Raw genomic sequence first — 278913 nt, forward strand, 5'->3', positions numbered from 1 at the left:
AGCTGTGGGTGGGTGTGCAGTCGTGGGTGTACAGGGAGTAGGATAGGACTGAGGACGCAGCCCTGGGGTACACCGGTGTTGAGGATGATGGTGGAGGAGATGTTGTCTCCCAGCCTGACATGTTGAGGTCTGTTGGTTAGGAAGTCCTGGATCCACAGACAGAGGGAGGTTCCTAGCTGCAGTGTTTGCAGTTTGCTGACCAGTTTGCTGGGCTGGATGGAGTTGAATGCAGAGCTGAAGTCAACTAACAACATTCTGACGTAGGTGTTGGGCTGTACCAGGCGGGTGAGGGCAGTGTGCAGTGCGAGTGAGATGGCGTCGTCTGTGGATCTGTTGGCCTTGTAAGCGCACTGGTGTTGATCAAAACCAGCGGGAATGCAGGATTTGATGTGTGACAGTACCAGTCTCTCCATGCATTTCATGATTACCGGAGTCAGGGCAAAATGTCCAATTTTAATGTGCACTATGGAGTTTTGGTAGATAAATGTGAAAGTTGGAGAAATGTATGTGGTATATGTTCATAACTCTATACACAAACTGTCCTCATAGGAAAATTTGGTCCCTGGAACAATGTTTGAAGATAAAATGCCACGGGAAAAGTTATGGTGGGGGGCCGCAACGGTGAAACCATAACTCTCCTGGTAGCTTTTTAGCTCCAAACAGTGTTCCAGGTATGAGTACTTTGTCATAAAATATAGCATAGAATTGCTTACTTTTAACTTCCCTACTCCCTTTATGTAAGTTACTAACATGCCCCTTGGTAGGGACGGAAGCCTTAAGCGGACATTAATTTTATTCAGTTTTTCTGTGACCACAACCTGATTGTAAAACCAAGATAACGAGATAAATAAGTTGAGACATCAAGAAAGCAACCAATGTGTATTAATTATCACAGGAAAATGGAGTAAAATGAAATGTATGGATGTATGTCCGCTTAGAATGAAAATAATATGTTCAGGCAGTCTTTAAAAGCAACTCAAAACCATAATTTAAAATTTCCCATCGACAGAAGGACATGCATCCATGATTTTTATTTTCTCCATAAAAACAATGTAGGCTTCCTATAGCACAAGTACATTTCTGCTGTTTTCTTGGGATCTCGACTTATTCTTTTATCATAGAATAACAACGCTGGTTTCCCTCGTGCTATCAAGTTTATTCCTCGAGATTTGGAGAAGAAGGCTAAAAATAGCTTATTATCATGGGGAAACCAGTGTGCTTATCCCACGATTACAAAATATATTAGATGAGATATCATAAAAACATCTTAACTTTGCTCATTATCACTCAGCTAAATTAAATATTATGATGCATATGTTTAGGGGCTTCTGCACCTACCTAAAAGTACAACAAAGATGAAAGCAATAAAAACAGAATATCGTTATGTTAGACTTTAAAAGAATAAACTATTAATCAAGAAAAAAGCATTGTTTAGTTTTGTTGAACTAAAGGCAACAATTCTCACTGTAGCATCGTATTGGACTCTTCCATGTCCTTTTTACGTCATGTCTTGTCTCCTGAGCCTCCCCTTCCTCCAGTCCAACCGGGATAAGCTGCTTGCAGACTGTGGTTCAACGACAGCGCTGTAACAATGTTTCACCATCATTACACCCTTGTACTAACATATTTTTTCAAATAGCTGATCTATTTTTTATTTTTTTTTAAATCTATTTTTTTGTACATTCTTAATTTTTTTTTTTTTTTAATCTAAATTGTACTGTGTTCACTTTTTGTTTGCAATCTTTGCTCTTTGCTGCTGTAACAATGTAAATGTCCCCATTGTGGGATAAATAAAGGATTATCTTATTTTACCTTATTGCACCTGTAACAGATTAATATTGGTGTCCCAGTGTGTTTAAATTAAATTGCAGTATGATGTTGCAGAACCAGCGAGAAGCACGATGTGTGAGCACGCAGGGGTAGCACACACACACACACACACACACACACACACACACACACACACACTCAGGAATGCACACATACACACACACAGCGCTGTTCTGCCTCGCCAGCTCCTACATTACACATTGCCAGCTCTTTCCCCCCGTTATACCTCTGTCACTAGTACCTCTGATGGCAAATCTGGAACAACTTTGCCCCACCATTCTGCAACTGTGTGTTACATGCTGCATGCACGGCGTAACAAGGGGCGTAGGTGTTCTGCCTGTAAGTGTGAAAAGTTTCCAGTGTTAGGGTGCATGTGTGAACATTTTGATGGTTAATAGCATATGATTTGGGGCCTCTCTATGCACCCATTGGTGACTTAAAACTTTGAGGAGAACAAAATCAGCTGTGCAGCATTTACCTGCAATATTAAGGGTAAAGGCTGCAATATTAGAGGGTTAACATTGCACTTTATCTCTGCTTGTTACACACACAGGTATGCATCTCCTTATATCATTTGTGTAGCTGTTCTTGTTACTCCAGGAGAACAGGCCAGGCTACTATTTCCATGCCTCGTTCACCTCATGAAGCTTTGGTGGTTTCCTGATCCTCAGCTGCCATCACCTAACTCCACTTTCCCTGGCGAAATGTAGTTATGAATAATGAAACTTTAACTCAAAAATTGAAATTGCATGAGGGGCGCCAGTGGCCTGATGGCTGGTGCGTGCGGCTGTGGTCCTCCTCGTGCAAAACTCCAGCTGTCAAACGTGTCCAGCACTCCTCAGTTTCCATCCCTTTCACTTGTGTTGTGGGCTGTGTGTCAGCAGTGAAGGATATCCAGTAAAATGAATATAAAGTAAATAGAAAACAAATTCAATACACATTATGATATGATAATAAAAAGGAAAAAATAAGGAATGTATATATAATCACAATCCTGAAAACATTTAGAAAAATATAGGCTAATAGAGATTTTATTGGCGAAAGCTTGTCACTAAAAATCACAATGATATGAAATATCTTCTTAATAGTTTTATCTGGAACAGCCCACCCCTGACTGACCCGCCTTATTTAACTTGGATTGTGCCGAAAGTCCCATGACAGTTATTTTAAAATAATCGTTTCCATTAATCATAGAGGCCAGTTTCTTCCAACGGGGTTGCGTTCTTGTGACATTAATTTATACATGAGGACTGCTCAAGTCAAATCCATCAGTCAGTGTTAATATTGATCATTCAGCCGCACAGCTGATGAATACTTTATGTGCTGCTGGTATGTTGGCAAACATGACTGCTCCACGCTGCTTTGCACACGTCTTACATTAAGTCATGTGTCAAACCAATTCATCAGATAAGCTCTCAATGTTATTTAAACATTTATTCAAGTCAAGCTTCTCAAATGTGACATATTGTTTTAACTTCTGTCTTCAGTATACTTCATTAGGCAACACAATTCAAATACATGTTCAGGTAATATTAACTGCATGATTTATATCTTGCCTGGAGACATGGATTAATCTGCATAGGTCCTAAGTTACAAAAAAAATGTTTTTTTATATATTTGTGCAGCATTACAAGAGTCCAAGATGTTTTAATGACAGAAATGATCACATAACATAACTTGGGCTTTTGGCCTATTTATTTTGAGTTTGATTCCTTAATTCAAAACAAATTATTGCTGGTCTCTTAAGGCTGAGGTTTAAATACTCTCTCAGGAAAGCCTTAAAGTGTTTGATTTAAAAAGTGTGTTGTGGCTGTCCAGAGGGAGGGGGTGTTCACATTTTGCAATTTCAAAAAGCATCCACAAGTCGACGGTGTTCCTCGGAGAGAGGAGAGAGAGAGAGAGAGAGAGAGAGAGAGAGAGAGAGAGAGAGAGAGAGAGGAGGAGAGGGAGGAGAGGGAGGCAGCCGGGGTGTGAGGGAGAGAGTCACACAGCCTCCAAAACCACTGTCACAGGGTCGGCAGTGTGTGCGCTGTTGAAGAACCGATTTCTATTTTTTTGTACATTGTCCATTCTCGGGCTTTCTTTTGTTGTCAAGTTTTAAATCCGGATTCAAGTATGTCAATGTCTGCAACAGAGTCTCCGTCTATTTCTTTTGGATCTTTGTTCGTTTTGGTAGGATTCATCATCATCTCGGGGAAAATCGACTCATATCTCATCTGAAGCCTGTTGGGTCTGAATGCACAGCAGATCGGGTGGAGGTGAGATGCTACAGGAAGACTATGATGCGCACCCCGTCCGTCACTGGCCGCTGTTTTTGGCTCCGTGAGCTCGGCTGTCTGTTCTGCTGTGCCTTTACGCGCTGAGAGGAGCAGAGGGGAGAGGAGAGGAGAGGAGAGGAGAGGAGGGGAGAGGAGAGGCTTCCCCCGTCAGCTGAATCACGCTTCACCACTGAGTTGATTGACTGATCTGAGAAGAAGAAGAAGGAGGAGGGACGCAGGAGGGACAGGGGTAGACCATCCAAAAAAAAAAAAGCAGTATCTAGAGCGGCTGACTGACTGAGCTTCAGAGGGAGACGAGGGGAGTCACTGGACCTTTTGGATATTTGTGCGGGGGGGTTGGTGGGGGGGTGGTGAGAGAAAAATGCTGCCTTCCCAGGAAGCATCCAAAATCTACCATGACACCTACATGCGCAACTCCCGGGCCATTGGGGTCCTGTGGGCGATCTTCACTATCTGTTTGGCCATCATCAACGTGGTGGTCTTCACCCAGCCCTACTGGATCGGCGACAGCATCAACACCCCTCACGCCGGCTACTTCGGCTTGTTCCACTACTGCGTGGGCAACGGGAACTCCAACAGGGAGCTCTTGTGCCAGGGCACCTTCTCTGAATTCAGCTCCATCCCGTCGGGAGCTTTCAAGGCGGCCTCCTTCTTCGTGCTGATGTCCACGGTGCTCATCATCAGCTGCATCGGCTGCTTCGCCCTCTTCTTCTTCTGCAACACCGCCACGGTCTATAAGACGTGCGCCTGGATGCAGCTGCTATGCGGTAAGGATGGAAGACACTTAGTTTGTTTGTTTGTTTTTTTTTTGCTTAAGAGAATGTATTTGTGAATGGAAAGTCCATTGGGTTAAGATGAGCATCGCAAATATCGTGAAAAATCCCCGTATATTGTTTTAGTACACTTTGTTTCTTTATCAGAAATGTCTCCATCGCCTCAGTCCACCAAAGGATGAGCGCAGCGGGAGCGCATCGCTCATTCTGCGCACGAACACTACACGGGGGACTTGCTTCTTATCAGCAGCTGCACCCCCACCATCTCAACCCCGTCTCCCGTGGGAGCGTGCAGGGGGCTCCCCTTAGCCAACAATAGAGCTGAAATTTGATCTTACACTTGTATGAGGGCCAAATCAAAAGAGGAGGTCTCCAAAAAAAATGTATCCGTCATGCACAGTCAGGTGTTACTTGGTGACCTGCAAAAGATAGAAATCCTAATTATTCTTCATCAACCATCAGTAAGATGTTTTTGCAGCCTTGATGACAGACTCTGGGTCTTTGCCACAAAAAAACCCCATCATTCTGACACTGCCTATTCAGTTTCACCCAGCTGGCTGAGATAATGTGTAATTGTATGGAATTATGATAATCAAGTGCCTTCAGCAGTGTTGCATCAAAGATCACAGCTTCTATTTTGGTTGCCATTTCTGCCTAAGAGATTAGCCTTCATTATGCATGATCCGCACATGCATTCCAGTAATGTATCCCCAACTCAGCGCGTTCATTCATCTGTGCACAACTGGAAAACACTCCATGTAGAGGCTGTATTGTGTATGTAATTGTATTAGGGGGTTGCAATACGCTGTCAGATAACTTGATTAGAGACGCACATTTGGAATTAAGACCCCGTTTGCATGTGGACCAGAAAGTGAGAGCTGATCAGTCTTTTCAATATTGAGGTTTTTCTTTTTGAACTTTGTCCACAGCATGCTCCCCAGTGAACAGATTCGACCAGAACACAGCGAGAAAAAGTTGTAGATAGTGAGTGTTGCACTGTACTCCTCTGTTCATCAACAGTTGACTTTATTTTGCAAAGGTTCCTCACATGCAAAATGTTCTTTACATATTGCAATTACATTCCAGGCTAAACCCAGTGTTCTTCTACTCACAGTCAAATTTCAGTCTTTGGACCAGAATGAAATCTATTTCTTCAGCTCAAAGCTCATTCAGCTCATAGTTTCTGTCGTTGTTTGTTATCTAAACATGTGCTACAAGGCTTTCATCTGTCTGGGCATTCAAGATCTCACTATTGTCTCCAGCTATTTTCACTGTAGGCTGACATAGTGTGACACTCAGGGAAGACTCATGCGGACCAGTCCGTATTGTTAACACTTTTAAAATACTGTATCTTTATTGTAAACATGAATTTCAAGCAAACGTTAAAGCTGGCAAAAGCTCAAAGCCTTAACTGATCCAAAACTATCGTAGGCTGTGTCACCTTTTACTCACTTTTACTACAAAAATGTAAAAAGGAAAATCCGCTAGCTTATTTCTTATCTTAAGATAGCTGAAAGAAAAATAACACTCAAATTAAGAAGTTTAAAGCCTCTGCACAGTGTGTCTTTTTAGTGCAGAGTATGCCAGCGTAATGTAATTTTACTCAAGGAGCATTAATGAGTTATCTCGTGCTTCTGAGAGGCTTGGCTATGAAAAACCTGTAAACCATGTGCAACATGTTCTTCTTCTTCTTCTTTTAAGTTCAGCTTGGGCAGGTCCCCAGAGGAATCCTGGCTGAGTAGAACCATCTACTGACAATTAGAGAAAAAGTAGGATATAGAAAAGGACAACCTGGACAATGAGAACGTTCTTTTGGTTCTTTTATTTACAGAAAATGAGTACACGTATTTGCACAAGCTCACAAATATGTATCTTCAAATGCAGAATATTATTTCTTTTTAGTGCATCCAAAACACAATTTCCCTTTACGTGCATGAGCTCAGATGTAACAGATGCATGTACCTTTGTGTGTGTGTGTGTGTGTGTCCCAACACGGAGCACTAACACAGATTGTATCAATTCAAGTGGAGCCAAAAGTGTCTCCTGCAAGCTGAGTCGACATCAAAGAATCCCCCTGGCGATTTCATAATCACACAAACTGCTAATGAGCTGGACGTGATGCAGAGCAAACTGGTCCCAAGTGTGTTTAAAAAAGGTGCACGGTGTTCTGGCATGAGGGAGATGGGTTTTTTCACTGTGTTGAATTTCGACGTTTTGATGACGCTTTCTGTGGAGTTTGTTGTTGATTATTTCACAAATCATCACCCCAGTGTTCTCACTGACCATCTACGTGGTTTGTGTGTGTGTGCACATGTGTGTGTGTGTGTGCACGTGTTGAGGAAGGAGGTTGATGCAGCATCTGTAGCATTGTTGTTTGTTGTTTTTTAATTAAAAAAAAAGATAACTGAATGAAAAGAACTACAAGAATCCAGACCAATTTTCAGGCCAAATCCCGAAACATCATTCTTTAGTCTCAGACCTGCATTTCCTCAAAATGAGATGCTCCTCCTCCCGGGGTGATCCCTTCAATAAGTTCAGTTCCATTTCAGGCTTCATTTCCAACTCTGTCCATCTTGCCAGTTTCACCGGCACGATTCTATTTCCCACCGACACATCGACTACCAGCTGTAACTTAGAGGTGTGAACGTGTGAACAGACTTCATGCATTAGTTTAACACTTTTCTTTGTCATTTGTTTATGATTATAACAGTTTTCCTCTTGCTGTTGCGTTTCAGTTCTGCCGTGTGGTTTGGTTGCTGAGTTTGGGCTTCTGCTTAAATATTGCGAGGGCGGAAAAATAACACATGATTAATCCTGTTTGAATATGTAGGGAATCACGATGCCAATGAACGATCGTCTCCAGCGGTCCAGAAAGCTTCACTTCATGCTCTGATAACTCAAAAGTATACGGACTCATCCATAAAGGCTATTTCTCCCCGTCTCGTGATGCCCCCTTAACTGGCAAGCAAATCATGTCGTGTTTTTCTGACAGTTTTTTGAAAGCTGGCTTGAGCTCAGCTGTAAGTTCAGTGATCTATAAAAGATAGGCCCCATAGGTGGTTTGCTGGGTCAGTGTGAAATAGTGCAGTGCAGACAAGTTCTTTGAAAAAAATATCGACTTCGTGCTCCAGAGGTGCCAGAAAAAAAGCCCAAATGGATAACTTCATTCCCCCAGACAAAAAACACATTTTTTTTAAGGTGTTGACAATATAAATACTCCACTGTCTGACACTTCATCACGAGGACCTTATTGAATGACGGCATATTTTTGCAGAATTAAGGCCAAGTAGATGTTTGATTTTAAAGACTGAAAGGTTTCACACATTTAGTTTGTTTGCTCTGGTCCGAGTCATTGGACGAATTTGTTACATCTTTCCATAATTACCTCAAGTTTGGTCACAAGGGAACATTTACAAGCAGACTAATATGTGTGATGCGTGCGGGAAACAAAGACCAGTTGACTTCTGCCTCGCTGTGGTTGCTCCAAAGCTGCTTTCCGATTTCAAAATGGACAGACGGCCACACGGATTGGTGTTGGCGCTGCTCATCAGTTTTTATATTGTTTGCATTTATCACTGTTGGTAAATTTTGGTGTTCTTGTGTGTTGTTAAAAGTTGTGAGCTTAACCAAATCTCTATGAGCACCTCCTTATGAATCCACATCTGTCCACGATTCATCATTCTGCTGTTGTTGTAGCAGTAAAAGGCTAACAATCCTACCCACGATGCACTGCACACCTGGCTACCGTAGCTGGTTTAATATGAACTAATATGAACTGGTTAATATGTCTACACTCCTGCACTTTAACTTATGTCAGTACTGTCCATTTACTACTCTGTTTGTGCACATTTACATTTAATCTTTCATATTTAATCTAACTATTTAAGACTAGTAATGCTAAATTAAATCCTGGTTGTATATATTCTCATTCTTAGTTTTGATATTTTTAGTGCTTATTTACTTTGTATTTAATATTATATTGTGTTTAAATTTGCTAACTTTGTGTTTTTTACTCATATTGTGTGTTTGGACAACCTGCTGCTGTAACACCACAATTTCCCAGTTTGGGATCAATAAAGTAATTCTATTCTATTTAATCCAAAAAAAAGTGCAAACGTGTCAGTGTGAACACAGAGCTCAGGACAACAAAACAAAGGGAGTTGGACTTCACCCTTTTTAAAAAGTTGTTGCTCAAGAATATACTTAGTTCGGATATATTTCTAATCTGCTACACTAATGTTCAAAATGTTGCATATTATACCTTTAATAACATCGATGTAGGAAGTGCTGTCCCATTTTTAACAGGCATGAATCAATCTTTATCCTGGATTAAAGTTATTGTAGAAGAAGCAATTCACAAACTTTAGTGACCTTACATGATGTCATGAGGAAGCTGATAATATCAAAATGGAGACTGACAAGTTGCAACAGGTAACTCGATGGTTTAGGAGTCTGTTCTTCAGTTAGACCTTAAGGTTAGTTTTAGTGTGTGTCCATAGTAACATGCTAACCAAAGTTAGCCTCAAGCACCTAAATGTTTACCGTTGAAACACCGAAAGAATTGGAGGTGAGATTTGAACTGTCAGTTTTAGTTCTTGTTAACAATAGCCTCAGGAGGGAGATGTTTACTGACGTTCAGCAAGTGCTGGAGCTTATGTAAAAGTAGAACTCGAGCTAGTTCAACATGATAAAGTTCATCCAATTTATGCATGTAGATATACTGATGTTGAAATAACTTTAGCCACTTAAAGACCAGAGTTAGTTGGACATGGAGGCTCAGTGGTAGAGACTCAACTCAACTGTACTTATCGAGCACTCGACACACAACACAGTTCATCCAAAGTGCTGAACATCGCATATAGAAAAAAAAACAATGCAATTAGAAAGTAACATACAAGGACAACAACCATAAAAATGAAAGAAGAGGTAACAATTATGTACAGTGTAACGCAAAACATAAAGAGCTATGGATCCTTGAGTTTGAGGAGTTATTGAACATTTAAGGCAATTGAGTAGAAATGTGTTTTCAGGTGAGTTTTAAAAATACCAATAATGGTTGAGAGACGTGTTTGGAGGTAAAGAGTCCCACAATTGTTGTCCGGTAATAGAAAAAGCCTGATTCCCATAACACCTTGTCCTGGATCTAGGCATTGACAGGGTGTTTTTTTTTTTTTTTGGTAGGTTGGGGGTTCGATTCCCAGCTCCTGCAGTTACATACCTACGTGTCCTTGGGTAAGACACTTAACCCTAATGTTGCTCCCGCTGCTTCTTCAACGGCGTATAAATGTGTATGAATGGATGAGTTGATACTGATGGAGCCTCTGCTGTCAGTGCAGTCAGTGCATAATAAAGTCAGACTTATATTAACAACGGAAATATCAGGAAACCTGTCCACAGAAAGTTTTGGTAACATGACAAAGACGTACAAAAATGGCCCAAAGTTTGGAATCAACACATGAAACTTTATTTTTACTTTACACAGCGTCAAGGTTAAGTCGTGGCTATGATACATCCTTTATGTATGAGGGGCCGTTCAGGCCATAATTCATTCTGGCCAGAATAAATAATGGCCTGTACAGCTCCTCATATGTGTGTGATTGTTGTGCTTAGAGTTAGCTCATTTCTATTGTAGCAGCCCTCGACCAAGACAACATGTGAGGAAGCGTGGAGTTCGACTGATGCGATTTATTTATTTCATTTCGAGCACCGTGAAACGAGAAAAAAGGCAAAATAAAGCCAAAATTAACATTCAGGAAACAGTGTGTTCCAATTCATTGCAGATATATAAATATTTACGATTCATTCCTAAACAAACATTTCACGGTGCAACATTTAACTTTAAACAAACACAAACAATAACATCCACATCACAACAGGCCTGATTCAAAGACACAACGCATCACATTAAACACTTACAACAATATTGCACAATCCCTCATATCCCAATTCATTCATAAATCATTCAATTAACACCTTCCCAAATTACGCACGTACCTCGCTCCGCTTGCCAAGGGTCCATAAACCTTCGAACCTTCGTGCTTAAACCATAAAACCCTGTTTTAGTATCGCGTTTGGAGCAAACAAACAATTGACCATTACAAACAAATTAGCCGTGCACATACCGTAACTCTGCTCAAGCCCCCCCCTGCCTGCTCGCTGTGAGTGACAAGCCGAGTGTGAACCGTGCGCTAAAAGGTGTAATTCATGTTCCGGGGTGGAGCAACAACAAACAACCCAAATAGGCTCCTTTGGCCACTTACATTTATTATGCAGAGAGAGTACCCTGTTTGCTTTCCTTCTGTTATCAGCTCAAGAGGCGAAGAGGAGGAGGGACGCTGCACAGAGGCAGAAAAAGATGTTTTTATTCATGAAAGATTGGATAGTTACATTAATTGATAAAGATGTACAATGGAACACCTTGTCTTGAAATCTAAATCTACTTTTCATGTGACAGTATTTCATAAAGCCTCATCAGACGTCCTTTAAACGAGCTTACTCTGAGGTCTACTTTTAGATCTCCAGCTGTGATTGAGGGGAAATCCTTTCTCTCCACATCTGCTGTGACAAGACAAGAGCAGCATGCAACAAACATCTTTATTTTGATTTTTCATCTCCATCAGAAGATCTCTACGCAGAAAGCACTCTGATTCCATGATTTCAAAGGGGTACGGAGAAGAGTATCAGTGGCAAAGAAAGACGATGAATGCTAACAGGCATGAGAGAACAAGATCAAATGTGAGTTAAGAAGACGGGGTAATTAAAGAAGTAAAGGAATCCTGGCAGATAAGCAAAAGGATTGAAGACGTGCGTGGTGTGTGTGCTGCCTGCTGAAGCCGCTTTAATGCAGAGCTAATCTCCAATCATGATGGAGACTGCCCGGGGTATCACATCACAGCAGCCCTCTCTGCGTACCCATAATCCTCCGTTCCCTCCCCAGAGGTTTAGCCTCAGCCAATTATTCTCCATACCATGCAGAACCCATCATCACTGACACATCAGACCATCAAGGCTTCCTCGCTCAATTATACTGTCAGAGATAGCAGAGGTAAGAAGAGAGGGATGCTGGGATGCGTTCAGTACTGTGACATGCTGTTTGAGACAATCGTTGCCCAAAATCATTATCTAAAAATGTAGATATTTTTTAAAGTAAAACCTATGATAAGATGTTTTAGATCCAGCAACATGCCTCCTATTGCGAAGCTCTTCATCCTCTTTTTATATCTGATTGAAGCCTGAGTCGTTATGTTGTCGTTATGTACCCATGTTTCTGGGTTATCAGTCCTTTCATACTGTATTTACATTTCAACAATTCAGTTCATGTGTAAGTGACCTCTCAGGAACACCTTGAGGGAATATCTTCAGATTAGGTGTCAACATCGATTTGCAGTCAGTGACATACCGAAGGGAATTTGTCTTTAAACGGTCAAGGTCACTCTGATCCATGGGTCATGTTAACCACATGTTTTGTTGTATCTTTGGTCGAATTTCTTCCGGAAAAATCTGGAGGTTACCGATCTTTTTGACTGATCAGAATACCGAGGCTGCACTTATAATAATTTACAATGACATTCAGAAAACATCTGCACCGTAGTGTCCATGGACAGAATGGCCAGAGAAGATGACTCAGTCTAAACAACTTGTGCTCCAGCTCACCTTTCCACTCTCCTCAACACACACATATATATATATATATATATATACACGTATATACATATATATATATATATATGTATTTGGACACTAAAGTGAATAGTGGATGCATCTGTCTGACAATGGACTTACAAGTGGCGCACATACCACCTTCATGGCTTTTTTCCACGAGTTGTTTTTGGTCTGAACAACAGCAAGACAACTTATAACCGAGGGTTCCAGTGTTTTTGTGCCCTGCACAGATATGTTGTCCTTTTTAGAGAATACCGTTATTTGTCTAAAGCAATAATTCAGTGACAGTATCGAGTGAATACTTGCTTAGGTAAGCCAAAAGCTAAGATACCTGCAATCGTAGTGGTGCAGCAGCCTCCTGCTCCATTCCTCAGGACTCTACCTGCAGCTGTCTTCTTCTCCCCTGCATATACAGTCTCACCAGGGGAGGAATGGATTACAGGAGTTTTGTAGTAAAAGCACCTTTACAGTTCAAGTAAGAGTACAAGAAACCAGTTCAGCAACATGGACGAGTATTTTCATAATAAAAACAACCACTTTCCTTTGGATGCCCAAACAGTAGGTGTTTTTTTTAAGCTCCGAGTGAACACCCTTGTTCCCTGAATTTAAAATGTTCACGTCAGATATTCAGTATTGATTGAAGTGCTAAATATCTGGAGCTAAGCGGTGATAGTATTTCTGCATGTGCATTATGTCTGTGTGTGAATGAGGAAGCGGCCTAATGGGATTGGAGCTGTGCCTAATACCCGGGCTGGGTGCAGATGATAGTTTAATCAGCTCTGCACTGGAGCTTCTCCTGGCCGCTCTGTCGCCCTGTGAAGGAGCTCTGTAGTGCAGCAGGATGCCAGCTGACTGCAGGACGTCCCAACAGACGCCTGCACAGTCAGAAACACCAGAGGGACAGCTGCTCTGCACCTCACCAAATGACCACGCCAATACCTCAACTTACACAGCGAGAGGAGATAGAACTGTTTACCATGAAATGCACCTTCAAATGTTGTAAGCAGAGACAATTCAAAGCTTTAGCACGGTGTTCTTAGAAATGGAATTACACATTTTGTTACGCGTGGCTACCCCGACTTTCTGCTGTGTCTTGCTTCTTTTCCTGATTATTTGCTGGACCGACTCTGGGAATATCCTCTCCTGCTGATCTCAGCAACACAGCCCTTATTTTAACACGAGTTTACTTTCTCGGTTGTTCTCAGGGAGCGGGTAATGAGAGAATGAAGGATAGAGAAATAAGGACAACAAGAGAAACTGCCACGCCTGCAGCTGGCTCGACTTGTTTGAGTGTAATTAGCCCACATTCAGAGAAAGCAGAGAGCACAAACCCTTCCAGATCTCACACACAATCTTATCTTCTCTTTTCATAGTTTTGTGCTTTTTGTGTCAAACCTCTGAGATGGGAATTGACATTGATTGTACAAAAGTACAGCCAAGTTCTTGACAGGGGTTTCTCAATACTCTGATACAAAGTTCTGCATCTAACACATTTACTACGATCGTTTCTGCTTCATTATGAACTTTTTTCTTTTTCTTTTTCAAAATAAAATTCTAAGTTAAACAGGTACAATCTAAAAGCTTTCTTCGGTTTTTTTCAAACCCATCGTGAATTTGCATCTTTTAGCTTCTTTTCTTGGTTTTCTGGCCTTGCTTGATTATAAGTGTTGGTTCCAGTCAATACCTTTAAGTTCTGATACGCCGAAAATATATCCATACCATGCCAAAAACTTGAGCTATCTTGTGAAAAAAGTCAACTTTCAAACAGTGATGTAGATGTTGAAGGGACCAAAGGAGACAACGTGGTCTGACATTTTACAGGTTGCCAGGAGCGAAACTTTAAATAAATACTTGACTGCTGTGAAAAAAATTAAAAGTCAGTCATATCAGGTTTTGTCGATCATATTTACTTAGTGGCTCAAAAATAACTTTATTCCAACCCTGAAATAAACTATTCATGTTGATACACTAAACTAACTGCACCATGTCCTTTTAAACTCACAAGTAATTGTGTTACGTCATTCAATCCCAAAAATATCAAACAGCACAACAACAAGAGTGAGTGCTGACTTATGGGGCCTCCTTAGGGGGGGCGGGGGGGGTTTCCGTCATTGAAAACTTTGCACTTTGTGAGCCACTGCTGTTGTTTAAACTCTGGCAGACCTGGGGGGCCCTCGGCAAAAATCAATTGGCTGGCCCTCCAACCAGCAGGCCAACAAGAGTGAGTTCTGTCAGATGAGAACCCCTTAGGGAGGTTTCCTACCGTCACTGCAAAATTTGCACATTTATTAGAAATAATGTTGGGCCTAGGGTCGGGATGAGTTTCATTCCAAATGCTTTGTCATCTGTATTGATGCTGAGGGTCTACCTTCCCAAGTCGCAAACCAAGAGAACAATGTTACGCAACACATGACGCACACTAAATTCTCGTCTGAAAAGGCTCAAGTCGTTCTGCTCTAATGAGCCCTCGCTGAGTGTTTATTCTGAGGTGACCCGAGACATTTGTGACGCCGACTGTGGATTCTAATCTGGTGTTTGGTTGGAGGCAGATGATGATACAAGAGCGAGCCGCTCTGTCTGTTTGACCTCTTAGACTACAGGTCACTGGACCCACTGAATCCTAACATTTCATGTTTTAAAAAAAAAAAACCTGTCTCCACGAACTTAAGGAGCTATTTCAGGAAGCTTGCTATTCTGAGAGCATTTTTGTGTCTTTCTGACAAAAAAATCACCAGTTTGAATAATCCTGTAATGTTCTGTATTAATGTAAAACAAACAGAAACGTAGGTTATAGATCTAAGAGTGTGTGCATTTGTGTCATCAGCTCAATCCATCCAGCATCATTGTGTCACTGAAGAGCTTCTCCGGCTCGTTAGTGCTCGACCTTTATCGGGGGGGATTTTAGCGAGGCTATCATGGATCACTCTCCCACACAATATGTGACACATTTTGTCGCGTCCTTTAATTCGGTTTAGATCTCTGGAAAATTAAGTGGAGCAGAAAGTGCGATGTTGACGAAGAAATCAGTCATCGGAGTTGTAAAGAGCACGAGATGGAGCGTTCAAATCAAGTGGAAAATGTTCATGCCCGTTCATTTAAAAAAAATAATCTAATGACATCACTGACAGCAATAAAGGAAGTGAATTTACCTCACAGGAACTCACAGGATAAACTCGGTCATTGAGTGTGGGCGAGTGCACACAAGAGCAGGGAGACAGGGAGGTGTGTGATTGGTTCATCAGATTGGTACCTCATGGCAGACACTGGTCGAAGGTTTTTACACACTTACGACTGCTTTCTTTCCTTTTTCCGAGCACATGAGTTATTAATTTCTGTCAGGACCTAAAGGCAATTTCAACCAAAATCTGAAAAAGTTTATCTGGATGACATTGTATTAAATGACCAACCCTGCCTTTAAAGGCTAACTTTAGTTTAACAGACATAACTCAAAGTGGAGAAAATAGATTATTTTGGCCTGTGGATTTATACTTTACAGAGTATTTGGGTCAGCAGGACAGCGTTTGTCAGAATGAATGAAAATAACCCACTGTGTGTGTGTGTGTGTGTGTGTGTGTGTGTGTGTGTGTGTGTGTGTGCGTGTGTGTGCAAGTGTGCTGCCTGTATGGAGTCGTGTATTTGTGTGTGTGCGCGTGTTTTGGGCAATGAAGCAGCATGTCACTCGGTGCATTTAATGTGTTTGTAATAGACTGAACCACTGTGAGCTCGTGCTAACCGCGTTAATTGTGAGTAGAGGTCAAATCAAATCTCTTCCTGTTTTTACGTCTGTGTTCAGCAGCAGCAGAACTGTTTCAAGAAATACAGTGAAACACTTCGGCATTCATGCTGTGTTTATTTTATGCACTGTGCTGCTTTGCTCTTTCTTTCACAAGCCCAGACAGAGTGTCAGTGTTTGTAAGTAACACAGCTTTGCTATATGCAAATAACCAACCTCATTATGAGAGCATTGTGAGATAAACTTTATATTCAAGGAGTCAAATGTGTGCTACACTGAGCTTTATGAATGACGCGTATGGATTCTGCTGTGGACTAAAGTCTATACCAAAGGCACGTTTTGTGATTGTACACAGAGATGGCATGTTTTGTCAACCGCTGGAAGAAAGTTGGCCAGCGGTGACTTGCTGTCAATACACATCAGAGAGTTATGGACCATCTGTCAGCAGCTGCTTGGGGGCCCCATGCAGGCCAGTAGGGGCCCCCCCAAGAGCTGACAAACTTTATAAACCACAGCACTGGCTAAAAATGTTTCAGAGTTTGCAATGACAGCTGGAAACCTCCCTAAGGGGGCCCCCATCTGACAGCATCCACTCAAAGAATAGTGCATAACGACGCTGTTAAATCCCTAAATATGGAAGAGAGACACCTGAGAATACATAACATTTGGCTGGCATTACATCACGATGTTTGTTCTTCTTTTTATTGTTGACTTGTTGACAAGTTTACATTTCACAATTATTATTATTATTTTTTTTATTTATTTTTTTTATTTTACAGGGACATTGCATATTAATAAACATTTCGGTAAATATGCCAGCGTTAGCGAAAAGGTTAATTTTTATCTGTTGTCCCTGGCCAGATTTTATAAAAGGCTCCCTAAAAAAAAAAAATAATAATAAAAATCTCAGATTATTTATGACTTCCTGGCGATGAATGCTGGTTGGAGGGTCCCTCTGTTTATTTTTGCCTGGAGGCCCTGACAGACTCCAGGACCGCCCCTGTTGTGTTGATACCGTTGTGTAGTCCTTTGGCTATCTCTGTATTATATAACTCATTGTCATGACAACACACTGTCTGCTTTAGTGTGCGTCTGTCTCTTCATTATGTCGACATATTTGTGCAGTTTGAACACAGATATGTATTTTAGTTAAACCCCCCCCTCCCACACACACACAAAACCCCACCCCTCTGTCTCATAGGTCCAACCAGTTGCCACAGCAACCCTGCCTCCCTTTCCTTCCTCATCTCCTCACCCCTATAGCCCTCTCCTCTCTCTCTCTATCTCTATCTCTTCCTGTCTCCCTTTCACCGTCTACTCTTCATCTCATTCTGTCAGCATTGTTTTCCATCCAGCAGACTCGATCCTCCTCTTTTGTTTCTGCTCTTCCTCCCTCTTGAAATGATCACGACTCGCTTCTAATGTGAAGAAAAATTCAGCGTGTGTCTCTCTACATGTGTACTGATTCATGATGCAGTCGTGTTGTGCTGACGGTTGCAGTCGCGCTGCTCGGGGGAGAATTGGTTGTTGTGTATCAGCCGGTGCTGCATGTCAATTATTGAGGAGCCAAACATGCATGAAAATATTACACACACACACACACACACACACACACACACACACACACAAACAAACACACACACACACACACACACACACACACACACACACACACACACACACACACACACACACACACACACACACACACACACACACACACACACACACACACACACAAACCCTTCCACTCAGATCACCTCACTGCTGCTCGCTTGGTCTAAAACAAACACACACAAACACACCTAATGCCCCTGAGGCTTCATCTGTACTCAAACTTTTTCATTTAGGGAATACAAAAGTTGACTGTGTCCGCACACACTTGTGAACCCCAGCCAACCCCGAATTTTTAATTTAGTCAGAGCAGTCACAATGTTTCTGAGCCAAACTGAGAGGCTGAAGGGGTCCAGGCCTGTTCTCTGCAGACGAGTGTTTCTCAGCAGATGTTCACGTAAAGAAATCTGCTTCAGGCTGATGATAGCTTGTCGCACAAAGTCTTAAAAAAAAAAAAAACATTTGAAAAGGCAGTATTCAGAGCAGTCTGAAGCCTGAACTTTTAATTACAAGGTTGAATTCCACTTATGATTGTTAATTAATTTCTGATAGTGTTGCAGTGCTGGAAATCAGTCTCGACCGCTTTTTGAGGGTCTCTGTCTCCTCTCGGAATCAAAAGCATTTTACTCGGTCTTGTCTCGGTCTCAGACTGGATTTTAAATCAAGACCAGTCAGGACTCAAGACCACCACTGACTATTTTTTCCACAACATTACTGTAATTAGAAGAAGCATTTCTAAAAAAGACAAATAACTTTTCTATCCCCCGGTTAAAGCCACAACCTTCTTTTAAGTCTAAACAAAAGGATGAAACGTCTCGAACAAACGATGGACGTCTGCGTGAAGCAGAGGAACAAATCAAGGAGTTCTAAGACGAGGCCTTCACAGGTGATTTTAATTTGTCCGCAGCTCGACCTCTTCACCTTTTTCTTTGTTTGAACATTTTGTATCATCCTGGAAAGTGACATCGAAGTTTCAGTTCTTTGTCCTCAAACAAAAAACCGCAGCTGCTCGACTCTGGCAGAATATTCTTTAAGTTACGCTCTAAGTGAGTGAAACGCCCGCTGCACTCAAGTTGATGATTTTTCAGTGATATTTATGGTCTTGGCTTTGACTTGGTCTCTGAGCACTCTGGTCTCAGGTCTCACTCATGTCTTTGTCGCGGTAAGTGTGGTCATGACTGCAACACAACTTTTTGAACGTGCAACTTTGTTACATCCCATATAAAACCAGAGCCACATTTATCACGACCACAATAATCCAGTTCATATCAAACCAGGATTGTTCAGATTGACTTTGAGGTTTAATAAAACACTGGAGTGAAAAAAGCGAGCTGTGTTGTGGCTGTTTGGATTTACAAGACTTTTAAATGTCACTGGAGGTGATAATTAGAGGTCATGTGAAAGTCATCTCAATACATGAAATATTATGCACTACATCATATCATATCCAAAGGTGCAATTTTAAAAAAGCATAACTTATTTCTGGGGTAAGTGTCCATGTCTAGTTGGCTATAATTATCTGTTTTATCACATCTTTGTGTCGGGATGGTGTGAATGTGTTTGTAGTTTCATCTGCTCCGCCTCCTCACGCTCTGTTCAAGTAAGCCTTAAAGGTATCATATACACCATCTGTTTATCTATTTGAATAGCAAAAAAAACAAATATACACTTTGTGAATAAATTGTGGAGTGATGACTTCCTAAAGAGAAGAGTGAAGTCAAACTCCCTCTAGATTTGCTGTTCTGAGCTCTGTGTTCACATGGACAGGACGACGACGCTTCCTTCAGCGTGTTTATGTTTCGCTCAGAGTCTCAAACATGTTTTTATATGTTTTTACACGTGAACCCCACCACATGGGGTTAGAGAGACAGCCCCGCCCAACAAAGGGCCAACCAAGTTGCAAACCACCAAGGGACGCTGTGTTATAACGGAGGGTTGTCACAAGAGCAAAGGAGCAAAGAAGAAGAAAGCGACAGACTTTCTACAGTCTAAAAAGACAACCTCATAACAACTGAATCAGCTTTGAGGTGCATATTTAACTTGAAATTGATAAAAAAAAATCTTGTTTCAGATGTTTATTAGTGCTCATCTTTCTTTCTTTCATAAAAATAGTGAAACAGGACGGGGAAGGTGTGGAGACAGGGGGGAGGAGGGAGCTGAGGGATGAAGGTTAAGCGTACTTAATGTGTGTATTGTTCAGCCTTTCAACTGAGAAATAAGCGCACCATCGTTTTGTTCTGATGGTCAGTTGTATTGATATTATAAATCAATATGTGTGACACCCTGAGGAGTTTAGTAATAAGGCTGAGATTCACATTTATTTGAGTGGAGATAATAAGCTTATGCTTTTACTCACTGTTACTGCTGTCGGTTTATTTTTTTTACTGTAGAGAGAAAAGCTGAAGCACATCCTAAACTGTGAGAGGAGGAGAGAGTCAAGTGAGTGGAAGAGAAGCTACAAAGCACCTCTGCAAAGTATTCTGTCTCAAAAGTGGGATCAAGTCAGTCACAGTTTGCTTCACACGAGTGAACTAACTCACAGACAATCCTTTCTTACACACACACACACGAGCGCAGAGAGAAGTGTGCAGCCGTCCCAGCCTGCCTGACACAGATTTAAACGAGGCTCGATGAATTATTAAGAGTGAGTCTTGTTCACCTCTGTCTGACAGGCAGGGCTAAAAGAAAACCACGGGGGGAACGTAAACTCTTCATACCACACTAAAACTGTTGTGGCTGCTTTCAAACCACACTGCAGAAAACTGTGTGTCATGTTTCCAGCGTGCAAGTAAGGACAGAGGCAACAGGGTTCAATCTCTCGTTGTGTTTCGTATCATACAAAGAAACATAGACCTCTTTGGTATATGCTACACAGAAGTTTGGAAGTGTGAAGCTTTGGATGCAAAAAAAAAAAAAAAAGGACCCTCAGTGTGTCATGCACCCACACACAAGGTACAGCAGCTGCAAGAGGTGCAAAGGGCCTTGATTGAACTCCACATTGAAAAGCATCCACCACACATTCAAAAAGTTTTGAGCAACTTCTCTGAAAAACATGCACACTGGGTGTTGGTTTGGAGCATGGACTTGTCAAACAAAGCAGGACTTTCACCCAGGAGTTGAGGCTCATTATGTTACCAAGGATTTTTAAAGGCAGGGTTGGTCATTTTCTACAGAAACACTTTTTAAGATTCTGATTGAACTTGTCTTTAGGTCCTGACAGACACAAATAACTCATGTGCTCTGTAAAAGGAACGAAGAAAATCGGTCACTTGTATCAGTTTGTAAGCCTGTAAGAACTTTGACCAATGTCTGCCACGAGGTACCAATCTGATGAACCAATCAGGCGCCTCCCTGTCTCCCTGCTCGCTCTCTACCCCTTGTGTGCACTCGCCCACACTCAAAGAGCGTCAACGATGACGGAGTTCATACTGTGAGTTTGTCCTTGGTGAAATAGTCGTATGTATTTTAATAAAGTTTAGTGTTTATTTATCGCTGAATGAGACATGAGACGACGTAGTTTCTACTCAATGAAAGCGATCATGCGTGTAAGTGAGGGGGGCGTGGCTCTTGAGTGAGCACAGAGGGGAGGGGGGTGGGTGCAGACGGAGCACTGAGGGAATGCTACTTTCAAAATCATGCTAGTTTTCCAAAAATTACCAACCCTGCCTTTAAAAGAACAATTTGTAACAGTTAGAAGAAAGAAACTTACCATGTTAAACCGTTTGATTTGTTGTGATTTTAAGTCCTTATCCCAGAAAGGCAGAACACTAACTCACTAATAAACATTCAGAGTACGCACTGACACAACTCATGTAGAGTAAGTGTGCAGGCATATCTTCCTGCACTCACCTGATGTGTGTATAACTAGAACCCAACAATATATTGTCACCGATTGAGCTACACTGAGGAGTTTCTGGCCCTGCATCCCATGCAATGTGCATCTAAATAACACGCTAAAGGGCTTTTTCAGCAAAGTGTAGGCATTAGAAAACTTGGGAATGAGAACACATTGGCAGCCAGTAAACATCAGCTCACTAATTTGATTCACTTTTTCCTCTACCATGCCTCCTGTATTTTCCTTTATGAAGCTACTTTTAAATGCAGAGCGGCTTCTCTGATCCATTTTAAGATCATCCAAACTATAGCTGCACTAATCAAAGTTTTTAAAATTGTATCTAGGAAAACAGTTCGTAAAAGTCAGGTTTACTTGGCAGTTATCTTTATTTATTGTACTGCATGGTCCATCAAGTGCCATCCAGTTTCTTCTCTGCATGCAGATCTGCACTACATGGAGGTTTTAACATCACCTCCTCAGAAGTCCTGCTGCCTTCTTTCCGAGACTTTGGAGATTTCTTCTTCTTCACTTGTCTTACATCAGCTGAAGTCTACAATCCTGTATGTCCCTGCTCGCACTGAGCCTCTCCATCAGCTGACTTTAATGCACTCTGATTACAGTAGCATCGGTCTAGTGTTTCATTAATCAAACATCAAAACCTTTTCCCACTCGCTGTCTCCAAAGCAGCTTCAGAGCTCTGAATGGAGTTGAACAGTGTTATTCTTAAAATCCGTCATTCATTGGTGTTTTCAGGAATGTGGTGTGAAGTCTAAAAGTCTCTCTTGCTGTCAAACTAGGTTGAGATGAGCGTGACTGTGAAGGTGCTTCTTATAAAGTACATACTTTTTGAATCAGTCAGTGAGTTTTATTAGTTCAATGAGGTTTCCTGAAACATATTTATTTACACATTTCTGCTTCATGTTCGTGAGATTTGGAGAAGAAAGATGTGTGGTCAATGTTTGATAGGAGCCGTCTCACACCGGTTCAGCACCATGGACAGAGCCTCACATAACGTCACTGTAGGGAGAGTCTTTTCAGAGTGCTGCAGCTTCATTTTGATCATTTTTGAGGATGTAGAGATTTTACAATAATAGAGAGTCAAAACAATGAGAGACAGCTGCATCAGTAGTGTCGTCAGATGCAGCTGGACACAGGTTTTAATTACAATTCTAAATCTTGTGACCTCACAATGGACTCCTATCAACGCTAATTGTTGTTTTAATGGTTTGTGTTCATGTGTGGACAACAACAGTACAACATGTTAACTGTTAAACTGTGGAGGTGCTTACATTTCTATTTCTGCTTTTGACACAACATAAGGTTGGATGTTTTTTTCTCACTGCTTCTGGTTAATTTAAACAATCAGACACATGTAGAGACGTTTCAAGATTTAAAAATAAGTCATGAATTGTTTTTTTTATTGATAACAACAGTTTCGATGAAGTTCAATCAATTTTTTTAATTTCATGTTGACTTCATGGCACCAAAGAGGCACACGGGGAGGTTTGTATAGAAGGGGTGGTCCAATAAGCTCAGAACTTCCACCCGTTATAGGTTTGTTTTTCTAATAACTAATCAAGAGGTTTTCTGAAAAAAGTTAGTTTAATTAGGTTAAAGCTCCGGTGAGGAACTTTCAGTTTGTGTTGGTTTTTTGCCAACCTCTGAGAAATAAGACATCTCTTTGTTTTTCTCATGTAGGACTCCTGAAAGTCCATGGATCCATCCATCCATCCATCCTTCCATCATCCATCCACCTGTCCATCCATACTTTCATTCATCCATCCATCCAGTCGTCCATCCAGCCAGCCAGCAATCTGTCATCCATCCATCTTTACATCATCCATCCATCCTCCCATCCATCCATCCATCCTTCCATCATCCATCCACCCGTCCATCCATACTTTCATTCATCCATCCATCCAATCATCCATCCATCCAGTCGTCCATCCATCCAGTCGTCCATCCAGCCAGCCAGCAATCCGTCATCCATCCATCTTTACATCATCCATCCATCCTCCCATCCATCCATCCATCCTTCCATCATCCATCCACCCGTCCATCCATACTTTCATTCATCCATCCATCCAATCATCCATCCATCCAGTCGTCCATCCATCCAGTCGTCCATCCAGCCAGCCAGCAATCCGTCATCCATCCATCTTTACATCATCCATCCATCCTCCCATCCATCCATCCATCCATCCATCCATCTATCCAATCATCCATCCATCCATCCATCCATACATACATTCATTCATTCATCCATCCATCAAGCCAGCCAGCAATCCATCATCCATCCATCTTTACATCATCCATCCATCCTCCCATCCATCCATTCATCCATCCATCCATCCATCCATCCATCCATCCATCCATCCATCCATTCATTCATTCATCCATCCATCCAGTCGTCCATCCGGCCAGCAATCCTTCCATCATCCATCCATCTTTACATCATCCATCCTTCCATTCAAACATCAATCCATCCATCCAACTAAACAACCATCCATCCAGCAATCCGTCATCCATCCTTCCATCATCCATCCATCTTTACATCATCCATCCATCCAATCATCCATCCAGCAATCCAGCAATCCGTCATCCATCCATCTTTACATCATCCAGCCATCCTTCCATTCAAACATTAATCCATCCATCTATTCATCCATCCAACTAAACAACCATCCATCCAGCCAGCAATCCAGCAATCCGTCATCCATCCATCCAACCAGCCAGCCAGCCATCTCTTGTCCTGACCTTCTCACATAATTTAATTGTTTTATTCCTTCATGTTTCCAAATTCGACCTCTTTGTTTCTGTCTCTGTGTCAGTTCAAAGAACAGAAAGTAAGACAAATAGAGGGACAAGAGATTGAGTTATAAGACAGATACTTGTTTTGCCACAGCAAGCTGACAACCCAGAGTGGAAGAGAAAACTAATACTCTGTTTCTCCTCCTCTCCTCTCCTCTCTTCTCTCTCTCTCTCATCTTGTTACTGTCAATGTGACCCTCTGCCCTGCACGCTGTTTTACACATAAACCTATTTTCTCTCCTCACCGGCCTCACCCTCCTTTGTCTGCGTGTTGACTTTCAATCTTGCTTTGTTGTACGCCTTGACCCTGTTTCCATATTGATTTTCTTTCCTGTGCTGCTTTTCATTGAACATAACCCTGTACCCTTGACCGATCGCTCTTTGTGTTATTACATACACCGCCTGACAAATTCCAATAATGTCATTACATTGTTCTCTATGTGACCACCATATCCAACGACCTTTCTGCTTACGTCTACCCATGCCCTTTCTCTTCTATCGTCCCTTCATTCCTCCATCCTTCCCTCTGTCTTCCCTCCAGCCGTGTGTCTGGTGCTCGGCTGTATTATCTTCCCAAACGGCTGGGACACAGAGATCATCCGGGACATGTGCGGAGAGGACACGGGGAGGTACACCCTGGGTAACTGCTCCGTGCGCTGGGCTTACATATTGGCTATCATCGGCATCCTGAACAGCCTCATCCTCTCCTTCCTGGCCTTTGTGCTCGGCAACCGGCAGAGCGACTTCCTGCAAGAGGAGCTGAAGGCCGACCACAAAGGTAAGACATGGAAAACAGACTTAAGCATTGGCACTTTGTATATAACAGGATAAAAAAAAGGTATTTTTTGTCAACAATTAACAGTTAACATGCTCACCCCAAATTGACACAGAACGTTTACTAGGGGGGCTAGCAGGAAAAAGTCCAGGTGAAGTCAGAGTCGACAATTTGGCTGTTTGCGTTCACACATGCAGCTCAACTCTGAAATTTCAGGACGTTTTCAGGAGTTTTGTGCACAAGTTAAAGCCCTACACATAACATAGACATCCTCTCAGACCGTTTTGGAGATTTTCTCTTCATGACATCACAAAGGGCAGTAGCCCCTCCCCCAGGTGGGTGACACTCCCACAGCTAGGTGTTTGTTCTGCCCTCTAAGTCCACCTTTCCAGCGTGAACAATAGGGCATGGAGCGAGAAAGCCCGAGTACACCCAAGCCCTTCCAGAGAGGGGGCGTGGTCAGACACAGCTCATTTACATATTTAAAGGTACAGACACAGAAACAGCCTGTTCTGAGCAGGGCTGAAATAGAGGGGTTTATAGGCATGATCAAATACAGGATCAGAGTGGATTTAGAACAAGAAACTTCACAGACATGTTTTGGGGAGCTCTGAGACTGGTTGAAAAGGGGGAGAATATGTGACCTTTAAATATACTTACCATAACCATTGATTAATGCAACTCAAACACAGTCACACGCAGACAACCAGCTTCTCATCAAACAGCTCATCAAAGCTGTGTTTCCTTATTTTTTTTAACAGTGTGTCAGATTTGATAACTCAATAAATAAAAGGCAAATCATTGAGTTTGACTTGTTGAAAAAAAGTGAAATCGGTTTTGAAGTAGCTGAGCAAACTAAATTATAGATGCTCTGAAAAAATGTGCACACATCTTAAAATTAGGACACGTGTTGGTTAATTGCTTTGCATGCATGATTAATCAGTCCATGCAGGGTGTGACCTGAATAAATCTGCGTTCTGTGCACTTCAATTAATCAGGAAAATTATTTTATGTCAGCACATAACGGCATTTTACAAAATTTGATCATGGTAGAGACATTCAATGCATGGTATGTCAAATCCACCGCCGGGGGGCTCTCAATCAAAACATTAACAAAAGATGACGTCGAGGCTAGCAGGGAATCATGGGACTTCTCTCTTCTAATAAATTGAAAAATCTACATTAGATATTTGAATGTTAACATTGTTATAAAATTCTACATTTTTTACCTTTAAGCAACTTTTTCTCCCCCATAACGACGTCCTCACCCTCAAACGTCCCCTCTCCTCTCACTCTGTTTTCAGCTGTGTGTTTTTAAAGCTGAAGTGTTAAGAGTAAATGTTGGTTTTATGTCGTTATAAAGAGCATCATCAGGCGAGTTTAGCCGAAGATAAAAATAAAACTCCCCCAGTTCCTCTGAGTGTGTGTGTGGAGGAAGTTTCCATGGTTACGAGTCAGATTGAGGCTCTGGTTTCCTCTCAGTGCATGCGTCTCTGTCTGTTTGTGTCCGTCTATGTTTCACTCTTTACATGGCAGTCTTTCTCACTGTCTTTGTTTGTCCTTTGTTTTCTCTCTCTCTCTCTCATTGTCTCTTTTGTCTCTATCTTTGTCTCCTTTCTGACTTTTTTCTCTGAAGCATCATGTCCATCAGATGCGGGCCATCATACAGACATGCAATATTGGAGATAATCTCCTTTTGTTATATAACTCATAACTCAGCTGCACCCACAAGCTCCTAATTTCCTCCCCATGTTGCATTGATGTCCTCACTCAGCTGTAGACATAGAAACATTTCTTCAGCTCTAACAGGCGGTGAAATAGAGGGAGCTCAAATGAACTTAAACAGAGCTGATCAGATGTGACGTAGATTAAAGCAGCATAAATGAAAAGATGCATCTCCTCGAAAGTTTCAGCGCGATTAGTCAAATGCGTATCAAGCTTATTATCATATTTCAAAACAAATACATTTAGTTGTGATGATTTTTTCCCCAAATTGTTTAATTTAAAAAACTGACAGCCCTAATTGAACAAAGAGAAGCTTTATCAATCGCTCTCTCTTTTTGTCTCTTCCTCAGATTTCGTCGTGTCACGGGTAAGTTCACGCCGTTGCTTGTGTTAAAGTTGTGTAGTGATTGTGCATCTCATGGTTGTGAGTGGTCTTAACTGTGTGTGAACATAAAGCAGTTTGCATGGGTTCAATTAAGTACATGCTTTCCTAATTTCTGACACTCAGAAATTTAAACGCATCAAACTCAAATTATGAAGCCTAAAAATAACTGAAAAGTACGAATGGTCATTTATTTAAACCAATTAGACGTCTGCTCATGATGAAGATGGATGACTTGATTCTTGGAGTTACATTAAAGGGGTCATATTATGATTTTTCTGGTTTTATATGCTCTTTAGAGTGTTTTCCATGTGTCCTGTGCATGTTCAGGCACATCTATGTGCAAAAATTTAAAGTCGAAGCGAGTGGGTCCTTGTGTCCCTGAGCTCAGGCTGTCAGGTACACTCACTGTGTAATGTATGTAATATCTGCATTCTTCTATTTTTCATGTAGTATGAGAGAGTTAAAGTGTCTCTCTTTGCAGTGGGTTGTCTTAAATGTTTCTTAACCACCACACTACCACCAAATGTGATTTCTTGTGTCTCACAGTCCCATCACATGAAAGTAATTCTGCATGTAACTGCCAGTGTTTGTTACTTCAAACATCGCAGTAATCTATTCCTGTTCACTGAGTTCAGCTTCCCTCAGCCGACCTACCTGGTGTCAGCTCAGATATCCTGCTCTGTTCTCGTGAAAACATGATGTTTGGTCACATTAGAGAGCGTGGTAAAGTGATAAAAAAAATCCACACAGGGGGACATGGCTGAAGGCTAGAGAGCGTCTGTGCCGAGGTGGAGCTGTATAGACGAAGAGGAGCAATCAGTGTGGAAAACAAAAGGGTGGTTGCATGTTGTGGAAAACACCCTCAGGTGCGATGTTTTCCCAAAGGAGCGAGGTCTACTGCGAGTCGAGAGGAGCCGTCAAGTCGAGGGAGGACTTTGGGGTGAGGAGTGTGTCTGCAGCTGCGAACACCGGGCCCTGCAGCCGCTCTGTGCGTGTGTGTCAGCATCAAAGAAACACAGGACGGGAAAATCAGCTTAATTACAAGCCAAAAACATTAATGAGATGTTAGCAGCTGTGTGCGCCGCAGAGCATGAAAAAGACATTGTTGAAAGCACCAGCACAAGGAAAACTATCTGTGCCCGATAGTGATGAAGAAGAGGAGGAAATGAGGGACGTCTCACTGTGCCGGGATGGGTTTTCTGTTTTCTCAAAATAGTAAAGGAACAATACTCGATATGGGTGTTTTTATGTACACTCTTCAGAGAAACAAACCTCTGCACACCTGAATGTATGACAGGTGTGTCAAAGGAGGGTAAAACTGTGCAGGAGCCCTTCTCATCGCCCCTATGTACACTTTTCATCCATTTATTTAATATATTATGTATCTTTGGGGGTAGATTAAGGGCTACAAATATGAAGGAATTTCTTTGTTACATGTTCTAATGCGTGTGCTCATCAACAAATACTTCAAAAGTTGATTATCAACAGGGGCGTGTCCAGACTTTTTTTTTTAACTGGGGTGGCCCACCTGGGGCTCTGACTTATGCAGACGTGGCATGACGTGATGTTTGAGGCCAAACACACTCAAATGAATTACATTTTTTTCTTTTTACCCTTTTTATGCCCACTAATGATGTGTACTTGAAGGTAAAACACTTTGGACAAAATGGATTCAAAAACAAAGATGAATGTGTACAGTCACAATTTTAAGTACTTAAAGAATTGCATGAAAACTCTTGTATACTGTCGAAATTAAAAAAAAAAAAAAAAACATGTATTGGAAATGAAGTCCTCTGTCCTCTTACCTCTGATTAGACAAATAGCCAATCATAGATTTGGATTTTGGGTCTGCACCTGGAGTGGCCAATCAGATTTCAAGGACACGCCCCTCAAGAATGTCACTTTTTTTATTTTAAAGACAGGAAAAAGAAAAGGCAAACGTCTTTAGAGGAATGTTTAAAATGCCTTTATTTAATTGGCAGGTTCTATAAGAAGCACATGATCCCATCAGTAGAGATGCTAAAACATGTGTCCCCAGTGTCTTTGACCTGGTGTGAGTGTGACACAGTGAGCGTCTTCAGAAAACCATTCAACCTTTACCTTTAGTAGAAGGTCATTAAAACAACTGATGACTCTGAAACTGTTTCCTCCTCACAGCTCCATCTTGGCTCTTCTCTCCGAATGGATGGAGTAAGATCAGTTTTTTTCTATATTAGTTTCTATGAAGTGCTGATCCAGGTCTGCAGCATGACCCCCTCTGCATGCAGTCCAAACACCGACCTGATTATGACACACTGATGGCTGTCCTCTTCCTCTGTCCTGTAAAGGGCTTTGCACCGTGAACCCCTCTTTAACCTCTCCTTGTGTTGTCTGTGCGTTTTAGAAATGTAAGTTTTATATTCCCCTCTTGGATGAAAAGATGGATTCAGTGTTCCTGCAAGTAGAAACTTTGGATTTATCTAACAGTCTGCCTGCCAGGAATATTCACATGCTGTATCTTCTGTGTTTAATACAAGTTGTGGAGCAACTCATCAACAGGATGCTCCTCAGTATGACCTCGTTATAGACGGGCCAGGCCGTAGCTTTCATGTGCAGGTTTTCACAGTATGCACTCCTAAACATTTCTGGAGAATTTGAGTAGGGCTGCTGCCCCTGAAATCTTCCGGATCTTGTTGTTCACACACGCCCCTCACAGTGGGAGTAAATGTTGCCACCCCCTCCCACTTGCTCGAGGTGAATTATCCTGATTATCTCCGGCTGCGTTCTCACATCAGCTCACTCAGACTTCATGCGGGAAAAAAAAATACTAGGGTGCTGGCAGGAGAAACTCCGGGATTAAATCCAAGTAAAAAAAATCAGCTGTTTGCGTTCACACATGCAGCTCACCCTGAAAACTTTTTCTGGAGGTTTGTGCAAGTAAGTGTGAAAAAAGTGATCTTTGTGTGCAATGACAAATCATCATGAAACTAAAAGTCAAACCATACAAATATGATGAATGTGTCTGAAACAAAATGCTCTCCAGGAGAACGCTGCGCTGACAGAACGAGTCGTATGAAGGGAGAGAAAATGCGTTACAGTGTGACCTTTTCCCGCTTATTGCATTAGTGCGTTTATTTGTGTTTGTTTTGGTCCTTTTCATTTTCCACATCATCTCGCCGGCTCGCTCTGACTCATATGTCAGAGCCCTCCTGCCGTCTCTCTCACTTCACAGAGCAACAGGAGGGAGAGAGAGTGTGGAGACAACACTGTTCAAAACCACAGACTACTAAATCATTATGTTTAAAATGTTGCAGAGGCAAACAGCAGGATGGAAGAGCTGGACTCTAATAACTTCATCAACATGTCTTTGACTGCTGTTAAATTATCACTAACAAGTTCCCAAATGTCTCAGTCTGATGGATGTGGAAAAATAACCTTAAAGTCCCCACTACATTTTCCTGGTTACGATCCAGCGTTCCTGTGTTAAATGTTTTTATATTTCAATAAAGTATCCTCTGAGTTATCTGAGTGTTTTAACATCTAAATAAATGTATTTTCTCTTCATGTAAAAAGTCAAAGTCAGGGACGTTTACACATTTTTTAAACTAATTTTGTCGAAGCTAACAATCCAATCAATTCCCTCCAACATCATGTCCCGCCTCTTATCTTGTGATCAGTACAGACGACTGACAAACACATGAATAAGTCTGGGTCCTCTTCTTCTCTTGTTGTCCCCTCATCTCTCCTCTTTCCCTCCCAAATCACATGTTTGTATTATTTTATGAAGCATATTGTAACTGAAGCTGTCCTCACAACGTCCCTCTCTCTCTCTTTTCTCTCTCTCTGTTTCTCCTCTAGATTGAGATCCGCGACTCAAAGGATCCAAGATACGCGGTCCACCGTTTCCACTGAGAACAGAACTTCCTCTCCCCCTCTTAAAGTCCCTCCCTCCCCCCCCCGTCCTCGTTCTCCTCCTCTTCCTCCTCTGAGTTCTTCAGGTTAAACCTTGATCTGGACTTGGATGTGGTCTTGGAGGCCCAGCAGTTTGTACAAAAAAGGACTCAAGTGTTTTCACCTGACAGGACGTAGGACCGTCAGCTTGACCAAACTCTGGGATCAAAACAAAAAGTACAGAGATATTGTTTAAAAAAAGATGATATATCAAAGATTATAAGGTGATTTATTGTGATCAAATGCTTGCAGCTGGAGTATTCTATGAAAATATACATATTTTTACTGAGTGGATTATTTCCACCTTTAAAAGTGACGATATAAGTGCGTATAAAAAAGCACACAGGTGCTACTTCTATAAAAAATATATGTAATGAAAAGATGCACACAGGTAAAAAAAAAAGATGATTTTGTACAGCCACAGTGTAATTTTTACATCTTTTTCAAGTCAATTTTCAACTTCTCTTTGTACAAGACGACTTCTGATCCGCTCAGATACAAAAATAAATCACTTGACATGTTTCTATGGAAACAGGGAAAAAAGGAAAAAAAAAAACGTCCAAGCATCTTCTCCCTGAACATGACACAACATCCATGTGAGCTGTGGAGTAGTGCAACCTGTTTCATTGTCAAATCATGATTTAATGAAAAGAAAAAAGTGTGGATTCAGCACGTCTTTAAACGTGTGCAATTCGCCATAATCCCACGGCAGCCATATTCCTTTGACGTCACCTGCAGGGTGGGAAACTCAAACGCCGTTATTATGTCTCACCGCTGTGTTCAAGCCGCCGTGCAAATTGTATAAACTTTACAGTTTGACACTTTCACACGAGAAGATAGCAAAGTGTAGACGCCTCACTTTCTGAATTGTTAGCTTACAGTTGTGTTTTTGCAGGAAATCGTTCAGTCAGACGGACGGCTCACATTTTGTAATGTTTTGAAATGTCGATCGCAGCAGCAGAACATTGTTTGTGATTGGCATCGAGGCTCGGCGCTCATCACTCCTCACAGGTTTATTTTACATGACGAGTGATGAGGTGGTATCTTAAAACCTTTTGTCAGAGCCTGCAGGTGGATGCTGAAGTGATGGAGAGTGTAATGCTGGTGCAGGGCAGAGCAGAGCAGAAAGAGAGACCGGAAATCTTGCAGCTTAAATTGACGACCAAATCGAGAGGATGTCATCCAATCTGTTGTGAATGAGCTGTTGGAAGCTAGTTGGTTATCAAATGTCTTAACTGTCATTAAAATATGACCAAGCAGCAACCTCCCGTTTGAAAAATTAAGCTAATGCGGAAGTGCAAAACTGCAGTTCATCGAGTGTCCACTAGAGGGCTGACTGCAGAAGCCTTTACAGTCACATACACACCCATTCAAAAAAGCCAGTTTTTACAGCAGATATTAACATGTTTACAGGCTGGTTCAAAAAATGAAATAGGTTTGATTCGATGTCTCGATCTGCACACACTGTACGCAGGGTGGTTTTTTTGATTACTCATCTGTTTTGGTTTTTATGAAGGATAAGAGTTCTTCACAATAACGCGTTTAGCTGACATGATTGACAGGTTGCCGGGTCGTAACGGTTCATCAAGAGGCTTAAAACCCGCCTCAGCTCCAGCTTTCAGCCTGCCGTTAGACCGACTGACAGCACATCCTGCAGGGCGACCGCCATCAACGTGCTTCCAAAGCCCCCTTTCACAACCAACGAGGTGACGTCACTCAGGCTTCAGCCACTATTCTTTACAGTCTAAGACCTGAATCACCTGATGTGTATAGTCCATTGTCTCTTTGATAATCAGTTCATCATTTAACTTTATAAAAGCAATCTGGCGTCCAAAAACTGAGCATCCCGTCAAATAAAAATGGCTGCTGTGTTGTGGTGAATTAATCCCAACTCACACGAGTCCGCACGACGCTATGAAGAGACTTTTTAGTTCATTCTTATTTTTCATGTTGTGTTATCTCCCCATTCGCTGGTGGTTTCTGTTCTTTCTCCAGTCATGTGTACATCCCCCCCCCCCCCCCCCACCCCAGGAAACGCCCTGCATGCTGCATCTATCTCAGGCTTCCTCTTTACACTCACAGCAGGGGGGCTCGGACTCTGTTCAGTCCAACAGGAGGTCTACTGCACAACCAGGATCGCCGTCTGAGGAGCTCAGAGCTGAGAGAACCCACGACAGACTTTCATGACGAACAACAGACACCTGACTGCTCACCTGCTCTAACGGAGCGGAGAGAGAGACTTCAATCTTTATGTTTTAATTACTAATGGAAGCACAGTGGAATTCAAACGCTGATAAACAAGGAGAATGATTCATTTATTTTACCTTTAATTTGATTTTTTTTTAAATTAATTCTGATTGTGCTCACCCACCATGTCAATGTGTTCAGATCTGCAATATCCACAGAACAACTTTGGGTTCAAGAACTTCATTTACATCTTTTTCTTGACAATTTCCAACTCATCTTTTTATTTTTCTAAAGATTTGTTTTTGGGCTCTCATGCCTTTATTTAAAGATGGGACAGTAGATAGAGTGAGAAATCAGAGAGAGAGAGAGAGAAATGACATGCAGGAAAGGGACCTCAGGATGGGTTAGAACCCGGGCTGCCCGCTTAGTGGACTAAAGCCTCCGTACATAGGGCATGTACACTAACCACTAGGCCATCTGCGCGCCAACGATTTAGCCGATATGGAGATCACTTTCAGGCTGGATCGTAGTCCTCGAAAGCCTGTGTGTTTACAATGTGAGGAGGATATTTCTCTCTCTGTCTGATCTCACAAGATTTTACATCATTCTTAAGGAGAATTAGAGCCACGAGGGGGAAACATTTTTTGAGATTTCAAGATTAAATTCATAAATTTAGAAGAACAAATTCAGAAATGTATGAGGAAAAATCATGAGAGAAGAAAGTCATAAATTGAAGAGAACCTTTCAGAATAATCATTTTAACCGTAGCCTAGTTTAAATCGATTTACAAACTGAATATCGTAAATGAACGACTTTATCCTCGTTAATTTAGTGCTTTACTCTTGCTGTCTTAAATTTGGCCCTTAGTAAACTCGTTTAGAGCTGCTCCATCTTTTTTGAACCGAGTAAATGTTTAATTTAGACATTCAGCTTAAGGTACAGTCATTCACAGTCCTCTCTTCAAAGGCACAAGAATGAACCAGAATGTGCTCCAAAACTAGAAAACAATGCTTCCACAATGTGTGTTACTTTTATTAAATAAAACACTTTCTGTCAGCTTCATTCACAAAATAATTTTGAGGACCAAAAAACTTTCGATCTCCTTTCAGAAAAACAGACAGGAACAGTGACACTGCTTTCCAGAGCAGAACCAGACGGGGACATTTATGTAAAGATGTTTGTGTGATTTAAAAAAAAATGTATCTGTAGTTCACACTGTGTAGTTTTTGAAAGGTTGATTCTTGATATTTAAGCGTCATCATCATCAGAGATACTGAGTCCTTCTGATTGACTCACATGTCAGGACAGAGCTCACTGAGGACACAAAATCATAAAATAGTCTCCTCTATCTGTCTTCTTTTATTCATGTTCACATCCGGACACAAATATTTAAACTTGTTTAGATATTTCTTCCCCGACATTGTTATTCAGCTGTGCTAAGGCAATGTATAGATTTCCTTTCTATTTAAAGGTCACATATTGTCCTCCTTTCAAACAAGTTTGTCTCAGAGCTCCTCAAAACATGTGTGTGAAGTTTCTAAATCCACTCTGATCCTGTATTTGATCATGTCTATGAACCCCTCTATTTCAGCCCTGCTCAGAACAGGCTGTTTCTGTGTCTGTAGCTTTAAATATGTAAATGAGCTGTGTCTGACCACGCCCCCTCTCTGGAAGGGCTTGGGTGGCTCGGGCTTTCTCGCTCCATGTCCTATTGTTTACGGTGAGAAGGCAGACTCAGAGGGCAGAACAAACACCTAGCTGTGGGAGTGTCACCCACCTGGGGGAGGGGCTACTGCCCTTTGTGATGTCATGAAGGGAAAATCTCCAAACGGCCTGTTTGAGCACACATTTTCTGAAAAGTGGAGCAGGCAAACGACAGAGAGGATGGACTTTTCTCTTAATTGGGGGGTTTGTAGACAGACTAAAGACACATATTAGTGTTAGAAAAACATGGTAATGTACATTTCCCATAATATCTGACCTTTAAAACCTGATTTTTTTTATTGAATCCTGTTTTTTTTTTGCTTTGCTTTGCTGTCGTTTGTTATATATTTTTCTTTGCTGACGGGATGATGGTGTGAACATTACAAAGAAGAACGTTTGTGCAGGATTGTCACAGAGAGTTCAGGCCGGCAGCCAGCTTCACACACACTACTGTCTCACCTCTGACAATGAATAAACTGATTGACTTCTCATATTGTGTCAGGGTTTTTTGTTAATTAAAACATTTACATGTGTTTTATTCAACATATTTCATTCACTTAAGAATACTTTGTGCAGTTGTACATTTGTATGCCTGAAACATTATGTATATCTTGCATAAATGTAACAATTCATTTCATACTATCACACTTATTTTGGATGAATGTTGATTTATGAGCGGACAGGAAGGTGAGCAAACATTTTGTTACTCGTAGCCTGGTAGCCTATATTGCTTTTACTTCAATTCCAACCTTGTGGTAATTAGGATTATTTCGCCGGTAAGAAGGCACAGGGGAAAGTTTTTTAGATGCGTCCATTTTTGTAACTTTATGAATTCTCCGAACATCTTTCCTTAACCTCATGACGTTTTCCCCGGGGTTAAGGTAAAGAGGATAGTGAAAGGAGACAGGAGGGACAATCTGAATGCAACCCCAGGGTATTCTGTCTTCCCCTCAGTCTACTCTTTAGTGTTTCCTGTTTTATTTTTGTAGTTCTGTCACCCAGTGCGACTTGTCTTTGCATCATCTCTTTCTGTGCGCTCCCTCCACAGTGACTGTGAGCCCCACCCTGATTGTTTTCACCTGTGTCAGTTAATGAGTCTCACCTGAGTGTTTGATTGCCCTGTTAATTGAGTCTCTATACTAGCGGTACATACCGGTTTGGCCAAAATGCAATATTCAATATGCAAAAACTTGTGAGCTCCACAGTATGCCAAAACTACCCAGATGTCGCTCTGATTTGGAAAGAAATCACAGATGCATCAGTCCAGTCTTCCTTCTGTACTGTTTCCCACAATGCAAAGTGTCATGTCAGAGAACGAAATGACGGACAGCAACTAGCATCATAACAGGGGACCAACACACACAAAGACACCACCAGTTATCATCTTTGATTCTCTAAATCATGAAAATCTAAATGAATCACTTGTTAGATTTTTTCAGACTGTAAGTAGATGATGACACTGAAGCGCCGTTTGAAACCAGCTTAGCAAACAGCGAGTGTGTGCACCCACCCTGATTGTTTTCACCTGTGTCAGGTAAATCAGTCTCACCTGTGTTTGATCACGGTTGGTGCAGTCGGTGAAAGAAAGCTCTCCGATTGGCTGTTGGGAGGTTTCATTTATCTCCAGCTCTCCTCTCAGGTTCAGTAAAGCCCCTTGAGCATGTCGCTGTAGTATCCATGCTTTCACCCATTAGTGCGGTTTCTCCTTATCTGTCTCCTCCTCCTCTTCGTCTCTTTTTTCCACTAAAAGACGAAGGGCTGACAACGCCAACGCCATTTTCACCTTTTTATCAGACATTATTCTCCATTAGTAGACGACCTATAACACGTGTGGTGAGCGACAGCGGTGTGAAAATTGGTCTTCTCCCATCATAACAACGGACTACCGCCCCCTGCTGGCATGGAGAGTTATTTCCTCTCAGACTTGGGCAGAACGTACGTGGTGATTGGCCATCGGCTGTAGTCTTTGTAGTGTGTTCTAGTGCAACTTTTTGGCCCGGACGTGAGGCGACGCCATGCACAGTCGGCCTTAGTCGGCACTATTTTTTTGCTTTTATTTTTTCTGCTTGGTGTGTCAGGGCCTTCAGTGAAAAACTTTCTTCAGGCGTGTTGCTTGACCCTTCTCGGGGAGTCAAAGTATTAGAAGTAAATGTCTATGAACTGAGCTGCACCAAACCCATTATTCAAAAGAGAAACGTCTCTTTATTGTGCAGCCTCAGTGCTCTGAGTTCACTCCTCGCTGCCCCTCCATTCATGCCTGCTCTGCGCTTATATAAGCAGCAGCAGGAGCAGCTGACCCCGAGCTCCTCTTCCTGCTCGTCCTGCAGACTTTACAGGAGACGTGACTGCTGGAACACGGGACCCCGGGGACATAACACACTCCAGCACTGTGTCAGTGCACATATCAGTGCATATCATATGCATCCATGAAAATGTCTTGTTCAACTGCAGTCGTAAGCATGTGTGTGTCTGTGTGTGTTATTTTAGGGGGGTGGGGGTGGGGGGTTGCACTGGTCCCATCTGTTTGTGAGGCAGCGATGCGTTAAGGAGCAACTGTTACTGATCACAATCCCCAGGACACGGACACACACACACACACACACACACACACACATATACACACACACACTGTGTTCTGGTTGTTTCCAACATCTGTCCCTGCTAACACCAAAAACATTCAGCAGAACAAAGTGAGGTTAAATCTTAGATTTCTAACTCATTTTCAGTTTGCAAACTGAATCTTAATTGTTATAATTTCCAGCCAGTATTTAGTCATCATGGGGGAGAAAGCCACTTTAGCTTCACCTATTGGCTCCTGAAGAGTCGTTTTGAAGCCTCAAATGTTCCATTTTTTGTGTCAGCGTGTTGAGATTCTGACCGAGAGATTAAAACTGGAGAGCGTTGGTGTAAAGTTAACACAGTTATGCAATCTGTGCCTGTGGCTATTTCATTATCTTACTAATTACTACGATGGTTAAGAACATCATGAAGAGAAATTTCTATCTGCGTTTGTAGCCTTTTCACACTTGGAAAAAAAAGGTTTCGGTGCATTTGTGAACTCAAACGGCAAATATTTCAACTTTGCCTTCATCTTTCTCCAGCCCGCCCCCTGATTAAACGTCGGTGTGGGGTCGGGAGGTGAGCCGATGTGCAAAAACAGAAGTGAATATTCAGGAATATTTATCATTTGCAGGACCAGTTCGATCTTCGTGCACAAAATGAAACTGTTTTTCTTCTAATTTCATGTTTTCTGTGAATATGTTTGATTACACGTAGCACTGATACAAAGGCAAAAACTCTTCATAACATTAAACTCTGTTGCTTCGTCCACCATCCTAGATATGTTTTAAACATAACAGACTTCTGCCGCGTCCTTTTTACATCATCTGTTTCCTCCTGAGACCTCCCCACTCTCTCATCTTATAGGACAATCTGCTGTTGTGAGATACGTACATACAGTCTGTAAAAGAGTTCAGGGACAGGCTGTTCTGAAATATTCTAGAAATTTACAGGAATGCATGTCTGAAAAAGGCCAAATATCACAGATTTCAAATAAAGCCTTCAGCCCGGTAAAGCTAAAAACATTGTGAAAAATGTGTGATATAACAATTTACCACATAACAAGCCAGGTACCTGTATGTTATTAGACATTTGACAAAACCTTACTAATAAATAAATAGAAATAATACGAGGATTTCTCATAACTAAAACACTGGAAAGTAAACTGATGTTTGCAGGAATTATCCCCAAACAACACAAACACAGCATGGAGGTATAAAGGTCAGTGAATGCATTAGCTGAAATTACACCTGGAATATGATTACATCACCTGCTGGTCACCCACAAGTACTGCACCCAGTATTAAACATAACTTTACACTTCTTTACAAGCAGTTGAGTTACAAAAAAAACTGTGAATAAAGATGAATGAACCGTGACAAATCTCCCTCTCTCTACTGTTTGGTTTCCTCCTCACCTAACAAAGAGCCTGTTGACCTCCGGCACTCAAACATTTAGTCTGTGTGTATAACTGATCAAGCTGCATCACATTTTGGAAAGCTTGTTTCTTGGTCCTGCTTTTTTTTATTTTTGTCAACATTTCTGAGAAAGTGAATTCTTTCTGCCACAAACTCCACAACTAAACCGTTAAATGGCATCCCTTTGCATCATGCAGCTCTTTTGAAACTCAGAAACACACGAGGCCATTTATGGGAACACATTATCATGTAACTGCATAAAAAGCATTTCCTGGCACACCGCACAAACCTCTCCGCCCCTCTGAGTCTGTTAGCCCACGCTAACCAGTGCTATTTTTAGCCCCGGACAGAGCAGCTAAAAGATGGCCGGGGGGGCAGCGGGCCGCGCGGTATGTCACAAGAGATTTCTTTGTTGTGGCGCAGCGCGTCCAGACTGCTGGCTGGATCGGGGATAATAACAGAGATCCTCAGTGATGTGCCTCGCAGTCTTCTCCGCCTCCGTTCCTCTTTCAGTTTGTCCCCTCGCTGTATGTCTGCACGGCTCAGAGAGGAGACCTCACACGACTCAGGTGGGACTCCACACGGCCACTTACACAAAGGTCAAAGGTCAACGAGAGTGGCTGGTAACAGGGTCTGGACTTTCCACAAAAATCTGTGCTCATTTAGATTTATGTTATGTCTTCACAAAAAAGCCATATCATAATCACACCTTCTGAATAAATGTGGGCTGACAGGATTATTTTAACACCTCGCTGTGAAATGCAATTACACTGCCGCAGAGTGCATTGTCATTTAATGCAATTAAAACTACCCTAAAAAGTTTGGACTAAAGAATATTAACATCTATGGAGGCAGGACTGTTGTATTATTCTACACTCCAGGAACTGCAAGGAACCGAGATGCGACCTGCGGTGTTGAAGAAATTCAGCCAATGTGGGATTGTGAAAAAGAACCTGCAGTTCCTGGAGTGTCCACTTGAGGCTGGCTGCAAAAGCAAAGTAAATCCTCATTATGTTCATTTTTACAGCGTAAGTTGTGACAAGTTTGCAACACAAGCGAGGATCTAGAGAGGAGGAAACAACGTCAGGAAGTGCAAACGAACAGCTTGAAGTCCGATCGGACACACAGGTGCTGACAGGAAGTGATAGAGCACTTTAAAAAAAAAAAAGTGAATCTATCATCTTTAACAACGTCGATAAAGTTCTAAGCAGCATCAAAACCATCCTAAATTCATCATCATTACGTGCGTAGGTGTTAATTAAATATCAATATTCAGATTGAATCAAAACAGAGTTTTTATTTGGGTTTTATTTTTCCTGCCATGACACTCAGATCCAACGTGTAAAAGCGTTAATCTTTCAGAAGGTATTCTGACATGTATAAGTAATAAAGCATCTGTTGTTTACTTAAAAAAACACAGCTCACTCACAAATTATTCACTTGATTGAGTTATTTATATAAATGTGTCCCGAGCTTCCTCTTTGCTGAATGGTCGGGCATACTTGATGAAAAAAGTGATGAGGCTCTGAAACAGCCCATTTGAAATGATATGGACTTTCATTCACGTTCATCGCCTCATAAACACAAACTCAGATAAGTTGGGATGTAGTTAATGTAAGAAGAAGACTTGTCCATTGAAAATTATAATTTATCTGAATAATAAATGTTTTAATGACCCTGATGAAGCCACAAGCCGAGAAGAAGTGGCAGCCTCCAGTGTTGAAAAATTATGCTGATGTGGAAGTGCAATATCTTGAAGTTCCCAAACCCACGGCCGCTTTGACAAGGACAGCAGCCTCCGCACATAACGGCAAGGTCATCGGCGCTCATATGTCATATAAAGTGCTGCAATAAAAAGCTGCAGATCATAAAACCCCTCTTAAAGGTTCCCCGATGTGAGGCCACAACTCAATAGTTCCTGGACTTTTGGATTTTACTTCCCAACAAGAATTGTAACGGGGTAAAATAACGACCCTGAAATGAGTTGGATCTGAATTGAAAGTAGTTCCTCTAAAGGTTCCTGGTCCCCGGGGGAGGTTCTTGCAGTGGAAACGTTACCTGGTACTTTGAGGCGTGCTATCCTCGAGTGATCTCTGATGTTACGAGCAGACTGTGTGTCTGTTGGCTCTGGTTGACGGTGTATGAAAGCCATCTGGAGCTGTGAGAATGAAGACTTCTTCATGCTGACAGGCATCAGACCGGCCATCTGCTCTCTGTGTCTCCTCCAGTCAGACAACCTGCCGTCAGAGCCGACGCAGCCGCTCCCTTCACACATATGTAACGCTTTCTGTACCCTTTTCAATAGGCAGCGCCCTGGATTCCGAAACTGAATTCCCTTGTGTGTGTTAGTTAACCCTCTATCTATAAATTTAGAGACTTTTTTACTTGGTGATACTGCACCTTTAATTTAAAAGTTAAATGATTATCATGCACCTCCTTTTTGTGGTCTTAATGAAAATATAAACACATTAAATAAATCACATGACAAATATGTCCCAAGAATTGACCCGGAATTTATTAACAAAAAGAAAATGTTGGTAGCAAAACAAATGAGTGGCTTTTATCAAATAACAGTAAACCCAAAAAATTGGTAGCCTACTACTGACTTTTCTCAAATGAGAGTTTTTAACTTTGTTTTTATTCACCCCAAACGCATTGTACCATTGAAAACCTCTATTAATAGGAAACACCAAAAAGAGCTCTTAACACTTTTATGAAGTATTAGAAATAAACTTGTGGGCCCACACACACACACTCTCACAAGCCGGCAAAAAAAACAAAAAACAAACCCCCGTTGCAGGCCTGGTTGAAGGTGTAGAGTTGCGGCCGTATACAGTTGAAGCTGGTTCACAGGTGAATACTCAACAGTATCAGAATTCAAGTCACTAGCATCACAGAAATGCCCCTCAAAGCTAGTGGGATACTCTGGCGGGCTGATGACGAGCAGGTGGCACTAACTCCACCGCCAATCACCAAACAGGAAAAATGAGATGACTTATTAACAAAACTAAAACTACAATAACTATCATCTGAGGTAGGTTATTTAAAGGGATCTCTGAACTGAAAGTAAGAAAAGGTGTAATAGTGTCTTTGGTTTCTGTGTCACAGCTTATTTCTGTAAACTATAGAGGCATCACTGTAAGGGTTCTTCCAGAATCTCTGATGCTTCTGGCTGTTCATCCACTGGACTCTCCACTTCAGGTAAGTCAAGAATGTTGGAGCCGATACTGGTAGGTGTGTCATGAATGACCTGAACATCTCTTTGTTCAGCCTCCTGGCTTTCGGCTTCTGGACATAAACAAAGAGTCAACTGGGGTAAGTAGTAATTACTTTCCTCTTCAGACTCTGAGGTCCATTCCTCCTGATCCACATGTTCTGTATTCTGTTTTTGACTTTCATCATCACACTTTGCTTTAGCTTTCTGTGCCCTCGTCATCGGTTTCTTTGGTTGCGTTATCTTCTCTGATGGAGTAGACAGCCTCACTAAGTAACCAATGGGCAGCAAATGATCTCTGTGTACAGTCTTTACTATGCCTGTTCCTCTTTCTGGTTACACACGATACACGGGAAGGTTGGGTAACTTTGCTACTACCACATAGGGCAAGGAGTTCCATCTGTCCTGTAGTTTGTGTTTTCCAGTGATGCTAAGATTGCGAACCAGGACACGGTCACCTTCCTGAAGTGTCTGATTTCTCACTCTTGCATCGTACAGTCTTTTGTTTCGTTCTTGATTTTTGGAAGCTGCTTCAGCTCTGAACGTACTGGTGATGCTTAAGGCCATCCTCCTCATCCTGACCAATGCCAAAACACAGATCCACTGGTAGTCGCGCCTCTCTCCCGAACATCAGAAAATAGGGTGAGTACCCTGTAGCATCGTTTCTGGTGCTATTATAAGCATGCACTAACCGGCTTTTTAAGCTAGAAAAGTATGAGCACAATTATTTGCTTGTCTTTAGGCTGGAATTACGGCCAGCCCACTCTCCACAGATCATTACAAAACTGTTGTGGAGAAAAAGTCTGACAACTGGCTCCATTTTAGCTTCTGAGCTGGATCAAGGGTGCCAAGCATTGACAGGAGCGTGCGATTAAATCGTTCTGGTTGGGGATCTCCCTGAGGGTGATAAGGTGAGGTTCTAGACTTGCGGATGCCAAGCATAGTCAGGAGCTCTTTGATAATTTTGCTTTCAAAGTCGCGACCCTGATCTGAGTGGATGCGCGCCGGCAGTCCGTAGTGCACAAAGAACTTTTCAAAGAGGACTTTAGCCACCGGCCTTTTGAGCTTTCGTCGAGAATGTCTGAGCATACCTTGTGTAGTGGTCTGTGACAACAAGCACATTAGCAATACCTTTGGAGTCAGGCTCAATGGAAAGGAAGTCTATACAGACTAAGTCGGAAGAGACTTCCGGGCAACACATCTCCCACAGTTCTGTATGTATGTTGCTATCTCAGAGGCCGTTCTTGGCCAGTAAAACCGGTCTTTAACGAGCTCTGTGGTTCCCTCAATGCCAAGATGTCCAATGTTATCGTGCATGGACTTCAAAACCATTGGTTTGTACTGTTTAGGTAAGACAAGCTGGCTCACCTCTCTTCCAGAGGGTCTCGGTACAGGAGGCCACGCACTATCTGAAGCTTAGAACTTTCCCTCAGCAACAAGGCAACTTCAGGGTTTGGATGTTTAACACCGGAATCACCTTGGCATAGCTTAAGTTGAGACTTGACAACACTGATGACAGGGTCTGAACTCTGGGACTCTAGCAGTTCTTTATTTGCTCAACTGCTCAAGCTCGTCCCCTTCAATCTGAGTGAGGTAGGAATAAACTGCAGGAGTGGCATCTGGAGAAGCACCTATTTGGTCCACAAATCGGGTTGTACATTGGCTAAAGCCACTTGAGGTAATCCTACAACAGAGAGCTTTTATCCCCGAAGTAGAAACTTCCATCCATCAATCCTCTCTCTCTCTCCACCATCTCTCCAGCCAGCCAGCCAGGCAGGCAACTTTGTGCGGCCTATTGAGGAAGACGACGATGACGAGCCACATTTTCCTTCATCATGGAGCGGCCCTGTCCCCTGTGCCCCAACTGCTATGGGAACATGTCTCAGCACCTGAGGAAGCACCACCGTGTCGAGAACGAGAGGAGTCTTTTGCTCCAGTACTCGAGCTGCAGGTTCGTGGGCGATTTGAAGTGCGCAGTTTGTGAAAGAGGTGGATTTAGTCGCCTTGATAAGCACCTGGCAGATGTGCACGAGATGAGCAAGGCTAATGTCGAGGACAACATGAGGGAGAGTAAGCGAGCCGCGACTTGAGGGCATCAGACCCTCAGCCGCCTATGGTGTCCAGACTCGACTTGGCGATGGTAACTGTCACGTCTCAGGAGGGAGAAGGAGATGATGATGACGTAGGCCCCCCTGCTTCCTTCTCTCCCTGCCCTCCCTCAGCGCCACCCCTCTTCCCTCTCTCCCCCCCCATCTGCGGTGGTGGGGCTGTCCGGCTCCCCCCCGCAGCACACCCGGCACGCCACAGTTTCTCCCCCTCCTCACCTCCATGCTCCTCTGGCCTCAGAAGCGAAGTCTGAGCTTAACTATAATATCTGGAAATGGCACAAAGCAGATATCCGGTCGTCCTTGTTTTTGCTGGAAACGGACATTTGGCCCATGAGGATGAAAAAATTCAACTTGAACATCATGATGCTCTGGGTCAACTGCTAAGGCTTTAGCCAGCCACCAGTGCTGGTCATACATGACAACAAGCCAATCTTCACTCTGGATATCACTGGGGCCTTTTCCAGTTGCTGTGCCCTCAGGTCTTCCACTGGGTTCTTTCTCCATGGCCTCCATCAACATCGCCAGAGGACTCTGTACTGCAGTGGCAGGGACATCTGAATCCTTAGGGATGCCATCCCAAACATGGGTAACTGGACTGAAGCAGGGGCAAATATATGGCTCATTGCAAAAACATGACATGTGCCTACAATGGATGACATTCCCCTCTGCTACAACTTGATGGATCTTCCTTGTACCGGGGATAGATTTCAAGGGTTGCACAAGGAGATTGTCATAAGTCTTGAAGTTATCACTGGTGACAAGTTGAAGTTTGATGCCACGTAGGCTGTTGGAGACCTTGTCATAAAAGTCCTTGTCATCAACAATGTTCTGACCTCTAAGAACTATACTGTCAGCACATCTCGTCACTGTTACCCCAATGCCATCAGGGGCACCCTTGCCATGTGACGTTGGAAAGAAATTCCAAGTTGCATTCTTGAATCCAAGCCGGGGAGGGACAGCACAGAGGAGGAGAAAGTTATTTTTGTTTTTATACTGTTTGCTTGGACCATCTGACCAAAAGTGTACTGTCTCAACAATTGGAAATCTTGCATGAACATCTGTCAGGATTTGATGCATATGTGTCCAGATGGCTGCAGCATCCTGGCGCTTGGACTGAGCGATGGTGCAGAATCCTGCCTTTTCATGCTTGGTGTGGAACATGCCCGTATGAAGTGTGGTCTGTGGAAGGTTTTGACCATAATGACAGGCTTGTATTTCTGAGGCATATTTACATTTCCAGGCCTCAGAGAAGTCCACATGCACAATAACGGTGGTATCATCACAGTTAGTTATCATGTTCCTGTACTCTTTGGTTTGGTTTTTCACCAAGTGGACATGGGTGGTCGTCTCATTTTTTTAGTTTGTCTTGGTAGAGAATCATAAGCTCTGATAGAGTACCAGTGTGTTTCACCAGTTTTGTGTTGAAGTGAACTCCAGCTTCTGTTTGCTCCTCAATGCGCTTCCACTGCTCCCATTCCACTTGTGTTTTCCCAAGCTCTGCAGAAAGACCTGTATATTTGTTTTGGCATCGAGAGCAGGTGCGTAAAAGACATGATTCACTTGCTGGAGAACAACACACAAGATGGAAACTCTCTTCAAGTTTGGTTGTTGACACATCATTGTGGGACTTCAAGACCTCAAGCATCAACTTCGCATTCTCATGGTACTGACATCGACATGTCTTTCGATCAGAGGCTCTTGGGGGTGTGATGTAAAATGGGCGCAATGCACAGAAAGATGAATAACTAAGCTTTACATCTTGGTTCTGGTGGAGAAATGCAGTGTGACGGTTTGGCATTGTGTCGGTTAGAATCATCCTTTGATGTTTTACTTTCTTCCTAGTGATGGTGTCTTGTTTGTCTGTAGTTATCCTTGCATTGTTTTCCAAAAACGTTTGGACATTATGGGAGATAGTCTTAAGGAATGAAGGCTTCCTTTGGTTCAGCAACTTTTCTTTCAGTGTTTTATATGTCAAGCCAAATTCATGACCCCGGTGCATCAGTCGATATTTCTTGAGAATTCTGCCAGACAACGCCAGCTGTGGATGCTGTGATGCAAGCTTGCTTCTTTTTTGAGGAGCATTTCTTCTCAGCTCTGCAGTCATTGCATGGTGGAAGAGCAATGACCTTTTTATTAAAGGATTTCTGAGTCTTATGAGTTGTGCCTTCCTGAGTGTGCTTTATGCGTTTAAGTCGTTTTCTCAGCTTGTCAGCTTCTTTTGCCAATTTATCATGTTTGTCTGTCAATGCTTTAATCTCTCTGGAATGTCTTTTTCTGGTTTTAGCTCTCTCCCTCAAACCAGCATACAGTTGCCTGTTGCTCCTCTGCTCCTCAACGCTGATGTCTAAAGGACTCTCTGGCGGAGTATCTAAATCTTGCTGCCTTTCCTCTGCTCTTTTCTTTCGTTCTCTTGATTTTTTCTGTGCCTGTTTCCAATACTTTCTCTTTCGCCTCTTTGCTCTCTTTTCCAAATCATTGCTCTTTTTAATTTTGCCCTTATCAACCCTGTTTCTCCATCTTTCCCTCTCCTTTGTCAGGAACTCCTCCTTCAGCTCAGACTGGCTATTAAGTTTTTCTCTCCTTCTCTTTTGATACTGTCTGTTTCTTCTCTTTTGCTCCTCCACTGACAACTTCTGTCTAGCCATTCTAGCCGGAAATGCATACCATTCTGCAATCAGTTCTTTATTATGGATAAGCATTCAACACTTTATTACATATCAGGTTGAGAGACAACTTCAATGAAATTCAGTTAAACACATTCAAGTAGACTACTGTACATCAAAACTAGTTTGAATTTGACACATGACAATAGCAATAGCAATAAAATGCATAGGTGATATTATTGGTTTTAACTACATTTCAAATGCTTAAATTGGACACTAAAATGGCATTAGTCAACACCATCAGACAAATATTTTCATGGTGTTGACGTTTGATGGTGTTGACAAAATAGCACATTTCTCCATATATCACACATGATTCTCACAGGAGCCATCTTGTTTTTAACATCTGTTGGTCATGACCCAGTGAATCTATATAAATTAAGGCTATATTGCAGAACTTTACACAGATGTTGACTTTTAGTCATTTTGGAGTTGAGACGCTATGGTTGTGACACATGCACATTAGTAAATAGATATGAAATACAAAGTATTATTAAAAACTTACCAGAGCTAAAATTTTCTCATGGCATAAGAAAGACCAGGGAGGAGGGAAAGGGGTCCTTTGAGATATAGCTGCCCTAAATTATCCTGATTTTTTTCCCAATTTAAAAAAAGTCTGACGGTGTTGACAAAAACTCCGGACACATGTTCGTTGGACCAGAAAGTACATTAAAAAAAAATCAAAATTGTTTTTTTTTAATGCTTGTGAAATAAATACTATACTATTTACACCTAATAATGATAAAGATACATTTTATATTACTTTTTGGACTTTTTAAAGTATTATACTGTGACGAGATCTGCTCCCGGACATGGGTTTTTCTAAGCACTGGTCACATATCATATCATTTAGAATAAAAACAAAATGTAAGACAACATCAAAACATACTTTGTTGTGCTACCCTTTTCCTGTTTAGGATTTTTATTATTATTTTTTAAATATATTTTGCATATTTTAGCTAAAAAACTGTAATGTATGTCACGGACATGTTTTGCTGTGTGAAATTAAACGTAAATCGTCACATCTGCCTCCAAATCAAAACAAACGAGCGTGGATTAATTGAATCAATTTTTAATCTAGAGTTAAAGTCCTGACTGAAATCACTACTTTTAATTAACAACAGAAAATATAACAAATATCTGCATTATTATAAAACCTTTCCCCCTCTGTTTAAATAATGAATTCACTATTTAAATGTGTCTTTATTGGTTTATTTTATATTCTGTATCTTACTGTCTTTCATTTGTACTTTCCTTTATGTAGCCGACTGTATTATTTACTTATTTAATCTGTCTCTTACTTGATTTACATTGTGATATTGTTTGTTTTACCTGACTGTATATGCACATTTCTCTTCTAGAATAAAGCTAAACAAAAAAAGCAAAACGGGTGGATGTGGCCGGTTCAGGTAACGTAAATGACGCCACTTCCTTACTGAATGAATCAGATGAAGTAGGGACAAATATCTGCCATTAACTCTGCTTAGTTAGTTTTATTGTAATGAATAGGTAAAAAGTACACTTATGTAAAACAATGAGAACTAAAGGTTGGGAGGTTAAAATATCTAAAAGGTGAAAGTGCATAGACTTCAAAGACATCGTTATCATGTCATATCAAGTCAGATCCACCGTCATAATTTGTGTCATGAAAATGTCTGTATTCGTTTTTTTCAGGAGCAGGAACACTAAAAGAGGTCACGTCGCCTCTCAAACATTATCAACAGTGTAAGTTGCAAAACAGTGCTTTAATTGTTGTGGCTCAATTTGAATGTTTTTTATCAGAATCAGTCAAGAACAGATGTTTTTTTTTCCCCTGTCAGTGCCCATAAAAGCATCTCCTAGATAATCGTTCGCAAGAAATTGGTTTCAAACATAAGTGGAGTCTGATCAACCCTTTGTTAAAACCTTCTTTCCACACACACACACACACACACACACACACACACACACACACACATTCAAACATTCTTATAACAATCTTCCCACAAACACAGAGAAGCCAACTGAAGGTGTTGACTCTCCGGTGTCACACACCTAACTGAACGAAAGAACTTCCTTTTATAGAGCACAGGCTGGGTGCAATCAGGACAGGTGCTCTCAATGATCGGCTCGTTAGAAGCACTGGAGGTCACAGGTTACCTCCATCCGTAACAGTAAAGTTAAATAAATATATCTACAAATATATAAACAAATAAGAATAAGAAAATAAAAGTAAACAAAAGCTGTTTTCACGTATACACTCCTGAAAATCTCTAGATCATCAATCTGCTCTGGAGATTCTCCTGACCTGGCTTTTCACATGTGCTCCTCACAACGGGTCAGACAGGAGGGGGGGGGCGGGGGGGGGCGGGGTCTCCTGAGGTAAGGCGTGACATAAAAGAACAGAATGTGGAAGAAGCAACAGAGTCCGCTACACGACGCTATAATCAGCAGTCACAGGATATAAACGTCACTCCCCCCTCCTATTGGCTCGAGGTGAATTCTCCGGAGAATATCCTGCTGCGTTCTCACATCAGTTCACTCGGACTTCCTGTGGACAAAAATAGGAGTTAAAATGTGTCTTTTTGCATTCACACAACTGGGAAATATCAGGAGTTTTCTGTAAGTGTGAAAGAACGATAACTGTGTTAATCAGGTCGTGGTGATGATCTCTTGTGGCCAAAAAATAACAACAAACTCTTTGAAACATTTACCAGAGAGAGATGACGAAACCTACGATCAAAGTGAACGCAGCTCTGCATGCAACACGGTCCCCGTTTAATCTCGATTATCTTGCTTTCATGATCACAGGAAGCCAAAATCATAATTGAAATTGAAATTCGATTAGTCCTCCAGCCCTAATACGGAGTTTTTTTAATACTTTAAATCAGAATAGATCCCCCTGTGATGAGTTACGGATTTTCATCATTCTGTGTTTTGGTTAATAAGACGCTTTGTTATCCGTCTTTTATTGGCTTCTCGTAAATGATGATCTTGGTGATCGCTCAAAAACTAATGGAGGTTGAATCACTAACGGAGAGGCACTAACACAGTGAAAAGGTTTTAAACATCTGAGCTCCTCAATCTGTGGAGGGAATGACGCACAAGAGATCCCGTCCAGCTCGCTACTAATAAAGTTCACAAGTCAAGTTTAAAATCTCCTCTGCTTTTCCTCTGATTGAAGATTGGCATTTTTTAATCGACACTTCAAATTCATTCTTTAGATTTGGCTTTAATTCTCTGAATGCTAAAATATGGCAATTAGGCACCTTTATTCCTGAAATATATTACAGAAGGACTCGCTCTAACAGATCAGTAATTTTACTCTTACATTTTCTCTCGGGCTAAAAAAAAAATCTAACTTTCTGTGTTTGTTATTTAAGCTTCTTATAGCCGATGCATGAACAAAGCTTACATTTCCACTTTGATTTTGAACCTTTGAAATGAGACACCAAATTAAAGTTCATACCTGTAATCCCCCCTCTTCCTAATCAAATCCAAAGAGGAAGAGAATAATCACAAGTAGACCTGTCCATTTGTAAGTAGTCATTTCTTCTTCTGTAGCTCAATGTCTCCCTCTGGTGGATAAAAGCAGAACTGATGCTTCATAAGGAAACCAGCCCAACACGATTAAAGAAGAAAATACTTGAATGTTCTTTTGACTGAAGACTGTTGTAATTTAATGTGTATTTAATTCATTTATGATGTGTTACGTACATTTACCTTAAACTTAAAAAGTACAAAAAGACCATTTTTTATTCTCTTTAATCTATTAGAGATTAGAAGATTGATGTGTTACTTTACTAGACTGGACTGTATTTGAAGGGAATTTAAATGTTTGGTTGCAGAAGGAATGGTTTAGGTTTAGTGGTAGAGTCGGTCGTCTCTCAACAGGAAGGTCGTGGGTTCGATCCCCAGCTCCTGCAGCCACATGTCCAATGTGTCCCTGGGCAAGACGCTTAACCCCAAGTTGCTCCCTTTGTCGGCAGCGTATGAATGTGTATGATTGAGATTTACACTTTACACAGCAGCCTGTCATCAGTGTGTGAATGTGTCGGTGTGTCCTGCAGTGTTAAAAGCACACAGAAGTCAGAAGACCGTGCTGACGTCAGCGAAAACACAAGAGCGACTCCCTCAAATGACACATCACAATGGTAGTTTCCAAAATACATTACCATCATGATTTGTTTTATTATCAAAATGCATTACATTTCTTGCTTCTTAAACCTTTTGTGGGGGGGGGACTGAAATAATGATTTCTATGATCTGTGTAAAAATCAAACCAAAACTAACAGAGAGAGAGAGAGAGAGAGAGAGAGAGAGAGAGAGAGAGAGACAGAGAGAGATGGAGAGGGAGAGATAGAGAGAGATGGAGAGAGAGAGATGGAGGGAGAGAGAGAGAGAGACAGAGAGGGAGAGAGATGAAGAGAGAGAAAGGGAGAGAGAGACAGAGAGAGAGATGGAGAGAAAGAGGGAGAGAGAGACAGAGAGAGATGGAGAGAGAGAGGGAGTGAGATAGAGGGAGAGAGATTAAGAGAAAGAGAAGGAGACAGAGAGGGAGAGAGAGATGAAGAGAGAGAGAGGGAGAGAGAGAGACAGAGAGAGATGAAGAGAGAGAGAGAGAGAGGGGGAGAGAGAGAGGGAGAAAGATGAAGAGAGAGAGGGAGAGAGAGATGAAGAGAGCTAGAGAGAGGGGGAGAGAGAGGGAGAGAGAGGGAGAGAGAGACAGAGAGAGATGAAGAGAGCTAGAGAGAGGGGGAGAGAGAGACAGAGAGAGATGAAGAGAGCTAGAGAGAGAGAGGGAGAGAGAGAGAATGCAGCGTCCGGTATTTCGGAGGAATAGACTCACAGATTAGCTTCCAACCTACTGACACGGTCGGTCACTCAGACCCTAAAAACAAAAAGTCATGCGATAAGTTCAGTGTACTATATTTTCTCCATACAAGTCTATATCACATTTCTTTCTGTACAAGTACACAGAGTCATACATGTTTTCCTAGTTTGTCTTTGTAGGTTGTATTTCTTTCATTCTAAGGTGCTGGTTCAGTTTGGGTCACAACTTCAAACATTCATGTAACACGAGGAGAACTCTTCTGTGTGTTATGTCGACTTGGACTTTTGGGGGTTTCTTGGGTCCTGCCTCATGACGGGGGGGCCCCTCGGTCTTTGAAGTCTTCACACAAATGCGTCTGTTTTTGTTCCCCCCACTTCAAAACAAAAGTTTCATCGGGAGGAGAGAGAGAGGGCGACTCCTGCTGCTGCAGCCGCTGCCGCCGTGCTGCCAGCTTAACATCGTTCTGAGGTCCCAGCGCTGCGCTCAGGGGAGCTGTCTCCTTCTTACAAGTCTGTTTGTGAGGCTCGGGGAGGGGGGAGAGGGGGGGGGTGGGTTCGAAAGGAAAGACCAAAAACAAAATACAGCATTGTGTGGGGGAAAAAGGGAGGCAGCTCTCACAGGAGAACTTAGCAGCTTTTTTGTTTTGTTTTTTTTTTCCACACCAACAATCCAAACTCTCCCTCAGAGAGCCCTTCACCTCCTCGGAATGAAAGGATTGGTCAGAAACATAAACACATCTATATTTAAAGACATCCTGCAGACTCATGCATCCCCACCCCTATGATTTCTGATTGGTATGAATTTGGAGGAACAGAAAATATAATGACAAGATGAATGCAGCCGTACGTGGGGAACATAACTGGATTTCAAATTTATTGGAACAGAAAAAAAACAAAAAAACAAGAATGCAGCACCATGAATCATAAGACCTGTATGTCTCAAGTACAATATCAGAAGTCTACAGTGAAGTAGTCCTAATGTGAAAACAAAAACAAGTCCAGTGGGGATGAGAGAACAGAAGAGATCCCAAATCAACAGAATATCTGAACAGACGGAGAACCTCGAAGAAAACCAAACACGGGGCTGTTTTTTCTGCGTCCGCTGTGAGGACACAGAAGCTGGTAATCATATGGAATGATCCTATCGGGGTGGAGAAACCCCCTCCTCCCCCCCCTCCCCCCCCCCCGCCTCTCTAATGCATCTTTAAAACGGATGATTAACGTGTCGCTTTTGCTTGCATCATCCCCCCTCCCCTCCCCCTTTCCAAAATCAAACACTTGTTTACTGCAGCACAGACTCAGCAACGTGCCAAATCAGAAAAAAAAAAAAAAAATGGAACGCTGACAAAACAAAAATAAAACAACTCTTGCTTTCAGTTACATCTCAGCATTTATCCAACCTGGGTACCATGACAACAGGTACGACTTTTTATAACTTTGTACAGACATTTGTGTGGAAGTTTGTACTTTCCAGACATAATAGAGCCTGTTTGCACAGTCCGGCACATGAGGAAACACTGGGGGGGAAAATTTCAAGTTACATGTGATTTCTTGGGTTTTTTTCAGAGTCCAAATCACTTTTTTTCCACTGATTCTGTAATGACGTCCAGAGTCAACGATCAGTTTTGAGCAGAACGTGGTCATTTTTTTCTTTTTTTTAAAAGTTTTTCTGAAAATAAAGAAGGAAGAGACAGAAAATAAGAAAAGGAGAAATCCGTGAAGAAGTCCTTGCTTCTCTTAGGTCTGTACATTTTCCCCTCCCCAAACTCCCTGAGCCCCATTTCAACGCAGCTTCACGGGGTCGAGGAGGTACACAGCGTCACACACACTCGCGCGCACACACACACACCAACACTCATACATACGCACACTCGACAAAGGTCCTAAAAGCTTCCTGACTGTGTCCTTACTCCGGGTCCCTGGAGGGGGGAGTGCTGGAACTGGCTGAGGCTCGTCCCTCTCTGTGGATAGTGTGTCTGTCCAGAGGCCGACAGCAGCCTGGAGCCGGCCTGCAGCGTTGTCTGTCCAGGGCTGCCGGACTTCAGGCTACGTGACCCCTGCGGCTGACTCCCTCTGGAGGCCTGGGCGCCTGAGTCTAGTTTAGTCTGCCCATGAGCCCTGGGTCCCGGGCTGGGAGACCCCACCAGGCCGCCGCTGTTCAAAAGGCTTGCTTTTAAGTGGCTGTTGCTGTAGCCGTGGCTCCCGTCCACGCTACTGCTGCTGCCGCTGTGCTGGTGAAGGGAGCCCCCTGGTGGCCTGGAGTCTGAGGAGGAGGAGGTTGTGGGGTGACTGGGGTAGGAGGGAGGAGGGTGATGGTCCTGGGACATTCCTGGGTGAGACGAGGAGAGGCGCGGATGGAAGCTCTGGCCCGATGAGGGACTGCAGGAACCCCGGAATGGAGAGTTGGAGGTTTGCTGGAGGAATGACGGGCTGTCGGTCTGACGGTGGCTTTCTGATGACTGAACACACACAAACACACACAAACACACACTCGTTTGTGACAATGACACTATTTCTGAGGCTGCATGTTAGGTCACATGTTAACAGCAGGAAGTGACCTGGAAGACATTTGTGATTACATCATGCAAGTATTCATGACGCTGGTCACTTCAGGACTTTTATAACAAAGTGAATAAATATCTGTTTATCTATGTAGTGATTGTTGCCCCATAAAAGATGGAGATTTAAATCATCAGTGCTGTCAGTTACATAACCATTCATTTGTTATTTTTATCTCTGCACTTGTTTTTTTATGGCAGGGTCGACGTGTAAGAAGCAAGTCAACCACAACATGACTGTGATTCTCTTAAACTGACACTTTCAGTCCACAAGGAGACAAATTATCTGCAGAGCTCTCCTCATCACTAAAACAAAAACTCTGTGAGACAAGTGGTGAAGACTGCACAAAATAGTTTCATGTTTAGAATCTGTGCTTCTTGAATGCTCCTTAGCTTGTCATCTGAGCTGCTCCTAACTAAACTTCAGTCTGTTACTTCACTGGATGAAGACGTGACCACAGACAGTGAGAAAGGAGCCATTAATGTTTAAATGTCAGACTCACAGTGGGGGCTCATGGCCGAGTATGAGAGTAAAACATCTGGCTTCAGTAGATCGGATTTTGACTGACAAATGTTTAGACTGCATGGACTAAATACTGAACTAGTGATGAAGGCTAATCAGGAGTTTACTAAGTGTCCTACAATGGAACGGATTATTAACTAGCAGGAGACGATAACAGCAGATGAAAATGTAGGATCCATACTTTACATTTGAATGTTAATGTTAATATTGTAGGTCACGTTGAAAAGAAAACATCCTGCACACAACTCTTGCTAAGCATAACCGAAACGTTGTGATTTCTTTTCTTATAAATTGGTGATGCAGAGCAAGCGGTGTACTTGATTTCTTCTCCCACTTTGTTAGAGAGTTTGATATGCAAACACCATCTTTAAAATATAGTGGCTCAAAAATTGAATATTTTTCCATCAATTCTAAATTCAAAATGAATATTTGGCCACAATTTAAAGTCAAATGTGAATGCTGTCGTTGAAGTTGAGAGAATATTGGATCTTAAAAGCAACACAGAAATAGACACTAAAACAAATATCATTGTCACAAACAAATACTCTGGGGAAAAGATGATAAATGGTTTGTATGGGGTACCTGGTACACAGAGGGACTGTATCTATGAGGACTCTTCATGGGAGAGGCCATGGACGCCGCCGGCATGTCGTATCGATCTGCATCTGGAAGTTGATGCACAACATATTTGAATGATTCTTATTAAGATAGCATACTGTGTTATTCTAGTATTCTATGATGAGGGCTTCATACCAGACTCCTTCTCTGTAGAGCCGTCACCCCTCTTGTAATTACGCTCCATCTTGATGCTTCGTAGCACTCGCTCCAGAACCCCCTGACCTTCCCTGAGACGTTCAACAGTCGTGGGAACCATCCTAGGAAGAGATATGAATAGACAGGTTATCTTCCAGTGAACTGAACATTTTCATAAATATCCTGAATACCATCACCAAGCTTTAAAATATGACTGAATATATCAATATGTGTTCAAATTTACTTCTTAAAACATTCACTGGGAGATGCACTGAAAGACGCCTGAATATCGTCTTCTGCACTGTCTCAGTTGAGGAACATTATTTTACGCATGTTCTGAAATCCAGCTCTCAAGAGAAGAGGCCTAAATGATCTTTGAGCGAGAACCATTTGGAGCAGGCTTTAGCATGAAACCTCACTGATTAAATAACAATAAAAAATGAAACTACACATCAGATCTGTATCTTAGGTCGAGGATCATGAAAACCCAAAGCACTGAGAATGAATGTGTTCAATGTTAATTTTATTAAAACATCACCAGAAGTTATTTTTAGGAAAATGATGACAGAGTGAAATGTTTATGGATCCATATTAGTACCGGTATTTGATATTGTTGCCTTTGAGTCTGCATCTATTAGGGCAGTTAAATGAATCAGAATGTCATTATTACCCGAGCACATAAAACTCGGGTAATATAAAACCCTTTTTAACTGATGGATATAACGTTCATGCTTTAACAACATTTCCATGCAGCCAGATGAAGCTTTAGGTAGCTATCTAACTGTTCCATGGTGAAGAAAACTAAGACTTTAGGATTCATCTGGATTCAGGAGTGTCATGTTGCAAATCCCACTTCAGATCGTAAAACTGAAAAATGTTATTGGATATTTTTCTAATTTCCTGAAGGCCTACTGTGTAGTTTATAAAGCCATGCATTCTCACACCACTGTAGACTTAACAGTAAGACAGTGAAGGCATCACAGTGTGTATAACTGAGTGCGGACATTTGGATTCAGCCTTGAACTTAGATCATAGTCGGCCTCTCACCACTGGTTGTTGTCCTGGCGTCTGGGCTGCCCTGACGAGCCCTGGTGGTCAGGAGGGCTGACCTCCTCTACCTGTGGGATGGAGGGTGTGTGTGCTGCGGAGCTGAAGGAGGAGCTCTGTGGGGAGGCCAGGGGCTGCATCTGCATCTGCTGATGAGGATGGGTATGGGGATGTGGATGAGGATGAGGATGAGGATGGGGATGATGGGAGTCCTGGCTGTAGTGGGAGCTGGGCCGGGTGGGGGTGCCGCCCCTAGACGAGCTGTTTCCGATTGGCTCCAGGTCGCGCCCGCTGCCCTGCTTCCTCTTACGGTACTCCAGCAAAGACACCTGCGGCCGCAGAGGGAGAAGGAGTGTTAACGATGTGGGACTGACACAGTCTGATCTGCAGGTCTGACACACAACTTCATGTCATTCACACCGATGCTGGGCTGCATCATTCACCAAAAAACTTCACTGAGTGATGGGCAGACCGCATGCACCACACCAGAGAGGACTCACCTGGAAACAGCGCTTACACAAACATTCAATATGACAAACCTTCGTTACCACGGAGATAACCTTTAACATGGAAAAAAAAGACACTATGCATCCCTGTTTCATTCCGTTAATCTACTCGAAGAATCCGTCAAACTGTATAAAAAATGTGTGTTCTGAATGTTAGTAACATACAGCAGCTGAAGCGTCGACGACAGAGCAGGCAACTTGAAAATGCACCACGCAATGATGCAACCACGCCGAAATAACAATGACACAAACACAGATATCCACAGAGAGATCGAGCACACACACACACACACACACACACACTCACACACACACACACACCAACATTTTATACACACACCTCCACTATTGACAATGAGAATGAAAGCACTCTTCCTGGTTTAATGCTGGCATGATACAGAAAATATGGAGGATATGAAAGAGGCAGGGGAGCAGGATAATGACAGCAGGTCGTATCCTGACATGGACGGCTCTTTTCTGCATCCTGACATTAAGATTATATTTACAGGAGTAGGCAGAGATCAGCTGTGTTGTCGTCGGGACATTTGTCAGGGTTGGGAAATTACCAAAACCACCAGCCAACAGTTGCCACTCAGGTGTGTAGTGATCCAGTGGGTCTCCTGCTATATTTGCATTGAGGCATTTCTTGGACACATTTGACCTGCGTCTGTAACCAACACCTGGTCAGTTTGTGAAGAGGATTGTCATCAACGAAGCGTTTTGCACATTTTTCAAGCAAAAAAAAAAGTCAAACATTTGGTGGCTCCAGCTTCTTCAAAGTGAAGTGTCATTTGTGATGCTGAATTAAGAGTCCATGGGTTACTGGAAATCTAAAGTAATGATTAGTTGCTTCTCTACATGCTTCAGATATTTATGTGTTATGTTTGTTTCGTCACTTTGAGAACTTCAGGTGGAACTGAAGCTGCAGCTTTGCATCAGAAAAGTCTCTGATGAGTCTCCTCTTTCTGTACCGCTGAAACACAGTTTGAAGGGAAACATTACTGATAATAAAAATCAACGTCTTTGAGAACTAGGGCTGGGAGGTGTCTCACGAGTCGATTTAGAATCTATTTTGGATTCAAAACCATTCTGGATTCATGATTCAAAGTATATTTTTGAATGAGTACATACTTCAGGATCTACTCCAGTCATCTGTGAGACTGGCTGAATTTCTTGTTGCTCTATTTGGCATTCTACTGAGTTAAAGAGCTAGCCTTAGCACTTAGCAGAGAGTGACTGATCAGACCAGTTATGAATCTATTTCAAATCTCAGAAGATAAGGATCTCCATTTTTATATAAATCGCTATTGAGAACCATAACTATTATTAAACTTGTGAACAGTCTTATTGGCCAACATGTTGCTTTACATTGTTTTAAGCAGAAACAACAATTATAAGAGTTCGTCAAAAACTGTATTTTATTGATTGTGTAGATGTAATGTGGGCACATGAGAGATGACCTGTATGATTTACAATAGGTTCATCTTTATCTTCTTGATTTGTACTTTGCCTGTTATTGAGTTGTTATCATTACTGTTGTTAATTATTATTGCTGTGTTTGTCTTTTTCTGTTCTGCCTTGATCTTTGAATAATGTCATATCTGTGGATTTTAGTTTTTGTTTGGTCGAGTGGAGCCCAGGAAGAGTAGATGCTACTTAGGGAGTGGGGATTCAAATAAAGAAATGCGGGCAGGTAGACGGGCAGGTGGACAGTCTAAAGGGTCAGACGAGGTCAGAATATAAAGATTAGAGAGGCTTAATACAAGCGTTTAAAAGCCGTAGATTCAGTTGTTTTTCTTCTTGAGTTTTTGATTTACTGACTACTACTAGGACGACTAGAGTTGAAGAAATTCGACAGATTTAATAAATGTTATTTCCAAAAAATTGTCTACTCTTGTAGAGAAATATATACTTATATTTATACTAGAAATGTTCATCATGAGTTCTGGGCTAAAATTGCTGCCTGTAAAAAAATCACATCTATTTCATGATCAACTCTTTAATTCTGCCCTTACATTTGGGTTAATGTGTGATATAGCTAAAGTCCCATGTTGTAGCGGAGCTTGTCATTAAATTAGCAGGCAGAGACTGATGAATCCTGCTTCTAGGAAAACCTCCAAAACCTCCAGGAAGCCTTCATTTGCCACATCCTTTAGTCACCTTTTCTAATGTCCAACATTAGGAAGTTTTAGCCCTGCTTCCAGTAGACATGGATGATCACGGTTTGAAAACGAGCCATGGATGAGATGGAGCAAAGACACACATGGCTTCATCTCACGACCATCATGAGAATTCATGAACCATTGGCCTCTTGTGCTGAAGGCAATGGATGAACCTTTAACACTCTTTGATGAGTTTGACTGAAATGGCATAAAGGTAACTTGGAATTGCTGCGTCATAATTTGATGTAGGTACGTGGGAGAGGAGGGGGGGGCGGAGCCGTCGGTGCATGGCGTGGGTGTTGTATGCAGATGCAGAGAAACAATATTTACATGCACACTTCTAAAGATGTAGTTGTAGGGAGAATATTCACCATATTTTGTACTGGCTTGTATTCACTTCTTACAGCTATAGCCTGGTAATCTGGCTTCCCTGTCAGCAGACTAATGGTATGCTGGTTGGCCCTCTGCCTTGGAAGAAAAGTGGAAGAGAGACTTGGCAAAAAGTTTCAAGGAGCAACGACTGAAGGAGAGGAGGAGGGGAGAGGGAAGGAGGAGGAGGAGGAGGAGGAAGAGGAGGAGGAGGAGGAATGGTCAAAGCTATAAAGTGGAAATCATCAGGTATACACAGAAAATGGTTAAATCGGTTTTTAAATGCTTGTCGCTTTTGGATTTGACCAGCTGACACAAAAGACCAATCATATATTTCAGACAAAGGTCAAAGACAGAGCAAGGGAAGAAGCACATCATGAAGTTTGGCTTATCAGTTTGCACAAAGCACACTGGCTGAGAGAACAGATACAACGCTTCAACATTTACCTGAAAACCGTTCAGATTATCACGCAAATTAAGACGAGGAGAACTTGCCTTCTTCTTTTGTGGCGGGTTGCTGGTGTGAGGAGGCGTGCCACTATCCGGGTAGCCTCCCCCGTAATGAGGCTCGCCGTAGGGTGACATGGAGCCAGGGCCCACGTCTCCCATAAGCCCCTGGCCACTTATAGAGCTGTGGAAGGACTCCGCCGGGGAAAAGCCTCCCTCCGACTGTGAGAGGCGGCGGTCTGTGGCAACAGGGTTTCCCAGGTTTGCGTTGAGGGGCGAGCAGGTGTATATGAGGTTGAACTCTGTCCTGAAGGCCTGCTCCCTGTTTTGAGGGTTGAGGTCCGATGAGGGGCAGGACACTGGGTTTAGGGAACTGGCCCCTAGAGAAGACGAATCGTGGCCTGAGGGGGCGCCGGGAAGGGAAAAATCGTCTAAGGTCACAGCCACGGGACTCTCCAGGCTGCAGGGGAGGGACAGGTCGGGGAACTGGGGCCGAGGGACATCAAAGTCCGTCTGCAGACACGGCTGAATAAAACACAAGAGGGAGAGGACAACATTAAAAAGCCATATTTTGAATTGAAGGCATTAAACTGTTTGCATTAAGCGTCCATGAGAGAAGAAGAGAGATGTAAACAAACCTCAGGAGAGATGGACTCTGGTCGATGGACTGGAGACGCCTCAGGGGATGATATGTTCTAAACAGACGAGCGAAGGAGATTAGAAAACTATATTCAGACAACCTGCACAGGCGAATTAAAAGCCAATTGGGTTCATTAAAGTCTAAACATTCATAACAAAGACTTTAATCCAAAACAGATTTAATGATGTCAATCCTTAAAGGTTAATCCGCATACAAACAGTAGTGTATCCTCATAATTAAGAATGTGCCCTAGATATACTTCCATATAATTATAAACAGTAAATATACCCAAAGGGACTCGAGTCTCTTAGATACACGGTTAGCGCAGCAGCAACCTCTCGCCAACTGGCTACAAGAGAAAAGACCACTCCCCCTTCTTGCAGACTTTTAAGAAGTGTGCGAATATTTAGGTTTTTAGTACTCACAGGATGAATCAGCCCACCTAACAGTTTGATTTATCAAAACGAGTACCAATACTAATCCAATACTCAAAGTTATGATCCAAATTGTACTTATTGCACCCCCAGGTTATATACAATTAACTCATTATAAGTTGGAAAAGGTAATGTAGGACAGCTGTTTCAGTTCAATGTTCTTTGGATTTGGCAACACTATTGATGTCTGAGAGAGGAATTTAGAGGTTCTGTTTAAAAATAGTAATGGATAGTTTTTAATTCAGAGGGACAGAAAAGCCAGCACGCTAAATGACCAGTAAGCTGATGAAGTCCTAGTGCTGGAACGCGTCCGTTGTTGATCTGTACGCTGCTGCTCTACGCGGATAAAACAAACTTTGAAGGACATTTAGCTGCTAACTTTTCAGTCTCTTTTTAGTCTTGTTGTGGTCTTGCATCTGAAATATTGTATTACGGTTGAGTGTGCTCAGTATTTTTTAATTCATGTGAGCTCAGCGACGTTATTTATATATCTTGGGAGTTGATTGGGATGGACGCCTTACCTCAAATTGCAGCGGTGTGTTGCAGCGGCTGGCGGGCAGGGAGGGCATGGGTGAGTAGACCAGGCCGTTTGGCAGCAGGGAGCCACAGGGGGTTTGGAGCAGCCGGTGGAGGGAGTCGTCTGGGAGCGGCGGTGTGATGGGTGACAGCGGGCGAAGCAGGTGGTCCAGCGGTGCTGGTGTCATCTCTGATATATACTTGGAACGGCGCTTCTTGAAAGGTGCGTTAACCTCTGTGATTTGAGAAAAATAAAGAGGGGTAAAGCATCAACAGGAAAATGTTTTTATTTTCTTGATTGTAATGACATCACCCTATGTAGTATTTTGGATCTTAGTCAGAGATCTTTTTCTTTTCAACTTTTAATTTTCTTTTTACACCACGTCTTGCTTCAGAAGACCCCCACCCCGCCCTGTCTGACGGGAATAGTGTACCCCTTTGAGGTGCATGTGTGAGCGACCAGAGGAGGAGGATTTCAGGAGCAGTCTTGCTAAAATCTTCATGAGTGCACATGTGAAAACAGATGAAGATGGACAGAGGTGGGGATGTACATACCAGTGGAGAGGGGGTTGGGGGTGGATCTGCTACTGGTGCTTTGCTGGGAGGAGGTTGACTCTGTGCCGTCCTCCACACTCGCTGAGCAGCTCTCATCCTCCAGCTGTTTCAACCATCTCTGCATGAGACAACAGCGATGTTAGAAACAAACAGTAAACACAAGACGGACCAAGAACATTAAAATGTATCTTTATTAAACGGAGCACAACAACTATGAAAGTCCATTTTTACAAAAGAAGAAACGTTTGTAGAATGATGTTGTAATGAACTGTCATGCTTTGATACATCCAATTGTATTTCAGACATTTTTAAGATTTCTGCAGATAAACTTGTCACGTATAAAAATGTACCATATTTCTCTAAAGGCCTGTTAGTAACACCTTCCTGCATCTCTCACCTTTTTAAAGCAGCCATAAGTGCCGTCCATTTGGAGCGGGCGCGGCCGGCTTCTCTCAGGGTTGAAGGGGGAGCCGAAGCGAACGTAGTGTCTGGGTGTGGTGCAGATGAGCGATGAGTGGGAGAGGCCTGGCAGCATGTTGAGGGTGGTGGCCAGCACTGTGGGGTCGGTGGTTATCCGCAGCGTGCGCTCAACGGGCATGTCTTGGTGGATCTTGTCCCCTGCAGGTATCTTGTCATTCAACCATTCGGTCACCAGGTACTGAGAGCAGAAATAAATACACATCATCAGCTCTGAATTCACACAGCTACACAACAAGACGAATAATGTCCACAAAGTCTTACGGCCTCCTACCTTCTTTGTCTTGGGGTAGCGCAAATTGCCTCTATTAATACAGTTCAGACCCTGACCATCTCCATCAAGGAGATGACCTAAACTGTTTTCTTGTTCAGCACCGTATGGGCCCTGAGATCCCTCTTCATCCAGAGCAGCACCCTGATCACCCGACGACGGTGTGGCTGCCATTGCGGCGGCCTGCTGTGCGAGGGCTTGACGCTGCCGCCGGGCACGCTGGGACGAGCTGGACCGGTAGCGGGAGATGCGACTTTTGGGCCGGGGCTTGGTTGGTCGTGCAGGTTTAGGGGGAGCAGCTGGGGCGGTCAGGTTGTTTAATGAAGTCTTTTCTTCATTGGATGGTGGGTCCTGTGATTGAAGGTTTCAATTACATATATTAGAAAATCATGGATGAAATAAAGATCAACAGATAGTTCGATTTGATTTTCCACACTGACCATTACGTAGGTGGCGCGTCGCGTGCTGATCCCTACTCCGGCGTTGCTGGGTGTGGCGGTGTTCCCTGCGGGGTTTCCTGCCCCGTCCTCAGTTTCCACACCCTCCTCCTTTGCGTCTGCTCCTCCCACTCTCCTCCGCCGTCTCTCCAGGGCGTTACATGTCTACATTAAGTCAGAGACAAAAGAGGGGATGAAATATCTGAAACATTTACTTCACAGTTTGTTTTGTTTATTGCTGGTACTGGAATCGATGATTACGTTGAACAAATATCAAAAACATTTTACTTTTTTATTGGAGATTGCGACCCCGTTTTCATCTATCTCTCCTTCCTCTCCATCTTCCCCCTTCACCTCGTCCAGCAGTCTCTCCTAATAGTAAAGAAAAGCAACATGTTAGGAGATAAAATCCAAGCACCAACGGCTGTCTGGTAGAAACTTCTTTTTTAAAACACTCCCAGTTTTTAGAATGCTTCATGATCTCTTGTTTTTGGGGTTGAATGAAGCTGAATGCCTTTTTTAGACTTTATTATGTGTAACCATTTTTCACACAGACCTCTGCATCACTGGTCCCGATGCTGTCTTTGGCCTCCTGGATCTGGTCCGGGGTCTGGTTGCTGTCCCCAGAAGTGCTGCCTTCCAGCTCTCTCCTCCGGGCTTTTCTCCGTCGGGTTTCAGCGCCGACCAGAGAGGAGGGAGGCGGCAGGGAGGGCGGACTCAGCAAGCTCTCCCTGGGCTTCAGGTTGTGCTTTTGCACCGGGCAGTTCTGGTTGCCCTTGTGGCAGGCACAGTCCACTTTGTAATTACTGGTAGTTTGTGATGAGAGAGGAGAGGATTAGACTGGAGAACATGACATACCGCTAAAAATATGCTTTCACCCAAACAAGTGATTTGTTTAAGGGCAGGTGGAAAATATCGAGCTTTACTCACCAGCTATTGAACTCGTAGTCAAATCCAATGGTGACCTCGGCGTCCTTTGTAATTTGACTCACAGCATAGATACATAGATGGATCATGCCCTCAGCAATCATATGCCGGACCTTTTGAAGGAAACACACGCCGTAGATATCTTAAGTTTGATTAAAGAACCCTTAAGGTCAAAGTGGACAAACAACTCAAAACAACAGAAAGGAAACACAACTGACAAACATGAAGCTTTGTGTCTGACCTCAGCATTGGGTGTACACGACCTCCTGATGAAGCGAGCATCGTTTCCAAACGTCCTCGCATCAACACACATCTCAACATCATTAAACTTTGAGTAAAACAGCACAAATGGGTAGGGTCTGGAGAGGAAAGAGGACACATGGTATGAAAAACCAGTAAAACAAATTCCACAACAGTGGAGTCTTTGTGGGTGTAACTCACGGAAAATAGAAAACCATGATGTCTTACTTTTTGAAGAAGTGCCCGTTGACTTCAAACTGCTGCTTGAGCATGACTTTCCCCCGATACTCGATGATGAGCGTGTCTGGCTCCAGCGTCTTGGCGGCTCGGAGGATCTTCCGGTGTTTCTGCACCCGTGTTACCCGCCCCAACTGGAGCTACAAACAGCAGATACTACATTACTCATTTGCAAATGCGGACAGAGCTCAAACATGGTATATTAAGGGTTATTTCAAGTGTAGAAATGCTAAATTTCCACATTTAGCCACAGTAAGATGCTCTTCTTGAAGCATTATATTCTTTATGCCACCAAACTCTACAGACAAAAAGAGTAATTTTACGCTGCAGACCACAGGAGGCTCAACTCTATCTCTTCCTCAAATGGTTATATTTGGGAGCTCTACATTATTTATGTAATTTGCGATCTGTTTTAGATCCCCAAAGTCACACAACAACACAGACAAAACAACTCATTGAGGAAGACAGAGACGTACGCAGTCCTGTGTTGATGTGAAGTAAAAGCACGGAAGCAGGTGGCTTTGAAGAGAGAGCTGTTATGGCTGTTGCTCGTAAAAACAAATAAAGCCTTTAACAATAATACAACGGTCCATCTCTGTAGGGATAATTGTTGTAATGTTGTCAGAAGGTTTTAATAAGAATGTGAGACAAAGCGTGTTTACTGAGTGTTAGTTAATCGGTCACATTCACTGGTTCAGATTACGTCGCAGCCCTTAAAGATTGTCTTGCTGTTGCTGGCAGAAGCAATCTATCGGAGCAATTCCTGAACTGTTTGAACCTATTAGTCATTGAGGCCCTCATGTGTGTAAAAATGGGACCAAGATTTAAACAGGCGGGAATTTCCCCTTTGAGACAGGAAAAATGTGCCAGGGCTTTTTTTTTTTTTTTTTTTTTTTGAAAAACGAGCAAACACGTTGTGATCTTGCTAAAGCTCTCTTGTTCTTTTTTGATTAGGCAGACATGGGAGTAAGTCACACATGTACAAGTCACAAGCAAGTGTCAACCTTTAAGTCTCAAGCAAGTCACTGCAGTAAGAATCAAGCCAGTCAGGTCAAGTCATACTAAATTCTTAGATTACTAATTGGCTTCATTATTACTGGCTAATCTCATTGCATCCTTTGTGAAAGTAGTTGAGTTAATGTACCGTTTGGTGTCAAAGTGCACGTATGGGACTGACCTGCATCTGTGAGCCCAGCACTGTGTTATTACAGGCCAGCTCCGTGAGGTTAATGGTGTCCATGGTGTCCACAGAGGCGTGGATCTGTGTGTTGGAGGGAGGTGGTGTGGCACCGCTCTCAGTCTTTGAAACGGTGTTGCTGGCAGTACGATGAAGCTGGAGAAGTGTCTGGACATCGGCACTGTACTGGTTTGCCAGAGCCTCCTCATACTGGTCCGTCCACTGGCGGATCTTCGTCTCCCACCCCTCTGCCGTGTTCTCGTCTAAAACACTGGCTTCGGTTGTCGAGTTCTGAACAAAGAAAGGGGGGAAGCATGAGCTAACAGAAATGCTAAACGTCAGTGTCAAATATGTCAGATTGACTTGGATATATTACCTTCATCCTCATGGACTTCCTTGAACCCTCTCTGAAAGCCTGAAATAGAGAAAATGAAACCATATTGAGACACAGCAGCAACTCTTTTACAATCGAAACCAAATTGAGGAAGTCATCATGTGGGCAGCTTGTAAGAGTTCCTTAATGGGCTTTCCAGAAGCATTCAACAATTTCTTGACTGATGCTAATCCGCAGTTCTTACAGTATCATTACCTTGACTTTCTTGCCCTTTGGCGTTCCACGGGCCTTCTCCGTGCTCTTCTTCCTCTTTTTGGATTTGCTCCTCTTCACCCTGTTGACAGTCAGTTTGATGCTGGTGGGCGTATGCTGGGTGGCCGTGTAGGAGATGGTGGAGGGGGATACCTCCTCGTCACCACTCTCAGTGGCACTGCTCTCTCCAGCTGCAATAAAATAAAGTCATCATCAGACATGATGGGAAAATAGGTTCTCCTTTTACATAGCAACGAATATCGCATTATATGAATTTACATCAAAACAAGCAAACAGAAAGAGAGGAGAAGGACAGTGTACCTGAGACATTTTCTGTTTTTCTGTGTTGGCCTTCTCCTCCTTTCCTCCTATCCAGACCGCTGCAAAAAAAAAAAAAAAAACACAAACACACTTTAGGACACGATGCAAAAGAACCATAAGTCATGTGCAAGAGTTATAGATGGCCAACAGTTTTGGAAAAACAGTTTTGATTTGAAAAGTAACCATAAAGATTAAGTAAGGCCGTGTCAGAAGCTTTACACCAAAAAGACAGCAGAAACATTTGGTCCAATAATAATAATAAATTATCAAAGTGTGTTCCTACAGGACATTCATCTTTCTGTTTGCAAAAATATTTATTCCAAACTGCAAAAGTTGCTGATTTAGGAAAAACAACAATAACATATATATATATATATATATATATATATATATATACATAACAATATGTAGTAAACAGTTACTTTTTTGTGTTTCTGCACAATCAGGAATCATTATTACAGAAAGGAAAGCCTGTGCTTTAACTCAAACCAGGACAGAATTAGAGATGGGACGGATCCGATATAATATCGGCATCGGGTCCAATATTGACGTAATTTACGCATCGGAAATTGGACCGACTGTGCCGATCCACATCACTGATTTAGAAGGATTAAACATTCTTGGCTCGTACAGTCTCACTTTAAAAGACGTTCAGACTGAACTGTAAGAAGTGTTCACAAATCGTCTCCATGACGACGTCACGACGAGATGGAGCAGCTGCTTCTTTATAAAAAGTACAATTCTTCCACTTCAGTTTAAAAGATTTATTTTGAAAAGTTTACAGTTGTTGCTGCTTCCTGTTTGCATGTGAAGCCAGCGAAGGTTCAAACTTATACATTTGGAATAATTTCAATTATGTCGCCTTACACATAATAACAAACAAAACAAAATAACAGCAACAGAATCGGATCGGAACGGAATGTTATTCATATTTAAAGAAGAGCATTGCGTTCACATTAGAATAAAGTCGGCTCTGTTTTGTTCTGACTTAACGAGATAATTCGCTTTGAACTGAGACTTGTGTTTTTCTGATTTGTTCTCCTGTGAATGTAAAACTTTCCCGTCATTTCCTCAACTGCACGTAAAACAGCGGCTGTAACTTCTTCTCCAGCTTCCTGACCGGGCTGGTTTCCCATCTCTCACCTGCAGTTGTCACATTTGATGAGCAGGCCGTCCGGCGTCAGGCTGCAGTGACACCAGCTGGCCACAGCCCCGTCCTCGTCTGAGGAACTGTCGCTGTCGACTGAGTTGTCCTCAGTAGTGTCGTGGTAGCGTGAGCCGCGTACCACGCCGTTGAGATCCATGCGGGGAATGATGGTTTGGGAGAGCGGGGAGGCGGGTGGGGTAGGGGGAGGGGGCGCGCCATAGTTGTGATCCTGACAACACACAACGGAAGACTGTTGCATCTTCAAACAACGGGTGTTCAGGCAAAAAGGGAAACGGAAAATAGAGACGAATGAAAATGAGGGCAAAAAAAACAGGTATGTGAAACAGTACAGCTGTTAATAACAGAAGTAGATCGTGGTTACAGAAGACTAATAGCAGGATAGACATTCATGTTCTCAATCAAACTAGAGGCAAACCCAATCCTTACTCTTACTGCTCTAATCTAACAGAACAAGCAACAAAAAGATTAGGAAACAAGACAAGATTGGTCCATTACACCCAGTTATTTAGTGTAGCTTTGACTGAATGAAGCTACTCTTTAAAAAAAAAAAAAAAAAAAAAAGGAAAGTTACACCAATTTCATACAATAAGACATGCTATGATTAGAACTGGCAATTAGATAAGAGCTCGTTTGAACTCACAGCATATGGTAGTCCCCGATACCCATGACTCTGTGCGCTCCCACAGCTGTGGTTGTTGTAGTTTTTCTCATTCACGGCAGGGCTTGCTTCAACTGACTCAGGGCTGCAAAAATAACACACAAAAATATATTGTTTAAGAAATAAAAGTAAACAGGAATGATGAGAGGATGCAGCAGCAATGTGCCGTTATGCTTTTTATAATCGGCTTACATCAAGAAGCTTAATTGACATGATCTTAAAACATGTTGCCAAAGCATATCCACGCTGATTATGACTCAAGGGTATGTGTATAAAAGTAAAAAGTTGGTCTAGTCACTCATCAGTCACTAGATGGCACCAAAACCCTGAAGTTGATCTCAAGCGTCGAGAGATGCCGTTTAGGAAATGGAATGCAGGCCGCCATTATGTTATGCAACTCCCTTTCTGCCCTTTAAAGTCTGGCCAGACATTATCGAAACAACCTTGTCTTCACCTCACCATCCCTGAACTCTCCAAAGTTATTCAATCAGCTTTACGATTTACAAAGAATCAAAATGCCAAATGCCGCGACACAACACGACATGGATCTGTGTGTGTGTTGTGTAACAAAGCAGAGATGGCTTATTCTCCTGTGTTTCAGAAACAATCCCCCTGACAGAAGTTGGGAGGAAACTAAAAGGGGGCCTTTAATGGGGTGGACGAGAGAGAGAGAAAGAGAGAGAGAGAGAGAGAGAGAGAGAGAGAGAGAGAGAGAGAGAGAGAGAGAGAGAGAGAGAGAGAGAGAGAGACCAATGCAATCCACATAAGCTCAGTCACATAAGAAGGCTTACTGTCAGCAACTGTTCTTACTAAGGGCTGTCTTTGGAGCCTTCTTTATACAAACAGAGCCTGATGTGGGGAAAGAACTAATGATTACAAGACTTCTGAAACTGTAATTAAAACTACAGAAACTCACTATTAAAGTGACTATTAAAGGCTGCATAATCAGCCAGTTAACTCACCATTCTGATATCCTTAAATAAGGAAGTGATAGTTTAAAATAAGGTCACACAAAAGTATTAAGAAATCCTCTGGTAATAATTGTAGTTTTACGCAAGAACTGGCATTCAGGCAGACAACAGAATATTTCTGCTGTTTGAAGTTTCATGTCATGCCACTGCCTCTTTTAACTGTATTACCAAACAAGATGAAGGATTTAAGTGAGCTAAAGTAAGCAGCAGTTTGGCCTGTGGCCCTGCAATCCCGTTCAGAGGAGAGCGTCAGAGGGACACTGATTTTTTATATGAAACTGCTTCGTTTGGTTCACAACCAGTTTTTATTAAAGGGTCCCTTTTGTTCTTTTTGAGGGGAGGGAACGACCATTGAGCAGGGTTAGTTTACAGCGAGCCCTGCGATAAGTCCCACATTGCCCTCTGTGTTCAATGACGCAGCTAAAAACAAAATCATCAGACAATCGACTGATGATACTGGAGCTAACTTTGGGGTCTCCTCATCTGACGTTTTTAAAATCAACAACTTCCAGTGGAAAGCTTTAATAAAGGTCAATAAAGTGAGGATATTCTACTCTTCATGGTGATTTTAGAGGACATATTAATACGGCCCCTTAAGAGTGTGAAGGGGTTCTGCTGAGCATGACATAATGCCTAACAAAAGATATTATTTTATATCATCAGCCTAATGCAAGGATCAGTGATAGACTGCTTCTTTTTTGAGAAGCCCACGGACGTCCTCAACACCCATTAGAGGTGATCGAAAGGTAATCAACGATAGAAAGGAAAAGGAAATGTCCCAGCACTCATTAGCACAGTTCTGCCATCGCTTACATTCGGCTATTGATCAGAACATTTTTCCACCAACCCGACGGCTTAGATCTGATGGTGCGGCAACCAGAGGAGAGTTCACGAGGCAAGTAATGAATGCAGCCAGACAATAACTTAAACATGGATGAATCCCCGGTTTAACCAGATTACCTACAAACATGAAAACGACAGTGATCACACGTTATATCAACCCCTAAGATACAGAAGGGGAAAGAGCCTGCCAGTGCTTCCACTAATCTTTTTATCTGTGTTCTCTTTTTTGGGATTTTTCAGATGCCTCACATACCTCGAGTCTTTACGTCTTAAACTAAAGGTTATGCGAGTCAGTAACCTTACCTATTCATCAAATAAAAAATTGGACTTTTTGTTAAACAGACTGAATTAAACAAATCAAACTGTGTAAACTGTATGAACAAAATACTTCTCAACATATCAGAAGTGATTTGAACTATCTACACATTTTAGTGTCTGAGATAAGCGATGCATTTATGTGTCCTTAAGTTACACACAAAACAGAACGTTATGAAGTCTTCGATGAACCTAAGTTTGAAGACAAAGTAAAATAAAACTCCCAGCTTTCCACCTGTAAAGGAATGAAAACTCATGCCTTCAGTTTTTTAATTGATATTGTTCCAAACAATGACAAACAAAATGACGCAGCTGCTGCCTGAAAGTATCTCCATCGGGTTACATTAATCTGCATTTAAAAATAGTGCGCGGTAGGTCAGAAGTTATGTGCTGATCAGTCCCTTGGGCCCTTTCTTTGACTTTAAAACTCCCCTTTGTTATCTCTGCCTGCAGCTTTTCAAGTGGTGTTGACGATCAGGTTAAACAGGAAGTTTGTTTACAACCTGTGACACTATGCATGCTTTGTTTGCATAACAGGTGTCAACAAGTCTGTCGGGAGAGGTAAATGTGTCAGAGGTGGAATTGAAGGGTGAAAGAATAAAAATATGGCCTACGTTGTCTATGAAGCTTTTTTTGTAAGAGTAGGTCACATTCATCCGAGTCTCTATCCGCTAGTTGTGAGTACTTACTCTGATCCAGCAGCCATATCTGAGTAAGACGTTTCAGGTGTGGTGACTCCCAGCGCGATTACTATGCTCATGACGTCCAGCACAGCGACGCGAGGGAGGGGGTAAGAGGGGGAAGGAGGGGGTGGGGGCGGGGAGGGACAGGATGGGATGGGGGAGGGGGAGGAGGAGAGGTGAGAAGAGGAATCACAGGGTCCCAAGTACAGCAGCAGACCACTCTAGAGGTGGGGCGCCGCGGAGCCGTAGCCCACGGCTGACGGTCATGGGGGGACCTGAGGAGAGAGAGAGAGAGAGAGAGGAGATAGAGAAACCATCAGACATCCGCACAGACACAACCAGGATACAGGCAACAAACAGGCTGCTGCATGACTCATCATGTCATGTGATGTGATGGAAAAAACCCACACTTCACTGGCAAGCACTGCGGTGTAAACATTTTGGATTGATTCCCCTGACAGCTGATCGTCTGAATAAAATCTGTCATCTTTAATTACATGATAAATATAGTGAACACTTGATTTAATTAAAATCATCTTAAGAAGTGAGCCTTTAACAAAAAACATTGATACCATGATGCAACCATGACAAAGCATCAGCAACCACATTTACACAATCAACTGTGAAAGACTTTTCTGTGGGGTCGGCAGAAGTTTAAAGGCTGTTTGACCTCCTCACTTACCAACGGGTCAATAAGGGAAAGACACTTAAACTTAAAGTGATCGAGTTGCCTTTCATTTCTTCTTTTACTGACTGTTTTGTGAGTGACGCAAGATCCTCAAACATTTTACAGGAAGACATGAAAGGTAGCAGGAAGGGAAGAGTTGTGAATAATAGTAGAGTACAGCAAATGATTTGCCAACCAGCACAATACCTGTGAGCTTGAAATTAAACCACAGTAGTTATTTGAAATGCTACAAAGCATGGTCCACCTTCAACAAGACAACAGGCTGTGATTAGCAGCACCGTCTGTTACCACAAAAAAAAAAACAGATGTGCAAATGTGGAAGGAACAGAGCGGGGTTGTCACCAAGTCAATCCAACAACAGAAGGTCACCTTGGAGACAGCAGCATGACTTAAGTGAAGGGCAGTGTTATAAAAGGACAGGATATATGGCTAAATTCAAGGCCTGTTCTTTTTAATTATTTATACCAACTATTTAGAACCGAGCTGGGGTGGAGCGCTTTTAAGGTTTCTGCACATTTTGCTTGGAACAACGTGCAGTTATTATTATAATGCAAAACTTAGTTAATCTGAATGTTTTGAAATAATCCTTATTCATTATTTTTCTTATATGAAATGTGTACTGTATATGTTTGAGTGCTTTGATTTTAAAGTTTTATCTTTGGGTTTTGTATGCCTTTATTTGAGAGATAGGACAGTGGATAGAGTCAGAAATCAGGGAGAGAAAGAGTGGGGAATGACATGTGGGAATGGAGCCACAGGTGGGTTTTGAACCTTGGCCACCCGCTTGGAGGACAACAGCCTCCATAGTGGCGCGGGTGCACTAACCACTATGCTACCAGCGCCCTCCACTTTGAGTGCTTTTGTTGTTAAAATTGTGTGTTGCACATATTCTTGTCCAGGTCTCCCTTTAAAAATAGATCTCCCATCTCAATGGGACTGACCTGGCTAAATAAAAATAATACCAATTTAACAACCAAAATAACAATACTTGACTTGTATGGTGGTAACGGTTTGACCATGTGCCGGGTTGCCAGTTAGGTTTTAAGCCTAACAATACTGAAGTCATGCAAGTCAGTATCTTTTATGAAAAAGCAGAACTCTTCCAAGAAACCACACTGACATAACCAAAAAACACTAACCAATGAAGCATCACAAACAGTAAAATAAGTTTATATTTGTTATTTTTCCACACAAAAAAAGCAAGAGAGGAAAAAGAAAAGAGTTCCTTCTTGGAGAAAGTCCATACAAGGGAAAAAGGGAGCAAACAAAGACAATATATAAGATCCTATAATAGGGACACGAAACCCGTAGCATAGGTGACACACACGCACTGAAATGAGTACGTTAAAATATCAATCAAAGCACAAAAACCGATGAAAATAAAGATGTATGCATCATGAATGAAATGCAAAACACATAATGTAACTAACTACCACTAAGTAGTTGTTATAGTTACACAACATAAAACTGATACTGAATAAATGACTGGTCTGTTCAAGAATAGCAACAATCTGTCACATATAAACAAGCCCCGAAACACAATGTTAGTCTTAGTTGAACATTGACAGATGGTTATAAGGGCCATTAAACAGCTCCCCTACACAGGGAAAAACATCCTTCTCGCACGCCTAATAAAGACTAAAAATGTGCTGACTCATGTTGCCAACTACGGCTTACATGTGAGAAGCACTGATGAGAATTCATCTACGTCTAATAATACAACTTGATATGGACAAGATGTGTTAAGTCTGTGTCTCTTCCATACAGAGGGTCCAAGCATAGAGGGGAGGGGGCTATTCAAAGAGCAGAAAAACAACCAGGGGCTTTACAGCTCTGCTTACACTCAGCCTCACATAACTGTGCACTAAAACTAGGAACCAGCAGGGGGCGCCTTCCTCCCAGACGCCTGGAGGGGTGACTCATCCTACATCAGGCCCGACCCTCTTGTCATGTGACTGCTGAAACACTGACCCACACTCCTCTGCTTTCTCTCCAGCTCTTTCTTCCGTCTTCCCTGCTCGCTCACTCAGCCTCTCAGTCAGATACAGATGTTCAGACAGAAGAGCAGGCCTCCCTGTGCTCCATTCACATGCTCAGGAGGAGAGGTGTGGATTTTTAGAAAGGTTATCCCCAAGCAAACACATGCAGTTACGCTACCAAACAAACACTGACATGATCTGATTCACCACACTTCACCGTATAATAACCGCAGCCTTTTTTCTCAGACAACCCTCTTCGGTCTGAATGCAAAAACTAAAACAGTGTACTACTTTACTCCAGGTTTAAAAAATGGATAAACATAAATAATCTGGTAAATGTATTCTTCTAAGTAAATGCAACTGACATAACAATGGATCAGTGAAAATCAAGGCTGAGGCTATCTTTGGCAGTTGTCTACAGTAATAATAAGTATCAGACTGTTTCTCATAAATGTTCTTTTACCAGAATTTTCCCTATTTTATTGTGATGAATATCAACGTAACGATGTACGAGATTCCCAATGTTTACACTTTGAAAATCTAGAAAACAGGAGAGCAGCTTCTTTCACGGCAAAATAGGAACCCTAACATTCAATCACGGGCTGTGTTACGTACAGAGCCACAACAAGCAGATGCATGACATTTCTGTACGGGCCCCATGGCTACAGCGACTGCTGCCCTCGCTCTCCGGCACCGAGGCAACCACAGTCAGGCCGGGGACTTCCAATAATGTCAAGGTCAGTTCAGCTGTGCTCACTGTCAAATGGAGAATGTCAGTCCCATCCAGCTGGACACACACTGGTAGGTAGCAACAGAAATGTCAGCTGGCAGCTGATTAACAAAGCAGAACTCAAATGAGAACATGAGACATGGAGGTGAATATAGACAGAGATTGGTTTTTCGATATGGGGTTAGGGTTTGTTCCTCTTTGAGTTCACAGATAAGACCAGCATGAAGGGGCATAAAGAGTTAATATGAATCTGTAAGATACTTAGATGTGATGGCATAGAGTGGATCCCATGGTGCCCCATCCAAAAACCACTGGTGGTTGGTTTATTATCCCTGTGGTTGATCACTGCCTCACAAAAATAGCCAACCCGCTCCTACCTAACTCACAAAGGGAGTCACTATTTGGGCCTCTTCCAAAAGAGCCAGACGGTGAACTAGGGAGGTAAATTCCATACGAAGAAGGAAAGCCTTTCTTCTACCTCGCTCCCTCCTCCTCCCCCCACCTCCCTCCTTTCCTTGTTCGTTCCTCTGGCCATGAATACCGGGCTCAAATTACCGGCAGAGCTCAACAAAGTCTTTTCACTTCCACTAGAACAGAGGCCATTTTGGAGACAAGTCCAAGGGGGAGGGACATACACACAAAATGAACAGCAAAACCTCTCTCTCCCTCTCCCCCTTATCATCTCTCACATTACCCTCCCTCCCCTCTTCCTTTTTTATTTTAAACAAACAACAGCTCTGGCATATGGGCATTGTACTGCTCTAAAACAAACTATTGGAGAATACTTAAATATCTTAATGCGTCTCTTGGGTATTAAATTGATCAGAGCAAATGCACAACACATGACAGGCACAGAACCTTGTACAGACAGATGTCTACTTTCAGTTTTATTCCTGTTAAATAACAAACTGAAGGAGATGTTTTATCAATCAACAGCATACCAGTAGGTACACCAAAAACAGAACATTTTAATATCTAATGATCCGAAACACAACAAAGAGCAGATTCTAAAGCATGTGTTTTGTACAGTTTCTGATATTTAGTCTAGAATTAGTTATTTTTTACTTTGCTGCTAAGGTGGCAAACTTGAGAAATTACAGATGTGTGTTATCTATGATGGCGCAAAATCATGATCAATTTCAAAAGCACAAAACAAGCAGGAAACCCAATAACAACTGTACAGCAAGTTAATGTGTCGGAAAGGAGATTAAGAAACTAAAGTCCCCATGAAACACAACTTTGAGAGTATCTAACTGCTGTGTCGTGACGTATTTCCAACAGAAAAGTCAAAGAACCAATCACAAGATAGAAGGCGAGACACAATGTTGAGATAAGGGTCTGACCGATATGGGATTTTTTGGGAGATACCGATACCAATATTAGGGATAAAATGTATTCTGTTACTGATTTATCGGTCAACATCTTTATAAAAAGTATATAAAAAAATATTTGAAAAATCTACATAGAATCAGCACATATCAGAAAAAAAGGAGCTAATAACGATAATCATGTGACATGCTAATATCAGCCTATATTATCGGCTGAGTTTGGATATATTTGAGTGGATTGTTTGCAACGACAAAGCTTCATAATTGGTGGAAATATTAGTAAACATCCCTGAGAGCAGAATGAGTAATCAGACATTTGAAATGTTTTACAGGAAGATAAAATAATTATTTTGATGTAAAAGTACTCAGACAATGAAATGCTTTCGGCAGATAAATGAGCATTTTAAACAATAACGCTGGTTTAAAACTGTGAAACTTTATTTTTCATTTCAAACACAGTGTTAAAAAGAGTGTAGTTGGAAGACTGCTTTGTTTCTGGTTATTCACTGAGCTCTTGCATGGTATTATGACGCTGCTTACTAGATTACGTACGGATGTGAGATGTCATGGTACTGTTTCATAAAACGGTTGCTTTATCACACAGTGTGGCAAACAACATGACACTGCAATCTTTGTAACAGCCACACTTAAAGCTGAGCTTATCTAGACACTTTCTGCAGACTCTTGCAACTTTATAAGACAAGAAAAAATACAGTTCGGTTTCCGTTGTACCCTCAAACTCTCCTTTATTCACGTGCAGGAGAGACTCACTTCCCATATTAATTACTTCACATGGATATGTTACCCAATGGACCACTAACCACAAAGTAAAAGGCTCCATCATTAACACTACAGAAGTAGACGCATAGACAAAAGACAAGGTGCATTTTCCAGGTAAACAACCTCAAACAGCATGTACACTTGTTCAAAATAAGCTCACAGGGAAGTTCAGTCCCAAATGGGAGACTTCAAAGCAAGGTTAAAAAAAATGTTGAAGGGGAAAAAATATGATTTAAACATGAAGTCAATGACGAATGACGATACAGGGCATCTGTCTGGATCTGTACTACAACTAAGGGGGTAGTTAAACCTCTTGCAAAAATATACTTTGGCTTACCTGCCAAGTTGACGGATGAGAAGATCAATACTATTCTCAAACGTGTCTGTTACAGGTAACCATGGGAAACAGCTAGCCTTGCTCAAAGTGCTCCTTTAAAGCTGCATAACATTTTCTTCTGCTGTCAAGCTAAGCTATCTGACAGAGCCAGTTCTAGCTATGTTTGGTGTTTGCAAAACATTTTTTCATTGTGCAATTCTATGAAAGAGGCTTTTTTTTTTTAATATTTGTCTCCACAACATCACTTGAAAACTCCTGATGTGTTGGAAACACTGAACATGAAACTGCTTTGTTCAATATTTTTAAATTGGGGTTGTGTGTCCTTTCGTTTTAGGAAGGGACATGTGTTATCCTGCAAATTTCTGGAGAATTTTAAGAGAACTGAAATTCTCTCGCTCTGATTGTTCACACATGCACCTCACAGGGGAAGACTGTGACGAGAGGGAGGGTTCTCCTGAGGCAAGACATGGTTTACAAAGAACAATGCAGCAACAGTGTCAATAACACAACAGAATAATGAGAATATTTGACTTTATATCAACGCTATGTGTAGTTTGACAGAATCACGATATCAACAAAAGAGCAGAGAACAAACTGAAGAACAGAAGACGTAATGCAGCAGTTTAATTACATGCACAGAGATCGTACCGGACATGTCTCATGTACTCCAGCTGTGCATACAGTCTAAGGTCATGCAGCGATCGCAGGGACGTCACCTCCACATCCGGCTCGCTCGAGGTCAATTGTCCTGATTATATCTTGTGTTCTCACAGCTCACTCAGACACCCAGATTTGTAGAATGCAACTGCTTTCTGCTTTGTTTTTACCTATTTTTATCTCTATTTGGTAACATAAACAGCTGTAAGAATGTGTGTAGAGAACGTCAGCATTTGTAAAGATCGCATATTCTGAAGTTTATGAAGTAGGGTACATCAATTGTGTTACCGATTACATGTTGCTGATCTTTCACAGGCAGTCTAAGACCTCCACACTGAAGAAATGCACTTTCATGTCATGACTTTTTCTGCCCAATAAAACCCCTCTTCTCTGAATCAGCAGTTAGATATACTAGTTTGCCAGCATCATAGTTGTGATACAACAGATACACATCAGCTCATAACATCAATGGTACCACATTAATTGCCCATTACTTGATCATATAAAGGGCTGATATCAGCAAATTATACCGATGCGCATATCGTTGCATCTTTAGCCCACTCAACAGTGTCATCAGCGTAACAGCGTCATCTTCAAGTTAATCTAAGACATATTTCATCCTTTACAGTCAATTGTGCATTTCTCAATATCTCCAGATTTGATTGGATTTCGATTCTTGGGTTCACGATTTGTTTCAAACATTTTTGCATCAAATTGATTCCCGATTCACAATACATCCTATACTTTTTTACAAAGAGGTGCTCCTTTCGTGATCTGCTCCAGTCTGCTGTGCACTTCATCACTTGAGAGCTTCAAATTGTTATTTGACAATAAAAAGATCAATAAAATGTGTTTAAATGAAGTCAGCTTTTATGTTTGTAAAGTTACAATCAGCTGATTTACATAATGTATATACACAGAGGAAAACATCAAACAAAAATAACATTTACTTATACTTGAATATAAATAGAGTTTCAGTAGATCATACTGTAAATCTAAAGCCTACATGGTTGACGAGACTGAAGGCGACGGTCTTTCAAAACAGATGATGGTATGTTATTTTAATTGGCCGTTCTGAATTGGCTGCAGATCGGTAAAGTGACGCAGTGCGTGGGTCTGCAGTTCTTGTGTGTTGTTCCACTTATTTCAACTCCTGTCTCTGGTAAACGATGTGTGCTCGGGCATTTGAATCATACCTGAAGTACTTCACTTGCATTTTGCAGATGCGGCATATTAAATACTTGGGGTCAGACTTCCTCTTACACGGGGGGATTATATCCACAGTGGGCTCTAACGCTTGCCTTCAATGAAAACAGGACAGACTGAATGCCTTGATGCTCCACATACAGTACAGGCAGTATGTTATTATGTCTGAGAGCCATACATTACTGACGCTGAGCGCTAGCTAATGTTAACAGCACGACTGACGAGCAGGGACACCTCATGCTGCATCAGTGTATAACTGAAGGGTGGAGAGGGTGCACCAAGAAAATGCCAGCAGCTGGTTTGCCGAGCTCAAACTGGCTGTTGGTGAAAATCTACCAAGGACATATGAAAGTACATCTATTTTTGGATGTTTTAAGTCAAATCAGAATCTAAGAAATTAATAATTAAGATTCTGACGTGAATCAATTTTTTCCCACATCTCTTCATCACAGTATTGAAGTTAAAGAGCAAGAAACTGCTGCCGTATGTATTATCCTTAATTGCCATGACAACGTAACCTTCATCCTTGTGCATACTTGGGAACATCATTTATTTAAGGGCTGAGGTCGTTTGATCTTGTATATTAACACAAGAGAGGAAACTACAAACAAAAGGCAAATATGAATATACATATCAATATTCATTGAACATGCGTAGTGTCCATCTAGGCTTTAATCAGCAGCTACAGTAGTAAATTCACAATGCAGACAGGCTTTACATGACACTAGCAGACGGACAGGTTTCACACACACACACACACACGGATGGACACATCAACAATTTGGCTTTGAACATTATGTCCATACTCGCAGAGTGTCCACCTGTGCCTCGCCAAACCTCCACAACACATCCAGTCCAGTGAGATTACACCAGCCCCCTCAGTCTGCCCCCGCACACATGCTTGCTGTACAAGGCAGGATATGAATATATCTGCCATTCCCCAGCACTGCGCAGGTCGAGCTGCACTCTCTGAGCTACAGCAGGAGGAAATTGAAGATGAAAAACAGGCAAATCAATAGAGCCTGGCTCGAGGGCCAGCGGGATACGTGGCCAGAGGGAAAGCAAAGCTCATTGTAGATCTTATTTCACACTCACCCAAACACAATTTACAATATCATGAGGTAAAAATACTCAAATGCACAAATTATACTAAAGATTTAAGACGTCCCCTTTGTTGGCTTCATATGATACAGAACATACTGAACTGTATCACCTGTCAGTTTACTGATAGCTCGGCTCTTCAGGGATTAACAAAAGCAAAACGGGGAAAAGAATGAGGAAATTAAAGATATAGAATGATGATTCACAAAATGTTTTATAAATATACAGAATAATTAAACATTCTTAAATAAGAATATTTAATTACTCTGTATTTTAGCATATAATCAAAAATATTTTTAAAAAATATGTAAGGAACACAAAGGTGACAAACATGAAAATAAAGTATTTAAATAAGTATTTATTTATGGGTTTTAATTGTCAGAATCCATTGTCATGGTGACAGGACGGGCACAAAAAAGAAGCAAACACGAGGAGGCACTCACAACACAAAAACAACACTACTACTTCACCATTTCAACCACCACTCTGTTTAAATTGTGTTGTCTTCCAAAGTCTCCCTTACAACAGGCTAAGTAAAACGATAATGTGATGCAGTGGAAGAGACTGTTTCTCTCTGCAGCAGCACAATCACAGACCTTCACTACGGTTACACTGCACGCTCTGAGGGTGTCTGAAACAGACATGGCTGCAGAAGAGCTGGTTGAAAGCACTCCTGGAGCAAGCTGCGATCAAATTGGCCAACTGTTGGGCTAGAGCAAAAATGATGAACAGCCATGATAAGCCTGCACAGGCTGGAAATGTGAATGTAAAGAAAGGACATACAGAATGATGATTACATCATTGGCAATATAATACATCTAATAATAAAAATTATAAATTATGTGAGTAAGGCAATTTGCTGCCTTTGTGAGCCTTTTTGTCTAGCGATGTGTACTTACATCAACCTGTCATTCTATGTTGTTACGTTGGAGGTAGAGATAGATAACAATACCATTAAGCAGTCAGTGTTTAAATTAAACACACATTCAAATCCCTGCCATAAAAGTTTGTATATTCTCAATTTTTTAAATAGATACAAGATTTATGAGAATCCATGCAGCACAAAAAACTCAATTGTACCGACATATTTTTGCACCTTTACTGGAATATGCTTCAAGTCTTGCAGCAACGTTGCTGTTGTCATGCTAAGCAGGCAAACATACTGGTAGAGCAGCGAGGCACGCCATTAACACACCAGACCAGGAATGAGGGACGCACAATGGAAAGCACTTGCTATTTAGGTAAAATTAGAGGGGTGTGAGAGAGAGCAGTCAACAGCTAGGTCAGCACATCACAAAATCAAACCATGGGTATCGGAAACATCTGTTTCAGGGGGGAAAAAAGCCAGCCACTGAGTAATGTGGAGGAGGAAAAAAAGGTAGAAATACTGTTGCCTATTTGGGCCTGACTACTTCCTTCTGATCTGCCTCTGTTTCCCTCTGAAATCAAATTAAAAGCAGGCTTTTCTGTGGAAATAATTAATGCTTACGGAATGCATGAACAAAGACAGCTGCAAGACTTAAAAGGACATTTTGAAAACAGAGATACTCGAGTCAGAGCTGACACTAGATCTTCACATTGTGCATCTGATATTTAGGACACACTCTTCACAATAGCAGTAGTCCCTGTAGGACATGTATAGTCTACTCCCAAATGTGGGAAGGAATGTTTTCCTAATAACAGTCAAGCAGAGGCATGAAGCCAAGGACAGCCATCTTGTTGTTGGATAAGCTCCTAACGTAAACCAGAGATAGCCTCTGTCTCTCATTCTTGTTCACACTGCATGACAAACACATTTACATCACATTTCCATTTCCTCTTTTGGCTGGGAGTCTATTCCAGAGCGACACGAGGGCTTGCCCTGGCTCCACCTCGTGACAACATTTGCAGCATAACACATACATGAGACTAACCAATGCAGGATTTCAAGGTGTCGCTCAAAGGGGGGGAAAAAACACTGAGGTTGCCATTTTGAACTGCTGTGGAGCTTTTTACTGTCTCACTCTGAGTTGAATTCATGAAGTGATCACAGGAAACCACAAAAGCTCTCAAGGAAAGGAAACTAAAACTGTACTAATATTAAGGAGAAAGTCTTTGTGTGTGAATAAAACAACATCCAGCTTTAAGAGTGGAACGAATCTAGGTTCAAACAGTTCAGAAGTGCTGCTCTATTTTAAGACCAAGTCTGTTTAGGCATGTGAATGGCCAAGATGAAGCCTGTTGACAAAAAGGGAAACTCCCACCTCACTTATACCAACAGGAACCATTTGCTCAAGGTGACAGAGCAAGGATCTTTTGAACAAGAAAAACCTGGCACTAGACATCCAGTTACCCTTTTGTTTTTAGAACTGCCGCTGTGTATTACAAAACAAGACAGCTGTGAGCAGGTTGGTGTCGAGTGGCTCAACTTTGGTGCAAAAAAGCTTGTGGTTGTTTTCCTTCTGCCCTGCTCCTTATTTGCTCTCTCATTCCCTGCCCGACAACACCCTCTGAGCAAATACACTCAGAAATGTGTGTGTGTGGATTTTGCAATCTTGGATGTTTTCCTCTTTCACACAAAGCATTTTGGTATTTTAATTGCCGATTATTATCTTGTTGTTTTTAACATTACGGTTAGTTACATGAAAAGAAAGAGGCAGTTAGTAATTAGGGAATGGAAAAGAGAGAGAGACAGAGAGAGAGGGGGACAATCTGGTGAAGCCTAAAATGGCTGCCTGCAGTTCAAAAGGTGGAGAGACAGAAACTCTGAATATTGGTGGGCTCTTTTCCTGCTTTATGCTCAGCCAAGTGTGACAAGAAAGCAGGATGGACAGTGTAACAGTGAGAGGAGAAGAGGAAACGAAGGACAAAACATAAAACAAGACCAGAAGAGAGCGAGAGAGAGAGAGAGAGAGAGAGAGAGAGAGCAAGAGAGTGCAAGAGAGAGAGATGATTACGTAGAGTGCCTGCCTCACCCCCATTCTGCCTTGTTCCCCCCCCCACCCCCACCCCCACCCCCACCCCCAGCCACCTCCTCCTCCACCTCCTCCTCCACCATTATTCTCCCAAGAAGCATTGCTTCTCGGCACAAAACAGAATTAACCAGCACAGCCCTCTGCAACACTGCTCCCCCAGCGCCGAGGATACACTGCGCTCAATTGGAGCAGCTCCAGAGCTCCTGCACCAATAGGAAGACAGCGCTGAGGCAGGCGTCAGAGCGATTTGTTTTTAACCCCGTTGTGCAAGACTCTGAGCCACACAACACAGAGCAGCTGCAGAGGGAAAGCTACAGAGGGGGAAGCTATATGGACTGAAGTGAAAAAGGAAAGGCAGAAGGAACATTCAGTAAACAGAAGACATCAGGACATTACACATGCTAGCCCTTCATATTATTAATATATATAAATAAATAAGAAGTACATAATTACAAGTGTGCCTTTACATCTTAATATTTTTAATATAAAAGTATCATGTAAATTGTATTGGTCATAAAAAGCAGTTTGGGGATTAAGTAAGCATCAGTGCTTCTTCCTCTTGTAAATTGTATCTTTCCATACAGATGCAGATTCACAATATTGGCTTTGCTGACATGGTCAGCCGGGCACGACACACATGAAACCATATTAACATATCAATAGCTACACCTGCCCTCCATGTAATGATCCAGAGTGCCATCAGCATGCAAATGGTACGCGAAAAAGACAGGGTTTTCCCCCCTCTCTATTCCTATTCCTCACACACGTACACCCCCTGCTCCTTTGCTTCTCTAACCGTCTGCAGCAAGACCGAATCCTGTCTTCTTCTTTTGGGAATGTGCCAACATCCTGCTTCACTCCCCCATGTACAAGCACACAAGCGCACACACACAGACACACACAGACACACTTTACATTCTGTTCTGTTCTGTGTATGATCCATACTCATTAGACCACATTGCATATTCTAATTGTGCTCTCCTTTGCCAAACAATTACATATCTTGGTTTGTAACCGCTCCCTATATGTGAATGAGAAAGACAGACTTTATTTCCTCAGTAAACAGAAAACTGGGCCAGGCGTAACCTTGAATGTCTGCACATTCCTCAGATCTCAAATGTTTCAGAGGCCCATATTGGGAAAGAAGGGTCGACATCCTGCAGACAGATCCACACATACAAGCATAGGGCTTCTCTTGTAGGCAGTCCTCTTTCAAGAACAGTTGGACTTGATTTTTTTTTTAGGTCTGGAAAATTAACATGGCTGGTCAGTACACAACAGAGCAGTGATAAGCAGCCATGCAGTACATTCTTAGCTTTCCCAGGGTGGAAAGGTGAGTAAAGAAGGCAGGCCAGGGTCAGAAGGAGTAGTGGAGGGGCATACATGTTTCCTATGGTTCTGAGTGGCCAGGTTTGCATGCTGTAGCGGCCCACACGGTCTATTTAAAGATGTGAAGTGTATTCGGAGAATGCCAGTTGCAACCAATGAAAACAAGGCTCGGCACACTGCAATCCAGCTTCCAACAGACATCAAGATCAATCCAAATACTTGTCGCTGGCTGGCTGAGCACTCCTAACAGGGCACGGGTGTAATCTTTGTACTCCTCGTGAACAAGGTCGACAACAAGCACACTGTACAGCCACATGTAGACTTTTTTTCAACAGATTTTTGATTGAAAAACATTGGATTACTGAGTGTAGTACTTTTAGGGTACAACCAAACACATTCTATGAAGCTCAAATGCACATGTTTTTTTTCCTCATAATACTCGACAAGCAGACGGCATTGAAGAAAGAGTGATATAACTGAAGCCTGAGGTGTAACCAGTTAGGTCTGTGACACGTCAGACCTAAGTATCACTATAGAGCTGCTGCATTCATACATCCGGTGGCATATTCATTGACCTAACCGGGGCTTATAAATCAAGATAACATCGCCTTTCTCTCTCTTGTTATGTCCACTCTGCTCGGTCTCAAGAGTGCAGCACAATGCGAGGCTACGTGGTGCAACTGAGTGGAGCACAGCAGCTACTCTGTCGACGGTGAGGGCAGCCATTTGTGCCTGGGAAAATTCCGTACACATAAAAAATAATACAAAAAAGAAACAACAGCAGAGTGTGTGTGTGTGTGTGCTTTATATTATCACTTGTTCCTGTATCTCATGATAACTTTAGTCAACGCACTCACTTCCTGGGTGTTTAATTTGAGCTCAGATGGAAATGATGAGGCAAAGCAAACCGTGAGACCGAGTTTTGACCCTTAAATGTGTGTGACATGAAAGTGAAACACTTGGGAAAATACCACAATTATGCAACATTATCGTGTGTTCAAAACGTTGCTCCTACTGAAGCCCCTGAACTGGGTGGAAACCTGTGATTTGATACTTAACTGCTCAGCATTTCAACTCACACTTTGAAATAAAAAATGGAGTCTAAAAAAAAAAAAAAAAAAAAAAGGAAACAAGAGCTCCCCTCTAAAATACCACCCATTTCTCCCAACCGCCACCGAGGCTGGGGGGGTTGGTAGGATGAGAGGAGGGGGGGGAGGAGGAGGTGAGGAACAGCAAGTCACCACCCGACAGATCTGCTGGGTTTTTTTTGTGTGATTACTAGAGAGAAATTTCATACACAAACAGAGAGAAACATAACAGAGCTTGATTCACACGCCTGAGCGAGGTTAGGGATTGTTGCCAACGACGACGTGATGTAACGTCAGCTAAACACCACCATGATGCGGGCTCCATGTTTTTTTTTCTTTTTTTTCTCCTCCTCTCTCCCCCATAAAAACTAAACATTTTTGCACCAGAAATCCTCAGCTTAACCTCTCTGTTTCAGTGTGCACACCAAGAGAGGCTCGTAATAAACGTGTAGTGTTGAGTTATGGTTCAAAAATAAATAAAAAAAGGGACACAATCTGCTGGAAAACATCCAGAAAGTTGGCTAACAGGCTAGCACAGCAATTGTTGCCTGTGGCTTGTCAGCTAAAACCAAAGTGCTGGGCTGCTTTTGGCTAACATGAGTCGTCATTACTGATCAAATTGCTGCTTTACTCTCAAATAAATTCGACAGTTTTTGTGGCCTCCCACTAAAGTTAAAGACCCTGCTGTTAAATTAAACATGCAACAAATTGTTTTGGTTGCAATTAAACTAATATGTTTGCCTCCTTAAAGCTGTGTAACTTCCTAACCCCCCCCCCCCAAAAGAAAAAGAAAAACAGGACTGTGTGTCAGTCTAAATTTAACATCATAACAACAAGATAAAAGTACTAATAATGTGTGTTTGTAACCTGTGTGGAAGGGGTTGTCAAAGCAACTCTATAGACAAACCAGGTTTATTTGTTATGGCTTTCAAAATGACCACAATATGAAGCCTTTATTCGGATTTGGGCGTCAAAATCATAGCCCAGGTTGACTGCTTCATCCCGGGTATGAAAACTAACCCCCCCCCCCCCCCCCCCCGAAAAGCAAGCAGACTAAAATGCTACACGACCCAAACTCCTAAAAAAAAAACTTGCAGAATGCATTTAAGAGCTTGGGGGTGATGTGATTGTTTTGAAATGTGTTTTACAGCATTATTAAAGTACTTTTTGACTGTATTTCTAGACTTGCTATGAAAAACAACACGAGGGGAGAGCTTGATGTAAAAAAAAAAAAAAAAAAAAAAAGCCATGGGAGATGTGATGTCCACACACAGGCACAAGAGCAAACCCTGCAAAGCACACAACCATCAATATGGAAGCTTTACAGCAAAGTGGAAAAGGTAGTGAGGCCAACCAAGTTGTTGTATTAAACTTAAAGGGGACGATAAGTAGTCAGCTGGCTAAGTTAGGTAGCTTCACAGCTAGTTGAAAACATGGTTAGTGCGTGACTGTTGTATTTATGTGATTGCATCCCTTTAGAGTATATTAATATAAAATATGAACACATGTGTTAAGTACTCACCTAAAGCGGCATTCCAAACTTGTACAAGCGAGGTAAGTTAATGTACAGTGTGAAGTCCTTATAGTATCCCAACATCAAATCCAAGTAGGCCTGTAGTCCGACCTCGGCGTCTCCTGTATCCTTTGCCCTCAAAAGTAGCTCCCTCTCCAGGGGTAGAAAACAAACTTCTCAGCGTCTCCCACGCATAGACGGAAAGTTAAATTCCCTGTCCTGTTCGGGTGTACTGCATCCATTGAGTGTCTATTATAGATCCCCGGTGATTAAATCCATTTATGTTAGTGTTTTTTATATTTAAAGTCGCTATTTATAATGGGGTATATGCTGCTGTATGTGATACAGGGCTCTGATTCTGTCTCGGGTCCTTACATTCGCCGAGGCGCCCATCCCCCCTCATCGCCGGCATCGACCGCGGGTCCCAGCGAAACTGACACACAACCACGCAACGGGGTTTCCCTGGCGACCGTGCAGGGGCTCTCTCCTTGGGCGGCCCTCTGCGCGCTACGTCCCCGCCTCTTCGCTTGCGATTGGACAAGAGATGTGTCAATCATGGAACACGCGTTAGTCTTTGGTGGATTTACAGCGTCCAATTTTTTTTTTCGCCATCTACGTATTTAAAGGGGGCGGGGCCTTCTTCTGGGGAGGGGTGCGAAAAATTCAGAAGCGTTATGATATGTGTACTGGTGGCGTACACGGAGGAGAGCGTGGAGGAATCGCTTTGCACTCGGGGAGATAATTTGACACCGAACAGGAGGATTTGTTATCAACAAGTTTCGGGAAATGCTCGATTATAAATTCAAAATGCCGAGGAGTTGATTTACAATTCGTTAGCGGGATTAATGTTTTTATCATTTGAGGGTTTACATCCGTCAATCTACCGTGGAAGGAGCTCTCATACTAACACATAGTAGCAAGCCTTAGCTACACGGGGTCTCTGGGGCCCACTTCCAGGGACACCAGAGGCAGGGTTAGCCCACTGGGTCAGCCCCACCTACCGGAATGTCAGATGAATGGAGTATGAGGTGTCGCTCCGGTAGCATCTGGTAAGGGGGTTGGACAGGGAGATTGACCAGTGCTCTCGGGTTGCACCTCCTTATTACTGGTCCCTCCTACTTTTGTTCCCGCTGCTGAAATTAGTGTCTTCCCACACTTGGCAGAGGCATGAATAATGGCCGTCGCAAGAGAAAATATATCTTTTAGTTGTGTCTTAATATAACTTCTTATTGCATTACTGCTGTTGTGTCTCATGAAGGGGCTTCAAAGCGAGCGCACATTTTGCAAAAGAGGTGCACCCCATTTTTTTTTCTTTATAAAGTGCCCTCTTACGTATTCAACTATTTTATTTTATGGCTACCATGCACACACAGATACTGTATAAGCCTGTTGATACATGTCAAATGAACTGCGATACCAGTATATATTGTAAATTCCTGCACAGCTCTGCAAGTCATTATCTTTATATTCCTTATTAGAAAACCTTCTACTATCTTTATTGCAGTGCATAAATAAACTAAGGTAAAATCATCCTACAGTATATCTAAAAAAAAAAAAAAAAAAAAAATCCAATAAAGATACTGTTTCAAGTAGTTACAATGACCCGATTGGTTTCTTGTCATGTCATGTCACTTGAGGAGGGAGGAGGGGGAGGGGGGGGTCGGCTTTGATTGGCTGTTGTGATGAATGCCCACGTCATTTGTTGCAGTGGTCTGAAGACGATGAAATAAGACAGCGGTAGTAAAATGCAAAACTCTAATAATGCGGGCAAAAGGTGTCAACAAAAGTAAAGACTGTGCGCAACATACGAGCATAATGAGGAGGTGGTTGTCAAAGGTTTTTCTGATGATTTTGTAAGTATGCATGAAAGGAAATGAAAGATTGTAAAAGGCCTAGGTGATGTGATGTGAATTCATAGGCTCTTATGACGGATTTCCAATTAGTTGCACTTACTGTAGGTTTTCCCTCGACACAGCAAACGCATTAAATGCTGACAAGCCATCAGTAAGGCAGCATTTACTGGAACTATGAGGCACTATTACATCAAAGTAAATACTTTACCATATCTTCCAAATATGTCAACACAAGTACCCATCGGAAACACAAAAACGCATCATGAAACCAATAAACTTATATTTCATTTGATTTAAATTCTAAAAATAGTAACGTGTCACCGTTTCCTTAAAATAAGAACCCGATGTTCGTTTTTGAGGCAACTCATGGAGTGTTTCCTGTTTTTTTTTCTTGTTACACTATCACCAGTTATTTCCGAGAAAACGTCATGTGGTTAATAGTTGAAGGGCTTTTTTAGGAGATTGTGGCAGCCAGACTGCCATGTTAGGCACTGAGCACATTTAACAATAGTGCCATTGTTACTGCGGCGAAACAGCAATGTCATACGGCCAGTCCGAAGAGCAGTTCACTGCAACATGGCTGTTCAACCCTCCCCCACACTGCTTTCACTGCCACAGCTCCTGCTGCAGATCTCTTCTCATACACACTCTGTATGTTCCACTATATGACGAGTACAAAGATCCAGTCTACTTGTTTTGTTTTTGCTTTTAATCCAGAGGCATTTTAATTGTCTGCACAGTCTGAAGCACTCACACGTTTTTTTTTTATTGTATAACACAAGAGGTATCAAAGTGTGGAAGTGTGGGTTAAAATTGACTTTGGGATTCCCAATGTTTTGTTCCAATATAGTGTATTTCATTTTGCATGCATGACACTGCCTTTTTTTTTTTTAAACATTTCTGTTACAAATAAATCTTCAACATTAACATAGCCAAGAATCCAGGGAGTGGCAGCGCCTCATGCCCACAAATACTTGTTAGTGAAAACATTGACACACAACAGCTCACACATCATTCTTTGTGTATCAAGATTATAAGTGTGCAAGACTATCATCAAGTCTGTAACAATTGTCATCCACCTTCTGCGTGTTTCAAGCTGCTAATTGATCCTTTTCATTTATGTAAACGTTCCACAACAGGCAGCCAGCGTCCTTTAAGTCAGGACCTATAAACTACATGACATGTTGGCTTGCCCATCATCAGATTCTATCAATAGTGTCTAATATTGTAGCTCAAGATTTTTTACCCCGTTGCAAAAGGAAAAAAAAAAAAAGATACAACACAACAAAGTCCAGTATTTGTGTGTACTGTTTAGGATGGCACACCACAGATTATACAGTGTATGGCCCTAACAGGAATATGTATTCAAAATATAGCCATTTATCAGTAATAGGTAACATTATTAAGACTACAGGATAGGAATCTTTGGGTGAAGTTGCATACATACACACACACACTATCATTTAAATGTCAGAAATGAGTGTTCACATATCAGTTAATAAGTTACTCGTCACTTGAGAGTAGTGGATTGTACAGGAGAACTCTAAATGTGTAATGGGTATAGTTGTAATTACAAGATGTATTAGGCTACAGTACACCGCCCGTTAAATAACTATGTTAACAATATTTTTCATTCACCAAAAATACTTCACTTGACTTGCCATAACTGAAACTGGACAAAAGACAAGATGGGGTTGGAAACAGATTAAGATACTATTAAGACTCTTCTAGGTATGTGACCTGGATAAAAAATAAAAAAAACAGAAAAAGGTCACCAGCAAAGAGACTGCCCTCATCTCGTTCTCCTGTGAAGAACCGATGTCTCGCCCCCCTCCTGCTCTCAACCGCAGACGAAGCCGCTCAGACAAAGAATGAAAGGGAAACAAATGGCTGAGAGTGTTTGTTTTCTGGTGTTGGGACATTCCCCTTCTTCATCTTCTTCAGTTCTTTTTTAAGGTTGTAACACTCTTGCATGCCGAGACTCTCTGTGCCGCTGGGAAATGTTGCCCTCTGCTGGTTGCACGGTGGCACTGCAGGGTCATGCCTTCCCCAATGTGGATTTCAGCCCCCTCAGAGCAGCTTGAGGCTCCCAGTGACATTGTTCACCATGTCCTCCTCGCCCATGATGGCCAGGACAGTGCGGGACCCAGACTCCACCTGCAGGAGATACGAGAGCTTGTTCTATTGCTGATATCTCATACATCATCACACCAAGCACGGATAATATTTGATAAAACTTTAACACAAGATAGTTTTCAAAATGGTCAAGTTTTCTTACCTGGGTCAGCCCTGCATCCTGGACCAGATAAGTGGGCAGGCTGAGGCTCATGGCCAAGGCCTGCAGCTCTAGTAGATGAGCCACATTGGTGCCCTGGACCACCACTTTCTTGGATCTGTATCAGCATCCAGAACAAATACCAAAAATGTATTTAAGCAGGCCCAAGATGTCACAAAAACAAAAAAAATCTTTTGTAAAAGGTCTGTAGAAATTAAACAGAGCAAATAATCAAGTGCAGAAAGCCTGTAGCTATGCCAGGTCAAATACATGAGGTCGACCTACGACTGAAAAAAGAATGCAAAGTGGGGCAGCTGTCCTGACCCACTTTAAAGATTACACTTCTTTAATTCTAAAGAGTTCGGGGGGGAAAGTGATTAAGAAAACATTCTGAACGAAAATGAAGGTACATTATATGTGTACACACTACAGGAATCTGACTGTATTGGATTAACATTTTGGATTTATGCTTGATCCTCCTAAAGAGAAATATGCAATGTTCATGGACACATATCTTAATTAAATGTAAAAGCGATTTGAACTGCAGAACTGTGTACGAGCAGCACAGTTAAAGCCTTTAAGATTGCTACTGTTAATCGTTCTCAAAGGTCATGCCTTGCAGCTCTAATGCTTTGCTGTAATTATTAAATGAATGGTCACTGAAGCCTCATTCACAAGGGATAAGTATTAGCAGGACACCTCATGTGATGTAGAAATGGACCCCCCCCCGTGTCCGTGTTATGGGCGTCACATTTGGACGGATAAGCAAAGTCATTATTTTCCTCAAATTTACAGATATTTCCCCCCCAAACATAATGTCACAGCTTAGTGCAACGTTCTTATCTAAAGGAAACTGTAATGGGCTATGAGGTAATAACAGTTGATCATGCTGAAAAGTTGTTACATTTCCCTTTTGATGATTTTAGCTACTTCTCTATGCTCACACAAAGAAAACAATGGAGCTGCCAAAAATGTATTACTCGACTAAACAAGAGGCAGAGTCGCATCCAACTTAGACTTGAGCCTTGTGTTTGGTAAGACATAGCAGGTAGTTTCAATGGAACTTAAATAATGGAGATGGCACGCTTACAGAGGAATAACATCCCTGACCTTGACATTTTTTACAAATCGCAAGAAATCCCCAGTGTGTACAAGTCCTTTGTGATGGGGTTACATAATAATCAGCACCATAACATTTGATGTGTAGGACGCACAAGAAACTGTACAAGCCTTACCCGCTGTGGTCCCACTTCCAGGCCATCTCCCTCCAGCTGTTCTTCTCCTGTAGAGCCTGGTACAAACCCACAGCAGCATGGCCGACCTGGGCTGCCACCTGCACAAGCAGTTCACACCTTCACATTAAAAGCATCCTGCAACTGGCATCTATGTGTTGTTTCTAACAGACTTCAAATAAAGTCACATGCTAAAAAAGACAAAGGAACTGCCTCATAATTAACAACTTGGTGTACTGGAATGCAAACTCGGTCCTGAGACATATTTTTAAAGGTTTTCAGTGCTGACATGATCATAAAGTACTTTCCAGACAAATACAAATACATAAAGGCTTTGTTAAATAAAAGAACACAGAGCAGCTTTGTCTGTGACCAGAGATAGTAGGTTTTAAATATAGCGCTTAAGAGCTTAAAAGGAGGCCTGATTAAAGAAAGAGTTGTCAGTAGCAGAACACAATGACTAAGACATTGTTCAATGTAGGGAAACACTGTCTTTGTGTATCGACACTGAACATTTCCCTCAGTCTTCTTTGGCACGGCTGGACTTGCCTTTCCAACACCCATGGCGAGGTCCATGTTCACCACAAACACCATTTTGAACATGAGGTCATCATCTCCCTCCTCCTGAGGGTCAGAGCACACAAAGGGGAACACTGAGATTTGGCTTTGGACAAACTCCACAAGGTCTAATGTACCAAGGTGTACCTGTAGGGACTAAGGCTAGCTTATGGGCACCTCATTCTCCAGCTTGTTGTAGTAGTACATGGCCGCTTCCTCGGCAGACACGTTCCGAGTGTGCAGTAGTGCCTGGAGAGGTGAGGAACAAAGACAGAGGTCAGTGATCTGAGCAGTGACTATCTTTCATTTTGACAAACATTGAGTAACACATTCATATCAACTACATCTTTGCACAATATCATATCAATCATAACTTTAAATTTAAATAATCGGGGGTCGAAAGCAGCAGCAACGAGTCTAGCCGCTGTTGTAAATAACAGGTGAATCCTGAAGATACAGAGCAAAAGCTATTTCTAGAAAACATCTCAATATTCTACATATTTAAGAGTGTGTTATTGAAAATCATTCGATTATTTTAAAGAAATGAGTTCTGTATTGGGGGGGGGGGGGGGTACAGACATTTGACCGGCTGTAGGATGAAGGGGCATTGAGTGTCATGTGACTTCATGCCAACATTCAAAAAGGTATAATTCGCTTTTATCAAAATCCAACGGGGGGTGTGCGTTGATGAAGACACTGATTAGGATCTAAATGTTATTTTGTTTTTGAAAATAGTTTTATTAAGGATTAGTTTTAGTTTAGTTTTATTAAGGATTATTTCTACAAGTTCTTGTTGATAAATGATGAACTGGATTTTCAACACTTTGATAAATGTATGAATCCTGGAGGATACATGGTCCAGATAGTTGTAAAAAAACCAGGATAATTACTCACATAGAGACATGTGCTTTATAGATGATTGGTAAAGAATTACTCTCTTTTAAATGTGTTTTATTGATTATTTAAACCAGTGAACCCATGTTTGATTTGACGGAACCCCATCATTTCTGACAAGTGCAGAGTGAGGCTTTGCATTGTGCACTAGTTTAAATGTTTGCTAAATGTTTGTATAGGGTTGGTAATAAAACAACAGGAATATTGTTGGTAACAAGTTGATTTTTATTCAGAGATAAGAGTTTTTAAATTGTTTTTACAACATCTGTCAATAAATATGTCAATTCATTGTTTATAAAATGTTTCAAACGTTGGTATGTTTATCAGAAGGGGGTAAATGTTTTATCACACCCTAAACAGTGGATGTATTCTAGGAGACACAGAGTGTATATTGGAAAAAAAGGGTCATCTCCAAATATTCATACGTGTCTGCCCTTTAAACGGTTAATGAGGTAATATTCTCCAAGTTGCAGTGATGACGAGGTTACAACGATTGACACATGGATTGATTCATCATCGATGCTACAGTAAGTGAAGAACACCTTCATATGAGCACATGATAGTTTTCCGTAACCTTCAGGGGCCTCTGAATTTATTCAGATCGATATTGTACGGTGGCGACTTTGGCCCACCAGCACACACCGTATGACTGTAAAACAATAAATAAAGTAGCATATATTGTTGTGATGAAACCTTAGATTTACTCCCACAGTGGGGAATTGGGATTTGTCAAGTAATGTCGTATTTAAGTTAGAGAGTATTTAAATCATTGAAGGTCAGTGATGTGGGTATTTACATTTTAAGACAAGTTTCACTGGGACTCACTGACAGAATAATGAGAGGTTTACTACAATGGAGCTGTGTGGTTATATTAAAGACATTACTGCATGACTGTGGTACAACACTGCCTCTCTTCTCTGCTGTTTACATTACTTTCTGCTATTTATCATACCAAGTCACTTTATCTGGTCATTCCCTGCAAATACTGTCTCAATTCTCAACTCCCCCCAGTGAACTTCATTCATTTTGTACTTGTATATACCCCCTGTTTTTATTTTTATTCATCTTATCTATTCTGTTTAATGTGTATTTTGAGCTTTTTTTTTGTCTGTGCTGCTGCAACGCCCGAATTTCCGTTTTTAATTCAATTATATTATCCTATCCTTATGAAAAATCAATCAATCAATCAGAACTACCATGCATAACTGGGAAACCCTTGTATAAAGATATGGTGTATTGTAACTGATATGGTCTTAAATAATATTTAGACAACATTTTAAAGTCATAATAATAATAATAATAATAATAATAATAATAATGTATGGTTTATATAAATGTGGCCTAAACGCTGAAACAAGCTCACACCTGTTTCGCTGCCTCCTCTGGGATGTCCAGCTCTCGGAGCTGCTGCAGAAACACAGGGTTAACATCCTGGGAGGCAGAGTCTGGACCTGACTGCTCTGATGGCTCCATCCTTCACTGCAAAAAGGGAGGAAAAAACAGTCAAAGTAAACACCCTCCGTGCACAATGCATAAAGAATACCATCAGGAATAACAAAAAAAAAAAAAAAAGCTGGCAATGCCACCAAGGCCCGACTTGATACCATCAGCACTTACATGAACATGCAGACATATTTAATTTAATTCAAATGCAATGCAACCTATGCGCAAAACACAACAGCTAACTGATTAAAAACAGACATTTGGCCTTGAATTCACACATCCTGTTGTGTTTTCTGCACAGACTGGTTGTGTGGTGGTAAACTGAGTCTACTTGAATTGGGTTAAATCGTCCTTACTTTCCAAACAAGGCCGTATTATTAACTGACTCAACTGAATTTTAACGTCCTCTTACACACTCAAGGGTTGAATGTGAAGAGGACTTAAAATATCTTGCACGTCCTCCAGGAGTGACAGGTTTACCTGAACAAGTGATGACTTACAGAAGATGACTTTAAATATTGTGTTTGCACGCCATTCACAGTAGCATCGACAACAATGCAGCTAACGTTAGCGAAGCCCGCTCTCTTATATACTCATTTATATTATAATTTACTACAGCCATGATGCTTATCACATATTAAACCATGCTGCTAAACAGTTCTGATTTCTTAACTCACATACAACACGACTGTTTCGGCTTCTTTAAAGATAATGACACAAAGATGGCTAATGTTGGCATTAGCCGCTGAAGCTAACGGGGCTAGTTGCCTATAGTTACCTGTTTTTGCGCAGCTTGCTCGACAGCAGGAAAGAGGACGGCAACAAGGCTTCAGTTTTAACCTACAATTAAAGAAATGTGTGTTTGAATGTGTTTCAACATTCAGCGGGGGACTCCGGACTGCTGTCTTCAGCGTTACTCCATCTTGGACTTGTGTGTTTGATGATGCCTCTTGTCGACTGGGGTGTTACGGATTTTCTGGTGATATAAATTATGTTGTGATGAGATGCGCACGCAGCAAATGTAGCCTCTTCAAAGTCCTAAAGGAAGATTATATTATATATATCCATGAAACAGCTGTAAATGATTTAATTTAATACATATTAATGTTATTATTAAATAAGTTTTATACTTCTTCCTACTCCTTTTCAGGCATATCGTTTGAATATATGTATTTTTTTTTTGTCGACTGGATTTATCAATCATTAGGCTTTTATTGAAAATATTAAAATACATTGTTATTTTCTCTGTCCACCCCATGTGATGGAGAAGCTGTACAAAACAATGACAGTAAATAACCATAAGAGCGGAGCTTTAAAAATGTTTTATTATTATAAGAATGTATACATATCAATATATAATATATTCATATTTAAGACTTGTAATGCTTAATTAAATCCTGGTTGTATATATTCTCATTCTTAGTTTTGATATTTTTAGTGCTTACTTACTTTGTATTTAATATTATATTGTGTTTAAATTTGCTAACATTGTGTTTTTTGCTCATATTGTGTGTTTGGACAACCTGCTGCTGTAACGCCACAATTTCCCAGTTTGGGATCAATAAAGTAATTCTATTCTATATTTTTGACTTAAGTGAACATAAAAAAAAACATAAAGTCTGCATAAAGTCTCCTTAGTTGATTTTTTTTTCTGTGATGTTTTTTTTTTTTTTTTACAAATAACTACAATGATCTGATTGTAACATGAGAAAAATCACATCCTAACAGTTCAAATCAAAATACTAATTTCCTTTTAATGATATTTTAATCCATTCCTATTTTGAATAACTACAGAGTAAATTTAAATCTTTCAGATGACATTTTTAAATCTATCAGTAATTTAATATCTCATCACAAATCATGCTCTGTAATTATAATTATAATACCCCCGACAAAAGGGGGTGAAACTCTACTGTGGCCTATTTTAAATAATGTGAAACACTCTGATTGGTTTATTTGTTTGTGCATTTTTTTTGGAGTCAGACAGAATTAGTCATACACTCTGACATCTTAAAAAGTTATATTTATTGCAAACGTTGAGGGATCTGAGTGGTCTAGTATTGACAGACTTTGTATCAAGTTCAACATTTGTTAAAGGTGTACTGAACCATTTTAAATCTGGAACTCGTGCGATGTGTGTGAAGTGTCTGATGAATTATCCCAAACAGTTAGACCATGTATCCTACTGATTGACAACTCCATTATTCATTATTCATTTAAACTGTCCAATATACTGAATCTTAACCGGTAAGTAATCTGTAAATGTGCAATACTAAAACTACCGTTCATACTGCACTTTTTTCTTATTTTCTTTAACTCTCTTTATTCATATCTTACTCTTCTATAACGTGCATCTGGTAGTACCCATGTAGTACTTCTTCAACCCTCTTGCTTTATCTCTTATTTGATTCATATGACTTTATTTCTACAGCTATATTGTTTGTAAGATCATCTGTAAAAAACAAAATTCCCCCAGGGGATTATAAAATGATCTGATTCTGAAGGTGTAATGGTTTGAATGCTCTCATACACAAACCTTATCCAGGAACCTCAACAGATAAAATAATAATGTGGCATCTGAAAAGAGAAAGAAAACACGTATGCACATTTTAAGAATACTTTATTACATCAGCATCTGTGAGAAGTTGCCCCTTCTCTTATTAAACCGGTTAAATCACTACAGTTACATTTTCAAATCAGTATGTACAATGATATTAACACACAAAATATCCTTAAAACTGCTCCTTGCAGAGCCTGCTCTACATTGCCAAATTTTTACAACAGTTATAGTTTTGTTCCTCAGAGAGCGCCGACTTTAGCGACACTGAACTTGTGTTGAAGGATGCATGTATGAACCTGTAGGTGACGCTGAGCACGGGTCCTGGGAATGACACACTTTAGGCCAAACACACACACACACACAAGAAGGAGGAGGAGGAGGGGCAGAGAAATGAGACCGAGTGAATCTTTTCACTCACATCCTGTTGGGTTACTCTCTACTAGGGCTGGGTATGAAGCCTCATTACTTATTTAGAGGAGACTAAACTGTGTCAACAGCTCTGAATACAACAGCTGGAACCAAATTTGGCACTTAAATGGGTCAGAATCTCAGTCTGGGTTTCTTATGGATATTGTGTGATTATTGCACCTTAAAAAAAAAAGTGTAAACATCCTGCAAACTTGATTAACTCGCTGCTGATACTGTTGTGTACTCATACATGTCAGAGGTTGTGTATAAGTCAGTGGATAGACGACAAACATCCCATCATACCCAGCCCTGATAATCACCCTGAAACCATCTCAGTCTTTGTCCTGTCAAATAAAAAAGCAAACATGAGCTCATGTTTAATAGGCCTCTGTGCTCCAAATGAAAGCAGAACAGTGTGAAAACAGCAGGAATATGATTAATGCCAACCTGTAACAACTGGACCATACAGACCCTTCAGCGGATGACGCAGTGCCACCTCGCGTTCAAATAAAAGACAACACCAAAACGTTTCAATACGTACCGACACCTCAAGCTTGGGAGTGGAAGAGGATTCAAGGTCTAAAAGGAATGTTAAAAATGTACAAAATAAGAGTATCACTGACGTGCACTATAAAACACAGCGGTTTGCACTTCATTTAGACGAACTTCTTCATGGAAGTTTTTCCCCCAAACATCTTTCCAGTGACGTGTACACTACAGCCACATCCACATGAATAAGTAGAAAAGCAGGAAACAATAAAAAAAAAAAAAAAAAACAGTCACTCAGTCTGGTTTAAGTACCTTAAAATGCTCGATAGATGAGCAGATTGTGATTTCTAGTTTCACACAAAGGGAGAAGATACACTAGACATGTTTGAAATGTGTGTGAGTGTGTGTGCAGGTGCGTCTAGCTGATGTCTATGTGCAGAAAGACAGATCAGTCATTTGTTTCTCCAATAGTTAGAAATGTTCGCAGCAGTGTTGTGTTGGGTCAACAGAAGTAAGTTTAGTATTCAGAGGTAGAGAGCGGCACTGACTTGTTCAAGTCCCAGCGTTCAGCCTTCAGTGAAATGGATGTGACCCAGGTTTCACTCTTAAACACATGCCCGTGTCCAGAAAAAAAACTATGGAGGAGGATAAGGGTCATATGTAACAGAAAAAGTATTTAAGTAAAACATTTAAAGTCTGAATAATTTCTTTAATTTTAGAAGAAAAACAAATAAAAACAATGGTTAAAAAGGAATAAAAGAGTCAGAATTTAGATTTTTTTGGAGTCACATAGCGGACTTAAAAATTTTTTATACTTCTTTTACTTCATATTTTCCCGTTATTCTTAAAAATCTTACTTTGTTGTTGAAATTCTGAATGTAATCTCAACATGTCGCCTTTATCCGACACATGTTGACTTTCTTTTACTTATCATCAGACGTCTGACTTTATTATCAGGGTTCTCACTTTAAACTCAATATTTGAAATTTGATTTAAAAAAATAAATAAAAATCAGTTAAAAAAAGTCAGAACAAAATGATCAGAGTGAGATATCGGAGTTTAAAAATTTGAATGGTGAGACGTGTGTAAAAATCTGTCTGTTGAAACCATCTGAGTTCATTGTTTTCTGAATACTGCTGACATCTTAAAATATAATAACCACTACTTTGTACTAGAAGCAAGAAAAACTGAAAACATCAGATGTAGATTGATTACCAGGGCAACACGGATAAATGGTGACACACACAAATCACCACACACACACACACACACACACACGCAGAGAAATCACTTTGGACCGTACAGCAGTGACAAGCACAAAAGGCATAAGAGGTACCGCTTCATAAAATTCACTCCAGAGTTTTAGGAGAAAAAAAAAAGGGGGGGGGAGGCATCTATCTCTGATTCTTCAGTCTTTAGATCCGATCAGCTGACTGTGGATCAGCGGGTTTCTTCTGCTGTGTAAGACCGTAAAGTTTGACGTCCAGCACGTGTTGTGAGTAGATAAAAATTTTCCTTAATGAGTCTCTTCATGAAGGGAACATGTGGACAGCAGGCTCGTCTGGTATCACACCCCTCCTTTCTTTGTGTCCATGTGCTGCTCTTCCTCTATCGAGGGTCTCACAGTGTCCACACTGAAGATACTGGTTCATCCTTAGCCAACTCCAAAAGCAAGGATAGAAGATGTCAGGGTGTGAACTTCAATGCCAAACTGAATCTTCTGATCCTCAGTGTTAAAAAAAAAGAAAGTTCTCTTCAAAATCTCTGCTTTGACTCCAACTCTTCCTCCACAGAGGACGGTGAGTACTATCCTCCCATTAGTCTGTCTGCTGTCATTTCTGTTTTCAGTTCAGCCTGCAGGGGGTGCAAGTCTCCTCATCCTCCGCCCACTTCCCGTCCCGCTCTGTGTACTCGTCTCTGGTGGGTGTTTCCTCTGTCACAAGTCGGTGACTTTATTCTCCACGGCGGCCGCGATCTGCTGCAGTCTGTAGCCAAGCTGCATTTTCTGGGCTGTGGGGTCTTCCTCCAGCGCTGTGATGATCTGATGGAAAAGATGGATATCATACAAATATTAGGTTTATCATTCTCGTAACAGAAAGACAACGTTTAAAAAAAACACATTATATCTTGTGGTTAACCTTTTAAACAGACTGAAGTAGGTGATTTAATCTTTAAAGATTTGTTGTTTTTTGTTTGTCCTAAAGGGAGTTTTCTACCCAATAGACTTCCACCCCAACCTGCCATAAGAAGCTGTGATTGGTTTGTACTTGGGCTCTTTCACCCCATAGTGCAGGACATTGTTATCTATGCCCATGTTGACTCGTTGTTCGAGCTCCATCTGATGTTTTCCTCAAAATAACCAAGTTGAGTTGGTGCCTAAATGGTGAGTGGGGCAGACGTTATTAGTCAGGGTCTTTCACTACCTGTCATCTTCCTCCCTTGTTAAAAAGTCTTCAAACTGATTCTGCTGAAGCTTGAAACTGGTCACTAGATAACTTTACTCACTAATACAAAGTACTTTGAGGATAAGATTCAATCTTTATCACAACTGTTGGGACTGATTGTAGTAGAGACAGGTAAGATAATGAGATAAAAAAAAAAAGGAATTGGCATCTGTCTTCCATCAAGACTTCTCTCGTACAGTTGAAAAGCATGTCGGTGCATGATGTAACTGTCAATATAATAATATAATATAATATATAACTACTAATAAGACTGTTAGAAGAGTACTTGAACATCTGCCTCCTTGCTGCAATTTTCCGAACCACCACCAGGGGGTGCTGAAGTCAAAATAATCATCTGACTAAAGACTAATTCCTCCTCTGAAATGAAAAAATAGGGGTGTCGGGTACACTAATGGTTACAACGCGCACCCCATAAATTGAAGCTATAGTCCACGTTGCAGCGCCTGGGGGTTCAATTCCGGCCTCAGCCCTTTGCTGCATGTCATCCCCCTCTCTCTCCTCCCCTATTTCCCTGTCTGTCTTTAGCTGTCCTATCCAATAAAGGCAAATATCCCTTAAAAATATAACTAAAAAATAAATAAAAAAACCTGAATCCAAAAGCTGCTGGTTTGACATGCAGCTCCTCAGCTTTAAATGCAGGTTTGTACAATGTCAGGCAGAAGTTGTGATTTTAATATACAATGACCTCATTCCAACTTTTAGAAAAGCATTATGATATGACTCTATTGTGATACATGTCGACAGTGCACAAACCATCACTCAGTGATATATACACACCTGGTCGTAGTATTTGTTGATGTACTTGTAGAGCTCGTGAAGGGCCACCAGGTAGTTCAACTCTCCAGAATAATTCTGAAACACAAAGTATTCATGTCAAGAGGTCTGCATGCTGCATCGCTCACACTGAGGGGCTCTGAGCAGTGAAAACACTCACCCGAGAAAGTTCAGCCAGAGCGGAGTTCATCTCCTGGTCACTGGCTGAGATGGTCTGCCTGATGTCTGCATAGTACCTGAAATAATCACACCAATGACATCAGGTTCACATGCATGGGCGAGGTTAACAACTGCTTTAACAAGTAGAAGTTACAGATTTTACATTTTGTTACATTCTAAAACAACTAATATCAGATTCTTCAATTCACAGTCCGCATCCCCAAGAAGATGTTAACATGTTTTCATTTGAAATGAAATCCAAGCCCACCTTTCTACCATCTGCTTGTACCGGGGGATGTCTCTGGCATACAGCAGCTTGTTGATGGGAGAGTCCTGTGCAAAGAGAACAAAGTGATTGAGAACCAAAGAGAGGCTGTTCATCAGCTTGTGTCTCAGTGTCATCGACTCCGTCTGTGAATGCTGCACAGCTGCCGCCAACTCGAACATCATTCAAAAGCTTTTGAACTTGATATGCTCTCACCCGTCCCAGCTTGTGCTCAGCGATGGTGCAGGAGTCCATGAAGGTCTGGGAGATGACGGTGAGCACGGCGTCCACGTGGTCCGACGCCTGGACGTCGAAGATGAACTGAGGGTTCTTCACGATGTTGATCCAGAAACGCAGAGGCAGACTGGAGAAACAGAGAGGACGTTAAGAAGTCTTCAACATTAAATACAAGACAAAAAAAACATGGCTTATTATTCTAAAATGATTTGGAAAAACTAATTTCAGTCCTTCATTTAACGGGGCAACACCGATCCATGTCTGTGTGTGTGTGTGTGTGTGTGTGTGTCTCTGCTCTACCTGTTGGTCTTCCAGATGTGTATCGTCTCCGGGTCCGAGATGCCGTGCTGTCCCGCCTGGTCGTCTAGCAGGTCAAAGAAGTATTTGACAGCCAGCGGGACAGGACGACTGGTGCTGAGGATTACAGTGAACAGATCGTCCACAAACTTCTGCAGAGTCCCCTGAAGAGCATGAAGGAGGAGGAAGAGTTTGTGTTACTGTCTGTTACTGAAACTTGTAAGATATCAGGAGGGTGTCAAAGTGTCAACTCCAGGAACTGCAGCACATGGGTGCAGCAGTTTATGTGTTTACGTAAGTTGAATACGTCAGGGTGCTGTGAAACTGCGCCTACTCAGGGCATCAAAAAAGTGACACTCGGGTGTGTCAGACGTTCCTGTGGTTTTTTTAGCTCAGTCCAGTTGGTGTGCGGGTATCTCCTCTGACATTTATGAGTTAACACATAAGTGACTCCTGTTGCTGTATGCCCACATCAACTAAACCATTCAGTATTCATACTGCAGTATAGGATCTGAATACTCCAAAAAGGACTGTGAATTGGCTAGAATCTGGGACACAATATGTATCACAGTAGAGCGGGTATGGAAGAAATATGTACGAGGCAATACAGAAGTATACGCCCTAACAAAATGTTCTATTTTGTTAAAATATAAAATTGAATCCTGCACTTGTTTTTAACACAGATGTCAAACATCACACCACTACGTTTAGTGCAGTCTGAGTGAAGACATTAACATTTGCCAACATCGGCTAAACAGTCAAATCTGTGCAAGTGACAGATCAACCAATAATCAGATGTGCTCTTGAGAGTCAATAAAGTATCCCAAAATAGTTTTGTGATACTGAAGTTTAATAAAAATCTTCCTCACAAGCCATGCTTTTTATTTTATGCCTTTATTCAGACACAGAAGAAGCAGAGTTTTTTTTTTCTGACACAACTTCACCAACTCAACCAGGTGCATGAAGAGTGAAAGGCTTGAAGAGGTCAAAAAGCTGCAGCAACACTTAAAGTATGAAGATCAACTTGATCAACCTGATCTTTATGGTTGCAAAAATAGTTTCTTAGTAATTTAAAGAAAAAGTTGTGCATCAATTATTTTTAGTAAACCAATATGATAAACTTACCGGTTTAATATAAGTATTAAGAACTGGCATGGCAGCTGTATTAGAACCTCACTTGTGTGTGTGTGTGTGTGTGTGTGTGTGTGTGTGTGTGTGTGTGTGTGTGTGTGTGTGTGTGTGTGTGTGTGTGTATACCTTCATGGACAGCAGGCGGGTCAGGTAGATCTCGGGGATGGCCTTGGCCCTCTCTCTCTCCCTCAGGCTGCCTCTGCGGTGTTTGGGCAGCTCGGGCTCCTCGCTGGCTTTCACCAGATGCCACAGCCTGACTCCGCCTTCATCCGCATCCTCCAGCATCGGAGTCTCTGCGGGGGGGGGAAACCATTACAAAAGCTTTATTTAGTCATAGCTACCTCCCTGCGGTGATGCCCTTCTGTACCGGTGACAATAATACTGCTGACTCACTCTCTCCTGCCACGTAGTCGTGGTTGTCATGGTGAATGTGTTTAGTGTGACGAGGGACCAGCGCTACTGTCGCACCGTCTGGGACCTGATGAAGAAAACCAAAACATACAGTGAGCACTATCTCACCACAAACCCTCCTTAGTGAGTAAAAAAACATAAAGAGAAACTGTACCTTGTAGTGCTGTAACGTGTTGAGGCGTTTCCAGTTGCCCTGAACGACGGACGTCAAGTCCTCGTCTGACAGGATGAGATGACCGGCAACACCCGACCTCCACTCTGAACAAGAGACAGAGATGATTCATTAGAGATCGACATAATAATAATAATAATAATAATAATAATAATAATACATTTTATTTAAAGGCGCCTTTCAAAACTCTCAAGGTCACCTTACAGAGCAGAGATAAAAACAACAAAGTAACAACACAACGATCAAATTAACATTAAAAACAGAAATGTACAGGATGTAGAGGAGTTATGAGACCGGGTGGAGAATGATCAGACTGAATAAGCCAGTTTAAAAAGATGTGTTTTGAGATGAGATTTGAAAATGGAGAGAGAGTCGATGTTATGGATTTGTGGTGGGATGGAGTTCCAGAGGTGGGGGAGGGGCAGAGCGGCTGAAGGCCCTGGACCCCATGGTGGACATGTCAAGCCTGCTCAAATAACACGCTGCTAATGTAGGATTAGGATGACCTAATGACCCTTTACTTCTTTCATAATGTGTGTGTGTGTGTGTGATGTTGCCATAACAACAGATTGAGATTACAGTGAAACATGTGCCTTTACTCCAGCTAGTGCTTTGCTTAGTGGAGGTTCTTTAATTAAAGATTTACAGCACATGACATCATTTTAATGTGAGATAACTTTGGTGAAACACCGACCAGAACATGAACCGTCCTGCATTTATTTCTGTGTTACAGTAGGGGGCGCCACTGGACCACAAATAAAACACTTAAACACCAGAGTGTAGCCGTTCTGGAGAAGATGTAACTCTTAAAAAGCTTTTGATGTGATGTTTATAGATCCTCACCCAGGTCCAGTGTGTCAGCGTGGGGTCTGTGGGAGAACGAGGTGCTCTTGTACACCTGATCCAGCAGCTTCTCTTTCACCTGGGTGATGGTGTCACAGTCTAAAACTTTAGAGGGCAGCGGCTGGCTCTCGTTCACTCCTCCGCCCTGAACCAAGACGTTCAGAGTCTGCAGGAGGAGGAGAAAAAAAAGTGTATTAAAAGGAGTCAAGGGGGATGTGTTAAGATTCCTTAATTAGATGCAAAGGTCAGACTTCTCCTCACCAGGGTCTTGTACTCCACGTCCTCTCGCAGCAGGCGGTTGTCATTAAGGGTGTACTTGGCCTTCCCCGTCACAGCGTCCACCGGGCCTTTATCTACCTGGTGCTTTATTGCCCTGAACAGCATGTAGAGAGACTCCCCCGCAGAGTCCTGCACAAACAAAAAGAACAACCGCAGACATGCCAAAGTTAATTAGTTAAAGCCTAACTCACTCTGCAGGAGAGAATGAAGCGTTCACATAACATGGACGTAACAACAAGGACGTCATTTAACCTGCGTTGAGTCAGCGACTCACAGGCTGAGGGGCTGTGCTTTCGTCAAACTTTACCAAGAAAGTTGGACGTCACATTTTCACAAGATGTCCTTTAACTATTTCCTTAAAGGCTTTAAATGTGATTTTTCACACTTAAATATAATATAAATCAAGTATCTCCTCTGAAAATAACTCTGTGAGTCATGACTGTCTACAATGGGTGTAACACCCGAGTCCCACTGTCTGTGATGTTTTCAGAGTTTTCCGAGTCCTATCTTCAGTTTGTTTACATCGCCTGGACGGCCGGCTGACTCCTCCCCTCGTGTATAAAAGTTGTTTAATTGAGGGACTAGAGAAAAGAAGAATAACATACTGTACTCACTGCTTAACTGTGTTTCTAGATCACGCTCATTTCAGGTAAATTTACATGCAGTGTGAAGATACCAGCATAATAAAGATCGCTAGCATTAGCATGCTAACACAACAATGCAGCGCCAGTTGTTTTGGTTTCATGCTGGTGCTCAAGGGCGACATCTGCTGGATCAAAAAAATTGCATATAAAGCCTTAAAGCTTGATTGACACCTGTTTTTTTTATAGAAGCTAATCATGCAATCATGTGGTAAGTGTTGACTGACCCTGAGGAAAGCATAGAGGCAGATGGACATCCAGTTGGTCAGCAGCTTCTCCACCACCGTCTCCGTCCTGCAGAGAAGAACACAAGTTCAACCTCAATCTTAAATTCAAATACTTTGTACCTTTGCGATCACACTCTTAATCCTCCTTCTCACCGTCGCAGCATCAGTTTGGGATTCTTGGCCACGTACTGCTCGACCAGGTCGTTGAGGAGAGTTTTGAGGATGTCGGTGAAATACTCCAGCTTGCCGTGCAGGGACACGGTCAGCAGAGAGGCCACGTACGCCCGGTCTCTGGGGGAGAAGGTCCGCTGGCTCTCCAGAGTGTGAATGAACTGAGAAGAAAAGGGGCAATTAATCAATCTGTGATTTGAAAACAGAGCCCCGTTGTTGTTGTTGTTGTTGTGTGTAAATGACTAGTAGGTTTAAACCGTCCTGGAAAAAGTCCAACTTATTTCCTGAGCCATCAGTCAAAACGCAGCTGTAACGGCTGCAACATAATCCCCCGCTGGCCAACGAGCTCGGTCAAAGTGCACCAACTAAACGTGTTTGTTGTGGGCGTTTCCCCTGAAAGATAACTGTGCAGCCATCAAAGCCGCGTCAGAGCTGCCGGCTGAAGCGATCGACTTGGGCCGTTCCAAAAGGGTTTAATTTACTATAATTTACAAACACAGGCTGGTGAATGACGATGGTGAATGACGATGGTGAGGATAAGTACCTTGGTGAGGAAGAGTTTACTGTTGAGCAGGTTGGACAGCTGCACCAGACCCTGCTCCACCGTCTGCCGCCGACACTCCTGAACGTCCAGGTCTCTCCTCAGAGGAGACTCTCTGTGGCCCGGGAAGAAGATGCGCTCGGCGTACTTCTTGTAGTCGAGGAAAGGGATGCCGGTGCCCACCAGGTCGCTGGACATGTCCATCATCTCCGTCATCAGGTCTGAAGGAGAAGGAGGCGGGTGGATCAGGGGTTGTTTGTTTTTTTAACTTTCTAACAGTGTATTAAATTCAAACCGTGTTGGGAGGTAACAGCAGCAGCTTAAATATTGACACTGGACTAAAATTAAACTCCTCTGCTGCAGACATGTGGGATGAGAGGAACATTTCATTCAGGACGAGTGATGTAATGGGATGATTTCATGAGGCCGGTGTAAAAACAAAGTGGATCCTGTTAGCCTCCATGAAATAAAATAAACTTTCCTCCCTCTCTTTCCTGCTCTCCTCTCTTTTTGTCGTGTCACTCTTCTTACCTGTGAACTCTTTCTTGCAGCGGTCCCTCACGCTGGTCTCCAGGTTCTCCAGTTGGATCTGGACCTTCTTGTAGTCCCTCAGAGCCTGTTTACTCTTCCTCCTGACGGGAGAACGACAAAGACAGGAGCGTGGGGTGGGGGGGGGGGGGGGGGGGGGGGGTCAGGCAGGGATAGAGCACAGAGGACAAGTAAAACCAGTTTCACACTGGATTAGTGGGATCCACTAAAACCTGTGAAAAAGGTTGACTCAAGTAATCTGACCCAACAAACCCCCCACCACCACTCAGGATCGGGGTTAATCACAGAGTCAAGCTGGGTCAGAAAATGGAAACACTACCTGATTTGGTAACACCCAAAGGGGGACGACACTGATCCCCTCTCTGTGCGGCGTCTTGATCGTACCTCACAGTGTGATAATGCTGTTCAAAGCCCGGCACTCAGACAGCTGCTCCTCCCCCAGCCTTACGGACTACGCTTTTGAACTACAGGTCCCATGATGCTTGGTAGATGTTAACCCAAATAATAAAGTTGCACTAATTTCAATACAGTAAGTAGTGACTTCTACTTTAGCTTCTGTTGCAGATTGCTTTTTTTAATTGTTGTTGTTAGAAACTCTCAAGGCTGATGTTTGTTTGTTATCAGAAAAGGGGGAACATGATTTCGGCTTTACGAGTCGAACTCAACAGTAGACAAGACACACAATCAGAGTCCAGCCACTGACCTGTAAATGAGAACGATGATGAGGACGATGAGAGCTACAATCGACGCCCCGACGCCGACTCCAATCTGAGCCTCGAGGGGAAAGGTGGCCAGGCCCAGGTTGTCATACTGAACCTTTCCCAGGGAGAAGTTCAGGTTGCCCATTTGGACCTGAAACACACAGACACAAACACTTGTTACTCCTTCTGTCAGAGGCTGTCCAGGTGTCACACTGGGTTGAATTCTACTACTTGTATTTCTACATGTAAACGTGCTGAGGACTCACGGTGAACTCGGGCAGACTGTCGGAGCCCTCGCGCTTCTTGCCGTTGTGAAGCGGCGCAGGCTGCTGAGGTGGAGGCTCGCAGTACAGGTGGTTTCTAGTTAAAGTCTTCACAGCACACACACCTTCCCCGACCAACACAACCACCTCGTCCTTCGTGATGGCCAGATCCAGGTTTTCACCCTGACAGCAAAAGGAGATAGGAGTCATGATAGCATCTAGTTTAACCTCTAGTTCCTCTCAAGCTCAATAAAAACATTTTTTTTTAAACGTTAGTCAAGGATATTCATGTGACTAAAACAGTTCAAGCTTTCATTTTTACTGTGGCAAATGTTTTAACAGCTGTGAAATACACACTCGTCTGTTCCTGTACCAAAATGACAAACAGTGATGCTAACACCAAAGGCCATGATGGAATGAAAAACCCACTGGATTCAAACTGATTTTCCACAGCTGGGTTTAAGATTTTCTGATTTTAACAGACAGCTTGTCCTACTTTGTTAATCTTGGCATTCAGCTTGACATCTGTTGCAACAACAAAGAGTGAAATACCCCAAAACCCACTTTGGATGTTTGATGGAGCATTCAAATTGATTTTTAAAAAAAAAGGAAAAACGTTCACGGTCACCAGAGAATGAATCTTCTTAAATAGTTAAAAATATTGTGCCAAATGTAAATGTCGACTTGTCATGTTTGGTTACTTCTTTATTCTAACATTCCCGTCTGCCTCAGCTGTGTTGAGCTAAATGTTAAAGGCCAGAAGTCACACCTCAGGTAGTGGTTCCACGTTCAACTGATAATACTGTTAAGCATGTTGAAATGCTGCGGTGAAGTGAAAATATGTTTATGTTTCCAGATCCTGCAAGAGTCTGCTAGAGAAACTTTAAACACCATCAACATGGAGTCCCTCTTACCTCCAGCTGGATGAAGCTGCCGGGGTTGTAGCGGTAGGCTTTCACCGGGTCCTGCTGGTTCAGGGGCCTCAGGACCGGGTTGGGTTCGTAGCTGAAGGTCTGGGTGCTCAGGCCGCTGAAGTCAAAGCGCAGGTTGTCCAGCAGAAACTCCACCGTGACCTTTGAACCCCAGACGGACGAGTCCACCACGGGGGAGCGACACAAGATGAGGGTGGAGGAGTTGACCTCGCAGCGCTCCACAAACTGAGCAGACGGAAAGACGTTAAGTCAAGGGAGACACGCACACACACACAGAGACACACACACACAGAGACACACACACACAGAGACACACACACACACAGAGACACACACACACACGCACAGAGACACACACACACACGCACAGAGACACACACGCACAGAGACACACACACACACACACACACACACACACACACACACACACACACACACACACACACACACACACACACACACACACACACACACACACACACACACACACACACACACACACACACACACACACACACACACACACACACACACACACACACACACACACACACACACACACACACACACACACACACACACACACACACACACACACACACACACACACACACACACACACACACACACACACACACACACACACACACACCTGTTTGACAGAGCACAGCGGGTCTCCAGGACAGATATGGTCAGGAAGCATCCTCACTGGCCTTTCCAAAGTCTTCCCTCTGCTTCCCTCCTGCTGCTCTCCACTCCTCCTCTTCCTCCTCCGTCGCTTCCTGCCTTTATTCTGGAGAGACTCTAACGGGGAGACCGTCACCACCATCCTCGGCTCCTGCACCACATCCAGGTTGTGGCCTGACACATAGATCTGCCGCCCACCACTACACCCACAAACACAACTTGTGAATTTCTCAGCACTTTTCACTTCACACACTTTTTTTTCCCCAAAACAACAGGAGAGGGGAGGGGAGATGAAGGTCATACTCACTCCAGGAAGCTCTTTGCAGGCATGGCGTGGGTGATGTTGGGGTTGTTGGTGTAGCGGTAGGCGGGGGTGTTGAGGTGGCGTTGGCTGCTGTGGTAATGCAGGGTGACCCGGTGATCTCCGGTCTTATTACTGCTGCCTGTCACGCACTGAACACTGGACCTCTGCACCTCCGACACACTGAGGAGGAGGAGGAGGAGGAACAGATTCATAAACAATGTGACATTTCACTGACCCAAGGTCCAAAGTGTCCGTTCTCTCTCTCTCCCCCCCCCCACATCAGGTACAAAGAGGCCAAGGGTCAGACAGTCAGCAGGAACATACAGTATATGAAGGTTAATAGTGACTAAGACAGAAACAGCAATTAGAGCAGCTTCTACTCTAAATAAATCAGTCTTAAGGCCCGATCACTTCTCTGTAAAACACTTTTTTTTCCAAACAGTTTTGGGGCGCGCATTAAAGTTAAACAAATGTAAACTTTTCAGCTCAAGACACAGAGTTTCTCATCAGTGTCACTTTTGACCGAAGCAGCCATTCAAAACAAGGAGAAGGCGTGTTTAACTACTTCCCAGACTTACTGTTTCCTTTCCTTTCAATTTCTTGTCTAGGAGAAAAGCAACAGCGAGTGCTCTACGTTTGCTCCAGCCATATTTGCCACTTGTTTAATTTGGTCGCCTGTATGCACACCAACAGGCACTCCCAGTTGTTTTTCCCCCCCAGAACGCGCTCAGGCATTTTTGGAGCGGCCGTGCAAAGTGCGTTATCGGGCCATTCGGCTCCATCCAAACTGACACGTTTCTGGTTAAAAAATGTATAACTTTAGGGGCACTGGTGGCGCAGTGGGTTAGTGTGCGAGCCCCATGTATGGAGGCTTTGCTCCTCCAAGTGGGTGACCCAGGTTCGAATCCCACCTGTGGCTCCTTTCCTGCATGTCATTCCCTTCTCTCTCTCTCTCCCTGATTTCTGACTCTACTCCACTGTCCTATCTCTACATTAAAGGCACAAAATAAATCTTTAAAAAAAAAAAAAAAGTACAACTTTCGATATGTTTGCTCCTCCCTCCATAAACATCCACACTTTTCTTTGTTGAAACTCCTTTATTGATGGTTTGGGAAACAGTTCTGGCCCTGTTTGAGTTTGAAAACGTAGGGATGTGAATTATTGTATCCTGGCAGAAACAAAGAGTTCCTGACACAAAGACACTTTCAGACAGGGTAGTCAGTCGGTCTAATCAGGATACATCCTCCCTGATTCCTAAGGCCCAAATCATTTGACCCTCGTCTTTAAAAAAAAAAGAAATATCAGCCTTAAATTACATGATTGACTAATTTCAAGCACGACTCATCTTGTTGTCACTGAGCAGTGAAATTGAGCTTTTAATGTTTTCTCATCAGGCCAACACTGATTTATGCTGTTCTGTCTTTTTTCTGAGTGCTGACTTACACCAACACATGCATGCTCAGTATATGTAAAATTATTTTTTTATATACATGTCAGCATGAAAGTATGGAAGGAGTTCCAAATTGGTTCCACGGTGCCAGAGATACTTTTCATTTGAAAACTCTGAAAATCGTTTAATTGTGGATGTAGCCTTACATGTTACAGGAGACCCCTCCCACAGTGATGCTGAGGTCAGAGGGACGTCCTGTCAGAAGGTGTCGGCCAGTGATCGTCAAGGTCGTTCCTCCAGCTTTGGGCCCTCGCTCAGGAGACACACCCATCACAAACGGGTCCTAAGAGGAAGGAGAGCATAGAAGAAGAAAGAACGTAAAGAACAACACCAAAAATAAACAGAGAGACGGCTGATGAACCAGATTAATAAACAGCTGTGCTTAACGATCATATTATACAACATGGATCTGGACTGACCCCTCCCGCCAAGGGGACAGTTGACCCAGGTCATGCCCTCAAATTGCCCCCAAAGATGAACAGAACCTGAAAATCCCATCACTGAGTCAAGCATTCAGTGTTTCCTTTAATGTGTTCCCCCTTTCTAAATCGAATATCTACTTTGTGAATAGACAGGTTTGCCAACTTGGAGGTTCAATTTTGGTTGTCTCATATGCACGGCTCAAATAACCTCCACACACACACACACACACACACACACACCCCCGCAATAAACGCTCTCGAGGATGCGATCTGCGTCCCCCCATCATCACAAGATTACTAGAAGCTACATCAAAACAAATATTCCCTGTCAGCTGGACGTCTGCAGATATTTCTGCCAACGTTTTCTTTCATGAATGGAGAGGGGGGAAACAGATTAAACAGGCATGCCTGCTGTTGCCATGGTGATTTCACATGCTGTCTGTCAGTTTGTGCAGGGGAAATTAGAAAAAAAAAAAAAAAGTCCTGGATTAGGGAATCGGCTCGTGGCTCTGCAAACACTCTGAGATTTTGAGCAGTCGTACGACTAAAATATCAAACATGTCAGAAATTCATGCGACCAGTCGGGAGCAGCTGATCGGGCGCTGATCTGCTGTTGTGCATCAGTGAACACGGCGCGAGTAAAGACATTTTTTTTGTATTTTTCTTCAGACATTTTGAAGTCTAAGCAGTTAAATGATTACTTTCAGAATTTAAATAATTATAGGATTCCCCACTTGTCATACTCCAGATGTGTTTGTACTTCAAACTGTGATTGTTGGTTATAATATTCTTAAGCTGCTCACTACTGAAACAACAGAATTCAGAGACAGTAAAACGACATTGTAACTTCTTATAATGATCTAATCTTTTCTGCTGTACCTGGTAACTGAATGTCTGGCTGGAAATGCCAAACTCTCCTCCGCTCACTTTAACAGACACATGGCCAATCTTTTCTCCTCCACTCGCTTCGGTCCTGCACACAATCCTGAAAGACAGACATCACTCTCGGATTTAATGCATGCACCCTGGAAGTGTTTGAAACATATGAGCACATGTGAATGAGATTTTGCAAGGCTTCATTTTAATCCATTAAAGAATTCTTCCCAAAAATGTATCTGAAATAACTTTAAACTTTAAAACAGGAAAATAAAAACACCAAACATCTCCCCAGCCGGCTGCACCCTGCAGCTGTGTTTCTGTACCTGGAGGAGACCTCATAAAGGCGAGGGATGACGGTGCAGGGAACCCCAGCGACTAACACAGATTGGAGGATGTCTTCAGCCTTCTGGCCGAGGTTGGAGCCGGAGATGGTCAGCGGGGTGCCGCCGTCCAGCAGGCCAGAGAGAGGCTCGATCTGAGGGAAGACGGGAAAAACTTTAGCCAAAAAATTAAAAGATTGCACTTCAATATCACAGATCTCAGTTTAGACTCGGAAGGCAAAGAGAGAGCTCTGATTTGAAGATAAACGAAAAAGGTCAAAAGTCAGAACTCACAGAGTGGATGACTGGAGCGGGGCACGTCTGCTGCACCGGTTCACTGCAGGAGTCTGAGTACAGGCAGCTGGCGTGAGCACCGCTGCACCAAACACAGCCGTACTTCTGGTCGGCTGTGTGGCAGCGGCTGCAGTCGGAGCGTCCCACAGAGCAGTTATACAGAGTCACTGAGGACAGAGCAGACGCAGGAGAGCATCAGACCGGGTTTAACGGTGTCGACATTGAGTGCTATGGTCAAGATAGTTTAAGATAGTTCCGCTTTTATTTGCTCTCAAGGTTTGATGAGAGGAGGGAAGCAGAAAGAGAACAAAACAATCTGACACAGTCTCATATAAATGTTAAAAAAGAAGATTTGATCCTCACCGTAGAGATCAGGAGAGCTGTCCACATGGAAGGTGTCCCTCCTCTTCACATACACCATGGCATTGTACTCCTCTACTGGAGCAGAGTATGTGTACTGGACCAAAAAAAAACAACATATTGTTTATTACTTTATTTTATTATTGTAATATTTTAAAACATTTTTCCAGTATTTTCCGTCATGTCAAACATCCTGCACAGTTTCAGACCTGGTGTAGTTGACAGGTGATGTCATAGTTCGATGGATTTGTGTCGTCCATCTCCACGTAGGCGTCCACCACCACAGTCTGCCCCTCGATGACCAGCACACACTCGTAGTCCAGATCTGAGTCCTGCACACACAAAGACTGATGTTTAGCAAAGGGATCGCAAAGCAGGCAAATAAAGAGAGATAATGTGTGTGTGTGAGTGTGTGTGTGTGTGTGTGTGTGTGTGTGTGTGTGTGTGTGTGTGTGTGTGTGTGTGTGTGTGTGTGTGTGTGTGTGTGTGTGTGTGTACCTGGTAGAGGTGCAGGTTGCGTGCCAGTAGCGTGATCTTTCTCTCCACTTTGACAGGCAGCAGTGATGAACCCTGGACCTTCTCCACGCAGGGACAAGCTGAGGAGCCCCAGCTGACATAAGAGCCCTCATCCCCCTGTTACCCAATACACACACATATACAAAAAATAAAAAAAAACAACCTCAACACATCCTCTCCTTTTGAGTTGCATTGTGGGTAATGTAGGCTCCAGGTTTTGATTTTTGGACATAAGAATGTAAATTATGCAGACATTATCTAAAGCCCTGATTTCAAACATTGATGAGTAATGTAGAAACGATATATGTTTGAAACTAACATGTCACACAGACACAAAGCTCGGTTTTGGTCTTATATTATGCATGTATGTTTTTAAAATCTCCATTTATCTGCATTATTTTCATACACTATGAATCTCTGGTAGGCTCTTGACTCGGAGGTCAAAGAAGGGTGAACAATTGTATTCTCAAAAACAAAAACTTTCAAAGTGATACTGAGCTGCAAATGAGAGAGAGAGAGAAAAAAAACAGGAAATATGAGAACATTTATAGAGAAACAACTGCTCACAGTGGAGCGGTTGTTTCTCTAGGGATCAGTCTAAAAAAAAAGGGGAAAAGCAAAAACAACAAAAAGATCACAGGTGTGTGACAGCAGAGGAAGAGTAAGGAAACAAGGGCACACAGGGAAGCCTGTTCGAGCTTTGTTCCTGCAGCAGGAGCACAGAGTCCAGAAGAAGAAGAAGAAGGAGGAGGAGGAGGGAGGCGGCTGGACTCACCGGGAGGAAGGCGTCAGCTGGATCGTACTGGTAGTCCAGCTCTGAGTCAGAATCCATCAGTTGTAGGTAGGATGGGGGGGCGTGGTCGACCTCACCGTCACCTGACAACACAGCAGCGGCCGAAAACGAGGTCGTGTCGTTTTCCGGCTCGGCGTGGATATCTGGGTCTTCTTTTTCTGGCATTAGGAGCTCATCCGAGGGGGCTTCTGGGCTTTTAGTCTGAGAGTCCTGTGTCGGTCCTGGAGTGGGAGCGAGGGTCAGATCCAGGTAGAGGGAGGGCTCAGGGTCGTCGGGTTCGCCCATCGGGAAGGGCAGTGGAAGGGGAAAGCCGGATGAGGTCGGAGTGGGAGGCTCTGCCAGGCTAAAAGCTCCCTCGGCTTCCTGGGCGTCGCTGGTGGGCGATTCAGTCATGACGTCCAGGTCGGGGGAGTCAGGATCTTGAGGCGGGATAATCAAAGGCATCACAGGATCCAGATCTTCGCTTAAGCCTTCAGCTGCTGTTACAGGATCTACGGCACCCATGAGGACGGTGGGTGTCACCGCGTCGCCTTCGGTGTAACTTAGTGTAACGATATGCTCCCTTGCTTCAGTCTCTTCTTCCATCGCCGTGGTAACCTCTGGAGGGGGAGGTGTGGTAGGTGCAGGTGTAGTGGAGGGCAGGGTGGTGGCCGGCTGAGTTGGCAGGGTGGTGGGTGGGGTCGTCGGCTCAGGGGTGGTGGTGGTGGTGGTGGTGGTTGTAGTAGTCGTAGGTGGGGTTGTGGGTGCGGGAGTGGTGGTCGGCTCCTGAGTGGTTGCTACAGTAACAGGGGCGGCAGTTGTCGTGGGCGTAGTAACGGTGGTTGTTTGTGTTGTTGTTGTCATGGCGGCGGTGGTTGGGGCGGCCGTTGTGGTAGTGGATGTTGTGATGACTTTAATAGGTTTGGTGGTGGGAGGAGCTGAGGTGGGGAGTTTAAACTGGAGGAGGGGGGAGGAGGGAGGAGGAGGGAGGAGGGGAGGACATGAGGAGAGGGTGAGACAGAAATAAAAATCTAATGGACAAAGGGAAATGGAAATAACCAATAACTGAACAAAAACATGATTTATAACACATAACCTGCTGTTATTGTGTTATTGTTGCTTATGAAACGTACAAAGCAATGATTTTAGTTACAAAAATGTGATTTTACAGAAGAGGCACAAAAGATGACTTATGGTTAAAAAAAAAAAAAATCATTTGGACCATTACTTACCTTTCAAAAACACTCATGTAGATTCACACAGTGCAACCTCACAACAGCTTTTTATGTAACTGAACCAGAGACTGAATAGCCCTTTGTTTGGAACCGGTTTTTAACTGAGATTTACACGAGTAACTGTGTCGTGCAGCTGTTAAACAAAGAAGAGGAAAAGGTGGCCTGGAGATATATTTGGTGTTTTATTCATAATTCATTCTCTCTGCCTCATTAGAGGCATCCTGAGGCAGACTGAGCTTTTTGAATTTTAGGATGATTTTCAGAGCGAATGGGGTGGTGGCAGGGAGTTAAAGACAGCTAAATCCACGAGTGACAATAGACTCATTCAGACTGATGTTTCATGACATGATATGTACAGCCCTGTGATGTTTCTCTTTCAGTTTGAATGATGTGGAGATGTAGGGGGTTTACAAAGTGATCCATCCTCTATATCGCCTTAACAGAGGCGTTACTGGGACAAGACAGCACAGGCCGAGGCCAGCGGGGGAGCGCGGCGCTGTGTGTGTGTGCCAAGCTCTCGCACTTCCACAAGGCAATGTGAATCCACAGACTGAGACACCAATATCATGGAGTTGCAGAATCAATATGAATGTCTTTACACATGATGACCACGGCGCATCGTTGCAGCGCTGTAGCGGAACTGCAGTCTGAAAAGGGCTAATGCTAGCATGACGGTCAACATGCTAAACATTTGGGATATTGAGGACATTAAAGAAGACAACTGCTTGTTGTGTTATGATCTGAAGTTGGGCTGATTCTGTCATATTTGCTGTGTGCCTCAGGCTAAGGTTAGCAACAGCTGGCAGGCCGCTGCTAACAGGAGTTGTGTTCTGCAGTTTCTTCGGTACATCATGAAACTCAAGCCTGGGCTACAGCTGTTTTTTTTAAATCACTGCAGCATTATTTTATAAATCCACATTTGCTTTAGTGTAAGGAACACAATCCAATGGAGACATGCTATGCAAATTAGTTTACAAATTAGCATCAATGTCTTGGTTCTGGACGGTAGCTAAAAGAAGTATAGTTTCAGGCAATCCTCAAAATCCATTGCAGGTTATTTGTTGGCTGTTATTTAGGGTAATTGTCCGAAGAGCAACTAAAGAGAGAAGTTCACTTCGTATTTTAAATTCAAATATCAAAATGTCTTTGACCTAACTTTTCTCAAAAAACTTAAGCACATAAAAAACCACTAAAACTAGAATCATATCCAAATCTGAGCGGGCTATAGTTATATCCATCCTTTACCGACTGAGTAACTTACATGGTGGTTGTAGATGACCACCCCCTCCTCACAGGTGGGCTTGTGGGTACACAGGTGCTGGTGAACGCACCAGTTACAGCCCCATCTGCTCGTAACACAACCGCGACAGCTGCACAGAGAAACAACAGAGAGTACAGATCAGAGAGTTTAATGAAAGCGTCCGTGGAAGAATCTGCAGAAAGAACACAGATAAAAGCTAAAGGAGAAGCAAACAAGGAGTCCAGGGTCAGGAACCATGCAGAGAATAATGAAGAGAGGGTCCAACAAAAGAAGTGTGGGCTTGGGGGAAAGGATGATGTAGAGATAGAAAAGGTAGAGCTACTGTATCTGAGAGCACGGCATAATCAGATCACATCCAATCTGGTCCCTGTGGTAAGAAAGGTCAGCGATCTAATTGAATCGAGCCTCAGGTTTGATCAGAGTGCAGGAACAAAGAGAGGGAGAGAGAGAGAGAGAGAGAGAGAGAGAGAGAGAGAGGCTGATAGAGAGAGCATGTGTGGGAACATAGTCATAATTTCCCATTAGCGTTAGCTGTCTGCACTACAATTCTGTTGTGCTGAGCATGTTTGTGCAGACACAAGAGCTAAGCGAGACCAACGCAGAGAGTTTTTAGAAAGATTTGGAAAAACATGATTACGTCAAACGGAGCTTTCTCCTGATCCTAAACCAGAACCAGAACCAATCGCGGAGGAGCACAGCTAAGCCATGTTCTGAGCGTGAGCGAATGTAAAGATGTGGAGGCTACTGAGAGAGAGTGAAGGTACCTGCAGCCCCCCTTGGAATACTTTGGTGAAAGTGTTTAACGTAAGGGGTTACAGGTGTGGAGAGAGGAGTTAAAACCAGGACAGCAAGAAGGGAGAAAAATAGAAAAACAGTCAAGTTGAAGGTTGAACTGATGGAGGGACGGCGTCTGGGAGGAGACAGCAGAGCAGAGAGCTTATAAATCATCAGTTTGTAACTCACGGCATGCTGCCAGACAGCTGCTTTACAGCCGTACAGTCGTAGAAGGTGAAATCCCTCGCTGTGACGGTGACGTCCCCGAAGCGAAGGGACAGGGGGACCGTGACGAAGTCTGGAGGAGAAAAAAAAATAAAACACAGAGAGGGGAAAAGAAGAGGGCATGAGGACGGGAGAGCTGGAAAACAACAAGAGTGACATCATGTTTCACCTGAGCACGGAGCTGAGCGAGGAAAGCTCTGAAAATATTTTCCAGGCTTTATCGCCCTCTGATTCAAGAAGTCTGGGATGAGTAAGATCTTTCCCCCAAAACACGGCCAGAGAACGTGGGATCGAGGCTTTGGTTCCCGTTAGCCAAAACACACAGGCTTAATAGAAGCCATGTGCTCCCATCCATCCTCGGCCCACAGAAGATCAGACATAAACACAGCCCGGCTCAAGGCTCTGAGAATTCACTCGACCAAGCACACGCTCAACTTCACCTGTTTTAAAAGCTGCTCTGTGAAGCTACATAATCTGAACCAGTTTTTGTAGTTTTTACCATCATGTCTTAAAGTGACAGCAGCATTGTAAGACGTCTGTGCAGATTCTGAGTCATCCAGGTCGAGGTAATTCAAAGCTCGATCCAAAAGGGAAACTTTTGACGTTGAAATCTTGAGGATTGTTTCACCTCTCCTCCAAAAAAAAAAAAAAAAAGGTTTCTTCAAATCTAAACTGACTGCTGGATGGAGCGAGAAATATAAGCCTCTCGACCTAGTTTCACCTGGAGGTAACTCTGTGTCGTCTGAGAGCTGTTAGACATTAATAGCGTTGTACTTGCTTTAGGTATTTTCTGAAATCAGAGAGGAGCAGGGAACAATCGCGTAGGTGAAGTGCAGTGCAAAAAACAGCAGACTGAGGAGGAGGCTATGTCTGCTCACTCGCTCAAATTCTTCAACTAGTTTTTTATTCCATCTCAATCACAACGTTTCAACCAGAGTTCTACTTCAGGTGATCATTTGTTCATATGGGTTGCCTTTTGTTTTCTCTTCTAGAAAACTGTGCTGGTTTGACCCCACACAGTCCTCTGTTGATGCTCCTCCACCTATGTGACTTCAGTATGTTCTCAGATCTCTGCGTTTAACAACTTGGCAAATGTTTTTCTTAAAATGCACACATTAAAAAATACAGTTCTAACGCTGGGGAATGAAATAAACGTATTGCTACTGAAGGGTCCTGACACATCAGACTGGGGGCATTTGAGGTCTTTGTACCTACTTTTTGTGGTGTGTTCAGGATTTTTGGAAATTGTTTGCAATGGATGGATAATGTCTTTTACATCTCGTCTGACCTCAGGAGACCCCCAAGGCCCCCCCTCCTGTCTGACAGGGATAGCCTCCCACTGTGAGGAGCATATGTCAACAGCCAGGTCGGGAGAATCTCCTGAAATGATCTAGATATTTTCAGAAGTGGACATGTGAAGACGACTTGAAGTGATGTATTTCTGATTTGTTGCCTCTTTGTCAATTAACCAACCAACAAACATCCAAATGATCTAGTTTCTTATTTATTGATTTTCCACGAGCTTGGTGGCAGATGAGGACGACATAGCCTGAAAACATTGTGGCCCTGCAGATAACCCGGAGTCTGAACTTTGCAATGTATTTTTAAATCTCAAAGCAGTCAGATGAGAATCTGTTCTTTAACTTAAAAGCAGCAGCTGCCCTGACAGGCCTCCAGCTCCGTCTTTTATTAAGTGAGCGCGGACACTAACCCTCTTTAAATAAAGGAAAGCCACAGCTCGATCCTTAAATACCTCCTGTGTGTCTATATCTTAGGAAAGCCCCTCCAGGCTGAATCTCTCTGAGCCCCGCTCCCTGAGAACTACAACAAGCCGCAAAGTTTCAGGAATGCGTTCATGGGAACCGGTGATTGTGTGTGTTGTGTATTTTTTATTTTTTTTATTTTTTTTTAGGAGTGTGACCTCTGCAGAGGATTCAATTTTTTTTATTTGCAATCCCCTTTTGGTTTTTGCAGCGGACTTCCTTTAACACTCAAGCAGCTGTCACTCCAAACAACCCAAACCTAGAAAACCACATCAATGAAATGCAGTATATTTATGGGGAGTTATAAACTTTAAAAAACATTACTCCCTGCTGTGTAAGCTGGCTTAAAAGAAAGAATTTGGGTTGTCCTAGATTGATGAAACATGGATTGCACTGCGTATGTGTGTATGTTATGTGTGCACATGCAAACACATGCTTAAAACACACAGATATAAATCTCATTATGATCAAATCCTCCGGACACAAAGAGGGATGAAGAGTTCAGACCAGAGATGAAACTTCACCAGCTTTCTTCCTGAAAGGATAAATGGTCATGTCTTTGGCCTCAAACGCACTCACCCTGTCCTGGAGGCACCGTGGGCACACGGCGGGTGTCCGGAGAATGGCAGTGGACCCCAGTTGCTGTGACGATGGCGGGACTGTGGACGTCCTGGAAGTAGCAGGAGTAATACTCGTCTTTCTCCAAAACAGGAAGTCCTGGGACAGACAGAGACACCTGAGGAAAGATGAAGAGTATGGTGTTAGATCAGATATCGGTGTGTCTTTCTCCACTAAATCTGATCTTAGACTGAACTTTACTGTCACTATACCAAGGTGCAGTGAGCATTTATAAGGCTTCTCTCCTGAGTAGTGCAGAGAAACGACACAAAAAAATAGTGCAGGAAAATAAATAAGGTTAAAAATACAATAACATCTTAAAAAGTTACAATTAAGAAAGGTGCTTTAAATCAGTGGTTCTCAACTGGTTGAGCGTCAGGATCCACCAACTTCCCCAAATTTGTTATATTTTTCAGTTAATCCGATTTATTTAAAGAACAATGGTGCAGTTTGGACCTCAGTCGGTACGAAGTGTGATAAAACAAAAAAACTTAACAAAACAAACTTATGAAAAAAACGCTTCATAGACTTTTTAACAGCATTTTCCTTTCAAGCACATATTCGCAGAGCACTGACAACAGCTCGGCGACCCACTTTTGGGTCCCTACCCACCGGTTGAGAACCGCTGCTTTAGGTCAGCAGTGTGAAGTTAGCACGTCTGACAGAGAGAGGACAAACAAGACTGTCAAAGCATGATTAAAAACCTCTTAGCTCTTCATATTCAGCAGGCAGAGTTAGTAAGAGAGGAATCTACACCTGAGCTGTTTGGATGACAGTGAAGGACAAAGTGACAGCAGGCGATTAAACGCTCTGAACGCATAAATCTGACCTGCTCACCTGTAAATGTCAACGTGGAAAAATTAAGTTATAAAAGTGAGTTATATCTTCCTGCTGCCTGCAGGGACATGAACTCGACTCAGATCTGAGTCCTTATTTTTTTTCATGCTCAGTGTTTGGTTTTATTTGGCTCCACCTGTCCTCAGGTGATGTTCCTGCAATGCACTTGAACACATCGTCTGTCAGTCCTATAGTGTGACCTCTCCTGTAATGTCTCTCCTCTGACTGTCAGGTGACTAAAAGTTGATGTAGCAGCGTTAGATCGTGGTCAGTGAAGAGTTCCCTTCAAGGACTACATGCTGCTGCACTAAGAGTTCTTTTTAAGTTTCGACAAATAAATCTGCATCAACCTGTGAAGAATATCTGAGCGTGTAGTTCAGAGTCTGTGAAGACCCTCCCAGGTCTCTACAGTCGACCTTTGTAATGTTGTTTACAGTTATGATGACACACCGTACAGACGGTTAGATGGATATCAGGAGGTTTTTGTTTGTTTGGCACCATCGCTTTGAGCAGACTCACCGTCCTGCTCTCCTCCCGGCTGATGTTGGACGGGTTCAGGTCCTGGATGGTCAGGCACTGCTGCTCCATGTCAAAGCTCCACAACCACTGGCCGGGCTGCTTCCCACGAGAACACTCTGACTGCAACGCACACCTGCAGGGTAAACGACACAACGCGGCGTCATGTACTCGACTCGACATGTCTCAACAAGTGGGAACGTAATACGAGAAAAAGAGTTTTCTGTTTATCAAGTACAAGGTGTTTTTTTTAAAGTGCACACCAACTTCTTCCTGGAAGCGGTTTTATTCCCTCTCTAGCTAGATGTAAACAAACTAGAAAGTAAAAACATGTTAGGGAGCCGAGAGGAAGGAAGTAAAGGGGCAGAGAGAGAAAAACATCCAGGTGGAGAGGCAGAGCTGAGAGGAGAGAGGAGGAGACACAGATGGGATGGAGAGAGGTAGATTTCTTTCATCAGACCTCCATCACTTTCCCAGCAGACCCCACTCAGTCCGTCTTCTTTTTTTTTTTTTTTTTTTTTTTTAACATGACTTGGCAAAAACACTCCAGAAGATTGCCAGCTGCTTCCACGCCCGCTGATACTTCATCCCGCGTCAGAGCTGAACTTGTTTTTCTGCTACATTTCTTTGAACTAGTCGCAAAACATTTCACACAGAAAGACTCATTTGTGATGCATTTTTGCATTTCAAAGAGCAACATAAAGAAATAGCCTGCAGTCGTCAGCGCTTCTTCTGATGTCAAACTTTACAAAGGAGTGAGAAGATGTTATTAATGCTAAACTCAATCCTATTACTAAAAGAAAATAAATCATGTCTTCTCCTTCAAAGAAAGCACCATTACTCACTTCATGGCCTCAGGGTTTTGTTTTTCTTAAACGACAGCTTCACTTTCTGATTGGGAAGTAGCTTAGCAGAGAAGCTAATGCTAATTGCTGTTTGCAAACATTAGACATGTATTGCTGATGACAGACGGAGAAATGCTACATGTCACCATTTTAAGCTCCAGCTCTTCGCCTGTCGTTAGGTTGACTGCAAATTGTGTTGAGACAGCATTTCCAGCATGGCGACCGCCATCAACGGACGCCTTTAGTAGGTGATGTCACTTTATGTTACCACTGCTTGGATTTCCCAGAAAATGTGCGCAGGTTTCCCGTCAGGATCAAGGCTGTTAAAGACTTTTTGCACAACACTAATTCTCAAAATCAACATAATTCTTAATCTTAATTTTCACATAGTTTCGATGTTAAGCTTTTTTCTTTCTTTTAAAGATAAAGGCAAAGAAATTCTTCTTACACGGTTAAAATAATCCCTGTAATGATGTTAAGTAGAATATAATTAATAATACAGAGTGCTGATTATCAGGAAATATAGATTTGATGTATCTATTAGGGGTCTGTCCTGACCTCTTTCAAACACATCCTTACATGTTGATGATGTTCAAGGCTGTTATTGGAAAACTTCCACCTTACATAACAAACCTGTTGGAGTGGAATGTCGGCGTTCTTCCCTCGAGCTTTTACTGAACTCGGTAAATCAGCGTTTTCTTTTTGATGCCCTAAACTCGTGGAACGCCCTCCAGAAAACTCTAAGGATCGCAGTTCTTCCCTCTCTACCAGAGTTTAGGAATTTGAGTTCGAGTCCCTTTGTTTCAAATTGTAAATGTTTTTTCAGTGGATCAGTGTTTGTTGTGTTTTTTGCTTGTTTTACTGTGCTTGAAATCTCGACGGCATTGGAAAACGAGGGCAACCTCAGTGTCCTTTCGAGAATAAATAAAGGTTTGAAATTAAATGAGGTTTAAAAAATGACAATGGCGGGGGCAATCGTGCTTAAGGGGTACAGGGTAACTTTGCCTCGAGTGAGTGTGCTCTCAATCTTCTAAAGAAGTAAACTGTTTACATATCCATTCAGCACATGGTCTCACCTTTTCTTAGGCTTTTAAGAGTCATTAATTGGTTTATATAAAGTCAGCAGAATCTAGAAGACGTACTCAGATTATAACGGAGGAGCTATTTCTGTCTTTCTGTGTTAGTCAAAGGAGATTATTTTAAAAGCTTGACCTCTGTTCTAGTTAGGATGAATTTCAGCTGCACTTAAATCGGGGACACATGCAGGCCGGGCTGTCGTTTCTCTCACCTTCCCTCCAGGACGCACCAGCCACAGTAGGGGTCGTGTCCGAGCAGGCAGGAGTGGCAGTCTGGATGCTGCTGGCATTCAGCCACGGGCCTCTTCTGCAGCTGGAAGCAGGACAACACAATTATGTTCGGTCGTGCAAACCGCGCACACTAAGCTCAACAAAATCTGATTAAAGAGAATAGGTGGCCCACATACTCCGGGGGGGGGGGGGGGGGGAACAATGGAAAATGAAAATATGTTCATTAGAATAATCCTAATGACCGGCTGCATTAGTGGAAGGGAGAATTGGGGCAGAAAAAAAACAAAGTGAGTCAAAATGATTTCTCTAGCTTTAGAAGTGCAGCGCAGGAAGGACGGCCCTGAAATGAGGCCGAGAGATGACGACAGTGGATGTCTCATCTCTCTGAGTGTGCAGGTACCATGTTATGAGTCATGATGAAGAGATGCTCCTCGTTCTGGTCCAGGATCAGGTCCGAACTGATGGCTGCGTTCTGCTGGATGGAGATGACAGAATACTCCTCTACCTCACCGTTTGGCCCCAGGAACACCTGCAAAGACAAAACGATCAGGTGATTATGTAATCGTGACACACTCTGTCCTTCTGTTGGGTCCTCATTAAAAAAGGAAAACATAAAAAACACACTCATTATTTTGACATTGTTCAGGGAAACCCAGGAGGAGGATTCTACAAAGGCTGTAATAACTGTTTATTGGAGAAAAAACAGTTAGGGGGACTTGAATAGGGATTGTTTTGGCATCGACTTTTTCAAATACCCATAATAAAGTTTGTCATTGGACCCTCAGAGGCGCTGCTCTCAACTTTCAACTTGATTGTCCCCCCCGAGAGGAAATTAGTTTGGCAGCCAGGTGAAAACGAAATGGAAAAAAAAACATTTAGAAACACAGAAACGTCCCTGAACGACATTAAACACATAAATACAAGAGGTCATCAGGTAACAACGGGAAACTGAGAATGTATAAAAACGTCCATAAAACCAGAATCAAAAACCCATCATCGATCATCATCTGTTTGTCAACAGGCAAGGTGGGCAACTAACCGGACCCCCAGACTAGTAGGGGGTCACTGAGGGCTCACAAACCTAAACAAAAGCATTGACCCAAAATGTACAGACTTTGCAACGACAGTAGGAATCCTCCCTAAGGGGGCACCATCTCACCATCTCACAGGAGTCACTCTCGTTATTTGTGACCACAAGTTCAAGAACATATTCTACATTTAGACTAACTTGTTTTACAAGTCCCACTCCCCTGACCACATCTGATTTCATATTACAAACATTATATTATTGCACTTGTATATTAGGATGCAAGAATACTTCTTCAATTATTTTTCATGCATCTTTTGGTTTGTTTGGATGCATTTTTATCCTGTGATTTAAGTTGTTTATAGGTTTTTTAATCTTATTCCTGCACCGGTTCATTTTAATCTTATAGCTGTAGGTTTCTTTTTTTTTTTTTGTCACAACCTTTAATAACTAATTATTTATGCTGCAGGCTCAATAAAGTATCTGTCTGCATTGTTAACCTGCTTAACAGTCTGACAGAGTGAGGTGTTGTGCTACATGTGCTGCAGACACTTTCTTAATAAACCTGCATGTTCTCTTTTTTTTTTATTTCCTTCCCATTGGCCCACATCAGAAACCATAGTCTTAATCAGGGTATCTGTGAGAGGCCCGCTGATGTATCAGAACTACAACGCTAATAAAGGAAGTGAAGTGACAGCCTTTAGGAAACACCGCACCACAGGATAAGATAAGTTTAACAGCATGACGAGACACACACAGGTCATAAGAGCCAGAGAACAGCCAGACAAAATGACGAGGCCCTTTTTCTGACCTTGTGCGAGCTGTTTAAAGTCCAGAGCTGCTGTAATGTGGGTTAATACGAGAGGTCAGCCTGACCAACTGCTCCGCACTGGCCTCTTGATGTCCTAATGTCATTAGTAAGATATTCCACTGTGAGGGCAACTGTGCTGAAACAAAGACCAGCAATCATCCTAATGGGAAAATCCAGCACAAGGGGCAAGTCCACAACCTGCCCTGTGGTGTGCCAGGATGTGTCTCTGATGCCCGGCTAATCCCATCCTCCAGGTATGCAGAGGATTTAGGGTCAGCAATGCAGGCTGACACGCTTTGATCCCACATTTCCTCACAAAACACACAGAGTATATTCTCTTCTTCTTCTTCTACCCCAGCTTCAATATAAGTCTGCTGACACTGCAGAAAGTTACTGGGATCTTCACAAAAGACAGGGAAACAGAGAAAATGAGAATGTCAAGGTTTTAAAGCAAGCACAGGACAAAACTTGATGTCGCATATAACAGAGAAAAGCAACAGAAAAACTGAGAGATGACATTTAAACTGGAGAGGAAACGCAGCCGTGGCATGCTCGCTGCACAAAACCCGTCTTTCTTCCAGCATGACGCTCGACAAAACAAACATTTAGAGATAGAATCTTAACTGGTCAGCAGTGCGTCTTCATGCAACCGTTAATTAGACCGGTTAGGTTTAGCAATTAGACATCCCCCTCCTAAAGAAAAAAACACAACACACTGGCTTCTGTGTCCTGAACACCAGCGTCTCTTTATTTAGTCCTCTTGTTATTCTGAGTAGCTGCAATAAGCTCATCAGTGCTGCTAAGTCACCAAGTTTATCTGCCAGGGAGCTGAGGTTAACAACGCAGGGAGGGAGTCAACATGCTGCACTCAAAGCAGAAGCTGGAGGCCTTTTTTTTTTTTTGTACAATCAAAAGAGGATATTTAAGGTTATTTGATACGGCTTTACTTGTGACCCGTAGAAATGTTTAAAAAGCCTTCACATTCATCCTTAAGGTAAGAGACTTGGGACTGAAAGTTGCTCAATTGTTGGTGAATCAGCTTCCTGTTGAAACTGGTCGAGGGACAAACGAGGAAGTATTGGCAGTCATGTTGTGTTATCGTTTATTGATTAACTGTGTCTCGTGTGATTTGATTACGCGGTTTAATCGCTTCAGGAAATTGTATTTTCCCACTAAAGTGAACGAGCAATTAAAAAGTTATAAAACAGCTGTCTGAATGGGTTATGGAAGTCATCGTGTAAAAAGAGCTTTTTACACGATGACAGACCTGCCTCAACACATCTGTGATTACTTTTCGGACTGTTAACCCTTTAGCCAGGAATGTGCTAGAAGAAAGCCTCTTCTCACTTGAACGTGACGATGCACCGAGCCAGCTCTTATTATCTGACATCAGTGTTGGACCACTTTGAAGCTCTACTGGCTATGGACAGCGTCAACATCTGCTTAATGGTCTCGTTGGCGTCTGTAACAGCTTGGATTGTCGAAAACTCCAGAATTATGATCTGGAAATTGGTCTGGTAGCTGGAGAGGTGCCAGTTCATGTCCTGAGCATTACCAATGTTGCCCTTTAGCAAGGCAGGGATGGCACTTTTTGAAAACTAGCCATGTTTTTGAAAGTAGCATTCCCTCAGTGCTGCGTCTGCACCAAGCCCCTCCCCTCTGTGCTCCCTCATAAGCCACGCCCCCCTCACTTACATGCACGAGCACCGTCTCTCCAGAAGTGGACCTCAGAGCAGTCTCGTGTCTCATTCAGCGGTAAGTAAACACTAAACTTTATCATAATACATATAAAAAAAACTATTTTACTACTCACAACTCACAGGGCTAGAGAGCGAGCAGGGAGACAGGGAGGCTGTGATTGGTTCATCAGATTGGTACCTCGCTGCAGACGTTGGTCGAAGGTTTTACATGCCATTTCATAGACATGTCATATTTTGAATTAGGAGCTGCTGCAAGGGAAAGACTAGGAGAGAGCATGGTCTGTACTGCACAGAAACGTTGGCAATATTTGTTATTTTTGTTGCTGTGGTATCGATATCCTTTGATAACAACAACTCTTAGTGTCATGACAACCCTCTTAACAGCAGCACATAAATGTTTACAGTCAAGTTTTAGCGGTTAAGAAAAGATTGCTTTCATGATGTAAACCAACGTTTGGATGACAAATAACAAGTTGGGTTACTCAACATTTAGGAAACGCTGGACGGAAAGGCAGGCGGAGAGCGGCCTGATTTCCTGTGAGAACGAGACCTCACAGATGAACTATGATCTGAAGCTGCTTCAATCAGCTGGAAAATAAATCAAACCGTGTGAGTGATGCAGAAGGAGCGATCGGACAAACAACAACAAGAATCCTGGAGCCCAGAGACGACGCACACAGTCAGCTCAGAGGACATGAAGTATGTAATAAGGTTCTGGGTCATGTGTCATATGGAGACGATGTCATCATGCATCATGACTAGAGACAGCAGCAGCTCAACCACGTTACCATAGTTACAGATAATAAAGGGAAATAACTGACCTTAATAAAAAACGCTGTTCACTCATGAGTGACTGTTCTGCATCACATATAGAAACGTTCAGATTGTCTCCACATGAATTTATTATTGACTTTTTTAGATTATATACTTATTATTTGTCATGATTGACTTTTGCATTGTGTAACCGACAATTACACAACCCGATTACTTACCCGTCTTCTTCATTATTTCTTATTTTGGGGCTTTGAGCTTCTTCTTGATAGAACTGTGGAGAGAGTTGGAAATCAGGGCGAGAGTGGGGAACGACATGAAGCCACAAAGAAGCCGCATGTCCGACTTGAACCCGGGCCGCCCACATGGAGGACTACAGCTCTGGATGGAAAAACTCTGATGTTTGCGCTCGAACATGCACCCCACCATGATGCAGTCTGGGAATTTTTTTATGTGTGCAGTGCATAAGGCTTTAGGATCCCGTTTTACTCAAAAAAAGGTTAAAAAACTAAATAATAATCAGTCATCTCCGGTCTTAATGAGTCCGTGTCTAAGGTGTTCTACCTTTAAATACTCATGATAACCTAACATTAGCATCCGGGTTATCCTCTCTCAAGATGAAAACAATTTCAAGGCTGTTGTTTGTCCTACTTTTTGTAATTTTACGTACAACAACAACAATCTTATTACAGTTCAACGACGACAGCCACTAGAGGGCATAGGATGACTATGAGTGATAAGTAAAGGACACATTTTTATATGGCAGACGGGAAAGAAAGCAAGAGCCTGACTTTGTGTCTAATATTTGTTTTGTTATTGCAGAAATTGTGTTTTGTGTTTTGGGGTTATCTCGTCTTCTCTTCTTTCTGTTCACACAGAGCACACTGAGGATGCTACTGAAGTTACAAACCGAGCGACCCATTGCTGGTGGTCAGGAGGGCAGAGAGTTGACAATGTGTCCATTAAGGACGCTGAGATTGACACCGACACTGTCTGCTGTCGATGACTGATATCTCTTCATGGCTGTGAATGAGTCTCTCTGTTGGGAAGCGCACGTGTCTGCCAGTCAGCGGCGATGAGCGCGGAGCTTCAGCATTTTCTGGTCTCTGATTGATTGTGCAGCTCAGGCTTTAGCTGGCTCTGTGTGTGTGACGTAACTGTGCAAAAATACGTTAATGGCCGTCATTGTGCTACTAGTAGTGCCTGCTCAGGGGGGCCTCAACCACAAGCCACCATTGAGAAAAAAAAAAGGCACAAAGAGGCAGTGTGTGGAGAAAACTCACGATCTGTAAACTGCTGATATCAAGGGGTCTGCCTACAACACCCAACGTACATGTAGAATAAATCTAATCTTCTAATCTTCTCAACCGAATGTTCAGTTTAATTACATATGCTCACTTCCCCCTTTCAGTTTCTCTTTTGTTGTTGTTGTTGTTGTTGTTTAAATCCACAACTGGACAACTCCTGTGTGTGACCGAGCCTCACTCTGAACTCTGTCTGAACCCACAGACACGCCGCCATATGTGACCCCACAGTGTCGTGACGGCAGCACCTTGCAAATCTAATTGACAGCCTGTAGAGGGTTAACGACACTTCAGAGGAGCTTCACATGATCCGGCCAAAGAGCCGAACACTCGCACACTGTTTCGACATGACTGAAAGGTTGAGCGGCCCCCGAGCAGGCCAACAAGAACATCCTGATAAATGAGTTGGACGAAGGATTGCCAACATGTTTCAGTAAAACTCAATCAAAGTCCACAAAATCATGACAGACTGATGCAGAAAAGCTCTGGAAGCTGTGACATTATGAGACAGAATCAGACGAACCTCAGTGTTCATAAAAACACCCTGAAGACAAATATACAAACTTCATTGTTTTGACCTCATTACTGAGTAAACTTCATTTACATGCAGCGTAATCCAAAATCACATTTTTAAGAAGCAGTTTTCAGAATATATTTAAGGAACAAGTCAAGTTTTTGTTTTTTTGCACGACACGAGTAATTACTGTAATTAACCGTTATAAAAAAGTGATTAAACCCAAAAGAAGGTTAACTCCCTATAACTTCATAGGTGTAAGGATTTTGCTAACTTCTTTTAACACATTTACATGATTTATTTTAAAATCCTTTTCTTGTTTTTAGCTATTTTTGCCTTTTTAAAAACAGGACAGCCAAAGAGAGAGAGGAGATGTTGGGCGGACAGATTGGGGGAAGACCTGCAGCTGCGACAAGAAGCACAGCTTCCGCAAAATGAGCGCTCGACACGTTTTTTGAGTTTACTATGAAATGTTCATATTGCCATAACCGTGAAATTGCGATTAGTCGTGCAGCCCCAATTGAAAAGCAACCCTGCAATCTGTTGGCTCCTCACTTTTAATCGATCTTTATAACAAGACTGCAGTTTTTAAAAGCAACATGACCAAAGGATAGAAGACGCCCAGAAGTCTTGGACCCTAATTTTGAGTTATTCAGTACTCCACTGTTGATTGTCTCCCCACAGAGACAGAATCACAGACCGTCACCTGGATCCAATGTTAAGATATGAGTTATACGTCAATGGATGGTTTCTCATCTTTAAAAAAATGAAACCTTCACCATGAAGACCGGATGATTCCAGATGTTTGTTCCGTATGATAAAACCCCTTTAGACACATTTTATTCACCAATGTTTCAATGGTCTTAGAACACCAGATACGCTGTCCAAAAACAAACACACACGCCTCAGTGTATGTTTGCATCATTTACTGGATGAGTGGATTTGTAGCACAATCTCAGAGCATTCCTTCAACAAGATGTAGCAGGACGCTGCTCCTGAGATTATTTCAGCCCGCCTGCCTCAACACACTCAGACTATTTCAGACCTGGTCGGCAGATGTCAGTTTTCTGGAGGTGAACAGAGAGAATAGCTGAACATGATGTATGCGGGGTCGACTGCCGGTCTGAACAGGGACAGGTATTTCAGTAATGCAAGAAAAACATGTAAAAACATGTAAACAAATACAAAAAATAAGGTCTGAACTCAAAATAATGACACTTGTTGCAAAGTATGCCAAGCTTTGACTTCATTTTCCCAGCAATAACAACACAATCTCTCATGTACAAAGCACACTTTGTGAGTGATAGTGGTTTCTGTGTGTGTGTGTGTGTGTGTGTGTGTGTGAGCAGAACCAGCATGAAAGCTGGCAGTCTGTTGGTGCATGCCTTCATATCTGGGAGACGATCTTACCTTGTGCAGGTTCCCCTTAGAGTCCCCCAGGAAGGCGATGGTATGTCCCGCCCTCACGCTGACGGCCACAGCAGTGAGACGAGCAGACGGGCTGTCCAGGATGGTTTCAGCCTCTACGGCGATCCTGCTGGCCATCGGGCTGGGGGTGTGATCGGAGCCGCAGGGGTACGCTTCCAGAGTGTTCTGGTTGTGGAGAGGACACACAAGAGGACAGTTAGCGTTTGGTGAATGTATAATAATAGAAGTATAATTCAATAAACCAAAATTTGAAAAGTAACCTGATCAAGTCTCAAAACACATAATTAGAATAAAGTCTTACAAATGTGTTGATAAAACACATGTTTTAAGGTTGAACCCCTTTTTAAAAGTTAACTCAAATTGCTGCACAAACACCTGGTCCACCTGCAGCCTCCACATGGGGCATGCACCAACCACTAGGCTACTGTCGCCCCTGGTTACGGATGTTTTAACGCCCAGCTGTTGTCCATTTTTCCTTCAGATGTGAATTGGCAATTTAAAGTCCACCATCATGGACATAAATTAAAGAATTGCCCCATACTGAGATCATTTCCTCTCTCAGTCATTATCAGTCTGACAATATCGGCCTATGAGAGATAAAATGGCACCAGGTTTTAAGTTTATTTTTTCTGATATGCATCCAAAGGAGAGCTTATAGGAAAAATGTTATGCCCAGATAATGAAGAGAAAAGGCTGGGGATAATTCAATACTTTCTTGACTTTTAACAATACTTTCAGTTCCTCTCAAACAGGTTATTTTAAATCCGCATTAGTCTGACAAAGCAGCCCTCAGAGTACCATGAGGTAATGCCGTCATAGTACAAACCACATAGAGGAGATCTGCACGCACATGTTTTTTTTGCTGCAGTATCAGTAGATTTTTTGTACATCAAAATCGTGACCATATCAGCCCCAAACATCTGTGGGGCGCCAGTGATACTTAAAGTACCCCCATGAATAAATCACAACACCACCACACATCACACTGCATGTGGATTTCAAAGTGTATCCCTTGTTTTTGTACAAAAAAAGATAGAACCCCCCTCAGAGTGATTTGTTATTCATCTCTGAGCAACTAAGCTGGTTACCAAAAATAAAGCAGCAGTGCTCCTTTTGTGGTGGGTAAAAATCCCAGCAGGATTTAGTGTGGAGGGATTGGGGCTTTGGGAACAAACCATCACAGGATCCCAGTGACTTCTACCCTCAGTGCTTTTAAAGCTTAAAAGACAATTTGTTTTTGCCTCCACAGTTTGGCAGTGGGGAGTCTTTGCTCTGGCTGCGTTGTTGTCATTTTTGGTCGAGGGGGGAACATTTACAACAAGAACTTTTGGGGTCGACTGCTTTATCGTCGGTTATCCCAACAATAGGAAGTAGAGGCAATAAACCTGAGAGCTGTTGAAGCTCTGGTTTGCTCCGATGGATTGCTGGAGTTGGACGGCATGTTGTTTTGAAGAGACTCCTTATTTGGCCTGCTCTTAAGAAATAGAGACAGCTGAACCACCTTCACACGATCAACTCAAAGTGGCCAGCTTCAAACTTTGTTGTACAACATAACTAAAGTGCTGCTAGGCTGCAGAGCATTGATCCAGTTAACCAGAGAGAGGGAAAGAAAGTTTAGACGCCCCTGTTTTGTCTGAACCACTAGAACTCAACCATGAGAGGAAAACAACCAGGGGATGACTGTACGCTAAGAATAGCTCTGAACCACATTATGACTACTGTAAAAGTTATGAAGTTATGACGTCCAGTCTTGGACCGTGGCCCGGGAGCTTAAAGGCTGACTGCCCTGGCTTATGGCAGGCTGTGATTACACTGTAATACCTCATACTACCACTCAGGCTCCAATCATCAGGACGTTTAGCCTTCAACTCTCCGGGGAAGTAATAACCACGAGGGAGTAAGATAACAAGAAAAGATTGACTACAGTCGCGTTTGGGCTTCTAATATTTGGTACAGTAGGAGGCCTGATCACCAATAACAAAAGCATGTTCCCCAAAGCTTTGCGTGAGAGTAAGTCCCCGGTGCAGATGGACTCTCCTGGCAAAGTCTGGACCATGGATCAGGCTGCTTTGGTGTTGTTTGTGCAAAGGGATCCAATTGAGATTTGACATCTTAATGACACTGTAAATCTCTTTTGGGCTCCAAATCCCTCATCACTGTTCCCCTCTTAAGCCATATGGTTTGATTGGATTCTCCTCTAACCTTCACTTTAAAAACATGTATCGATATTAAATCTTCTAAGGGGTCATGACAGGGGGGTAGAGTGTCATCCCGTTCAAAAATGAATAACACAAGCATCTTGTAAAATATAATCCAAGGCTGTAGAGTATTCTATTATATAAAGGAATATGTGTTGGATATTGCAGTTTTATTATGACTCTGAGTATCAGAAATTCCACCAGTAGCTCAGAAATTCAGCAAAACTTCCAGGTGGTAACACAGCCAATCAATTGACTGGTCTTCTCCACTTTTCAGCGCAGGGTAAATATCTATTAAAAAACATTTTAGCAGCCAGTAGAAAAATGGTTACAGTCCAAACCTCAAACAGGGACCGACTACAAAGATATTGTGACTGAGAAGGAAAGTATGGAGACGACTTGCAACTGCAAAACTGGGAAAAATGGATTGTGTTTTAAACTGGAGAGGTGAACCATGCAAGTCATTTCCACATGTATTGTTATTTAATTATAGAATGTGTGGATGACTTTTATATATGAAGAAAATCTACCTTAAACCATAGACTGCTGATGACGTGAACCTACCCTTTGTGACGTCACCCATCGGTTTATGAATTGGACTTTTGAAGCCCATCGATGGCGCCTGCCATTTTGGAAACGCCGTCTCAAACTAACTTTGTGTGTTTAAAGTTGAGATGATTTAGAGAAGACAATTAAGATAAAAACAAAGCAGGCTGGTAATCAAAATGTGCATATATGGAGCTCCAGCATGTAGAGCTGGCACCCCATGTTCAGAGGCTACAGTTCTTGTCCCACTGGTTTCAATCAGCAACCATTCTGTGTTTTCCATCCTCATCTAGTTTTCTTCAGCTGTTCTATCTAAATGGTGAAAGGCGGGTAAAAAATAATCTTTAAAGTGTATTAATGTTGTTTTTTTTTCCATTCTCAGCATTGGCCAAAACTCAAGTCCAACCATTGGTAAAGGTCATTGGTCAGAAAAAAGTGGAAAAGAAACCCAGGAAACCAGTTGTGACCAAAATAAGTTATAACTCATAATACATAATAAGGTTGGTTGCACCGCATTAGCTATTTTAAAGACACAGTGCACCTAATGTTTTACAATATGGAGTGGAGATGTCAAATTCAGAGAACACCTGGATGTGAGAACACATCAAAGAGGCAGCGCTCCGTGTCCAGGGATGTATTCATATCTGTCCCGTCCACTTTCCCCCCCCATTTAATTCTCTTCTTTCCCTGATTGGCTGTGATTTTCCGCTCCACTGTGCATCTGTATGCCTTCAGTGTCTTATCCTCTTTCTCCTTCAGAGTCTCGTCTCTGCGGGGGTGTGTCTTTATCCGCCCTTGTCAGGCCTTGTTAAACATTACCCTCAACCCCACCCCACTAAGTACGTCTAATGCCACCGATCGATTCCCTCCCTAACCAGCAATTCTATTAAATCACACCGCACCGCCCTGCTCCCCATCCCGCCGATCTGTTGCTTGTGGCTACAAAAAGGTTGAGGAGGGTCAGTGCTTCTGTGTCCTCGACGCAGGAGGATGTGATAATAGAGACGGATGTCAAACAAGCCCATGATGTCCATTAAAATGTAATGTTTACATGCACACCGAGTGGAGTCAGGATTTCCAGAGTTGGTGTAATGACGGAGCTAATTTGATTCAATCCCTCCTCCTCCGCAGCAATACATGTGCCCTCTTATAAAAAATGTCTAATTTAATTTGATGCTCCCTGTTACAAAGGTTGCTTTTGCAGGAAGAGGGCTGGACAGTTTCAGCTGTATGGTACCAGCTCCAGCAGAGGAAAGCTTTTTAATCAGTGTAGTCGTGAAACTGTGAAAAAAAGAATCATCTCATCTGTAAAGAAAAAATCCAGACATCATGTTCTTTTGTAAACAGAGCAATGAAAACAAGAAGATTGAGCCATTCAGTGACTGGTTCACTGTGATTCCTCTGAGCCTTTTGTTTATGTGGATTCTTTCACATAAAGGGGGAGGAAGAAAAAAAAAAAAAAGCAGATATGTGGTCACACGGCTCATTCTTTTTCCTGTGGCCAGTCATTTTTAGCTCGTGTGCTTCCTTTCAGTAACACCCGGTCACACAAACATACAATTACACACGGTGACACATGGGAGTGGACTGCTATCTGTTTCAGTATGTTGACCACTGCACGCTTTCACTGGAGAAAGTGAAGAGGCCGTGTGTCCTCTCCTGAGCTGCAGAACCTTTTCGATACAGACGAGATGGTTCCACTACTTTTGTTTGAAATTGTAAAATGTTGTTTTCATGTCTGAGCCTGTGCAGCTATTCTACTCTCTGCGCACAGATACTTCTAAATCTATATTTTTTTATCTTAATGAGACTTCCTGGTTGAATGAGAAATGACAAATATTGAAATGTTGATTGATTTTATTTCATCAGAGTAACTGTTGAATAGGGTAATTATCTGCAAGAGCTGTTTCTGTCTCTGAACAACTCTGCATGTCTTTAGTCCATGAAATACAGACTAAACATGAGTCAAAGACTAAACATGAAAAGTCAAATTATCATTACTTCATAATGATTAATATTAATATTCTAGTGTAACAATAAATATAATCTTTAAGAGTTCAAAGTCACAGTTTATAAGACCAACAGTCTGCAGCGGGTAATGATCCAGTTTGACAACCTAAGGAATAATCTGGAGTTTTCTCTGTGTGAAGTATAAATAGGCTAATTGGTTCTTTCAAACTGAAAAGAAAATCTCATACACCTCCATGAAATGAAGGATCTCTTTTGACGGAGTTCATGGTTGGATCTTATAGGATTGATGAAAGAAAAATGGAGATAAATTCAAAGCAGTTTGGTGTACAGTTTCCCCTGTTCAACTTCTTTAAAAACTTCTTTGTAAAACTACAGAGCTAGAGATGCTGAAGTCAGCTTGTAACGTCAATCAGAGCGAATGAATGGATGCAAACTTACAACACAGTCAGAGCTGCATTGTAATTGGTCAGAACCAATTAAATATTACTACATAATTGTTTGTAGATTATGTTTAAGTGGCTTCCAGATAGAATTAAATTGTACACCGCACTCACAGCAAAAACCATCAACACAAATTGCTAGATGACCAAAAAAGATAAAAAAAATTAACTTTTTGGATGTGAGCATCCAAAAAGTCCGCTATTCAGTAGAAAGCTCTCGCCTTTCTGAGGAGGAGACGAGCAGAAAAGAAGAAGAAGGCGTGGGTCATGAAATCCTCAGAACATGACAGGATTTGTGGGAGTTTAGGCTCGTTCAGGAGCTGAAGCTCTATAACGAGTCTTTAATGAATGACATTTGATTTCTTCTTATGAAAATACCAACTTGTTTTTTTAAAGTCACATGATAACATTCACATTTACCTCTGGCAGGTTGGCACAGTTGGATTTGACTTCGTACTCGATGTACGCCGCCTCCACTCCTGACTCTTTGCCCATCTGTGTGTAGCACAGGTCCCTGGTGGAGTTAATCCTGCGGTCCACATCCTCCAGGTTGAACATGCAGAGGGCCGAGTCCTCGCTGGGACGAGTCGATGAAGTCAAACGAGTGGAGAAGACGCCGAGAAGAGTCCCGTCGCCCGCCTCGGTGAGCCCGAGCTGGACCGCTTGCAGGAGGTTGTATATTTTTCCCGCTCTGGATCGACACGTCAGAGGAACTTCCACGTAGGAGTAGTACGCCTGGTCCTCCAAGCAAACGCAAGACACGTAGGTGCGGTACTCCCGCGACTGCGACTTTAAATCCCGCCTGTAGAAGAGGAAGTACACGTGCTGGCGGTGGGTGAAAGACGCTACAAAGTGATGGTCGTATTCTGAGAGACGACCGGCCACGGCTAACTTGGCGGTTTCCTCGTAGGAAAAGATGGGCTCCTGGGCGAGGTTACGCGTGGAAATAGGAGGGTGGCTGCTGGTGTAGCCCCGTCCCACAAACAGAAGAGGCTGCTTGTCAGGATGAGAGCGCACCACGAGCCCCACGGTGCTAACGTTAGGGTGATTGGCTGCTACATATTGAGTATCCACCGGCCTCTCTGTGGAGAAAAGTACAACATCCACAGAGTCCAGACTTCGTTTCTGGCAGATTCCTTGGTTGACACTCCCGCACGTGATGAGCTCCATGGAGTAAGGGTCCACCAGCAGGAGCTTGTTGTGGTTGCTGGTTGCCCTGGCCTGAGGGCAGTTCACCTCAGTCACGGGGGGTAAGCACTCCCTGCTGTCTGTGACGGGTCCAGTGGCAGCGTGGCCATCATACTGGAGGAATCGATCCAACTGGAACAGGTGATCCCGGGCCCCGACGTAGACCCGACTCACAGCGGGGTCCGGGTGCAGGGCCAAGTGCTCAAACAGAGTGTCATTGCGCATAAAGGTGGGGTAATCACTGGAGGGGAAGGACTCTGATGCTCCGACGAGACCGCTCTGTAGTGAGGTGAAGGGCCGGCTGACGGCGAGCAGCAGGAGTGATAGCAGCGTTTGGACTGCTAACACTGAAACACAACGCACCATCCCCGGAGGCATGGCAGCAGATCTGAGGAGACGGAGAAAGAATGTCTTCATCCACAAATGGTACACAGACCACATAGGTTAACTCATTTTTTCCATTCTATCTTTTCCACACAATGTGCCGTGTAAATGTTTTCAGAAATATTTTAAATAAGAAGATTGAATTTTCTTCTTCTTACCATTTGTTCCCAGTGCTGTTTCACAGAGGTATGTCACCTCATCACCTCCCAGTAGATTGGGTCTAAACATGCATCCTTCAGGACACCTGCAACACAACGCAAAGAGAAGATACATCAGTATGCTGTATATTTAAAACAACCAGAGGGGTTTAAATGTGGTTACCTTTGAGTCTTTATTATGCAATGACAGAGAAAAGCTTTGAAAGCAGCAAGACTGGATTTGAGAGCTTAACTATTGGACAATTTTAAAGGAGACTTGTCACTGCAAAAGAAAAACTTTGCATGATTTGAGTTGAATCTGGTGGGCGGGACATCTCTATTGGCTGGTCTCGATGGCAGTGACACCTTGACAACTTTCATGGCAACAAAGGCAACCTTTTGGATACTAAAGCAAGTCTTTGATTTAAAAAAAATGCAGGTTATTCATCTGAATTTCTAATTTAAAAAAAATAATTTTACTTGTTGCAGAATTCACTCGTGTGAAAAGATCTGCTTCACAAATGCTGAAACGAAGAACCTCGTCCCAAAAGAGATCACTATAAGACAAACATTGATGGTTCAGAAACCTCGTGGGAAGCTCTTGCGCATTAAAATTCCTGTCAGACTTATGTCTCACAGGCTACATCCGTTTTCTTGCTTGTAGAAAAGCCCTCAGCAGAGGCCAAGTCGAGTAGTGTCAGTCCAAGAGCTCTTTCATCGCCACACACACACAATGTCCAAGAATACAATCCCCCCCTCATTGCTAGGATACAAGGTACAAAACCCTTTCGGCTTCAGAGAGGGTGCCAGTAAAACAAGTTTGTGTGAGGTAAAGGAGGTGGCATGAGAACCTTTTGGAGGGGTCGAGTTTCCTTGTTTGGGGCACCTGAATCTGAACCACGCTCAATTTAGGAAAACCGAAATGTCTCCTCTAGTTATGATTTCTTAACTACACTCATATCCTCCCTTTTCCCTCCTCATTATCGCCCTCTTTTTTCCATGCACCGCTCCTCCCCACACTCCATCTCTGGCACAGAAGCGGGATTATCTCCTACGAGTTCAGGCGGATCTCCAGTGGGCTTATCCAGAGTGGAGGAGAGGGAAAAAAGACGGAGACAGACTGAAAAAGACACTATTCAGTCCAGTGAACAGACTCCCATCCTCGACGAGTGTATACACACACACACACACACACACACTCACACACTCACACACCCTGACACTAGGAGCATTAGAAAGCTTGCTTTGTTGGTGGCAGTCTTCTGTGGGAACGAGGGTAAAGTCCTGGCAACAGGCCAAAAGAATAACACAAAAACAATCACCTAGAGCACAATTACGATGATCATTGTTATCCAAAACATTTCAAACCAAATGTGAATGAAATCTAAAACTCCTCATCAGGCACTTCCTCGAGCATGTTTGTTTTTCCGCGCTGATATCGAACCACCTCCTGTTCCAGCACAAGCAGAGTCACAGAGGTTAAGTAGGCTGATTGATGCCTCTGTGACGGAGCCTGAAATCATCTGATCTAAACCAAACAGGGAGTCTTTAACCCCCTCGGGTTGGGGAAGGTCCAAGTTTTCAGCGCTTGATTTTTTAAAGCTGCGACTCCGTGGCCCTGAAAAGATCCTGCCATGACTCTGGTGGAAACAGCCAATGCAGATAATCCTGAGAAAGCAGCGGCCCAGCGCTGCACGGAGCACAGAGACAGGAATGACAGGCATGTTAACTCATGGAAGCACTGGTTCAACAAATACAGTGCCGCTCCTGTTTCCTCCTCCAGCTAACAGTTTCCGAAAAGCTGGATTTAAACGATGCCGTTGTGGGAAAGAGTGTTGGATCTGAGATGGTGTTTGACTTTCATAATAACTCTCAGAATGTATGGGCTGTCACTTTAATTATCCAAGATGTCAGATTTGTGATCTTTGATTAAATTATAGTAAAAAAAAACACGTTTCTATACCACGGCAACAAAAATATGAATCCTAGGCACCCCAATGGAAGATCATTTCTTGTTTTTAAGTAAGACGAAAACAACAGAGTTTGCTATAAAATGCTATAATGATAATATTTGCCTTCATAACAATGCTATGTATGGTACAGCAGAATCATAATGTCAACAAAAAGAGCGGAGAACAACACACTGATGAACAGGAAACGTAATGCAACCTTCTAATTATGTGCAGGGAGATCGGATGCACTGACTCCAGTCACAGTATATAAACGTCACTCCCCCCTTCCCTTTCATTGGCTCGTGCTGAATTCTCCGGATAATATCCTGCTGAATTCTCACATCAGCTCACTCTGACCTGCTGTGGAGAAAATACTCAGGGTCTGGCAGGAGAAACTCGGCTGTTTGTGTTCACGCATACAGATCCTCTTGGTTATATCAGGAGTTTTCTGGAGATGTGAAAGCCCACCCCAAAAATATGGTCAAAGATCTGAGTTTTGTTCTTAGCTTCTGTACTTTTTGAAACTTTGGATCTATAAAATAACAGATACTTATTTATTTATTTAAACGAGTGGTATCAAACAGTATTCAACATTGTAACAACGTTAATCTTAAAGAAAAATAAAAAGTCATCTATTTAAATTCCCTTTGTGCTGAAAGCTGTAAATCAAATAGCCAAAAATGACGGTAGGCTCGACTGCCATCAACCTTTTTTTTTTTCCTTTCCTGCAGTATATAATCCAATCACACTCATCTCCATTCACCGTGTGAGATACATGAGAACAACAGAATGGACTTCTGATTGGATTCAAATCGCATCTCACCACCGGGTTGGAAGTCCATATTTTTCTGTGACTCCAGCCGGTCAAAAGGTACCAGTCTGTCGAGACGAGAGGAGGAAATGTGTGCCTGTAATGGCTTTATCTAAATGTTCCGGTACTTTTAGGTAATGGACTCCACTCTGTTCAAGCACTCTCTGTAGAAACAGTATCAGGAGTCAACAAAAATGTTGTTTATGGAGAGGAAAGCAGGCGTAATGCTGTGTCCTGTAGTCGGCTTGGATTCACTCTGTTCCCTCAACTAAGGAGCTTCACACACACTCAGTGAGCTCAATGCAACTTTCTTCTTCTGCTGTGACATTCATACAGTATATACATGTTAATTTAATTATTTAAATTGGCACCCACAGTATATATGTATAGCACAAAAGATAAAAACTTCTTTAACAGTCAATGCTTCCTTAGGTATGGAGAGACAGATAATTTCAAAATCTGCAAAAAAGGCGACGTAAAAACTATAAAAGGCAATAATAGTTTGAATTTAGAAACAGGAAAAAAGGCATTATAAAAAGTAAAAGATTGTTTGAAAAATGGGAAAATATGTAAAAGTGTAAATGATAAACGATGGGATGAATTGAGCTTCCAAACTGTGAGTATATTGAATTTAGGCAGGCCATCGAGTCTTATTCCTCTAACTTTAGATAAAACCATTTCCACTTCACGCGTGGTGCATTCATGTGATGTCGGACACAAAAACTCTAGTCTTTCAAAGATCATTACGAAGACATGATCATTCACACGCTTGCTTTTATATTTATTTATATTTAAACTGTTCATGTTGTTGTTTGTGTTAGAACTTTTTGGAAGATTATTTCTCATCAAAACTCTTTCTGTACTTTAGTCCGTGTTTATGTTTAATAATGTTTGTGTTGCTCCAGTGTTCGTCCTGATCTGCACTCTGGTCCACGCTTGTTGTTTTCATATTGATACAGCTCTGTAAAATAAACGGACTGGACTTCCTGGATTGTGTGTCGGGCCAACAGAAGCAACAAACCTCGTCCTCCCTAATGTGTTCATTTTAACACATCGCTGATTTTGGCCGGCTCGTCTGAAAACATTAACGCTCATATTTCATCATCAGGCTGCTGGATGACGAGAGTGATCGACCAACGTTTGCTTATTTAAGATACACCTGCATCCATGTCAGCTGATCAGAATCATTAAGTGACAGTATAGAAAAGTAACAAATAGAACTGAAATCACTAAAACACTGTGATGCACTTAAGCCTCAATCAGACATCAGCACAAAGACAGAATGTGAAATGTATTTTTCTCTGAACATAAAACTGAAAAAGATCACTTTTCCTGCACATTCACAGTCGACAAACTTGAAGTCAGGAAGTCTCCGCAACATCCTGCAAGCTTGGGCAACACACTGAACCCTTAAGACTGGAGAAAACATAAATTGGCCTGAAGATTTTTTTCTGTCTTGCATCATATGCAACCCACTGACACAATTAAAAACATCTCAAATATCAGTAATTAAAATCTGCTCAAATAAAGTTTCTGTTTTTCAAACTTTCTGAAATCAGTTTTGCAATGGGTCTTTAAAATCCATCATGTTTGGGGGACTGGTTGGCCTAGTGGTTAGTTCTCATGCTCAGGTACAGAGGCTGGTGTCCTCGAAGCGGAGCGACATGGGTTTAAGTCCAACCATCAGCTCCTTTCCTGAAAGTCAGTCCCCAAATTCTCCCTGTTTTCCGAATATATCCAACTCACTGTCCTATCGACAAAATCCATAAAAGTCAGAAAATAAATCTTGCGTGTGTGAAGCAATTCTGATTGTTTTAGTAAATCTTAAGTTCGTTTTTAAAGGGACAGTGTCAGAGTGACATGCAGAGGCCGGGGAACATGTGTCCCTTTTTTTCCCAGTACGACCAGTTTTATTTGTTTTGTTTTACACCGATGTTCCTCTCCTTGCTCAATCCTCGACAAAGTTCAGCTGTCAGTGAAATATTCTCTCATTAATTCATATCTCTCATTGTTTAACATTGAAGAGCGCAGGGCGATAGCATCAGAGTGATGGATCATGGGAGGATGGTCTCAACAGAGCTCTGGGAACAGGATTACTTTTGATAAGTCGAGCTGCCAAAGTCGACAGAAAGCAAACTGTGGAGGGGAGGAGGGGGGGGGAGGGGGGGAGGGGGGGGGGGCACTTTGTTCGTAAAAGAGAGATTAAAGGTAAATGCATTTTCTAACTTGTGCTGCTGTATTGATTAGAGGACTGGTGCTAATGGGGCCGTAAGAAGCAGACAGAACCAGCAGAGTGAATCCACTGTACAGTAAACAGGAGTACCTCAACCTGCCACAAACTGGACTGGAGCCAGAGCTGCAGCCTAAAGACTGCACAAGCCGCAGAGGCATTCCTGGGAGGCACATTCAATTGAGCCATCATCCGCTTCATTGAGTCCAGCCTTTCATTCATTTTCAATTCAGCTATTCCTACATTCTGGTGCAGAGAGAGAGAGGGACAACAGCAGGGAGAAGGACGGAGCAGATTTGAAGGGAAAAAACGCTGGCAGAGAAACATTAGCGGACAGAAAAAGCGGGGTTACAGGAAAACAATGGGGAAAGAGGAGGACGGGGTGAGACAGAAAAAAAAGGGGGGAAGGGGGGGGGGGGGGAGCGAGGGGAAATCGCCCCACAAACAAGTGCAACAAGCTTCAAGGCTCGGTGCTCGCCCGAGAACTGATGGAATGTGACTAATGATAATAAACTGTAGAGAGACGGGGGTGTGAGGGAGGAGAGGAGGGAGAGAGGGACGGAAAGGAAGGATGATGGCACAAAGAGAGAGACTAACGAGGGCAGGGAGGGAGGGAGAGAGAGAGAGAGAGAATAAGAGATTAGGGAGGGAGAGAAGGAGGAAGAGAGAGAGAGGCAGAGAAAGAGACGGAGAGAGATGAGGGAGGAAGAAAGGAGGGAGAGAGGGGATGAGCGAGAGACAAGGGAGGGAGGAAAAGAGGGAGAAAGAGAGAAAAAGGAGAGGGGAGACAAGGGAGGAGAGAAGGGAGAGAGCAGGTATGAGAAAAGAGATTGAAGTAAGGAGGGAGAGATCGAGAGAGGAAGGGCGAGAGAGAGATTAGCAGTGAGAGAGCCAAGCGAGGGAGGAAAGGAAAGAGAGAGGAAAGGAGGGAGGGAGAGGATGAGGTGGCCATTAATTACAGTGCCTACCCATAATGCCTCATTCAGCACCCACTCATTGGCAGAACAACGGGGAGGGGAAATAAAGCAAGTTTCTAATTAGTGACATGATTGTGAGCATAAACACACAAACTTGCACAGGCACACACACACACACACACACACACACACACACACACACACTCCCAGGCCTATAATGAGAAGTCCTCCTCTGCACACTTTAACAAATAAACACACTCCAAATGCCCACATACACACACACACACACACACACACACACACACAGTATAGTGGAATAATGGGACTGTCCGAGGCCTTGAGTGAACGCAGCCATCTGCAATCAGTCATTGCCTTTACATCAACAAACAGCGTTTTTACAAAAGGACGTTTTAGCGGCTGAGAGGGCGATGGTGTTCAATTACAGAAACGCTGAGCAGAAACATCCTCCTCATGCTGATGATGTGATATACGACCTCCGTAAAGAAAATGAGCTACTTTGTAACACCTAACAAATGTCCATACTGTCCCTCTCTATATCCTAATAACGCTGTCTACAGACCACTGACTGTATATATACATATGGACAGTTCATCTCCATATGCTCCAGTTGTACAAAAAAAACTCAAGTTAAAATACTCATTGCAGTGGAAAACTGACATCTTGTGCTGGTGATGTCATTTGGAGTCTCGCAGTATGGGATCTGATGGTTGAGATGCGGTATAGATGTCCCGCCCCCTTTCGCTAACCAAAACACACATTTTACTCACCAACAACAACAAGGCAAAGATCCGTCAGGTCGGTACAGTTCACAGCAGAAGAACACACTGTTGTGTTTGCTTACACAGATATGAAGAAGTTTATCGTCTCTTCTTGTGTTTTTTAATGTTTACTCTACTCTGATAATCCGATGCACGAAGCGCCACAGGGAGCCGTATTTGTCACCTTAGGAAATCATGAAACAGCACGATAAGAAACAACTGTACGTTTCAGAAAAACAAACGCACATGTATTTTAATGACAATATTTGATCCACGTCCCTCCTGTTAACATGCCGAGACCTGGTTTTGTCTCGGGATAGCCCCTTCAAAACAACAACCCCCATGAGCCTCTGCTTCAACTTTTAGTGCCGGAGAAGCCAGTTAGAGACGAATCAAAGCTGGAGCAAAATTAAGAGCAGCTCGCTGTTGGGATTTGAAACAGGACACTGTTGAATCTTAAATTCAAACCAAAAACTGACCCAGTTCACCCGACGTGAAAGTGAACTAGTTAAAGCTGCTGAATGTTTCATAACCGTTCTAAAACATGTAGTCTTTGTGTCATGGTGTATTCATGCAGAATATGCAGAATATTCAGAATGGGGGAAACCTCCTGTTAGCCTGGTTTTTTTCGCTCCAGTGATTACCCTAAATTACCATTTCTTTTTGGAATATTTTCCATAGAACTGTTTTAAGTTTTTTGCATTTCCTGAGTGGTTAAAATGATACCATGTACAAACAGAGTGCAATTTAAGCGACAGAACCACGACTAGAGATGCACCGAGTTGGAAAATCTGGGCTGATGACGATGTTTGAAATAACAATTTAGCCGATTGCCCGTACCAATGTTTGATTCATGACTTCTGTTTGGTGTAAGACTCCAACAATGCCAACTTTTTCCTCTCTCACAAGTCAGAGTTCGTTCAACAGGTGACTTCCTCTGCATGATAAAAACCCTGTCTCTGAATCAGTAGTTAGGTGTGTTAGATACCAACAAACATCGGCTACTGACATCAGTTCATGCCACATTATTTGCATTTGTGCCGATGTCTCTCAGCCGGGCGATATCGGTCGAAACTGATGCATCTGAGCACCCCTAACCACAACACAACAGGTTAAAGGGGCTTTTGTCTTTGGTCCCCCACAGCGTCTGAGTGTAATCATTTCCTCCTGATTAGTTACACATTAGTGACACGTAGGTAACACATTACTTTTTAAATCCCTGCAATGAATCTTCCTCCTCTGCAGACAGCGGGTGTGGAGAGAGATTTTCTTTTTTACTGTTCTGCCATCTGCCACGGTGTCTCTCACCCTGAAGGTAGCTCTTTATAGAAGCTATTAATAACAGACCGGGTTGGTATCTTCAGAGCGGACGGATCACTCGTGCTGCCAACATCGCTTCCGGAGATGTTCAGGCTGCAAACTGAAACCTGCACAGCTGTTCGTTATGAAGAGGGAGATTTCCATGTCTTACATGGTATCAAATACAAATCTGAGAGTGGAAATTAAAACACATTCTCAGGTGAATTTTTTTATTTTTATCTTTCTGACCTAATCTGCAGCACACAAGCATGTTTTATAAGACAGCTGTTCACCTCTCATTTTAAAATTCTGACTCTCTTGAGTTTCCTTTCTTGTTTTGTATCGTCTCGTTCAGAAGCAGCAGCCGTGCTTACTGTACTGTGTCAGTTGGTGAATTCCCTCTCTCTCTCTCTCCGGCCCGGACAGTCGGCTGGCCGGCTGACAAGAAAGTTATTTATAGAGAAACCCCCAACAATGGCTGCCCGGCTAAAAAGAACACATTCCTCCTCGGCTGATGAACTTCACGGAGGAGGAGGAGGAGGAGGAGGAGGAGGAGGAGGAGGAGGAGGGCGGCAATCATCGCACTCTTCTGGGAAACGTCCGTCTAGAAATGAAGACATGAAAGTCCCTCTGATGAGGCCTTTAAAGGAATGAAGTCCTTCAGTGACATGACAGTGGACATGTTTCAGTGGTCAGTGGTTTAGCGGTGGGGGGGGGAGACACTTGTCGCAGCAGAGGAGCTGTGTGTGGGTAAAGGAAGTTCCCATGGTAGTTAAACTTTATGGCCCTGAAGTAATCGCCCTGGGGTGACAGAGGTCGAGACTGGATACAAGACAGGACGGATATCCGGGCTCTCCGGGATCACCTCCACGTTTGGGGTGGAACTCAAAAAAAGCTTTGACCAAAACGTGTGCTGCGCTTCCTTTTACCGCATCGTGAATCAGAGTTTCTGTCTGGGTGTGGAGGTCAAAGTTCACTGACATGAAATGTGACTGACACAAAAGTATGATTAATGCAGGATCAGAGTCAAACAATCCCTCTTTGTGTGTTTTGTTAGTTTGTTGTAAGTTGCCTAACATGAAGGTTTGGCAACTTTCATTTTAATCAGAGCAGAGAAATGAGATCATGAGCTTCACACAGACTTCTGTAGTTAATTATTTGCCTTTTAATAGATCCATGATTTAATGTTGTTTCTTTTAAAGGCTCAAATGGAGGCGTGTATTGTCTGTTTTCTTTAGCTGTGTTTACTTATTTGTGTCAATTGTTATTTTTTCTTTACTGTAATTGTGTAGTGAGTTTTTTTAAAGATTTATATATTGTGTGTTTGGACAACCTGCTGTTGTAACGCCACAATTTCCCAGTTTGGGATCAATAAAGTAATTCTATTCTATTCTATTCTATTCTATTCTAAACTTAAATGTTTACCTGATCCTGAACTCTTTTACTACACTGAGGATGTGGGATCAACACTCTGCCTGTCCCTGCATCATTAAAGTCAACAGATAAACCTACAATATCCATCCATTCACCTCTACCGCTTTTCCTGTTTCAGTGTCTGGGGGGTCTGGAGCCGATCCCAGCTGTCATTGGACGAGAGGCGGGGCTACACCCTGGACTGTTGGCCAGTCAATCACAGGGCTGACATACAGAAACCTATGTGAAGTAAATGACAAGATATGATACATGCTAAGTAACCACCTTCTTTTAAAAAAGCAGAGGGATACAGATATTCAGTAAAAACAAAAGAGAAACAAAGCTGATCAGACAGGGAAGGAAATGCCCGACGTCTCCAATCACGCTGAGCAAACAGACCACTGAGTCATGACATCATGATGAGGGGCACGTCCGCGGGCAGAATTAGATGTTAAAAGGGCATAAATGAGTGTGAGTAGCTGGTCATTATAAACAGTCACAGCTGCCAGACAGGAAGCTATTAAAGTCGCTGGAGTTTATCTGGATCGTAAGTCAGACGCAGACAGGTGCGGCTGGCAGCAAACACATCATAAAGTATCTACAGCGGCACGAGCGATAACTTCTGAACGCACTCGAGTGGAGAGGCTGAAAATGCTTCAGGGTTAAGTTATAAGTCATGTCTCTCCTCTGGTTTTATTCAGCTGTGGGGGATCCGTTTCACAATCGGACGGAGCCCTGAAACAAAACAGAAATCACATCTCAAAAGAGACGAGGCAGAAGTCCTCCTGAACTGATAATGAGGGGTCAGCACACCGGAATCATCTCTTAACGAGGTTTATATTGTTTTTCACAGCGCTACAATAAATGTTATCAAACAGTACTTCTATGTTTAGAATGAATTCTTTTTTTTTATGGATTTTTTTTTTCTGTAATTTGCATTTTCTCTGTTTGCAGCACAAAGAGGAGAATATAAAAGTTAAATCAGCACAAGAATGAAAGGTCAAGTTATAATAAAAGTAAACGTATATCAAGTGACCATCAGTATTTACTAATCCCATTCATACACCGCCGACGAAGCAGCGGGAGCAACTTGGTGTCTCGCCCAAGGACACATGGGGCATGGGACCGACTCTACCACTGAGCCACAGCGGATCATTTAGGCACATTAAAAACAGCAGTGGTTTACCAAAGTGGTGAATAATGCACTAAAGAGTAATGCATACAGAGACAGAAACAAACAACACATTAAGTCGTTATCAGAATAATTTAAAAATCTGATGTTAGTCGAGACGTTACCTGACACAGTAATCTACTCTCAGCAGAGTCTGCAGCCCGTGTATCCCAGAATCACATGTGAGAGGACAGTGGACCACAGTAAGACATGATACACATCAAATTATGTTTAATATATTTTCATATAAGAGAAGCAGCTTGGTATGATTGGTGCCAAAAAGCAATGTGGACAGACGTCATTAAGGGTTAGGGGGGACAGGGCCTTCTCCACTGCCGCTCCCCCGGAACTCTCTCCCTAAAAACATCAGAGACTCCTCCACACTCACTTCCTTCAAGAAATCCCTAAAAACTCACCTTTTCATCACCGCCTACAACCACTGACTCTCATCCTCTTCCCTCAACACTACTTCTATGTTGTATTGTTCTCTTAGTTTTTGCTTTGTTTTTTGCGCTCTATAAATCTAATTTATTATTATTATTATTATTATTAATCCTAAATTATTAGTCAACACATCTGTAATCTGTGAGTTAAAATCGGTAACACTCTACAAAACCTCGTATAAGTCATCTCCAAATATAAAATATAATTACTTAGCCATGTTAGAAAATCATTTTTTGGCTATTTTTTTAAAAATCTGAAAGTTTCCATTTTGACTGATTCTGTTCAGGACGTCGCTGCAGGTGTGTCGAGTAACTTCTGCATTACATATTTTACCACTTGATCAAGTGGTGTGTGTGTGTGCGTGTGCGTGTGCGTGTAAGCGTCTCAAATCCAAGTTTTAAAGCCCGTTGTTCAGGTCAGTCAGTGTGGATGGCAACAGTCCAGACGAGACGTATATTTACACGGCGCAGACCGAGTGGACACACAAACACTCAGAGTATCATTACCAACTTAAAACACTGAGACACACTCTGGGAAACTGTGGTTAACTGCTTAAAAGTCTGAATGCTTGAGTGGGCCGGGGGGGTTAAAAGATGATATTCAGTCCCACAGACAGGAAGAGTCAGTCGACCAGGTGAGGGGGGGATGATGATGAAGTCAGACTGGGCCTTAAGGAGAGGTTAGATAACACATTTATAACTAAGATTAAAGAGGAGGGGCTGAGATAGAGAGGGGGGAGGGGAGGGGGGGGGGGACAGAGCTTTTTGTGACTCCAGCAGGAGGCGATGAACCAGGACTCTGCAGAAGACTAAAAACTCACTGAGGTCTTTTCAGTGAATAGCGGCGCTGTTCCATCAGAGCTCCAGTGGGCCGAAGCTCTAATCCTGAGGCAAACGAGCCAAACACAACCTTTGACATTGGTCTGCTCTGTCCCACTCGCTCAAGCCCTGCCCACAGCACATTGGAGCCTATTTTGGACACAAGTGTGTGTGACCACCGGGCCTTTTTGGGCCCAGCGGGTTTCTACACTGAAGAACATCTTCTTCCCACAGGCTGAGGGGTTTAGAGGGGTCATTCAGGACCAGTCATCTGCTACAGGCTGCACAGAGCTCTGCAGCAACAACAACAGGACCTGGGACAGATGTTTATTAGTAATGTGTATATATATATTTATTGATTATTGAGCTTTATTCTCTAACCCATTTCAGTTTGTGTCTTATTTCCCTTTCATTCTCTTTGCTCAGACAACGTCACTCGTGTTTTGAATTCTGTGATCCCAACAGAGGATTCATTCACATGTGTGGAGGCTTACTGTTGATGACGCAGCGTATTGTAATGATCATCCTAAACTTAAGGGCAGAATAACAGACTACATAAGAAGTGTCAGTGTTGTACAGAAGGGATGACCCTGCATATGTCATACGGTTATATACAGGTTTAAAAAAAATAAAAAAAATGTCCATCAATATACCTGGGTCACTCGACAGAGTATCGTCAATGTGTGGAAACCCTGTTACTAGCTTTTATTATCGGATTTGAAAAAATCTGAATCAGATCTGATTCATATTTAGTCATGTAAAGAGTCTTTTCTTATTATGTTTGTTGTTGATATTTAATGTTGTACATAAAGAGAGCACGGTTCACCAAAGTTAAATTCCTTGTGTGTGTAAGCACACCTGGCCAATAAATCTGATTCTGATTCTGATAAAAACAACTTCTGGTGACACCGCCTTGATTGCAGGAGTCATGATGTCCTGCTGCTGCTTCTACCCTCTTTGATTGTGTTTCTACTGTAGAGGAAGATAAGTGTCCAAGACCAATCTCCCAACGTCACAATTGTGATACTAGATTAAAGTTTTGCATTTATACAAGACACATTCACAGTTTAACCATTGAACCACCTTCTGAAGGCATGCATCATTAGTGGAAAAAACCCAGTCAGCTTGCTAAGTTTAATGAAAAACAAAACGATCATGTTTTAACTGCAGCTAGTTAAAAAGCAATCTTACAATCTACAGCTATTTAGATTCCTGAGGATTATCTTTATGTCTATATCCACACATCACAGAACCTAATGAATGAGACGTGATCGAGGTAAAGACTAAAGCGGATACAAACACCAGAAGAAGACAACATACTGTAGGCCGGGTCATTTAACACTTAGACAAGTTGTGAAACAATAATCAGGACTTTATAGCTCCTGGAAGCAAACAGAAGCTGCAGCGTGTGTCGGTGCTATCAGGTGTGATCGTGCTCGCAAAGTCACTTACTCACTGGGTAGAGTCTGTGTGTGTGTGTGTGTGTGTGTGTGTGTGTGTGTGTGTTTGCATGCTTTGGGTGGTGCATGTTTTTGTCTTCACAAAGGCAATCCCTTCAAAGAGAAATTAAGCTCGTGTTTAAACTCTCCTCATGCCGATTGGCGGCGTTCGGAGCTGTGCTAACGTTATCTGAAAGAATGCAGAAACTCCTCTGACGGAGAGGGGAAAGTAAGAAGGACACACTCTGTCATTAAATGTTCATCACTGAGCTGCACAGCTCCGCAGCAGTCCGGGCCTTGCAAACAGCTGGAGAAGGGACACGCAGCTGGAAGTGCAGCACATAAAGATTGCACACATGAATGACGAGATGGTTGAGCAGGGCTGAGAGTTTGAACTTTTCTGAAACGCAGATGCTGAGCTGCGATGGTTAATGGGTAGAAAGCACTGAAGCTTAAGTATGAGAACAACAATGTTTACTAAATTATTCACAAGTCACCAGAGTCCAGATGCACGTTTTCTATTCATATACACCGCCACCGAGTTCGAGAATAGCCACTCATAAAAACCTCCAACTAACGTCAGCTTTCTCTCTGAAGCCGTCCTGACCTCTTTTTCTTCAACACTTCTGTATTTTTTGTGTCTTTGTATTCTCAGGAGGGACTCAAAAGGAAAATGCAAATAAGAGCTCACACATTTGGACAGCCTCTCCCTCGGAGGCGTTCAGGGTATCACTGGCTGCTGCACGCAAAAAAGTGACAAGAGGTTTGCTGTGTGCAGAGCGAGGCTACTCCGACAAAAAAAACTCCTCGTCTGAAAGAAAAGTCAGGCCTCCGGGGCAGGAAGCACGAGTGGCTGACAGCCGGACAGACTGCTCACAAATTCACATTTGTGTCAATGGATTCACAAGAATTGTTTAAAAAAAGAAAAGAAGTCAAACTTTAGTCACAAATACACTGCAAAATATATATTTTTTAAGAAAATAAACTCAACTTAATAGAAAATGTGAAGAAGGAGTGAGATGATTGAAACACTATGAAGCCTGCTTGGTTTATGTATTAGTACCCTGTTTCTAAAAATGACAGAATTGATGAGGGAATTCTTGATGTTTATTTACACCGTGTCCTCACAGCACTCGACGTCAGCGACAGAATCAGCCTGATTTAATTGTTTCCCATTGGAGTACCCTAACTGCCCGCGAGTGAATCAGCGCAAAGCAGCTTGACGTGGCGCGTAGTGTTTGTATCCCGACGCTCCATTTCAATTTTCCTCTCTGCGGCTCGCTTCGGCGGACGATGAACGATGGAAGAGGGCGCTCTTCAAGCCACTGACACTCGCTTTTCTCAGGCAGCAGAGCTCACTCGCTTGTTTTATAAAGTGGAGAAGACGACGCATTAATGATATCCACATCAGTGATTTAAATGTTGAGCTTTGACTTGTGAGAAAAACTTTTTCTCGGCTCACAGCAAGCCTTTAATTAACGAGCCTCTGAATGTTGGGATTAGGGTTGACAGGTCTTCAATACAAAAGAACCACACATACGTTAATCCACCTTCATACAAAAGCACTAGATGTCCCATTGTTTACAAGGGGAATCTGAAATTCACAGAGCAAAGAATGGAAAAACTTGCTCTCGTGTTGTTAGGACACGGTGTTAGTTGTAAAGTTGACCAGGGAGGAGTCGAGATATTCTAAAAAGTGTTTATGCGACTATTATCTCGTCTTTTTTCATATACAAATTGTATTTGAATCATCACCAGTGACTTCTGGAAAGTAGTTTGTCTTAAAATACCGATCCCTACTTCAACCTAGATTTCAAAGTCTCTTTATTTAAAATTATAGTTGAACAAATCAGAGGGTGTCATCGTTCACTAGGGTGAGTCAAATGCTGTAAAAAGTAACTACAAGATTTGATGGTCTATGAAATAAGATCGTCAACCCCCGCACCCGAAAACCCTGATTTTTTACCAAAAGAAAATGTGTGTACACGAGGTCCTCACATCCCCACCAGCTCCTGCAGCCAGCTGAGCCGCACCTCCACCTGGGTCTGTGTCCGCCTCACCAGATAAAGTGCTGGTTCAGGGCTTGTAATTCAGCCCGGTCTGACGTGCTCTGAAGGCACACTCTCACTCTCACAGTCTTATCTTCTTCTTGATGCTGTGTGTGAGTGACTGAACAAAGCCAGAAGCTGCTCCATATTCATGACTGCAGTCACAGGAGAGGGGACCAGACACACACACACACACACACACACACACACACACACACACACACACAGCCCTCAGGCCTTGACAGCTTGTTAAGGCTACTTGGCCTTACAGTACAGGATTTCACACAGACAGCACAGTACTGACTCTGAGAATTGAACCGGCGGTGTAACCGGGAAAGAGTGATCGGTCAAAGTTTCCTGGCAACAGCGAGAGAGACAGTTCTCCCCGAAACATGAAACATCCACTTAAAAAAAACTCAACAGTGTGCACACGTGGATCTCCATCTGCAGATACTCCCATCCAAACACTCTCACCTCATTTTTAATGATCCTGCCATATTCTCTCTGAAACACAAATTCAAATGAGATGATTTACTGCCTGATTCAGAATTTCAAAAAAAAAAAAAAAAAGAGAGAGAGACTGCTTAATGAACTCCACCGACAGCGAGCCAGCTTTCCCAGAATTCGGCACAGAGCCCCGTTACCACACATTATCAAAGATGGCTGCAACAAAGACAGGCTAGACATCAAAGAGGCTTCATGCACAAGAGGGAGAGTCTAGTCTCAGTGTGAGATCATCGGTCATTTATTTTGGCAGGAATTTTGGTTAAAATGTTGAATAATGATGGTAGAACATTTTTGGAAAAATGGGTTTTATGTGGGGCTGTACGGTGATGCAGTGGTTAGCGCTGTCGCCTCACAGCGAGGACGTTCCTGGTTTGAATCCCTGCTGACAGGAGCCTCTCTGTGTGGAGTTTGCATGTTCTCTCCAGGTACTCCGGCTTCCTCCCACAGTCCAAAAACAGGCTCGCTAGGTTAATTGGTGACTCTACATTTGACTGTAGGTGTGAATGTGAGTGTGTCTGGGTGTCTGTCTCTATATAATCAGCCCTGTGATTGACTGGCGACCAGACCAGGGTGTAACCCCGCCTCTCGCCCAATGACAGCTGGGATCAGCTCCAGAGACCCCTGAATAGGGAAAAAGCATTATAGATGATGGATGGATTGGGAATTTCTCAGAGATTTTCTAACTGAATCTTTGTGCAACTCTGGTCATGTAACATTTTAAAAATGACCAGTATCATTTTCTACCTAAAAGAGGAATAGTTCAGTGGTTTTTTCAACAATTTGTCAAGCAAGATAAAAGTTTAAAAGGTTCAAATACGTCGCTGCGTGTGCAAGAGAGTGAAGACCAAGAGGCAGAAACGACCGTGTGTCAAAGATCATCTCCTCTGGCAGCATTTCAAACTCTTAGATCTTATTCCCTGGGGTCATTTTCATGGTCATGTTTTTTTAATGTTGCTCTATAATAATGAGATAGGTACAGGTCTGGGATGATCCTCTGTATGCAGAGCACATTCATTTGCCTCTTTTAAAAGAAAGGTTTCGGGTACTTCACTGAAACAGGCTGACATTGATCTGCAGACACCCGAGAGTCTCTGTTATCATTCACCATACAGCCGGTCAGTGTGGCATTAATATTTGAGAAAGGAGACACAAAAGGCTGTCAGCTGAAGGATGCTCATGGACTCTGCAGGGTCTCTTCAGCTCCCGGCTGTCCTTTTAAAACTACCAGAGTATGAATCACTTCTTTAATCTAGAGGACATCAAAACAAACTTACTCTTTATTTATGGACTTCAGCTTCTGACAAATGTTTGATGTCTAGAAACTGAAAAGTTTTGGGGGTTTTCTACAGATCCTATTTTTAAAGTCTTTTGAATTATCAGTTGATCGTCATTTTTTTTTTAGAAGCCTTACCCCTTAAGTTAATCATCTAATCTAACATCCACATCCGGAAGGACAAACGGGGAAGTAAAAAATAAGACCTTTTCCAGAGACAAAGTGTGAGCTGAGTGACCTACAGCTTCTGCAATGACCATAAATCATGAGGGAAGGGGAGAAAGACAAACAACTGGGACTCTCACGGAGCAGAAACATTGCTTGTGGCACAAATAAACAAGCTATTTTTACAATTAGCTGTGAATGGGACGGTATAGCCGCGCTGCCAAACCGGGACAGATGGATGTGATCAGAGATGGAAGGAGGTTGTGCTTGCCTCTGGGTAAACTCTCAGGGGAGACACGGACTGTTTGTACGAGCAGCACAAAGACAATATGGAGGAAGTGACCACATGGGCATACATGAAAACAAACACACAAACATGAGAAAAGCCCTCGTCTCGGGTCGAGAAGGAGAAGCAGAGTTTGGGGGATTGTTGCTTTGATTAGCCGCCTGGTAGATTGTTACCTCTGATCTTCTTCCATATCTCCAGGGGAACACACACTAGTGTTTATAAAAGTGGAGTTCATTCCCAAACATTCTTTTCTCAGTCGTCTTGAAGCTGTTTCTGTTTTACAGCATCTACATTTAATACCACTGCTGTCCCGCTGGAGAAGTGTTCATGTTACCGGTAAGAGTCCAGCATCCCCAGGATCCCCTCCCCTCCAATTCAGCTAGTCCTCCTCACCTCTGGAAAGCCCTCAGGCCTGCTCCAGTGTCTAGATAGTGGCCAATAGGGATTATGCAATATACATTTGGAAATTAATATTGTTAAATAAAATGTGCGTACCGTTTTGAACCACATCTCTGCTCAAGTGATTTTGAACCTCTGTGACCTTTTTCTGTTTAAAGTCAAAAGGTCCCCCCCCCCCTTTTATAATTTCCCGGGGGTGAAATTCCCCAGGGTGGCGTCGTCGGATTTAAATAAAACTAAAAACAAAATAAGTCCGCCACCTTGACACGGTAAGTGGTAAGAGCTTTCCCTCTACGATCTTGAAAGAAAACTTAAAAATGTCGCAATCTAAGACACATAAGAAAAAAAAAGGACTATTACGACCACAGTCAAGAATAAGACGAGCTAATCCACTGTAAAAACATCATCAACGCTTCAAACATTTTCACTCAGGCAGCAGAAAAGTACTTCAAATGTCAAGAGAAAAACCAACCGAAAACATCTGATTCACGCTGACTCTCATTCCTCATCACTTCATTTTCCTCAACAGGTACCGAGAGGTCTACTGTACAGTAAGCACAGATTTGGGACAGGGAACAATCTGTGTGTAAGCTGACATGATTTATTTTTCTTTACATGATGAAAACAAAGAACCCAACAACAGGACACATTCAGGTTCTGAGTTGGGTGAAAGATAAGCCTCGACAGACCTCTGAAACATTGAACAACCATTAGGGAAAATTCATTTCCTACTGACATGGTGCTCACCTCTGAGCATGCAAACACAATTCTCTCTCTCTCTCTCTCTCTCTCTCTCTCTCTCTCTCTCTCTAAAAACAGGCACCATAATCCTCTTTTCCTTGCAACACTGCTCTTTTTCCGAGCAGCGTTTTTTGACGTGCTTCTAGCTGTTGCAACCGGAGGATAATCTTAACGGCTGTGCTCTTGAAGGAAGGGCAGCAGTGGTGATTTTTTTTTTTGCAAAGCATGCTCTCATAGAGGGGAAGGGCAAACCTGCACACACACACACACACACAGAAACACTCACACTTTGGCATGTATAAAGGCTCCTTTCTGTGCCTTGCCTGGGCAATAACAAGGGCAGCGCAGAGGGAGTGAAGGGTAAATGTTAGTGTGGCGGCTGTGTTGTCTGGTCCTCTCTGAATGCTGTATGTGTGTGTGTGTAAAACACACCGCTAACACAAAGAGCCTCTTTGTCGTCCCATGCTCCTAATGCATGCTTTTCCATAGTGTTGCCTGCCTTCATAAACATTAGGGTGTGTGTTGCTTATGGAGCCGTGCTGTTGTATAGCGTATAAAGGTGAGAATGAGGCCGTAAAACAGTTTGAAGACCGCTGCTGGAGCTCTTTTTTTAAATCAGACTGCTGAAGTGTCTGGAGTGCAGTAAAAACCTGAAGGAGATTTTTAAAGGCAGGAATCTTAATTAAAAAAATAAACTATTGTCCTGTCAAAGTACAGCCAGCCGCTCAGCAGCTTTGACGAGCCGTGAAACCATAAAGAGAGTCTGGCATTCCCGTAGCTGTGATAACGCTATAGGTGAAGGGACTTCTGTATCGAACTGAACGAAACAGATGTAGCCTCTTGGTTTCAAAAGATGCAGAAGTGCCATAAACCTGCACTCTTTAAACGTCCACAAGGGGGCGACTCCTCCTGCGTCTACAGGCTCTCAGCTAAATATAACAATACTATTCTGTTTTCTGGTGTTGCGCCAGTCCATGCAAATATCCGCCGAGGGCACATGAGGATAATCTCTCTCCCACTAAATGCATTCCAGTTGACGTCCAGTCCACTCTCGGCCACCTCTCTTCACCGGGCTCTGTGAAATGCCGTGGATTCCTCTTGGAGGTGAGCATGACGGGGCTGCAGAGCTCCAGGCTTGGTGAGGAGACGCAGACGTAGAGCAGCAGCGAGTTATAGAGCTCGGGAGAGCTTTTTTTTTTTTATGAGCTGCTGCTTACAATGCAAATGCCCTCCATATTTCAGGATATGGCACTGGGGGAGGGTGTGTATCTGAGTGTTAAGTGTGTGGATGTGTGGGTGAATTTTAAGTGTCTGTGCAAGTTGACGTTGTTAGCAGAAGCCTCGAGAGCAGAGATGTGTCAGAGAGAGAGAGAGGGAGAGAGAGAGGGAGAGAGAGAGGGAGGCCACAGTTTGTCACAGAATATAACACAAAACCACGACTGTACAGTGAGCTACCGTTCTGTGTAATACAATCTAAGAACCATGACACTGTCTGAAGCTGTGAGTAATCTCTCACAACAAACCAGACCACCCTGAAAGATGGGCTTGCCATCGTGGGGTTTTTTTGGCCACCGTCTGTGAGCGCGCCAGTATCTGAAGCCACTGCTGGGTGGGAGCGAAGCATGCTGGTCCGACAGAGCTGACAACCAGAGGAACTTCATGTGGATTAAAAAAAATGAACGTAGATAAGAGCTCTGCACATTCCATCAAGATTGCATGAATGTTGTTTACTTCCATGCTGACAGTGTGTGTGTGTGTGTGTGTGTGTGTGTGAGTGTGTGTGTGTGTGTGTGTGTGTGTGTGTGTGTGTGAGAGTGTGTGTGTGTGTGTGTGTGTGTGTGTGCAGAGACATGAAGACATATCATCACCCTGACTATCTTTCACCTCGGCCTGTTTTACAAGCGGGTGGTTCACAATGAAGTGCTAAAAGATTCAGGGGTTAGTCTGGTGATTAGACGGATGGAGGGAGGGGTAAAAGGAGGAGGAAAGAGACACACACCTCCTCTTCATCAGACATCCTTCAAGACACATCTGTCACTAACTTCAGTAAGCCGAGGACAGCAGAAAAGAGCAGACGCAGATAAACATGCAAACTCTCTTGAGCAGTTTTCACATTATGCACTAGTGAACATTTCTAGAGAAATCCTCCCGATCTGGTCGTTCACACTTCACCTCAGAGCGGGAGACTATCCCTGTTGGATGGCAGTGTTTGGACGTTATAAGAAGAGCATGTTTGTAGTCTAACTGTACTGTGATTCTTTATGCAAAGACTTGAACAGTTCACACATTAGCTAAATCCGAAAAAACACAGGATTTGTATCCAGGGGTTGGCTGGGAAAAGTCTGGTTCAACTGATTTGGCTTTCGCCTTCTCGCTTCCAGCTCCTCCAGGCAATTATAGGTTGGATGTGTTAAATGTCAAAAACTTGGGACTGGTTTTTCTCTCCTCTATAGTCACAGATACAGCCCTGTTCTTTTCTCCCAGACTCCCTCTATTGTTAACATTTTTGCTCCATTTTTTGCATATGCCCTTTACACCAGTCCTCTTCAGGTCAGTTCAAAAAAGCGACACCCCAAAGCCAAATATCCCAAAGCATTAAAGACGGTGCAAGATTTTTAAAGTCTGTGACAACACTTGGATGAGAAGGTTGACATAAAGTGCTTTCACACTTTCACACTTGAGTTATTCATAATACGACGCATGGAAGGAACTGACTGAAACGCTGGCATAGTTTATCCGCATGTCAGGACCCGCGTCAGCTCCACCTCTTTGCCTGCTGTTAGACTGACTGAAAGTTATTTGGGTTGACAGCATCTCAAGCATGTCGACTGCAATCGACGGGTTTTAAAAAGTCCCCTTTTAATAACCGATGGGTGACGTCACCAGGACTTCGTCGTTGTGTGATAACATGGCACACAAACTGCTAGACCATAACGTCCTTCTTTCAACATATTCATTTATTAGAGATGACGTTTCCTGACCTGCACGATTGTAAAAGTCACTCATTGCATATCATCATCCTCTGTCTGTCAACACCAAATGGTAAAACAAGTGAACAATGAATAATAGCTCATCTCAGAGTCACTTATCTAAACTCCAGCTCTCACTCCAGCTCTGCACACCAGTCCTGAGTTATTAAAGTTCAGGTACAAGAACGCCTCTTTCACTCCCTCGCCATAAATAGTTCAGCATCTCTGCAGAAAACTCTCGCCATCCAGAGTTTAAATGCACACAAAGGGAACATTTTCTCCTCGGCTCTCAGCCTCACCTCCTACTGGGAATATACAGAAACAATCTGCACAGCGCCGCACGCTTTTTAAAGGTGAGCCTAGAACGAAACAGGGCCTTAAATTATTTCTGTTACACGAGACAATAGGGAGTGTAAAAACTTCAAAAGGTCTTGAAAATTTATCTCTGTTTGAAAAGAGCATGACATGGCGTCCCTCCGGGAAGTCCACAGTGAAGCGGCCTGTTATAGCTGTGTGGCTCCACTCCTGCACAATAACGTCACTGTGTGTGTGTGTGTGTGTGTGTGTGTGTGTGTGTGTGCTGCTTGTTGCATGGGCAAATTGTTTGGATTTTGTGGTTGTTGCAGTGTTCTGGTGTAGAAGTTAAGTCACATTATGGTGAGTATTTTCAGCTGTGTGACGACTGACTGTTCATTGTGCATTCAGCAAAACGAGACGTTTGAGGGACTGAAGGGCTTTCATTTTTTTGGAAACGAGCAGAGGTGCCTTCACACTCTTCTGCCGGCAGCAGCTGGTGACGTTTACGGGCTTACTGCGGTTCAATGCGAGCCGTGTCTGCTCACTAATATCTTCGAGTACTAAATGAGCCCATTAAGCGAGCAAAACTTAGGAGCAAATTAAAGAAATATAGAAAAACAGCAATTAAAGTGGATGCAGCTGGTTCTTTTTTTTTTTTTTTTACACTAATTTAGCAGAGTACCGGGTAATTTAAGAAGAAGTACTTTATTGATCCCGCAATTTTTACACTCTGTGACTGAGACATGCTACACACACAGGCTGAAATACACACGTGCACAAGCAGGTTTAAGGACATGCATTAAAGGAGAGATGTCAGATTGAGGGGGGTTCCTTACTCAAGTGCACCTCAGCATTGCTCAGGAAGTGATCCGGCACCTCTCCAGACTTATTTCCAGATTTGGTCGAACCAAATCCGGCTCCCAATCCAAGTCCATACAGACTGAGCTGCTGCCACGCCCATTTTAGATGACACTGCACATTATGAGAGGTTTTATTAAGCAGCAATTTCTGTCGTTTTAAGGATCACTGTTGCAAAGAAGTGTTTTCATTAACCATGGTACTGCAGAAATATGTTTGGTTACTAACTGTAACCTACACATGTAGTCCTAAATCAGAATGACTCGGCATTAATCCAATCTCCTTGAACTTTCTCAAAAGTTCTTAAACTTATTTCGCATTTCGAGATAGTGACTGATGTATGTGCTAACATGCTGAGTAAAGAAAATTGAAACAATAAAACTTTAAAGGCTTTATATGCGATTTTTTTTGATCCAGTAGATGTCGCCCTTGAGCACCAGCATGAAACCAAAACAACTCACGCTGCATTGTTGTGTTAGCATGCTAATGCTAGCGATCTTTATTATGCTGGTATCTTCACACTGCATGTAAATTTACCTGAAATGAGCGTGATCTAGAAACACAGTTAAGCAGTGAGTACAGTATGTTATTCTTCTTTTCTCTAGTCCCTCAATTAAACAACTTTTATACACGAGGGGAGGAGTCAGCCGGCCGTCCTGGCGATGTAAACAAAGTGAAGATAGGACTCGGAAAACTCTGAAAACATCACAGACAGTGGGACTCGGGTGTTACACCCATTGTAGACAGTCATGACTCACAGAGTTATTTTCAGAGGATAGACTTGATTTATATTATATTTAAGTGTGAAAAATCACATATTAAGCCTTTAAGGCAACAAAGATTGATTCTGTGCTCTAAGAGGTAGATATTCAGGGATGACTTTCTTGACATTTCTGGATCCTTTGTGGATCAGACATCCAGCAAACAATGTATTGAGGTGATGTATGAAGAAACAGTATTTCTCAAAAGGGCTGTGCAATAGGCCATGTGCCTGTGGGATGGCATACTCATCATGACTCACTTATTGAATAAGCCAGAAAGAAACCGTTGGTCAAAAGGTAATTTGTTCGAATAAATCCAAATTCAAACCAACAGGACACATCCCACCTATAGGAGAATCCAGTGACAGATTTGTGGGAGCTGCCATCTTAAGGTAGCCGCCATAACTGAGGGGACATCTGAGCGTCTACTGCTGCCTGCTGACTGTGATTAAAAACATCACACAGCGTCTGAAGTCTAACTGACATTAATCAGGTGATCTTTACATTGTTTAGATTTATTACGTCAGACACCGGGAGCAACAACAGCCTGATAAGGAGAAGAAGAAAAAAAGTGACCTCCAGCCACACATGTGATGAGATGTGGTTTAATATATTAGACGTTATAAAACACTATCCTGCTCACTGTTTAGCTCAATTATCTAACAGCTGCATTAAATCATCACAGACTAGATCAGAGCAGCGGAGATGTACCCATGTGTTTCCTGCTTCACATGGCTGTCCAAAAAAAAAGTAAAAAAAATAGTTCACTTCTACAGTCAGCTTGTATTCAAACCAGCAGAGGTTGTGCTGAGTCACCGTCGCAGTAAAGGCGGCTTGTCGGCTTCTGTTTTATCCCTGGATTCATCCAAAAAGAAAACGTCAAATCCAGAAGATTTTTCTATCCGTTTGTGATGGTGAAGATATATTCAGATTTGTACTTGTTGTCACTATGCAGCTGGCCTGCCTGCAGCCTTACAGACTGATTTATTTTCTGACACTGCTAAAGTTTAGTTAAGTTTAATCTTTAAACTTAAAGTTTAGTTTAAGTTTAATCAATGAGTCAGATTCAGTTAAAGAGAATCATGCAGTCTTTAGTAAATGACAAAGCGCTCTGATGTGACTCACTTTCTTTTTTTGCATGACATATTTTCTATTTTGTCTTGCAAAGCTGTGTCCATTCTACTGAAATAATGGGTCTTTAGGGGGCCTCGCACCCTGCTGCAATGACAACTGTTCAGCAAATTCAAGAAAGCTCGCCGATGGTTGTTTTTCTTGATTTAAGTAACGTCCTTCTTCCTTCATGCTGGATTTTGTCCCTAAATGTTTAACATGCATTTCAGAACATCCACTCACTTGAGAGGTATTTTTCTCATTTTATATACAAAAATAAAAGCATGCTACTTCTTAATTAATCTACAAGTTAAATTGAAAAAAGCATTGTGTAGCATCAGAGGTGACATCTGAATGGAAAAGCCTAAACGATGCCCGTGTGTCGGCACAAAGGGGCATAAATGGAAGAAGAAAGAATGTGTTGGATTTAAATTATACTTCATGGAGGACAAAGGAAGCAATCCAGCATGTATAGATTCATGCATGAGTACATTGTGTGAACATGAATGCTTAGTGTGTGTATGTGTTTGTTGGTCGGTGAAGAAATCTACAGTCAAGTCTCACATCTCCACTCATTCATCATTGCGCTCCAGACAGCACAAGGGTCAACCCTCTCCTTCCACACACACACACACACACACACACACACAGCTCATTATACGGGAAGGCAGAGGATAACAGCACACACACAGACGCTGCTCTGAAATCAGCCAAAGCATCAGTCACATCTAAACAAGGTCTGCGTGACCCGACCTTGAGAGGCAGAGCGGTGCTTTCATCTGGCCAGGAGGCAGGAAGTCAAGGTAGAGGAAGAAGCCAAGTGCAGCAGCTGGGACTGCAAACATCTAATTTACTGAAAACACCCTGAATGTTTTAGTGTCTGGTGAAGCGTCTGACCTGAGCCACTGTGGTCCAACGATGACAGGATGGAGGTTCTCCCCTTGAGCCAAGCGTTCACAGGAGGTTCAAGTAGGATGAGAGTAGAGGGCAGCACTTCAAACAGAGAGGCCACTTTCTGAAAAAGAACGAAGGGAGACAAAACATCAGTAAGACAGCAATAAATAAAAAGAGATGCCATAAGAAAACATAGATAAAAGGACAAACAATTAGCATATTGCATTGGAGCGAGGGAAAAGGTCGAGAGCAGCACGCTGTAAAAAGGGGTTCACACCCTATATGCCAAATGTAAAAAATAGAAAGACAGTGAATTGCACTCCAATACACACACTAAGATTTTTTCTCATCCACTGCACCTTTTGCACATTTTGTGTTTTTTATCTTTATTGTTTTACATTTTTTAATTCTATTTTAGATATTGTAATAGCTTCTTTTACTGTATTATTTAAGTTGTTGCTAGTTCTGCTTTATTTCCTTCCTTGTATGTGTAAATGTACTTTGCAATAAACCCCGATTCTGATTCTGATTCTGCATCGAAGTGACAACAGAAGAAAATAAACTCTGCAGTGAAATGAATAAGATCTAATAAGTTACATTATTATTTTTTTTTTACATGCAGCTAAGCTTCCACATTTCTACAGGGGTTAGTTTCTATGCAGTGGAGCTTCTTTGGATGCAGAGTAACTCATAGTGTATCTCTCCACACTTTGCAGGAAGCCTGTCTTACATTATGCACAAGGTTTCATCTGTTTAGGATCTGCTTCATGGTGCCCGTAAGTGCCAGTCTATTTTTTTACATGACTCAGATTAGGATACACGTCGTGCTGTGGGTTGAAAATAAGACTTAAGTGTGACTATTTGTTACACATGGGCTCAGCTATAGTGTGAAAAAAAAAACAGACTGTAGGATTTCTACTCCTCCCTCTGCTTCAGAGGAGATCGCACAATTGGCTTAAATTGATATAATGCACAAATTACAGTGTTTTAAAAATGCACAGTGAATGAGAACAGCCTGATTTATTTTTTATTTTTACAAAAGCATGTTTGCGTGCGTGTCACCAGATGGGGGCCACTCAAAAGCACATGTCCAAGTTAAATTTTAACTCGCACACACACACTCAGAAATTGGTCGCAGTCTGGTGCCTCATGTGGAGGAAGCCCTGAAGAACGGAGATCTGGTTCAACGTTGTCTGTGGCGGGATCATTGGTGTAACACAGAGTCAGGTGCACAGCTGTTTGAGTACTGATAGCGGGGTGAGGTGTCAGTGTGTGTGTCACAACCTCCCGCGCACACGCACACGCACCATCAACTCAATGTTGTGACAATAGCTGCCTCAGGAGGTAAAACCAACATCTCTCTCCACCCTAAAAAAAAAAAAATCCATATAGTGGTGCTCTCTTAAAGCTGAACCTGGAGGGGCCACTGGTGCATCCCCCCCACCCCTCCTCCATCTGCATTTAATGACAGCCCCAGCCAATTCCCAGAGAAACCAGTCCAAACACAGCCAAGGTAAAGACACCAAGATACCTTTCTGCAGAAGGTACGGTGAGTGTGTATGTGTGTGTGTGTGTGTGTGTGTGTGTGTGTGTGTGTGGGGGGGGGGTGATTAGGAGCTGGGACAGGTCATGGACTTGATTTATGACTCATCCCAACCGTTGTGGGGCAATCAAAACGCACCAGTGGTCCCATTCTGCATCCGCATCCTCCTCCCCCCGGTGGCTGGGAAAAACAGGAGTGTGTGTGTGTGTGTGTGTGTGTGTGTGTGTGTGTGTGTGTGTGTGTTTGTTGGTCCTGAGTGAGCATCTCTCTTCCCTTCTGTTCCAATACAAGGGATGGACCAATGCATTAAAAACACAATAGGCGCCGTCCCAGCCAACCCATCAGTCACCTGCTGGTACCAATAGTGTTTGTGTGTGTGTGTGTGTGTGTGTGTGTGTGTGTCAGTTGTGTGTGTGTGTGTGTGTGTGTGTGTGTGTGTGTGTGTGTGTGTGTGTGTGTGTGTGTGTGTGTGTGTGTGTGTGTGTGTGTGTGTGTGTGTGTGTGTGTGTGTGTATAAAAAGGCTCAAAAGATACCCATTCCTACCAAACACACCACCTTTAAACATCTCATCCAGTCCAACAGGATGAGAGCAGCTTCATGATAAGAAAGGGTCTGTCCTGCTGAAATCAATAAATGGTGTATTGAATTCAAAATATCTTCTGTTTGTCTCAATCTACAAACTCAGATTGGAGATTGATTCCACTTTAATGTTGTGCTCACTCTATCACCGTGCTGATAATAGTTTTTATTTTATTTTATATTGGACACATGGATGGACGCTCGGAAAATACAAAAATCACACACCAATGCATCATAACACCAGCAGACATACTGAGAATGTTTACGTCCCCTGCTGTGTCACAGATGAGCTCCATGACAGATCAATACACACACTCACAGACACACAGACACACACACACACACACACACACAGACACACACACACACACACACAGACAGTAGCATCAGCCAACACCATACAATCAGCCTCGTCCTTCTCATGCAGGATCAAAGCCTCGGAGCCGAGTGAGTGCACGGCTCCCTTCTTGCACGTTGGAACAGGATAATCACCGGTCAGGTTTGTGTGCATGCTTGTGTGGTTTTGAGCCTACAAGTACACAATCAGACAACAAAAGACCTCCAGTGTGTGAATGCAACCACGCCCTGACTGTGCCATAGACGATCAGCAAACACATCTCTCTTTGCTCACTTGTCCACAGTGAAAGAGAGAGAGGGGGGGGGGGGGGGTCAGTCTGATCTCTTGATGTTGCGGTTAATGACCGAGTCTGTTACTGGTTTCATTCTGTCTAATACCTCTCTCTCTCCCTCCAGTTGTTTCCACTTCAGTGACCTGCGTGAGGATCCACCCGGTCGCCTCCAGAGGAAAGCCGCCACTATACTTTATTTTCTGTCCAGCTTGAACCTTATTAACTGGGAATCACTAAGAAAAACACACTGAGCACGTCGAGGACTTGTTCATTGGTTAACTTTCTGCACAGGAAATTTAAACTCAGCAACAGAAATACTCCAGTGCTGCCAGATCCCAAATGATGTTGGTGTAGCTGCTTAGCATGATGTTATTATCCTTCACATCTGTACGACATCAGAATAACGCTCAGAAAGCCAATAAACAACAACATTGTTAAAAATATTAAAATATATTAATGATCCAATTCTACACAGAAAATCATTGAAGGACTATTTCTATGCATGGACAACATCTACACAGACAAATATCTAAATCTATCAGATGGATTATTATCTAGCAGAGGAACATTTCACCAGAGGGGGTCACAGTGGGATTTCTTTAACTTCCATATGATTCTGGTTCAAACAATCAAACAATAGTGATACCAGTTTCACTTCCACTGTTTCACAATCCAATCCAAACAAGTCCTACAGGCACCTGATATTGGTTAATCCATTTTTCTAATAACCAAGAAGTGAAGGCCAACTCCTGCAACCAGTCTAAATTGCACAAATATGTTGGCAATGTTTCAGTACAATATTGCCAACATATTTGTGCAGTTAAGACGATGATCCCTCTTTTTTAGCTCGCAGCAGCTTCTGTTTAAAAATATGACTGAAAGATCTGCAGTGCTTTATTAAAGCTATCAAACTATTGATCATTCAAATAAATACATTACATCATTTTAAAAACACGAACATTTGAAAAAATAAAAAAGTATCTATCATGACAACCCTAGTTGCAGTAAAACTTTGACCTTTCATCACAAAAGATCTCGGCCATTCTTCAGACAAAGATGGTTTTTGTGACACATTTGAAACTAATAAAATGTCAACATTTGGTGGACCATGAGGTTTTATTCTATTCTCTTCTATTCCATCATTCTTAACAGCTGGATGGATATAATGGATATAAATCAGGACAGTGTCAATGTAGTTGACTTTTGTTCTTAACAAAAGTTCTTAACTTTTGTTAAGAACTTTTGTTCTTAACAAAAGTTCTTAACTTTTGGGTAACAATGTCTTTACTTCATCATCATAATCCAATAAAACATGCATGTGAAAAGAATCACGTGTCCAAAGATAAGGAGATATTTGCTTTAAGTGTTCATGACATATTGTGTTCACGATGATGCAGACGACGGACAGCTGACACGGAAACATAAAGCCTCCAGGCTCCGGCTGTCGCCAGCACGGAGGCATTTAAAAAAAACAAGTGAGAGGATTTTGGAATCTCAGTGTCCCAAATCTGCGAGGCCTAATTAAAAAGGATTGACTGGCTTCTTACAGTAGCTCTGCGCTGCGCGTGTTGATGTGCTTCAGTCTCACAACCACAAAGAACAACATGTTTGTTTCCTCTTCTGTCTGAAACCCACACGGCCGAGCAAATATTTGCGCTGCTGGTTTTTTTAAAAGCTCCACAACAGCCTCCCCGGTGCTTCATCGTACCCCGCTCCTGTCTTCACGTGTGTGAACGAGTGTGTGTGTTCTTGGTGCTGCCTTGGTTATGAGAACGATATTGAAGGATCGACAAAGTCTCCCCCTCACACACACACACTGTTATCTACACAGTGGCCTGACAGCAGCCTAAGTACCAGTCATTACTCCGTCCTCCCTGCTGGCCGCCTCAGATAGAGCCCGGCTCACAGAATAAAAGCAGCAAACGCCGTGACTGATGCTGCCCCACATGTCCACACCAGCAAACTATAATCACACATTACACAGTAAATGCATGGACAGTTTAAACTCCAATCCATTTTTAACTATAGCAGCTGACAGGTAGAGAGCAGAGCTGCAGCTTCAGAGAGTCTGTGAGTTTTTATTTAGCTTTCCTGTGCGTCTCCTCACGCTGTGATGTAGATGTGTGTTTGCACAGCTAGTAAACAGCAGATGAGGAGGATACAAAGTGTGTTTGGTTTCACAGGCTGCTGGTCCTTTGGATCTGGAGGGGCTTTGAAGGTGTCAGGTAACAGATGCACAGGCTGGCAGTAAACCAGAGACCAGCAATTACACACTCACTCACTCAGACACACACACAGAAAAACACCTAATCAACATGTTAACAAAAACGCACAGTCACACTACTGTACAAGTGCGGCTTCAATTCCCACGTGTCTTCATTAATTCTTCTTCTTCACAGCAGCAGCGAGTACTCTGCGGTCGGGGGGGCCGGGCGCTCAGAGCACCGAAACCACAATCAAAGACGAGCGGCTCCACAAGCAATCTGCTTTTCCAATCAGCGTCCTTCAGGCTGTGTGCACATTCGGTTCAATTGGCCGCTCTGTTCTCTGGTGACTTTAAAAAGAGTCTGCATGTCCGTAAGGTCATTACACAGACTCACCCCCCCCCCACTGTGACAGGGCCCACACGCCCCTGTTTAATTGCTCCTCCATTCTCCCGAGCTCATCTGGGACGTCCCGTTTGTTAGAGAATATGTTTGATAGTTTCAGAGGAAATCAATTGATCTACGAGCCAACATGCTCATCAAACGCAGGACCATGAATCAGTCCTCTGACGGGGTTAGTGTCCAGGAAGCCTCTGGTCGTAAGAAAGCTACTCGGTTAGCACATTTAAGCGTCAGACACACCCAAAGAAACATTACAGAACTAGCTGCAATAAAAAGGCCCACGGCTGGTTGTCTTTATGTCGCCTGATTCTGGGCAACACGTTACACATTCGTTCTGCAATGCAGAGGAAAATGTTAATAGAACAAACTCTCTAATATAGCAATGGGTCGTATTCTGGATTCATGATTTAGAGACACCAGTAGACTTTGGACTGCAGATTTATACATTTCATTGGCCCTCTTTCTGTTGTGCTTGTCGTATAGTAAATCCAGTTGAACTGAGCTGTTTGTCTCTTTTGCCCGAGGCTTCTTCCCCCTCTGAGGCGATGAAGTATATCTTATCTCAAAGCTGCATTTCTCATTGTGTTCACACCGCTCTTGCTCAACAACCAGCCAGTTTCATAATAACGCTCCCTGACCCTGATTACAAGTCTGACTAAATGGTGCAAATATCACTGGGCCTTGTCGGCTGTCCTCGTTTTGTCATTGTCTTTCTTTTGCTGTGATTCAATAAGCTGAACAGCCAATCAATTTGATTCCTCTCTGTGAGGAGTTCAACCACCGATCGAACGAGCATCATTAGCCAAAGAGCCACAGACAGTTCACTGTAATTGTTTTTTCTCATGTGCTTTTAATGTTGTCTTTACTTTATTGTTATCCCTGTCGGTCTTGTCTGTCTGTGCTGCCACTGACAAGAGCTGGTTTCCATTGTTTTTATAGCAATCATACCAATAAAATATATATTCTACTCTATAACTGTATGGACACACTAAAAACTATAAACTCAGATGCTAGCCAACGCTCAGCGACACCCGACAATGACCGATGGCTGACCGTCTGCCTGCTGAGTTGGGGACTTTTGCAAATCACATCTGTGAGAGCAATCATTCCCGATACCTTATATCATTCCTGATGCACATTTTCATCATCTGGTGTCATTTTTTCCAGACGACTGATCGAAGATAAAAAAGATTTCTGTCTTGGTAACAGAGCACTGACTTCCTGTCATTTAAGCTGCACGTCAGTGTGTTGGTTTCTAACAAACCTACAAAGTCACAGATCTGTTTCTACTATCTCGATCATGTTTCTTTTTCTCACCAGAACTTGTAGCAACATGCCTCCATTTAAAACTTTAAAAAGTGTTAATATTAGACATTTTGGCAGCTTTGCATTATTTTTAACAATTAAGCTTCGACACAAACGTCATTAAGCAGAATTAAAACCGTCACAAAAGTGGCTCTTAATCAGTGCGGCTGCACATTTCATTGTCCTCCTCTACAATACGACAACACAAGCTTCAGCTGATGCAGGAAAATGCTCGATGCACTTCTTTTGACGAGCGAGTCCGAGGTCATTTGATTTTGAGTCGTTTTGCTTTTCTGCAGCTCTGCATTTAGAGTTTAGTGGCAGGTTGATGTTGATGAATGACGGCACACATGCTAACATCCCCGTGTGTGTTTCAAAAACCAGAGACTCTTCACTTCAGCATGTTTCAACGCAGTCGGCTGTAGTATTCAGTTTTGAATCGTTTGACTCTACTTAGATCATTGTGGCATTAAGGTGATACTATTATTACATAGCACCTCGTATGATGGCCGTCGATGTGTGCACTGTACTGGTCGAAGGCTTGCATCTGTTCTGAAGTCATTGCTGCACACATAGAGGGGTTTCCCTGCCCTGCAGAGCCACACTACTGGCTGTGATGACATGTCTCTTTGGAGGAGGGGTGGGGTGCTGTGGATCTATGAATACATTTTTTTAATTCACTGATCTTTCCCATAATTCATTTTCAAACAGAAGGTTTTTACACACCACTTCTGAAAGCCTGGTCATGCGGCTTTCTCTGCCGCTTTACCGTGCTTTGGTTTTTCTGTTAATGCTTAATTGCTCGGTGGCTTAACGCAAAGGGGAAACAGTGAGGATGGGTTCCAATTTGCCAGCTGCCTCCTCCTCCCCCCCCTTGAGACCAGCGCTGGCGTCTGTGTGTAAATGTGTGAGCAGGGAGTTGGGGGGTTGGGTGCCAAATGGTGTGTGTGTGTTGTTCTTTCGCCACTGTGTGAGGATGTGTGTGTGTGTGTGTGTGTGCATGTCAGTGGGTCAAACTCATTCCCTCGGGAGTAGCAAACGTTATTGATCAGCCCTATATGTGTGTTTAACTGTACCTCTGGGTATCATCTGGCCTCTATCCTTAATTTGTCCATTGTCTCTTTCCATCTATTCTCTCTCTCTTCATCTCATCACTCCAACCACCAGCCTTGGCTCCATCCACTTCTTCATCGCCCATCCCTGTATTGCATCTCTCTCTCAACAGCTAATTTAGCTTTCTGTCTCGCTGTTATGCTCTCTATTAATTTAGTCTGTCTTGGATGGATGGATGGAGGGGGAGGGAAGGAGGACAGAGACAGAGGACGGACGGTTTAAATGAGAAAAGGTGACAAGGTGGAGGATGGGAGTCATTGAGGAGCAGAAATAAGAGACGCTCGTCTGTGTTGAGACGTGTCTGTCTGGGAAGGCTCTACTCAGTCCATTCTTTGGAAATCTGTGAATCAATCCAACAAACTCAAAAAAGAAAGAAGACCTTTTGAAAAAAATCTGGTGATCTGACAGACTTATTTGTTTGTTTTTTTAACCTGAGCTGCAACATATTTGGCCCCTGATTGACTAATGGATACAAAAAGCTTTGGCTTGGAGCTCCAGTACATCACCAGAAGTTATGAAACATGCTGCAATGGCTGTAATGCAGCTCATGGAGGCAAATGCATCTGATTAAAGTGTGTCCACTACATGTGTTTGATTTATTCCACTGATGACTGCTCATATTGGTAACATTATAAAGAAAAGAAACCAGAAACAGCTCCCACAAACGTCTCGGAAAAGCAACTAGACTCAATGAGTAACACAGACGTTTAATCTCCACCGTGGCCCAGACCAGTGCCTGCAGTAATTGTCAATTTGACCTTTGAATTTTTGCCCAACCAGTCAGTTTTTTTTTTTTGTGATTAGCTTTGTGTATGACCCCACACACATTCTTCACTAATGTTGTAACATTTAACCCTCTGGGAGAAGATTGAGTCCCTCGAGCCAGACTGAACCTATATAAACATTCATTTGTGCCCATTTTTTTATTTAATTAGGACAGTGCACATTAATCAACATATCAACAAATAGCAGCCATGTAAATATGCTGGAATTATTACTGAAGCTAAATTTCATCCGTAGTCCTGAGGCAGGTACTAACAAAAAAACAAATTTACAATTACAGGACGCCTCATATATCTAAATAACAGGTACTGCAGGATGAACCACGGGGTTGAGCAATAAGCCAATATATCACTGCTGCAAGAAGGGGTTTTATGTTCATGTGGAAACTTGTTAAATGAAAATGCTGTTATGGGATGTTGGTTGATATTTATTTTCTATGTGTAACCGCAGGACAGAGTCCAAGACAAATTTCCCGGTGAGGACATGAAGAGCATATCTCTTATTTCGTGTCACAGAAATATTGAGGTGGTATTCAGTAAAATTCAATAAAATAAAAAGTGTTCTTAAAGGTAGAATCACTGTTCTTGTCAGTGGAGTCCGATGGCTTTGAAGAGTGTTCTGCAAAGAGAGTTTCTTATTCCACTAAAAACCTTTTTACTCTTCAAAAAGGCCTCTTCCTTTCAGTTATTTTGTCAGACACTTTTACTCTTTTTACACATGCACTCCTGATCCCACAGGTCACACCACGAGAGCAGGACATAAATGTCATCACCCCCTCACACTCAATTTCCTGAATACTATGATGCGTTCAGTCCAGGGTGGACAATGTGTCCATCTGTATTCAAACATGCACCAAACAATGTCTGAGAACTTTTAGGATTTTTGAGCATGTGAAGGATTTATGATAACAGCCTTAGAAAAGATTTACAGCCACCAGTGTCCAAACCTATCGCGACAATTTCCAAAAACCTTCTGAGTGATTTGGAAAGAAACCATGTGAAAGGACAGGCCATACCTGAATGAACCTTTCGTTTGTGCAATACTTTGGACATGTTTTTTATAATCTCATAACAGATGGGGAAACAAATGAACACAGCTGCTGAGCCCCAAGCCTCAGCAACGAACAAGCAAATAACTACAACCAAATACCAACACCACAGCAGAGAAGCAAATGGCATATCCTCTCATTTCAATACATTTGAATAGTAAAAAAAAAAAGCAGAGTGTGTAGCTCGCACGGCCCGGCTGAGAACGCCTCATTAGGGGCGAGTCTACTCAGTGGTGTTTTTTTTGTTGTCTTGTTTTTCTCTCAAGGGCTTTTGGACAAATTTGCATGCATAAATGGGGGAAGGGGGGGGAGGGGGAGTGGATCACATCAATTAAGCGAAAAGTTCTTTGTAGTTTGGGGATGTTTGGGTTAAAAGCTCTTCCACTCCAAACCTCCTTGTTCCAGCATTTTCCTTTTTCAAAGCCAGGCACAGTATGGAAGGCATGACCCACTTCTTTCACCTTTTCACAGCCCACCCCCCTCCATCCCCACACCACACCACACCACACCACACACACACTTTTGATAGAAGGGGAATCCAAGATCAAAAGCGGTACACTGCCCAGTGAAAGCACTCAAGCCTGCGTGGATCTAATATCCTCAAGGTGTGGAGCATCTTCAAGGAGGAGGAGCATTAAAGATGAGGTATAGGAACGAGATGGGACAAAAAGCTTCAGGCTGGGCTGAAAAAAGCCCCAGTCAAACTGAGTGAAAGTCACGGGGATGGTCAAGCAGTGATTGAGATTCTGCAGCGTGCTCCGCTTGTCCGGGAAAGCCAAAGATGAATGTAGGTGACTTTTAAAATTTTAAAAAGAAGAGGACTCAATCAGTGGAATGAGTTGTCTTCATTCCTCCTCCGTCTTGTTCGTGGAAGTCATGTGAAGATCGAGCATAGATCATGCCGCTCCTGAGATGAAAATACAATCAACCAAAAAAAAAAAAGAAAACAGAAGACAAAAGGACGTCTAAATGACATGATTTGATTATATTGTCCTGCTTTCTGCGAGCGTTTCCAGCTGCCTCGCTCGGGGAAAGTCACCTTGGCTCTCCCACGGTGCAGAGATATGGCAGGTCTGTTGTGATTTGAATGACATCACTTGTTTATTAACACTTTCATGCACTGTTCAGAAAAACATACTCAATCATTAGGTTTACCTCTAAAAGGAAAAGAACAGAGGAGGCTTAGAAAGAAAAAAAAGGAACATTTCGTCCCTGGGAACAAATGGCCTGCCAGTGATTTACAGTCCTCCTGGGATGGATTTATGATTAGCAGCCACTTTCTGAGATGACCACATCCTTCAGGGATACACACAACAAGAGGACACCCAGTGATAATGGACTCTACTACTGACGGACTTTCTTAAGTACTTCACTTATGTACTGATTACAAACACCGCTACATCCCAGGAGGTTACCTCTGCAGGGAAACGAGCTGTTTGTTGTCTTTGCCTTCATCTCAAGGGGCAAAACAGACCGTCTATTTATAAATCCTTACATGGCTTTGATATTCTCTTTATAATTCAGTGCATGGATCATACAGTCTGCTTGGACCTTTTTAATCTCAAACAAAGCCAGGGGTACTCTTAATTTCTGATGAGAATAAAACGGTTTCTCTCCATAAAGAGTGCAAACATCATTATCTAAAGGTCACATGTTATGCAAAATACACCTCACCATGTTTCTCTAACACTAATATGTGTCCCTAGTCTGTCTACAAACCTCCCAACTAAGAGAAAACAACATCTCTCCGTCTTTTGCCTGCTTCACTTTTCAGAAAATGTATGCTCAAACAGGCCGTTTGGAGATTTTCCCTTCATGACATCACAAAGGGCAGTAACCCCTCCCCCAGGTGGGTGACACTCCCACAGCTAGGTGTTTGTTCTGCCCTCTGAGTCTGCCTTCTTACTGTAAACAATAGGAAATGGAGCGAGAAAGCCAGAGCCACCCAAGCCCTTCCAGAGAGGGGGCGTGGTCAGACACAGCTCATTTACATATTTAAAGGTACAGACACAGAAACAGCCTGTTCTGAGCAGGGCTGAAATAGAGGGGTTTATAGACATGATCAAATACAGGATCAGAGTGGATTTAGAACAAGAATCTTCACAGACATGTTCTGTGGAGATTTATTTAAACTGGTAGAAAAGGAGAATATGTGAGCTTGAAGTGGTCAAAGGTGAGGTTATTTCTCTGTAGTCATCAGCTTTAAACAGTGTTCACGCATAATCCAATTACATAACTTAACTTTCCCGTCGCCCCCACTGTCGTTTTCCTTCTCCAGGATTGTTTAATCAATACTAATTAGGAGAACAGATGCCACAGTTATACACTGACAGCGTGTTTTATGAACAGCAGAGTCACATTATAGCAGCAGGAGTTAGATTTCACTCGTCACATGCCGAGAGTGAAGAGAGTCGATCCAAAAACAAAGAAGACAAAGGCAGGGGACCAACATGACAATGGTGGAGTTACTAAAGTTAAAGATCAAAGATGTTCTATACATACAGGGAGTCAGGAAGACGACACACACAAACAAACCCTGCTGGAGACAAAACAACAAACAGTGTGACAGAAAAGAAAGACAGCGACACTGTTGTTCTTCTTGTCCAGATGGCCTTTTTGTTGTTTTGAAGTTATGTACAGTAGCTTCCTTAGACTTGGTGTATATTCCATCTAAGAGCACGGCAAATAGATTGACTTATTATAACTCTGAATAGCAATGCAAGTCCACCATTGCCAATTTTAATATTTGCTGGCCAGACATATTTTATTGTCTTTTTCTTGTCCACTTCCTGTTTTCTGTCCATCCTCTGCCTCTCTAAATACATACAAATGTAAAATTAGCGTGCTACAAGTTAAGAACACCACAGATGCTCAGTCTTGGAAGACATCTTGTGTAATTTGTAACACCCATGTTGTGATGAGTTCATTTAAAAGATGGATAAAGTCCTTGCTCTGGCAGCTCTTGTCTAGGTCAGTTTTGTTAGATCTATTCAGGCTGCCACTTCAAGAAACAATATTTATGCTCCTGTGACATTTGACCTTCATGAATGTCACAGAGGCAGAATAAGGGGACGAAGGGATCCCACCTCTGTGTCGACATCAGAGGAAGTCAGCGGGGGAGAGGAGCACAGCGGGAGTGTATGCACTCTGTGTGTGTGTGGAATGGAGCGCTCCCGCTGTGAGTTTGCGCGCCGTGCTCTCTCTTGCTTCCGCAACACCGTAACGCACTGGAATGACACCAACATTACTCCATGGTGGAATCTTTCTGAATGTACAAAAGGTGTAAATGACACCTGAGCTCAGTTACGGCGCTGTTACTGAAACGCTAAAAAGGTTTATTGTTTCATTTGGCTACAGAGCAGTTTGAAATATAAGCACTCGCCAGTGGGGGCCCATAAAACACATTTCATTGAACCACAAATGTGTCGGAGAATGACTGGTGTTTATGACCAGCTACCTTATCTTAAAGGACAGTGTTGTGCTGAGGCCTTAATGAGCTCTCACAGATGGTTCATAAAGACAGAGGCTAAAAACAAATCATCAGTCCACCGTGCTAATTCAACTAAAAAACAGCCGCTGCACTCCAAGACAACACTCTCTTAACGAGAGGAGAAAACAGACTCAGTAGGTGTGGTGTGTTTCACCTCACCCTAACCCCCAATTCACACATACTCTGTGCGCGCCGCTGCCAGTCTATTTTTACCGGAGTGCGCTGCAGGCACACGTCAAGCTGGACAGAATATGACAGCCCGGACAGGAAGTCAGACAAGGAAACAAACAGAGCATCCGGTCAATTTCAAAATAAAACACAATATACGGACTCGCGATGGTATCTTTCATCACTTTATCAACATTACATCAAAACAGGAACTAAATTAAAAACAATGCATCCTCAGAAAGACAAAGCAACATGTTGTTTGCATGTTTTTCTCTTTATTCCATGGGTGCACTCCGCTGCGCTGACGTCCCAGAAACAGAGCCAGTGTGAATGAGCCGTCCGACGGAGCAAAACCGCGGCGCTGACGCAGTATGTGTGAATTTGGGGTAAGGTGGTCCCATACAGGGCAAACAACTAACCACATTTTGACCTGTACAAATCACCTCAAAACTAAGCGATCTAATATTACAAATACATGGACTGAAATCATCAAAGAAAGATCAACTGAAGGCTAAAGTTAAGACATATTAGACACATGTCCCTGCCCCCCCCCTGAGAGGCAACACGCAGCAGCACTGGGCTCATGAGCACTGAGGCCAGGTGCAGCTCGTTGTGTCATCAGCAGCTTCACCTGGGCAGAGCGGGAGACAACTGAAGGACAGACGGGACAAACAGCGAAGGGAACAACACACAGACGTAACAGGTGCTCTTAACCACAAGCGACTTTTGCACTTGGATGAGACGGGGAGCTGCCGTCATCACCGTCGTCAGCAGCAGGTCTCACCTCGCTTTGAGTCGCTTGTTTGCTTGCTGGCAGCACCGGGTAACATCGGTCTGAGAAGACTTTTTCCACTTTGTTGAGTCTGTTTCATGTGGAGCAGGAGACACACCTCATAGCTGGCTCATCTTTAAGAGTCTTAGCAGACAAAACATCAAGCCGTTTGTCATCCACCACATCACTACGACAAAGGAATACCTGCACAAACAAAGTATTGTACCAAACTGAATAGAAGAAAGGGATGAACAAAGTTTCCAGCCAGCTACAGGGTATTTCCGGGACTCAGGCTCAGCGGTCTTCAGATGAAGCCCATGACTTGAGTTAATCTGGTGACGCAGTATGGGGCTCGTTTAAGCAGGTTTATTTGCTATCACTCCAGATCTTTTTTTTTTTTTTTATCAAACCCCCCTAATGTTAGTTAAGATGTCTGATACGCTTAAAAGCACGCTAATCTGCAGCCCCCCCCCCCCCCCCAATCTATCCCTCCCAGCTGAGGTCTGCGCAGGGGCCGAGTCTGAGCAAAGGTTCAGAGGGGACTTGCAGCAGGCAGATGTGGTGCAACACATGGTCACAGTGCAGGCTGAAGAAGAGGCTTTGATTCTGCATCAAACACATTTAAATATTTGGGTCCAGCTGTTAACTCGGGGGGGCTTTGTTTCCATCTCAATAACATGTTCTGGACTGTTGTTGTGAAGAGCCTTTTCAATCAGGATTCAAATCAGTTGATTAAATGATTTGATTCAAGTGAAATGACATCATTGCTGAGAAAAATGGATTACTGAAGGGGGGGGGGGGGCTTAAAATACATTTGGGTTTAAACTGCAACATGTCAATACACAGGCTGATGAAACACAACACAGATCTTGTGGTGGTACATAATTAGTAATCAAATAACTTACAGCAGATTGTTTTAAATTCTGGTGGAACCTAGAGTAGCAACCAAACTTAATTATTAGAAAAACACAAAGTGTCTACGGGCGTATTTATTACATCCCAAGCTTTGTATCATCCTTTCATTCACTTCTGTACTTGTAGTGTAAATGAGTGACAGATGTCATGGCACGGCCCATTGACCTGCTGAACTCATTCAGCCAGCAGCCCAAAGACTTTTGACCCATGACACAACAATGGCGCTACAGACCGTAAAGATGCTAATAAACCCACTTAGCACGTCTAAACTTAAGAAACAAGTTACATTTACCATGATTTCAATGTTTATTCTGTTAGCCAGTGAATGGTGATTACCTTTATGTGTTGGCATCAAGACAGCCAATTAAAGGCGTTTTCACATCGGAACTACTGAAAATATCTAGATCTGGAGATTCTCCTGACCTGACTGTTCACATATGCTCCTCACAGCAGGAGACTATCCCTGTCAGACAGGAGGGGGGAGGGGTTCACTCTATGACGCTATAATGAGAATATTTGCCTTTATATCAATGCTACATGTTCAACGGTATGACACTATCAACAAAAGAGCGGAGAACAACATACTGATGAACAGAAAACAAAAAGCAGCCAGTTAATTATGTGCACGGAGATCGTAGCGGTCGCGTTCAAACAGTCAATGCACTGACTCCAGTCACAGGATATAAACGCCACCACCATCTCCTAATGGCTCGAGGGGAAGTCTCCGGAGAATATCCTGCGGCTTTCTCACATCAGCTCAATCGGACTTGCTGCAGAAAAAAACACTAGGGGGCTGGTAGGTGTAAAGTGAATAAATCATACAGCTCCTCCTGGAAATATCACGATCCTGGTCTGTGAGAAATTGTGCATCCCTTAGAGAATAATGCACCAGCCACCACTGATTTAATTCTCAGTCAACTTTCCTGATATTGTGTTTGGATTAGTTTGTATATTTCTTACAAACTTCATTTAAAAAAGCACGTAGTCCTTGAGAGCTTTGTTAGTCGAGCTCAAACTGTGATCGTGTAATTTCAGCTGCAGGCTGCTGATGATCATTTTTGACCAGCAGCGACTCGGCTACCATTGCATGTTTCTGCTTACTGCTGTCATATTATCCAATGACCAATTGAAATGCTACTTTTGCAAGGCAGGGCTTTAACTTCCTCCGCTGGCTCTGACTCAGATGATTTAAAAATACGTTATAGGACTGCACAATATCAAGTATGTATTTTTAACCATTTCAATGCAAATTTCCAGAGGCTTTAAAACCAACTCTGTGCCTCAGTCTGACAGAAGCAGGACAGTTACAATAATGGACCCTGGCCTGCAACCAAACTGAAAATAAAAACCAAAATGAATCACGCCAAAGTGAAGCCAAACAGAAGATCCGATTTGCGTTTCCTTTCGCTAAATCAAATCAGAGACAATTGGTTTCATTGTGGTTTCAGGGGGTTCTGAATGCAGTTTTATTTTCAGCGCTCTTCTTGGGCGCAGTTTTCACTTTGTATTCGATCAAACAGAAAACGCCGTGTAGTATTTTAAAAAGGACACTATTACGGGGCGCCGGTTGTTTTTGAGTGTGTGCCCGGGGAAAGGAAGCCAACACACCTTAAAATACACCACACATTTCACTCTCCTGCAGTGTTTCCTGTCTACACTGGCTGATCATTTCCCTGTAATCTAATGCTCGGCTTCTCATCTCCGGTGGCCTCAGCTATGTGCCTGCCTGCCTGCGTGTGTGTGTGTGTGTGTGTGTGTGTGTGTGTGTGTGTGTGTGTGTGTGTGTGTGTGTGTGTGCCATGGCTTTCGTTTTTCTTATAAAACAGGGAACCAGCATTTCACAGATGACGACAACAACACAGGATTTAAACCTGACCATATTCCTGAACTAACTTCACTCACAATCACATGTAAGAAAACCTGAGTGTGTGTGTGCGTATTTGTGTGTGTACCTTGATGTGTGTAGGTGAGCTTAGAGGGCTTGTATGTTTTGCATGTAACACAAGTGTTGAAATGAGGCGTGTTTGGAGAATATGCTGCTGTCTGTTTATGTGTGTGTGAAGTGAACTAATCAGCAAGATGTTTTCAACTTTGAAGAGAGAATGGTTGCTCAGGTATCGACGACAGACAAACTGTTTAAACACAGCTACCCAAAGCAATGTTTAAGTGACATGTGTGCCCTCAGAGTTTGAAGTGTTTCAGCTGAGTGAAAACAGGCAGCAGGTTAATGTGGACACGATGATAACCTCTGGTGAGTGTGACTAAATGTGTCTATGTCCTTTGGGAGTAATGCTGTTAACCAGAGGGCAGGTGCTATTTCACAGCGCTTACATGGTTAGTAAACTGAATCGCTGCAATTCCTATTTCTGTAACAGCAAAAATCAAAGCAGGTCAAATTGATCCTACAAACTCAGAAATATACCCTGAGAGGTCGCGCTAAATGAGTGGTTCAGGAGAAATGTGAGGAGAACTTCAAGAGAAACAGCCAACAGTGTCATTACAGGACAAACCACTTAGTGTTGATTTAGTCCTGAACAAGTCCAGGTCAGTGATGGGGCTGACACTGTTCTAGATTTTGCACTGATACAGAGTAACAGTGCATTACTAATATCAGCCAAAACCTTTGTTAATCCACAACCAGTCCATATTTCATCAGAACTCCACAGCACGGTGTTTCCAGTTAATGTACATTAAAAGACTTTATATGCGATTTTTTGATCCAGCAGATGTCGCCCTTGAGCTCCAGCATGAAACCAAAACAACTCGCGCTGCATTGTTGTGTTAGCATGCTAATGCTAGTGATCTTTATTATGCTCGTCTCTTCACACTGCATGTAAATTTACCTGAAATGAGCGTGATCTAGAAACACAGTTAAGCAGTGAGTACAGTATGTTATTCTTCTTTTCTCTAGTCCCTCAATTAAACAACTTTTATACACGAGGGGAGGAGTCAGCCGGCCGTCCCGGCGATGTAAACAAACTGAAGATAGGACTCTGAAAACTCTGAAAACATCACAGACAGTGGGACTCGGGTGTTACACCCATTGTAGACAGTCATGACTCACAGAGTTATTTTCAGAGGATATACTTGATTTATATTACATTTAAGTGTGAAAAATCACAGATTAAGCCTTTAACTAGTCAATGACACATTTTTATTTGGCCGTCTGTGAATCAGCCACTGTAATCACCGTAATCATCCGTTTTCTTGTGATGCAGTTCTCGTCCCAAAAAACGGGTCTAAGCCTCTGTCCTCCAGCTGAAGGACACTTGGATGGCGTCTCAAACCACTAAGCCAGTCGTCCACCCGGTTACAGCCTGAATGATGGGGTTCGGGGTTATGAAGCTGCTGACAGTGGGATGCGACCCTGGACATTATGCTTATTTGAAACAGATGGCTGAATGCACGGGCCACAAAGAGAGGTTATGAGAAGACATAAACGGCTGACCCAACACCATCCCGCCCCATTCAACCACAACTGCTTCCTGGCTCTCCCCCCCCACCTCCCCCCTCTCTGGCCAGCCAAGTCCTCCAAACTCTACCCAAGCCTGGGAATAAATAGTCCTGGCTCATATTTCACAATGTAATCAAAACACTGGGCTTTGTGGGAGAGGATAGCAGAGGATAGCAGCCTGGTAGAGTGGAGGGACAGGGAGGAGGAGGACAAGGAGGAGAAACAAGGAAGGGGGATTAGGCTTTAGTTTATGTAACCAAGGTCAGCTGGAGGAAAAACACAATAAGCCTTGGCGAAGACAAAAACATTAAGAGAACAAGGGAGGAAGGCTGGCAGAGGGGAAGGGAAATATGAAAACAAACAGATAAAAGTCGCAGCGGGGAGGCCTCCGTTTGCCTGGCCCGAGCTTCTGGTTTTGGCGTGGGGAGGAGTAATTGGGAGCAGCCGCCAACACTTTAAATAGCTGCTGACTGTGGTGGGATGCGGTTGGAGGGGGGAAGTGGACTTGACACCACGGGAAGAGGAAACTGGAATCCCATGAGCTATTGTGTAACTCAGATTTATTACAGAAAATAAAAAAAAGAAGCTCCAGTGATCGTCCTCTACACAGATCTATTGGTGCAGTTTCCAGTCATCTCTGTTAAAATATGAACGAAACACATCTGGGCTAACCTAAGGAGAAAAGTGAGCTTCCTACCTATGGAAGTTCAGTGCTGGTTTCCTTCCATGTCTAATTCTTCCACGACCCCCATGAGGATTTGTCCAAACCTGCATTTTTTTTTTTTTTTACAGCTTTCTTCAATAAAATCCAAAAAGCATGACATCTTCGAGGAGCCACAATGTGGAAAAAGATGATGTTAGCAGGAGTCGTGGCTGTAATGATTTCTCTCTACAAAGTGAGCTTAAAGCATTTGCAACGCCTGCCATGTCTCCTTAATTCATGCTACGCAGGTGAAGGCTCCTGTTCTCCATACAAGGCTGCTATTGTTCAGTATGACAACAAAGACCGCGCTGAACATGGCGAGGGAAGAGCAGCCACAAAAGTCACCTTCGAAAAAAGAAAAAGATAAATGGCTGCCATAGAATAGAGGGCCTGGCACAACATGAGACATGGCCTCTCCGAAATAATTCAATGACGGAGTGGAAAAAATATAATTTCTGATCTTCTTTGGGTGGAAAATGTACTTTTAAAAAGGTTCAGGGTAATGGTTAAATTCGGCAAAGACAAAATTGATTGGATAGCCAGACATCTATTTTCCAATCCCACACCTCTATGCACAAATATGCTATGCTTCTAATTGGTTGGATAGCTGGTTATATTGCATTCCCGATGTAAAGAGGCTAAATCCCTTGTAGCTGCAGCCTGGGATAGACTCTGACTCTCAACACTTTACCACAATAGTGTTGTAGACAGTAAACAAAGTTTTGATGGATGACTGGTGGACGAAATTCACTAAACTGACAAAATACACAAAAAATGAAAATTGGTAAAATATATAAAACAATTTTAGATGATTGCTTAAACCTTTAAACTTTGAACAAAAACCTTACAAAAAGCTTTAGGTTTTTATTTTACTCCTCAGAAGTTGTAGACTCCATCACCTTTATTCCATAGTTCTTGCTCAGATAACGTCCAGGATAGCTAGGCGTCTTGATTCTTAATGGCTTGCCACTTCTCCCTCATTCTGGGTTTTGAATGACAAACACACTAGAATTGGTCTAGTTTACCATAAATATTCCCAGCCACTTTTCAATGAGTATTTTACACTTCAAAATTTGAACGATGACTCAAATTGCAAACAGTGACATCCAAAATTGGGCCTACAATACTTACTGACGTACTGAATACATTTTCACTCAAACAACCGAGCTTCATGGGCCGTATTCTGAAAAACAGTTACAGTGAAATAAGACCTTTATGACTGCAGCAGTATTATTCCCTCGCCACGGGATATTCAAATGACAGTTATTGTCCAGGAATGCTGCCTTAACTTGGACGAAACTTGGTTCAATCTGGAGTTCTTCCAATCCACCCACAAAGCTTTTTAAAAAATGTGGTTTTCTGCAGCCCTCTGCCAGCTGATCCCACATTTCCTACCTCTGCCCTCTGGCTAGGATGCGTTGGGTCTTGTTTTACAGCAACACCCAGAGTTGAGAAGGTGGCTCGGATGCAAAACTATCTTGTTCTCATTCCAGGCTGTTTGTGGGGTGAGGCCTGAGATGAGCTGCATGAATACAGGTTAGAAGCTGGAAAGAGCGGTGTTGTGGAATTGTGGTTGAAGATTGATGGGCTGATAATATTGACATGACAGGAACAGGAAGGATTGCGGTCTTTTCTCTACTGTTTGTTCCCCTCAGCGAGTTTCCTTTTCAAGGATTAAAGTCAACTTGCATCATACAAAGGTTCATCAGGTTGAGCAAACAGAGAGGCGTTATCGGCGAGCCCTTAGCACCTTTGCTATGACAAAGTAACATTCAGCTGTCCAACGCTAAACCTCAAAAGTATAGTCCTGTTCTTTTAGCCAATGGCCCTTTGCCGTCAAGCCAATGAAAAACCCTTATGTAAGAGCTGTTAAGGGGGCGACTTGAATCCGGATGCATTCAAGCCTCAATGGCTCCAATTGTGGCCATGCAAAGAGACAGTGCCAAATTCAGCCAGCTCCCCCATTGTTAGAAAATGTACAGTGACTCAACTGGTGACATAGCTTGTTCGCTTGACCTCCAAATCCTATTACAGAGGGACATCACACCCAGGAGTCCTTTCACAACGCATCCACGCCTCCAAATACAAATGGACCTTATGACATTGCCGAGGGGAGAACCAACTCAGATCAGGACAGATTAACATGGGAGAGAAAAATATTACTCCCATTGCGCCGTTCAGGCAGGGGAGCATATATTTCTGTGAAAAAAGGGACACGTCCTTCAAGGCAGCTTGGACTGTCAAAGAAAAGGATTCTCGTAAGAAAGCAGACTTTTAAATTCCATTTCCAGGCAATATAAAAGTCCCAAAACTCTGTTTGGGCGTTCACACTTGCCAGGCAATGATGGTAAACTTGGGTACACATGATAGCGCCGCAATGTTTGCCTTTTATTGGAATACTTCATTTTGCCTGTTGAGAAGAGCTTAAACAAGTAAATATCCCAAACACATCAAAAAAAGTCATCGCTTCATGGGAGGAAATGACACAGCACCACCAAAACCAACAGTGCCACCATTCCTGAGGTTGTTAAGCTGTCGGCCTAAAAACTTGCCTTGACAGTGTGCCTTGGGATGCAGCCGCTCTGTAATTAAATACCAGAAATTTCTGCTTTTTCCCCTCTCTGTTCCTTGGAAAATATATACAGGGTCTAAATACAACTCGTGCCCTGCCCTCTCAAGCTCATTGGCAGGACTGAAGCCTTTCAGCTTTATTCCTCAACCCACATCTGGTCATTCAGCCTCAGACTGAATGGAGGATATACACCAACAATTCCCACCGGAAATAAGTCACGAGAGGCAGCTTTGGTGACGAACCAGGACTAAAGCTGTGTAGTGGTTAAATAGGTAAATGTGTTACTGAACACTGAAAGCAGAAATTGGAGTAACTCAGGGATAAATCTTTTGACTTTGTAGTGAACTAATGAGAGACTGGGCATCTATCTCTAAGCCTTAATGAGATAGAGGATGAACGCTTCCAGCGACAGCTTGGTCATTAAGTTTAATTGTGTTCTCGCAATGAACATGACAACCACAGTGCTGTGTCTATGGCCAATTCATTCCTTTGCGGTACATTTTCTAATGGCATGCAAAATGGGATAAACTCATCATCGTAATCTGACAACAACACATGGAATGTGTGCCAATTCCCCCAACTCGTGTTAGTCATGATTGATTTTTAAAGTCTGAGGGGGAAACATGCAACGGTCATCAGCTTTACCCGTCTGTCGGCTTTAATTACCAACATTATTCCCTCCATCCTCAGTGTGTGTGTGTGTGTGTGTGCGGCTCCAGAAGTGAGAATAATAATGCTTAATTTAATGTCTTCACACTCAACACTGCTCTCTTCAATTCACCAACAAATCACTTTAATTATTGTCTGTAAAAACAGACGGAAATCGTAAGCAAAAGTTAAGGCTTAAATATGATTTTGCATTCACTGGATATTTTTCTTGGGTCTTATTCTTTTAATTTTTGTCTTGTCAGTTGCACAGATCTTGGGAACAGATCACATCACTTCCCATTCACACACTGACGGTATAGACTGATCAGTATTAACTCATCCCATTCAACATATTCACCAGCGGGAGCAATTTAGGGCAAAGTGTCTTGCCAAAGGAAACCTTTTTAACAAAAGTTGTCAGGAGTCAGAGCACTCTCTTAATGGCACAGATATGTTGGTATGGTTTCAGTACTATTTAGACTGTGTGTGAGAATTTGCCTCCATATTTTGGTCTAAAAAAATAATGAAGAAATTGCCCAGAATTGGCTGGATGGGACTCAAAGTGTTGTACCTATGGTATCAAAACAGGTTCTGATATTGTTGATTTTGTATTGTGACAACCCTACCACAGACATCTGCGATAACAATGATCACACCAACTAAGTCAGCGGTAACTTGTGGCTAGGTTTTATCCGATTGTCAGACTGAATTGAATCTTAATTGGGTTTTAGGAAGTCTTTTGCAACGTTTTGAATCACACATGTTCATACTGAAATACTATGTGTCTGACTGCAGCCCTACAATGAAGTTTACTCTGATGACTTCAGAGTTTCAGTTTGATTAAGTTTAAAGCGTTTTAAAAGCGTTTGGTAACCCGGTGACACCCACAGTCCTTTCAGACAGACAATGTGACACAGGTTAATCCTGCATCAGTGGCTGAACTGAAGGGGTCAACGCACATCATCTGACCCGGCTCTGCCACATCCTGACTGCAAACTGAACAAAACATCTGGGTTTTGGTGAACAGATTTTACCAGTATAAATGTGTATTTACTTTAATGGTATTGAGGTGTAAATATCAAACGAGTGATGATAAAGGCAGGATGATGAAGAGAAGTATCTTCAAAAGAGATATATTTGAGGAGCTATTGGAATAATATATGAATTGATAGAAGAAAAGTGAACAAGGGGTGTGTATATATGAGCTGTACTTCTACCTACTCCCTTTGGGACTCTGTAACTTTGGTCTTGTTTGATTTTCAATATCTTGTTTTAATTTTTTTGGTCCAAAATAAAGTCTTTCATTCATTCAAAAGAACAGAACTACAGATGTAGATTTAAATCTCAGCTGAAATGATAAGAGGCTGACCCATGACTCATTTGCCTATTATTAACCTAAAAGGTTAGTTGAACACACTTCTTGTGACAAGGGGGGGGGGGGGAATAAATGGAAAGAACAGCAGTGCTTCAGGCTGGTCAGGCTGGTAACCCTGGTAACCCTGGTAACCCTGCTTCCGTCCTCTCCACCTCAGGGTTTTTACTCTCAGACCCCAGAATCAGTAACCTGGTGTGTCACGACTGTCAGCCACTTTCACACATCTGCAGAGTTCACACAAAGCCAAAGCCTACACAGTGCTCGGAGTCAACCTGTTTCCGCGGCGGCAGGCGGCAGGTTTGTGTGGCTCGCAGCCACTAACAATCAATTTGCTGAAGAGGATGTCATGCTTAAATTATCCAAGAGCAGCCAGAAAGAAATCTTCACCTGCAGCACCAAAAAAAAAAAACATCTAGAAATTCAAGCAAAGTGGAGCAGTAAATGGAGTGTGAACTTGTTCTTTTGCTCTCAGATTACGCTCGATAATGAATCGGATATGCAGCGGCAGCAGCTGAAGCCCAGGGGCAATCGATGGGGATACCCCCCTCCTCTGCCGCTGTGCTAGACCCATGAAGCAGACAGTATTTACTTCAGCTGTAAAACAGGCCAGACCCTTTCCACTAAATCAGGACAAGTGTGTCTGACTGAGTGGCAGTGACTTTTATAAAATACATCACTGCCCAAACACTCAGCTCAAGGTTCAACTTTTTAAGTTTCCATTCCTCCTTGGACAAAATGCAGCTTACAACTCGATTAAAATAAAAAAATCCTCTTGCCCTGCGATCCACCCGTAGATGACGTACATCGCCATCTGACTGATTGGAAACACAGAGCTTGGCCTACACCTGTCTCGTACGGGGCAGAGCTGTTCGATTTTCATGTTTAAAAATTGTGTTTCCACTACATTTAATCAGTAGTGACAGCTCCTACAAAGGCTGCTACCAAAAACTCCCACAGGATTTCCACAGTTAAAATTTGATGAAATGTCAGTCTCCCACACAGAGCCACTTCTATTTCATGTGAAAGTGAGGGCTCCACAGTGTCCACAGTGGAAAAAAGTACAAGACAGCAAGACTACAAGCTGCAAACTAGAGTATGAGGAGGCACTGGTGGGACAGGATGAGGCCTAAAGGTGACTGCAAACATTCACACATTCACTGCACTCCCACACATTTACCACAATAACCCTGAGACACTGCATGTGAGAATGCACATCTTACAACACTTTGGACTTTAAAGCTGTTTTTCTTACAGCCACCTCATTTAGTTTGTCAGGGACTCTGTTCAACACACATTTATCTCGATTAGTGAGATTAGATGCATTGCACCAGATTTGTCTGATTCCATCTGCAGTCCCTGGGCGTTACCTGCCTAGGTGAAAAAGTTCACATAAGAGTGAATGAAGCTTGTATTAGTTTGGAACATTCCCAGCGAGCAGGTCGGCGGTCTGAAGAAGTCGCTGAGGGGATTTCCACTCTTTTACACTCTAAACTGGCTCACCTTGATTGCCTGTAAGTCGTCTTTCACTCTTTCATGTGTATTGCAGATGCGTCCTTATTCATGTTGTAGGGATATTGGCCAAAGAAGCAGTCACCGTAATGGAGGCCTCCTCCTCCACATCCTGCACGTTCTACCTACATGCCTTCCTCTCAGTATTCCCAGTAACTGAGGACTAAAGTCATTCAGTTGAGTTTCCACTGAGAGGTACATGTGTGAAAGGGGCTAGTCCAGAAAATGTCAGGACCCCGTGTCTGGAAATAAGTTTATGGGCGAAAGTGGTGAATGAGTTATTGTTATATTTCTGCACTGATGCGCTTCTATTCATTCCCCATTTAAAAAGTTTTTTGTTATTTCATTTAAGCCCTAAAAAGATACTCGCATGAAATGACCAAAACAAAAAAAAGATCATTTCTGCAGAGCAAGTGTGCCAAATTTGGAAAAGCTCCCTCGAGGGGTTCCTGGGAAATTGCGCCCGCACGTCTGCGATGGATGAACAGACAACTTCAAAACATAAAGCATCGAGCCAGAGCAGTTTAATTGCCTTATGATAGCGTGATAAGATCAAAAACTGCTTGACCACAACTAAAAAGACACTTTTATATAAAAAAGGTTAAACGGTCTCAATTGGGTTCTACTCATACACCATTTGTTTCCAAATTAGTGTCAAAGAGCTGAACCAATTTGTCTTAAAATATTGTTTTCTTTTCTAATTTGACAACGAAGAACAGTTTTTGAAAAGAAGGACTTTTACAGTGTTCAGATTAGTGCAGCAGAAGAATATGAAATCGCTTTGTACTCAGTCACAATCCTGTTTTTTCACACTCATGACAACGTGGTCTAAATGAGGTCATTGTCCTTTGATTGCCTTCGACTATGCAGCCCGTCGGGTGATGGGGTCGGCGGAGTAATCAGTTTTGTGTCCATGATCGATACGCAGCAGACTGAACACGGGACACTGTACGGTCTGATGATGTCATCATCAGGATGATGTGGACCGAGCAGACGGACAGCTGGGCCGCTGGAGGGAACATTTTTATTTAACAACCCAGTCTGAAAACCCGGCTCAATCAGGAGATTTAGCAATTATTCATATTTTTAGATTTACATTTGAGCTCGCTAAGTCCCTTTGGATAAAAGCATCGGATGAATGAACAGAATTTAATGACGATTGAAAGCGCTCTACATGATTTCATCTAAATCAGTTCCTTGTTTCCCCTCACTCTCATTTCAGACGTCATGAGGTGAGATGAAATGTAAAAAAACGCTATCTGTGTGCAGTGATTTGACAAAATTTGTGTTGCAATAATTTTCCCAAAGCTCCGCCGTCTCCACTCATCATGACAAACAGTGATTTGGTTTATGAACCAACAGCTTAACACATTTTTCCCCAGATGGAATGAGTCGTGCCAAAAAACCACCGCCCCATGTTGCCTGGATGGTAGGAAAGTGTGTGTGTTAGTTTGTTTTTTTAATGTGAGTGGGTTGTTGAATATGGGGGCACTGATGCCATTTCCCTGCTTCCTAAACCCGCTCCAGCTGGATCTCACTGGAAATAACTGAGATAATAACTGAGCATTTGCCGACTAATAAGCATTTCTTATTAGAAATCACATCTCCAGGAGCGTGTCCAGGGGTGGTATGGGCCCCCCTAGAAATCTGATCAGACACAGCAGCTGCCACCCCAAATATCCTAAAACTATCAGGTCTTTTTTGCAGAAGGCTGCTAGTTTTCTTTAAAAATCAATGTAGGATATTTCATTGAGTTTGAACTTTCACAACTTTGTACATCTATTTCATAAGACAGGAAAGTAATGCACTCTGTCTTACTTGCAGTAAACTAACTGGCAATGTGTCAGACCAAAACATTGCAAGTTGGACTGTTTAGGATTTTGCACATTTTTTAAGTGCCTTAAATTGTGACACATCTATTTTTGTGTGTCAGGCTAACGTTGCCATTATCTTGTATTATAATGTAGATTTTATTGTTGAGGTTGGAAAGGGTAAATAATTGATGTTTATTTGTGTATTTGTTTTTGTGCACACATCACACTTAAGGCCACCCCTGTATGAGTTGGTGCCCCAGTTGGGCCACCCTAGTCAGAAAAGTCTGGACACCCCCCTGCCCAAGTCCATGTCTAGTCCATGTACAGAGGCTGTAGCCCTCCCTGGGTTTAAGTCCGGCCCGTGACTCCTTTCCCTCTGCACAGTCCTATCAAACAAAGGCAGAAAAGCCCAAAAAGAAATCTAAAGAACACTAAAAAACAATCCACTGAGCAAAAACTCTGTGTCTGTGTTTACCCTCCAAGCAAAAAAAAACAAACAGACTCTTATGAGCCCAGAATAAATGAGCAGATGACTTCAACATAACCTCATTCTAATAAGAGCGCTGGTTTTGGCACGTGATAATTAACAATCAGTCCGAGCTCCTCCTTTGGAAACAATGCCTAATGTGTTTCTGTAAAACGCAGCAATAATGGGAGAGAGGGGGGGGGGGGGTTTGTGCAGTAAAACTTTTACAGCTCCCCTCGCTGATCATCACTCCTGCTGAGGAACACGTGTGGTAAACCGCAAACATTTTTACTGCCCTGCTCTTTGTCTCGATTCAGACAAACTAAATGAGGGTTACTACATTTTAAGATTTGTTTCCCCCGGTTTATTTCAGCTGATTATAGCAGCGTTATTTATTATTTTACAGCAGCACCATAATGTTCGGTTTCCACTGATGGCCTGAAGAAATACATTTATTACCTCTGCTGATTGATGAAACACTTCACACTACAATGTCGCCAAATGACTGTAAAAAAAAACAAATAATATATGTGGGGGGTATCACATTGCATTATGACTTATTATTTTAGCAGAGGGCTGTCCTTCTTCAGCTGGTGAATTCATCTTTGCTTACTCCTGTTTAAATACTAAACTGCTGCTCATCTCTGTCCACAAAGGTTTGTAATGCAACAACACATCTTTACACTCTCGTTCCTCTCATACCTTCGAAATACAAACTTGTGCAATCAAAGTGGCTTCCAGTGCAGCCATAGGTGTATCAGACAACATGTTAAAATGTATATCAAAACATGATTTAGTTGAAAAGGTTGTTTCTAGCGCTGCATGTCATTTCCAAAAAAAGAATTTTCTTACATATGTGCAACTTGAAGAACTTACAGAATATCTGTGCATCCAAAACAGTATATTAGACAATGCTGATCATTCTAATGTTATAAAGTCAATATAAATATAAAGTTTTCTTCATTGGATGGGTGACTTATGCATGGATAGATTGACACCCTCTTAATGATCACTGAAATGACGTTTGCATCTTAAACAGCTCTGTCTCCAATAGTGCTATCATATCATATCACCCAACTTGACATGGCTAAGTTTTCATTTGAAAAATAAACCAACCTCTGTCCAAATGGGTTTGTGTTGAGCTGGTGTTAACAGGCCAAGAGGAACTGTTTATCTCTTCCAGAGAGTGTTGCTCCCTTTAGGGCAGAAAAACCTTGTCATGGACATTAAAACCACTTGAATAGGAGGCAGTAACACTATAAAAATGTTAAATTTAACTGAACACCGCAGCTAGAATAAAAAGTGAAGTCAGCCGCATTTGACAACGCCCTATCATGAAGAGAAGGTGGGTGTCTGTGTAATCGTTTCTGAAGGTCTCGAGTTTTTCATCATTTGCAAAAAAAACACAACTCCACTTCCTCAAACTTTAAAAAGCAACATGTACCAACAGCCATGTACACTAAGTGTCAACTTGACTTAACTTGGGGGTGGTGGCACAACAGGCCAAAGGGATCCCCCACCACTCCAAGAGGGAGACACAGAAATACTTCATTTAAAATATTTTGTGTGTGCATTCTTTAGTTTCAAAAGAAGGTGCGACAGACGTTTGTGACTGGGGCTGCGACTTATGCAGGAGTTGCATGAAGCGGTTGAAAACATGTAATTAAAAAGAAACCGTCTTTGCATTGTTGAAGTCAGGCAACAAAGTGATATTTATCCGCCAGAGACAGAACGGCACGAAGCTTGAGTGAAGAAACACAAAGAATCATCGTGTTTTATTGACCTTTACCTCCACCTTTCATATCTACGTCTGACATTATACAAACTCAAATATTCTTAACCTTATAAAGTCAATGCAACATGAACAGACACTATTGTTCTTGGTTCAGTGATTACATTTTATCAGTGTGGTGTAATCAACACCACAGAGTTTAACTTCCACTAAGTAAGGTACGAAGTAAAGAGATTTTAGATGTTTATTGTGGACAAAGTGGACATGCAACCTACACATTTCTTTGCATACTTTGATTCATGGAAGACCTACAAATGTCTGCACTGAACCATTGGAGTTACATGTAGTTGGGAGGAGGGGTGATGAACACACATACACGCTGACAAACCCCACTCAGGGCGCTCCATAACCCCTGGAAACAGAGGCCTGGTTCATTTGCAGCCAGATTAAGGCTACTGAGGTGGAGCGGGTGGAAAAGATTATTCCTAGTAAGCAAGAAAAAAAAAAAACCTTAAGCTCTCCATTAATAACATGAAGAGGGTGTTATGTATGAAAGCTGTCTAAAGGCCTCACTGGTGTTCACACAGAAGCCTTGTGTGCTGTTAAATGAGCTTTTACATCACAACCTAAACATCGACATGCAGCGAGGGATGTAGAGTGCCGATGAGTCGTTGAATTCGGTTCGGGGGTTTTTTCACCGGGATTACAGCATAGAAAATGAGGAATGCAACCAAAATTTCAGATCGGCTTAAGAAATGTGTAAATCCAAGCCTCCCAAATCCAGCGCGGTGAGGCTGACGGTGCAGCCTGTAAACTGTGTGCAGCAGCTCAGCTTACCAGCAAGTGGCAAAGGTTGCCAGGAAACAGTGTGCGCTCACAGGGCGTTCACGTTCACACATAGACGCACAAACACACAGATGAAGTCACACATTCACAGAAAACACTTCCACATGAAGATTCAGTACAGGGGGAAAAAAGTCCTGCTCAGGGAGTGCGGGGTCAATACAAGGATTACCGTGCCCTGTGACCCCTGACCCCTGTGGGAGTTTGAACCAACAGGAAGTGTCACGGTAAGACGACACATGACGGGCAGGTTGTAAAAACACTCTGCTCCACAGGGGCGATACGTCTGCCGTCTAAGAATAACAAGTGACACCTACTGATGGTTTAACATACGTTTCAGACTTTCACAGGTTTCTGGCTTCCTGAATATGAACACTTGTTTCTTTTTCTATCATTTCATGTCAGTCTACTGGTTATAATCTGGTAAAACAATTGGTGAAATGATGCAATGGTCAGGGTTAACTAAATGGCAAATTCATCAAATATTAAAGATGCACCAATTATAAAAATGAGAGCCGTACTGTTGCTCAAAATACAATTTAGAAAGAGGAGTTTGCACACATACAGGTAACACGCATACATGAGCAGGACAAGAAAACTGCAGAGGAAGAGTACACACACTGTGGCCTGGCCTGAGGAAGGAAAAATGCAGTAAAATACCCATTTAGACAATTGTCAATTCTGATAATGGTGTTTTATTCATTCCTTCATACCTGTTTGATCAGAGATGTTTAAATTGTTGTTGGTCCCTTCTCTTGAAATGTCACTCGAACCAGTCTTATAATTCCAAAAGACAGTACCAAGCTCTAATGCCGACTGTCCATCAGCTATATTTACGCCCCCAGGATGTCCCTCCATCGGAGATAGAAACAGAACGTTACAGGGACGAGAAGGGATCGGCAGAACCAGCGAGAGAGAGCAGCGCTGTGTGTGTGTGTGTGTGTGTGTTTGTCTAAGTGTGTGTTTTTGTAGAGCTCATGTTGTTTCTCTTCACGTTGTGTTACTGCAATGCCGTAACGAACTGTGAAATGACAGACTGGGACAGCGTTTATGACACCCTTGCTGAATCACTATGAATATGCAAAGACTTAATGACGGTGGTGCGTCTTTACGGCGCAGATTCACAAGACTCCCAACACTGTCAACATTTTCTCTCATGTTTGACCATGAAAACAAATCAGAGTTTGTCCTGTAGGTGAAATAACATCTGCTATAAATCATCACTTCAGTATACTAGCTTGCAAACAATGAATTGATGCAATACATCAGACACACATCATCTACATATAGGTCAAAGCATGCCACATTTTATGCAGATGTCTGTCAACGGCAACTATCAGCCAAAACTAATATTTACAAAAGATGCAATTCTTGTAAACAGATGTTATAAATCAAGAGATGCTGCAAAACAAAAATTGCAGGACCAAATCCTTTAATCGTTGTTACTTCTGATGTAATTGGGAGTCTTTTAACACTCTTTTTTTGCTTCTACTTTAACTAAGCAGGATAAATATTTGACCATTGCTTGTTATAGCAGACTGCTTCAGGACATGGCGTCCTTTAAACCAGGAGCATTGGTGTTCAGCTTGCATACCTAAAGCTAGGTAAGGTCGACGCGTCCCTGGATCATTGTTCTGTACCAGTGGAGTTCACCAGCAGCCGGCCAAGGTCTTGAACTTTTTATACGCCTCTCCAACATTCGTCTTTGGCTTTCCATAGCAACCCCCTTTTCCCAGGCCAGAGGGTCCCTCCCCACTCAGCGTTTGAAGGGAGTTTAAGAGTGGGGGGTGTTGAGTCGATTTAGGGGGAGCTGTCTTAAGAAAAAGGGCGTTTCTGGGGAAACTGAGCGGTCCTCTAAGAGCTTTCATGGTCGCCACTTGGCAACAGTTGGCTGTCGGTATTTCCAAATGCTGATTTTCACGCTTGCCTGCGTGCCACGGAAAAGCCACACACACACACACTCTCATGAAGGCTGGGGGGGGGGGGGGGGGGGGGGGGGACTCCAACTCGTGTCACCACAGCAGATGCCTCTTGTATTGTTGCCGCTGGAGTCAAAAGCTAATGCTAGCTGCCTGACGTCATGTAAATGATATTCAATTTCAAGCGTGCCTCGAGGTCCATTCATTTCAAACAGGAGTCAGGATGCAATGCCACCTGTTTGTCTGATGCAAAAGAACAATGCAGCACAAGCAAAAGAGATTTCACACCGATTACCCGTACATAAAGCTGATCATAAATCTTAAAAGTTTCCAAATTAAAATGCTCCAACAGGTTCTTGGCTTTCATGATAACACCAAGTTTATTTGCGTTGGCTAGCGGAGCCTAACTGTAATCTTCCAGATGGTGGACACTCCTCTTCAGCCACACCTACTCACCTGTCCTTCCTCTGAGGAGACAGCAAAGGAGTCTTCAGTAAACACCAGCTGTTTTCCCGAACTGACAGACAAGAGGAGGAGACACTCTCACATCCTCTTTCTCCCTTTCCTCCTCGCCCCTCGAGGTACGCCTTCACCTCTCAAACCCCCCCCCCTTTTTCCCTCACAATTCCCCCTGCTTTGGCTTGTTTGGCCGGTCTTTTCAGCCCTCCTCCTCAACAAAAGAAACAAATGGAGGCAGGGCAACTTTCCCTCTTTAACCCCCCTGCAGAGAAGAGAAGCACAGTGTAGAAAACTTGCAGACCACCCCCACCCCAAAAAGTGTCTGCAAGCAAGAAACAAATGCAAACTACATGCAAAAAGCTTTTTTTTTTCCTGTAGAGTATGCACACCAGTGCACAGGTGCAAACACTACCAAAAAATGCAAACCCCAATTTATTTTGTCTACTGCCAAGCTGTTTACACATTCTGGATTTCAAGAGCTAGAGCATGCAAAGCCAAGCACAGTGAATTTTAAAAAGTGAACGCTTTGTTCATGTCCTTCAGAAGCTGTTACACCTAGTTTGGGGTTTTTTGGACCTTGGGAGCCGGGGTGTTTGTGAGGGGTGGGGCCCATGTTGGCAGCTTTTCACATGTAGCTATTTTTCCAGTGTGGTGCTGTGAAACTGTGCTTTTCCACTGTCGGAACTGAATAACACGTAGCATAACATGTAGCCATCGGCTAAACCTCTGCTCTCCAGTGTCTATAAAGCTTCATTTGAGCAGAGAGTGTAATACTTTCCAGCTTCATTTCAGAAGTTGCTGGCATCACATCAAGCACGACTGTGACAAACCCGACTGGTGATTGAGGTCACATTCACACAAGAACGCTTCACGCCCAAAGTCCAGTTGGTTTGACTAGTTTGAGTGCTCCGATCTGTGCTCAAGCAGGATGCACCTCTTTGCTTAAATACAACACGGGACAACTGGGCCGAGTGTGAGTGTGACCAGAGTGTCTTGGTTGATGTTTTGTTCATTTTGTCTAATTCACTGCAACTCTCCCCAAAATGATCTTATTGGAGTAAAAAAAAAAAAAAAATGACGCAGCACTGCCACATCTGTATTAACCAGCAGAAACCTTTTACCCAGAGATCCCACTAAAGCTTTGCCATTACACCTACTTACCCTGACAGGTCTATAAACAAACTGTGGGAGCTTTGAATTCAACACCAAAGACGGTATAAAACATGCACATAGCCTCTAGTAACCTTATTCATTGGTTACTAAAGGGGAATTTCTGAAGCCCCCAATTTGAAGGGATGGCCATATTTGTTTCAACCTAGCAACCGGCAAAGATTTATGAAAACATTCACCCCTGTAGAGTGTGTGCAGATAATGATATGAAGTATTCAGACCAAAAGTTTGGCATTACTGGCTTTACGAGCTAGTCTCAAGTGGACACTCGAGGACCTTTGGGTTTTTTTCTTTTTTCTTCATCTTTCCACACCGGAGGTTGCTGCTCGTTCAACACGCGCTGTCCCTGTCTGCCAGCTCCCGTGGTTACAAAGACGTCTTTTCATCTCTGCTACATCACTGTTACTACCTCCACTGCAGGACGGGAACTTCGCCCCACCATCCCACCTTCATACCTTTTACACAGACGAGCGTTAACAGTCCTGTCTTTAACAATCTGGATGAAAGCAGCTGATATCTATTTAATAGAACACTACTTTGTCCAACAGAGATGTTCAAGTCATCCTCAGTATTTAGGAAGAGGAGGCCATTCAGAGGCAGCTCTGTGACTGTGGATTAAAAACACTTCTCAGGGTGTGGCATCAGCACAGATGAACAAGGGATCACAATATTCCCATCACAACACTCTTCAACTTGTACCTCTCCAATGAAGATTTTGAATCATTGCTTTCATGGAGCAGTGGCTTTATGGACACGTTGGTTGCAGAATAGGAGCAGGGGAGTGTCATGCCCCTCCGGAGAAGCAGAATTCATGCAAAAACTCAGTATGTGAAGTGCTAGTTTGAAATCAAATAAAACATAAAAAGGTCAGGTTTAAATGAAATGTGTCGCCTCGTTCGGTTTTCACAGCTCTGAGTCATGTATTAACAAAAAAAAAAATAATAACATTCAGATTTGGTCCACATTTGCCTCGCCGACTTAATGTCGCCTCAGGGGCCATGTTCTAATTTACATCTTTTTTTTAAATTTTGGATTCTTTTATGACAGTTTCTCGTACCGCTGATGCCTTTGAGAAATTTGGTTCAATGAAAAAAAAAAAAAAGATTTCTCCCTCTGCAAATTTTTGGCACGCATTAAAATCCTTGTGAGCAATATTCAGCCCTACACAGCAGTTTCAGAGCCTCCAGTCATAAAAAAATTATAACGTAAGCCTTTCATCTGATCCTCTCTGTCTGCATGTCTCTAGGTTTAAAGTAAGGGTCTATTAGGATGTGGTAGTGAGGCAGCAGGCTGTGCTTAAAGACAGAGAAAAAGAAGGAGATCTCAGGTGAAGGATGGATTAATTCACGCCTTGAAGGGGAAGGATCTCAGAAATACAAAAGATGAACAGTATGTGGTTGTTTTTCATGTGTTCAGATTCCCTCCACCCTCACCTCCCTCAGGTGGAGTCGTCATCGTGAGTGCAATGACAAAGCCCTTCCTCATCCATGTCACCTTATCTCACCAGCCGGGGCCTCTTTCTCTGAGGGCCTTTCACAAGCCGCTGCTTCAGCTCCACTGATGGGGAGTCATATGAAGCGGGGGTGGGTGGGTGGGTGGGGGGGGGGTATGCATGAATACAGGCACCAGGGAATACTGAGAAAATGAGAGCTGGGGGAAAGTGTCAAGTGTTTGAGGTAGAAGCGCTGAAATGTGGAAGGAAGTAAAGGGTGGATTTGCCTTGTTTTTTCCACTCGATGCCAGATTCATGAGGCTACAGGCTGCATGTATTAAAATGAAGAAAAAGGAGACTAGGATACAGAACAGATCGGGTAAATGCCCTTTCGTTGAAAAATGTAGTGAAGTGAAAGAAGACACTTTTTTTCCCCGGTCTCGATTCCCATTTCAAAACTTAGTAATCTTCTAAATATTTTACACAGCACGAGGACACACCCTTCTTGTGCATGAATCAGTATTAAGAGCTTCTGATTCATAATATCCTTTAGCTTCAAGGGCCCGTTATAGTCAAAGGGAATCAGTAGCAGACAGGGACGTGCAGACGGTTAGTATTTACTACACTACCACATGTTTGGCAGTGTGTGCAGTCTGTGTGTACATCCATAAATTGTGGATTACACACAGACAATCTGCCTGCAATGAGACATTTCTATCATCAAGGCTAAAGAGCTCAACAGTGACCGCCCACTTTTTTTTTTTTTTTTTCAAATCCACCTTTTGACATTTCACACAAATCCAAATATCCGTTGACTGAAGCCTGGAACAAAGACAATCAGCAACCCCAATACTCAGAACTATAATACATTTGATTCTGCACATGAATAGCATTTAAAAAAAAAAAAACAACGGTGAAAAAAGGCAAAGGTACAAGAGTCCGTATAGGGACTTGGGTTGGAAACCGGAGGGTCGCCAGTTCAAGTCCCGAGGCGGAAACCCCAAACCGCTCTGGTGCGCTCCCTGTGTAGCGGTGTGTAACAGCCCCACTCTGACATCTCTGCCCCAATGCATGTCCACAGGTCCTGTTTGTGCATGTGTGTGTATTTCAGGTCTGTGTGTGTGAGAAGCATGTTTCTCATAGAGTGTAAAATCAGAATTTCCCTCAGGGATTAATAATTAATAATAATTCAAATACAAATATTAAAAAACAAATATCCAGGCTGACTGATCACTGATACAATCAACAGAATCTGAATTGTAGAGTTCTGACGTCTAGTTCAAGTTCAAGAGGCTGAATGAGCTTGTGTTAACCATTTAATCATGTGTGCTACAACACTGACCTTAAACACACACACACACACACACACACACACACACACACAATGAGCTGCATGTGGTGGAGGCATGCAGCATACCCTGATGAGTTAATAATTCACACTCCTACAGAGCACTTCACTCGCTGCTTCAAAGGGATTTCAACACTCAAAATGTATTTTACAATCCTCAGCACTTCCATGTATCTGGGTCCTCATTAACATATCTGAATAATGAACCGGCTTCCCTGTCTAATTAAATCCTCAGAGAGTCCCGAGGAGGGTTGTTGCAGATCTTTATATCAAAGAGAAATCAAGACTTTTGCTGATTCAGATAATGGACGTGGAGCAACATCCTGTCCACCTCCAGGCTGAAAGTGTTGTAATGTTCACCTTGAGCGATATGCAGAGAGATGTGGGCGAGTCCAAAATGTGACGAGTGGTAACTGGAGAGTTTGATTCTCAGGGCGCAGCAGCTCCCCTCACGCAGACGGGAGGAAATCATCAGGAATTCATGGGATCTCTTTTAATCAGCCTCAAACTCTCCCTCAATATGCAAAAAAAACAAAAAAAAAAACAACCCAATTGAGTTTCCATCACTTTTATCTCCATGTATGTACAAATGTGCATAATCACAACATGAATATGCAAATGTAACACTGCCACGGTGCAAAAACAAACATGCAACAACTTTATTTATTGATGCATTCAACCATCTTTTAATAATTTCCCTTCTAACACTGACACGTTGAGATACACACAGTGAGCCGCCGTCTCAGATGAGGCTATATTTAATATCTGCTATCTTAAGGTGCCCTATAGGGCCGTGGTGGTATCTCGCGGGGAGGGGGGGGGCGCCTCCACCTCGTATCAGATTCCTTGGCCGCCTCTTATCCCTCCGCCCGGGGTTTGCACCACCAGCATATTGTTCCTAATCTTGGTGCATCTGTTGGCTTACAAAGCCCTATTAAACAGCCAGACCACTCTGATAAGGTTACTGACTTAATGCTCAGTGACATAATTAAATTGAGTATTTAATCTGGCCATTGGAGCCAGAGAGCTCCGGACCCCCTGCTGGGCAATCTGAGTGTTCACATGTTGAATCTCCGCCTGCCCCTTCCACAACAACTTTGATCCCCTTTTGGGATGATCGTGCTCACCAAACAGGCGAGATCAAAATGGGTGCAGGGATACCATCACCCCCAAAGATTTTCTTTTGGGGCTAATCTCTGGTCCAAATAACTCCATTAGGAAAGTAGACTGAATTGGGGTTGTAAGATTTTAAAAACATAAAGACTGGGGTAAAGTGGATCAAACTACACTACTCAAACAAATTAAAAAAGGAAGACATCATCTAAATCGACCTCGCCAAAATAACAAGGATCAATGGAAGGCCTTCAAGAGCTACTTTGAGAAATAAGCATCCTGCCGTTCATTTTTAGAAGATTTGTCTTTTAAAGTGTCTCCCACTAGTCCCAGTTGTCCTGTACCCTGCTTAAGCATGATTGTAATACAACACATGCATGGCTTTATGTGATCATGAAGCGTGCTTAGTAAGACAAGCGGACTCAATCAATAAAAGAGACGCGCGGTGGAGATCGTGTCCGCACACTGAAGAACAACATGACGGCTACTTTACTGACTTTTTGATTTTGAGTCATTTTTAGTCAGAAACAGCCAGAACACTTCAGGATTTCTCGATAATGAAGGCTTGTGCTCGCGCATGAACTGTACCGTGCTGACACACACCTCTTGCAAGCGTGCCCGAGCCAAGGAAGTGTACCATGCTCGAGCACGGATCGGTGTACCCGCGCTAGTCAAACAGTCTGGACTTTAGGGGTAAGTTGGATTGGGCACAGTACAGCTTGCCTATAATGAGAGAGAGCGCCCTTATAATGAAAAACTTCCTCCTGTTTGTAGGTGAAAATGTCCACACTGGAAGGTAGAACAAAAAGGCCCGCTTTCAGACTAACTTGCATACTTTTCAAACTCTGTCTCGTCCAAAGTATTCCTGGTATTTAACAGAAAGTGACAGAAATCGTTGAGTGATATATGACAAAAACGAAATTCCACACCTTTAAACTCCACTACACACCTGGTCATAACTGTGTTCAGTAGACGTGCTCGTCAGATCATTTGTTTCTCCCTCAGGAACAACAAGCACCAGTCCTGAAGAGGTGACCTGATGAAGGCCACAAGACCGAAACGTGTCGGTCTCCTAAAGTTCATAAAGTTGATCTTCATACTTTAAGTGTTGCTGGAGCTTTGTGACCTCTACATGCACCTTGGTAGTTGGTGAAGTTGAGCAAGAAAAACCCCAACCAATCAGAGTTTAGGGAGCTGCTAGCTGATCTTTCAAGTACACCATTTTCCTCTTGACCAGCCGTAAGGCGATGGCGTTTAGATGACTGTAACCTCCTTCCCTGGTTGAAATGTCCCTTTACTCTTTCTTGCAGATACAGGTTTAAGTTTTCGTCTGTGATGTTTGCGGTCGGCAGCAGGGTCACGGTGAGGGTTTTGACGCCACATGCTCCCTGCAGCCCTCAAAGTAGCCAGACACAGAGAACAAGGGCAGTCGACCCCACCCCCCCCGCTTCACCTTTTGGCCTTTGGCACCTTGACTGGGACAGAATTTGTAAAGTGATTCTTGTTTATTGGAGAGGCACTTTAACCACCTCTGCTGTCTGTTAAACACTGCCATCTGTGAAGCTGACACTAAACTATAAAAAAAATCACATTAATTCTACGGTTCAAGTCTGATTAGATCAAAACGGAGAGATCAGAAGAATTAAGTGTTGACATGTTTTAACTTTATTAAGAAGAACTTTTAAATCAAGTGGCTTGGTTCTTCTCTTTAAATACAAGTAGTGCAAGATCCCCCGTGTTGTTTGCTGCGAGCTTTCTAGACTGAGATGATTGAAACATCAAAAAGTCCTCTTCATTAATCGGGCACACTTTTAAAATTGCACTTCCCCCCCCATTCTCAGGTCACCGCAGGTCAAGCCTTTAAAGGGGAAATGTGCACACCATAATGACGGCATTTATACACAAGGGCAAAGGTCACAGAGCAGGTCCAGACAGCTGTGGGTGCCGGTGTTCTGACTTTATCCAGGTACAAGTATGAAAACGTGCCCGGCCGGCAGCTACTACTGATAATAAACAATGTTTGACTTCAGGGCCAAAGAAAACATCTAACCCCACTCAAGTCTCAGAGACGCCACCCACTTCAACATGTCTTCTATTTCTGTCAAGCTGCATCACAGCAGAGTCAGTTTCTTTCTTATTTGTAGGCGTGGACTTTACACCGATTTATTTTAAACAAATGGCGAAGCATTTTGTGTTTCATTAAAAGGAAAACGAGTTTACGACAGAGAGCGCAAATTATGATGGGAGCAGCTCACACTAGAACAAGAAGGCACAACGTCTGGGCACATCCCAGTTTTCACAATACCACCCGAAGAAAAATCCACAATTAATGAGCAATCATCATCATCATCATCATCATCATCATCTGGAGGGTATGTGCCATCTCATTTCCTGGCTTATACTAAGCCATCAATTATGTTATGAGGCAATTGGAGCAGATGGACATGGCTTAAGAAGGCACCAGACTGTGAGAGGAGATCAACACCCCTGGGACACAAAAACACACTCTCACTGGCCGCCCCTCCGATGAACCGTCGGCTGGGACACTTGTTACCGAGTGGATGTTGATTTGCACGAGATGAGGCAAGGAAAAAAAAAAAAAAACATGGAGATCTGCATCTGACCTTTGATCGTAAAGAGTGTCATTATCAGCCACAGCAGGACTCTTTCTGATGATTCGCATATACATTCACTTGTATGCATTGACACTTACACTGCTGTGGCATTTCTCACAGGACGCTGTGATTATTAATGAATGCTCTACTGGATGATTAATCACCGTGGGTTATAAAACTGTACTCAACTCAGATGAATCTTACAAATCTGTGGGGGGGGGGGGTTAAGTTAATGGACCCAATTTGATCTCAAACTCGTCTTCTGTGTCTTTAGACTTCTTTAAAGAAACAATCAGTCACGCGGAAGATGTCAAAAACAAACCCTGACACAAAAACACCCACTGTACCTTTCATATAGAATTCTATAGTGTAAACACTCTCTCTTATCAACATGGACAAATCAATGTCAAAGATGCATCTCACAAAGCTGCACACTGTCAAATCCAGCTCTATTACATTTAAATATTGTTATTTCATCATGACATCATGGTAGCTTCACTCATTTTGTTTGTCATTTATGTATTCTCTGCATCATTGTAAAGGAGGGTCACCCTTCAATGATCGCTCCGAGAACTTAAAAGTTGATGATGACATCATTCATTTAGCTCGCCGCACCATTGCACTGTTTTTCTATCTTGCTGTACCTTCAAGGAAAAGTTAGACCTGAAGATGTCAGCGATTGGTGCGTTGTTTTGACTCATCATGTCTTGTGTACTTGCATGAACACTTCTCTGAATTGCAGTAACAGATTCACCTTTGTGTCCATTTCATGTGTAAATATATTAAGAGATCTGAAAAGTCAGAGTTTGCTTACTTGCAGTTTAAACAACATAAAGCTGGACTCAAACACAAACAGACCTGCTAAACTAGACGCAAAAAAAAAAGAAAAAGCCATCATGAATTATTTGACTAGTGTTGTAATTCAACGCATACATAATAGAGAAATAGAGCATACATGTGAAGTTTATTCACCTGTTAAAACTTCACAATCCTGATTTTAAATAAGAAACTAAATTAAAGTAAGTGGTGTAGCAACGAAATGTGACTTAAAAGCAAAACTTAAAGTTTGTTTTTGGGCTGGAGAAAGTGTGAGACGGTTAAAAAAAAAAAAACAGGAGACATAATCTGCTAAATTAAGAATACACTAGAATAAAGTGGACTAGGTCTGTCAGACAGATGCAGGGACGAGTTTGGCGTCTCACTCAAAAGTTGATGTTTTTGTTTCTGTTTAGAAAAAACTGAAGTTTTAGAGATTGGGTCAGTCCCATGGCAGTGTGAATTTTCTTTCAAGGTCACTTCGAGATTTAAAAAAAAAGAAGCGTTAAACTGAGTCTACACCTCCAAAAGCATCATGAACATAGTTATAGCCTGGAGCGACGACGCCTCGAGGGGGTGTTATGGATGAGTTGGTTACCTTGCGTAAAGCACACTGCGCTAAATTGGCGTTTCCAGTAATTAGGAGGGAAAGCATGAGCAAAAATCAAAGTTGTCAAGTCTTTAACTTTAACACGGGGGGTTTTCTATAAAAGAAAAGTTGCCATTTAAGGTTACAAGATTATTGCTTATAAAAAAAGAGAGAAACTGGAGGTCACTCAGGGGGGGAAAGTTGACAAAAATACGCAAATGAAATACATTTTAACCTGATAAATAACAACAGAAGTAGTTCCTGTTCAGTGAAGCGGAGAGGACTAACACAGCCCCAGTCTGTAAACTCACCTTGCTCTGAGAACTCTTCAGTCACTTGCTCCAAACGCGGGTTGTTACTCCTCAGGAAACTACTTTCACCGTTTTCATTAAATGTATCCAATCAGTCCGGAACCGGTGCTTTCTTTTCTTTCTTTTTTTCCCAAAGCACACACACAAAATGAGCCGGGAACGATAACGTTGTTTCTCGAGGTTACGAGATCACAAATTCCAACGCCATTCAGTCCAGACTTGCAAGGTTTTTCCTCTCAGGCATCCAACTTTGCCTGGCTTACACACCTTTCTGCAGAAAAGGAAAAATCAGTGCAGTTACTCCGTGCAGTAGAAAGTCCCGCTTTTAGTTTTGTGTCCTCTGCTCGGTTTAGCCCAGCAGGTTTCTCCCCCCACATGTAGCCGGTAAGTGGTGGTGGCAATGATTTGGGGCTTTCAGCGGCCAGCTCTCCACAGGCGTAAAAAGGGGGTTTGGCAAAGGGGGATATAGCGTGCTGCGTTCACGGACACCTCGTTTTTTTGTTCTGTTTTTACAACCATGCAAGCTTTACGAAACTAGGGCTGCGCAATTAATCGCGATTTTATTGTTATCTCGATGTCAACTTTCACAATGAAAACATCATGAAAGTCTGAATTCTCTGCAATAAATTAAAAAAACTTTCCGTGCAGCATCGTCAAGCAATGGTTTTTTTTACCGTCAGCATGTGTACATTGAATCTTTTGGGTGTAAGCATGGGCTCAATGTCCACGCTTTAACACCATTTTGGGGCAAAAAAAAACTATCAGATTTAAATGAGGGGGGGGGATTATTTCAGATTTATTTTGCATTCAGGAGGGACATGTTGTATACATAGGTAGCCTTTTGTATGGAAACCTTGGCATAATGTCCACGCTTTCACACCATTTTGATACAGCTACCTCAGATTTATGAATGCCAATTCATAAAAAAAATAAGAAATTAATTAAGTTCAGGAAGAAAAAACTTATTTTTTTTGGATGTATTGAAGATTAAGGAGGGACATGTTTCAAACAAATGTATTGTAAAAAAAAAAACATGAAGAACTGCACAAAGACATAGAGATTGAGTTAAAGCTTACACTCTTTATTTTTATTTTTCATATCATTATTTGAATATTGAACAATGTCATCCGAAATCGCAAATTTTTGTCGTTTCCTGCAGGCCTACATGAAGCCAGATCCGTGAACCTTTGTAAAGGACATCATTTGTACCAACATAAAGTTTCAACTCAACTAAAGCTTTAAAAATAATACAGGCACCTCTGCATCTACTGTTGATAATGCACAATAATAACAACAATACAGCTAAATATACTGCATGGCAGCAAGTTCACACATAGAGCACAATGGACTCTATCGTCGCATTTCTTTATTAACATACTGACTTGGGAACGCCAGATAGCCTAGCGGTTAAATCTCACACTTCATGTACAGAGGCTACAGTCCTCATAGCGCTGGCTGTGGGTTTGAATCTGACCTCGTCCCTTTAACTGCAAGTCATCGCCCACTCTCTTTCCTAAACACGTCCTGTCTCTCTTCAGCTGTCCAAGAAAGGCAAAAATTGCTCCAGAAATATCTTTTAATAAAACTTACTTTAAGTTGTAGACTTTAACTATATGTATTTGTACACCAATGTACCAGTGTGTAAATGCAATATTTCCCACAGTATGTGAAGGCATCATTAGCCCATAGAAAATGACTGGTGCATGGCAGACCCCTTCTGGCCAACTGGAGAAATGCATCCCATAGAGCTGTCATCTTTGAACCCCTAAAGTTTCTTATCACACTTTTTTATAAATAAAATATTACACAATCAACCTTTTTACAACTTAACCATTTGTTAAGAGAGAGATACGTCTACTGTCTCATTTAAAGCAGACATGCAACAGTGTAGATACATTTATTTAAGTATATTTGACGTCTGCTTCCTTCTCTCATAGACCCCTGAGGATGCATTTGCAAGCTTAAAAAAAAACGACTTTTGTGTTTCTACTAACACAAAGAAATCAAAGAGATGATTTTTTAATGAGATTTTTTGCATCAGCCTGAAGCTATAATGAAGTTAGAAACACACATTCGTTAAGCATCGAGCTGGAATGGCTGGAATGTAAGATGTACATACTTCCTATGATCAATGATGTTGTTGAGTTTTAATCTGCCTGCCCCCTCCCCCCCCCCCCCCCCCCCCCCATTTACAGAGGACGTGTCATGATCGGAGACATCACATGCATATCAATGGAGACCACACAGAAATCACAAAACCCTTACAGGATGCTCTCTCTCTCTCTCTCTCTCTCTCTCTCTCTCTCTCTCTCTCTCTCTCTCTCTCTCTCTGTATCTTTGTCCCCTCCTCTGAAAAGAAGCCTTTTATCTCCCCTCTTTTAATTCTTCTGTAATGAAGCTAAACTGAGGCTGGATAAGTCACACTCACTTCAAAGATCACTCAGCCTCACCCGCCAATATCACTCTTTTAATCCCCCCCCAGTTCAAGGACAAGACAACAAACGAGGGATCTGCTCTGCACTCTGTTAGGACAGTTGTAACATGTTTGAATGAAAACATTTCAGAAAATACTTGAATCACAGAGGCTGTGTTTACCAAACAGAAGCATGTGATCATACAGCCAATAGAGCTGTACGTTTAATCAATTCATGACATTTAGCCAAACTTAATTTGGCTCAAGTTATAGGTTCATTTTGTATACAAATCATAAGATAACATCAGAAGTTTTTGCATCAAAAGCAGAATGAAGATATTAAAGTCGACCAAGAAGCAACTTAAATACAAAGAAATAAAATGTATATAAGAAATATGAGATCAAATATCGACCTAAAGATGCAAAGAAAAATGACAAAGGGTTGAACGGACGCGCTTGTTGTGCATGATGAAGGTTAAAGTATAAATTACACACAGTGTGCAGTGTAAAAAACATAACTCCTCAAGTTCCTCGGCCATTACACATAAAACAGTTAATGTAACGTTGACCATGAGGCTGGATAAAGTCTGTGTCAGGTTGGGGTAAGTTGTTATTGATTTGGCCCGGAGTAAAGGGAAGAAAACCTCTTGTAATATACAATAAAATCACATTTTCAACATTTAGATTCTGGACGGCAAACACTCAGATCTTTGTGATTTCATGCAGCAAAGATTCCCACAATCCACTGCACCGTGTAGAGAGGCTCTAAGAGATCAGAACTGCCAGATATATGAGATTTATGAGATATGAGATTCCCACATGTACCTTTACAAAAACTTCACATGTGTTTGGTGTAAAGCTTTCAAGGCCGTTATTCAGCAGTATTTATCTATGAACGAGTTAAACAATCAGTTCCATTTCATCCTCATTGATTATCCTTACTGCCTCGTGATGTTGACACACAGCATGTAAGGTAACGCTTCTTCACAGCAGATAAAGGATTTGATATAAGACATCGGCTCTCAGTGAACACAGTGTTGGTATGAGAAGCTGATGAAACATTGTCATATTAGTACAGGTCTGATATCATATCATGCATCCCTACAACATGTAACAAGTACATTACAGCTTTTACTTTATTTATTTCAATTAATTTCATTTGAATTATTTTTATTTGAACATATTTTCAAATTTAATGATTCCAGTGATTTTTAAATTTTCTATTTTTCTTTTCTTTCCTCTGTCATGATGCTTTTGTCTTGTGTGAAGCACTTTGAATTGCCTTGTTGTTGAAATGTGCGACACAAATAAACTTGCCTTGTCTTCTTTAGAACTTCTCCAAATATACCGCCTACAGTGGAAACACACACACACGCACACACACACACACGCACACACACACACACACACACACACACACACACACACACACACACACACACACACACACACACACACACACACACACACACACATACAAGTCAGGAGGTGCATATTAGTGGAGAATCTGTTTAACAGACCTTTGAGCTTGAGAGGAGAAATGATGCCACCAAAACTACAACAACCAGGAAATTTGGTGAAGGGCGCTGGTGGGGTACGGGTTAGTGCGCGCGCCCATGTACAAAGGGTGGCCCAGGTTCAAATCTGACCTGTGGCTCCTTTCCCGTCATTCCCCACTCTCTCCGTGATTTCTGACTCTATCCACTGTCGTATCTCTACAATAAAGGCACAAAAATAAATTTGTTGAAATAATGAGAAACATTATGTTGTTGTTATCTTCACCACTTAAAGGCACCCGTGGCATTCTTCATACAAAACACCAAATTGGGGGGTGATAGACTTTACGAAAAGTTTACATCCCTACCCAGGAAAACGAGTGTGAGGCTGTTTGTGAGGATTTTGAGTTTGTATTTCTCAGCACAGACCTGCATTCATCGCAGGGCGAGAGGAAAGTGAGTCTGAAAAGTGAAAAAGTTGTCGTGTGAATGAACGTGTCTGTCTGTCTGCAGCAACACACTGTATTCATGTCCCTGTGAAAAACACTGCACCATTCATCCCCAAAGTCACACACACACACACACACACACACACACACACACACACACACACACACACACACACACACACACACACACACACACACACACATACATACACACACAGGGCTCTCGTTACTTCTGAGAACCAACTTGTCTTAAGAGAGGAGCTGGGCGGGCGGGCAGCCTGGGATGGGATGGGGGATTAGGGGGATGGAGGGTGGGAGTATGGCTGGTGGGCGATGGATGGCTGGGGGAGGAGTGGGTGAGAGTGGGTCAGAGGGCAACCCCCTCCCCTCCCAATATGCAAATTTACCACATACCCAAACAGTGACAGACACTCTAATTTCAGCTCTAATTCATGGAGGATCTTTGTGGGAAACTTAAAATCAACGACCTGAGTAGTTATTTCGTTTTAATCTTTAAATTAAAAATGATGCTCAGCCTAATCCTCTATTTGAAAGGCAATAAAGGATTCAGGGTCCCAGAAATCGGCCGTGATGGAGGACATTATTTGTCAGAAGGTTTTTGTGTGTCAGGCAGATTTCAGTCAGTGAAGAGAAAGTACTAGCAGAAAAAACTAGCAGAGTTGCCAACCCCACTACTAGATGTCACGCCCTCTGCCTCATCCCAGCAAGAAGGCTTCCTCTTTCGCTCTGTGTGTGTGTGTGTGTGTGTGTGTGTGTGTGTGTGCTTGATTACAAGAGATAGTCAGAAATTGTGTAATTATGAACACTATGAAAAAAGCATCTGTGTGATAAATTGTAGGATGTATATATCTTACAAAATGTTTGATATCACATGCTGAGAGTTACATCAAAATGTGAAGAGCCTTAATTAGTGATTGGATGCACCTGTGGAGGTAATCACATGGAGAGGAACTCAACATTCATGTCTCACTTTGCACCGAAATTTCTGCACAAATAATTTTAAATTTCTGAGTGTTCAGAAATATTCTTCATGTAGTGTTTAAAGAACATTTCTCCATTTTCTCCTCAGCTTGAGAAATTCCTCATCCAGTTAAAGGTCCTCCTCACTACTCCTCACAGTTTGACACATTAGGAGCTCTCTTATGGGGCTAAGACACTTTTGTGAATAACTTTCATCTTTAAAGGGATCTTGTCCTTGCTTTACGGGGAAATTCTTAGAAAACGTCCTGATTCTAAGAATTTTGTCACTAGGAGTGAAGGAGGCTTTGTGAGTATGACCCCTGGGCTTCTCCTCCACCTCACTGCCAGATCAACTCTGTTTCTCACTGCCCCAACTTCTGCCTCCATTATTCTCCTGTTTCTTTTGGATTTCACCTTCATGCACCACCGTTCCTTGCATGCACAATCAACATGCATCTCTGGATCTCTGGACTCAGGCTATTGGAGATAAAAAGGTTCCAGGTTCCAGATCCAATAGCACCACCGTGTGGCCATTTGTAAAGCAACTCCTACAACTATTTTAGGGAGAGGGAAGATATGAATCCATGTTGAATAATGATGATATAGTATTTCTGGAATCTTCTGTAACCTGTACTTTAAACTTTGCGTCCCACATGGACCCAGGAAGAGACTCACCAGTCTTCTGCTTGAAAGATGAAGGCGTCTGTCCGAACCTCGGGAATGTCTTTACAACAGGAAAAAAGAATCAGGTTAGACTCTGTGGCCGGGTGAGGCTTACCATTACATACATACATCCAAAACATTTACTGTCTTTAACTTCTTTTCAATTTCCAAAAGATAGAGCAAATCATATTATTGTTTTTAATATTGATACTGTTATTTCAAAGTATCAAGTAGCCTAACTCTTTTATAAGAATAATAACATCTCAGTCTCTTTCTAATTTCATCCAACACAGACATGGTAAAGCACCACAACAGAACATCATTTTGAAATATGTGCAAATGATTATAAGCCTAGGCTATATCATTTTACTAATTTGTGTTAAAACCACATATAGCCTAAACCTACTTGGCCATACTTAGGCTATAGGCTATCTGTCGATTATTTTATAGCAAATAAATAGGTAAAAAAAAAAGTGAAATTGTTCCCATTAAATTATTTATTTCTACAATAAATATTAAGTGTCAAATATTGGAATGAAATTTAAAGAAAGCTTGAAGTTTAATGTTTAATCACTGATATTATGTCTGTAGGTAAATCTGGCTGATAAAACCCTTTTCACTAATGAGCCACTGGTTGTCATGGTAATAAGGAAGGTTTGAATTGCTCAAAAACAATTCAGAGACCTCAGTTCTAAATTCTTTCTTCAGAAAAAGATTCAGAAAAAGTGGAAAATCTTCACCTGTGGAAAAAAGTTTTCAATTATTAAAAGAAAAAACCCGGGTTAAAAGCTCTGCGGACAGAGGACATCTTCAGGAACTATTAAAAGTGTCGAAAACAATGGCCTCCACTGGACTACACCGTGAGAAGTACCTGCTGACCTTGGGCATCAAGCACGTGCTTGATGAGAGTCATGGTAACACATCACAAATTAAGCCTTTTTATTGTAAAATGATTGAAAGAGAATTTGTTTGATCATAATTGTGACATTTTATCGTCAATTTTTGTTAACCTTGTTGGTCACAAAATCTCCTATTTACTGTCGTTTGTTGCCACAAGCCAGATAATGACATTTATTAAATTTAATAAATATAAATGTATGTCTAAGGATTTTTTCTGCTAAATCATTAATCAGTGTGTGATAAATTACAGGGAAAGAAATTTGTATTTTGTAATTAAAATGTTCCAAGAAATGATTTAAGACACAGTTTGTGACCATTTGTACGACGGAGGATTAGGGCCACGTTAAAAAAAAATTGTATTTTAAATTTCGAGATTAAAGTAAAAAATTTATGAGTTTAGTCTTGAAATTTAAAAAAATAATATTTTTTTTAACATGGCCCTAATCCTCTGTTGTATGTTTGTCCAATATCAGACAAAAAATAAAGCTTCAATCTGAAAATACTTAAATGGTAAAATAGAATTCCAGTGAATCTTAGTTACAGTCTAAAAAAATAACTCAAAACGTGATCATTTTAAAGCTGCTGTGAGGATCTTTTAGTAACACGTGTCCATCTTTGCAACCCCTGTGTACAAAGCAGTATGTTTTATATCATTGCTGTCCTCTACATGTGAGAGTGGTGTTCTGTTTCATCTCTCTGTTTAATCGTCTCGTCTGATGCCTAGTACCCAGTCGCAGCAGTACCAGGCATTCAAATAAATATGTAGTAATGATCAATCTCTTCACCGATGGTCTTTTGTAGGTCATGAAGAGTTATGCTAAAAAAGACGAGTTCACAGATTCATAGGCGTTTGTCATGTATGCACAATCCTGTCAAGAGTACATGTAACTGACGTTTTCCTATTTTCTTTGCTCTGCTTTTTGAAGATTTGCTGAGGCCAGGACGAGTTCTTCAGATGCTTGCTTCAAACCTGAGGAACAGACCTCTGAGCTTTATGGACACTGACGCCCTGTGCCTGTCCATCTTCAGCCTGTACCACGACCTGGTCACTGGTTCAAGGGAGTACCCATCCTATCAATTTGAAGGATTCATCAAAGCTCGCCTGATTACCACACCCTTTGGAGATCCCTGTCTGAGAGAGAACACCCACTCTCCTTTGATGGAGGCTCCAGCTGGTGTGATGGCGCCTCCTGCAGGATCCAACCCTCCCCCTCCAACCATGAAGACTCCAGTGCTTCCCGAGAAGATGGACTTTGCGACCCTGATGGTCGACCGGGATAACCACATCTCTACCATGAAGGTCGATGACCGTTTTTTCATCAGAGTCATCTCCACTGTATACGCCTCTGATGGCACCGAGCTGCCCAACCGCTGGAGAGTAACTGACTACAGTAAAGACGGACACATCCTCATGTCGGTCCTCTGTCGTTTTCTCAGGAAGTCGCGAAGGTATGCACGGACTCCCACACAGGAGAAGTGGAAGGCTTCAGAGGATGAGAGCAGCAGCAGCAGCAGCCAGTCTCCACCAATGAAATGCTTGAGACTGTGAAGGATATTTGACCTGATGCAGCTTTTTGAGCCTTTGAGGATTCAGCTTATGGACTTCTACCTGGATACAAGCTCTCCTATCAGAAGAACATGTTTGGCTGAGGGTTTTCTATCGTAGGTCCTACACATGTATATAGTTTATGTCTTTGTGGTGGTCGCACACGGGCCAATGATTTTTGTGCTTCTTGCACATTTCTTGATTTCTTTGCACTGGCCTGTGTGTGCTCATGATGGCAACTTGGAGAGAGCTTTGGGAAGCTGTGACTGTATTTTATAAATTGGACTCATCACAAAATTTAGGCTTCACTTTACTTGCTTAAGGTTGTATCAGTGTTGACACTACCCTGGAAGCTCGCATGAATGGAGTCTGGGTCTGTTAAAGTTGGCGGTTTGGGTTACACTGGCCACTAGGGCCATGGGGTGGGTAAGTAAGTCATCAGTAAGGGAACAATTTGGTTGAGGAGTTTCTTCATTGAGAGCTTATCCTTTTCATTTCAACAACGCAACTGATCGACTACAGAGAAGTAAGAGGACGAGGAGGATGAAGAGGTTGATAAAAGAAGAACAGGAAGATACAGGGACAGCAGCTTGTGGTGTTGTGGATTTTTCTGTTGGTAATAAAAGATCTCAAGTCAAAGTATTTTGTCTGTCAGTCACAAGTGCATCAAAGAGTCCCGGGGCAGTCCCGGTTTCAGAGCATATTTATACTTTCACAGGGTGTAGGTATTTTGCATATACATGAGTGATACATCGTCATTGGTTTCAGCTTGCCCTAGTGACTACGCCCTCTGCTAGTTTGCCTGGTGATTTATCTATGCAAGCTTCTTTCTATAAGGCACCTGGTACGGAGGAACACCAACAGAAAGTCCCGTGTTCAGAGGGAACTGATTTAGGATCATGCTGTACCCAGATCCTGAGGAGTGTTCCTCTTGGAGATACAGACCAAGGCCATGCAGAGAAACTGTTTCTAATTGCTAAATGACGCACGAACATCCTAATCTTTTAAGGTCAAGCGAAGGCAACAGACAGATAGTATTTTTCCACTAAAGTGGTCTCTCCTATTTGGATTTAGTATCTGGAACGTTAACAGCTGGATTATTGTGACCTCGGAAGGCTGGTCTCTGCGTCTGGCAGGACTAGCACTGCCCCATTGTCTTCCACCAGGACCCCATGATGCCCCATAACGAGAACCTGAGGGTTTTTATTGTAAATATGTATATAGTTTATGTCGTCATGGTGGTGGTACTCAGGTCAGGGATTTTTGGTGCGTCTTGCACATTTCTTTATTTCTTAGCGCTGACCTTTATGTAAGACACGGGGGGGATGGGGGGGGATTCTTACTGTATTTCTAATTCTGAGGACCAGACCAGCCGGATAAGAAGAGACAAGAAGAGGAGAACTTTTATCATTTTATACGACAACTATAAACACACACACTACTTGAGGACCAGATGAGACCAGAGACTTAGAACCAGGACACTACCCGAGGACCAGATGAGACCAGAGACTTAGAACAATACTCCCATAGGACCAGATGAGACCAGAGACTTAGAACCAGGACACTACCCGAGGACCAGATGAGACCAGAGACTGAGAACCAGGACACTACCCGAGGACCAGATGAGACCAGAGACTTAGAACCAGGACACTACCCGAGGACCAGATGAGACCAGAGACTTAGAACCAGGACACTACCCGAGGACCAGATGAGACCAGAGACTTAGAACAATACTCCCATAGGACCAGATGAGACCAGAGACTTAGAACCAGGACACTACCCGAGGACCAGATGAGACCAGAGACTGAGAACCAGGACACTACACATAGGACCAGATGAGACCAGAGACTTAGAACCAGGACACTACCCGAGGACCAGATGAGACCAGAGACTGAGAACCAGGACACTACCCGAGGACCAGATGAGACCAGAGACTTAGAACAATACTCCCATAGGACCAGATGAGACCAGAGACTTAGAACCAGGACACTACCCGAGGACCAGATGAGACCAGAGAGTGAGAACCAGGACACTACCCGAGGACCAGATGAGACCAGAGACTTAGAACCAGGACACTACCCGAGGACCAGATGAGACCAGAGACTTAGAACAATACTCCCATAGGACCAGATGAGACCAGAGACTTAGAACCAGGACACTACCCGAGGACCAGATGAGACCAGAGACTTAGAACCAGGACACTACCCGAGGACCAGATGAGACCAGAGACTTAGAACAATACTCCCATAGGACCAGATGAGACCAGAGACTGAGAACCAGGACACTACCCGAGGACCAGATGAGACCAGAGACTTAGAACCAGGACACTACCCGAGGACCAGATGAGACCAGAGACTGAGAACAATACTCCCATAGGACCAGATGAGACCAGAGACTGAGAACCAGGACACTACCTGAGGACCACATGAGACCAGAGACTGAGAACCAGGACAGCGCAGGACAGGACATACACTGTAAACTTTCTACCCCAAAAAGATAAGTATACATTTTACCACAATATAATTTTTAGTAACATTATGTAAGTATGCATTCATTCTGAGTCTCTATCAAGATTTGAATACTGATCTTCTCTTTCTTTCCATTTTCAGTGAAAACTATTACTTGACTACAATAGCAACTAAATCAGCAAAAACAAGAACAAACTAAACCAAACACAGAAGAACAGACATATATAACCCGACCATTATAAGAACCATCATAAGAACCCAAGAAAAACAAGAAGAAAACATGGATTTAAAAAAAGTGATGTTGCACCACTCCTATTTTCCACCAGATGGCGACCTGCACTTCCAATAAGCACCTGAGTACCTCCGCATTTTGTGCACAGGGCTGCCTGTGATTTCATGTTGTAGAAAGAAAATATAATTCTATTTTAAATTCTGTATGTTCAGCCCGACTAATGAGCTAGTACTGAAAGAGAATAACAGCAAAAGCGAGACCAACAGGCGCAGTTTAACTTGATAAAGATGTATCCTACTTTGAATAAGTAGGCTATAGAGCAGTGGTGTCCAAACTTTTTACTTTTCAAAATTGTTGTGTTAGAATCGCTCACGGGCCACAGGTTTTGTTTTTTAAAATATAGTTGAAAAAATAAGTCTTTGTAGATCAGAATCAAAAAGCTCGCTAAAGAAACCCTTTAATAAAAGGAAATCAAATATTTTGATTTCTTCGTTCTACTTTATTTGTTTTTTTCTCAGAATCAAACCTGTAACGTGGATCATTTTTTTTGGAAAAAGCTTTCTGCATTTAGCTCAGGTCATTAAATGGTTAAACAACAGTCCGCTTGTTTGCAAAAACTTTGCACATGTTTTTTTTTTAAATAGTAAAAGCTGTAGATTTAAAAAACATCTACAACAACATACATGTTACTGAACATTTTCTATTTTAGGAATATTGTTCAGCCCTTGTTAACATGAAAAAGAAAAATAAGATAATGTGCCAATCTTAATCAAGGCCTCCCAAAATCTTCTGATTCTTTATTTGAAGTCACGGGCCGCAGAAAAATCCCCTCAAGGGCCGCAAATGGCCCGCAGGCCGCACTTTGGACACCCCTGCTATAGAAGCTTATTACAGAAGGAAATAACGCTTTAAATGCATAACAATAACAGTGAGTCCACCAGGAAGGGACTTAGATCAACGTATTAGATAGATGGATCCTGTAATAACCCTTCACAGGAAATGACAGTGCCACAACAGCTTGAAGACATCACACCACACATTTCATCAGATACGTTAAAATACAATAAAAAAAACTGCAAAGTTATTTTTGTGCATTACGTTTTGATAAATATTTAAATTAAATAGAAACAAACCCAAACTAAAACCAGAGAGAGAGCGCGCACGCACGCACTGCTTCCGCTTTCTAAACGCGGACGCGCGCAAATCATGATAGTTGCGTGCGCGCTTCCGTGAGGCACAGACAAAAAATGGCGGCCGCCGCCAGAATAGGTAAGTCGACTCAAGCGGCAGTTTAAACCGTTTATTTTCGTTGTTTTTCGCTATAGAGGCACGATTTTAAACACGACATAATGACGACGTCAAAGTTAAACAATTACGGGGAGTTTTGACCGTAGAGTTAGAAACCTCCCCCCCCCACCACCTCTGTCATTAACGCCGCTAGCTAGCTCGTTAGCTCAGGAAGCTAGTCCACTGTGTTTGAGAAACAACCGGCTGTCCTCGATGTAAAATCAGGCGCCGTGAAGCCTTTCGGGAACATAAACAGCTACGTGAGGATTAAATCCACACGACAGGCCGCTGTTGTTGCCGGTGTGTTCGGTACACTGTGTTCTGTGCGCGGTGACGCCCGTGATGATGAAGTTGTGGTGCTAAGGTAACGTTAGCTTCTCTCAGCGACCGGAGAGTCACCGCAAACCGGAAGAAACGGCACCGAAACGGAGCCTGCTGCCAAGTTTCTCCTCGTTTCTCAAACTGAAACACATGAAACATTCTGTGTGTGTTGGTAGAATGTAGGTTCATTAAGCAGGAGTGTGAACAAAGTGATTATCAACCAGGTTTAAGGCAGAGTATTAGAAATGAGCATTGAAGACCCGGATGTTCAGAGTGTTAAAGCGTCATGAGAGTTTTATATCTTACAGTTTGGGGTGTTAACTTCATATGATGATGGTTTCTAAAACTTTGAAAGGAAAGTGGATTTGTATATTATTTATTTTCTCGTCTTCTGACTCCTCAAAGCTCTTTTTACACCGCAGGTCACAGCTTCACATTCACACACTGATGGCAGAGGCTGCTGGGTGAAGTGGTGACTGGCTCTATTCATTCACACGCCGCCGACGAAGCAGCGTATAATTTCAAAAATGAATTAATTGTAAGAGAGGCTAGAAGCAGAACATGATTAATGTCTACGTTTTGACTGTTGCACCGAGTAGATGTGCAAAATTAAATAGCACACAGGGGTCTTCTTGCAGCTGTGTGTGTGTTTATGTGCAAATAGAAACAAATATTGCACCTGTAATGTGGGATTTAAGGATTTTCAACACATTGTAACTTTTACAGTGAGCTCATTTTTTTTGTAGGTGTTGTGTAGTTTTTGTATATATTTCTGTCTGGACAGATACTGACTGATATCTAAGACAGATACTGAGACTTAGATATTTTAATCTTATTTTGGCTGTGAACCAGCAGAATTGCCGCAGGAAAAGTTCTACCTATTCAGCACCGGTAAGAACTGCATAAAGCTGCATTAAAATAAAAGGAGCAACCCTGAACGTGCTTTTGAAATGGAATTCATTGTTCACAGACAAGCTGATACAAGAAAGTAGAATTATTTCTGTGCTTCAAGAATGAAACGGATAAATGCACTAGGAAAAATGTTGAAGAACAGGTAACCTGGAGGGTGACCATTCAGGATGAAAGACCTTCAGCAGCTCATGCCTGAGGGGGTAATAAGTCAGAAAACGTGGTTGTAAGATGAGCCTCCTTTCAGCTAGAGTTGTTAAGAGCTAACTTTGATATGATTCAATTAAAAATCTAAGGATATTGATACCGGTTTTGATACCACAGTAACAAAATGTAAGTCCTTGGCACCAAATATTGGGTAATGTCAAGAAATTGGAAGCAGATTCCCAGACACACACACACACAGTCTAAGTTGATTTAGAAGTAGCGTTGGTACTTTTCAATATCATCAATCATTAAAAAACAGAACAGAGATTGTATCTTTTTAAAAGTGGAATCAAAACATTTGATGATGCAGCAAATGTGAGCATATCTTTTGATAGCAACGTTTGTACTGAGAAATATGTCGTGATAAAGTTGTATTCACCGTCCCTTTTTTTTCTATGTTTGAAGGCATTACAGTTCCCCGCAACTTTCGGCTGCTAGAAGAACTGGAGGAGGGTCAGAAAGGAGTTGGAGATGGTACCGTGAGCTGGGGCCTGGCAGATGATGAAGACATGACGCTAACTTCTTGGAATGGCATGATCATCGGTCCGGCAAAGGTGAGCCACTCCCAAAGCCATTGACATTCCCCAACATAATACTTGAAAGAAAGTAAAATGCCAGCGTCACTGTCAACAGGGGCGGCCTGCGATGAGGGGAGTGTTGCAAAAGACAACAGGTCTTAAAATGGAGTGCATGTGGTCCAGGAGGTGTCACATGATGCGCTGCAGTTGTAGGGTAGATAAGGAGGATTGGGTGTAGTAAGGGGGGTAATTATCAGACATGATATGTACAGCATAAGCATCTAACACTTGGGCTCAAAGTAACTCATTCACTGCAAATGTCCTGATGTGTATTTTTCACAACATAGTTAAAGTATTAACACGAGGGGAATTATGGCACATGAATGTCTGCTAACTTTTCATAAAACATATTTCAAACTATTATCCCACTTTTTTAAACTCACTTAATAATTACATTTGAAACACTCATTAACACTTGTAAAGCATCTTACAGCTGGTGGGGGGGGAGACGATGATGTCATGGCTTTGCATGTCATTTGTTAGTTGGGCCCATTCAGCTGCCCCAGTAACTTGAGTCCTGAGTAAGGTGACTGGAGCTGTTTCAATTACTCAGCTACACATGATTCAAATTCTTGGAAGTTAAACTGAGTCTAACTCTGTGTTACCTGCTACAAATTAAAAGACAAGGCACATTGTTCCAGTGGCGAGATTTGTCCTTACAAACAGGATATGTTTGCGTTTTCCCTAAATGTTGGGTAAGCTGGCACACAAGGGAAACCGCCAGTGCCTAAAGGATAAGAATAAAAATCCCAACTCAAATCCTCTCCAAATAGGAAATTAGCAACCCTAGCGGAGTTGTGCGGCGCCATTGTTTATTATAATAAGCAATATAATATTGAGCTGCTATATTCTCACCAGCCGCTCCCTCTTCTTTCACTCTGTGGCGCTCGCTCTCTCTCTTTCTGAATGGTTAGTGGTTTATAAAGGAAATGTTTGCATTTTGTTTGATCAAATAAGGTGAGCAAGGCTTACATGGGCCGTGACTGGAGACATTTTAGTCGACCAATGTTCAGAGGTCGGGACTGAACGGTCAAGCTCAATCAACAAATTAATGATTATTGATATTATTTAGCTATTGGAGACCACACACGATCACACTCCTCGACTCACCCTTTAAACTAAACCTTCTTCTTCTTTAACTGCAGACTGTCTATGAAAGCAGGATTTACAGTCTGAAAATCGAATGTGGACCTAAGTACCCAGACCACCCCCCTGTTATCCGCTTTGTGAACAAGATCAACCTGACTGGGGTACACAGCTCGAATGGTCTGGTGAGTATGAAGAACACACTAGCACCCATTCCTCAATATTAGATCAAAATTATTTTGTACCATTTCCCTCCTTACTTATTTTTTGCCAAAAACAACTATTCAGTTTTTATCCGTCAGTTTTACATCTGTTTCCTTTCATCTCGACTTCCTGCAGCTGATGCATTGATTAATACTTTAACCATGTTGAGGTGTCGGGTAACACCTACACAATCACTCTACAGCCATTATGCATGTTTAAAAAAAAACCGGCAATAATGATAGGAAACAATGTGGGATATCAGACCAACCAGTCTTACTAAACATCACGTGTAGAAATGTATAGATCTGGTAGAATTGACCACAAAACAATGTACGTAAAAAGCAAGAAAGGGCTTACTGTCTGCGTCGTTTAGATGCACGCCGGGCAGCTACAGGGCCTTGCAAACCTGCGGTATATGGTACGACTTAGATTTGTGTAAACCGGGCTAAAAGCTTTATCGTGGACATGTGCTGTCATGACTACAGGTGCAGCCACCACCTTCTGCACACGGCCTCATGTTTTTTTTCACATTCATTGCATATTGCAATCAGCCAGAGCAAGGCGGATCAGGCTGCTGGTTTTCTCCCTCATTAGGTCTTAATCATGCATAGAAAGTGGTGCTAAGTAAATACACTTTGTGGACTGTGACATTGATTAGATTGCAACAACTCCTCAAGTAAAGACAAGATTGAGAGCTCCACTACTGTACCGGTAGCTACTAGGATTGTAAACGTCACATGGCAAAAATAGATGCTACTAGAAAGAGCTTCACAGCCGCACAGAAGCTACATGTTGTGCACTGAAAGCAATAGAAATTGGAAGACAGTTAAGACATTTTTCCTTTTTCTTGGTGACGTCCCAGAAAGTCCAGAATTCATTATTATTATTCTTTTTCAAAAAAATTTGTTTGAAATGAAGATGAAGTTTGTAACCTAAAACTACAGTTCCACAAATTGAAGCCATTTGATCAGTGTTTTAATGGAGGCCTTCATTTTAATGTCGTCTCTCAGGTGGACATAAAGACGGTGATGCCTCAGACCAAGTGGAAGAGCAACTACAACCTCCGGATGGTACTGCAGGCGCTCAGACAGCACATGATGACAAAAGACAACCACAGACTGTCCCAGCCGCCTGACGGCCAGATGTACAGCAACTGAGGCTCCTGCTGCTTTCCCTCCCTGCTAAACACACACGCACGCACACACATTCACTATCGAACACACACACACACACACACACACACATATATATAAAAAGCATCCTTAACACTGATTCTACCACTTTCCCAAAAAAAAGCAAAACCATCATGTAATCCAAGACTCTCCACTCCCTCTTCCGTCCTTGGGGGCCTCCCATTGGACAGAGGGAAGGGTGCGCAGGTGAACCTGACATCCTCAACCAGTGCCCATTCATTATGACAGAACAAGAATACTGTACATCTTACTAATGTTATTTTTTATTATCTTTGTGTTCTACATCCTGATTGTAAAATAACAAACGACCTGATTGAGTGTACAAGTCTTGTGTGTGTGTGTGTGTGTGTGTATGTGTGTGTGTGTGTGTGCGTGCCAGGATTCTTCACAGTTAGTCCCTGGTATCAACTCGCCACTCAACAAAAAAACAAGTATGTTAAATGTTTGGACCATTCCGATTTTTATTTCAAACATCTTGTAGAATAATGAAACAGATTCCCCCCCTGAAAGATTAAAAAAATTAACCCCCCCTAAAAAGCTTTGCTTGGATTCCTAGCCAGGGTTAGCCTCAAGTTCCCCAGCTTCCGCAATCCCGACGATGTGAATTTGACGGGCCTCTCTAAAAACGGGCGCACGTCCGGTACACGGGGATAAACTGCTACTCGACATTCAGCGGCGTATGTATCAACAGGGCACTACTGGCTCATCACTCATGTTCTCAGACTCGTCTTCTGTGTGCCATATGGTTCATAGCGCTTTGTGATAGTGATTGATTATTAGCAGCCAGTGGGAGGGGGATAGTTTAAAGGGCGATTGGGGGGTGGGGGGTGGGGGGTGGGGGGGAGGGGGTACAGGTCTTTGTGCTTTTCTTTCTTCAGAGAACGTAGAGCGTACTTAGAGCTTGAGTGAAGGATCACCACTGTACTGTAGTCTGTGTGGGGCAGGAGGAGCTGTGATTGTTCTCGTTTTTCTTTTCTTTTCTTTGGGTTTCTAGTTTTGGTTTCTTCAGTCTCTGGGCTAACCCGAGTCATCTCATCTCTCATACAGTAACAAAAAACAACAACAAAAAATAGCCCACTGAACGCAATGTATGGATTTGGATGTTTATTTTATAACAAGGGTTGAATCTAATCAAGGTGATGGTGACCTATTGCATGGTTTTATTTGAATTAAATGTTATTACTTTTGCATGCCTTTGTGTCATGATTCCTTTGAGCACATTTCCCTTCACTGTATCCTGCAGCGATACAACATTTGCTGAAAACAAAAAAGAGGATCGTCCTGAATGGTTATGAAAAACTTTTCATTATGGACACCTCCATTAAATTATGTATATACACTTGTGAGGCCCCAACAACAGATGTTTGTATGTTGGTCAGCGACAGTGAAGAGAATTACATCAAAAAATAACATTTTTTTTTATCATCGAATTCTCGTGCAAGTCTGAAGCTGGCATATTCTTGCCAACTGTAGACTCATAAAGCTATGGAAGCCCTGAGAGGACATGCATCCATACATTTTGTTTTAGGCCCTGTGTCCACCTAGTGTTTCATTTTGAGCGTCATCGTCTTTTTTTCAGTTGATTTCAATGAGGAGAGAGTGTTCGCAGCAGAAAGTGGCCGACTGGAGAAAAAGCGCAGCTCCCAGCTTCTTTTTTCTTCTGACCGCCCTGCGTTTTTTGTGCGGCCGCTCTTGAGTGCTCAATTTAAAAAAAATCTTTCAACTTTTCAGAAAGGCGTCAAAATTTTCGATTTTCCCTGCATTTTTGCCGCATACTGATCATGTCTTGTACTCGCATCCTCTTTGCTCCGTGTCTGATCGGGTAAAAAAACAAGCTCAAATATAAAACATGCAGTAAAAAAATAATGTAGCAGTGTCGGCTACCTGGAAAAAACACTAGGTGGGCACGGGGCCTTACTCATGTTTTTCATGATAACAACGAGCTTGTCTTTGTTTTTGTTCTCAAGATAACACTGCTTTTCCTGTGATATTCATGACTGTGTGTTTCTGTTAAACATGGGAAACCCAGAGTTGTTTTCTTGAGATTACAAAAGTTGAGATCTTTAGAAAAAAACTGTAAAATAATCTTTATCACGGTAAACTGGGTGAGATCAAATGTATGGGTGTATATCTCCTTCCAGCTTCCGTACAAATCAGTTGTTTTATTTATTTTTCTTTGTTTTGCTCACAACAAAGCTAGAAAAAGTTAGCTGAACTGTTTTGAAGCCCAACCCTTAAAAACAAGTCAGAAACAGGGTCTTCCTCACTTCATTTTCTTCAGCCCTAGCTTTGTGGAAAAGCATCACACAAGTTTATCTGCATGTGAAAGGAGTCATACACTGACTAATCAGAAGGACAACTCATAACATTTAGAGCAAACTTTAATATGATTGTACAATAAATGATAATGATGAATGAATGAAAGTGATCCTCTAATGGCCACTACTAACAGAAAAAATAATAAAAACATCTTAGCTCCTGCACCTTCTCTCCATGAGATGTGACAGAGCTCCAGAGGCCCAGCGTACTGCTCATCACACCTAATGTAAAAATATATTTGTGTGAAATCAACACAGCTCTCTTCACTATTGCATCTTCCAGCTTTGTCCTTCTAAGAACTTGTAGCATAAAAATATCTCTGCAACGATCACGGTGTGGGGAGTTGTCATTATTTATGTTGTTAAAGCTACACAGCAAACAAAGCCTGCAGCTCAGAGTGCTCTACATAGAGGGAGATAGATGCACTCACTTCTTCAGATGAAAACACAGAGAAGGAACACAAAATAAATGATTGAGTGTTGTTATAATTATAAGGTGGAAAGAGTTAAATCAAGTGACTTAGGCTTAGAAATTCTTCTTCCCAGCACTGCACAGGTTTGACAGCAGTCAACAAATAGTGACGGCACAGAGAAATACAAAAGAACACATGACACAAAAACACATCTTTTGAGCGAGATCAGAGTTTTAAAGAAGTGCAGCTGTGCAAAAAAACACAAAAAACTACTAAGAAAGTCACTGAGGGTTAAAAACTAATTTGAAGGGATGAGTTTTTCTAAGCTCTTCTTGAGCATTCAGGCTCCAATGATATCTACCAGAATATGTAAGGTGTTCTTAAGAAAATAGTTGCATCTTGAAAGGAAAAAAGTAGCAATATAGCTTCCTGTTAGCCCGTTAAAGTCTTTGTATTAAATCTGAATTAATGCAAAAGGAAGGTTTTAAGAAGTGATGCTAAAATACAGCTTTCTGTCATTCTTAATAAACATACAATAAAATGTTGGGAAACCTGAGCTGCTGCATGTTCATTTCTCAAAATGCATCCTGCTGTTAGAAATGATCCAACAGGCTGTTTTCAGTGCCCGGCCTGTAACACTTCTATCATGGTATAAAATCTTCTACATTAAGCTCGTCTGTCGTGTGTTTTCTGTCCTGATTCACATTTATTGCTGCCAGTCTTAAGTGAGACTGGACAGAGTACCCAGCAGAGTAAGAGGGTTTTCTCTTAATACGTCACACCCCACTACATTGTGACAGGCATAAATGTAAAAAGAAGAAAAAAAAAACAAGCGTTTGGAGCGGCCTGTATCTCCACTTCTCGTCCGTCTTGCTGGCCTGACAGCGAGATGCTTCTGTAAGTGCGACCAGACGCAGCATCCCCGTTCAACAGCTGTTCTTGCTTCTATTTGCATCTTCTCTGCTGCAGGGGAAACAGGACAAAGAGTGGCACGTGACCCGAGCTCTGGGGAGAAGAGACCAGTGAATCAATCACAGTGGGTGATACAGCTGGGTGCCCTTCACTCCCATATAAACCACATACACACACACACACACACAGGACTTTCAAGGAGAAACAGTCTGCTAGATGCAGTGCTGGTATTCACAAAGCCTCCTAAATACTAAGAATTTCCCTCTAAAGTTAAGACTAGATCCCTGTAAAGATGAAAGTTATTCACAGAGTGTCTTTAGCCCTTCAGAGAGCTCCTAAGGTGTGAAACTGTGACGAGTAGTGAGGAGGACTTTTAACAGGATGAAGAGTTTCTCAAGCTGAGGAGAAAATAAAGAAATGCTATTTAAACACTGAATGATGCATATTCTTATTGTATCATAGTTGGACTGAACAGGAAAAAAAATGTATGCAGACATATCAAAAGGTTTGTGAAAACAAACATTCTGAGAATCCTATTAGAGAGCTCCTAATTCAGCTTTTAAAAAAAATTCCTAGAAAGGATTTTTAGCTTCGGAGTGATTTGGGATTTATCAGAGCGACCCTGAGCGAGGAAGAGACAGAAAATGTTATCTTAGTGAGGAGGCGGGGTCGACCCTGTTTCTAGGTATGACACATGTTTTTCAGAAGTCGTTTAAAAGAAATTGAGAAAAAAAGATAATCATAGAATCTAGTCAGACATGATGTAATTATGAACACTATGAAATTCTAATCTGTGTGATCATTGGTAAAGATTCTTTAAAAGTATACAGCCTACAAGATGAAATCACATGCCCACATGTGCAGCAGCTTCTTCACATGCTGAGCGTTACATCAACATGTGAAGAGCCTTAATTAGTGATTGGATGCACCTGTGGAGGTAATCACACGGAGAGAAACTCACTTTGAACTGAATGATGTCATATACGGATTGAAATGTCTGCACAAATCATTTTTGTCTCTTCGGCCAAACTATGATTAAAAAATATTCTTCATGTAGTGATCAAAGAACATTTCTCCATTTTCTCCTCAGCTTGAGAAACTCCTCATCCAGGTAAAAGTCCTCCTCACTGCTCCTCACAGTTTGACACCTTAGGAGCTCTCTCTAAGATGTGGAATCATTTACAACTCTCTCTCAAGCTGGACTCTCTTGTTTCTCTAAAAAAACAAATTAAGACGATGATTTTTAAACCACTTTACCACAGTGTGCGATTGTTTTTTACTGAGAATCATCCTGACCCTTGACCCCCTGATCCTTTTTATTTTGTTTTTGATTTGTAACTCGACGTTGTTGTAAATGAGGAAAACCTGTACGATTTTGGAGGCTTATATAAAAGTTTGAAATTAAGATTTACAGGGATCTAGTCTTTACTTTGAAGGGAAATTCTTAGAAAATGTGACGATTCTAAGAAGTTTCTGTCACTAGGAGCGACTCTTAGTACTTAGGAGGATTTGTGAATACGGCCCCTTAAAGTACATAAAGGAGAAATAATGAATATGACAATTGATGTTTCCTTCTTGAAGGATGATTGGATGATTCTTTGTATTTCAATGAATCAGATTTGTTTAAATGAGGACGATCTGAAAAGTTCTACTGAAATTTAACTTCTGTTCTTACCAATAGATGTGACATGTTTGCTGACTGGGGACATCCTAAAGGTGAACTCTGTCAGAGTGACACATCCAATCCCTCTAACAGCCCTAATGACAACGGGACAGCTTGGTCAGTGTGTGTGTGTGTGTGTGTGTGTGTGTGTGTGTGTGTGTGTGTGTGTGTGTGTGTGTGTGTGTGTGGGACAGGAGTAAGGCCCTCAATCACTTTAATCGTATCTGCTGTGATGTACAAGCTCTTGCCTCGCCTAACTGTATGAAAGAGTGAAAGACGAGACAGCGTGGTGTGTCGCTCAATCAGCATAATTGTATGTGAACAGTCGCCGTTCAACCTTGGGTCCATCTGACACACGCTGGGGCAGAAGGAGGTAACAAGTTGATTCATAAGATCTGAGCAACTAGTGGTCCCCCCCCCCTTGTGTCCCTGCAAGACCACCAGGGAGTTTTGTTAAATTGCATTTCGATTCACAAGCTTCTTTATTCTTCCAGGAAAGTCCCAGCACGATCACTTAACCAGAGAAGACTGACATGGACACAAGAGGAAGGGCTGACATCTTGTTCCCTCGACCTTAGACCTTTACTCATGTATTCTTTGTGCACACATATGAAAGTCGTATCTTTACTCAGAGTGACTAACAATAACTAATCATTGTTGTTTTTGCAACATTACGACTTTCTGAATTGAAAGCAGATGAACAGAGCCTCCAGGAAGTGCGCTGTAAAAATGAAGCCAACTTTACACGGTGGCCAAACCTGGTATTGCAACGTCACATTGGGCCCAAAAATACTTTATTTGATAAGCTTACAGTGGGAAAGAGACATTATTTTAGGTACATGTACTTCCCGATATTTTAACCCTTTTAAAATCAAGAGGTCCTAAAAGTTGTAAAATGCAATAAAAGCCGACTTCAGAGATACTTTGTGAACATGGATGAGAGCCACGGGACTTCCATTTGTGCATGCTCTAAAACAGTGGTGCTCAACTGGTGGGTCGAGACCCAAAAGTGGGTCAGTGGGGGCTGCAAATGTGTGCCCGGAAAAAATAATTGTGTCAAAAAGTTTTATAAAGAGCTTTTAAAACATGCTTGTTTTATTCTGTATATTTTTTTCTATCATGTTTTTTACCGTCTTGGTCCAAACCGCCACTATTTTAGAAATAAACAAATCTAATTGGTTGAAAAATATCAGAAATGTGGGTTGCAATGTTTCATTAAGGAGTTGGTGGTGGGTCCTGAGGAGATCGTCGGCCGTCGATCCTAGTTGGCTCTTCGGTGAGCAGTTGTCTCTGGTTTTTGCTGTGTGTCCAGCTCTGTCGGCCCGCTGTCAGACTTTTTTCAGAATCGGCATCGGTCGACGTTGGTTGGTGAGAGGATTCACTCTGATTGGCTGTTCAGCTAAGCGAATCAGTGCACCAGAAGAAAAACAGAAGTCACCGAAGCAAGTAAACAGCAACAGTCAAGAGGAAACTTTTTATTTATTTATTATTCTCCATTAGAAGTATTACGAGTGGTGAGCGACAGCGGTGTAAAAATCCAGTTAATGAGTTCATTGACATGGACTGGTATCCCAGTTTTGACCGTTTTTTTTAAGTATCACATTATGTGTGCATGTAAACATCATTTTTAGAAACCGGGTTAAGCCCTTCTTATCCCTGATTTTGAATACTATGGCATGTACTGTATACGCCTGACCCCATTGTGTGACAGCTGCTGACTACCTGGGCAGGTGCAAACAAACAACAAAACAAACATGGCGGCAGCAACGAGAGCGTCTTACTTCTGGAGCGATGAAGAAACTGAGTTTTGTCTTTTGGTAATGAAAGTGTTGGAAAGTAAAGTGTGGAAATGCTGACCTTTTCAATTCTGTGGTAACATGCTACAGCACGCCGGGTTCCCAACATGTTGTGTGGACGAGTCAGGGGCCTGCGCAAATAAGTTGCAGTAATCAGAAACCAGGAAACTAGTGTTTATCATGTATAGAGGGATATGAATAACCAGATTTCTGTGCATGCAAACGGCATATCCTGAATATGATCAAAACCAGGAAAAGACTCATAACCCGGAAAGTCAAGTCCAGGGAAACACACTCAATAAGACTTTTTCTATATTACTGCTACGACCACCTCTATCTGGAGTTTAGGTCTAAAAGGATTTTAACAGGTACCAACATGTCTCATCCCAGGTTGTTGGACCCTTTTGCCCTCTCCATTGACTTCTCATTCAGAAACAAAAGGTGTATTTTGTAGTAAGGTATCTCACGTCTCATACAGACACACATGAAAGTGAAAACTATTCTTCCTGTTTCATCAGAATCAGAAATACTTTATCGCGAGCATCTTTGAGTTGGGAAAACCCCCCCACGATTTTCAGGATTTTCCTCAAATCGGCCAGATTTCCCCGTAGTCCAGGGTTAATGGAAACATGCGGTTAAAACACTTAATGCATTGCTTACTTTGAGTTTGTCCAAGGCCGTGGATCCTGTCTGGACATGCCCAGTTCACACATTGTGCACACATTGTTGAGCCAAATTGTGAGCCGTTCAGAAACCCTCCATTTGGTTTTAAAGCAAGGGCATGATGCCTCTCCATAAAGTGTGCAGGGTAAGGAGGGATCAGCTGTTAGGAGGGCTGTTTCTTTTCTTTTTTTGCGTTCATCTGCTCAAGATGTAAATGGAAGAATCTACAACAGTATGAGGCGGTCAAACTCTGTCCAACCTTACAAAAGTTTTCTCCTTCTGTGAATGGTTCAGACGTTTTATTTATTTACCAGGAAAAAGTATCATTGAGATTAAAAATCTCTTTTACAAGAGCGTCCTGGCTCAAGACAGGCAGCAGCACAATTACATGATTTCAGACATAAAACACATAAATACAGGAATCACAAAAAAGAAGCATTCATCAGAATCTGTCATCAGTCATCAGCAACAAAGCGATCAAAAAGGGGCAATACGAGTTAGCTAAAACATCCACTGTCAGATATTTCTGCCTCCAGATCATTAAGCCGACCTTTAAAAACATAGAAACCAGCTCCCGAAGACTTAAAGTATCTCGCAACCGATTCCAAGAAGAGGGAGCGGCATACTTGAAACGCCCTTTTTCCTAATTCAGTACGGGCTTCAGGGACGGTTAGAAGGTGTAAATCCTGCGAGCGAAGATGGTAACTTCCTTTACTTTTTTTGAAGTTTACCTTTAACTGCTCATTTCCTAAAAATCTGCTAACTTAGTATAAAGACTTTAAACTAGAGAGGGGAAGGGTTGATTGTGACATTTGTGGTGTTTCATTCAGCAGCCTCCAGAACGGAAACGTCCGGGCATGTTGAGGAGTGGAAAGAGCTTATGAGTCAGTGATGAAGCGTCTTCATGAGAGGTTTTAGGAATGATTAGGAGCTGCAGATACACCATCAATACCACAGGAGAAGACCAGAATGGAATTTCCTCGTGGTTAAAGTAGCCGCGCCTTCTTCTTCTCTCCCTGATTCCAGAAAATCCAAGATCAGTTCTTCCCTGCAGACGTTTCACAAGAATACATTTCGGGTAAGTCTCAGCAGAATTAGAAAAGAAGGGTCATATGAAAAAAGGATCAGATGGAGGGCTTTTTGTGACTGGACCAAACTTTCAGGATGAATTCTCACAATACACTCTAATAAACACCTGTGCGCTTTGTGCCGTCGACATCTCTAATTTTCACATGAGAAATCTTCATTCACACACCATCTTGATAATTAACTCCATTGGCCGGATTGCACTCCATTTGTTACATTCACATGTAAAGCGACGGGAGGGGCAGGGGGTGTGTGTGTGTTGTAGACCAGTTGTTGGAGGTGTCAGATGGTCGCTGACACACACACTCCCACATCCATTCTCCTGCACGACCCCGGTGTGTGTCGAGGACTCAGCAGAGCAGTGTGCAGGATCCCATCTGCTCGCGAGGTCAATACCACTTTCTCCTTTTCTCTCTCTCTCTCTCTCTCTCCCTTTCACACAGACACACACACACACACACACACACACACACACACACACACACACACACACACACACACACACACACACACACACACACACACACACACACACACACACACACACACACACACACACACAAACACACAGACCCATGCCGGGTGTGCCAATTAGCAGAATGAGACAGATTTTTTCCTCAGTGGTGATTTGCATTTTTTATGGTGAGCACATGGTTTTAATACTCACGTTAATTGGTTGAAATAAAGAGCCTGCTCTTGAAAAAAAGCTGAATCTATCTAAACTTTGGGGTACATTAAAATCTTTGATATGATATTCCTGAGTAAATGATGCTCATTTAAAAGTTATAAAGGCGTAATATGGCTTTTATGAATGTTTAGTGAAGATAAGAGTAAAACATTTAATGTATGAGCACAAGAGTCTTTGCATCACTTTCCGGATTTTCTCAAAACTAAAAAAAAAAAACATGCAAGATTAAAGAAACATGTCCTCTGAGAAAATCTAATTTAAAACCTCTGAATATATCTGAGTGCAGTATATTGTATTTTTTCCTTCAGCTGCTTTCAGTCTGGTTGTTAGGCGTCTTTAACGCTGACGTAGGCGTGTTTCTTCCGGTCACACAGGTTTAACTGTATATCTGTGGAGTGACGACCTGCTAACCTCGTCTAACCAGCTCACCCCCGATGATGATAACGATGCATGCTGCTCTCAGTTTTGTTGAGAATTAACCATTTGCAATCTGATGTCAAACATGATCTACAATAAAGCTCATTAGGGAGTGCAAAACAAATTAGCACTTTTATAAAGTACACATGTGAGAGCAGGGAGGACGGATTCACAAGAACCTTTCTGACTCGTGTGTCCACATATGCAGGGCGTCTCAGGAGGCAGGATATGACGTGAAAAGGACGACTGGAAATGTCAGACGAAGCAACAGCCTCTCACACTATACTGATAGCTTTGGCTTCATATCAATTCTACGTGCAATAGGACATATTCAGACTATAAACGAAAGAATGCGAGGAGTATTTAGCAGCAACGTCTATGTGCATGACAATCAAAGTGGTGATGTAAATGTCCTCACCCTAAACAGTTTGCATGCCATGAATTTCCCTGAGTAGTCCCTGATTTATTCACACATCAGCTCCCCCAAACTTCAAGTTGAAATTTAGCTAGGGGGCTGGCTGAAAAAAAAAGAAGATAAAGTCATGAAAAATGTTGGTAATTTGTCAGGAGTGTAAGTGTAAGTGTGAAAACACCATTAGAAAGAGCAGCACAGTTACAGTGAATTTGCCTAAAAAACTGTGTCCTGTAACGCAAAATGTTTGTCATCTCTGTAAAGATGGAGTCAGGTACATCGGACTGGAAGAGCTCGTGTTGCAACAAAGCTTTCATTGAAGGCAGGTTTCCTTTGGGGCAACCCCCTTAGAGAATGCACTTGAAGCACTTGAAGCACTTGAAGCACCTGCACTCGTAAGTTGGGTTTTGAAAGAAGCGCTAATGCCACGTTGTGCTTTCACCTCCTCATTGCAACTTTTCTTTTCTTAGGTGCAAGAATGTTAAAGTTCAAATCAATAAAACAAACACAGCTAGTAGCAACTTTTGCTCCAAAATGCACATAGATAATTAAAGGTTTTATATTTTTTTGAACCAGCAGATGTCGCCCTTGAGCACCAGCATGAAACTAAAACAACTTGCGCTGCATTGTTGTGTTAGCATGCTAATGCTAGCGATCTTTATTATGCTGGTATCTTCACACTGCATGTAAATTTACCTGAAATGAGCGTGATCTAGAAACACAGTTAAGCAGTGAGTACAGTATGTTATTCTTCTTTTCTCTAGTCCCTCAATTAAACAACTTTTATACACGAGGGGAGGAGTCAGCCGGCTGTCCTGGCGATGTAAACAAACTGAAGATTGGACTCTGAAAACTCTGAAAGCATCACAGACAGTGGGACTCGGGTGTTACACCCATTGTAGACAGTCATGACTCACAGAGTTATTTTCAGAGGACATACTTGATTTATATTATATTTAAGTGTGAAAAATCGCATTTAAAGCCTTTAAATATAGTTTATCAGCACATGGGACGTTCTGGGCCTTTATAGCCCTTCATTGTCTGATTTCTTTGAAACGTCACATGTGCTGATAAACTTCATTAAATGTGATTTGGAGCGGCTGCTGTGCTGACTCCTTTTTCTTTAACCCACTTAACGATGTGCGTGCTGTTTTTAAATATATATTTTAGTTTAGATAGTTTAGAACATTTTTTTTTTTCCAGCTTGCTTTGAAAAAAGAATCAGCATGTTTCGTTCTTAAACATTTTCTTTCTGTTGTTTTGTTCTTCTTCTTTTTTTTCCATAACTTCAGATTCTCTCCCCCTCGCTCTCTGAAATCCAGCAGGTCGATTTTAAACCCGCGTCGTTTAGCGTTTGCATTAATATCCTTCCACCGCGCTCCTCGACAAAATGAGCAATAAAGCAGAGTGAGTGTTTGGGAAATGGAGAGTTCTCTGAGTGGGGTCACCGAGGCTGTAAATCCCCCCCCCCCCCCACCTGCGTGACAGAGCGGTCTGCAGCCTCCTGTGGCCCCGGGCCTGCCTGCGCTCTGCAGCGTGGATGGTTGTAAGGTGACGGAATGCAAACCCCCACCCCCCACCCGTTCCCTTATCCAGCCCTACCACCCCCCCTCCCTCACACACCCACACTCTCACCCTCAGCACCATTATGAAATCCCAGCAGATGGCCAGGAGACAAAGGGTGTGTGAGGGTGAGAGGCCCACATTTCCCCGACCCCTACCTTTATCCAACAAGAAGCAGGCAGTCTGTTGTCGCATTACAGCTGGAACCCGCTGAAACTTCTCCCCCCCCCCCCCTGTAACCCTCACACACACACACACACACACACACACACACACACACACACACACACTTTATTTGCCACGTGCCTCTCAATTAAGACAAATCGACAGCGCTTTACTCCGTCCCTTGTTCATGCAGATGTGGTGATTTAGCTCTTTACATCTTCAGCAGAACAAGCTCCTTTAATGTGAGGACATTAGCCTAAATGACTCCCGGTGTCCTTTATCAGACAAGAGCTCCCATTTGGGGGGCCCGGCGGCAGGTAATTCTTCTTTTAACAGTGCAATTGAACCGGCCTGCGCTGAAGGGCTATTTGGCAAAGAGCCATTTAGTGTAAGTGCTCTCAAGGCCGGCGAATGACACTTGTAGAGACAATGTCACCCCCACTGACACCATCAGTTGATTGTGTATTGAACAGATATGGAGGAGCCGCGTCGGGCCCTCGGCCAGCAGCGTGCAGTATTATTGGCAGGGCAAAGTCCAAGGCGAGCGTCCGAGGAGAAGCACATTCAGGTGCAGGTTCTCTGTCAATACCAGGCGCCAAGGACATGAGGACAGACGCTGCGAGGTGATAAACCAGCGTATTTAAATGATAGTGCTGCTGCAGGATCATTTTTTTACTGACTGCAGCAAAGTGCGAACACCTTCTCCGGGATCGCTCTCAAACATGGCAAGAGAAAGCCCTTGACTATGAGTAAGTCCTCCTCCTATTCGAACAGTTTGAGCGCCAAAGATGAGTCCATAAGCTGTTTGAGTTTCATTTCTTAGAGTTAGATGTGACATATCTGCATGGCTGAGAATCAACGGGGGAAACACAAATTCTTTGTTTGTGTGGTTTTAATTTGGTTGAGCCAACACCGTGAGGTCACCTCTGAGATTTAAAAAAAAGATATGTGCATGCAGGTTGGACTTTAAAAAGACTTTAAAAATGTATCTTCCTTACTTACTACTCTGTGAGTAGTTACACACATTAGAATTTTTTCTCATAGTCCACTGCACAGCTCCTACATCGCACCTTTTGTACATTTTGTGTTTTTTATTTTTATTTTTTATCTTTTATATTTTTAAATTCTATTTTATATATTGTAATATCTTCTTATTCTGTATTATTTAAGTTGTTACTAGTTCTGCTTTATGTCCTTGTTAATCGTTTAACACCAATACACCAAGTCAAATTCCTTGTATGCGTAAATGTACTTGGCAATAAACCCCGATTCTGATTCTGATTCTGATTCTGATTCTGATTCTGATTCTGATTCTGATGTTGCGGACACAGACGCTTCAGTATTTAACCAGCTATGCATCATGTAATGTGCAGCGTTATTGTATTTCACTTTGGTCTTTTGTGCCTTCATTAGAGACACAGGAGAGAGGGTAGAGCTGGAAATCGGGGCGAGAGAGAGAGTGGAGAACGACATGCGGGAAAAAAGCCACATGTAGGATTCAAACCTGGGCTGCCCACTTTGAGGATTGCATCCTTTGTACATGCGATGGCACCCCTGTATTTAACATTTTGAATTCCAGTCTATCTAATTTTAATACAATCTAATTTTTTTCTAATTAATTAAAAAAATAAAATACTACTACTAGATTCTTCCTATCTTAAATGATTTGATTCTGTTTTTATTGGTCCTCATTGATGTTTCTCAGAATCAGAATGAGTTCTTGTGTTTGAAATGTGCTGAGCAGCTGCTTTACCTTTTTCTCTTCCCTGCAGTCTGACTCTAGCTTCCTGAGACAAGCAAAGTGATTCTTTAATGACTCATAAAAAAGCTTTCCCCTGTGATGACAGCCGATCGTGTTTCAGCTCTCCTCGCTGATAGTTTCACACCAGACGACAAAAAGCTCCCACACATGACTCTTAAACGCTACTCAGACCTTGTTATCAGATTCTGCAGTCACAGGCAGATATATCTGCTCGCAGAGATTACAACTGGATTTACTACGCCTGGATTCATTTGCATACAGACGGGAGGGGGAGTCAGGGTTCATCTTTTGATCTCTTTTGAGGAAGCTGCTGATGAAGGACAGGTTTTTTTTTTAAAACATTAGAATATTTCTACTAAACATAACCCATCTGTTGTATCCACAGCTTCATCTGCCGTCCTCCATGTCATCCTTCTCACAATATTTCCATTTCATCACTTTGTTTTTTTTATTTCCCATTTTGGACGGCATCTGTAGCTCTTTTTTTCTTCTTTGCTTCTCCCGAGAGACCCCCGGCATCCGACCGAGCAGAGGCCAGTGACACGTGTGATTGATGACCCCGAGAATGGAGGGGAGAGAGATGGACAGATTCCTTTTATCAGGATTGAGGTCTGACTAGATTAAAATGCACTTGTACAACGCCTCCTCCCCCCTTTTTTTTTTGGCATCCCCATCAGCCTCTTCAGCATTTCTCTCCCCTGTCAGTCACCTCACCTTACTCATCTCCTCCTCTGACCTCTCCCCCCCCCCCCCCCAGCCTCTCCACTCCAGGTGACACGGTGCAGACAGGGGCCGATTGTGCGAGACTTTAACCAGTCACTTCCAAATTGACTTGAGGTGTTTTGGTTATTTTGCTCCTGCGTAGAAGTGTGCAAGACAAATCTCAGTGGAGCCTTCCTAACACCATTTGCACAAAGCTGGTTGGTTAAGAAAAAAAAGCATGAAATGTGTTGGGACATAAATCACAAGTCTCTCTCTCTCTCTCTCTCTCTCTCTCAAGCAAAAAACCACAATCAACCTTTTTAAAAAGAAAGCCTGCGGAGTGAAGAGGGGGAAATTCTCCGTTTTATTCGCACTCACTAAATGCTGATTAAAAGAAAAGAGACAATCACTCTCATTCAGCGGCGCGCAGCTGCCTCGCTGTCAGATGGCAGAGTGGGAGATTTCTGTGGAGGTGCTGAAAAGATGCCTCAGTGAAAAGGACCTGGGTTTGTTTTTCAGATGGCTCTCTAATGACTGGATGTGATTAACACAAATTATCTCACTTATCACCCGCTCAACAGGCTTAGATAGACGGTCTCTGGCTGCCATTGCTACTTAACATGCATTTAATCAGACTCAGCAGGCGGAATCGCAAAAACACACACGAGCAGCGATGACCAGATTTCTCCAGCAGGAAAAACCAGGCTCTGCACAATATTATTTTCTCTTGTATAGTCTTATTTCATGACAGTTGCAGCGGCGTTTGAAGCTGAATTTGAGAAATGTATTCTCTTGTATCATGGGGAAGCCCAAAGCGACCCTCCATAGAATTCATTCTCCTCATTTTCCTGTGATTCCTGAGTTAGCGTTTTTTTATAGAGATCCAGATAAAATACCTCTCCAGATGATGACATAAATAGGTCAAGAAAACAACCGAATTTCACAAAGTGATCCAAAATGTTTGGATGTGTGGCCGACTGCAGGCTTCCGTACCAGACGGACGTTTTTGGTTCCAATACGGCTGCACTGATTTGTTTCTTTGACACCAGATATTTGCATGTGACATCTTCTTGGTCTCCTATTTTTTAAGAAATACTTCCCTCACTTATTCACTTTCTGCAACAGGATGCATTTTAAAAACTTTTTTCCAGGGCTTCAAAGTGCACAAACGGTCACATCTGAGTTCCTTTACTTTCTCTTTCTTATACTTCTTCTTTTGTGCAATAAAGATTCTTATCAACATTAAGGGTGCATCACTTCTGGTTTTCCCTGCTAAGAAAGTAGTTAAGCTCAGTGGTTCTCAACTGTTGGTTCGGGACCCAAGAGTGGGTCGTGGAGGCGTTTTCAGTGGGTCTGGAAAAGTCGATGAAGTGCTGGTTAAACATGTTTGTTTTCTGCCGTTATTTTTCATTAAATAAATCTGATTGGTTGGAAGAATTTCAGAAATTTGAGTTGTGATATCGCATGAAGGAACTGGTGGTTGTTCCTGAGGCTAGACCAGTTGAGAATCCACTGGTTTGGATCATCCAGCACCATTAGCTTGTTTTAATGTCTTGCTGCTTGTGTTTCTTGCACCTCTGGACTCTTTTTTATTTGTGTGTGATTCGACTTCATGTGTGAGATATGAGCAGTTAACCTGATGAACTCTCTCTGTGCTTCCACAAAAACAGAGGGTCAAAGTGACTCAAGTAAAAAAAGGTGGATTTATTGAGGACTATTTTCAGTGCCAGATGAATCCACTTTTGGGAGAATTCGGGGGCAGCAGGACATTTTCATCTGGAGTCAAAATAAATACAGTTCACTGTGAAACCTGAATATGTCACACACGGCAACAGCGTGGCTATTTGTTTTTTTAAGATGTATTTTTTTATTTTTTTAATGCCTTTATCGTAGACATAGGACAGTGGATAGATTGGAAATCACTGTGGAATGAAATACGGGAAAAGAGCCACTGGCCGGAGTCAAATCCAGGCCGTCTGCTTGGAGGACTACAGCCTCCGCATGCTGTGTGTGCACAAACCACTAGACTGGCGCCCCCTTATTGATGTGTTTTTTTTAATAGCTTGTGTCCAACATTGGAGCTCTTTGGCGCATATATTGAAGAAATATCAGGCTTTTTGTAACCTGTTGGTGGGGTCGACTTAATGACGGTTTAGTCTGAACATTGTCTTCAATAACACAAAAAAGTAGTAATGTACGAAAAATTATAAATAATTGTTTGCACCTTTGGGCTGCTCTCACGTCACACCAGACACCAGTCTCTTCTGTAAACATGTTGCTGCCAGAGCGACTGAATTACCCCCGCCCCCCTTCCCCTCCATCAACATCTGTCTGTGAGATTATATATATTTTTTTATTATCCAGGCAAACTGAACTGTACCGAGCAGAGACCATCTGTGACGGAGCTCCGCTGTGTTTAAGCTGCTGTCGTCTCTCTGTGGCCGACCAGAATTTAACCCCTGTGACCCCGCAGGCACCCAGAGGTCAGCCCGTCACAGCCGACGGACCGGAAGTCACCGAGGAGGGCCTTTTTATTCTGATGAGGGTTATATGGCACCATGGAGGGCTGGGCGGGGGGGGTCGAGAGGGGGGGGGGGTGGGGGGGGAGGCCTTTAGAGAGACATAAAACTGCCAGAGACACGCAGGGGAGGAGAGGGTTAAACGTGCAAGCTGCTTTCACTGACATACAGAGTTTCTAACAGTTAACTGAGCTTCATCTGCACCCCTCGTACACCACTGTATCTTCAGTTGCTCAGGTTCATGCCTCCTTTCTTTTTACCATGCGTCAGGCTTCATTTATCAAAACACTTCATCAACACACAAAACATCAAAACATAAAGACATGCTGAGAAGGAAAGGGTCCCCTGTTTCCACTTCAAATAGAAAGGTTTGAACATATTCTCTTTATATTGTTTGATATGGATGTTGACATCTGACTTAGGCTTCACATGAGTAACAGAAAAATGACTTTTTAAATCATCATTTTGTGCTTTTCCTGTCGTTTGTTTTCTCAAAAGAAGCTAAATTATGACGCCGTCTTCAATTTGACGGTCGAGGACGGGAATCTTTCCTCCTGCTTTTAAAAAATGGTAAAAACATTAAAGGGAACGACAGGTCGTCTGAGTATGTCACTTAAAAAAAAATAAAAAAAATGTCTGCAGTGTTCATCGATCAGCGCAGGAGAAACTGCTTCATTCAAGAGTTCATTTTTCTTCTTTTCTATGACTGAAATGAGTCGGTCACCGTCTGACAGGATAAGAATCAATCAACATGTACAGAAGAAGAAAATAACAGAAGAGTCTCTTTCCTTTAATCATGAAGCTGACTTCACATGCACGTGTAGTTTAAACAGTCACAGGCTTCAAGTATTTATCTAATTGATGCGTTATGTGCAGAGAATGTGATTTTGCATTCATAGGATTTACAACAGCAGCTGTTTTACTGGATTAAAAAACAAACATTAAAATCAGTCCAAACTATTTTAGCCTCTTTTTTTTTTTTTTAGCCTTTTTCAGTTTGAACAATGATTGTCAGCATTAAATACTTTCATTTACTTTCTTTTTTATTTGTTCCGAACATGTCAAAACACAGAACACGTTCACAGACAAAAAACGATTCACATTTTATCGCAATCCATGTTCGGAAAGGAGCAGGGAGAAGAATAAATCTTATTTATCTTAGTTCATTAGTGAATGAAGTTTCTGTTTGGTTTCTTGAGTCTTTATCCAAACGATGGTGTCTTGTTATCTCACTTCTGGGCCTGCCACATTTTGAATACATGACAGGATCACAAGTGAAATAAAATAAATCATGGCCGAATAAAAGACAAAGATCTGCGTCCAAGTGACAAGAGCAAACATTTCACCAAATCATTTCAAAGTAAGACTTATTCTTTTGTTATGTTGACAAAAACTTGGATAAATAAAAACCTTTTTGAAACAGCTGATAAAAAAAATACAGTGAAATTCAAAGATAACATATATCAGACTGAATCTTTTTTAGAATTTGACACATTATCAAACCTGTTTCCACACCTGGTACTAACATTTAACACAAGTGACCGTAATGCAGACAAGTGTACGTAAATTAACAGTAACTGGGAGCTTTTTTGAAAGAGATGTAAACATCACAAAATCCATGAATTATGAAAGTTTTTATATTTTTTCTGCCTTCATTGTAGAGATAGAACAGTGGATAGAGTCAGAAATCAGGAAGAGAGAGTGAGCAATGACATGCGGGGAAAGAGCCAAAGGTCGGAATTGAAGCTGGGTCGCCCGCTTTGAGGACTACATCCTCCGTACATGGGACGCGCACACTAACCACTCGGCTACCTGCGTCCCACATTATCCATGTATTATAATAAATATTATCATCAATAAAGCAGAGAGCAAATATTCATACCAGATGTTTGTAATAATGAAATCAAATGCAGATGTTTGTAAACTGAAATCCGGGGATTACAGTCCAGCAGAGAACATCTCACTCTGAATAGCACCTGACAGTTCAAGATAAACTCGTCACAGTGAACGACAAACGCTGCAGATACTTTTACATGAACAGCATGTCTGACCTTAATCTGATGAACACTGCACCATTCATCTGAGCATTTTGTTAATGATCAGCATTAATGATGATATCAGAGGTGGTGGATTTGGTGTGAGGAGGGTTGGGGTTGCATTTTTTTGTGTGTGTGTGTGTGGGGGGTGGGGGGGGGAGGTAGCATAAATTGTGTTAGCTACTTCATTGAAAGACAATAGAGGACAAGATGTTGTGTGTAGTGTCACCCACGTGCTTCTGCACCACTATTGTCTGCTTTCCTTCCCTGGGAGAGGGGAGACGGAGGGGTGAAAGCAGGAGGAGGAGGAGGAGGAGGAGGAGGATGTGGGAGGAGGAGGAGGAGGAGGAGGTTTTCTGACTGCTGTGTGTGCATGTGTGTGTGTGTGTGTGTGTGTGTGTTTGTGTGTGTGTGCGTGCATGCAGCATGTGCACTGAGAAGCACAGACGGCTCGTGGTAATTTGATGTGTGTCCCCGGGGATGTTTGATGGATTAATGCTAAGCAGCTCCCTCTTCCAAACGCACCACCTGATCTTTGGGGCTCGTGCCCCACATATAAAAGGCTGCAGTAGTGCTGAGCTCAGCTAGACCAGACATCTCTCTCTCCCTATCTCTCTCTCTCTCACTCTCTCTCTCTCTCTGCCTCTGTTTCCATCTTCATCCTCACTGTCCTCTGCTTTCTCTCTTCTCTCTGCTGCTTTCACTTACATCTTCTTTTCCCTCTTCCTTCTCTAGCTTTAAACCATCACCAGGATTCTTTTTTTTTTTTTAAACCTTTTTTTTTTTTTTCTTCTTCTTCTTCATCCCTTCTGTTGTTTGGCCCATCCAAGAAGGCCTCCTCCTGGAAGCACTGCTCTCTTCTTCTCTCAACCATCAAGGCTGTTTTGACGTTTTTCTATGAGGCTCTAGCGATCCGGTTTGTCATCAGGGTGAACAAGATGCCACGCTCCTTTTTAGTGAAGCAGCCGAAGGTTCACGACTTCTCATCTTCCAGCTACTACCACCAGCAGCAGCAGCAGTGGGACGACTCGTACACTGTGACACATGCCATCACTGAGTCGGCCACCAACTTGGCGGTGCGTTTGAGCGAAAACGGTAAGTTGAGCTTCAACTTTTCTGCTGATTTCTGCTGATTTTTAGCTTCATATTCCGTCATTTTAGGGATGATCCACATGGTCCTTTTTTATGAGATAGTGAGCATGCATTCATGCAGCAGTGTTTACGTTGTTGTTGATGTTGTCTCTGCTATATAATCGCTCATGGAAAACCCCCTTAAAGCCCCCCCCCCCCGCAGGCATTGCATGCCCCCCTTCTGTATGCTTCAGGACTTTTGTTTTGTAACTCGTGCGGATGCTAAATAGTATTCAGGTCACGCCGGCTCAATCTGCTTAACGTTCAAACCAGATCACACAGCAGCCTCTGGCTTTAATACTGTTGTGTACATGAGTGATGAGATATATACGTGCGCACACAGGAAATCTGATGCAAGCTTTTGTCAGGTCCAACTAGAAAGAAAGGAGGAGAGAGAAAACTCGTGAGAAAGCAGATCGCCACATGGGACTGTGTTGTCCTTAGATGGTGCAGTTGCCCTTGAGTCTTTCCTCTTATCATCCAAGCTCCCCCCCCCTCCTCTTCCACCCCCCCTCCTTTCCATCCACCCCCCCAACTCGTTCATCTCTGCATCTCTCTCCATCTGATCCTGCAGGATGTTAGATAGCCACAGGGAGTAGGATTGCAGCAACACAATCCATACGTGGAGCAAGGGAGAGGGAGAGGTGATGGAACGGGGTTTTTGTTTTTTTTTAGAGGATGGGTATTGACTGGAAAATAGAGAGTGCTGCAGGTAATTCAATAAAGTGCAACATGAGCAGTACAGTGGCAGACAGTAGGGTTTCATCCTCAGGATTTCTACACACAGGCTGGAGGAGGAGAGAAGAAACAATGTGTGTGTGTGTGTGTGTGTGTGTGTGTGTGTGTGTGTGTGTGTGTGTGTGTGGCTTTGAGAAACATCCAAAGAAATGTGTGCTTTGAGTAGACTCCCCCCCCTCTCTCTCCCCCCTTTAAAAACCACCAGCAGCATCACAGATCTTGTGTTTCGAGTTGAATAATTTGTCCCCCAGATTTAGGATGCCAGCTGTCTGCTTCCCTTTGTGTTCCAGTGTGTGTGCATGTGTGTGTGTGTGTGTGGCGTATGGGGTGGTAGAGGAGGGGCTCAATATACCATTGACTGCTGCTGTTAAGATCAGACAGAAAACCCTCCGCCAAGCACACACCCTCCCTTCCTCCTTTTTTTTTTTTGTTTGTTGCCAAATTGCAGTCCCCCACCTGTCACTCAATCTCCGCCTTACTTTCCTCATGCATACTCAGAAAAAAAGGGCACAGATGGGGAATGATCTGATTAAAATGATTTAGTGATTGAGGGGATTTTCGCTGCTTGCCGAGACGCTCTGTTTTGATCACCCCCCCCCCCCCCTCCCCTCTTGCAACCCCGTCACAGAGTCAGATGTGATGCTTTCTCTGCTGGTGCGACAGGTGGATTTAGAGCGAGTTCCTCCTCGGGCTGTTTTGTCTCTGTCAGCACATTGTGTTTTTTCCTCTTATGGTAGCACTTGTTGGAGCCAGTTGAGGTATTGATTAGGGGGCAGAACTGTGCACCAAAGACTCATTAATATTTCATCCCTGAAGCTTGCTGAACCTGGCACTTACAAATAGCTTCCGGTATAGGTTTCATATTGATTAGAGGGCACTTTTCCTCAAAGGTTACCGAGACCATCATGAGGTGTTCCATTACCTTAATAGAAAACAGAAACAACTGTGAAACAAAGGTATTAGGTACTGAACTAATGGAGCTAGAGCTGCAACCTTTGATCAGCAAATTGAATTGATGTATTAAAAGAAAAATCCATCACCAGAATGTCAATAATTGATGAGTGATTTTTGGTGATTTTTCAAGCTTTTTAAATGTTAAAAGAATTTGCTTCTTTGTGTCATTTTGCAAGGACGTCACTTTGATTTTGATGAGCACTATTTTGGGATTAATCACAAGATAATCAGCAGGTTAATGAATTACAAAAACAAATGTAGATGGTAACACTTTAAGGTACACACATGAGCCTTTAGCGAGGTTCTTTTGGATAGCAAAGTGGCTCTTTTTTTTACAGTAATTATAAAGAATGCATTCATGCTTCATCCTACATGACTGAACTGTAAAACTACTTTGCCATTTTCTCTGATTTTCCTTCCTTAAACTTCAACGTTCTGCTTATTAGAGAGTAGTTTTTGTCCATGTCTGATGATCTCGATATCTCAATAAGCTTTGCTCAGTTTGGGTTTCTTGCCCCAAAAATGAACAAAAAGGATGTTGGTGGAAGGGGGGTTGGTAATAAACAACTTCCTAACCAGCTATGAAGAAGCAGTAGATGGAGGACAACTCCTGCAAAATCCCCCTTTGTGGAATTATTGACAATAAATTCTAAAGACCCACACTCTGATTTCTGGTGGACAAATTTAAAACCCTTACCTCAGTGTGCAAACTTTTCAACTCAGTATTGCCATTTTTTGATTAGTCCTAATTCTGCGTATCATTAATATATGCAAACCTTCGTGTTTTTGGACGTTTGAATAAATGACTCAAAAACCAAAAACAAACCTAGAAGACTGGCTATTGCTGTGTTGTCATTTTTACTGCTTATAACCTCTATTGGTTATAAGCTAAGCTAAAGTATCACAGTCGATGTAAAAGAAATGGTTTAGCAGAAAGTTAAAACGGCTTCGTCCATAGGCGAAGTAAAAAAATAAATTCCTGTAGCTGTTTGTATAAAAAGTGTAACAAACAACATATTAAATAAATGTTTTTATCGTTTTCCAGGCTACATCCACGATTACATCATCCCCTCAGTGTTGTCGAGCACAAAGGAGTCGGGTCATGGGCAGACCGGGCTCTCCGCGGAGCCCCTGTACTCCCCAGGCGGCAGCGTCGGTGAAGAGTTCTCCGACCACGACATGGAGCATCCGGACAGCCCCGTCTCCAGCGGCACCCTGGAGTCCGACGTCAGCGGCCACGAGTTAGAGTCGTGCGGCATCAACGCTTTCCTCGTTTCGGATGGACGCTCTCGCCGGCGGTCCAACAAGCGGTCACCCTGGAAAGCCGGCAGCCAATCGGACAGCGGCGAGGATGCCGAGTCAGCGGACAGCAGCCCCGCCAAAGGCACGTCCAAAGGGCGCCACATGTGCGGCGAGTGCGGCAAGTCGTACGCGACGTCATCCAACCTGAGCAGACACAAGCAGACTCACCGCAGCCTGGACAGCCAGCAGGCCAGGAAGTGCAACACGTGCCACAAAGTGTACGTGTCCATGCCGGCGCTCGCCATGCACATGCTGACCCACAACCTGAAGCACGAGTGCACGGTGTGCGGGAAGGCCTTCAGTCGGCCGTGGCTCCTGCAGGGCCACATGAGGTCCCACACCGGGGAGAAGCCGTTCGCCTGCGCCCACTGCGGCAAGGCGTTCGCCGACCGCTCCAACCTGCGCGCCCACATGCAGACGCACTCGGCCTTCAAGCACTACTCCTGCAAACGCTGCAACAAAACCTTCGCCCTCAAGTCCTACCTGAACAAGCACTACGAGTCGGCCTGCTTCAAAGGTCACCAAGGAGACGATGACGACTGCAGCTCTGAGGACTGATGAAGAAATAGCTTTCTTTTTCGCTTTTCTACTTAAACACTTTTTTCAATAATTCAAAACATCAAAGTCAGAGAAAACGTCTCTTCTCTTCTCGTTCTCAGGCTTGTCACATGCATGCATCATAATCCTGCCTTTTTGATAAGCAATAACCTCACTTTAAATTATTCAGGAATCATGTATGAAACCCATAAAAGTCAGTATGTAAAATATTTTATATCGTTTTTTTAATATAAATTGAATTGCAATAATTTAAATGCCAGTGTTATTTTCTATGCCGATGACTAGCTCTTAATTTACCTCAAACTATTTCTTATTTGTTCAAATGATGAATTTGCCGTATTTATTAATTTATTTAACTATTTATTTGCCAATGTTGAAAATTATTTATTTATTATTGGTTGATGTATTCGTGAATTTTAACATGGATTTATGAGAAAAGCCATGTATTGGATTTGTTGAAAACAAAAGCCAAAATATATTCTGACTCTCTATATTTCTCTGTCTGATCAATTCGGTGATGACAATAAAACTGATTAAAATTAATAAAGGCTGAAGCTTCTTTCGTTTACTCGTTTACTTCCTCCCACAGTCCAAAGAAATGCTGGTTAGATGAAGTGATGACTCTAAAAGATCCGCATGAATGCCTCTTTGTCTGTAACTCTCTGCCCTGTGATTGACTGACGAACAGTCCAGGGTGTAACCCCGCCTCTCGCCCAATGACAGCTAAGAATCAACTCCAGCCCCCCTTGACCCCGAACAGGATAAGCTTTATAGATTATGGAGGGATTGGACAGTATCACTAAATTTGAACAAGAACAATAAAGCTTTCACCTTCACAAAAACAACTAGATGTATTTCCTTTTTATTCACATGCCTGTCTATCAAATACCAAGCAGACATTTTTTAAATAAGTCACATTTTTCCACATGTCACGTCCAGATCTTATCTGCAAACTGTCACTTTTCATTGCTTGAAAACTGGTTAGTTCAGACCAAAAGGCGGGCGTGTCATCGTCCACACTATCATTGTGCACTGGTTAAAGGCTTTATATGCGTTTTTTTGATCCAGCAGATGTCGCCCTTGAGCACCAGCATGAAACCAAAACAACTTGCGGTGCATTGTTGTGTTAGCATGCTAATGCTAGCGATCTTTATTATGCTGGTATCTTCACACTGCATGTAAATTTACCTGAAATGAGCGTGATCTAGAAACACAGTTAAGCAGTGAGTACAGTATGTTATTCTTCTTTTCTCTAGTCCCTCAATTAAACAACTTTTATACACGAGGGGAGGAGTCAGCCGGCCGTCCAGGCGATGTAAACAAACTGAAGATAGGACTCTGAAAACTCTGAAAACATCACAGACAGTGGGACTCGGGTGTTACACCCATTGTAGACAGTCATGACTCACAGAGTTATTTTCAGAGGATGTACTTGATTTATATTATATTTAAGTGTGAAATCGCATATAAAGCCTTTAAACGCAACCAGTGAATCTACACCACTGCAGATTAGTCAGCTCACCAAACACTTCTTCAAGTATTTTGTCTGGGAAGCTTGACTGCTTTTTCCACTTTATGGTCATCAGTGCCAAATGTGATGGCCTGTAAGCAAGGTCAAGCTCTGCTTTGTAAGAGAATTTCTCTGATGAAAACAAACTATTGTGTTTGGTTTCAATCCTAAACCTCAAAAGCCTCTTTATTATTTTAGATATGTATTAAAGGGGTCCAGATGATGGCTTTATAAAAAGCAAAAAGTAATGCTTTGTTAGATATCTGCAAGTGAGCATTTTTGAAATGGCTTGTTTTTTGAGTGGTAGGTCGGACTAAACTTCTCCCTCATCATGAAATGTAAGTCTTTTCAAGACACGAGTTGAGTCTTCTGTATGATTTGCTTCTTGCCATAGATTTCGTATGTAGACTGACAACACATCAACTTTGCTTTTGAAGTAAACATACACTACCTGACTAAGAGTGTTTCTCTTCTTTAGCGCCCAGAGGCTTGAATACGTGTACACAATGATTAAGTTAGTCAAGGGACAAAAAAGTTTAGTGAAGCAGAATAATATTTTCTTTCTTTACTAGTGTGATCTTGTGACTCTGCTTACGGTGCATAGATAAAGCTGCTACAGGTTCATCCTAGTTTATGTTGGTAATGTTCTTCAAAGTTAGAACCTCTAAATTAATCATAGGTTGTTAAAAAGGTAGAAATTATAGAACATATTTCATTCCCTTTTAGCTAGTTACTCTTGGACATTATTCCAGTACCTGCTGCGCCACATACCAAAGAATCGGCAAACACGCTAGCAAGCGACAAACTGGTCGTTTAAACAATGAAAACTTTACAGCTCTGTACATTTTGGCTGACACACCGTAAACCGTGTCTCCTCGTCTGTCCAAAAATGTGTGGTTCTCCCACCCACTCAACATCTTGACATCTTTGTCTTCTTTTCTTCCCGGATTTTTTCTATGCATTATCCTGTTTGACTTTTGGGTCCAAGCCCAGTACGGGAACTGTGTGGCAATCCCCGTTGTTTTTGTTGTGTACTGAATGCATGAAACAGATCATGCATGTGGTTGTTTGTCCTAACAACCACATGAGATGCAAACCTTCAGCTGAGGGTGTCGGCAGCACCCATCTGCAGCCTGCCTTCCTCCCACCATGCTGCTATGTTAGGAGGTTCCTTATGATCCAATCCCGCTCAAGCACAGAGCAGGATGTGCTCAGGGTCAGGTGTCATGAGAACTGGACTGCTGGTCCAGACACAACAAGGCCTCATGGGAAATACAAGAATGTGTCTCAGTAGACCAGTAGGCTATTCTCAGATACAATGGCCGCCATTAAAAAGACATTTTCGTGTCTGTAGATCCATATACTGTACTTACAATGTGCACTCACAAACACAGACTTCAGGAAGAACAGGGTCAACCCGGCCTGATGGGAAGATAAAAATACACCACGCGGTGCAGAGAAATTGTTAAAGTGAGGCTACATACAAAAGGGGGACAGGAGCAAAACTTGAGATGATAACTGCTGGATGTGAAACGACACAAAACCACTTTAATATGTCTGTGTTGTTCATTAAGCGTGTCATCTAAACATCTTTGAATGCACATTTGTATTGGTTAAGAAAACCTATAATTTAGCACTAACGCATGAGGGTGGAATGGGAAGTCATTAACAGAGGCGTAACAGCAACAAAAGTAATAATATTTCTATGGATAGTGAAACAAGGAAACTCATTGACCTGACTTCACTACACAAACAAACTAAAGCTATCAACATGGACGTCGATCACTGCTGCCATCAATAACGGATGCGATGGGGGACAGCGGACAGTGAAGGTGACCCTTTTCGATTTATTTATTTTTGGGTATTTTTTGCCTTTATTAGAGAGACAGGACAGTGGAAAGAGTCATACACCAGGGAGAAAGAGAGTGGGGAATGACATGCGGGAAAGGAGCCACAGGTCGGACTCGAACCCAGGCCGCCCGCCTGGAGGACCGCTTTTTGATGATATTAAAACAAGGTTTGCCTGCTATAATGAATTGTTCTCGTCTGTGACCGTTACTTTGTAATACCTCAGATACAGTCTGACTTTGGAAAGTTTAGCTTGTGCCAAACATAAATGTTAATGATACACTGAGTGGTGATTCTAGAGTCTGGTGGGGCCCTTGGCAAAAATAATAATAATAATAATAATAATAATAATAATAATCTTTATTTATAGTACTTTTCAAAAACAAGTTACAAAGTGCTTTACAAGGACAGTAAATATAAAAACAGGCAGGTCATAGAATAATAAACAAGGCCAGATTAAGGAATAAAAATCACTTTAAAATATAAAATCCCTTTTAAACGAACTGTAAAATACATACAATTCTTTTAAAGGAATTCTAAAAAGTGAAAATAGTAAAAAAATTTAAAATCAACAAAAATCAGGAAAGGCTCGCCGGAAAAAGTGTGTCTTAAGAAGGGATTTAAAAGAGATGACTGATTCTGCCGACCTGATCTCCTCGGGCAGGTCGTTCCAGAGTCTTGGAGCCCTCACGGAAAATGCTCTATCCCCTTTTGTTTTTAATTTTAAAATCAATAGGGGGCCCTCCAACCGGCGTCCATTACCATCATGTTTGCAAGTGTCCCGACGCTTACTCCTCATACTCTTTTTTGTTTCTTTTTTCCTCTTCTGTAGAAGGATAATTCCTCAAATTTTTTCTTTGTTGACTGTCATTGGCTAACTTTGGTTTTCACAGCAATAATGCACGTGAAAATGATCAGGGCAACTAGAGTGAGTGCTGTCAGACGGCGCCCCCTTAGGGAGGTTTTGCACATTTTAGGCCACTTCTTTGGTTTAAAGTTTGTCAGCCCTCAGGGGCCCCCTCTACTGGTCTGGGGGCCCCAAACAGTTGCCTGCCTTGCCTGTTGACAAGTAACACCTCTGGATACACCCATGTGCAACACAAACAGGACTTAAGTATTCAATCCATTGGATCTGCAGAGTCCCTCTGCACCTTTAAGAAAAAGCTAAAGACCCAGCTCTTTCATGAATACCTACTAACTTAATGATGATGGTCTCCATATTATTGATGATGATGATGGTAACGACGATGGTTTTTGTTTGATAACGACGACTTATAAGATGGTTTCTATACTGATTAGAGCTCTCAAGAACTGCCCTCAATGTTGTGCTTTGCCTCTGGTCACTTCCTGTCAGCACCTGTGTGTCCAATCAGACTCAAAGCTGATCGTTTGCTCTTACTGACATTGTTCCCATTTTTTCTAGATCCTTGCTTGTGTTGTTCTTACTCTCTGATGTACGTCGCTTTGGATAAAAGCGTCTGCTAAGTTAATTTTAGACTTGTAGAAGTATAGATGATGCCCAGGATGTGACTTTGTCGGACGCTCAACTGGTGCACTCGGCTCCAGGAGGATCAAACCACCAACCTACCACTAGGTTCACGTCCCGCTTTATTCCAGAGCAACAGTCTCTCCAACAGAAACTTATCACTCAATTAGTAACTTTTAATCATTCATCATGTACACATGCTCAACCTTCACCTAAATCCACACTAGGACAAAATGGCAGATGAGAAATATACGGCTCACTTGACCTCTTTAAGCCCCATCCTCAGACGCAGAGAAGAACAGAGTCATAAAAATAAGCCATCATGCTGTACCGTACATGTCGACAAACATGAAACTTCCTCCTCAGACAAAGGAGCGGGAGCATTACTGCAGGTCATCCCTGCTTGCCAATCAACATGGAGGATATGGCCGCCGTGTCCAAAGCAGGTTGAATGACCTCAAGGCCCGAAACGGAAAAAAGTCTTTTTATAGCCGCCTTGATCAGATCCCAAGCCTTGTCCGTTACATCATGTCAGACAATCTTTTTTACAGCCAACATGTCGATGTCTCTGCTGCGATAAACTCTGCTGACCCACAGAGGCCTTGTCTCAGAGAGGTCCCAGGTGACTCTTGAGGAAGCCGACAGACGTGGGCTGAAGGAACGCAGAGCCCCGGCCTGCAGGAACATTAAAGGCAGCGCTGGGCTTCTCCAAAAAGAATCATCGCGTGTGAGTCAACTTCCTGTATTGTAGGGGTTGACCTGATGTTCTGCCTGTTTTCGGGGTTCCCATGGGAGATGATGACACACTAGTTCTAGCGGCCCCCTGGATTAAGAGACACCTGCTTCTCTCAGATATTAGCCTCGTAAAGTCGTCTCAGGGTGTTTGTTTTAGCTCAGGTGTTACCTCAAAGTGAAACGTAATAAAGTGTCGGCCATAAAACACAAGATTTTCAACATTTAGAGTTCTGGACGAAATCTCATAATGATGTCATCTCATATAAACGGACAACTTGGAATCTTCAGATGTGGAAGTTGTAAAAATTGAGGCTTCAAACCAAACCAGAGGTAAAAACAAGTGGCGGATGTGGATGGAGGCCATTTGTTGAACTTTTAGTGACACGCCGGCCCACCTGTCCCGGTCCCTCAAAGTGTCAGAGCTGTGAAAGACGATCAGAGTGTTCAGGAGGGAAAAAGAGGGGAGAAAGTGAAGGAGCAAGACGGATAGATGAGTGTTATCTTCAGGTCACATTTAGGGTCAAGTGAAAGACAACACTGTTACAGAGGGTTACAGTAGCTTCGATCTGCATGAGAAGCACCATCAGCTTCTGCGTTTACTGATGGCCTAAATGTCTCCATCGACAGACAGTGGAGTCAACATTTATTCCCATGCTTTAGGTTTAGTTCAACAATGTAGGAAAAAGACTTCTCTACTTTCTTTGACAGAGTTAGATGAGAAGATTGACCAAACACGCAGCGGATAAGATTAGTGTATTTTTTCAACTTGGCCTAGTGTGAGCACAGTTTAGATATAACACAGTGAAACACGTCCAACAAACAAGAGACAGACTGACAGTAAAGAGGTTCAAACGAGTCCACCTAAAGTCCGTCTCCTGGGGTCGCTACAAGTCATTTTTATTGTATTTATAGGAGGATTATATTTTGGCATGTGTTAATCTTTGTCCATAAAGTGATGTTGAATGTAAACCACATGAAACACACAATCGAAAAGTATCGACACAGCGATTTTGCGAGCCAGGTAACACAGACGTCAGCACATTAGCATCCTGGGAGAAAGAACGTTGCAAACACAGGTGATCATTCAGGTGTGAGCTTTCTGTCTCAGAAATACAAACATTATTGTGTAACGATAAAGACCTCTGATTTCTAGCAAAACTCCAAATGTTTATGGCGTTGTCTTTTTCAATAAAATGTTCTTTCTGCATATTATCCCATATGCTCTTTTTTAAAGCGTCTCGAGATAACATGTGTAATGAATTGGCGCTAAACAAATAATGATTGATTGATTAATTGAAACTTGTTTTGCCCTGTAACCATGACACATATAAGAGTTGATGAAGATATCAGATCTTGAGATGCAAGATAAAATCAAAACAACTTGAGGCAGTGTGCTCCCCTCGCCTTCACCCCCTTACAGTTCAGCACGGAGTGACGAGACGATGAGTGCACGCTCCGTCAGTGTTAGCCGTCTGCTGGGAGAAAAACGTGCGCTCAGATAACTTGACTCATCGGAAACAGCTGCACCGGGGAGAAAAGAGACTCCTCCCAACAGCCAGCTGCAGCCTGCTGCAAACGGCCTTTTACCGTTTATTCTGTGTAATTCTGCTTCATTAGATAGAGCGGCGCAGAATCTGGCAGAGTGGTTTGAGTATTTGAGAGGGTTTCATCTACTCTACATGGGTACTTTATGTGCAAGTACTATATAAGTAATAAATAATGGTCCTATGACATCACATGGGACGGAGGACAGGAGACAGTTTATTATTTGGTGCAAGGTATTTTATACTACTGTACTATTCTGTTTTTATTATACATGTAGCTCATCATTTTGTAATTTTTCTGCAAAATTGCATCAATAAGATAACATGCAGATCAAGGCAGATGTGCAGGGACGCAAACTAGTCGGAAACTGGCAAGTATAAGTCGACAGGTTGACACTTTGGAAAGCAAATGGTATGAGTACAATTATTACATTTTTCAAATAAATGGTAAATGGACTTGAGCTTGTATATTTCTTTTCCAGTCTTCTGATTACTCAAAAGTGTTTTTACACCGCAGGTCACACCTACACACTCACACACTGATGGTAGAGGTGCTAAAGTGACCATCAGAAGTAAATAATCACATTCATACACATTCATAAGCCGCCAACGATCTTTCAGGATCTTGCATGAACAGTCTTTTTTTAGCAGTATCATCCAACGATATTCACAATTTAGTCAACACACTCCATCAGGGCTGTAATCCCCCCCTCATCAGGAATTTAGTGGCATTCCTTAAGGTTGATGTAGGGGCCGAGGGGTTGGGGGGGTTAAAGTATTTACGGTTCCAAACTGTGAAGCGCTGGCGGTGCTGGGGGAGAGAGAGTGCAGCGGGGTCGTGTTGCTGGCTGGCCACGCGTGGTAAAACACCATGGTGTCCCGCTTTATGAGCTGAACCAGGGTCCACACAGGTCACTGTTGTTGGTGCAGCTGAGCTGGGGTCCAGGGGCCGCCGGGGCCCCCAGTTTGATGTGTCGAGGGGTTGTGTTTGTAAAAACAGGCCCTTTGATGACACCCTCTCCCTTTTCCAGCAGTCGGCCCCTCCCTCAACTCCCTCCCTCCCTCCCTCCCTCCCTCCACCAGCTACGCTCAATCTGGAAGCCATTTGCTTTCTTTCCACGGGGAAAGTTCAGGCTTGATCACCTCCAGCATCTGCTGAGTGTTTATTTACCCACAGCACTTCAGCCGTCAGACAAACTGACACAGGGCAAACACAGAGTAACGCATCACACACAAGACCCACTGAGAACAGGAGCCAGCACAGTGAACACATAATACACTTTGTTTATGTGCATGCATCTTAAACTGGGAAAGATCCTCATAGCATCACAGTCCCTGCGGTCTCAAAGAAACGTTCTCAGCCTGATCATGTGGTGAACAATAACGTCTCTACATAATGAAATACATGAAAACGTCTCGATATTTGAATCCCCTTCGATTCTCTTGAACGATGAGAATTAGTCACAACTTTTTTGGGGTCGTGACAGTTTCAGTGACTCAAAGAAGAAATGTGGAGAAACTCTGGCAAAAACTGATGCAGATTGTGAAAGGAAATCCAAAATCTGAGAGGAGGAAATTCCAAAGTGCTGATCTGTGTGACAAAGTCTGCAAGGTGCACGACCACAAGTCACACAAACATTGTGATATTTAATGCAGTTTGTCCTTTTTTAAAACTTTCTAGCTGGTGTAACACGCTGAAAATGCTTTTGCATATTTTGCATTTTTTTTTTCTGTCATTTTGTTATATCAGTGTGTCTAGTTAAACTAATTGAATTTCCATAAGTATAATTTATATTTCTAAGATTATCAGAAAAAGAAAACAAAGATATAAACAGTAAATACTGTGTGTTTTATCTACCTTTTAAGATTAAGACTCTGGCCCTTTAAGGGAGGCTCAGTGAAGAAGACACAGAGGTATGTGTAGGCTGAAAAACAAAGCTTGTGTAAAGCTGTGGGGCATTTCTTTAATAAAAGTTGCTAAAAGTGAAGATGAACGAGTTCTGACCGGTTCATTTCAAGGGTGCAACATTACCTTAGAACTTCTAAACAATGTGAAAAACAATGTTCCTGCAAGACAAATGAAAAGACGTCACTCAGGATTATTAGGTTGAGTCACATATTGGTGGATGATATAGTTTGGGATTCAACATCAAAATATTTTCAGCTAGATGCTCTTAAAGTATCAAAAATGAAATGATTTATTGATTCAGAGAAATGACCCTCTTATTGATCTATTATTATCATTATTATAATTAAATACACTCATTTAGTAATCCATCAGAGAAGAGGCAGGGGTTGCAGCTCAGAATGAAAAAAGTGACACTGGGAATATGTGACATGCAGTGTAACACTCCATGTGCTCCCATTAAAGATTGTTACTGGTTAAACTGGGCGCTACGCTGCTTCACTTTCTACCTGTTGTTGGGTGGTTCAGTCCGTCTGAACGCTTCTTTACATTTTATTAACCTCTCATCACAAATACTCAGTTTCCTCTTTTTAGGTTCACTTGACTGAAATCCCTTCAGTCTTTAAGGGTCTTAAAGTTATTAGGGGAAATCAAATAGACGTTAAACAGCATCTACATGTATGTCTTGTGTACCCTAAAGAGAGAGTAGTCTGACCTTTTTGGGGGGCGGCAGCCTTTTGCCTTTTTTTTGTTGCCAAATGTAGAAAACCATAATTCGGTTTTGAAGGCTGAATCAGGGCTTTACATTCCTCCAAATCAAATCAATGTAAATCTTCATATGACATCAAAGTGATTGCCCAGTAGCTCATCTTTACTTACAAGCAGCAGAAGTTTTTGATAAACAGAGTAAAGTTTATTGTTTAATGCAAAGTGTATCCATGACTAAATTTAACATCAGGCATGCACGTCCTGCAGGAACAGAACAGAGTGTAACCAGAACCAGAATATGTGTTAAACATCTACAACCTCCTCCTGCGTGCTTCATGTGTCATAAGGCCAATCAGCATAATACAACCTGATTCTCTGAATATTGCTCAGAGTTCATATGTGAGAAAAAAAGTCTGCACTCACAAAGCTGCTTTATCTTAAGCTGCAAAATGAAAAGGTCAGTGGCAACCAAACAGAGGTCAAAACATGAATCATACCTCATCTGTAGCAGTTTCAATCGATCGTTGCATAATGCCAAGGATAGAGTTTCTAATGTACAATTCACCTGACACTCTTCAGCAACTGCAGGTGCTCAGGAGCTTGAAGCTCTGAGCATGTGTAAGAATCATATCAGAGGTCGGCTAACAAGCATCACTCCTCTTTTGAAAATCCAGTGGGTGATTCAGCACATGGGACCAACTCTGCAGACTGAAATGAGTGTTCTCGCAATATTTTGTACAGTGATTATTCCAAGTGCATGCAATGGATAACACTGATGATGATGAGATCTTATTATCAGAGGTGTTGAATTATAGCATGTCGTATACATTTCTAAGATTGAATTACCCTAATGTGATTTAAATAAATGTGTCTGGGCAGCATTAGTCTTCAAATAAAACTGACTATTGAGGATGAATCTGAATTTAAACGGTCAATTTAGAACATACAATATTCCTCTTGTTGTTAAATCATTCAGTGAATAATTGGTCTCTGTGTAAGAATCTGCACATTAAAGCGTCTTTCAGTATTTAGAACAGTGCTATATAAATCTAATTTATTATTATTATTATTAAAGTCACTAAAATGGCACTCAGTGCATGCATTCTTCTTCTTTTAAAGCCTTCAGAGATACATTTCCTGCATGACAAGAGATGTATAAAGAAGCCATGTATCATTTCCTAAAAGTTGCTGTATAAAGAACTGCACATATAGAGCTATGCCTGTTTGCTCTCAGCTCATAAAAACTCATTTTGGTGAAGGTAATTGAGGTGTCCACACTTTGCAATACCCAAATGTGACTTTTAAGAGCAAAACATTTGGGAGAATGGGAGCTCGTGCGTGTGCCCACCCCTCCCCTTACAGCTGAGGTGCTACTGTAGTGGCTATAAGAGCCCTCCCTGCTATGAAGACTAACATACTGACTGGTCCATCCTGTGGGGAGAGTCTTTAACAAACCGAGGACTTCAGCTTGCTTATAGGTTGGAGTAACCTCGACTATTACGCGCGGCTCTGTTTTCTTATTGGAAATAACAGTGAGTGACTTTCCCCCTTGTGATGATGGCTTTCACTATGCTGAGGCCGGTGTCCACGCATCCCTTCTCCTACCCCGCTGACCTGACCTTGATATCCGACGACGAGGAGGGGAACCGCAGCGAGAGCGACGGCAGCACCGACCAGAGCTACGGCTGCTGCGGGACTCCGGCGGAGGGTTACCGGCTGGAGTCCGGCGTCGTGGTGCCGCACAGGAACGCCGCGAACGCCCGGGAGAGATACCGGACCCAGAACGTGAACACGGCCTTCACGGCTCTGCGGACACTCATCCCCACGGAGCCGGTGGACAGAAAACTCTCCAAAATCGAGACGCTGCGCCTGGCGTCCAGCTACATCGCGCACTTGGCGAACGTGCTGGTGGTCGGGGACGGGAGGGAGGACGGCCAGCCGTGCCTCACTGCGGTCTACAAGGAGGTGAAGGGGCGTAAAGAAGGCAAGAAGCCCCGGACTATCTGCACATTCTGCCTCAGCAACCAACGGAAAGGGGTCAGTACATTTTTCTTCACCCTGGGAGCTGTCACACAAAACTCCATTTCCAAATCGTTAACTTCTATCTTACAGTGTGTTTCTTGGCCAACCTCAAACTTAAACACTATTATTTAAAATGTCTTTAAAATTCCTCAAAGTCGACTGCTAATACGGCTTCTATTCCGTATACCGTTCAAATGTATAATTGTGTTATTCCCTGCAACATCATTTCTGTGACAGACTCAACTAAGTGTGCATAATTACTGTGGAACCAATTAGGTCAAATATAGCCTACTTCATGGACAATATGCATGCCGAATTTCGAATAAACTTCAAATATTACCCTCAAAGTTATGCAACTTATGGACTGATCACAAAATGTGTTCCTGCAGAAGGATGAGTGTAAAACTGGCAAATTCATGAATGAGGTTCAGCAACAAGGAAGCAGGGCAGATCAGTGAGTAGGCGTATTAGTCAATTTCATTTTGTGAGTCATTTTTTTAAAAATACAGCAGATAACAAACTAGCTCAGGTCACTTCTACTGTCACAGATCACAATGAACATGCATCCTTGCGATTAGACTATTTCTTAAGCAGTGGTTACTATATGTATTTAAGCTGTTTTAACATCAGAATTTAAGGTTTCAGAACATTTCATTTAATGGAAGAATCAGCCTCATAGACGTCCTGTGTGTTTTTATTTGTACATCTCTTGGACTATCAATCAGTCAATCAACTTTTATTTGTATTGAGGCGATTCATAACAAACGTTTCCACAAGACACTTTACAAAAAGAGCAGATTCAGGCCGTACACTTTTTGAAAGTTCAGAGTGCATCACATGGTTCTGAGTCCGTTCCACTTCAGCTGAAGGTCGTGTGACACACTGGGGTTAACAAACTGCACGGATCTCTGTGCACGCTGACGTTCATATCTCTGTGTTGGGATTTAGTTTATTTATAGGTGCCATATCATTCAGTGCATGCATGGAGATATCCTTTAAAGGAAAAACAGTATTTTTTTTATTCATGTTAGAAAACTATGTCATTTCCTTTCTGTATCTCCTTTCTCAGGACAGTCAATGAAAACAACTGAACTTGCGTTTCCTTACTAGTGTTGAAGGTTTGCATTAAAGGTTATTTCCCTCTTTGTTCACAGGGGAGACACAGTTCACATGACAGGCGAGATTGTCCCAAAATGCATGGGAGCGGTGCGAGACAGATAAGCCGGCGATGAAACTGTGACTCGGAGTGGGATGAGCTCTACTCTTCAAAGCAGACCTCCATCGATCATTCCCCGACTCAAGGAGCATCTCTGCACCATGACAGACTTTTACGAGTGCTCGGATGTTTTCAGGGAGCTTGGCTCATCGGTCCCTTTACCCTGCAGCAAGACCTAAGAGGAGGACTGGCACAAAATCTCACCAGCATGACACCAGCACGTACAGTTACAACGCTCTAAGTGAAGAAGAAGGGAATGTTGTAAAAATTAGAAAATTATAACCTTTTTCTGCCTTTATCTCATTGGATAAGAATTTAGGCATTTTATTTTTTAAACAGGAAGTAAGTAGTATCATTTTGGATCATGCTATAAACTTAGCTTAACAACACAACCAGTACTCCAAATGCAAGGAAGGATATCTTCATGTTTCAATACATGAACTGACAGAAGATAATAACTTCATCTATAAAGATCAAAGATTGTTTTAAATCAAATATGTCTTTATTACACACGAGTCAATCTCTTTGGTTTCATCTATAAAGTTACAGTTAAATCCTATCATTTGAAAATGGCCGAGATTGCTTGAAAGTTAGCATGACTTCTTGATAAAAGCTTCTGTCAGAGACACAGAGCTGCTTTGGTGGCTCACACGCTTAGCTGAGTAAGAACCTGATGAGGTTAACTCGCCCAAAGTTTGCATTGTTTTGTGATAATGTCAAAGGTCCTCATTGTCATCAAATGGTTTTACACAATGTCGACCGTGCCTGGCATCCACTGAGGAAAAGCTGTTGCATTGTCAGAATAACGAGCTGTGAGTAACGTTGAGGGCGATATTCCTTGGAAAAAAATCTGAAGACTGTATGTGTGGAGAGGTGTGATGTTTCCTCTGCCGTCACTGCATGTGAATGGTTCCTAAAGAGGGGGGTGCAAATGATGTCTAGAGATAATTAATTGTGAAACCCACAGAAGAGAAGAAACAGAGATCTTTGAGATTGTCACTTAGGATGATTTTGTAAGCGTGCTTCACAATCAGACTGTGCGGAGCAGCTTCAGGAACGATATGTGAGAGAGGACAGACCACTACTCGAGCTGCTGTGAGCAACAGGAGCTATCTGTGGGACACTACTTTGTTTGCTTTTTCAGATACATGTTGTAATGTACTTTGAAATTAAATTTATTTTTACATAGACATGCCTCTCTCTCTCTTTTAGTTTCCCATCAACTGAACTGTTGTGTTTGTTACAAGTTCTTAAAGGTTCATGTGCTTTTGCATAGTTTGTGAATAACCTAAGATTTCATTTCTGATATGCAGAACGTATTCTGGTTGTTGAGTTGTAGTTGTCATATCTAGTATTTTTTATTAGTCTATATTTCAAAGTTTAAAGTCACTATTTGGTCCAGGCAGTTTGTCACAAAAAAAACACAGTTAAGTAATTTCTCTAATTGTAAATGACCTCTACACGAAATCTTCAATAGATTTGCATTTATTCACCCAGCTTTGAGATGTTTGTCTCTGACCCAGTTCAAAGATAACATCCTTTTCCAGCAGTAATGTCCATAATACTCTGTATAGTCCATTAAGAACCTGTTTAGAGGAACGTCATGCAATTAAGAAAATAGGCTCCATGAAATGTGCAGAGGATTTGTATTTGGTCAAGTGCAGAAAGCTTAGATTTAGGTAAATCAAAACCTGGAAACAAATCAGAATGTAAATGTATTATGAGGGGTCATTTGTGTAAACTGAGCTTAGATTCTCCAACCTCAACTCTTAAAACATTGAGTGAGAAACGTAAATAAAAACAGAATGTGATGACTGCAAAACATTGAAACCCAATATTTAATTTAAAAATATCACAAAGACAGAATATCAGATGTTTACAATGAGAAATGTAATTGTCTTTGTCAAATATTTTACACATTTTGAATTTGGTGCCAGCAACACGTTTACAAAGAGTAGATGTTAACCACTCCTTTAGCATCACCTCTCTTTTTTTAAAAGGTCACATATTATGCAAAATCCACTTCACCATGTTTTCTAACACTAATATGTGTCTCTAGTCTGTCTAAAACCCCCCAATTATGAGAAAAGTCTGTCGTCTTTTTCCCTTCATGACATCACAAAGGGCAGTAACCCCTCCCCCAGGTGGGTGACACTCCCACAGCTAGGTGTTTGTTCTGCCCTCTGAGTCTGCCTTCTCACTGTAAACAATCAGACATGGAGCTAGAAAGCCTGGGCCACCCAAGACCTCCCAGAGACGGGGCGTGGTCAGACACAGCTCATTTACATATTTAAAGATACAGACACAGAAACAGCCTGTTCTGAGCAGGGCTGAAATGGAGGGGTTTATAGACATGATCAAATACAGGATCAGCGATCACTTTAAACTGGTTGAAGAGGAGGATAATATGTGACCTTTAACAACCCTCTGTAAACGTTAAGGAAATGAGGAGAGCAGTTTCTGTCATTTTTAAAAAGTGAAATGTTTTACCATTGTTTCTTAATGTAGCATTTCAGCTATTCAACAGTTCAGGGCCTCCTTTGTCTTATTTTACGTTTCATAACATGGCAAATATCTTCAATGAGTGACGGGTCGGGACGACAGGATGGCCAGTTTAACACCCAGACCCTTTGACAACAGAGCCATGCTGTTGCCATGGTTTGACTTTGTCTCGCTGAAATAAGAAATAAGGCCTTAACTGAAAAAGAAGTTGTCTATTTTTGCAGATAAAATAAGAAAAAAGGAAAAAGACTAGTGTGCACATCCAAGTATATTGCATACAGGTGCAGGACAAAAAAAGTAAAAACTGCAGAAAAAAAGAGAAAGGTCTGCACACTGTTCAGCTCCCAATGAGCAATTTTATTAAGGGCAGCGTTTAGATCCAAAGGATCTTCTTTGTTTGTGCAGATAACCCATGCAATTGTCCCAACACAATGAAATGTCTTTGTTCCAACATTTGATATGTTGTCTTTGTGCTATTAGGCTCACATCCCAAGTCTTTAGGAAATGTTTGCAGATCCTTCTCACTGCAAAAAAAAAAAAAAAAAAGTAGTCTCTCTGACTCTCACCCCCTCTTAAATCTGTACCTTCCTGAATGCTCTAAAGGTTAAAAAACACATGCAGAGTTCATGTAAGTTTAGGTCATGCTGGAGCCCAGGGAACAAACCACTTAACCATTACTGGCATCTTCTGCATGAGGAGGAAACATATACGGGGAATTCCAATGGAGCTTTACCTTGTACCGTCTGAGTAAGGCCAAGGAATCTCGACGGAGGAAGCAATCAATCTCTTCCTCCGCGGGCTCCCTGTGAAACCTGTGTATCCCAGCAGTGTGTGACCACAGAGAGCCTTGTTAGGGTGGTAGGTGCACAGTGCCAGCTAGGAAGGCATGAATCAGAGTCAACTCTGGGAAAGGGTAAAGGCAAAACAGGAAAGACACAAATTAGTGTTGTTGGATCTATTGTGCTGACTGATGATTACTCATGGGGACCATCAGGGAGTGGAGAACATTACTGGAGCCGTGCCAACAAGATCAACCACAGAGGAAGAAGCTAAGATGAACGTTTGGTGTTGGAGCTTAAAAAATCCCTCTTCAGAAATAGATATGTAATATTCTTGTTTTCCTGAATGCAGCTGGAACTAGAGAAGCTGATTTTTCTTTTTCATAAATAACACGGGGTTTAAAAGGTTTGGGACATTTGGAACGTGAATCCTGGAAAATACTAAAATCTGAGGGCTGTTTTTTTGGCATGGCTCGGCTCTGGCAGTAAATCTCCAGGGTTAGGATCCACATGTGGTGTTGATCAGTCACAGCTAATATCACCTAGCACCCTGTGTCCAGACAAACACAGCTGCTGATGAATTAACGTTATAGATCACACATGGAGAGCAGAGAGTTGTGTGAGAATCAGTGTACATGAAGAGGTGCATAGAAATACAGACTTGTGATTGGATGAACCAAGAGGTGCACAGAGGATGTGAGAATGTGTAAAGAATGAACGGCAAAATAAATTGGAAACGCTGCATTATCTTTCAAAAGTCCAACCTAATGTGGAAAAAAAGAGGCAGAGTCAGAGTTGTGTGCAGAGGGTTGGTTGGGCCCCCCTTGCTGATTGGCCACCCAAGGTGCCACCCCAAAAATCCTAAACTGTGATTGGCTATTTCCTTGGCAGGATTTTATGTAAAACAGGACCATTTAGGCGTTTATGCACAAGGCTGCCAAGAGTTCTCTTTACATATCAATGAAGCATAATTCTTTTTTGTACTTTAAATTATAAATAAATATTTTGCACGTCTATTTCATAAAACGGAGGCATAGAGAAGTAATGCACATGATCTTACTTGCGGTGAACTAACTGAACCATTTTTTGTGGCGCAAAATATTGATAATGACTTGATACCCAAGTCAAACTAGTCTAGACACGCCCCTCAGCAGAGTACAGCTGTAACCGGGGTCTCCATGTTGAAACTTTTATGTGATCATTAAAATATACAACATATATATTTTTTAAAGATGTATTTTTGGGCCTTTTGTGCATTTAATGGAGAGATAGGACAGTGGATAGAGTTGGAAACCAGGGAGAGAGAGAGAGTAGGGAATGAAATGCAGGAAAGAAGCCACAGGCCGGATTTGAACCTGCGCCGCACGCTTGGAAGACTACAGCCTCTATACATGGGGTGCTCGCACTAACCACTGTGCCACCAGCGCCACCATGTTTTTGTATTGATAATTGAATAAAAACCCCAAGTGGTGTCGGGACCCCAAGGTTGGGAAAGCCTGCCTTAGGCCTCTGTATTTCATTGAAATGAAGTTTTGTAAAAGCAAAGCAGCTTACGTTCATAGCTCTTGTTTCGTATCTTTCTGTTGATCCTCGTCGGTACTGTACATGCATGTCTAACATTCTCCGACATGAAAAACACAACAAAAACTCGTCCTGCTTCATTTTAAAGAATGACCGACTGTGAAGAAACTTTAAACTCATTATGACTTCATTTTGCCAGAAAAGATGTGAAATAAAACCCTTTTTGTGTGAATGCTGTGAAACAGTCACACATAATCTGACAGTCTGGGCTGACAGACATTCAAATAACTGTATTTTAAAAAGTTGTACCTGATGATCTCACTTTGGATGTCTTATACAGGAATCAATTTTAAATAAGGTTGTTTCATAACCAGTTACGAACTCCTTGCAGTACATTTAACTACACGTTTTGTGGTGCAACACTTGACTCACAGCCAACCAGGAGATTTATATCACATTTTAACGCTTTGACAACTCAGTTATGACTAAACCAAATCCTTTAAATCACCCCTGAAGGGATGTTCAGAGGTACACCCCTCTGGAAGAAATCTTAGTACTCTCACGGTCCTCCGGGGCAGCACAAATAACTGCACACTTGCACAAAAGTTTTCTCTCCACCTGTCAGAGCCGAGGCCTAATGAGAAGCTGCTGTGTGAGGTTATCCTGCAGCACTGAGGGCCGGCAGAGGCCTGCTCTAATGGCTCCCAGAGGCCACCCCGGGCAGGAAGATGTCATAGACGAACAGGAAGGAAAAAGGCCTGAGTTCTTGACCCTGCTGAGACCCTCCCTGTGGGGCCCAGGGCCCTGGTTTAATGCCAGCTTTGACATCAATCGGGGTCCACATGGTCCAGCAAGCTCAGCTGATCCCTGTTTTAAATCCTGGGTGGGAAAGCACGGCTGCACAAAACTCTGAGTCGGAGTGCCATAAAGTCAGATTTCACAATGAATCTGTTAATGAGTTGGTCGTAGGACGTATTAAACATAAAAAAAAAAACACTTAGGAACCTCTAAATGACGTTTAATAAAAGTAAATACATGTAGTAGAGAAATGAAAACTGTAGGGTTTGAGATATAAAAACACTGAGGACATTTATATCCTGTGACTGCTAGCAAACGGCTGCATTATGTTTTCTGTTCATCAGTATGTTGTTCTCCGCTCTTTAGTTGATGGTGTGATTCTGTTGAACTACACATAGCATCGATATGAAGGCAAATATTCTCATTATAGCGTCATGTAGTAGACTCTGTTGCTTCCTTCAGCCGTTACTTCCACTTTGTCTTTTTTACATTACATCTTACCTCAGGAGACCCCCCCGCCCCCCCCTCCCGTAGGACAGGGATAGTTTCCCGTTGTGAGGAACATATGTGAACAGCCAGGTCAGGAGAATCTCCGGAGCAGTCCTCCTGAAGTTGTCTAGATATTTTCAGGAGTGTTTATGTGAAAACGGAAAAAAGAGACATCAGTATTCAATTCAGTCTGTTACATAACCGGTTTAAAAACTCCTCACATGGAGTTCCCTCACATGAGCTTTAATAAGTACAATGTGAAGTTGGCCAACAATTTGTTAAAAGTAGTGTTGTAGTATAAAAAAAAGTCCAACAGAGTAGATACAGAGGCAGACATAATACAGAGGGGTGAAGTTGAGGCTTTATCATGTAATAAGAATCTTTTATATAAACATTAAGTATAAAGGAATGTGTGGAAAACCAAGTGTGAGCAGTGTGATTTCTTGTTAAAGTTAATGACATCCCCGAACAGGATAATATTAAGTTCCATGTGAACATAAATTAATCCGTCAAACACTTTAGAGACGCTTTTCAGGTCTTCATCTCCATCTGGTTAGCATTAGAGGAGGACACCATGGGGCAAATTGGAAGAGGTAAGATTGCAATACTGTTCCCCACCACCTCACTTCTAACCCCTCAACAGACCCTTATGGTGCTGTATGTCATCTGTTTGACAGGTCAGACATCTTCCACCCCCTCACTGACTCTTACTCAACCTCACAGTTTCCCCGACCGGCCGGCCCATCAGAGGAGATAATCGCCATCGGACACGCAGCCTTGGATAGACCATTTCCGATTTTTACGATTCTTTTCCATTGATGGGTGGAGTGGGAGAGCGAGGGGAGCAACCTAATATACTCTGCAGCAGCCAAACAGCCTTTAACTGGGCCAGACACTGTGTTGTGACTGTGTCTGTGTGGGTTTCTATAAACTTTTACATGGAATTCACCTTCAATCATTGTTTGATTGCCATCACAAATATAATTATTTAGAGATTGTGGTAACCCTGCTACAGGAGATCTGCATAATTTAGCCCAAGTGAATGTCAGCGCTGTTAGCTCAAGTCAACAACAACCTCTGATTATGAGGAATAATGAAGCCAATGCAGAAGTGCAAAAAAAACTTTAGTTCCTCGATTGTCCACTTGACGATGGCTGTAAAAGCCCTGGAAGTCAAACACACCCATTCAATAAATGTCAGTTTTTACCGCAAGAATTACTATGTTGGCTGCATGGTAGTGCAGTGGTTAGCGCTGTTGCCTCACAGCAAAAAGGTTCATAGTTCAAATCCCAGTTGGACAGGATCCTCTCTGTGTGGAGTTTGTACTTTTTCCCCAACCAGTTCCCTCTGGGTACTCAGGCTTCCTCCCACAGTCCAGGTTAACTGGTGACTCTAAATTGCCCGTAGGTAACTGGTTGTCTGTCTCTATATCTATCAGCCCTTTGATTGACTGGAGACCAGTCCAGTGTGCACCCCGCCTCTCACCCATTGACAACTGGGATTTGCTCCTCCGCAACCCCGAATGGTAAAAAAACGGTAAAAGATAATGGATGGACGGACGGATGGGAATAACCATGTTTACAGGCTTAAATAGCTCATTTCTTTTCCAGCACACACTGTACAGAGGGGGTTCATTGTTTTATAACTCATCCATGTAGATTTTTATTAAAGATAAGAGTTATTCATAATAAAGTTCATTTCTGACCTGACCGCCGCGGTGCAGCTGTTCCTCAGGAAGCTTAAGACCCGCCTACATCCCAGCTCCTGTCCTGGTGTTAGGTTGACTGAAAGTTAGGTTGAAACAACTTTTTCCCCCCTGTTGTTTTCATGATTGATGGTTTCCTTACGTGTGATGTGGTTGTTTCTTTTTTGTACATTAATTTAGTTGTTGGATTTAGCTTTGAGTAAACGTTTCTAATGTAACTTTTATGAACCAATCAAGAGTGATGCTCTTTATCCATGATACTAAAGGCCTTTAATCAATTCCATTTTGGCTTGCATTAATGGGATTTTCAGCCTTAAACACGACAGCAGGACATTATCCTTAAGCAACAGGCAATCGAGATTTCAACCCTGAGCTGAGCATGACATCAGAGGAAAAATGGCCGCAATGTGGATGCTGAATATGTTTGTCAAGACGGGGAGATGATGAGGTGGACAACTTGTACTGTCAGTAAACCTTTGAGTTTGAAACATTTGGACATTCAAAATATTATCCTGAAACAAACATAAAAATGCATACGGCTACTTTCCCTGTCAGCTGTGGTTAGAAAGGATCTATTACAGTATCAGAGTTGGCCTGTTTATGCCAAGAACGGTTAATTTGACCGAGACAAATCAGTCCAACAGCAGCTGAATGTGTGTGTGTGGGCGTGTTTGTTGGCGTGTGCTCTCAGGGCGAATGTGTTGCAGACAGTCTCTGGGACTATTGTTTCCCTCCCAACATGCACTGGGAGGAAGCGGAGGACTGACCTGAGACATTAGCACAGACATTATCATTCCAGCGGGGCGGGGGCTCTTGATTGCTCTCTGCTTGGCTCCATGCTCCGGAGCTTCACTTCGGGGCGGCGGTCCTTAATGCCGAGGTGAAAGGTGACTAATCTGAGGCCTGATTTCTCCCCTCCTGTCAAAATAAAACTACAATATGTCCGCTCAGAACGCTCGGAAGGAGGAAAGAGGCAGACATCCGCAGCAGCCTCACGTCCATCACAGCAGCTTTGAGGCATTGTGGCTTTCTTGCTTTTATCTTTGCCCAGATATATACTTGACTTCTTGAGAGATACAGTATGTACATACTACTTTGATCCTGCATGCATTGTAGAAGAAATGTAACAACTTGAAGGGCAGAAACATCTCAAACAAGGTTTTCCTACCAATCATTTAACCATGCTCTGCACTTCCCTTTAACCCTAAAGATTGCTGCAAAGTAAAGACAGTTTGGACGGCATTTTCAGGAGATGTCCAAATATATTAAGTTGTGACCTAAGATGGGAAAACTCTACCGGGTGTGAGGCAGCCTGTGAATCTGCGTTTCATCTGGACAAGAGGACTGACGTTAAACGATAATAAATCAACTGGAGCCTCCTGTAGCTGTGGGTGGATGGGACAGAATCTACGTCCGAAAACTTTGAACCAGTTTCAACACCCAAAGCAATTGTTAAGAGGATATCCTCAATCAAGGCCCCGAAGAGCACAATGAATAGTCTCGCTGACAGAAACCTCGCTGCCCTGCAACAACCTCCCAGACCTGCCCGCTGTGTGCTGGAAAAGAACGAGCGCTCCAAACACAACAGCTCAGTGACACCTGAACTTTAATTCTCATTGAATGATGCCAAAGGAGAACCCTTCCATTTTAAATCTGTCACTTGTGGCTAAGTAGTTCCTCGCATCAAGTAAGCTAAACTTTTAAATGGTTGTTATATTACTGTCTTCACACACAGGTAACTCATGGAGCGTATGAAAAATGAAGCCAATGCGGAAGTGCAAAATCCTGCAGTTCGTCAAACTGTCGGCTTGAGGCTGGCTCCAAGACCCCCGGAAGTCACATAATCACATTAGGCAAAAAAGCTGTTTTTACAGCATAAATAAACATGTTTACAGCCTGGTACAAAAAAAACAAATAGGTCTGATTAGTTATTGTCATCACTGCTGACATGATTGACAGGTGGGTACTTGTAATGGTTTGTCAAGAGGCTTAAAACCTGCCTCAGCTCGATCTCTCAGCCTGTCGTTAGTTTGACTGAAAGTTAGGCTTAAACAAGATTTCCAGCATGAGCCTCCAGAACCCCCTGCAGTGACAGATGGACGACATCACTCAGGCTTCCTCCATTAATATTTACAGTCTATGGTTACTGCCCTTTGTGATGTCATACAAGGAAAATCTCCAAACGGCCTGTTTGAGCACACATTTCCTGAAAAGTGGAGCAGGAACAAGACGGAGAGGATGCACTTTTCTCATAATTGGGGGGTTTGTAGACAGACTAGGGACACATATTAATCTTAGAAAAACATGGTAAAGTACATTTTGAATAATATGTGACCTTTAAAAGAACATAAATAATCTCTGCAACAATCAATCATCACTCCATATCATCATCACAGTTTGTCTGCTTCATCTTCTCCAGTAAATTGGAACGTCACCCAAAGTCATTTCATTTTGGACATTTGTTTTCTTCTTGGATACTTGGATAAGGTGAAGACATTTCCAAACACCTATGGGGGTGACTAAAAGTACGTTTAGAACATGAGGCCAATAGATAGTCACTGCAGTGTTGTTTAATATTCACCATGAACCACACGAGCACAATTAAGTCAAAAATATTTATATTATTTTTTGCAAGATTTTGTCACATGGCAAAATAATGCAGGGTCCTTCTTGTGACGGGGTAGATGAGACCCAGGTCGACCTTTCAATTTTGCATGAACTGTTCATGATCAGCACACTTTATGTATGTCTTTAGATGGAGGCTTATAGGTTAGAGTATCATTTTCCTTTATATTCTGACTTATTGTCCATCAGAGTGTTCATTAAAAAGAAAAACAGGAAAACATGTTTTATTTAAAGAAAACTAAGAAGAAATGAAAAAAGCAAATATTCTCCTTAATTGTGAAACATATTTTGGCCAGCTTGAAAAACCAAAGTACCATGTGCATCTTGAATGTTTGGGCGCCCCTTTGTGGACACAGTAAGTACTCCCCCACACACTTCCAGCATCTGTATTTCCTCTCCGGCAAGATTATGAGGTTTGTAAATTTGGTTGAGGACCGGTAAAAGTGATCTGTCATTTGTCCCAGCACTCCTTAAAGTGTTTCACATATTGTAAATCTGTTTTCTAAAAGGTAAATTTGTTTAGTCCGTGGTAATATGTAATATTGTTTCATAAATTGTAAAAATGTTTCCAAAATTAAATTTTGTCTCAAGCCTTATAAAAGTGTTTCAGACTTTGTAACTTTGGTTTCCACTTCCCAGCCAACGTAGGTTATAAGGTTTGCCAGAAATCAAATCAAAATCTGACCACTTCTTTAGAAAGCCATTTTTAATCCATGAGGTCAAACTTTTGCATATATAAAATATATTTATTTTCTTTTTTTTTCCCATCAACTCACTCATTCACTCCATTTTTAATAGATCAATGCCTGTTTCATTTAGCTGATAGAGGGTTAACATTCTCAGTCTTTCTATTGTATGTATGTGTCTAAGGGTGTGTGTATGAATACGTGTATAGGTTACTGAATATGTTTATAGGTTATGTGTTTATATTTAATTTTGTTATGAAATTGTGTAATTGGATTTGTTTAGTTGATTTATTTGTTCTCTTAAGAGGTGAGGTCCCTTGTATTGACCTCTCCTGACACATCTTTTATGTTTTTGTTAATCCTATTTTGATGTATTCTTATATGTTGGGGTTGTATCAAGTCAACTTTGGTTATATTCTTTAATAATTATACTTAATTATTAATAATATAAATAAAATATCATTAAACTATGTTTAATCTCGTTTTGGGGCACCAACCTGTAATCAGGTAAATATAACCAAAATATCACTCAAATCAGTCTCAAATTAGTTATTTAATTACTAATATTATTAATAATGAATAACTATATTTCATAAATTGAAGGCGTGAAATCCGTACACAAAGCCTTCGCACCCAGCTTATATCACAATGTAAATACACCAGTAACCACAAACAACTGCTCTCTTAAATTATAACAGAATTTATTTAAACAAAGCAACATCAATCCAAAATCAATGAACTTAATTAAACAAATAACTATTATAAACTAATCTAAGCAACAAACATTATCAAGCAAAGGCTTGTGGATGAGGTGTGAATGTAGGTGTGTGTGAGTGTGTGTGTGTGTGTGTGTGTGTGTGTGTGTGTGTGTGAGAGAGAGAGAGAGAGAGAGAGAGGGGGAAGAAGAAAGGGGGGGAGATGGCTTCGTACCCTCGTGGTCGTTCACGATGGCGCAAACCTAACAAAGACCTGGGTGCGTGCACGTGTGGATGAAAGGGAGAGAGAAGGGGGGGGAAGATTACTTCGTCCCACGTGGTCGCCCTTCCGATGGCACACACCTAACAAAGGCCTAAATGTGGCCTTAAGGTCTAAAAGAGACTGAGTTCGGCCCTACATGATCTGTGTCTCTGAGGCGTCTGGATAGCCGCGAGTGTATAGATCTCTGTGCGTAATGGCGCGGTGGTGGAGTTGGTCTCCAGATGTACGTTTACACAGGAATATGTGTGTATGTGTGTGCGTAGAAGGGGAGATAAAAGAGAATAAAAGAGAAATGCGTGCCTGAAGAGGCCGGATCACAGTCCGACTCCCGCGCCACAACTCGGAGTAATTCCCTTCATTCACAGAAACAAACCAATAGCCGAATTCAGGTTAATACAGCTTACACTGGCCTTTCTGATCAGAAGAGTAATACCCGGTTATAACGCTGTTACGCTAAACACATATAGGACGCAGCGGTCCGAAACAACAACAAGAGTTTTAAACAGTTAAAACTCAGGACGCAGGTCCAACAAAGATAAAAATTACAGTTTCTGCTTTGATCAACAATTGTTAAAAACACTCTCTAAAGCTAATTCTGCCCAGACCTAATTAAGCCTCACTTGTGAATCGCTTTGTCCGCAATTGGTGAAAGGAAAAGAGTCCGGCGATGGAGCAGATCTTCTGTCCGTCCTGGTGCAGAGGCGTCTGATGGCGGCGAGGGTCCCTTACGGCGAGAGCGGCTTCGTTGGTTCTCCGTCGAGTGGAAAGATGTCCTTTGATGTCCTTTCGTTGCAGGACGGAATAAGACCGTTATCTTTCTGATAATCTGTTATAGTCTGACGCTCTCCGAGAAACTGAGATGCGTTCACTGGACAATCCGAGCTCGGAATTTAGAACACTGCCGGCCGCGGATTACCTGCGCGCCAAAACTTAAAACAAAGGAAGATTGTTGCAGGAAACAGGAGATCTTCTTGGGTCTCCGAGCACCGAAGGTCAGCGCGTGAAAGAGGGCGAGCAATGGAAGTCTTGGAGCTTTGTAGCCTGGCCTGCTCCATGGGGGGTCTACCTCAGGTCCCCTCCAATGAGGAGAGAGAGGTTCCGGTCCCCCCTTTACTTCACACGTAGGTGTGAAGTACCGCAGGGGATTCTGGGATTAAGAGTCCTTTTAGGCCTCTTTGTGATCTCAGTGAATAACTCAAATGAGGCTTTTACAGAGGTGCAGGCCCAAGTCCATTGCTTGACTGTTCTAAGCCTGCGTGGCCCAACATCCCCCCTTTGTCCTGAAGAATGGGATTGCGGGTCGCGGTCTTTAGGGCAAATAGGGCCAACAGTCCATGCGTGAGGAGACAAATGTTCAAATAGTTAGTGAGCAAAAAGTCCATACATTTTGAGAGGCATTCGGTCTGGGCAGACACTGAGGCAAAGTCTGGGCAGACTGTCTAACTATGTCTAAAGCTAGGCATAAAACATAACCAGGCATTAGCAAAGCTTTGCTACTCAAGGTGCATTCTTTAACAAAACAAATGAAACAAACAGACAAAAGGAGGGGAGAAAGAGAAGAGTATAAGGTGTAGATTTGTGGGCTAACTCCTAGCCTGGGCAGGAGTAAGCCTGTGGGAAGGTGTTTGTGGCATGTAGGTGTGTAAATCTACATGTACATTATGTGTCTCCCTACCAATGTCAAAACACAAAACAGGGACTAGGAAACATTCATGTCGGTAGAGTGACATTGTTGTGTTTCTAGAATGGAGGCTACACCCCCACTCCTATGTGGAGTCAGAATCGGGTTCTCTGTAAGCGAGGGAGTCCTTAGGGAGCTCGTAGGAACTCCGATTATACCTACCCTTCTGTCTCAGACTACGGCCATCCCGAGAGTTCCGTTCGGATCTGGTAGCGATCAGTTCTCCAGGCTGGAACCTACTCTGTGGTTGAGTCCCACCCCCCTGGCTCTGTTCTCTATTCTGCCGGTGATATGGTCTCTTATTCTTAGCACAAGGCAGCTTGTTGCCCTCACGTGACACGTGGCGTAAGCGTGTCTGCCAAACCGCCTGTGCGAATCTCTTGATCTCTTTCATACTAAGCTGATGTGTACGACTATGCAGGGTGACATCTGAACGCACGCAGCCATGCAGATTGTGCATGAAGATGGACTTGAAAGTTGGGTTCTCTTCCAAACCTGGAGCCTTACGTCCCTGGAAATATGCAGATCTAAGTCGCCAGTAATAATCTTTGGGGGCCTCGTGCTTCTGGTGCAAGACACTGAAAGCACTAAGAAGGGCAGATGCAGGGTCAATGTAGGTGGAGTATTCCTGGCGCAAAGCATTGCAGAGCGCAGAGTACTGGTATCTGATCTCAGGCTGAAGGGTAGTCGTGAAGTTACGGACACTCTTGGAAGTTGTCTTCCAGATCAGCCTGAGTTTTTCTCTTGTGGATGCATCAGGTACCTCACTGAGACACAGGTTAATCTCTCTGAGGTAATCATCGATGCAGAGGTCTGAGTTATCTGGATCAAACCGCTCTACATCCTGTGCCATAGATTCAATGAGCCTTATGCGCATTCTTTGATCTCTGGGTAGAAGGGAGCCATCCCAGTCATCTGAGGTTTGGATATTCCTTAGCCGTGAATCCTGCAATGGGAACCTACAGGTAGCAGGAGGGGGCCTGGTGTTATCTCTGCCTCTGGGGGCTGAGAAGTCACCCCCCTTCCTATGTGGTGATTCAAACCTGTGAAGGTGTGAAAGGGTGTCACAGTTGTCAGAGAACTGGGGCGTTTCCCCAAGGAACGGGGCTCCACAGTCAAAATCAGGGAAAACTAGACTTATTTCCTCAGTCCTTGGGTTATCCTGGCTGCTCGGTTCTTTACTGAGCTTTTTCAGCAGGGTTGTTTGATCTCTTAAGGGGCTTGGTCCAGGATCAGAGTCATATCCTGACGATGTGTCTTGCTCCATGCTTACCTGTGCTCCCTGAATTAATTCAAGCATGTCCAACACTTTCTGCTTGGCAGTTTGTAAGTGCTGATTAACAGATTTGTTTCCTTTCTGCAAGGATCGGACCTTTGGTGGGAGTGTCCCCATGAAATCACGGACACTCCTAGCCGTAGTCTTCCAGATCCGTTTCAGTTTTTCATGTGAGGACGCATGAGGCAGGTCAAGGAGACCATGGTCAACTTCTCTAAGGTAATCGTTAATACTTGAATCTGGGCTATCTGGGTCAAAACGCTTCAGATCTTTGGCCTGAGGTTCTATCTGCCTGGTTCGCAGGCCCTGACCCGAAGGCTGGCGAGGGTCGTCCGATTCGTCTGATGAATCGTAAGCCCTGTGGTTGTCACGGTAGTAGGGTTGTAACCGTGGCGGGGTTTGTGTTCGGCTCAGTCGTGGCCGTCTATCGTGGGACAGGTAGCGTTCGGTGCCCAATTGGGCCCGTGTCTCCTCCCTGTCTCTAGGGGGAGTAAAGCCTCTCATCCTGCGGGGTGAGGGTTCTCTTCGCTCAAAGCGTATGGCGGAACGCGGGGGCCCTTCCTCTTTACTCATCCTACTCTTTACCGGGTGGTCTGAGGACATGGGCGCTTTTGTGCCTGGGTCGACCCGGCGGTGCCTTCCCCTCTCCTCCAGATCCTGCAACATGTCTGTCTCCCTCCTCCAGGGGCTTGGTTCGGTCTCCCATCCTTCATCTGAGGTTTCCTCATCTGATCTGGGGGCTGAAGTCCTTCTCTGCCTGTCCTGAACTCTGGGTACCATATCATTTCGTTTCCTCTGTTCGGCCAGTTTGCTGCTTTCGTGCAGTGTTTTATTCTCCTCCTGCAGGGCCTTGCAATTTTCCTGCAAGGTCTTTAGTTTATCCTGCATTCTTTCGAAGTCGTCCCGCAGGATCTGTCCTTCTTCTAGTACCCGGGCTAGCTGTTCCCGGTGTATCTCATTCTGCACATTTGATTTGCGCTGATAAAGGAGGAGAATTTCGCCTAGAACATCTGAAGCTGTACGTGTTGGCTTCCCAGTTGGTTGATTTGCATATTCAACCAAGCCCTTTAGTCTCTTTTCACATGTGCTGAGGGTGTAGGAGTTCAGGCTGTCGAGCTGCTCTATAGGGAGGTGGATAAGATTAGCAACTACGTCTTGAAGGGGTGGATCGTCTGATCCATAGTGAGCTTTGGCCCATAGTTGATGTATGTCTTCTGCATACATTCTGTCTTTATTAGGGGTGAGCCTGGCTCTGTGGTTGATAAGATCAACTAGCTCTTCTAACTTCTTATCACTAATGCTAATTGACTAGCTATATAGGTTGGCACTCTCCTCTGAGGAGAGGTTCGTCAGACCGGCAGCAGTTTCTTGCAGTGCTGCGTCGTCTGATCCAAAAGGAGTCTCAGCCCCCGACTCACCTAGGGTCTTGGTACACAAGAGCAAATCTTATCTAAGTTTCCCAACTGATCACTGCAGTCTATCCTGGAAGATAGGAGAGTAGATTCACACCTCAAGTCCTCAAAGGAAGGGAGGAACTCACACCTCTCAGACAGCTGGCTTTGCGACAATGATGAGGTTATACTCTCATCTGGCCAAATGGCTCTCAAACAAAGAGCACCACAATCTTTTAGTAGAATGCTTCAGGATCAAGATCTAGATTAATGCAACAAATCAAGTTCCTTGATAAAGTCACACTAGCTGCATCATTATGTCCAATTGTTGTATGGACCCAAAGGGGACAACAGTTATGGCTTTAACCATCAACTAACAACATACAACACAACTAAGCCACAGCTTGATGTCTGCTTTGCTTAAACCACAAAATTTAAAGAAAATATAATTTTCTTCCGAAGGATCCTTTTTAGGATTTTAAGTTTGGATTACTGTGCATTTACAGTGCAATAAAGCTGGTTTATTGAAGGCCTCACACGGGCTGCACCATTATGTTGGGGTTGTATCAAGTCAACTTTGGTTATATTCTTTAATAATTATACTTAATTATTAATAATATAAATAAAATATCATTAAACTATGTTTAATCTCGTTTTGGGGCACCAACCTGTAATCAGGTAAATATAACCAAAATATCACTCAAATCAGTCTCAAATTAGTTATTTAATTACTAATATTATTAATAATGAATAACTATATTTCATAAATTGAAGGCGTGAAATCCGTACACAAAGCCTTCGCACCCAGCTTATATCACAATGCAAATACACCAGTAACCACAAACAACTGCTCTCTTAAATTATAACAGAATTTATTTAAACAAAGCAACATCAATCCAAAATCAATGAACTTAATTAAACAAATAACTATTATAAACTAATCTAAGCAACAAACATTATCAAGCAAAGGCTTGTGGATGAGGTGTGAATGTAGGTGTGTGTGAGTGTGTGTGTGTGTGTGTGTGTGTGTGTGTGTGTGTGTGAGAGAGAGAGAGAGAGAGAGAGAGGGGGAAGAAGAAAGGGGGGGAGATGGCTTCGTACCCTCGTGGTCGTTCACGATGGCGCAAACCTAACAAAGACCTGGGTGCGTGCACGTGTGGATGAAAGGGAGAGAGAAGGGGGGGGAAGATTACTTCGTCCCACGTGGTCGCCCTTCCGATGGCACACACCTAACAAAGGCCTAAATGTGGC

General features: G+C 42.4%; 7 protein-coding genes across 12 annotated transcripts; 4 read left to right on the forward strand and 3 right to left on the reverse strand.

The window, feature by feature from the left end:
* The first annotated feature begins 3767 nt into the window (after positions 1 to 3767).
* Positions 3768 to 35732, forward strand: lhfpl4a (LHFPL tetraspan subfamily member 4a). 2 transcript variants are annotated; one of them, XM_020639557.2, is made up of 5 exons: positions 3768 to 4876; positions 25079 to 25315; positions 27388 to 27404; positions 29580 to 29612; positions 31260 to 35732. In XM_020639557.2, exons 1-5 carry the CDS (start codon positions 4471 to 4473, stop codon positions 31311 to 31313), a joined length of 747 nt encoding a protein of 248 aa, XP_020495213.1. In that variant the 5' UTR covers positions 3768 to 4470; the 3' UTR covers positions 31314 to 35732. The 2 variants fall into 2 exon arrangements, with proteins under 2 accessions (XP_020495213.1, XP_020495214.1); XM_020639558.2 differs by lacking the exon at positions 29580 to 29612 and having other exon boundaries at positions 3771 to 4876.
* Positions 35733 to 52860: 17128 nt separating this feature from the next.
* On the reverse strand, positions 52861 to 87967 carry setd5 (SET domain containing 5). 3 transcript variants are annotated; one of them, XM_020639560.3, is made up of 25 exons: positions 87537 to 87967; positions 71844 to 72112; positions 69008 to 69110; positions 68343 to 68575; positions 67200 to 67258; positions 66882 to 67069; positions 66669 to 66707; positions 66293 to 66583; positions 65107 to 65255; positions 64880 to 64997; positions 64642 to 64751; positions 64268 to 64517; positions 64000 to 64083; positions 63715 to 63876; positions 63278 to 63625; positions 62924 to 63184; positions 62527 to 62644; positions 61977 to 62206; positions 61020 to 61076; positions 60430 to 60906; positions 59937 to 60029; positions 56898 to 57226; positions 55851 to 55972; positions 55680 to 55762; positions 52861 to 54475 (listed from the first exon to the last, which is right to left on the reverse strand). In XM_020639560.3, exons 2-25 carry the CDS (start codon positions 71912 to 71914, stop codon positions 53900 to 53902), a joined length of 4551 nt encoding a protein of 1516 aa, XP_020495216.2. In that variant the 5' UTR covers positions 71915 to 72112; positions 87537 to 87967; the 3' UTR covers positions 52861 to 53899. The 3 variants fall into 3 exon arrangements, with proteins under 3 accessions (XP_020495216.2, XP_065811438.1, XP_065811439.1); XM_065955366.1 differs by having other exon boundaries at positions 68343 to 68605; XM_065955367.1 differs by lacking the exon at positions 59937 to 60029 and having other exon boundaries at positions 68343 to 68605; positions 87537 to 87966.
* A 2104-nt stretch (positions 87968 to 90071) lies between these two features.
* On the reverse strand, positions 90072 to 96761 carry si:dkey-19e4.5 (UBA_like_SF and PTH2 domain-containing protein). Its single transcript, XM_020639577.3, has 7 exons — positions 96561 to 96761; positions 95705 to 95818; positions 93623 to 93694; positions 93437 to 93511; positions 92891 to 92988; positions 91659 to 91773; positions 90072 to 91537 (listed from the first exon to the last, which is right to left on the reverse strand). Exons 2-7 carry the CDS (start codon positions 95810 to 95812, stop codon positions 91451 to 91453), a joined length of 555 nt encoding a protein of 184 aa, XP_020495233.1. The 5' UTR covers positions 95813 to 95818; positions 96561 to 96761; the 3' UTR covers positions 90072 to 91450.
* A 1624-nt stretch (positions 96762 to 98385) lies between these two features.
* On the reverse strand, positions 98386 to 207918 carry plxnb1b (plexin b1b). Of its 3 annotated transcripts, XM_065955369.1 has the most exons (40): positions 207526 to 207918; positions 184789 to 184859; positions 165689 to 165806; positions 140123 to 140208; positions 138813 to 139968; positions 133220 to 133402; positions 126083 to 126211; positions 125664 to 125764; positions 123534 to 123666; positions 122139 to 122295; positions 119761 to 119869; positions 118798 to 118906; positions 116305 to 117258; positions 115512 to 115646; positions 115223 to 115345; positions 115017 to 115110; positions 114654 to 114820; positions 114363 to 114514; positions 114040 to 114145; positions 112885 to 113021; positions 111292 to 111468; positions 110950 to 111184; positions 110280 to 110522; positions 109369 to 109548; positions 109105 to 109253; positions 108384 to 108484; positions 107856 to 108073; positions 107294 to 107472; positions 107141 to 107207; positions 106255 to 106401; positions 105994 to 106159; positions 105133 to 105236; positions 104961 to 105045; positions 104694 to 104860; positions 103440 to 103600; positions 103119 to 103266; positions 102906 to 102970; positions 102639 to 102714; positions 102482 to 102556; positions 98386 to 101280 (listed from the first exon to the last, which is right to left on the reverse strand). In XM_065955369.1, the coding sequence occupies exons 5-40, from the start codon at positions 139956 to 139958 to the stop codon at positions 101176 to 101178; spliced, it is 6783 nt and encodes a 2260-aa protein (XP_065811441.1). In that variant the 5' UTR covers positions 139959 to 139968; positions 140123 to 140208; positions 165689 to 165806; positions 184789 to 184859; positions 207526 to 207918; the 3' UTR covers positions 98386 to 101175. The 3 variants fall into 3 exon arrangements, with proteins under 3 accessions (XP_065811441.1, XP_065811442.1, XP_065811443.1); XM_065955370.1 differs by lacking the exon at positions 184789 to 184859; XM_065955371.1 differs by lacking the exon at positions 116305 to 117258.
* Positions 207919 to 219826: 11908 nt separating this feature from the next.
* Positions 219827 to 225648, forward strand: ube2v1 (ubiquitin-conjugating enzyme E2 variant 1). The gene is made up of 4 exons (XM_020639555.3): positions 219827 to 219942; positions 221803 to 221951; positions 223121 to 223246; positions 224276 to 225648. Exons 1-4 carry the CDS (start codon positions 219921 to 219923, stop codon positions 224420 to 224422), a joined length of 444 nt encoding a protein of 147 aa, XP_020495211.1. The 5' UTR covers positions 219827 to 219920; the 3' UTR covers positions 224423 to 225648.
* An 18332-nt stretch (positions 225649 to 243980) lies between these two features.
* Positions 243981 to 248815, forward strand: LOC109988172 (transcriptional repressor scratch 1-like). Its single transcript, XM_020639580.3, has 2 exons — positions 243981 to 244668; positions 247442 to 248815. The coding sequence occupies exons 1-2, from the start codon at positions 244512 to 244514 to the stop codon at positions 248254 to 248256; spliced, it is 972 nt and encodes a 323-aa protein (XP_020495236.2). The 5' UTR covers positions 243981 to 244511; the 3' UTR covers positions 248257 to 248815.
* A 10558-nt stretch (positions 248816 to 259373) lies between these two features.
* LOC109988169 (transcription factor 15-like) lies at positions 259374 to 262421 on the forward strand. The gene is made up of 2 exons (XM_020639576.3): positions 259374 to 260030; positions 261170 to 262421. Exons 1-2 carry the CDS (start codon positions 259548 to 259550, stop codon positions 261245 to 261247), a joined length of 561 nt encoding a protein of 186 aa, XP_020495232.1. The 5' UTR covers positions 259374 to 259547; the 3' UTR covers positions 261248 to 262421.
* Positions 262422 to 278913: the final 16492 nt, after the last annotated feature.

The sequence above is a fragment of the Labrus bergylta genome, chromosome 5 (genome assembly GCF_963930695.1).
Source record: "Labrus bergylta chromosome 5, fLabBer1.1, whole genome shotgun sequence".
Classification (NCBI taxonomy): Eukaryota; Metazoa; Chordata; class Actinopteri; order Labriformes; family Labridae; genus Labrus; species Labrus bergylta.

Bases quoted from the DNA above. Each gene is read 5' to 3' on its own strand.
- lhfpl4a (XM_020639557.2), top strand. From the start codon at position 4,471: ATGCTGCCTTCCCAGGAAGCATCCAAAATCTACCATGACACCTACATG. The intron at 4,877-25,078 runs GTAAGGATGGAA...TCTTCCCTCCAG, and splicing joins CTGGATGCAGCTGCTATGCG to CCGTGTGTCTGGTGCTCGGC. The intron at 29,613-31,259 runs GTAAGATCAGTT...TTTCTCCTCTAG, and splicing joins CTTCTCTCCGAATGGATGGA to ATTGAGATCCGCGACTCAAA.
- setd5 (XM_065955366.1), bottom strand. From the start codon at position 71,914: ATGAGCATAGTAATCGCGCTGGGAGTCACCACACCTGAAACGTCTTAC. The intron at 61,077-61,976 runs GTAAGGCGTCCA...TCGTCTGTTTAG, and splicing joins ACACACCGCTGCAATTTGAG to AACATATCATCCCCTGAGGC. The intron at 54,476-55,679 runs GTACCCCATACA...GTGTGTGTTCAG, and splicing joins ACAGTCCCTCTGTGTACCAG to TCATCAGAAAGCCACCGTCA.
- si:dkey-19e4.5 (XM_020639577.3), bottom strand. From the start codon at position 95,812: ATGGAGCCATCAGAGCAGTCAGGTCCAGACTCTGCCTCCCAGGATGTT. The intron at 93,695-95,704 runs GTGTGAGCTTGT...TCACCTCTCCAG, and splicing joins CAGAGGAGGCAGCGAAACAG to GCACTACTGCACACTCGGAA. The intron at 91,774-92,890 runs GTAAGGCTTGTA...ATGCTGATACAG, and splicing joins TGGAAGTGGGACCACAGCGG to ATCCAAGAAAGTGGTGGTCC.
- plxnb1b (XM_065955370.1), bottom strand. From the start codon at position 139,958: ATGCCTCCGGGGATGGTGCGTTGTGTTTCAGTGTTAGCAGTCCAAACG. The intron at 123,667-125,663 runs GTGAGAGAAACG...TTTACCCTGCAG, and splicing joins TGGTGCGTCCTGGAGGGAAG to GTGTGCGTTGCAGTCAGAGT. The intron at 104,861-104,960 runs GTGAGTCAGCAG...CCCCCCCCGCAG, and splicing joins CGACTACGTGGCAGGAGAGA to AGACTCCGATGCTGGAGGAT.
- ube2v1 (XM_020639555.3), top strand. From the start codon at position 219,921: ATGGCGGCCGCCGCCAGAATAG. The intron at 219,943-221,802 runs GTAAGTCGACTC...CTATGTTTGAAG, and splicing joins GGCGGCCGCCGCCAGAATAG to GCATTACAGTTCCCCGCAAC. The intron at 223,247-224,275 runs GTGAGTATGAAG...GTCGTCTCTCAG, and splicing joins TACACAGCTCGAATGGTCTG to GTGGACATAAAGACGGTGAT.
- LOC109988172 (XM_020639580.3), top strand. From the start codon at position 244,512: ATGCCACGCTCCTTTTTAGTGAAGCAGCCGAAGGTTCACGACTTCTCA. The intron at 244,669-247,441 runs GTAAGTTGAGCT...ATCGTTTTCCAG, and splicing joins GGTGCGTTTGAGCGAAAACG to GCTACATCCACGATTACATC.
- LOC109988169 (XM_020639576.3), top strand. From the start codon at position 259,548: ATGATGGCTTTCACTATGCTGAGGCCGGTGTCCACGCATCCCTTCTCC. The intron at 260,031-261,169 runs GTCAGTACATTT...CTTTGTTCACAG, and splicing joins TCAGCAACCAACGGAAAGGG to GGGAGACACAGTTCACATGA.